Source organism: Tachyglossus aculeatus, chromosome 3, assembly GCF_015852505.1.
Source record: "Tachyglossus aculeatus isolate mTacAcu1 chromosome 3, mTacAcu1.pri, whole genome shotgun sequence".
NCBI lineage: Eukaryota > Metazoa > Chordata > Mammalia > Monotremata > Tachyglossidae > Tachyglossus > Tachyglossus aculeatus.
Window position 1 is genome coordinate 57210884 of NC_052068.1, and position 288358 is coordinate 57499241.

General features: G+C 43.4%; 1 protein-coding gene and 2 non-coding genes across 4 annotated transcripts; all 3 read right to left on the reverse strand.

Moving 5' to 3' along the window:
* Nucleotides 1-16956: 16956 nt before the first annotated feature.
* Nucleotides 16957-186673, reverse strand: LIFR (LIF receptor subunit alpha). 2 transcript variants are annotated; one of them, XM_038744413.1, is made up of 20 exons: nucleotides 186637-186673; nucleotides 74905-75036; nucleotides 71512-71626; nucleotides 68953-69092; nucleotides 58956-59119; nucleotides 56151-56325; nucleotides 55252-55515; nucleotides 49862-49991; nucleotides 48912-49078; nucleotides 48146-48291; nucleotides 44583-44745; nucleotides 44355-44425; nucleotides 42680-42893; nucleotides 34043-34222; nucleotides 29088-29189; nucleotides 27998-28165; nucleotides 26029-26190; nucleotides 23470-23563; nucleotides 21501-21579; nucleotides 16957-20590 (listed from the first exon to the last, which is right to left on the reverse strand). In XM_038744413.1, the coding sequence occupies exons 2-20, from the start codon at nucleotides 74984-74986 to the stop codon at nucleotides 19967-19969; spliced, it is 3240 nt and encodes a 1079-aa protein (XP_038600341.1). In that variant the 5' UTR covers nucleotides 74987-75036; nucleotides 186637-186673; the 3' UTR covers nucleotides 16957-19966. The 2 variants fall into 2 exon arrangements, with proteins under 2 accessions (XP_038600341.1, XP_038600340.1); XM_038744412.1 differs by lacking the exon at nucleotides 186637-186673 and adding an exon at nucleotides 105772-105855.
* LOC119926451 lies at nucleotides 135049-135186 on the reverse strand. Its single transcript, XR_005450325.1, has one exon. It is a non-coding gene; the product is annotated as a small nucleolar RNA SNORA7 (small nucleolar RNA).
* A 51174-nt stretch (nucleotides 186674-237847) lies between the features above and the next one.
* On the reverse strand, nucleotides 237848-237954 carry LOC119926269. Its single transcript, XR_005450157.1, has one exon. It is a non-coding gene; the product is annotated as a U6 spliceosomal RNA (small nuclear RNA).
* Between the last annotated feature and the right edge of the window lie 50404 nt (nucleotides 237955-288358).

Genomic DNA, 288358 nt, shown 5'->3' on the forward strand with positions numbered 1-288358 from the left:
CTAGGCCACACTGCTTCTCCGCTCTGGGCAGCAATGCTGGTGCTCCCCTGCAGTGGGAAACTGTCCACAACAGTTGCCTGCGGGGTTGAAGGAAAGAAACCTTGACGGAGAGAAATGGAGTGGCCTCCTTGCACACCTGCTCAAACCACAAGCTGTTCAAGTTTGCAGCCGCTGTCCGCCAAAGCCGCGTGGAAGGAGAAAGAAGAGAAGGGAGAGGAGGGGATTCTGCGGACTCCAGAAGGAATCCTGGGCATGGACCTCTAATTGGAAAGGTAAACCCGTGGGGATTTAGTAACAGCATTCATGATGCCCTTAACGTGAGCCAACTTTATTTGATCGTGAACGCTGGCCTAATAATAATAATTGCGGTACTTGATAAGCGCTTACTATGTGCCAGGCACTGTACTAAGCACTGGCATGGATACAAACCAATCGGTTTAGACACAGTCCATGTCCCGCGTAGGGCTCTCAGTCTTGCGTGGCTAAGTGGAAAGAGTCCGTGCTTGGGAGTCAGAGGACGTGGGTTCTGATCCCAGCTCTGCCACTTGTCTGCTGTGTGACCTTGGGCCAGCCACTTAACTTCTCTGTGCCTCAGTTATCTCATCTGTAAAATGGGGATTAAAACTTTGAGCCCCATGTGGGACAACCTGATTAACTTGTATCTACCCCAGTGCTTAGAACAGTGCTTGGCACATAGAAGTGCTTTACAAATACCATAATTATTATTGTTATTATTCCCCATTTTACAGATGAGGTAACTGAGGCACAGAGAATCAATCAATCAATTGTATTTATTGAGCGCTTACTGTGTGCAGAGCACTGTACTAAGCGCTTGGGAAGTACAAGTTGGCAACATATAGAGACGGTCCCTACCCAACAGTGGGCTCAGAGAAGTGAAGTGACTTGTCAAAGGACACACAGCAGACAAGTGATGGAGCCAAATTAGAATCCATGACCCTCTGACTCTCAGGCCTGGGCTCTATCCACTGTGCCGCACAGCTTCTCTTGAAGGGCCTTGTAGATGGAGAGAGAGGTTGTCTGGTAGATGCAGGGAGGCAGGGAATTCCAGGAAGAAAGAAGAGTGTAAGCAAGGGGTTGGCAGAAAGAGAGGTGAGAGCAAATCCCAGGGTAGCTTGAGAGGAGCAAAGAGTACGAGCTGGGGTGTAGTGGGAGAGGAGGCAAGAATAAGTAGTGGAGAAAGAGCTGGTTGAGTGCCTTCAAAACCAGTGGCCAGGAATTTCTCCTTGATTGGAAGAGGAACTGTTGGAGGTCTTTGAGGAGTGAGTTGTGCGGAACAGTATTTTGGAAAAATGATCCAGGCAACAGAATGAAGTATGGACTGGAGGCAAGGAAGCCATCAAGCAGGCTGATGTAGATGTCAAGGCAGGATGTGACAAGTGCTTGGGCCAGTATGGTGGCAGTTTGGTTGGGAGGGAGGGGTGAATTCTGGAGGTGTGAAGAAAGAACCACCAGGATTTGGTGACTGACTCAATATGGAAGTTTTTTTCGTTTGGTTTTTATGATATTTGTTAAGCGCTTTCTATGCACCAGGGGCTAGTCTAAGCGCTAGGGTAGAACAAAGTATTCTGCTTGGACACAGTCTGTGTTCCACATGGGGCTCACAGTTTTCATGCCCGTTTTACAAATGAGATAATGGAAATAGAAAAGTTAAGCGACTTGCCCAAGGTCACACAGCAGACAAATGGTGGAGCTGGTTTTGGAACACAAGTCCTTCCGACTTCCAGTCCCATGCTCTATCCACTAGGCCATGCTGCTTCTCGTCAATAATAATAATAATAATAATTGTGGTATTTGTTAAGAAGCAGCGTGGCTCAATGGAAAGAGCACGGGCTTGGGAGTCAGAGGTCATGGGTTCAAATTCTGGCTCCGCCAATTGTCCGCTGTGTGACTTTGGGCAAGTCACTAAACTTCTCTGTGCCTCAATGACCTCATCTGTAAAATGAGGATTAAGGCTATGAGCCCCACGTGGGACAACCTGATCACCTTGCATCCTTCCCAGCGCTTAGAACAGTGCTTTGCACATAGTAAGCACCTAACAAATGCCATTATTACTATTATTATTATTATTTACCATGTGACAGACACTGTACTAAGCGCTGGGGTGGATACAAGTAAATCAGTTTGGATACGGTCCCTGTCCTGCATGGGGCTCACAGTCTTAATCCCCATTTTACAGATGAGGTAACTGAGGCACAGACATGAAGCGGCTTGCCCAAGGCCACCTAACAGACAAGTAGCAGAGTCAGAATTAGAACCCGTGATCTTCTGATTCCCAGGCCCGCGCTCTATCCACTATGCCATCCTGCTTCCCGTGCCATTGTGGGCTGGGAAGGTGTCTACTAGTTCTATTGTATTGTACTCTCCCTGTGCTTAGTAAAGCGCTCTGCACAGAATAAATGCTCAGTCAATACTCTAATTTGATTGGAGGGATGAGATTGGAGGAAGAGATGGAGGGGATAGATTTTGAAAACAGGATGAAGATCTCCTCTTAAAGGATGAGAGAGCCAATGGTGAGGTAAGAACGCATTGTGGACAAGGAATGTATCTATTGTGGTGTTATATCTTACTCTCCCAAGCACTTAGTACCACGCTCTGCACATAGTAAGTGCTCGATAAATATGATTAACCTTCTGATTGAGGAAGCTGGGGATATAAAGGGGAATTCATATGTGTTGGTCTCGATTTTGTCAATAAAGTAGTCACCAAATTCAAGGGGAAGGGGGAAGCGGGAGTCCCTCTGGGTTTGAGGGAGTTAATTCTAGAATAATTGGTGAGAGAAATGGCAAGGAAGTCAATAAGAGAGACGTGGTGTTGCTGGGCAGAGTTAAGCAGGTGATGATGGATTTGAGGAGGGTGAGGTCGGCTGGAGGCTTGCATTTCTGCCAAGAGTTCTCTACAGAGTGAGCATTTGAGTGGAGGAAGAAGAAGAGTACTGAGGAATTGATCGAGGCCTGGGTGGGGGTTAGTACAAAATCAGTGAGGGGACAGAGTGGAGTTCATTCAGTCATATTTGTTGAGCACTTATCATGTGCAGAGGACTGTACTAAGTGCTTGGAAAGTACAGTACTGCAATAAAGAGAGACAATCCCTGCCCACAACGCCCTCAGCATCCCAGCAGTACATCTCTTCCTGGCAGGCATCCGGGGGTCTGCTCTGGGGAAGCTCTCTCACAGAAGGGATATTCTTGGGGCTGAGCATTCCCTGAGGGGGCAGTGGAGCGTGAGGAGATGAAGGGAGCCTCTTTCTCCCGAACTCAGGGAACTCGGACGCCAGGAATTTTCCCAAGCCTTCCAAAGCGGCGGCGTTCCTCTCTCCGGGACCGCAGGGGCGGGGAAGGCGGGCCAGTGAGCCGGGGCAGGCGAGGTGAAGGCAGAGGCCTGGACCCTCAAATGGAAGGATCATTAACCCGTCTAGGGACAAAGATCAGATGCGGCAAAAGGGATTGGGGAATTCATCCTGCAGTACTAGTCTGTCTAGTACAGCTACTAGATAGAGAGAGCCAGGGGTAGTTAGAGGGGTGGTTAGCACTAGGAGAGCTGTGGGCCATGACTTTGGTGGTCAGGGAGAAGGGAGTGGTGCTTGCTAGGAGAACACAGGTCACTCATGTTCCTGGGAAGACCACTCAATGGACCCTCGGGGGCTCTCAATCCTCTCTGAAAGGAACTGGTCAAACCCAACACCTTGGGCCAGTGAGAGGGGTCTCTGGAAAAAAAATAATAATAATAATAAAAAACAATGGCATTTGTTAAGAGCTTACTATGTGTCAAGCACCATTTTAAGTGCTGAGTTAGATACGAGTTAATCAGATTTGACACAGTCTCTGTCCCACACGGGATTCACAATCTTAATCCCCATTTTACAGATGAGGTAACTGAGGCACGGAGAAGTGAAGTGACTTGCCCAAGGTCATACAGCAGGCAAGAGGCAGAGCCAGCACTAGAAACCAGGTCCTTCTGACTCCCAGGCTGACCCTTATCCACTAAGCCACGCTGCTTTTTATAGAAGTAAAAGTCAAATTCTGCCAGCCACTTCGGAATGGCCGTTGGACACTTGATACTCTTCCTAAACCCACAGTACTTATATATGTCTCTTGAAATTATATATTATAAATGATTTATTCATATTAATGCCTGTCTCCCCCTCTAGACTGTAAGCTCCATGTGGACAGAGAAGGGGATAGACATAAACCAGCAGGGTGATCTCACGATGGAGTAGATGCCTGCAGAGAAGAGAGGTGGGGATGGAAAGGAGTAATTATATTTAGACATAGGTTACCCAGCACCAACTGTGTGTCATTTTGTGGGTTTCTGTGTGACTCAAAGGGAAAAGATTCAAGATTGCTGACAACTCATTTTTAAGCAAATGGTACATATGTTTTAACACTATTTTTGTCTAGCATCACAACACCCTTTTTGTATTAGTAATTGTCTGTTTTTTGTTGAGTATAAAGACATTTCAGAATAGTAAACAGATTTGTCTAGGCTTTGGACGTTGAATTGTTAGTTTACAGAGAAATCACGGTCCAAGGTCATGTCTGTAATAGTTGTAGTCTGTGGAGGCTGTTGTGGGCAGGGAATGTGTTTAACTGTTATACTCTCCCAAGCACTTAGACAGTGTTTTTCACACAGTAAGCACTCAATAAATAAGATTGAATGAATGAACTCTATGGGATGGTACTTTCCCAAGCCCTTAGTTCAGTGCTCTGCACACGGTAAGCACTCAATGAATAACACTGATTGATTGATGGGATCAAAGGTAGAAGTAGGGACAGATGGAGAAACCCAAGCATGGAAAATATTTTCTGTTTATTGTTATATTGTACTCTCTCAAGCGCATAGTACAGTGCTTTGCACACAGTAAGTGTTCAATAAACATGATTGATTTAATTAATTAATTAGTTAATTAAACCTAGGCCAGGCAGGGATATGAGTTGACAGCAACAGGAGACAATTCAGAGAGGGTCTGAAATCTCAGGCTGGCCCTATGATGTTGGACTTTCCATTCAATCCATCAATCAATGGTATTTATTGAGCACTTGCTGCTTGGAGGAGGCCGGGAGGGAGTAAAAGAAATTAATATAAATAAATTACAGCTATATACATAGGTGCTGTGGGGCTGGGAGGGGAGTTGAATAAAGGGAGTACATCATGGTGACACAGAAGGGAAGCAGCGTGACTCAGTGGAAAGAGCCTGGGCTTTGGAGTCAGAGGTTATGGGTTCAAATTCTGGCTCCACCGCCTGTCAGCTGTGTGACTTTGGGCAAGTCACTTAACTTCTCTGCGCCTCAGTTCCCACATCTGTAAAATGGGGATTGACTGTGAGCCCCTTGTGGGACAACCTGATCACCTTGTAACCTTCCCAGCGCTTAGAACAGTGCTTTGCACATAGTAAGCACTTAATAAATGCCATTATTATTATTATATTATTAAGGGCGTGGGAGAAGAGGAAAGGAAGACTTAATTAGTGAAGGCTTCTTGGAGGAGATGTGCTTTCAATAAGACTTTGAAGTGGGGAAGAGTCATTGTCGGGTATGAGGAGGGAGGCGGATCCAGGCCAGAGGCAGGACGTGGGCAAGAGGTGAGCGATGAGATAGACAAGATTGAGGTACAGGAAGAAGGTTGTCAATAGAGGAACGGAGTGTGCGGGCTGGGTTTTAGTAAGAGAGAAGCGAGGTGAGGTAGGAGGGGATGAGGTGATTATGAATGTGAGGCAAACATGACTGTCTGCTCTGTATTCCAATCTCACTCCTCCTCCACCCTGTCACTTTCATGATGCTTCTCTGCCTCTGTAGCTCTGCCTCCTGAAAACCAGGCCCTCTGGCCCAGCCCCATTGCGCATACTGGTATTTCATGCCTGGTTCTTGTTCCATAGAGTTCAGGGGCCCAAGCGGATGACTGACTGGCTAGCTGGCTAGCTACCACATTGGCTCAAGAACTGAGCTGGTTTCCATCCCCTGTGAACCCATAATTAGATCAACCAATCAATGGCATTTACTGAGTGCTTAGTACAGGGATTGATGATTGATATAATTATGGATCCACAAGAGGTGGAAATCAGTTAACGGTATTTATTGAGCACTCACAGTGGGCCAAGCACTGTACTAAGCACTTGGGAGGGTACAATATAACAGTTTTATGTATGCTGGCATAGTGGATAGAGCACGGGCCTGGGAGTGGGAAGATCATGGGTTCTAATCCCAGCTCTGCCTCGTCTGGTGTGTAACCTTGGGCAAGTCACTTCACTTCTCTGTGCCTCGGTTACCTCATCTGAAAAATGGGGAATGAGATTGTGAACCCCATGTGGGACAAGGGACTGTGTCCAACCCAATTTGCTTGTATCCATCCCATCGCTTAGTACAGTGCCTGGCGCATAGTAAGCACTTAACGAATACCTTAATTATTATTATTGTTATTACCCACAATGAGCTTACAGTCTAGAGGGAATTAGATCCTTTTCTGAACCACAGAAGCTCCAATGTACTGCGACCAGTGATCAGGCTCCCGATTTGGGTGGGAGAGTCCTGTTATTTAGGGGTCTGGCTCACCCCGTGACCCATTGGTACTGCCCAAGATTGTCCCAAGAACTGGCAGCCCAGCCAGCGTGACTAGGTTCTCGATTCAAGACAGACACCGGGGTGAGGTCCGGAGGGAGAGGTATGTTCATGTATGTCTGGTATGGGGAAGAGGGCAGGAAGGGGAGAAAGGTTTCTCAAGTCTCCTGTGAGACAGATCGTAGGGGGCCGAGGCAGAGGGGACCTCGGTTGACCCTGTGTCCACAGAGCACGGTTAAATGCTGGTTATTGTCCTCGGCCCCTGCTGCCCCTCTTTTTGTGTCTGTTTATTAATAATAATAATAATAATAATAATGGAATTTGTTAAGCACTTACAATGTGCCAGGCACTATACTAAGCGCTGGGATGGATACAAGCAAATCGGGTTGGACACAGTGTCTGTCCCAAGTGGGGCTCACAGTCTCAATTCCCATTTTACACATGTGGTAACTTAGGCAAAGAGAAATGACTTACCCAAGGTCACACAACAGACAAGTGGCAGAACCCATGGCCTTCTGACTCCCAATCAATCATATTTATTGAGCACTTACTGTGTGCAGAGCACTGTACTAAGTGCTTGGGAAGTACAAGTTGGCAACATATAGAGACAGTCCCTACCCAACAGTGGGCTCACAGCCTGAGCTCTATCCACTATACCTTGCTGCTTCTCTGTTATTGTTATATTGTACACTCCCAGGTGCTTAGCGCAGTGCTCTGCATACAGTAAGCACTCAATGAATATTGTGCATTTAGCTTTCATTCTATTTGTTCTGACGACTTGACACCAGTCCACATGTTTTGTTTTGTTGTCTGTCTCCCCCTTCTAGACTGTGAGCCCGTTGTTGGGTACGGACCGTCTCTATGTGTTGCCAACTTGTACTTCCCAAATGCTTAGTACAGTGCTCTGCACACAGTAAGTGCTCAATAAGTATGACTGAATAAATGAATGAATATGATTGATTGACTGACTGACAGGAGTGGTCTTGAAGCCCCGGCCCAGGACAAGCCCCTTGACCTGTGGGCATCCCCCGGCTCCCAACCCAGTGCCCCTCGCACTGTACCTGCCACCCCAGCAGCAACAACCAGGACCCTCAATTGGCCCCTGATGACCCAGCAGATGGTGAGTAACTTTGTCCCGGTCTGCCTTTCTCCGATGTCTCCTGTCTCGCCCCCACCTTCTTACTCTTGTCATCACTCCCTTTCCCATTCCCCTTCCTCTTCTCTCTCTGTCTCTCCCCTCTCATTAAAGGAGAGGCACCGAAGCCTAGTGGCTAGAGCACAGGGCTGGGAGTCAAAAGGACCTGGGTTCTAATCTTGACTCCATCACATGTCTGCTGCATGACCTTGGTCAAGTTACTTCACTTCTCCTTCCCTCAGTTCCCTCATTTGTAAAACACATTTTACATGTGGGACAGGGACTGTGTCCAAACTGATTAACTTGTAACTACCCCAGTGGTAAGTATAGCGCCAGGCACATAGTAAGTGCTTAACAAATTCCATTTAAAACAAAATTACACTAAAACCATCCCCTTTTCTAGCCCTACCCCTAGGCCACTGAAGCAACCTGGTTTCTGTTTCTCCTAACCCCATACCAGGGCAGGAAGAACAAAGATTCTGATCCCTGATGGCTGGAGACAGCTTTTCCATTGTACCGACAGACCCAATGGCAGCAGGTCAGGTGAGCTCTCTTTCTTTTTTTTCTTTTGCTATTTGTTCAGCACTTACTATGTTCCAGGCACTGTTCTAAGCACAGGGGTAGATACAAGACAGTTAAGTTGCACACAGTTTCTGTCCCGTTTGGGGCTCACAGTGCTCTGCACACAGTAAGCGCTCAATAAATATGATCGATTAATCCCATTTTGCAAATGAGATAACTGAGGCCCAGAGAAGTGAAGCGACTTTCCCAATGACACATAGTAGACAAGTGGCTCAGTGGAAAGAGCACGGGCTTTGGAGTCAGAGGTCATGGGTTCAAATTCCGGCTCCTCCATCTGTCAGCTGTGTGACTCTGGGCAAGTCACTTCACTTCTCCGGGCCTCAGTTACCTCATCTGTAAAATGGGGATTGAAACTGTGAGCCCCCTGTGGGACAACCTGACCACCTTGTAACCTCCCCAGAGCTTAGAACAGTGCTTTGCACAGAGTAAGCGCTTAATAAATGCCATCATTATTATTATGGGTTCAAATCCCGGCTCCACCACCTGTCAGCTGTGTGACTTTGGGCAAGTCACTTCACTTCTCTGGGCCTCAGTTCCTTCATCTGTAAAATGGGGATTAAGACTGTGAGCCCCCATGGGACAACCTGATCACTTTGTAACCTCCCCAGCACTTAGAACAGTGTTTGGCATATAGTAAGCGCTTAATAAATGCCATCATTATTATTATTAAGTGGTGGAGCAGGGATTAGAACCCAGGTTCTTCCAACTCCCAGGCCTGTGCTCTGTCCTCTAGGCCATTTCTGGTTTGCTCTCTATCAGGGGACTCTGGATGCCCCTGGCCTATTTTTTCCTAATCCATGTCACTCACCAGTCACACTGGCTAAGACTGGGCTAAGGAGATGAGCCCTTCCACGGTAGGAGTAATTGGGTCACTTCTTAGCAGCACTTCTCTGTGCCTCAATTTCCTCATCTGCAAAATAGGGATTCAATATCTGTTCTCCCTCCTACTTACACTCCGAGCCCCATCTGGGACCTGATGATCTTGTATCTACCCCAGCGCTAAGTTACAGTTCTTGGCACATAGAAAGCGCTTAACCCACACCACAGTTTTTATTTTTGCCTCCTTGGTGGGCAGAACCCCTGGGAGCTGTTTCCAGATGGCTCAGCTCGAAAGGGCAGTCGGTTGAGCAAGCAGAGTGAGTCAAGCTTCAGTCGGGCCAGGCTGAGGGCAGACAGCCCCACACATCTAACGGCTTAGAGACTTCCAAAGCAACAGGACTGAGTAGGCAACTCAGAACCATCCCTTCTTCCCCGGGATCTTCCGTTCAGAAAAGAGCAGAGACACACTCCAGACGTGTTCACGTTTTCCTGGAAAGAACCGTGGGGATCTCGCTCTTGGCCCCTGGGGCTGGGGCCCAGGCAAGGATCTGGAAAATGTGCCGTGTGGCAGAATGTTAGTCTCAAGTGGTTTACATAGTTTGGTGATTTACAGCGATGGGAAATTCTTTGGATGGCTCTGCTCTGTGTCTTCGGGGTCAGTTCCCTGTCACATCTCAGTCCATGTTCCTTGAAGCAAAAGAAAAACACATGGAAGTCGAAAGTCATTTGCTGTCCTTCCTCCACCCTCTCCACCTCCCACACTCTGACAATGCTGGTTCTCCCACCCTTTCCTGGACTTCCCACCCTGCCATACTCTTCCCACACACACTCTGCTCCCACATCCGCTCCCCTCCCAACCTGTCTCTCCATCCCAGGCTCGCACAATCCCCACCTTCCCATCCTTAAGCTTGTTTATTCTTTCCACTAGGCCTCCTGAATTCCCAAAGTCCCTTTCCTCCTGGACAGCCACTGTCCACCATTTTGTTGGTCCTCTTCCTCCCATGGATCACACACATATTGGACCATGACCATGCTTTCTTGTCTATTTTGGAGGGTTTTCTGGGCCCATTTTCACCACCGATCATTGGGTGCATCTGGGAAACAAGTAGCTCAGATTTAATTTCACCACTGATAAGCATTATAGAGCCCTTTAATAATATTAATAACTTGTTGAATTCCTGTGGCAGTTTGTGTTTTCCAAAGCCATCTTCTATTTCTTAGCTCATGTTATTCTCACCATGCCCTTTTGAGACAGGCAGAGATAGACATTCTCCCCCATTTTAGAAAGAAGAAAACTGAAGCACAGAGAGGATATGCCCAGTCTGTCAGTTATTCAATATTTCCCAATTATCTGTAATGCACTTTCAGTTGGAACTCTGTCTTAGGCATAAAGCACTTGACAGGCGGGATGAGGAACCTAGTAACTGATATGTCGGTGTCAGGATGGCCGAGTGGTCTAAGGCGCCAGACTCAAGTTAACACTTCCTCTAGTTGAGGAGGCGTGGGTTTGAATCCCACTTCTGACTCCTGTATATATGTATATATGTTTGTACATATTTATTATTCTATTTTACTTGTACATATCTATTCTACTGGTTTTATTTTAATATGTTTGGTTTTGTTGTCTGTCTCCCCCTTCTAGACTGTGAGCCCACTGTTGGGTAGGGACTGTCTCTATATGTTGCCAACTTGTACTTCCCAAGCGCTTAGTACAGTGCTCTACACACAGTAAGCGCTCAATAAATACGATTGATTGATTGACTGATATTTGACTGTTCACACCATAAATAATTCAAGTACTGTTTTGGAGCACGGCGGCTGCGGACACTGTGCTGAATAACCATTTCTACTCACATACCTGACATTGATAATAATTATAGTATTTGGTAAGTGCTTAGTATGTGCCAGGCATTGTATTAAGCAACTGTTAAGCGCTTACTATGTGCCCGCACCCTCCGCTCCTCTGCCACTAACCTCCTCACCGTGCCTCGTTCTCACCTGTCCCGCCGTCGACCCCCGGCCCACGTCATCCCCCGGGGCCTGGAATGCCCTCCCTCTGCCCATCTGCCAAGCTAGCTCTCTTCCTCCCTTCAAATCCCTACTGAGAGCTCACCTCCTCCAGGAAGCCTTCCCAGACTGAGCCCCCTTTTTCCTCTCCTCCTCCCCATTGCCCCCCCCCCACCCTACCTCCTTCCCCTCCCCACAGCACCTGTATATATGTTTGTACAGATTTATTACTCTATTTTACTTGTACATATTTACTATTCGATTCATTTTGTTAACGATGTGCATAGAGCTATAATTCTATTTGTTCTGACAATTTTGACACCTGTCCGTGTGTTTTGTTTTGTTGTCCGTCTCCCCCTTCTAGACTGTGAGCCCGTTGTTGGGTAGGGACCGTCTCTATCTGTTGCCGACTTGTACTTCCCAAGTGCTTAGTACAGTGCTCTGCACACAGTAAGCGCTCAATAAATACAATTGAATGAATGAATACTTGACTTGCCAGTGGCACTCAGCAGTTTGAGTAGCTACTATATGCAGAGCATTGTACTAAGCACTTGGAGAAATGTACAATAGATGGAGGAGACATAATCCTTGCTTCCCAGTCCCTAGGTCCAAAAGTGTGTGCGAGCTATTGTAAACCTCCATATCTTGTTTTCAGAGTATGACCTGAATATTTTTAGCAGTGACCTTATCTGATCTGATAACTCCAAGCAAAGAGTGAAGAAGGACCAGGTAAATTGAAAAATTACTCTTTTTCCTCCCATCTCAGCAACTTCATTCAAAAGTTTTTCAGAACAGTAGAGATTTTGGCTCCAATAGAGCTTTTTCAGCAGAATAGAAATGAACAACATTGATTCCACAGGGATGATTCCTGGGAGCTACTCTATTTCGAAGGCAGACCTCCTCCAAATATATACTACACAGATGAGCTCTTCTCTCCCTTAATTCCTAACATCTGCTTTTCGGCTCATTTTTAAATGGTTCTAAATTCCTTCATGGGATTCCAAGTACTTTGAGTAAAAGACCACCACAATCTTTCTTCATACCTCATTTTAGCCTCTTCAGAGTTAGGGAAGGACAAACACCATTGCCAATTTACAGATAGAGAAACTGAGGCAAAAAAGTACTTATATATTTGTAATGCAGGTAGTGATAAAGCCAAGCCTAAAACCTAGATCCTGTGACTCCAAGTCCTCTTCTAATTATTACCATTACTACTGTGGCATTTATTAAGCACTTACTGTAGGCCAAGCACTGTACTAAGTGCTGGGGAAGACAAAATAATAATAATGATGGTATTTGTTAAGCGCTTACTATGTGTGAAACACTATTTTAAGTGCTGGGGGGGAATACGAGGTGATCAAGTTGTCCCACATGGGGTTTACAGTCTTAATCCCCATTTTACAGATGAGGCAACTGAGGCACAGAGAAGTTAAGTGACTTGCCCAAAGTCACACAGCTGACAAGCGGCAGAGCTGGGATTAGAACCCATGACCTCTGATTCCCAAGCCTGTGCTCTTTCCACTGAGCCTCGCTGCTTCTCTAATAATCAGGTCGGGTAAAGTCTTTTCCCCACACAGGTTGTTTTTTTTTTTAACAGCATTTGTTAAGTGCTTACTCTGTGCTAGGAAATGTACTAAGCATTAGGAATAGATGCAGTACATGTCCCACAAGGGGCTCACAGTCTTAATCCTCATTTTACAGATGAGGGAATTGAGACACTGGGAAGTTAAGTGACTTGTCCAAGGTCACACAGAAGACAAGTGGCAGAGTGGGGATTAGAATCCAGGCCCTTCTAATTCCCAGGCCTATGCTCTAGCTACTCGATCACACTGCTTCTCTCCGGTCGCAGTCTAAGTAGAAAGACTTGTTGTTCTAACTGCCACGAGTCAGGGGGCCTGGGTTCTAATTCATTCACTCGTTCAATCGTATTTATTGAGCGCTTACTGTGTGCAGAGCACTGTACTGAGCGCTTGGGAAGTACAAGTTGGCAACATATAGAGACGGTCCCTACCCAACAACGTGCTCACAGTCTAGTTCCATCTCATCCAAAGTCACACAGCAGGCAAATGGCAAAGTCACTTACCGACTCTCTGCCTCAGTTTCCGGAAAATGGGGATTCAATGCCTCTTCTGCTTGGACTGTTAATCCCATGTGGGGCAGATATTGTATCTGAACTGATTAACTTGTACCTACCCAGTGCTTAGCACATAAATATTCAAAGTATTAAGCGTTTACTCTGTGTTTAAATTAGAACCCAGGTTCTCTGACCCCAAGGCCTGTGCATTTCCTATTAGGCCATGCTGCTTCCCTAATGCTTAACAAATATGGTAACAGTAATAATGTGCGCTGACTATATCTAGATGATGAGGGCAAAGGTTGTGCTAATAAGAGCGGAAATAGTTTTATGGTAAGAAATACCCACACTTTGCTTGGGTTATTTGCTTCTTCTTTTCAGTCCCTCAGCCAGCTTGAGATACCACCAACCAACCGATCATTGAATATCCATGTTCATCTTCTGTAGATCATTTTTAGCATGTATTATAATAACAGTGATGGTATTTATTAAATGCTAAATGCCAAATGATCAGACTGGCCAGTGTGGCTTGGTGGAAAAAGCACAGGCTTGGGAGTCAGAGGTCATGGGTTCTAATCCCCGCAAGTCACTTAACTTCTCTGAGTCTCAGTTCCCTCTTCTGTAAAATGGGGATGAAGACTGTGAGCCCCACGTGGGACAACCTGATCACCTCGTATCCCCCCTAGCGCATAGAACAGTGCTTTGTACATAGTAAGCACTTAACAAATGCCATCATTATTATTATTATTGGCTACAGCTCTTGTTCCACTCTGGCAAACGGCCACAGCAACATCCCTGGCACAGAGTGGACTGAAGAATTGCTGGCCCCAAGGCTGAGGCCAAGACCCTGGTGCAGATCCTGTAGAAGTCAGCCTGGGAATGTGTAAATTAAACGTACCTAAGTAAATGAATGGCCAAACCCATCAGAATGTAAGAAAATATATTTATTTGTTTATGGCATTACTATTGCAAAGTTGTTAAATACATGCATATTTTAAAAACACACATAAGCAGCACTTTAAGAATCCACAGCCAAGCAATCTAGTTTTGCATTTTACAATGTTTTAGTAATTGGTTATATTCTATGCCCTTGCTGACACTTTTTTTTATAACACGATACAGAAACTCACTTTAAGCATACATTAGTTAAAATGTTTTTCTGAAATCTGAAATTTTAGGCCTTACTGTTTACCTTTAATATAGGCTAATTTAAAAAATTTAAATCAGGAAGGAAACATTTTAAACATGACATACATCACACTTAATCATTCAAACAAATCTGCAGTGGGTAATTAAATGAAATGTGTAAGGAACAGTTTTAGTGATCTGTCATTTTCACTTGTGTCATTACACAAATTGAAATGTTTACATAGGATGCATTGTAGTGTTTTTCACAACTAACTGAAAATGCTGTTAGACAATACAGTTTAAGAGCCCTCATTCTACGAAGTCTTAACGCTTCATAAGAATTAAACTTGTTCACAGTATAATGCATTTTGAAAACAGCAATTCAGCATAATGCAATTTCAGATGGCGGGGTAGGGCAGTTTTTCCAGAGACAAAGTAAGAATATCTGTAGTCACAGAGGAAGGCTTCTACTTAATTTTGTAGAGTCTCCCTACCCACTAAGCTGAATACGACTTCTATTAGGTATGGAAAGCTATGGACTTGGAAATTTTATGCACACCTGAAAATCCATTTCTAAAGAAATGTATAGGTTTACCTTGCCGAACACCACCCTCCCACCTATCCCGGAATATCCATGTTCATCTTCTGTAGATCATTTTTAGCATGTATTATAATAATAGTGATGGTACTTATTAAGCATTCTGTATGTGCTCAAGCATTCTGTATGTGCTCAAATGCTATTAAATGCCAGATAATCAGATTGGCCATGGCCCTTGTTCCACTTTGAGTTCACAGACTAAGAAGGAGGGAGGACAGGCATTGTGTCCCCATTTTACAGATGAGGAAGCTGAGGCACAGAGAAGGTATGCGTTTACAGCTCACTTACCATGTGTATCTGCTGGTAATGGTGAACTTGACCTTTAAGAAAATAACAAGCACCTAATTGAAACAAGCTTAAAATGCTTTTTTTGCTTTTCCTCAAGCCTTAAATTCTTGGTGTGACCATCTCTACTTTCATTCAATCGTATTTGAGCGCTTACTGTGTGCAGAGCACTGTACTAAGCACTTGGGAAGTAGAAGTTGGCAACATATAGAGACGGTTCCTACCCTTTGGTTTCGGCAACTGTGGTTACATTCAGAACACTCCCCACAGCATGTACAGATTTATAACTATTTTACTTGTACATATTTACTATTCTATTTATTTTGTTAATGATATGCATCTAGCTTTATTTCTACTTATTCTGATGACTTGACACCTGTCCACATGTTTTGTTTTATTGTCTGTCTCCCCCTTCTAGACTGTGAGCCCATTGTTGGGTAGGGACCATCTCTATAGTGTTGCCAACTTGTACTTCCCAAGCGCTTAGTACAGTGCTCAGCACACAGCAAGTGCTCAATAAATATGATTGAATGAATATCCCCATCATTGACAAGGAAAATCTCTCACCTTTTGGACAGGATACTGATATTAAGAAATGGATGACAAATCGAGGATATGAGTGAGTTTGAACTGAAGTGTTTTAAGGAAAAATCATAGTACTCTTCCTGGAGTTTATTCTTAGAGGACTGAAGGGCCCAAGACAGCCCCTTATTTGTGCATGCACAAGAGTTTCCATCTGCACTCTTCAAAATTGTAGTACTGGTGCTGTTCTTGGTGATTATCATAGTAAATATTGATATATAGCATAGGTATACACTATATAAAAAACTGTGAAAAGTACAGCACCTATCCAAATTAGAGACACTCTAGAAGTATGCACTTATGAAACTAAGAAAACGGAGAACGGCCTTAGCTATTGTTCCAGATCCTCAACACATTGGTTTTAAAAAATACTCCATTGAGAAAAATTGTAGAGATTACTTTTTCCCCATCATACTTGGAATGGGTGCAACTTCTCTGCCCAAAGCTGAAATGGTATGGTAAATTTTGAAAGTTACCTTCTGGAATATCATTCTTATGGTAACACTTGCTCAGCAACGAAATCATCACTGTTTTAATTTCATGTATTTTATTTCAATTCTATAACAATCTTTAATTTGTTGTTTCTCTGCTTCCTCACTTTTGCATTCAAGCATGTGCAGATTCAGAGGGTGTTCTCCAGTGCCCATACACTATAAATCTGCGTTAAGTTTCAAGCAACATGGAGATGCTTTGCATAGGCAAACAGTGTCAAACAAGCTCATTCTCTAGACTGTGAACTCATTGTGGGCAGGGAATGTGTCTGCTATATTGTACTCTCCCAAGCACTTAGTACAGTGCTCTGCACACAGGAAGCACTCAATACGACAGTGAACTTACGGGTTTTACTGTTAATTAATAGTCCATAGTAGGGAATTGCTCTCCATTCTACATGCTACCATAAACTTGTGCAGAGCTAAAACTGACTACAAATGGAATGATTACATTGGTCTAAAATCATCATCCTTATGAATGGCATTTGAATGCTTACTGTGTATAGAGTACAACACAACAGAGTTGGTAGACAATCTGCCGAACCCTTCCTTTGTTGAAGTATGCAGCACAGGTTTAAGCTGTACAAAATCCAATGTTGTTTTGTTTCAGACATTTAGGTCCATCATACAAGAAAACTGAAGACACGGGGCCATTGAAGAGCAGATCTAGGCTTAGTTCCCACAAATTACGGAGTGCAAACGACAAAGAAAATTATACACGTGTATACAAGGTTTATGGCTCAAAAATAGGAAAGCAGCAGTGTGAGCTACTGGTTTCTAGTGTCCACCACGGAGCTGAACTCAGATGAATGAGGGGGCCTGGTAGCCGAGGACTTGTCTCCTCACTAGTTGGGCTGTCCAGCCCCAATCTGGAGATGGCACATCCAGATGAGTAAGTTTCAAATTGGTCTGGTGCTGATCTGGATATTCTCGCCTGCCTAAAATAGGCCTCGATCCAGAAGACCCCTAAAAGTTGGCTTGGTCTATGGGGCAGGGAGCTAGATTGGGCTACAATAGACTTAGATCCTGTTGGACCACAACTGGGGTACTGAGCTGAAGCCTGACATCTCCGGGGCTTGTTACTGATGCGACAACACCTTGTTCCTGAATAGTGCTCAAGGTTACCGCTCTAAAAATACAGAAGAAGCTACGCAAACTTTCAACATGGCTCAAAATGTAAAGCAGCAGTTCAAGTTATTTGCTTCAGAGTAATCAGGCCAACCAGAAAAATCTCGTTTCCATCAGAGTATTTGTCTGATCAGTTCTTACATTTTCTGAGAATTTCAGTACATCTTAAAATTGATTTCAGGTTCCCTTTGAAATAGTCATTAATCCTACCATCCTCCATTTAAAATGTAGTGTAACTCTAGCTTGTAGTCTAATTTTTCGTAGAAATATCGGCTATTTAGAAGGATGAAAATCAGTAACCCAACAAGAAAACCTAGTTAATGGGAAAATCCAAATTAACTGCATTTCCAGTTGAAGGAAAAATTCTAACCTTTAAGTTTTCAGAACTGATTTTGGAATCACAACAGCACCAACTGCTGAAAGTAACTTTGGTATAAAATACCAGACCCAGGATTCGCTGGTATTTACAAAACGGTTGCTTCTGTTTCCAAAATATCAACCTAGAGGCAGAAAGCTGTTCTGTCACATAATAGCTTTATTCATTAGGAAAGTTATTTTGTATCACCATCTGGCACAAACTGTTTCATTAAAGTTACAGCAATTTTTAGCTTTAGGAGGCATGCACTAATAAAAAAAAATAAGGCAAACTTTTGAAAGGGTGTCTATTCTACCCATGGATGTCATTTTACACTTGCAAAAATTGTATCCCTAAAGGGATCACATAGTGTCCATTATGCTCAAACAAATGGGTGAGGGTCTATTTCATAATGAAACAGACAAGTGTAAGGCATCTTGCTATTTTTTTTTTTGAGCAAGTCCTAAAGCTTTACTAGTGTTCAAAATGACCGGCTAAGCAAACGGCTTCAATTTTCTGGTTACAACACTGTGCAAACTACGGAGTCGGCTTCAAATAAAAACACTCATATTTGTAAAGCTCACAGACGTCTTAAAACCATGGTGTTTAAAAAAAAGGAGGCTTTTTTCCAATTCGTCTAATCGAAGAGTATCATTTTGAAGCAAGATCTCAAAAAAACATAACATCTTGTAAAAGATAAGCCTTATAACAAGAAAAAGTATGTTTTGAGTACAAAATATTATAGCATATTACAAATGAGAAAAATTACCTTTATTTGTTCATATAGAGGACTTCAAGTATTGTCTTTGCTGTCAAAAGGTAAAACACACATACAACCTGAGAGCAAATAAAATACACTCTACTGTCGGTAGCATTATTTGAGGTTCTTCTAGGAGCAATATCACCCATAATGTTACTTCTGATATACAAGGAAAGATGTATGAATTTCTTACGGACATTTTTTAGGTCAATAAAACAAGTGTTCAGATCTACATGTGCGCCTAATGATTCATATTTGACTTAAAATATTTAATTTTAACATACATCCTCAAAGAATTACTTTGACAGTTTCTCTTGACATGGTACTCCGAGTGGCTGTGGTGAGGATCATCCATGGAATAACTGTTAGACCCTAGTGAGGGCACGGGTTGGGTCATGACAATATCGCTTCAAGAGGTTTCTAAGTCTCTCCTCTGGAAACCAATAGCACCAACTCTCCTTTTGGGAAAGGCCTGGCTGGTAGTTAGTGCCACTAAATATTGCTGACAGGATAGTATTAGAGGGCATGTTTGTGCAAATGAAGACTGTGTTGGGTTTAACTGCATGTAGTCTGCTCACCTAATAATGAAAGAGGAACCAAAAAAGTCACAAGATAATAATGGCATTTCTTTTAAGTGCTTAACCTGCTAAGTAGCTCTGGAAATTAAAACTCAACAGGACTACTTTAGGGCAACCCAGGTAAAGCACCGAAGGGGTCAATATTTGCACAAAGATTTGAAAATCTGCAAACATGTGATTATTTTTATTTCAGTCAGTGTTACACTTAATTTTCCAAGTTTGAACCCCTGAGTCAACTATTCAATAACTATAATACAGTAGGCACTGAGCACTGAAACTAGTTTACCTAAGTTATCAAACAAGAAACTAAAATACCTGCTGCTACATTTAAAAAAAGGTATATTCATTTCTGCACTTGTGGGGACAGATAAATGATATTTAAAGTCTCATTGCTCAATCTGCGCTTGATTTTCATTGAGGTTATTATCTATTAATCTGAATGGGAGAATGCTTTCCCCAGGTTTGAACCTCCAAATATTCAAGTTGGGAGAGAAAAACAAAAAATACTTGTTATTCATGACAACAACAACAAAAAGAAATTAGCAACAAAAAAGTGGAAAACTTTTTCAAAGTAATAGGAAATATTAATCTTAAACCACTACTTAGAAAATGGGAATTATTTGGCTAGGGTCACAAATTCGAGTCCATCATCCTCGACTGTATATGAATCTAATTACTGGGGTTACCATACTGTTGGCTTTTATGCTGTAACAGGAAAAATTTAACACTTTCAGTGTAACTTACACATGATAGAGTTCATCTCACCAGAAACACTCTCCTGGATGCTTTGAAGAATAATCTGCTGCTGCTGCTGTAAAACACTAGGAATAAGAGCTTATTGAGATGGCAGACTGAAGTGAAGTCATGATATCATCAATCATTGGGTTTGTTATGAAAAAAGTTGGTAAAGGACCATCCTCCACTGGAAGGCTTGGGAGATTCTTCATCCTTTGGAGGAATCAAAAACTGCCGAGAATTAATGGAGCAGGGACTTCCAAAAGACACCATTTCACTGTTGCTGTCGATGGAGCTTGGAGAGTCTGGAGATCCTAAATTCCACGTATTCACATTTACCTGAGGTCTATAACCCACCATTTTATCTAAGTCTTCTTCGGCAGTTATGTCTGCTAAAGCAGAATTAATAGGCAAGTGCATTTGTGGCTTATAGCCTGCTCCATCAACAGAGTCATTTGCTAGTTCTTCCTCTGGTTTTGCTTGAGGCTGATACATCGACTGGACGTCAATATAGATGACTTGCGAAGATCCCCCGGCCTCATCCCCTGGAAGGTTCGAGATCTCCTCTTCAATGATTGGGGGACAATAGGATACCACCACAAGATTTTCCGGTTCCGCATCAGACCCTTCTTCGGACCGTACAATTCCTGGGGATGTCATTTCTGGGTCCTCTATTTTAGGAACTGTTGACTGAGTTTCCACCACTTCCAAATTATTAGGAGTGCAAGGATTCATTTTCAAAGTTTTCAGAGCAGTGCTTCCCTAAAAAAATAAAATAAAAATAGTAGTCATAATTAGTTTGCTAAAAATTGTTCCCAAAAACAATTTATCTTGAAGGGCTAACAAAAGACTGAAGTGCTATAAAGTGTTTTATTTGTATTGATGTCTGTCTCCCCCTCTAGACTGTAAGCTCATTGTGGGCAGGGACCGAGTCTGTATAGTGTACTTCCCAAACGCTTAGTACAGTGCTCTGGGTACAGTAGGTGCTCAATAAATACCATTAACTGACTGACATAATTCCCTACATCCATTTATGCACTTTATCAAGTTACATATCCTTCAGTTTAAGCACTAACTCATAAAACAGGTCGATTTTAATTTCACCCGCCTACCCTTCTGAATCATAAGCTACTACAGGGCACAGAACAGGTTCACTGATTCAAACTCTCTCAAGCACTTACAAGGTGATCAGGTTGTCCCACGGGGGGCTCACAGTTTTAATCCCCACTTTGCAGATGAGGTAATTGAGGCACAGAGAAGTGAAGTGACTTGCCCAGAGTCACACAGCTGACAGTTGGCGAAGCCGGGATTTGAACCCATGGCCTTGACTCCAAAGCCCATGCTCTTTGCACTGAGTGTCTGCACTTTGTAGACACTCCAAAAACTATAATGGACTTATCTACTGGAAAGCAACTATATATTTTTCACTGTTTTTTGCTCCCTATTACATTTGACAAGAAAAGACAATTATCACTTTATCTGCTTAACTTCTGAAATACACATGCCCAAACCTCATCATCACGTTAGCATTTATTTTCAGCTTCACATTTCTGTTGATCTACAATAACTTTGTGATAGATGTATAGGAAGGGACGGTATTAAGCAAAAGTTAACAGTAGCTCTGCATTTAATGAATGAATGAATTTAAAAACCATTGAGCGATCAAGATTACCTCACAGATGCTCTTTTGAAACTGCAATGCTTTGCTGTTTTCTGGATTTGGAATATCAGGATAGAATGTTTCTTTGATCCTTAAAAAAAAAAAGTAGGAAAGGATTTTTAATTTGCCCAAGAGAGAAATCAAAAGTTACTCAAGACAAAACACCAGACAGGACTGAACCTGGATCCTGCCCCCTCCAAGGAAAGAGCCCTCTTTAAACTTGGCATTATCCCTGAATCATCCTTCTCATTTTATCGGTAAGATTGAATCTGTCACAAAATCCTGTTGCTTCTACTTTTAAAACATCTATAGAATCCACCTCTCCATCCAAACTGCTCTCATGCCAATCGAAGCACTCGATGATGATGATTCATTCATTCAATAGTATTTATTGAGCACTTACTGCGTGCAGAGGACTGTACTAAGTGCTTGAGAAGTACAAGTTGGCAACATATAGAAACGGTCCCTACCCAACAACGGGCTCACAGTCTAGAAGATGATGATGATGGTATTTGTTAAGTGCTTACTATGTGCAAAGCACTGTACTAAGCACTGGGAGGTTACAAGGTGATCAGGTTGTCCCACGGGGGGCTCACAATTTTAATCCCCATTTTACAGATGAGGTAACAGAGGCATAGAGAAGTGAAGTGACTTGCCCAGAGTCACACAGCTGATGGTGGAGTCGGGATTCAAACCCATGCCCTCTGACTCCAAAGCCCACTGAGCCAGGCCCTGCTTCCTCTCCCTTTCCACTCCAGTCCATACTTTGCTTCCTGCATCACTTTTCTCAAAAACTATTCAGTCCATATTCCCCAACTCCTCCAAAACCTCCAATGGTTGTCCACTCACCTCTGTATCAGAAAGAAACTTCTTACCACTAGCTTTAAGACACTCAATCAACTCTCTCCTTCCTACCATTCCTCGATGATCAAACCCAACCCGCATATACCGTTTAACACCAACCCATTCCCTGTTCTTGATCTCCCCTATCTCTCCACTGCCCCTTGCCCATATTCTCCTTCAGCCCTAGAGCTAACTCACCTTTCATATCTGACAGTCCATCACTCTCCCTACCTTCAAAATCCCCCTTAAAAAAAATTAAACCAAGTAAAAATAAAGATCCCTTATCTATCCTATCCACTTCACCCTCTGTATTAACTATGAAGTTCTAGACTGTGAGCCCATTGTTGGGTAGGGACCATCTCTATATGTTGCCAACTTGTGCTTCCCAGGTGCTTAGTACAGTGCTCTGCACACAGTAAGCGCTCAATAAATATGACTGACTGAATGAATGAAAGTTGGCTGCATACCCCTTAAGAACTTTAATACTCATCCCTTCCCCGCAATACTTATGTAAATATTCTTATTACCTATTTCCCCATCCCTAATCTATTTTAATTCATTAATTCATATTTATTGAGTGCTTACTGTGTGCACAGCACTGTACTAAGTGCTTATTTTAATGCCTTCGCTTACTCTGCTGACTGTAAGCTCTCAAATACAGTGCTCTGCAGACAGTAACCACTCAATAAATACCACCGACTGATTGAAAAGGAAGAGGAACGGAACTGAAACCAATCCAGAAAAGGAAACTGGATATATCTAATATCTTCTGTCAACAAGAGCTACAAGAGATAAATTGGTAAAGTGTGCATAATTCATGATTTTCACTTTAAAAAAAAATGGCACAAATAGCTGTGTTAAATTTCACATAGACATTAGACACGCTTCAAGCCACTACAGTACACCACTTTCTAATGTAAAATTACTGGCAGATCACCTGAAGTTTACATTTTTAGCCTTACAAATTTTCAGGCATGCAACCCTATTGCTATATTATGCTATGCTGAGGTCTCCATTTTTCAGATTTATTGTACCAAGTTAATCACTTTCTTCAATAACATGGATTTATACATTTAATACAATTCAAACAACCATTATTACCCTTGCTAATAAAACGCTAATGACCAGCAATGCTTACCATTCTCTTTTTCTATAACAAAGCACACTGGTTACCACTCCAACAATGATAGCTACTCCCACTGGGATGAGAATGGCAATGATTAAACCTATGGCTAAAAGAGAGAAAGATCCGGTTATTGTTTATTCATTCATTCAATCGTATTTATTGAGCACTTGCTGTGTGCAAGGCACAGTATTAAGCGCTTGGGAGAGTACAACAGACACATTCCCTGTCCAAAACGAGCTCACGGTTTTACAATAGAAAGTAGTTAGCCTTCACAGGAGTGTGTCATTTCCTTTAAATGTTCTACTCAAAAAAATATGATTTGATACTTTCAGTATTCAGCCACGTTACCATTAATAAGCTATTCTATCACTATGTAATTCCTTATCAGGCTTTAACATTAAGCTCTACAAATGGGTAATCATTAATTTCAACAGGGATTATATTTTACATCAGTGATTCTGACCACATCACTATTTATCTCCCTGCAAAGAACTCCAGCAATACAGTGAGGCATGAATCTTAGATGGTGAAATCCCAAAGTGATATGCAGTCAAAACTTTCCAAACAGGCCTGGATAAAAGCTGTCCAGGGGATTTGCAGGTAAAGAAAAAACTATATGGCCCAGGATGCCAAGGGGGCTGGTTTGCCTTGCTCTCCCAAAAGTCACTGAGGCATTTGGGAGGGGTGTGCCTTCTCACTGAAAAAAAAAAACAAAACCACACACACAAAGAACTAGTCCCCCATGGATCCCCTCTGATGCTTCTCCCAGAATAATTTCTGAGGAAAAACTCCACTCCACCCACAGTTTGCTGAGTGCTATTTTGAGCCTTGCAAGCTGCTCTGCTTCCCTGCTCCAAAGACCAGTGTGGCCTACGTCTCTGTTAGAAGATGCTTTTCATGTGATGAGATAATTATCACTTGGCTCAAAGGAAGGAAGTTCCAGGGGCGAAGGAAGTTAGGATGAGGCAATTTGGGATTTTCAGCTTAAATGTTTTCCACCCAAAATTATCATGCCCAGGGCATCTTTGCAGTAGACAGTTTTTATTAAGCACTTACCATGAGCAGAACCCTGCACTAAGTGTCTGGGAAAGACTAAGCAGTTGGGAATAAGACACAATCCCTGTCTCTCCAGGGGATCACAATCCTAAATGAGAAGCAACGCGGTGTAGTAGAAAGAGCATGGGCCTGGGAGTAAGAAGGTCATGGGTTCTAATCCTGGCTCTGTCACTGGTCAGTTGTGTGACCTTGGACAGTCACTTTACTTCTCTGGGCCTCAGTTACCTCATCTGTAAAATGGGGATTGAGACAGAGAGCCCCCATGTGGGACAGGGACTTTGTCTAACCCAATTTGCTTGTATCCACCCCAGTGCTTAATACAGTGCCTGCTATATAATAAGCACTTAACCAACACTAAAATTATTATTATTTTTTTTAAAGAGCATGGCTTTAATTATTAGGCAGTTATGCTTTGCATTTGCAGTTTTAAACCTCCATGGATTTCGACAGTCTACAAACATCAGACTGTATTCTTCTGCTGGTGCTCTTTCCAATTTGTAACATTGGCTAAGTGTATTTTTGGACTGTATCCTGTTTGGGAGCAGGATTCAGCTATACTTAGTGGGGCCTCTGCAGAGTAAGCAAACAGATCTTGGCCAAATTCTATACACCCTCTTTTCTTCTGTAATTCTCTGAGTACAGGAGGGTCTCCATTTTATTTTTAATGCTACTTTGGTGGAAATCAGCTAAGTGGCTTCATTAATCTTTCAAAGCAAGTCTAATAATAAATTATTTCCCCCTCATGGAGATAATCTGTCTCTCCTCCATGCCCCCACCCCTAACAGGAGGGAAAAAGCTCATTTAATGCTACTTTCATCCTTGTCAGGTAGAGTATACAGAACATTTCCTTCTAAGAGATATTTTTGTTTGGCATTTCTATTCAATGGGATTCTAATATAATCTGCTTGACTAGTAATATTTTTATACTACCATTCATGTTGTCACTCATCTTCAGTCCCCTGTGTCCAACCCCATCTTTCTTGTAGAATTTATAGCCTTTTAGCCTACGAGTTTTCTTCTCTTCTCCAAGTGTCAGAGGGGCCAAATAATGTCAGTGTCCTCACTAATCAGGCACTCTATTTCATGTTTTAGATTGTGAGCCCCTGTGTCTGAAAGAGCTATGACAGCTCTGATGATCTTGTATTGCCCTAGAGTTTCATAGCAAGTGCCCTCCAGTAAGTGTTTTAACCCCAGAATTTCTAAATTCAGACTCCTGACATATGTGTGTTTTGCCTTTGCTCTTTCTTATTTCCACATGCGGTAGCCTCCCTGCTTAATGGACAGTTAACAGTCCTCATGTGATTCCGCAGGCTGAAATGCACCCCCAGATTGGTGTGCATCACGTGGTTTGCAACCGTCTTGAGACATCAATGCCAGTCATACGGTAAAGTAGCTGGAGGTGGTGGGCCAGATGGCGAGAAATCCTCAGATACTCAGTGCTCTTTACTAGAAAACCACCAGTCTGAAGTGTGATAGACAGACTGGATACATATAAATGGGAATATGTTAACTTACAGTTTTCCTTTGTAACCACATACATGTCCTTTTCTGGACCCACGCCACCATTCGTGTAGGCTCGCAAGACCAGATGGTAACTTGTTCTTCCTTGAAGGTCGGCAATTCGCAGTGTCTTTTGCGTTATGTCAGTAATATTCTTAACTTTTAGCTCAGATGCCCCTATTTTTAAAGAAATAGGTAAGCGATTAGTGTTCCTCTATTATAAATCTGTATATTTTTTAAAAAACCCACACTAAGGACAAATACACATGAACTCAGTCTACCTTTTGTAGTAGGTATTCTTTTCCATACATGGAAACATTTGAGGTTAATTAGCAAATTAACATAATATTAGAAAGATTAGAATGTTAGGCATCTAGAACTACTAGCTATACAATTTGTGAAGTATTAAGACCCTACCTAAATACTAGTGTAGAAGAAAAAAAACATTCTCTGTAGCATGATTTACTTTTTTTACTTGTTTTTACTTGTTCTACTTGTACAAATTTACTATTGTATTAATTTTGTTAATGATGTGCATCTAGCTTTACTTCAATTTATTCTGATGACTTGACACCTGCCCACATGTTTTGTTTTGTTGTCTGTCTCCGCCTTCTAGACTGTGAGCCTGTTGTTGGGTAGGGACCGTCACTATATGCTGCCAACTTGTTCTTCCCAAGCGCTTAGTACAGTGCTCTGCACACAGTAAGCACTCAATAAATCCGATTGAATGAATGAATAAAGAATACAAACCCAAATATGGATCGCTAAATAAGGAAAATCTGAATTAAACTTGTGCATATTTCAGTCCCTTTAAAACCATGCTTTAAAAGTGTTTCCAACTTTTAAGAGCTAAATATTCCTCTGCCACCCTTTTGACACTTCTCCCTCTAGTCTGGAGGCAAAAGCATGCAAGCTGGAGTATCAGAAGTTAGGGAGGGATACATGCAATGGAGGACACTGCCCAGAATCCCATCTATGGACAGCAGTTGTTGCAAAGGAGTTGGCTTGCCAGCGGGGAGAAGCCCGGCTAGCCCGAGAGGCATACGGCTCGGCGCCTGGGCGAGGAGACGACCCTGTCCCGGGGTTTGGCATCCGTGGCCCCCTCTGGGACTGTGGCACAATGGGTCCTCAAGAGAAGCAGCGTGGTTCAGTGGAAAGAGCATGGGCTTGGGAGTCAGAAGTCATGGGTTCTAATCCCAGCTCTGCCACATGTCTGCTGCGTGACCCTGGGCAAGCCACTTAACTTCTCTGAGCCCCAGTTACCTCATCTGGAAAATGGGGATTAAGACTGTGAGCCCCACGTGGGACAACCTGATCACTGTGTATCCCCCCCATCGCTTAGAACAGTGCTTCGCACATAGTAAGCGCTTAACAAATGCCATTATTATTATTATGATTATTATTATTATTATTCTGTGACCCGTGTACTCCTGTATCTCACAAAAAGTTGCCAGATTCTGGCTTCGACTTCATCTATCACCCCCGGCCCATGTCATCCCCCTGGCCTGGAATGCCCTCCCTCTGCCCATCCGCCAAGCTAGCTCTCTTCCTCCCTTCAAGGCCCTACTGAGAGCTCACCTCCTCCAGGAGGCCTTCCCAGACTGAGCCCCTTCCTTCCTCTCCCCTTCGTCCCCCCCTCCATCCCCCCATCTTACCTCCTTCCCTTCCCCACAGCACCTTTATATATGTATATATGTTTGTACATATTTATTACTCTTTATTTATTAATTTATTTTACTTGTACATATCTATTTTATTTATTTTATTTTGTTAGCATGTTTGATTTTGTTCTCTGTCTCCCCCTTTTAGACTGTGAGCCCACTGTTGGGTAGGGACTGTCTCTATATGTTGCCAACTTGTACTTCCCAAGCGCTTAGTACAGTGCTCTGCACACAGTAAGCGCTCAATAAATACGATTGATTGATCTATCGTAAGAGGAGGAGAATGTAGGTAAATTGAGGACTCAATAATATTTTTTATTTACCTGGTTCCAAATCTCTGGTCTTGGAAGTTCCCTTCTCTCCTTTATCAAAATAAAACAAATATCCCCTTAAAAATCCCCGTAGATCGTCGGAAGGGATGTCTTCCCATTTTACTAATACTGAATCTGCAGTTGTGTCTTCAACAGTAAAATTTGGTGCAACACTTGGAGCTGTGAGAGGAAACAGATATTCAGAAATTGAATGGGAACAGAAGAAACTTGTTCAGGTTTAAGCATCCAGCGCTTAGAACAGTGCTTTGCACATAGTAAGTGCTTAATAAATGCCATCATTATTATTATAAAGTTTCATTTTCTAGCCACTTGAGCCTATGGACAAAACTTTAAATATGTTTTTTCTTTCAAGTCACTAAGATGCCACAAATGCATTTGCGCTTACAAACCTGCTTTAATGAGCACTGCAACAAAGAACCTACTTTAAAATATATTTTCAAGTATTTACAATATTAGAGAAGTTCAAGTTTCTCTTTGCAGAGAAAGATCTTTGCTGAACTCTTAGGTGGTCTCTTACAGAAGATCTGTGATTCCCTTTTTCAGGTCCATCTGCATGTATATGTAGTTTAAAACTGCTTAAAGCCTGCATCATTCAGTCAATAGTATTTATTGAGCACTTTCTGTGTACAGAGCACTGTACTAAGCACTTGGGGAAAATCCTATAATAGAGTTGTTAGATACCATCACAAGGAGCTTACAGGCTACAAAGGGAGGTAGACATTAAAATCAGAGATAGAGGGGAGGGTGAGGAGGGGAAACGAGGATTCTGTGAGGGAAGGATGCTCGGAGGAAATGTGGTTTTGAAGGCGGGGAGAGTGGCAGACTGTCAGATATGACCGGGGAGGGACATCCTGACCAGAGGGAGGATGTGGGCAGAGGGTCAGCGGCAGGCTACGTGAGACGGAGGTGGTAGTGCTAGAGGACTGAAGTGTGTGGATTTAGTTTTTAGGAGATCAGCAAGATAAGAGAGGAGGGAAACAGAGGTGACTGAATACCTTAAAGCAGATGGTAGGAAAGTAAAAGTAAAGAAATAGAGGTAAAGGATGCAGTCCCTGCCCCCAGGGAGCTTATAATTACTTACCCAACTCTTTCACATATCCAATTGTAGAACTAAACAATTGATATCTTTGGTCTCTACATCCATATATGGAAAAGTTATATTTTACACCAGGCTGAAAGTGATCTAGAGAAAACAGTATTGTTAGTAAACTTTATTAGGAATATTCAATGGAAAAAAATACCATATTATTGATATGTAAATATGTGATCCAAGTCTTAAGCTAAGAAAACAAATCTTCTTAAAGTGTTATCATTTTTTAAAATTAGCTGAACCAACAGTAGTCTATGTACTTATTTTAGCCGGCCAGTTCAACACTGGCTAAGGTACCCTATTACCTTTCTTTCTTCTTATCTGTAACTGCAGATTGAAAGCTCCTTAAAAGCAGGGATCATGGCTACTACTCTAGTCTCTAAGTGCTTAGTACAGTGCTCTGCACATAGTAGGAGATCAATCAATATTGTACAATGATTAATAATTTAAGGTCAATAGATGTTTGACTGATAAGCTAATAAAGGAAAATTGTTAAAACATGGCTATTTTTCACTGAGAAACTGCATCATCATCAATTTATCTCAAGCGCTTGGGACAGACAACTGCTCTAGACACTTGGAAAATATTCAAAAGAAAAAAAGTGATCTCTACTCTCAAAGAGTTTGCAATTTAGTAGGAGAGGCAATAGACATGACCTATAACTATAAACTTTAAGTAAGATTAATGTACCATTTCACCATTTTTAGACTGTGAGCCCACTGTTGGGTAGGGACTGTCTCTATGTGATGCCGATTTGTACTTCCCAAGCGCTTAGTACAGTGCTCTGCACATAGTAAGCGCTCAATAAATACGATTGATTGATTGATTGATTCACCTATTCCATATACACTTTATCCAAAGACCTTAAAGTAATAGAGAAAGATTCGCTTTCTCAAACACTTGGGAATTTTCTCCCTAAGTCACCAATATTTCACATCTCTGGCATGCTGTTGCTTCTACTGAAACCCAGGCCATCAAAAAGTAAGGTAAGAAGCAAAAACTCACGAGTGCCCACAGAAGAAATCTCAGTTGCTGCCACCAGGTACGTAAGTAACCACATTTTTTTTTCCTTTATTAGCCTCCTAGACCCCCATCAATTCCTGGTTTCGACAAACATCAAGGGATTTCAAGTCCCTGTTCTAGACCTGCAGTTCAGTGTTGGGTGAGTTAGACCCCCAGGCTCCTGGAGGCAAATAAAGCAGGTGAACCCCACTCCTCCCAACCCCAGCACTTGGTCCAGTATGAACAAACTAAGCCCCCTGCCCTGCCACAGAGGTGAGGCAGAAGTGGAAGAACAATTAAGATTCTAGCTCCAATGAGCTCCTAAGGGTCCAGTTCTGGGAGAGACTACAGATTTTAGACTGTAAGATCATTGTGGGCAGGAAATGTGCTTGTTTACTGTTGTATCATACTCTTCCAAGTGCTTAGTACAGTGCTGGGCAAACAGTAAGCGCTCTAATACGACTGAATGAATGACTTCTCCCTGGCCCCACTGAGCCAATGCCACTACTTGGGCATGTGACTGCCTTCAAATGAGCGGTCCCAGAAGAAGAATGACCACGCTGGCATGGATTAAAATAGAAAAGTAATTGGGCAGCAAATACTTCTGTTGAATATCAACAACTTATTCACATACCCATAAGGGTAGGCATAAAATCCCTCACCTTGGTTGGAAAGAAGGAAAGGAATGGGTACTTAACAACCAGAGCAAAGCTATAAGGGACACTGACAATTCAACTAGGCTTCTCCTTTTCATGGAAACTTCTCACACCTACACCCCCACAGTCAATTTTCTCATTTCCCCATCACTGCTTTTTGCTCCTCAAAATTTTTTTAAGGAATCTTTTATCATCCCAGATACTGAAGGAAGCAGCCCACCTTCTGGTCTGGCAGAGAGAGCCTTGACCTGGGAATCAGGAGACCTGGGTTCTAGTCTGAGTTCTGCCTACTGAGAAGCAGCATGGCTCAGTGGAAAGAGTATGGACTTTGGAGTCAGAGGTCATGGGTTCAAATCCCAGCTCCGCCACTTGTCAGCTGTGTGACTTTGGACAAGTCACTTAACTTCTCTGCGCCTCAGTTACCTCATCTGTAAAATGGGGATTAAGACTGGAAGTTGCCCGTGGGACAACCTGATCACCTTGTAACCTTTCCAGCACTTAGAACAGTGCTTTGCACATAGTAAGTGGTTAATAAATGCTATCATTATTATTATTATTATTATTACTGGGGCTTGACCAAAGGTTTCTGAACCACCTTGAAGATTCTGCCAGAAGGAGCCTGAAAAAATAGTTGGCTAGTGTAGGCAGTGAGGACTACTGCAGCTTCCAAGGGTCATGTTTCTGCAACAGACCATCAGCATTTTGCCAAGGTCCCTCAGCTATACAATTGTCCAGTATGTAAAAGTCCCTTTACCTCTTCTTCAGTGCACAGTGCCTTGGCCCACCTACTTGTCCACTGAACTCTGTGCCCTGGCAGCAATGACGGCGTGAAAGTGGATTTGCAAATGCCACTCTTACTATAATCGATTCCTCTGTGCAGGTGTCAGTCCTGAAATGTCCCCCATCTTGATGAAACACATCACTCAAAACACCTAAAAGTGACTTCGGGGATTTGAGGCAGGGCTGGCTTTAGGCAGGCAGCCCGCTTATATTATGTTCCCAAATGCAGACAATAGGTGCTCAATAAAAACAGACGACTACAACTTATTTTTCTGAAGAATGGGCCAAGGGGAAAGAGTTAGAGGATATGGGGTGTGGTGGCTTAAGAAATGAGAAGTCCAGACAGTTTAACCCAAGGTGGCTTTTAACTGGCCTGTTAAGTGGCTGTAAATACACTCACTAACTCCTGATTCATGCCCACCTTCATATCTAACAAACCACCATTCTCCCCACCTTCAAAATCCTCCAAAAAAACCCCCCAAAAACACCCAAAAAATCCCCACATCCTTCCCAGCCCAATTCCTTTATTTCCCCTCTCTCCCCTCCACTCTGCCTCAGCTATGCATGTGGCCGTGTACCTAACAAGCACTTTGATACTCCCCCCAGGCCCACAGTACTTATGTTAATCTTATTCTCTACTATTTCTCCCTATCTCGAATCTCCTTTAATGTCTCCTTATGGGCAGGGATCGCACCTACCCACTCTGCTGTACTGTACTTTTCCAACCAGTGCCTTGTACACAGTGAGCACTCAATAAATGCTATTGATTGAGGATACGTGAGAAGTTGAGGGCATCTGCAGCAGTAGGTAGGAGATGCTGCAGGTACGAGCAGCTCCCTTGGAGTCCACTGGGATGTGGCTTTTGCAGGCCAGATGAAATGCTCTGGCCTTCTCTGACCCAGCCCCTCCTCTTTCTAACTCCCACCTAGGTGATGGTGGGGGACTCAAGACCGCGCAGCAACCTAAGACGTTGGCCTGGGTATCCTCTCCTTCCTATCACTGTTTTTTAGTGACAGCTCGTCCACCTTCCTAACCATCCCATGCACCACGGTTGGAGAGGGTAACAGCGAGAAGTAGGGGAATGCCTGCTGGGCCACTGCAGAATACCCTTAGGTGGGTCTTCTTTCATTGCACCCCTGATGGCAGAGGGGACAGAAGTACAGTAGGAATGCCAAAGAAAGCTCACACAGGTGGCAATGAACATGATGGCTGTTAGATCATGCTACCATACAACACTGACTATTGGTATGACACTCTGGTCAATTCAATCATAAATGGAACTTGTACTTAACACTCATGTGAGCGTCTCACAGTGGGCTGCACTCCTGTCCACTTCTTGTATTGCATGACCCAATGGAATACAGATGCTAGGAGGTGGTCAGACAAGTGGCACTAGCCAAACCACCATCATTAGAGTCAACTCCTTTATACAGGTTCTCAGTTCTGAAGTCTTTGGGACAGGATTGAGTCTCATCCATCGTTTGGTGGGAGACACCATCGGAAGGGAAGAATGCTGCTTATCCAACAAAGGTATTTACTGGGTGCTTAGTGTGCACAGAGCACTGTACTAAGGGCTTGAAAGGACACAATATAACAAAAATGGTAGACACGTTCCCTGCCCACAAAAAGCACCGTGGCTTAGCGGAAAGGGCCCGGCTTTGGGAGTCAGAGGTTGTGGGTTCTAATCCCAGCTCCGCCACTTGTCTGCTTTGTGACCTTGTGTAAGTCACTTAACTTCCCTGTGCCTCAGTTACCTCATCTGTAGAAGGGGGATAGAGACTGTGAGCCCCACGTGGGACAACCTGATTACCTTGTATCTACCCCAGTGCTTAGAAGAGTGTTTGGCACATAGTAAGCACTTAATACTATTATTATTATTATTATTACTATTACTATTGAGCTTACAGTCTAGATGGGAGACAGACATTAATATAAATGAATTACAGGTAGGTAAATGAGTGCTGTGGGGCAAATATCAAATGCTTAAAGGGTACAGATTTAAGTATACAGGCGATGGAGAAGGAAGAGGGAGTAGAGGAAAAAGAGGGCTTAATTGGGGAAGACCTCTTGGAGAAGACATGATTTTCATAAGGTTTTGCAGGTGAGGAGAGTGGCAGTCTGTTGGATATGGAGGGTGACGGCATTCCAGGTGGGAAAGGGGTCGGTTGTGAGATAGATGAGATCAAGACCCAGTGAGCAACATGGTGCTAGAAGAGTACAGTGTATAGGCTGGAGGGTATTTTCACACTTTCCACCTGGAGAGTGTCTCTCTGGCCCTGCTTCACGGGCATAAGCAGACATCCCATTGGTAGAGATCCTCGGTGAAGTTCTGCGTTATGGTACGAAGTGCAAAAAGGCAGCAGTTTTACTTCAGGTCCAGAAAGTTTCCAAATGTTAAAATGAGTAATAATTTGGTCTGCCCTCTCACATTTTACATAAACTTTATATTGGGAACTGATGAACTACAAATGTTGCATGAATTGAAACACAGTAATCTATTTCTCTTACCAGATTCCAGAAGAGCCCCACTACTATTTGAAGGAAATTTCTTCCACTCCACTAAGCAAGGATCAGACTGGGTTGAATTGCACCATTTTACAACGTAGTCACAAGTCACATTGGGATTGTAATTCCAGCTCAGGAGAATGCCTTTTCCAGTCCCAACCACCTTCTCCATTTTGAGATCATCTGCAATAAAGCCAGAGAGAAAGAATAGTTAAGTCCTTCCATTAGCATGATAGCTCTGATCTAAAGAGGTTAGATGGATGGAACTAATAGGCACCTAGTTATGAGTAGACCAAACCACATATATTTTACCCTATAATAGTTCTTAGTGATTCTGAATATAGGAGAACCATGTTCACTTGGAATACTGAGATTTCGCATTAACAATTTTTGAACTTGATTAAAAGAACAGCCAATTGGAGAATAATTGTTTAGAATTTCAAGTTATTAAAAAACACAGGCATTGGTTATATAGGGTTTAATTGTACCTACCTATCTGAAAGTTTTCCTTGGGCTAAACCACCCAACTAGTTTATTCTGTCACCCCTTTTAGTCAACATATACATGTGATTCACTTCACCTCACTTGTCATGTGATGTAAGCCAAAAATACTGATATTGTCAACACCTAACTGCTCTGGAGTTCACCTAACTGCTCTATGTATGAAGTATGACATTACAGAAGCACTGCCCCTTTAATAGTGGCAGTTTGCCGGGTCAAGAGGGAAGAGGATTCAAAATGGCCTTCTTAATTATGCATCTAACAATCATAGGAAAGCGAAACCTAAAATACATTTGGTATTTCCAGAGTGAATGTTTTCACAACATATTTTAGATATAATACTGTCAGGGAAATAGGTAACATTCTTACAACAATATGGATCTATCTAAACATTACACAATAGCAATAAATAAAACAGTGTGTGCATGCATGCACGAATACCTGGCCGAGGCACATGTGCTACAATGTGAGTTTTCCTTAAAATGGGGTAGTCAACCTGGAGCCACCTTGATGTAATTGAAGCCATCAGACGTGATCTCCCTAAAGTCTTGCCCCTGTTCCTCGCCAGTCCTTCCCTCCTTCTGCCTCTGACTCTCCCATCTTTCCCAGCAGTATCTCAAGAGCTCTCCGGTTTACTGTCAAAAATCTACGCCTCCACCTGCACCACCAACCTCATCCCTGTGCACCTTTTCAAAAAATACTTGCCCCTCCCTGACCACCATCTTCAACTGTTTACTTTCCAGGGCTTCTTCCCTACTGCTCTCAAATATGCTCATGCATTCATTCAACCGTATTTACTGAGCGCTTACTGTGTGCAGAGCACTGTACTAAGCACTTGGGAAGTACAAGTTGGCAACATCTACAGACGGTCCCTACCCAACAACGGGTTCACAGTCTAGAAGGGGGAGGCAGACAAAACAAAACACGTAGACAGGTGTCAAGTCGTCAGAACAAATAGAATTAAAGCTAAATGCACACCATTAAAATAAATAGAATAGTAAATATGTACAAGTAAAATAGAGTGATAAATCTGTACAAACATATATACAGATGTATCCTCTATCCTAAAAAAAAGTCCTCTCGACTACAAAGCTCCCTCCTGTTATAATTCCATCTCCCTCCTACCAGACCTCTCCAAACTCCCAGATTGAGCAGCCTACATCCACTGCCTCCACTTCCTCTCCTCCTTGCTCCACTCTAATCTGGCTTCCACCTTCTTCACTTCATGAAAATAGCCTTCTCAGTGGTCACTAATGCCCTCCTTCATGCCAAATCCAGTGGGCTCTACTCCATCCAAATCCCCCTAGACATCTTCCCTTCAAAGCCCTACTGAGAGCTCACCTCCTCCAGGAGGTCTTCCTAGACTGAGCCCCCTCCTTCCTCTCCCCCTCCTCCCCCTCCCCATCCCCCCTGCCTTACCTCCTTCCCTTCCCCACAGCACCTGTATATATGTATATACGTACATATTTATTACTCTATTTTATTTGTACATGTTTATTCTAATTATTTTATTTTGTTAATATGTTTTATTTTGTTCTCTGTCTTCCCCTTCTAGACTGTGAGCCCACTGTTGGGTGGGGACCGTCTCTATATGTTGCCAACTTGTACTCCCCAAGCGCTTAGTACAGTGCTCTGCACACAGTAAGCGCTCAATAAATACGATTGAATGAATGAATGAATGAATCTACACTGCTATCGACACGGTGGACCATCCCCTTCTCCTGGGAGCATTCTCTAACCTTGACTTCACTGACACCGTCCTCTCCTGGTTCTAGCTCTCTGACCACTCATTCGCGGTCTCTTTCATAGGTTCCTCCTCTGCCTCCAACTGCAGGAGTCCTTCAAAACTCAATTCTTCATCCCCTACTATTCTCCGTCTACACCCACTCCCTTGGAGAGCTCATTCACTCCCATGGCTTCAACTACTATCTCTATACAGATGATTCCCAAATCTACATCTCCAGCCCTGACCTTTCTATTTCTCTGCAGTTTGCATCTCCTACTGCCTTCAGGACATCTCTCCTTGGATGTCCCACTGACAGCTCAAATTTAAAACATCCTCAACAGAACTCATTCTCCTACCCAATCCCTGTCCTCAGCACTATCATACCTCCCTGTGTCACAGCCATAACCTCAACATTTTCCTCAACTCATCAGCATGGCTCAGTGGCTCAGTGCAAAGAGCCCGGGCTTTGGAGTCAGAGGTCATGGATTCAAATCCCCGCTCCGCCAACTGTCAGCTGTGTTACTTTGGGCAATAACTTCTCTGTGCCTCAGTTACCTCATCTGTAAAATGGGGATTAAGACTGTGAGCCCCTCTTGGGACAACCTGATCACCTTGTAACTTCCCCAGCACTTAGAACAGTGCTTTGCACATAGTAAGTGCTTAATAAATGCCATCATTATTATCTCTCATTCGACCCACATACTCAATCTCACCAAATCTTTTTGGGGCTACCTTCACAGCATCATTCTTTTCTCACCACCTGAACTGCAACTACACTGGTGCTGGGCTCATATCCATTATCATATCTGGCCTTTACTACTGCATCAGCCTCCTTGCTGACTTCTCTGCCTTTCCCCACTCCAGTTCAGACTTCACTTTGCTACCTGGATTATTTTTCTAAAAAAAGTTCAATCCATGTTTCCTCACTCCTCAAGAACCTCCAGTGGTTGCCCTTCTACCTCGGCATCAAACAGAAACACCTTACCAATGGCTTTAAGGCACTCAATCACCTTGCCCCTCCTATCTTACCTCACTGATTTCCTATCACAACTCAGTTCACTCCATTTCACTGCACAAACACCAACCTCCTTACTGTACCTAGATCTCACCTACCTCATCATCAACCCCCTTTCTCACTTTCCTTCCTTGGCCTAGAGCTCCCTTCCGTTTCATATATGGCAGACCACTATTATCCCCACCTTCAAAGCCTTTTAAAAAAAAATATCACAGGGCTTCCCCTAGTTTTCATTTTCCCTACTTGCTTCTGGGTCACCCTGACACTTAAATTTGTACTGTTTAAGCACCTGACAGTCACCTCACAGCATTTTTGTTCACATTCAACTTTTTTTGTCTGCCCCTTTAGACTGTAAACTCCTTGTGGGCACTGAATATGTATACCAACTCTATGGTATGTACTCTCCCAAGCATAGTACAGTAAGTGCTCAATAAATACTAATGATTGATTGATGTAACAATCAATTGATGTAACAGGAGATCTGTGTATGCTATTACCTTTTGCCACAAAGATTTGCCATTTGTAATGATCCTACAAAGCTCAGTTTCTTTTTTCCCTGTTTTATTTTTTAAATAACGGAGGCCTTCCTATTGCTTTCCAGTCAACAAGTAGGGTATGTCATGCTTTATTATATGGTCTGAAATTATGTTGAAACAGAAATAAAAGAATGTGGTTGAGATTAAGAAATCACATTGCAAGAGGACACGTGTAAGTTCTCATACCAACTTTGCCACTAATGCACATTTTTAGGGTTCCTGGAGAAAGTGTAAAATGCCTAGAAAGAGGCCCTTCTTTCAAAAAGCCAGGAGTTCACTCTAATTTCAATGCCTTACAGTTAAAATAAGCCACCTGGAGTATGCAAGGTAAGCTACTTAGCTTAGTGAAAAGCAAATGTTCAGCTAATTTACTTTCTTCCTCTATCTGATATATAGCTGGACTTCTCAGTCTTCAGAAGTCACAGCAGTATTAGAATCCCCAGCTGGTGGATTCCAGGAAAGTACACAATTAAGACATATTATGTTCCCTGCCTACAAGAAACTCAGACACTCTAATGGGGGAGAGGAATATTTATAGGGGCAATTAAAAAACTGTACAATATATAACAGAGTGCTGAGGGTGGGTGTAAATGGGTTCACAAGTGCTAGAGAGTTGGGAGATACTAATAATAATAATAATGATAGCATTTAAGTGCTTACTGTGTGCAAAGCACTGTTCTAAGCACTGGGGAGGTAACAAGGTGATCAGGTTGTCCCACGGGGGCTCACAGTCTTCAACCCCATTTTAGAGATGAGGGAACTGAGGCCCAGAGAAGTGAGTGACTTGCCCAAAGTCACACAGCTGGCAATTGGCAGAGCCACGATTTGAACTCCTGACCTCGGACTCCAAAGCCCGTGCTCTTTCCACTGAGCAGTGCTGCTGGTTTTATATGGCACAGGGGGCTGGGGAATTAAATCAGGGAAGGCTTGTTGGAGAAGATGGAATTTTTAGTAGGGCTCTGAATATGGGGAGAGCAGTGGTCTGTCAGATTTGTAAAAGGATGGTGCTTCAAGCCAGAAAAACAGAGTGAATGATGGGAAAGAGAGAATTAAGGGGACTGAAAAAAATGACAAAGACAGTAAAAGAGAAATAAGGGTATTTAACAGTTAATAATAATTATGGTATTTGTTAAACTCTTGAAGTGTACCTGGCACTGTAGTAAGTGCTGGGGTGGATACAAACAAATCCGGTAGGACACAGTCCCTGTCCCACATGGGACTCACAGTCTCAATTCCCATTTTACAGGTGAGGGAATATAGGCCCAGAGAAGTGAAGTGACTTGCCCTAGGTCGTGTAACAGGCAAGTGGCAGAGCCGAGATTAGAATTCATGACCTTCTGACCCTCAGGCCCGTGCTCTCTCCACTAAGCCACCCTGCTTCAAAACACCATATTTGAAATACCATAGCTCTCTTCTTGTTTCCTTGCTGTGTGAGGTTGTAGACAACCTCCCAGCCGGTCACAAGTTTAAAGTACCCAAAAGGAAAACTGAAGAGGATCCAGAAGAGTGATAAAAATCTGTTCTGGGAGGAAAGATTAAATACGTTTGGGGGGGTTTAGTCAAGAGAACAGAAAGCAAAAGGGTGATTCCATATGGTCTTCAAGTATTGGAAGGTTTTAATGGGGAAAGTGCTGACGATTATTCTGTAAGTCCATAGAACATGAAATGAGGAAATGGGTTTAATTCACTTGGACAAAGTGAAGAATTCCCTTGACCAACAGAGCAATAAAATATTGGTATGGACAACTAATGGAGGTTGTAGGGTCTTTCTTGGAGATTTTGAAGAGAAGAACATCCTGTTCTACCTGGTTTAGTCTTTCATCTGCTTGGAGTTAGGGAAAGTTTGCTAGGTTACTTCCATATCCTTTGTTCTATATGTTAAATGGATTAAAGTTTATCTCAACAAAAAAAACCCAAAATATTGAACACATTCTACTTCAAAACAGCTTCTCCTTTTGGGACAAACATAAGTATTGACAAAGCTTACTAAAGTGAATGGTCAACTGCTGCAGCTACTGAACTGCCTGTAACTTTATTTAGGAAGCTGGCCAATTGTGTCACCTTCAAAAACAGTTGAGGCTTTTGTTTTAGTTTTATGACTCAGAGGCCTTGTCAGCCAGTTCTATTAATATTTTTCTTCACTTGACTATTTTGGGAGTACACTTTCCATACCTTGAAAAAATCCATTTGGTTAGAACAGAGAAATTTAAAATTGGAAAAAAGATATAAAACAGAAATGAATCACACTTTTGACCCCAGATGCTATCTGAGAATTCTTAAGTAAACCAGGAAAAAAAAAATCCTCTCAGGAACAGACCAAAGCCATTTCTTCAAGTTCACCTTTTTTTTTTTTTGACGTCTTTCAACTGTCCTCTCAGAAAACTATGGATAAGAGGAAGTGATTTATTTTGGGACCTCGGATTTACTAAATCATTTGTGAACTGTTAAAGTGGAATCAGCATGGCTTAGCAGAAAGAACACGGGCATAGGACTCAGAGGATCCGGGTTCTAATCTGGGTTCTAATCCAAAATCTACCTCATCTCAGTTTTGTAATCTTAGGCAAATCACTTAACAGCTATGAACCCCAGGCACTTCATCTGTAAAACAGGGATTAAGACTGAGCCCCACATATATCTACTTCAGTGCTTAGTACAGTGCCTGGCATATAGTAAGCACAAATACCATTTTTTAAAGTGTATATTGTCAAGGTTCAGTAGTCCAAACTCAGTTCACGTGTATTCAATTGACTAATTAAATCTGTTTTGCAATCACTTGAAACCATAACATCTCTATATCGAAATAATTATTTTACCACTAAAATCAAGCCCCATTAGCTCATCCTTAATTAACAAGGACCAAACACACCAATTCTGGGAAGAAAAAGCAAGCTATCACTCTCTTTTATCTGGTGATTGAAGTAGTCATATTTCAGCCTGAGCAGGATCTGTTTGCACTGGTTCCCTGCTGCTATTCCACAAAATGCTTTTTTTCCATGCCCAAGTGGGGAGGGGTGGGTTTAAAGAGAAAAAGATGAGGGGGGTTGGTTTTTTACATGTTGAATTCGAAGTGCTGGCAAGAGATCCAACAGGAGAGATCCTGGAAGCACAAGGAGATGCAGATTGCTGGTCGCATGAGAGGTTGTAGCTAGGGAATTTGGGAATCATCTGCATAGCATTAATAATCTCCTTGGGCAGTTCTGAGGGGCAAAAGGGGGAGGGCTAAATAATTATTATTATTATTATTACGGCATTTGTTAAGCACTTACTATGTGGCAGGCACTCTACTAAGAAGCAGCATGGCTCTCAGTGGAAAGAGCATGGGCTTGGGAGTCAGAGGTCATGGGTTCTAATCCCAGTTCTGCCACATGTCTGCTGTGTAACCTTGGGCAACTCACTTAACTTCTCTGCGCCTCAGTTACCTCATCTGTAAAATGGGGATTAAGCCTGTGAGCCCCAAGTGGGACAACCTGATCACCTTGTATCCCACCCAGCGCTTAGACCAGTGCTTTGCACATAGTAAGCGCTTAACAAATGCCATCATTATTATTATCACTAAGCACTTGGGAAAGTACAGTACAGTGACAATCCCTACCCACAACGAGCTCACAGTCTAGAAGGGGGTGGGGGAGAGACAGAAATCAATACAAATAAACATATATCAATATGAATAAATAAAATTAAAGATATATAAGTGTTAGGGGGCTTGAAGCGGGGAAAGAGCAAAGAGAGCAAGTCAGGGCAACACAGAAGGGAGTAGGAGAAGAGGAAGAGTGGAGATTAATCTGGGAAGGCCTCTTGGAGGAGATGTGCCTTCAGTACAGCATTGAAGGGGGGGAGAGTAATCATTTGGCAGATTTGAGGAGGAAGGGTGCTCCAGGTCAGAGGAGGCACACGGGCCAGAGCCTCATTGTTGACTTCCAAACTTCCTGCCTCTCCCCACTCCACTCCATACTTCACTCCGCTGTCCGGATATTCTTTCTACAGAAATGTACAGGACATGTCACCCTCTCCTCAAAAATCTCCAATGGTTGCCTATCCACCTCTGTATCAAATAAAAACTCTTCACCACTGGCTTTAAAGCACTCCATCACCTCGCCCTCTCCTGTCTCATCTCACTTCTCTTCTTCTACAACCCAGCCCGCACTCTTTACTCCACTGGTGCTAACCTTCTCACTGTAGATCAATATAAGCAATCTTTTTGAGGACTTAAAGACGGTCTGTTCTTTTCTGACACCAGGAGTGGGATTGAACTCAGAGATGAGTTGCTAAAAAGCAGATTTTTTTCCTCACTTCTGAAAGGCTACCTAAACCTACAATATACAAAACTGGCATGCTTCATTGTTGGAGATCTGAGAACAAACATTAAGACTGTAAGCTCACTTTGGGCATTCATTCATTCATTCAATCGTATTTATTGAGCACTTACTGTGTGCAGAGCACTGTGCTATGCACTTGGGAAGTACAAGTCGACAACATATAGAGACGGTCCCTACCCAACAACGGGCTCACAGTCTAGAAGGGGGAGACAGACAACAAAACATGTAGACAGGTGTCAAAATCATCAGAACAAATAGAATTAAAGCTATATGACATCATTAACAAAATTAATAGAATAGTAAATATGTACAAGTAGAAGAGAACGTGTCCGTTATATTGTTTCAGTGTACTCTCACCAAGCCTCTAGTACGGTGCTCTGCACACAGTAAGTGCTCAATACATACGACTAACATTAGCAATTTTACAAAGCAGCAGATGCAAAGAGAAATGCACCCAATTACATAAAAATCAAATAAATTTCAATAAAGAACCATTACTGCAAGTCAGCCTTTTTTTTTTTTTTTTTTGGTGTCTGAAGTACTCACCATTTGGAAGTTCAACGCTAGATATATTGGAAGGTGGAGATAGTCCAGCAGAATTCCTCGCCACAACACTAATGGTGTAATCATTTCTGTCAAGTCTTATTTCTGCTTTGTGCTGCGAATCGGGGATCTCGGGAATATAATGTGTCTCTTTGCTTGATGAGTATGATAGGCCATAAGAAAGTATTTTCCCCTTAGCTTCATTAATAGGCAGAGGCTACAAACAACACAAGAGATTATTGGCTTGAAAACGTTCTACAGACTCTGATGGTATCAAGGTAAGCATCTCACCAACTTCGACCATAAAAAAATGGTCTCGTGCTAGTGACCAAACTAAGATCAAATGGTCAAGCTAGACACATTTACAGTTTTAATGCCAAAAATAATGATGTACTACATATTAGATAATTATGCTATGTAAGCATCACTTCCCATCATTTTAAGCATTTGGTATCTACCATGTGAAATGGGAAGTACTTATTTGTCTATTCTTGCAAGCTAGTTTACTTTCCAATTAAAATATGCCACAAAAGACAGTAATGATTAGAAAGTCAATTTCCAGTAGTTTAGATGTAGTCTTGTCTGACAGAAGAGAATGGAACAGTTCCCTTTCAACCCTATGATTTTATACCTAAAATGCAGAAAGCAAAATATGGACATCTTAAAGTGTTAGCAAATTAAGAGGTCAGTTTTACCACTTACCTGCTGTGTGGCCTTGGACAAGTAACAACTTCTCCATACCTTAGTTTTCTCATCTGTAACCTGGGGATTAAATATTTGTTCTCTCTCCCCACTGTAAACCCAATATGGGCCACGGACTGTGTCTGGTCTGATTAGCTTATACCTACCCCAGAACTTGTAGAGTGCCTGGCCCATAGTAAGCACTTAAATATGATATTTATTATTCTTAGGTCATTCATTCATTCATTCAATCACATTTATTGAGCGCTTACTGTGTGCAGAGCACTGTACTAAGCACTTGGAAAGTACAAATCAGCAACATATAGAGACCCAACAACAGGGTCACAGTCGAGAAGGGGGAGACAGACAACAAAACAAAACAAGTAGACAGGTGTCAATACCATCAGAATAAATAGAATTGTAGCTATATACACATCATTAAATACAGTAATAAATATGTACAAATATACACAAGTGCTGTGAGGAGGGAAAGGGGGCAGGGCAGAGGGAGGGAGTGGGGGCGATGGGGTGGGGGGCAGGAGCAGAGGATAAATCGGGGCTCTGTCTGGGAAGGCCTCTTGGAGGAGGTGAGCTCTCAGTAGGGCTTTGAAGGGAGGAAGAGAGCTAGTTTGGTGGATGTGTGGAGGGAGGGCATTCCAGGCCAAGGGGAAGGACGTGGGCCAGTGGTTGATGGTGGGACAGGCAAGAACGAGGCACAGTGAGGAGGATAGCGGGAGAGGAGCAGAGTGTGCAGGCTGGGCTGCAGAAGGGGAGAAGGACGGTGAGCTAGGAGGGGGCGAGGTGATGGAGAGCTTTGAAGCCGATACCGGGGAGTTTTTGCTTCACACGATAGTTGAAGGTTGATAGGTCAGGAGACACAGTAGACTTTTGTAGGTCTAAGGACAATAAACAAAATCTGGAGCCCATTCACTGTATCAAATCATATAATATGGTATTCAAGTTATATGGTCTTGGTGGATTTAAAAGCAATAATTACCTTCCAGTAGATTATCAGCTTCTTTCCATCACTGCTCCATTCTCTCCAGATATCTGGTCCTTTTGAAGGAACTAAGAAATTGGTTTTTGAAGAGGTGCATAAAAAAAAAAAATTAATGTTTGGAAATTTGGGGTAAGATTAAATTAAACAATTAGCAGGAATTTTATTCAATCGTATTTTTTGAGCGCTTACTGTGTACCAAGCGCTATACCTAGTCAATAAACTTACGAGCTTCTTTAGTTGAATACTGTTTTTTGTTACTCCATTCACTCCATCTCCAAAAGTTCTCAGAAGAGCAGCGAACTCGGAAAGTGTATCTGGTGTATGGGTTTAACATGTTCAAATAAACCTGATAGCCAGAGGTATCTAATCCTTCCATTGAGATGTTCAACTGTTAAAAATTAAAACATTCATGAACTAAGATTTCTAAATTTCATGCTATATCAGAAATTGCACACCTTTTATGCTTTCATTATGTGTTACTATAAAAATACATTTCCACCTAGATTTAATAGGCCTACTTTCTAAATTTTCTCCTCCCCTCCCCTGTGTCCCCCATCCAATCCCTCCATGCCACATGGACTGCTAAGGACAGGTCACCACAACAGAATTAGAAGCAGACCATTATGCAAAATTGTAAATTTTTATCCAAAACCTGGGGCTAATATACAAAGGAAAATTAATGGGAATTTTATTCTAAAGACACGGTTTCAGATCTTAGGGACAAACCCATGTGTAGACCCACTGCTATGGTAAGATCCTTTACAACAACTGCCTTAGGTCGATCAGTTAATCAACAAATGACATTTACTGAGAGGTTGCTGGGCACAGAGCAATATACTAAGCACTTAGGAGAGTATAATGCAAGGTGGTAGACACATTCCTTGCCCACAAGGAGCTTACAGTCTTGAGGGGGAAGACAGGCATTAAAATAAATTATAGATATATACGTAAGTGCTACAGGGCTGAGGGTGAGGTGAAAATCAAGTGTTTAAAGGGAACACATCCAAGTGCATAGATAACACAGAAGGGAGAGGGAGTAGGGGAAATGGGGGCTTAGTCAGAGGCCTCTTGGAGGACATAGGATTTTAGTAGGGACTTGATGGCAGGGAGAGTGGTGGTCTGTCATATATGAAGCTATCTCTCTTCCTCCCTTCAAAGCCCTACTGAGAGCTCACCTCCTCCAGGAGGCCTTCCCAGGCTGAGCCCCCTTTTTCCTCTCCTCCTCCCCATCCCCCCGCCCTACCTCCTTCCCTTCCCCACAGCACCTGTGTATATATTTGTACAGATTTATTACTCTGTTTATTACTTGTACATATTAACTATTTATTTTGTTAATCATTTGCATATAGCTTTAATTCTATTTGTTCTGACAATTTTGACACCTGTCTACATGTTTTGTTTTGTTGTCTGTCTTCCCCTTCTAGACTGTGAGCCCGTTGTTGGGTAGGGACCATCTCTACTTCATTCAATCGTATTTATTGAGCGCTTACTGTGTGCAGAGCATTGTACTAAGTGCTTGGGAAGTACAAGTTGGCAACACATAGAGACGGTCTGTACCCAACATTGGGTTCATGTTACCGATTGTACTTCCCAAGCGCTTAGTACAGTGCTTTGCACACAGTAAGTGCTCAATAAATACGATTGAATGAATGAATGACGTGGGAGGGAGTTCCCAGTCAGAAGGAGGACTTGGGTAAGAGGTCAGTGGCAAGACAGACATACACTGAATAGGTTGGTATTCGAACGAAGTTTGCTGGCTAAGTTGTAGTGGAAAATCAGCAAGGTAAGTTAGGAGTGGGAAAGCTAATTGAATGCTCTAAAGCCCATGTTAGGGAGTTTGCTCCAGAAGTGGATGGGCAACCACTAGAGGTTTTTGAGGAGTGGGGAGATGTGGACTGAACATTTTTGGAGAAAAATGGTCTGGGCAGCAGAGTGAAGTAAGGACTACAGTGGGGAGAGGCAGGGAGGTCAGCAAGGAGGCTGACAGGGTAGTTAAGGCAGGAAATGAGGTGTGCTTGGGAATCCCATACCTCCCACTGAGCAGGACTTTCCAGAGCTGCCACTTAGCAGGGTAAGGGGAGGTTGGGAGCTGGATGCAGATCCTTGTCACCAGCAACAGTACCACAGCATCCCCATGGCTCAGTGCTTAGAACAGTACTTGACACATAGTAAGCCCTTAACAAATACCATCATCATTATTCCACATGCCAATCCTGCTGCTTGTTCAATGGCGGTCCTGTGAGGCCCCCAGGATGCAGAGTCTAACTCATTTTAATATCACATATGTTCAATATCTGTTTTCCCTCTACTTAAATTCATTCATTCATTCAATCGTATTTACTGAACGCTTACTGTGTGCACAGCACTGTACTAAGTGCTTGGGAGGTACAAGTTGTCAACATATAGAGACGGTTCCTACCCAACAACGGGCTCACAGTCTTAAATCGTTGAGTCCCATGTAGGATAGAAACTATGTCCGACCTAATTAACTTGCTTCTATCCCAGCACTTAGAACAATGCTTGAAACATAGCAGGCATGACTGTTCATCATTGCATTGTACTTTCCAAGCGCTTAGTAGAGTGCTCTGCACACAGTACGTGTTCAATTAATATGACTGACTGAATGAATTAATATACACAGCAATGTGCATGGTAAGCATCCAAATACCACTGATAAAATTGATTAACTGACTTGGGGCTGGTAAACATTTGCCCATATGGTGGAGACTGAATGCTAGTGCAGAGGGGAAGTGGAGAGAGGGAGATAGAGGGAGGGAGGGAGGGAGAGGGAGAGGGAGGGAGAGAGAGAGAGAGAGAGAGAGAGAGAGAGAGAGAGAGAGAGAGAGAGAGAGAGAGAGAGAGAGAGAGAGAGAGCACGTTGGGAGGAAGGAGAGAGGGAATGGGGGAGAGAAAAAGAAAGGGTAAGAAAATAAGAGGCAAGAGGAGAAAAGAAGCATGAATTTTCTTTAAAAATTGCTGCCCCTCTCTCCCCTCTGCACCACTGACAGTTCTGATAAGTCTAAGATTTGAGGTTCCCTAAATAATAATAATGATGATGGTATTTGCTAAGCGCTTACTATGGGCCAAGCACCGTTTTAAGCATTGGGGTAGACACAGGGTAATCAGGTTGTCCCACGTGGGGCTCACGGCCTTAAATCCCCATTTTACAGATGAGGTAACTGAGGCACAGATAAGTGGCTTGCCCAAGGTCACACAGCAAAGTGGTGGAACTGGGATTAGAACCCACGTCCTCTGACTCACAAATCCATGCTCTTTCCACTGAGCCATGCTTCTTCTCTAGCCAGGTAATCTGGGAGAGGCAGTTGTTTGCTGGGTCCAGGGGTGGGGGTAGATTAAGACCAGAACATCTCTCCATCACAAGACTTCCCAAGATCAACACACCCAACAATTGCCACAGAGCCCTCACCATGCTGGAGTAAACCCAATCCAGGTTTTAACTTCTCCAGGTAAATTATAGAGACACATTTTACAAAAATTCCCCAGAAAGTGTCAGTGGACTCCCAAACGCACATTTTTTTGCTTGCAATCAGGTGCTTTTTGAAACACTGTTTTTTCCTATTATTTAGAGATACAGCATTCAGATTGCATGTGACACCAATGCCTGTGCTAAGGACAGTTGGTGCTCAAAACAAACCAGTAGGTAAATCTTCAAGGATAAACTCTCAGGTCCTGGCAATATTGGTTAATGCTTCAATTTTATCTTAGCAATTAGGTAAAAAGTATTATTGAAATTTGAAATAAGGATATTTTACATTAAAAACGCTTACCACTTTTGGTTCTGAATCAGTTGTATTCACTTCAATTTGACAGAAAAGTTTCATCTTTGCAAAGTTTCCAGGCATATTCCAATGCAGTATGACGTTTGTAGAATCATCATCTTGCACATAGAGTTTAGTGGGAGCACGTGGGACAACTGTAAATAAAATTTTCATATAACTAGCTATTGTATAAGAGGAAAACTTTTCAACACTGTATTTTCAAAAATGGCCGTATTGTTCAAGAAAACCCTATGCAGTGTAGCTTTGCTATTAGTCTTGATCTGTGTAGAGGTCTGGACTAGCATATTACTCAAAACACAGAAAATATGTTCTTTCTTTTGACATAAGGCAAGCAGTTGCAGAGACATTGAAAATAAACTAAATACTTATTGGACCATGGAGGGGAGGACCACAGATTTATATTTTCTGCCTGTGTTAAGGAGACAGTGATTTTTCAAATGTCTTTATTTTTTCTTTCCTTTTAAATCGAAATGCTTAATTCTACTTTGCAGGCAGCGACAATGGTAAAAAAGGAAGGTGTCAAAATTTAGTCCTACTTTGGGCTACAACTGCGGTTAAAGGTTATGTGGTTAAAATTCACAAATTCAAATGGGAAGAAATTTAGATGAAATCAAGTTTAGGGTAGGTTATAACTATGATCATCCTGATCAATTTTAAAAGCCAAATAAAAGCAATTCATATAATTAGTTTTTATTAATCTAAAGATATCGCACCCTTCTATAAAAATAATAAGAGTACTATGAAGCCTTATTACCTCTTTGGGTTATGTCCACCAAAACAGATGTCTCTGATCTACCCAAAGGATTATTAGCTTGCAAAGTAAAGTTATACAGCTTCTGATTCGTTAACATCTGAAACGGCAACAGGTAGTTTTCATCCAAGGAATCGGGACTCTTATGTGTAATACTTCTCCCAGAAATTCTGAAAATTGAAAATAAATGTTTTTACAATTTTTCAATAAAAATACTACAAAATTTTCCATTGGGTTTCAGACAGGAAACACTTGTGGGGAGGGAGGGAGGATAGGAAAAATAATGGTACTTTTTTCTATCAAAAATAGAGTGCATCTTTAGTTTGGGGATTTTCATTTTCTTCTGATCTTTTCTATCTCCAAATGTGATCACTTTTTCATTTGAAAGTTATACTGTAATTTATAATTTGAGGAATTAAATTTTATAACTGTTAAGTGTCACATTATCCTAAAGAACATGCTTAAGTGATTGAATTATTTTTTCCAAATTATAAAGGAATTCTATTCCTGTCTTTTAAAAACTTTCAGCAATCAATTTTTGCACATTTGATGAGCAAATTTGGGGTAAAGATGAATAAAGATATGAGTTAGTATTAGTTCCATTAGCAATTCCTGTGGAGCCTCATTAGATGCATCCCTTCAGGCAGACAACTGTATGCAAGGGGCTTATTTCTCATGTCCCTCCCCACACCCTTATATTTTTGGTTTGTGTGCACAGAAACTTTAAATTTCCCTTTTCACAAAGCTTTAAAAAGAAAATCAGGTTTCACATAAGGACCTTAAACAGAGAAAATTACTGAAAAGTGTTTTAAAGTACCTCAAGCATATAAATTTAGGTGAAATCTATCAGTTTGGATACTCTATTTTAAATTTAAAATTGGAAAAGTTTAATCCAGTGTGACTAAACACCTTAGACTATTTTCCTGATAAAGACTTCATTCTTTCCACCTTACCTTTCATATAATGTGTAATTTGTTCCATATGGGCCAAACAATTTAGTTGATCTTCCTGCTTTCCAACTACATAAAATTTCCTTTAAATTATGAGTTTCACAGTTCAACTCTTGAGGAGTATCAGGTGGATCTAACAAGAATAGAGTCCAAATTAGACACCTTTACTTTCATAGCAATAATAAGAATAGTTCTTGTTAAGCACTTACTATGTACCAAGCACTGCACTAAACGCTAAGGTACATATTTGATCATCAGGTTGGACAAAGGTCCTGTCCCACATGTGGTTCACAATCTATATAGGAGGGAATAAGATTTAATCCTCATTTTACAAATGATGAAATTGAGGCACAGAGAAGTTAAGTGCCTTGCCCAAGGTCACACAACAAGCAAGTGGCAGTCTGGATTAGAACTCAGGTCCTCAAACTTGCCAGACCCACGCTCTTTCCACTACGTCATAATGCTTCCCTAAGTAGATCCCTTCCCAAGCGCTTAGTACAGTGCTCTGCACACAGTAAGTGCTCAATAAATACGACTGAATGAATGTGAAAATAATTTAATAATTAACTTGGGCACTTGCCCATAAATGATATTTAATAACATAATTTCACCTCAAACAATTCAAGAATATTTGGGCCTGTGGCATTCTGATGCAATGTTCTAGTTCCTTTGTTACAAAATAGCTATTAAAAATACATAAAAGACTTGTGTTGCAGATAGAATGCTGTTGCAGGATCAAGAGATTCTTTATATATAAATCAAACGCACTTATATCTAGGTAAAACAACACTGTGCCAAAAGACAGCTGTGCACATACATCTCAAATCTGCCAAAATGGCATATCATATTGTAGGTTTTGTTCAAGAACAGCCTCCATGAGCTACAACTATTACAGACAAGACCTTGAACCATGATTTCTCTGTGAGATAACAATTCAACTCCCAAAGCCCAGACAAATCTGTTAACTATTCTGAAAGTTCTTTATACTCAACAAAAAAGAGAGGATTACTAATGCAAAAGGGATGCTTTGTTGTTAAGACAAAAATGGGGTTAAAACATGTACTATTTGCTTCAAAAATGAGTTGTCAGCATTCTTGTCTTTTTTTTACCCCTCACACACACCCCTTTGTGAGAGACACACACACACACACACACACACACACTCTTTCTTAGTGCTGAGTAACCTACTTTGACACACAATTACTCCTTTCCATCCCCTCCTCCCTTCTCTGCAGACTTCTACTCCATTGTGGGACCACCCGGCTGGTTGACATCTATCCCCTGTGGAGAGTCCAGCCCTCCCACGCTGATGGCCTGCTCTGGCTAGTGAAATCATGACTTCTCTGGGGGTTGTTGTGAGGGAGAGGTTTCCAGAGCAGACCCAGCTCTGGCTCTATCATGGTGGCTTCAACCAGAACCCTCCCCCTCGTCAAAAAAAGAAAAAAATAACTATACAGATGATCAAAACTAGAAAACTGTACAGTCAATTCCCTCAATATTTCTCCCAAGAACATAAAAAGTTCACAGTAAGCAGAGTACAGAGTGGAATACAGCTTTTGTAGTAGCACTATTAGTAGTATTTGACCACCCACTAGGCACAGTGCACTGTCCTAAGAGCTTGGTAAGGATAAAACAAAATGACATTCCTTGCCACAAGGAGCCTATATTCTACCTGGAAAAATACACCCTAAAAATAAGTCAAAAGAAATAATTCAATTTCATTTGAACATACAAAAGTATATTTGCATATGTAAATCCATAAGTGCTAGAATATGTATTTGGCTTTGTTTACTATGTCATTCTGAACTGAAATAGCATTGAACAGCTATTGAAATCCGTGTTTTTGAAGTGACTAGTGTGCTATGGTGGTACAAAGTGGAAAAAAGCACAGGGCTGAGAGGCAGATTCTGAGTCTGCCACTTGCCTGCTGTGTGGGCCTGGGCAAGTCACTTTGCTTCTCTGTGCCTAAGTTTCCTCAACTATAAAATATCAATTCAATACCTCTTCTCCCTCCTACTTAGTACCTCTTCTACACTGGGCTCACAGTCTGTGTTCTACCCGATTAACTTAAATCTACCCCAGCACTTGGAACACATAGTAAGCACCTAAATACACTAAGTCAAACAATCAAACTGGTCAGTCGTATTTATCGAGCACTTATATGCAGAGTATTCATTCCATTGCATTTATTAAGCACTTACTGTGTGCGGAGCACTATACTAAGCATTTGGGAAAGTACAATATAACAATGTAACAGAGTTGGTAGACATGTTCTCTGCCCATAAAGAGCTTACAGTCTTCAGGGAGGGATGGATATGTACAGAAGTGCTGTGGGGCTCCGTATCCCAACTGTATCAGAATCAACTAAAGCCTTCTTAAACTCAAATTCTGAACAGATCAAAAATATATTAGGGCGTAGTCTTGACATTATTTACAAACACAGTTGGTGCAAAGTGGTAATAGATGCAGGCAGGGAACCATGCTACATATCTTTGGATTCAAGTATTATAAATGGCAAGACAGTTCATTTTATGAGGCAAATAAAACTAGTATTTAGAAACCTTGTAAGGATCTTTCTTGACATTCACCATGATCACTGCTCTTTACTTCAGATACTTCTCTCCATCTAGTAACTTCAGGGACTGGTTGACAGAGCAATAACTAATAGATTCAGACTAACTACAACATGACAATTTGAATAACCCCATTTTGAATATCACCTTTGGGAAGATGCACAGCTTTGACCTTTCATTTTTGTATACCCTAATTACAAAATGTTTATGCAAAATTTACAGAAACCAAGCAAGGCGGGTTGTTAGCATTTTGGCAGATATCGATAAAATTAAAAGTGACTTGGATAAATTATAAAAACCATCTTAGAAAAACAGGACCAATCCCTAGTGGATTACTGCGAAGTAGTACTTTAGAAACACACACACACACACACCCCACCCCCCCGCCCCCCCCAAAAGTCTAAATAAAGAATGAGGAAAGACCTAAGTACAATTCAGTAGGAAAAAAATCTTAGTTCAGTGAATTGTACCTGGTGGGTTTCAAAATACTTCTGCTATTACCACTACTACTACACCACAGGTTAATATAAATACAAGATTTTTTTTTCTAAAAGTTCATTTGGTACTGTATAAACATGAGCACAACATAGAAGACCTGGGAATTAAGCCTTCAACTACACTCTGAATGGCTAGACTAAAACCCACCATTAAAAGACCTGGGAATTAAGCCTTCAGCTATACTGTGAATGGCTAGACTAAAACCGTCCATTACCTGATTGCAAATAGCATGCTATCTAGGGTGTAAAAAGATACTTACCTTCCTCATTCCCCATTCATGCAGAAGGGGATTGAAAGTGAGATGGCTCAAGGGGAAAGAGTTTCTATCATTCAATCAAAGGTATTTACTGAGCACTTACTTTGTGCAGAGCACTGTACTAAGCATTTGGGAAAATACAATACCAAAGAATTGGTAAATGTGTTCCTTGCCCAGAATAAGTGTAGAGGGGGAGACAGGCATTAATATGAATAATTTATATATATATATATTATATATATATATACAATTATATAGTATATATTGTGCTCCATTGTATAGTAAATAATTTAAAATTATGTACACAGTTTCTAGTTTCATCTCATCCAGTGTTTAGAAAAGTGCTTGACACATAGTAAGTGCTTAACAAATACCATCATCATCATTATTACCCCTTCTACTACTGCTGTAAACTAAAGAGTCAGCCTCCAGAACAGGAATCTTCCCTGCGCTTGGATCAACTAAGTGCAACTAAGAGTCCACTGGATGGTCCTACAGCATGTTGCCAATTGAAGAGTTGTTCAGGCATGTACGTTTCAGTTTCAGCAACTTTTGGATTAAACATGTCCTCCCCTTGCTCATCTCCCTGCCTTCAGTTTCTCCTCTCCAGTCCATACTGCTGCTACCCAGATCATTTTTCCAAAATATCTTTCAGCACATATCTCCCTGCTCCTCAAAAGGTTATCCATTCCTCTCCACAGCAAGCAGAAATTCCTGACCATTGGCATTAAAGCAAGTGCTCAATCCACTTTTCCCACCACACAACGGTTCATAATAATAATAATGATGGCATTTGTTAATGTGCAAAGCACTGTTCTAAGCGCTGGATGCTTTGACCATTGGCTTTAATCCACTTTTCCCACCACACAACAGTTCATGCTTTGTTCCTTAATTCACTATGCCTCATTCACCTCTCTCCAGCTCATGGCTACCCTAGCCTGGAATTCATCCCCTTTCATAGCCAACAGACCACAGCTCTCCCATCTTCCAAATCCTGCTGAAGTCACATCTCCTCCAACAGTCTTGCCCAGATTAACTTCTAATCTTCTCAATTTAACAACCTCTCCACTGTCACTTCAGTACTTCCATGCAACCTAAACATTCTCAACACCCCAGACATCCAGGCTCCCACACTAAGCCCCCCTTTTCCTCAGCTCCCCCTCCCCTCCACATCACCCCAACTCTCTCTCTCTTTGCTCCACCCCCCTCTCCCCGCCCCACAGCACTTGTATCTAAAATTCTATTTATATTAATGCCTGTTCACACGTTTTGATGTGCATATATCTACAATTCTATTTACATTGATGCCTATTTACTTGATTTGATGTCTGCCTCCCCCCCTTTTAGATGTAAGCCCGGTGTGGACAGGAATTGTCTCTCTTTATTGCTGAACTGTACTTTCCAAGCACTTAGTACAGTGCTCTGCACACAGTAATAATAATAATAATAATGATGGTATTTGTTAAGCGCTTACTTTGTGCAAAGCACTATTCTAAGCTCTGGAGCACTCAATAAGTACAACTGAATGAACGAAACCCACAGCACTGGTGTACCAATCTTAAGCAGGCACTCATATACACATGCCCCTTTCCCTTCTTTTTCCAATCTGTAATTTTAGTACCCGTCTCACCCCCTACATTGTAAATTTCTCGAGGGCAGGATCATGCCCAATAATGCCATTATTCTCTCCCTAACACATAATATAGTGCCCTGCCAAACAGCAGGCACTTAATAACTAGTTATTTATTGTTTTCATGTGGGCAATCAAAAAACACTGTAATTGATCTAGTCAGACTATATTAACTTGACAGCTGATTAAAACTGGCAGTTTGATTTCTTTCATTTGAGAACACCCAAGACAAAGTTTGGAGTTGTGTAGGAAATCAAGCGTCAGATTCTTAAAAAAACATGAATTGTATACCGTTGACTAAAAAGGAAACAACAAGGCACCTAATAAGTGACAACAGGAATCAGCCAGGTCAAGACTGGTATAGTTTATATGAGGGTGAAATAACTTTTATTACAAAGAAAAGCAAGTTAAAAACCATCTCTGTTTATATACTTACATCCTACAAAAATCACTGTTCCAACAATGTCCTTCTCAGTAAAAAAAACTGCATTTGTTCCACTGGACTGTGAGGCATTTATTTTGTCTATCTGGATTGCAACATTTTGATGATCAAGATGAATAGGGTTATAATGTTGATTTCCTAAAAGGAACTCGTTAAAAGTGTCTCCATCTTGAATTACACAACAAATGGTTATATTTGAACCAACAAGTATCACTTTGTCTTGAGGAAAAACCTTATTCTTTAATTTGGCCTGGTATCCTGTAAGACATAAATATAGGCACATTCTTACAAAGTCTTTGGGAATCCTAGAACATATACAATAGAATAGGAACAGATCACCTCCTACAATGCCGAACCAATTATAGCATTATTCAGAACCTGGTTCTGAAGGGTTAAGATGCAATTACGGGCATTATTCAATTATTCAGTGAGAGCCTCTGGGATGTCCCTAAAATATATGTATACTATAAAAATAAAAATATTATAAAATACATATAAACATATATATATATATAAACATATATATATATATATATATATATATATATTAGCAAGTTCTCATCTTAAGACCTTTCCAGATTGATGTGTGAGATGCAGGCAAGCTCACAGTTCATATTCTATCGAAAGTTCAACTTCAAAAGAAACATATTGTCAACCAACTCAGTACCAGGTCCCATTCCTTTAATTTGGTGAGTTTTTTCTAAAAAGGATTTGTTAAGCGCTTACTATGTGCCAGGCACTGTACTAAGCGATGGGGTAGATACAAGGTAATTTGGATGCTTTGTCCAGTTCTGCAAATGAACCTAAACATTTTCCAGTTTTTAAATCAAACTATTCCTCCCAAGGAAAGTACATCTAAGTGTTATATAGTATACCCAAAAAAATCAGCTTACCAAAAACAGTTTTTGGAGGACTCCACTCACTCCACTCTTTGTGACCAGAAAAATGAACCACATCAATGTAATATCTGATGCTCACAGAGTGTGAGGTACATTCCAGAGGCATGTCAGAAGTCCAATGCCAAGCAAGAATTGAATCCTTACCAATCAGATTTGTCCTGAAGGTTGCCTAAAGCATTGAAGAAGTATTTAAGAATAGGACCACTATGAGGACAAGTCATTCATTTCTTCAAAAGCATTGCTAAACAATATAGCTGACAGACTATATCTTTGAGCAAAGAGCAATTTAGACTAGGTGAGTCTGATTCTTTACATACCTAGTTTATAAGAAAGTAAAAGTCATTAAAAGTTCAAAACCCCATGACTGGGAACAAGGACAGATTTCTGGGGAACACAGATGAACAAAAAAACTCACCACACACCAAGGTAAACTATAATTTACCCTTACAACAGGCTTGTAATTCTTGTATTAGTTTTCAAGATTGCCACCTATACACAGCAATGATATGGCGATACTGCTATAACCTCATTACCTATAGCTTCTCCTACAACATCAGTATGGCCACTGATGGTATCAGAATATTATGCTGGGAGGCGGGGTGAAGGAGAGAATCATTAGTGTGAACCACTATGACATTTAAGTCCCCTTTGGCTACCCACCAGCAAGGTCACACACTGCACATTCTCACTGAGAACTTATCTTCAGCTTTTCAGCTTTCCCTAGACTCAATCCAATGGACAAAATGGGCAAGTCTTAATTCACGCAAGAGAGCCTGGATTTTAATTCCTCTCTAAATGGTATATGGACCTGGAAAAGCCTCACAATGTTCACTAAGATTTTACTTTTCCCCCTTTCTGATTTTTAGCAGTGACATTCACCCAAACTCCATCACTTCTACTCCCCTACTGCCCAGGCCGTTAAATTAACCCAAAGAAGTAGATTCTCTGCAATATGGAAAATTCTTTAGGGAAGAGAAAGTGAGGCTCCTGAGCCTGAATAAGTTTTTAATGTGAGTTGCCATGACAGTGGCAATAGCAGCACTTAATACAATTCAAATGTTTGGGCTAGAAGCAGCATGGTATAGTGGATAGAGAATGGGTCTGGGTGTCAGAAAGTCATGGGTTCTAATTCTGGATCTGCCATATGTCTGCTGTGTGGCCTTGGGCAAGTCACTTCACTTGTTTGTGCCTCAGTTACCTCATCTATAAAATGGGGATCAAAACTATGAGCCCTATGTGAGACAGGGACTGTGTCCGACTCAGCTTGCTTGTATACACCTCAGCGCTTATTACAGTCCTTGGCAAATAGTAAGTGCATAACAATACCATAATTATTATTATTATTAAGTAATAGAAAGAGTGGCATGGTGATGAGATAGGAAGGAATATGTGATCACTGTCATGAGACAGGGACTATAAGTTACCATTTTTGATTCTAAAATGGGTTACCTGAAATCAAAAAATTACATATTGGGGGTTCTGTTTGAGAATTCTGTCTCAAACCCTCAGACTTCTACTCCGATGCCCCAATCCCATCTCCCAGCTGACAGACCCTCACACAAGGAAGAGAGCAGACTGCTATCAATGACTGCTAGCAGTAATAATGATAATAATAAAGATGGTATTTGTTAAGTGCTTACTATGTGCCAAGCACTGTTCTAAGCAAGCAGGTTGTCCCACGTGGGGCTCACAGTCTTCAACCCGATTTTATAGATGAGGTAACTGAGGCACAGAGAAGCTAAGTGACTTAAAGTCACAAAGCTGACAAGTGGCGGTACTGGAACTGTGTTCATTTTCAACTCATTTAATTTGATGCTAAAGGATTTTGACAGTCCATTTTGACAGTGAACTCTTTGAGGGCAGGGAGAGTGTCCTCCTTCTCTTGTACTATCCCAAACATTTAGTACTCAGTAGGTACCACTGACTTGACTTACACATTAGCTCGTGTTCTTTCCCTTTTCAGTTCAGGGCTGAGTAACTTTTCCTTAGACTTTCACCATGCTACCGGTTCTTACCTATTAGCTGAGTGAATTGTGACACTTCCCTCTGTCAATCAATAGTATTTATTGAGTGCTTGAATGAATGAATGCAGAGAACTGTTCTGAACACTTGGGAGAAACCAAGGTAACAACACAACAGAGTTGTTAGGCAGGTTCCCTGCCCACAACGAGTTTACAGGATAGAGGAAGTCTGTTAGAAGTCAGAGACAAAAGGTCTTTCATTATCTAAATATTTAAAAAAACCAACAAAACCAAAAAACTGACCTGATGACAACAGGCTGCAATACGAACTAGTAAGCTAGTACTAGTACTAGTAAGAAAAGATGCAGTTTCAATATGCAAGCTATATTCTCATATGGCTATGCTGAGAATCCCACCTTCTCTCACTTAAAAAAATCACCATTCCTCTTCTCCCCCATCTCAATAGCCTTTTTCTTAACCTAAACCATTTTCGTTCCTTTGAATCCTTACTTAGCATCTGAGCATATCCAAATCACACCAATGCTTAAACAAATGCTGGACTCAATCCTGTATAACAATAAATATTTGCTTTATGACAGCCATTTCATGATGCTATGTTCTTTAAAATGTCAACAAGGTGAACTATAATAAAGTATCAAGATGTGAACTATGGGAATAAATATCAAGATATATTTATTTTTAGGTTGATTATAGCATTACAAGGTTTAAAATAAACCAGACATTCAATAGACTGCAAGGTTATAAACTATAAAATTCCTACATTTTCAATAGGATTCTGAAGCGGGGGGGAGATCATGTTTTCATGAAAGAAACTTACTAATTTTATGACTTCCATATTTTCTTTATGCATAACCTTAATCTCCCAGCTGGCTCTGGAGCTGTGTGGGAAGGCTGAACCATTATCATTCCACTTCAAATATAATGTAGAGGTTGAAAACTCAGGAATCAAACTCAAAATCCGTGGTGTAACTGGAATTAAGGCTTGAAAAGGAAAAGTGCAAAAACAAAACAGAAGATTTACTAAGAAAAACAACCTGTAGTTTCTAAGTTCAGTCATTCAATTGTATTTATTGAGTGCTTACTGTGTGCAGGGCACTGTAAATTCACTTCATATTTTCACCTAAAAAAATCATCTGCTACGATCTCTCCACTGGAAAAAATATAAACATGCAAGTGGTCAGGTTATTTAACAAAGAGGGTCCAAGTGGGTCTTTTCACCGGGAGTGTCCTGGAAACAAGATGAAAGCTGAGACTGAGAAGTGGGAGGAAAGGTCAGGACCAGAGGTAGATTTGGGCATCACCCTCAGAGAGAGGATTACTGAGGCTGTACAAAGATATTGAATGTATCTACCAACTCTGTTATACTGTACTGTTATACTGTCCAAGTGTTTAGGACAGTACTCTGCACAGAGTAAGCACTCAATACATACAATTGATTGAGACACTTTGACTATTGTGACCACAGCAGGCTTAGGTCACATTAGACCACAACAACTGATTTTCAAAATATTTAACATTTGTCATGACGTTAAGTTCACCTCTGGGCTTCCTCTCCGATCTCCCATCCTCCTGTCTCTCCCCACTTCAATCCATTCTTCACGCCGCTGCCCGGATTGTCTTTGTCCAGAAACTCTCTGGGCATGTTACTCCCCTCCTCAAAAATCTCCAGTGGCTACCAATCAACCTACTCATCAGGCAAAAACCCCTCACCCTAGGCTACAAGGCTGTCCATCACCTCGCCCCCTCCTACTTCACCTCCCTTTTCTCCTTCTACAGCCCAGCCCGCACCCTCCGCTTCTCTGCCACTAATCTCCTCACCGTGCCTTGTTCTCGCCTGTCCCGCCATCGACCCCTGGCCCACGTCATCCCCCTGGCCTGGAATGCCCTCCCTCCGCCCATCTGCCAAGCTAGCTCTCTTCCTCCCTTCAAAGCCCTACTGAGAGCTCACCTCCTCCAGGAAGCCTTCCCAGACTGAGCCCCCTCCTTCCTCTTCCCCTCCTCCCCCTCCCCATTCCCCTGCCTTACCTCCTTCCCTCCCCACAGCACCTGTATATATGTATATGTTTGTATGTATTTATTACTCTATTTTATTTGTACATGTGTATTCTAATTATTTTATTTTGTTAGTATGTTTTGTTTCGTTCTCTGTCTCCCCCTTCTAGACTGTGAGCCCACTGTTGGGTAGGGACCGTCGCTATATGTTGCCAACTTGTACTTCCCAAGCGCTTAGTACAGTGCTCTGCACACAGTAAGCGCTCAATAAATACGATTGAATGAATGAATGGGCTATCTAGTTAATCTTTTTCCTGGCCCACCTCCATATTCTCTAAGCTTGTGCCAGCTTCCCCTCCCTACTAGCAAAAAGTTCTTCCTTTCAAAACATAATCCAACTTTCTCCACATAGCCCAAATCAGTAAGCATACTTCCAGCCATTCTTATCCAGTACAAGTACTTATTGTTTGACTCTTATCTACTGTGACTACTTTAGCTAAAATACTGTTATCAGCTTTCCTGCTGTCTCCTACCCCTCAATTTTTTTATGGTATTTGTTAAGCACTTACTATGTGCCAGGTATACTACTAAGTGCTGGGGTAGAAACAACCTAATCAGATCGGACACAGTCCATGTCCCACATGGGGCTCCCTGTCTTAATCCCCATTTTACATATGAGGTAACTGAGGTCCAGAGATGTGAAGTGACTTGTCCAATGTCACAGCAGAACCCAGCTCCTTCTGACTCACAGGCCTGTGATCTATCCATTAGGCCATGCTGCTTCTCAAATTCTCCCTTCAGTTCACACTCCACACTGCTGCCAGAATTGTCTTCCAAAGGAAGTGCCCACGACACATCGCCCCACTTGTCAAAAACCTCCAATGATTGGCCACCTTCCTCAAGCAGAAAATTTACCATTGGTTTCAAGACCCTCTACCAGATTTATCCACTTTACTTATCAGCTTTCTTCGCCAGTTCTCACCGCTTTCTTCTCTCAAGTTCACCTAACAGTACCCTCCTTTTTTTTTTTTCCAGTGGTCTTTGTTAAGTGTTTATTATGTGCCAGGCACTATGCTAAGCGCTGGGGTAGATACGAGCTGATCAAGTTGGACACAGACCCTGTCCTATAGGGAGCACACATTCTTAATCCCCATTTTCCAGATGAGGTAATTGAGGCATAGTTAAATTAAGTGACTTGCCCAGGGTCACACAGCAGACAACTGGAGGAGATGGGATTAGAACTCAGGTGCTTCTGACTTCCAGTCCCAGGCTCTATCCACTAGGCCATGCTTTTTCTCTGCTGCTCCTGACTATATCACCGAAGATCTCTTGTTTCAGGCTGTTCCCCTGCCCTGGAATTCGAGCTTAGTAGTATACGATTGCTTTGAAAAAGATTGGCAGGAGAAGCAGCATTGCCTAACGGAAAGACCATGGGCTTGTGAGTCAGAGGACCTGAGTTCTAATCCTGTCTCCTCTGCTTGTCTGCTGTGTGACCCTGGGCAAGTCACAACTTCTCTGTACCTCAGTTACCTCACCTGTAAAATGAGGATTAAGACTTTGAGCCCTATATAGGACAGGGACAGAGTCCAACCCGATTATGTTGCATCTACCCCAGTTCTTAGCAGAGTGCCAGGCAAACAGTAATCACTTAAATACCCTGAGACAAGTTACATCACTTCATGTGTGAAAGTGTTGGACATGGATGACCATAGCACCTGAGAATGAAGTATCCTGACAAAGTTCCCAGGGCACCCAAATTTGTTTAGTTGTTCAAGATAAGATCTACTGGTGTTGTCATATGTTTTGGAAGAGTGAATAATCACCACGGATTATACTTGATGTTCTCTGCACTGCTCCTGTAACTGGATGTGCATGCAGCAAGGCTCTAATAATAATAATAATAATGTTGGTATTTGTTAAGCGCTTACTATGTGCCAATCACTGTTCTAAGCGCTGGGGTTGATACAAGGTAATCAGGTTGTCCCATGTGGGGCTCACAGTCTTCATCTCCATTTTCCTGATGAGGTAACTGAGGCACAGAGAAGTTGAGTGCCTTGCCCAAGGTCATACATCTGACAAGTGGCAGAGGTAGCATTAGAACCCATGACCTCTGACTCCCAAGCCCGTGCTCTTTCCACTAAGCCACGCCGCTTCTACCTTTGTGGTCTAAAGCCACGGGGCAGTTCTGGGAGTGGCTGCTGACAAAGGTTTTCAGTAGCAAGTCCACAATCACTCTGGTTAGAATTTGATCAGCAGTGGACAACACTGAGATTCTACAAGTTTCCACGTTCAGTTTTAAGGTTTTTGAAGAATGGTGATGTTGAGACCTTTGACACCCTGTGGCTTTTTCTTGGTGTCCCATGCTTTTTTTTTTAAAAAAAATGGTATTTGTTAAGGGTTTACTATGTGCCAGGAACTGTATTAAGTGCTGGGGTGAATACAAACTAATCAGGTTGGATGCAGTCCATGTTCCACATGGGCTCATAGTCTTAATCCCCATTAAACAGATGAGGTAACTGAGGCCCAGACAAGCTATGAAAGTTACCCATATGAAAGTCACATGGCAGATAAGTGGCTGAGGAAGCACCCAGGCAGACGTCTGAGCTTCATGGCAAATCATAGGGAGGACTTCACTAATTGTTGCAGTGAAGGTTATGTCTTTCCCACCATTGATGAGTCAGAAATTATTTGTAGGTTCTCAGCCTCAAAAGGTAGACAGTCTGTTAACGAGATTCCCCAAGCAGCGTCACTATCTCTGAAATTCCCTCTTATCTGTGACAACAGTGGTGGGATATATGAATGCAAATAATCTGTTCGAGAATGAACAGCAATTTTACTTCATATCAGTCTGTATAGCCTCATCACTTAGACTTTAAAGTAAACACGGACCTTTTATCCTAACCGATTTTCTTTCTGCGGAGGCCAGGGCATTGTAAATCTGAAGCTGCTTGTATTAGCCCCAGCATGGCATGTAACACGCGCCTGAATCCACTGAGTGAGTAAGTTGTGGTAGTTATGTCAGAAGAGTGAAGGGAGAATTTATCCAGATCCTCAGACTTCTTAGCTGTTCTTGACTCTGTAGGTCACTCCCTTCTCCTTAAAGCAAAATCCAAACGTGGCTTCACTGATACTGTCCACTCCTGGTTCTCCTCCTAGCTCTCTAATCACTCATTCCTTTTTGCAGGGCTCCTCCTCTGTCTCACACCTTCTGAAAGTAACAGCTCTTCAAGACTCAGGTCTGGATCCCCTTCTATTTTTTCATCTAAACACGGACCTTTTATCCTAACCAATTTTCTTTCTGTGGAGGCCAGGGCACTGTAAATCTGAAGCTGCCTGTATTAGCCCCAGCATGGCATGTAACACATGCCTAAATCCACAGAGTGAGTAAGTTGTGGTAGTTATGTCAGAAGAGTGAAGGGAGAATTTATCCAGATCCTCAGACTTCTTAGCTGTTCTTGACTCTGTAGGTCACTCCCTTCTCCTTGAAGCAATATCCAAGCTTGGCTTCACTGATACTGTCCACTCCTGGTTCTCCTCCTAGCTCTCTAATCACTCATTCCTTTTTGCAGGGCTCCTCCTCTGTCTCACAGCTTCTGAAAGTAACAGCTCTTCAAGACTCAGGTCTGGATCCCCTTCTATTTTTTCATCTAGACCCACTCCCTTGGAGAACTCATTATTCCCAGGGCTTCAACTACCATCTTTATCCAGGTGATTCCCAAAATTTACCTCTCCAGCCCTGACCTCTCTCCTCTGCAGTCTCACATTTCCTTCTGCCTTCAGGACATCTCTACCTGAATGTCCCACCGATACCTCAAACTAAACATGTTCAAAATAGAACTCATCTTCCCACCCAAACTCTGTCCCCCACCCTGCCTTTTTCATCACTGTAGACAATACCACTACCCTCCCTATTTTACAAGCCCATAATCTTGGCATTATCCATGACTCATTTCATACAACCCACATATTTAATCTATCATCAATGGTATTAGGACATTTACTGAGTGCAGAGCACTGTATTAAGCAACCACTTGGGAGAGTACAATAGAACAGAATTGATAGATGCTATCACCAAATCCTATTGATTCTACCTTCAAAACAGTGCTAAAAGTCCACCCTTTCCTCTCTATCCAAACTGCTACTATGCTGATCCAAGCACTTTATGAGAAGCAGCATTCTTGTACATATTAACTATTCTATTTATTTTATTTTGTTAATATATTTTGTTTGGTTGTCTGTCTCCCCCTTCTAGACTGTGAGCCCATTGTTGGGTAGGGACCGTCTCGATATGTTGCCAACTTGTACTTCCCAAGCGCTTAGTACAGTGCTCTGCACACAGTAAGCACTCAATAAATATGATTGAATGAATGAATGAAGCAGCATGTTACAGTAGATAGAGCACAGGCCCGGGAGTTGGAAGGTTCTAATCTCGGCTTTGCCACTTGTCTGCTGTGTAACCTTGAGTAGTCACTTCACTTCTCTCTGCCTCAGTTACCTCAACTGTAAAATGGGGATTGAGACTGTGAGCTCCATGCGGGACAAAGACTGTGTCCAACCCAATTTCCGTGTATCCACCCTGGCACTTAGTACAATGCCTGGCACATAGTAAGTGCTTACCAAATACCACAATTATTATTATTATTATCCTAACCCACCCTGATTATTAATCCCACCTTGATTATTACCTCCTAGCTGACCTCCCTGCTTCCAGTCTCTCCCCACCTTCAGTACATACATCACACTGCCTGCCTGGACCATTTTTCTAAACTAAAAAAACCCCAAACAACGCTCAGTTCATGTCTTTAGACTCAAGAACCTCCACTGGTTGCCCATCCACCTCCATACAAACAGGAACTACGTACCATTGACTTCAGGGCACTCAGCTTGATTCATTCAATCGTATTTATTGAGCGCTTACTATGTGCAGAGCACTGTACTAAGAGCTTAGAGCACTGCACTAAGCGCTTATCCTTCCTACCTCACCTCACTGATCAAGCAGCACGGCTCAATGAAAAGAGCCCGAGCTTGGGAGCCACAGGTCATGGGTTCAAATCCAGGCTCCACCAATTGTCAGCTGTGTGACCTTGGGCAAGTCACTTAACTTCTCTGTGCCTCAGTTACCTCATCTGTAAAATGGGGATTAAGACTGTGAGCCCCCCGTGGGACAACCTGATCACCTTGTACCCTCCCCAGCGCTTAGAACAGTGATTTGCACATAGTAAGCGCTTAACAAATGCCATCATCATCATCATCATCTACTACAGCTCGGCCTGCACACTTCAATTCTCTAGCACCAGTTTGTTCACTGTGCCCCAATCTCATCTATTTCATCATAGACCCCTAGCCCCACATCGTCCCACTGACCTGGAATTCCCTTCCCCTTTATATATGTCAGACCACTTCAAACCTTAAGCTCCTATCTCCTCCAAGATTCCCAGAGTAAGCCCTCTTTTTCCTAACCCCCTCTCCCTTCCCTTGCCATCTACGTTCTTGGATCTGTACCCTTTGGGTACTTGGCATTCTCTCCAGTCGCAGCCCCAAACAATTAAGTACAGATCCATAATTTATTTATTTATATCAATGTCCGTCTCTCCCTCTAGACTGTAAGATCATTAGGGGCAGGGAACATGTACCAACTTCGTTGCACAGTATCCTCCCATGTGCTTAGTAGAATGCTCTGCCCACAGTATGTGCTCAATAAATACCATTGATTGTCCGTTTTCCCCTCTAGACTGTAAGCTCACTGCGGGCAGGGAATGTGTCCTTTTATTGTACTCTCCCAAGCACTTAGTACAGTGATCTGCACACAATAAGTGCTCAATAAATATGATCAAATGAATGAATTGACTGATTATCTTTCCCCATGTACAGAAAGCTCTACCAACATCAATGTCATTGGCTTTAAAGCAGTCCATCACCTTGCCCCCTTTAACCTCACCTTGCTTCTCTCCCCCTACAACCCAACCCATTCATTTCACTCCTCTAGTGCTAATCTTCTCACTGTGCCTGTCTTGCTGCCAACACCTAGCCCACATCCTACCTCTGGCCTGGAATGCCCTCCCTCCTCAAATCCGCCAGATAATTACTCTCCCCCCCTTCAGAGCCTTATTGAAGGCACAACTCCTCCAAAAGGCCTTCCCAAACTAGGCCCCACTTTTCCTCATCTCCCACTCCCTTCTGCATCTCCCTGACTTGCTCTCTTTGCTCTCCCCCACCCCAGGCACAAAGCACTTACGTACATATCTGTCATTTTATTTATTTGTATTGATGTCTGTCTCCCCCATTCTAGACTCTAAGTTCATTATGGGCAGGGAATGTCATTGTTTACTGTTGTATTGTACTTTCCCAAGCACTTAGTACAGTGCTATGTGCTTTGTAAATGCTCAATAAATACAACTGAATGAATTTGGGGGTGGGCCTCTCGTAACCCTACAGCACTTCTTGGTTCTTACTGTCCCAAGGCACTTAAAGTACCCTGGATATACCAGGTCTGCCAGGGGCTCAGGGTAGCATTAGGGACTTGCTTCACACAACTACCAACTTCTGGTAAACTATTTCTCCTCCTTTCCCAAGGAAGGAGACCTCTCAATGCCACCCACAATCCCTCATGGTCTTTGAGTGCTTTAGTGACAGAGGGCTTGAGTGCTCAACTCACTACATTCTCTTCCAATTTGGCCCTGGGGCAGCCAGGTGCTAGGGAACATAAAATACTTTTGGCAATTCTGTGATTGAAGTAAACCTATGCCTGCTTTAATGAGAGAACTGGAGATGGTGTACAGAGTAGGGTGCATTTGTGTACATACAAAGAGAGATTTTAGATCAATATAAAACTTTTGTGCAAGTACTCATTTCAAAAGTGACTGCCAAAGATGTTCTTGATTAATTAAAAGCACAAGCAATGGTCTTATCTCTCCGGTCGTTCTTTCTCAGTCTCTTTTGCAGGCTCCTCCTCCCCCACCCATCCTCTTACTGTGGGGGTTCCCCAAGGTTCAGTGCTTGGTCCCCTTCTGTTCTCAATCTACACTCACTCCCTTGGTGACCTCATTCGCTCCCACGGCTTCAACTATCATCTCTACGCTGATGACACCCAGATCTCCATCTCTGCCCCTGCTCTCTCCCCCTCCCTCCAGGCTCGCATCTCCTCCTGCCTTCAGGACATCTCCATCTGGATGTCTGCCCGCCACCTAAAGCTCAACATGTCGAAGACTGAGCTCCTTTTCTTCCCGCCCAAACCTTGTCCTCTCGCTGACTTTCCCATCTCTGTTGACGGCACTACCATCCTTCCCGTCTCACAAGCCCGCAACCTTGGTGTCATCCTCGACTCCGCTCTCTCATTCACCTCTCACATCCAAGCCGTCACCAAAACCTGCCGGTCTCAGCTCCGCGACATTGCCAAGATCCGCCCTTTCCTCTCCATCCAAACTGCTACCCTGCTCATTCAAGCTCTCATCCTATCGCGTCTGGACTACTGCATCAGCCTTCTCTCTGATCTCCCATCCTCGTGTCTCTCTCCACTTCAATCCATACTTCATGCTGCTGCCCGGATTATCTTTGTCCAGAAACGCTCTGGGCATATTACTCCCCTCCTCAAAAATCTCCAATGGCTACCAATCAATCTGCGCATCAGGCAGAAACTCCTCACCCTGGGCTTCAAGGCTGTCCATCACCTCGCCCCCTCCTACCTCACCTCCCTTCTCTCCTTCTCCAGCCCAGCCTGCACCCTCCACTCCTCTGCCACTAATCTCCTCACTGTACCTCGTTCTCGCCTGTCCTGCCGTCGACCCCCGGCCCACGTCATCCCCCGGGCCTGGAATGCCCTCCCTCTGCCCATCCGCCAAGCTAGCTCTCTTCCTCCCTTCAAGGCCCCGCTGAGAGCTCACCTCCTCCAGGAGGCCTTCCCAGACTGAGCCCCTTCCTTCCTCTCCCCCTCGTCCCCCTCTCCATCCCCCCATCTTACCTCCTTCCCTTCCCCACAGCACCTGTATATATGTATATATGGTTGTACATATTTATTACTCTATTTATTTATTTATTTATTTATTTTACTTGTACATTTCTATCCTATTTATTTTATTTTTTGGTATGTTTGGTTCTGTTCTCTGTCTCCCCCTTTTAGACTGTGAGCCCACTGTTGGGTAGGAACTGTCTCTATGTGTTGCCAATTTGTACTTCCCAAGCGCTTGGTACAGTGCTCTGCACATAGTAAGCACTCAATAAATACGATTGATTGATTAAGAGAACCGAGAGTTTTTAAAAAAAGAACAGAATGTATATATGTATATAGGTATTTGTAGTGGGAGAGACAGAAATAAATAAAATGGGTATAAACATAGGAAAGTTTGCTTGGAATGATTCAGATAGCACTCTGACCACTTATTTGAACTACCTAGACAGTGCTTCTCTGTTAATAGTCCTACAGTGGACAGACAGCACCATCATAAGTTATAGCAAAAGTTAACTATGAAATTTTCAGCTATGACACTTTTTACAAGGAACTTCACAAAAGTAATGGAAAACTGAAAACAAATGTTCTTCAATCCCAAAAACAAAGGGTCATGCTTGCATTATCTCCGGGTAAATGAATACCTCTAAGCATATGTTTCTCACTGTATCCATCAGTCACAGGTGTCAGATGGAGGAAGAGAGGAAGATGGGGAGGAAACAGAAGCAGTGCCACAGAGAAAGTTCATTCCTCAACAAGTATTTAAGTCCAAGGATTTAATATATTCTTACCAGCTAAAAAGTACCAAATCCTACAGGAAAAAAAGCCTAATTTATTTTGCGTTAGTATAAAACCAATTTTCTCTGAAATGGATACTTACAAACATTTCTTTCATTCATTACAAATTTAGTTATGGCATTTCCAGAAAGACGCAGCGCACTTATCGTTATTTCATATTCAGCGGATGAAGGAGCTGGAAGTTTGATTCTTGTTTTTTCTGTCCGATTACATGGGTAGAAGCTGAAACAAAGTAAATATTTAAATTTGCACTGAAGCTTTAAAAGGTATTACTTCTCTAAGAAGGCTTTATTAGATTCCCCAAGAAGAGATATTTAATACACATTTTACACCCAGGTTTCCTATAACACAGGGGTTATGATCTTACAGAACACTGCATTACAGAAAACTAGCGTTGAAATACTCCATGACAGACACCACATGAACATATACAGGCATTTTTTCCAAAGCCACTCTGCTCTATCTTGACGTGTTGCCATCTTTCTGGAGTTCTAGCAAGTTCTGTCCAAAGCACACACTAAAAATAAACACTTTGGTAGAACCTGAAGTAACAGTAAAACAGTATGTGTTTGTTGTATCTGGTTACATGGCAAAGTTTACACCAAAATTATGAAAATTGTATTTCTCAATTTTAAAAAAGCCCAAAGTTGAAGTTTTGGTAGAGGCCACAGCCAATTCATGTTTTATTTAGGGTACTATAGTATTGGCTGATGTTACAATAACAACAACAACAAAAATCTAAATTCAGCCACACTATAAAACACCAAGACAGTTCTCTCACTTTCAGATTTAGAACTAAATTTCACACAACATGAAATTTTTAAAAAGTGAGAATTAATGTCTTGGTGGTTACAACTGAACATTCCCAGAGAATTTTTGACATTTTGATCAAAGGATAATTTGTAAGTTAAAGCCATTAAATTTGGAAACCAATATCAATGAACATTAACAATGCACCTATGCTTCAGAGATCTACCTCAGAGCCTCACCCTGGAGACATGGCTATTTCAAGATGTCACCTGGAGCCAAAGGAACACTAAACACTGGGTCTTGGGAGATTATCCTGGAGAGTTCCCTCTCCCAAGATGAAGATTGATAATGGGGGAATTCGAACACTGTATGGACAAGGAAAGCATGAAAAAATACCCAGAACAAGGGGATGCAGACAGCTCCAGCTAGCCATGAAACTATTTAAAATCCTGTGGCTGGAGAATCCAGGTCACAGATGTCCAAATCCTGGTTTAGGGGAACAAGTTGCAGGAGAGGTGGGAGGTGAAAGTAGGGGCATATGGAGCAAGGGGAAAGGGAGGGGACAGAGGGAAATCTTATCCTCCCCATCCAACTCCAATTTGCGGACATGCCTCAAGCAGCTCAGCAAGACTGCAGAAAAGCACTAATTATAATAATAATAATAATAATAATGATGGCATTTTTAAGTGCTATGTGCAAAGCACTGTTCTAAGTGCTGGGGGGGGGGGGGGTACAAGGTGATGAGGTTGTCCCATGCGGGGCTCACAGTTTTTATTCCCATTTTACAGATGAGGTAACTCAGGCACAGAGAAGTTAAGTGACTTGCCCAAAGTCACACACCTGACAAATGGCGGAGCCGGGACTTGAACCCATAACCTCTGACTCCCAAGCCCAGGCTCTTTCCACTGAGCCACATTGCTTCTCCTGATATGGCTATCATATCATAAAGTCTCAATGGGGAATAGGTTCTTCCCCTATACCTTACACCACGATGACTTCCTTCCTAGAATGAGGATAAGACTCCCTTGTCAGTAGAAAGAAACTAAGACATCTCACTTTCTATCCTGCAGTGGGGGTACAAAGAACAGAAAAAGCAGCATGGCCAAGTGGATAAAGCACGGGTCTGGGAGTGAAAAGGACCTCGGTTCTCATCTGCCACTTGTCTGCTGTGTGACCCTGAGCAAGTCACTTCACTTCCCTGTGCTTCAGTTCCCTCATCTGTAAAATGGGAATTACAACTGTGAGCCTCATGTGAAACATGGACTATATCCAACCTGATTAGTTTATATCTACCCTAGCACTTAGAACAGTGCCTGGCACACAATAAGCGCTTAACCATTAAGAAAAAAATAGGGTTCTCACTCCAACTTTAAGCCTCTGGTGACCATTCTTGTGCTTTGTGTTCTATATTTCTGAACAGCAAGCAACACTATGCCCCCCGCTTCCCATTTGCTACTGATCATGTTTAGAATACTTGTACATATTTACTATTCTATTTATTTTATTTTGTTAATATGTTTTGTTGTCTGTCTCCCCCTTCTAGACTGTGAGCCCGTTGTTGGGTAGGGACCGTCTCTATATGTTACCAACTTGTACTTCCCAAAGTGCTTAGTACAGTGCTCTGCACACAGTAAGTGCTCAATAAATACGACTGAATGAATGAATAAATTTAACTTTTGTTACCACCGTGCTCTCTCATTCTAAATTTTGGTGTCTTTCTGCACAAAATTCCAACCATCAGCATATTTGCTTCTCCTGCCTCCCTTTATCTCCCTCACCTTCCTCTTTCCAACAATCTGAGAAGGCAAAAAAAATCATAGCCCCGTTGTATCATGAATTATAGACTTGGCTTTTTGCCTATGGGGGTAGGGAGGAGATGGATCCATATTACCTGTTTTCAGTGCAAACTTCATATGTAGTGCCAAACTCTGTACTAGAGGCAGCTTTCCAGGAACAGTCCCATGTCTTCAAGTTATGTGTTATGCACTTCAAATCATGAGGAGCTCCTGAAGACAAAAGTCATAGTGTACGTTTTATTATTTCAGTAGGGTATAAAAAGACACTTCTGACTCTATTCATGTATATAAGGAGACTGTCTAGCCTGTCCCTGCAAAAACCTTCTTTATATTTTGTGGTTTCCTAGGTATGGAATGGAAATAGGATGACAATCTTTTTTCTCTCTCTCCCCGCTCCCTGTCTCAGTCTGGCTTTCAGGAAGTTACCAAGCTGGAGGGGGAGATGGAAAATAAAAGAGCAAGGGAATTTTAATTGATCATCCTTTCAGGCCTATCGTGCTCTACCTCTCTCCATAACATTTTGGAGCAGAACAGAGAGAGGGCACTGTATTGCAATGTATTTAACTATTATAAAGCATGTTCTTTATATGTTCAGTCTTTCTTCACTGGTCTAAGTTTTGTTTGGTTTATAAATTTCATACACACACACACACACACACACACACACACACATGTGATATCTATCTATATATATATCTATATCTATATATCTCCCCTGGCTATATATATATATATACAGTATATATATAGCCAGGGGAGAAGAATCACATCTCTCAATACCACCTCAGAAAATTCTAAAAATGCTCAGTCACTCAAACCCCTTATGTAGGAACCCACACACTATACTCTTCAAGCATTTATTTCTTACCCATCTATCCATTCTCCTTCTTCCTAACAATTCATGCCTGTCTCCCTTGTTAGATTACAAACCTTTTGAGGGCAGGGATTATATATTTTACCACTATTATTCTTTCCATAAATGCTTAGTACATTGTTCCACAGACTAGTATTTGAGTAGCTACTGTGTGAGTCAGTCTGAGGCCACAGTACATGATAACGTACATGGTGTGGTACACTACACTTGGGAAGTAAAGAACAAAGAAGTTAGACACTCCCTGTTCACGAGGATTTTACATGGTAAAGAGGGAGCCTAAAAAATAACTGCAAGTAAAACAGTTAAAATAAATGAGTACATGTGGATACATGAGTGTTGGGATGGTGGAGAGGTACCAGTGTTAAGTAAGTTTATAAGCACTAGAGATGGTTGAAGGCAAGATGTGTCTCAGGGTGATGAGAGAGCAAACTGAGGAAGGTTTGAGGAAGTAGGATTTGAATGCGAGGAGAGCCATGGTTTGTCTGATGTGGGGAGGAAAGGAGTTCCAAGCCAGGGGAACAGCATAAGGGAGCAAGGTAACAGATGGAAGAATCGAGAATGAGGTACAGCTTAGGAGAAAGGAAGATACTGAGGTGGGGAATAATGAGTGAAGAGGTAAAACAGGTCAGAATAATGTGCAAATAAGTTATAGGCATGGATACACTCTTGTTTAAGTAATGACAGGCAAATTTGTGAAGGATTTTTTTTTAAATGGCATTTAAGTGCTTACTATGTGTCAGGCACTGTACTAAGTGCTGGGGTAGATACAAGGTTCTCATTCTGCCCCACGTGGGACTCACAGTCTTCTTCCCCGGTTGACAGATGAGGGAACTGAGGCCCAGAGAAGTGACGTGACTTGCCCAAGGTCACACAGTCGACAAGTGATTAGAACCCCTGACTCCAAAGCCCGGGCTTTTTCCACTAAGCCACGTTGCTTCCTGTTTAGTAGCAGTTAGGATGGAGAGGGTGGACTTTAGCAATGCTGTGAAGTTGAACTGGATGGATTGGTGACAGTTGAAAATGTGGGTTGAAAGAGGTGAGTCAAGAATGATGCCAAGGTCATGGGATTGTGAGATGAGGACATTAGTGATACTATCTATAGTGATGGGAAAGACAGAATTTGGGTGGGAAGGTGGAGGTTCTGTTTCAGACATGCTAAGTTTCAGGTGTGAGTGGGGAAATCCAGCTAGAGATGCCCTGAAGGCAGGATGAAATGCCTGAAGGCAGGCTGCAGGGGAGAGGTCAATTTGAGAATCATCTGCATAAAGATGGTAGTTGAAGCCATGGGAGTGAATGAGTTCTCCAAGGGATTGGCTCTAGATGAAAAATAGATGGGCACCTAGAACTGAGCCTTGAGGGATGCCCAGTCAGAGGCTGGGAGGCAGAGGAGGAGCCTGCAAAAAGACTGGGAAGGAGGGATCAGAGTCGAGAGGGTACAGCCAGGTCCCTTCTGAATATTTAGAATACTGGGATGACCATGACTGACTATTAGACTTTGAACAATCCTGCATGACCACTGAGAGCATAAGACAGCTCCTTTAACCACAGCATTTTGCAGCTCATTATACTTGTCTTGTTCTTTATATTCACTCATTCAATGGTATTTAATGAGCACCTACTGTGTGTAGAGCACTAAGACATTGGGAGAGTACAATACAACAAACTAATTCCTTGCCCACAATGAGTTTACAGTCTAGATGGGGGGGGAAGACAGGCATCAATACAAATCTATTACAGACAAGTACATAAATGCTGTGGGTGGTGAAAGAACCAGGGGAACAGTGATGGTAATGCAGAAGGGAGTGGGAGAAGAGGAAATATGTTGCTGCATTGAACTTTAAGAAGCGTGGCTCAGTGGAAAGAGCATGGGCTTGGGAGTCAGAGGTCATGGGTTCTAATCCCGGCTCCGCCACATGTCTGCTGTGTGACCTTGGGCAAGTCACTTAACTTCTCTGAGCCTCAGTTACCTCATCTGTACAATGGGGATTAAGACTGTGAGCCCCACGTGGGACAACCTGATCACCTTGTATCCCCCCCAGCGCTTAGAACAGTGCTTGGCACATAGTAAGTGCCTAACAATGCCATCATCATTATTATTATTATTACTTTCCAAGCACTCAGTACAGTGCTTTGCACACAATAAACACTCAATAAATACAAATGAGTGAATGAATGAAAAGGAAAGGAGGGGCTAAGTCTGGAAGGCTTCTTGTATTTCCATGTTCATCATCTTTCCTTACAGGTCTACTACCAACCCTTTTCACCTTATTCTTAGATTGTAAGCACCTTCGTGGCTAGGAATTGGATCAAACTGAATGTTTTCCAGCACTTAGAATAGTACTTTGAACAACAGTAGACTGTAAGTGTCTTGTGGGCAGGCATTCTGTTCACCATTTCAGTCATATTATACTTTCCCAAGTGCTAAGAATAGTGCTCTGCACAGAGTAAGCACTCAAATGCCATTGATTGATATTAGACACTCAAAATACTGAGTGAAAAGTAGACTTCAAATTAAAGAAACTGGAATTTTAATCACTTAAATGAACACCAAAACAGAATTTTTCTGTATACATAAGCGATCGAAAAAAGGAAATAGTTCCTTTGACACACTTACCTTGATTCTGGCTACGTACTTGATTCATTAAACATAAAAGAATAATTGATAAGAGCCATTGGTAACTTGAATTATTCCACATTTTTTATCAATCCGTCACAAAGAGAAATGTCCTTCACAAACAGGTCAGTCCTAAAATGCAGAGACACATGAAAATTTATTTTTGAAACCAGCTCCAATAATTTAGAAAAAGAAGCTGTGAGGAAAATCAGGTATACATGTTTATATAGAGAAGAGCACATATTTACCAGTGCTCTGCACACAGTAAGCGCTCAATAAATACGATTGATTGATTTACCACCAATTAACACGATACAACAATGATATAGTTTAACATAATGCTGTGTGTGTTCTGTACATGGGAAGCTAGAAATCAAGTCAATCCTATTTCAACATTTAGCCATGCCATTAAAAATAATTTTAGCTCCTGATTTAATTAACATATCTTTTAAGTCATCCAACCCTGATTGTTCTGACGATAAAAATTGGAAAAAAAATCAATGTTAAGGCCTATTAATTTTTCTTCTCACTCTCCATCCTTGGCAATTGACCCTGATAAATATTTTTTCTTTGTATTTCATTCCCTTTAGGCAACAAAACTAGTCCAACTACTTTCACTAAGTTAATTTAGGCTATATTTTCTGTTTTTAGTGCTTTATGTTGGGTCTTTATGCACTTGGCTATCAAGCAGATGCATTTATTGAGCACTTACTGTGTGCATTATGTACCCCTTAGGCACTTTGATACTCACTCCATTCATTCATTCAATCATATTTATTGAGCACTTACTGTGTGCAGAGCACTGTACTGAGCACTTGGGAAGTATCCCAGCCCCACAGCATTTATGTACATATTCTTATATACTATTTCCCCTATCTGAGTTTAACATGTGCCCCCCTGTAGAATGTAAGTTCCTTGTGGGCAGGGTTTACATCCACCAACTCTGTTGTATTGTACCTCCCAAGTATTTAGTACAGTGCTCTACACACACAGTAAGTGCTCAATAAATACTACTGAAGCACAGTTTCTAAGAGGGTAGGAAATTAAGTCACATTTGTCATTTTCCTAAAGAGAGTTCTGGACAGCAAAGCATATAAGTACATCCTTTAAATTGTTATAATGTATAGTTTTATATATATTTATCCATGAGGAAAACATGGTATAGATTATAGATTCGTTCCTGAAATACAAAACGTTATGCTAAACATACATCAGAGTCAAATTCTCCGTAAACTTATTATTTTAAAGTGCTGTATCTGAAACTGCATCACAGGTCCAGGCCTGTTCAATCTATTCTACACAGGCTTGTGGTGACGAGGAGCCTAGAAGCTCATATCAGAATGCACTGAAACTGGGAACATTTCAACATATAGAGGCAGTGTTGCCTAGTGGAAAGCGCACGGGACTCAGTCAGGAGACCCAGGTTCTAGTCCCAGATCTGCCACTGGCCCGCTGCAGGACCAACCTCTGGCCTCAGTTCCCTATCTGTGAAATGGGGATTAAAAAATAGATTCGGAGATCTATGTGGGACAGTGACTGTGCCTGATCAGATAACTTTATAGGCACTCCAGCACTTCGCAAGCCTTTGATGAACACCATAAGGGAAAAGCTAAGAATTTCATCTAAGTCTGTCATCCAAAAGTCTATAGAAGCTGAGAACTGTGCTCTTGAAGCACATTTTAGACTGTGAGCCCACTGTTGGGTAGGGACTGTCTCTATATGTTGCCAATTTGTACTCCCCAAGCGCTTCGTACAGTGTTCTGCACATAGTAAGCGCTCAATAAATATGATTGATGATGATAAACTAGATGGCATATAGGTGGTTATCAAGTGTTTCATGCACAGCAATGAAGACTGACAGCAAAAATAAAGAGGGTGACAACAATAGGGCATAAAGCTGCCTGCCACATCTATATGGTTGTGAGATTTGCATCCACTAATAACAATAATAATGGCATTTATTACGCACTTACTATGCGCAAAGCACTGTTCTAAGCGCTGGGGAGGTTACAAGGTGACCAGGTTGTCCCACAGGGGGCCTCACAGTCTTAATCCCCATTTTACAGATGAGGGAACTGAGGCACAGAGGAGTTAAGTGACTTGCCCAAAGTCACACAGCTGACAACTGGCGGAGCTGGGATTTGAACCCCTGACATCCAACTCCAAAGTCCGGGCTCTTTCCACTGAGCCACACTGCAACTAGCATGTGAAACAAAATCAGAGTCACCAATGAGGGATAATCAAAATCAAGGGGCAGAACAGTTCCATGACTTCACTGCAGGTGGTCCTAAGACAGATGACCAGGTTAGAGGTAAATAAATATTAAATGCCCAAAGGATACGTGTCTTACCTAATTGTATCTACCCCAGTCCATGGTTAAATGCCACAATTATTATTATTACTCTTAGGAGACAACTGTAACCACGCAACAATCAGAAGTGTTGACTGCTCTCCTTAAACAGCATTTAACTAAGAGGTAGATTTAAAAATAGACACAGAAAAGCCACTAGCATGTGCATGTGGCGTGGAATGAATGGACTGTTGGTTGTACATCTTTTTAGCTACACCTGTCCACATAGATAGAACCTCACTCCAGGAGTTTGACCTTCAGAATATCTACTGCCACTCTAAATATCCTGCACACAAAGGCAATCTTGGTGGATCCCTTCAGGAGAAGCAATTTAGGGTGGTTGAGTCCTCTCCCACGGGTTTGCAGCTTCCTTGGCTCCCTTCCATAAAATCTGCAAGTCTCATTAGCAAACAGCCTCTTACTGTTCTGTTAATAGGATCAGCAAAAAGAGCGCTCCCTCTAGTTGCCTCTGGAACAGTTATCCGAAACTGATCAGCACACAACCTTGACCTAATAACTGAACCTACGCACTGCCAACTATCATTCTCTAAACCTTCCGAACCTCTTTACTTGCTGTGCAACTGTAGGTGATTAGCTAGTTAACATCTTTTACTGTTATTTTGTGCTGTGGCTGCAAGTGTATAATGAATTGGCAGCAACCCCCCTGGCACACCCCATATGGGCCAAGTCCATCAGGGGTATATACTGAGCATTGTATGAAGTATTTGGAAGAAAACCATACAGTTGGTAGACACAATCTCTGACCATAAGGAGTTTCTGATCTAGTGGGAGGTGGTGGGGAGAGAAACAAACAAAATAAATTACTGATGGTGGAAGTAGAATAATACAAGGATATGAACCTAAGTGATCTAGTGGTAGGATGAGCATTAAAGTGCTTGGAGGGGTGAACGCAAATGCATAGGTGATGTAGAGAGCTCGCTGTGGACAGGGAATGTCACTGTTTATTCATTCATTCAATCGTATTTATTGAGCGCTTACTGTGTGCAAAGCACTGTACTAAGCGCTTGGGAAGTACAAGTAGGCAACATATAGAGACGGTCCCTACCCAACAACAGGCTCACAGTCTAGAAGGGGGAGACAGACAACAAAACAAAACAAGTAGACAGGTGTCAAAACCGCCAGAATGTAATTATAGCTATATGCACATCATTAATAAAATAGAGTAGTAAATATGTACAAGTAAAATAAAGTAATAAATGTGTACAAATATACACAAGTGCTGTGGAGAGGGGAAGTGTATTGTACTTTCCCAAGGGCTTAATACAGTGCTTTGCACACAGTAAGCGCTCAATAAATATGGCTGAATGAATGAATAGAAGGGAGAGAGAACACAGCGGTGATCAGCGCTTAACAAATACCATAAAAAGTCTTTGTATCATTTTATGGGAAGCAGCATGGCGTAGTGGACAGAGCTTGGGCCTGGGGGTCAGAAGGTCATGGGTCCCGTCTCTATATTTTGCCAACTTGGACTTCCCAAGCTCTTAGTACAGTGCTCTGCACACAGTAAGCGCTCAATAAATACGATTAAATGAATGAATGAATGAATGAATCCCGGCTCTGCCACTGGTCTGCTCCGTGGCCATGGGCAAGTAACTTCACTTCTCTGTGCCTCAGTTACCTCATCTGGAAAATGGGGATTAAGACCGTGAGCCTCACGTGGGACTGGGACTTTGTCCAACCCACTTTGCTTGTGCCCACCCCAGTGCTTAGTACAGTGCTCTGCACACAGTAAGCGCTCAATAAATGATTGAATGAATGAATTAAAAAATATGATTGAATGAATTGAATGAATGAACGCTTAATACAGTTCCTGGCACACAGTAAGCACTTAACAAATACCATAATAATTCAGAGCAGGCTTCTGGAGGAGGTAATAGTGGTTTTAGTAGGGCTTTGAAAATGTGGAGAGTGGTCGTCTGTTGGATACGAAAGCGGGAGGGAGGGAGAAAGGGGTTGACTGTGAGAAAGAAAAGTGAGGCACAGGAAGTAGATTAGTGCTATGAGAGCAAAGTGAGTGGGCTGGGTTGTAGTGGGAGGAAAATGAGCTGATTGGGTTCTTTAAAGCTGACAGAAGCAGCGTGGCTCAGTGGAAAGAGTGCAGGCTTTGGAGTCAGAGGCCATGGGTTCAAATCCCAGCTCCACCAATGGTCAGCTGTGTGATTATGGGCAACTCAACTTCCCTGGGCCTCAGTTCCCTCATCTGTAAAATGGGGATTAAGACTGTGAGCCCACCGTGGGACAACCAGATCCTTTGTAACCCCCCCACCCAGTGCTTAGAAAAGTGATTTGCACACAGTAAGCACTTAATAAATGCCATCATTATTTTTATTATTATAGAAAGGAGTTTGTGCTTGTTGTGGAGATGGCTGGGTAATCATTGGAGGTTTGAATATGCACAGAACAATTTTCTAGAAAAATGGGGAGTGGATTAAAGAGGAGAGAAAAGCGAAAGGGTGTGTGTAGCACCTGGTCCCTGCCTCGCTTGCTTGCCACTGCCCCTCTGGAATGTCTGCTCATGTTAAAGGAATTATTTTTGATCAGTGACTCTTGGTCATAATAGGTTTTTGGTTTTGTGGCTCTTCATGAGGCTTGGTCACCCCTAAATTATGCGAATCACTCCTTTCCTTATGCCAGATTGAAAACAAACAAAAAGCCTTGAATTTAAACACGAAACAATGCTGGGCAATGAAAGTATTAAGAAAAATCAAGATAGAGACATCATTCAAGCATATCCAAACTTCCAGTCACGGGTACTCAAAAGGTAGAGTTAGATCAGAGATGGCTTTTAGAGGAGGGGTTGGGAAAATTATGCAACATTCCAATTGCCCAGGACCTTCATGAGCAAATTTTCCTTGGACCAAAAAACGGCACAACAGTGTTCAACAGGAACAAAGTCAGAAGCTGTAGTTATAGGCTTATTCTAAAAAAATCAATGGCCAAGAGGCAAAAGTTAAAAAAATCCTACACCATACTGTTTAGGTAAATACCTGCATGAGGCTAGAATTCTGTTTCTCGAATTATCACCATATCCCCAATAGGAAAAAGGGAGGAAGAAACCAGATTTGAAGAGCTGCTTTGTGGTAACAAATGCAAACTGTGGGTTATATAGTGTCTGAGAAGTCCAATTTCATCTTCAACTACCTTTCTGGGAAAAAGCATGGGACTTGGGAATCAAGAGACCTGGGTTCTAGTTTCAGTTCATTCAATCGTATTTATTGAGTGCTTACTGTGTGCAAGGCACTTGCCACTTGCCCGCTGTGGGCTACAGTTTCCTCATTTATAAAGTGATAAATTGGTTCGCCCTTCCTCAGGCTGAAGTCAAGCTGTCATTTGGTTACCTTTTACCTAACTCAGTGCTTATTACTGATTAATGAAATCATTATTTACGGTGCTTGTAGAGTCAAGCAATCAAGAGAGGGGTTGCTCTCTGACCTAAGGCTTTGGTGAAGATCAGGTACCATGAAGTGTGTGTTCTGGTCAATTTTGAGAAGATGGTCTTGGCAGTTTTACGGTTTCCACTTCCTTATAAAGCAAATGTTGGAGAATCTGAGTAAGTATGTCAAAGGTCCCCCCCACCACCACCACCAACCCAAACTGTGTATAAGGCAATCAGGGAAGAGAGGAAAATGGAGATTGAATGCTCATTTAAATGCTCCCTTTTATTTCAACAGCCACCCTTAGAGCTCTGCCATACTAGGAAATCTTCAAAAAAAAAAAGAGAATTATGGTTTGGGGTAGAGTGTTCCCCAAACTTTAATCAACCCTGCTGGGCTATGGTCAGAGAAGAGTCCCAAAGTCTAGGCTATGCACCTTGCTCCTCAGAAAGCAATGTAGTCTGAGAAATATGGGGAATAAAAAACAAACAGAAGATCCCACAAGCAGAGCCTGGGATTGCCACCCTTCTCGTAAGCAGTGGTGAAGTTAGGAAGAGCAAGAAAAACGCTTGGCAAACGCTGAACATATTGAAGAGACTACAGTAAAGCCATTTATACAAGGAGTGAATTTCCCCCTTTGACCACATGCTGAGGAGAAGGGAGGAAAATTAGGCCAGCCCACAGCACAGCAAGGTAGTCCCTGAACTGAAATGAACCAAAAGAACGGGAACAAAAGAGGGATAGGAAATGCTGGTACTGGATGAGGAAACCCCATGAATTTTTTCTTTTTTTTAATTTTTTAAAGTGAGACAAAGGAAAAGTGGAAAGGAAACAGTAAGTTAGCTGTGTCACTAGAAAGGAAAAAAGTGATCAAACAGGGATTCCCCTGAATGAAACAGATATATTAAAAAAAAAAAAGGGAACAGAACTAAGAAGGTTTTCTTACTGACGCTCCAGGGGAAGTACAAAAACTGCTTCCTATTGATCAAGCTTAATAATAGTAACTGTGACATTTGTCTAGCACTTACTATGTGCCAAGAACTGTAGAAAGAGCTAGGGAAACCACAAGATAATCAAGTTGGGCCCAGTCCCTGTCCCATATGCAGATTGCAGTCTAAACGGCTGAGAGAATGTACTGAATCCCCACTTTCCAGATGAGAGGCCCAGAGAAGTTGTCAGTTAATCATATTTACCAAGCACTTACTGTGTGCAGAGCTCTGTCCTAGGTGCTTGGGAAAGTCCAATATAACAATAAACAGACACATTCCCTGCCTAAGAGTTTACAGTCTGACTTGCCCAAGGGCACACTACAGGTAAGTGGCAGAGCAGGATTAGGAAGGAAAAAAAAAATTTGGTATTTGTTAAGCACTTACTATGTGCCATGCACTGTACTAAGCACTGGTGTGGATATAGGAAAATCGGGTTTGATAGTCCCTGTCCCTCATAGAGCTCACAGTTTTAATCCCCATTTTACAGATGAGGTAACAGAAACAGAGAAGTGAAGTGATATGCCCGCAGCAGGCAAGTGGCGGAACCAGGATTAGAACCCAGGTCCTCCGACTCCCAAGCCTGTGTTCTTTCCACTAGGTGACGCAGTGTAAGCTTTTAAAATTTTATAGGTTTTTCCTCTTCCCCTGTTTAATAATGATGGTATTTATCGGGCACTTAAGCAGCATGGCTCAGCGGAAAGAGCCTGGGCTTTTAAGTCAGAGGTCATCGGTTCAAATCCCGGCTCTGCCACTTGTCAGCTGTGTGACTTTGGGTAAGTCACTTCACTTCTCTGGGCCTCAGTTACCTCCTCTGTAAAATGGAGACTAAGACGGTGAGCCCCACGTGGGACAACCTGGTCACCTTGTAAATTCCCCAGCACTTAGAATAGTGCTTTGCACATAGTAAGCGCTTAATAAATGCCATCATTATTATTATTATTATTATGTGTAAGCATTGTGCTAAGTACAGGGTCATTCATTCATTCAGTCGTATTTACTGAGCGCTTACTGTGTGCAGGGCACTGTCAGCAACATATAGAGACGGTCCCTACCCAACAAAAGGCTCACAGTCTAGAAGGGGGAGACAGACAGCAAAACATGTAGTCAGATATAAGATACACTGGGTATTATTCCCTGTCCCATTCAGGGAGGTACAAGTACATGTCTGGGCATTTGCTGGCAGACACAGAATGATCATATGGTGCCTTTAAAAAATATGAATCCCTCCCGTAAAAGAAATTTGGTTCTTTGGAAGAGTTGACAGCGAAATTTTGATTAAAAAGAAAACAAGTCATTAAACTGAAAATACTACATGGATTGAAAAAACTGTTTAGGAGAATTACAGAACTACACTACAGAAAAGGCCATTATGTTTTCAATTTCACTATGGTTGAACATTTAATTTCTACAGTGTTTGCAACATCACTCTAACTAGGAAAGGTTATAATTAATTTTGGGGAAGCAAGGCAAATTATAAAGTATGGTGAGACAGACCAAATGCAAGGAGGAGGGGCTCCAGCAGCAGGCAGATTTGCTCTGTAAGCATCACCCCTTTTCCCCTACTTCCAGTCCCAAACCAATGGTCCCCGAAGTTTTTTTTTATTGGTCACTTACTATGTGCCAAGCACTGTATCAAATACAAAATAATCAGGTCAGATTATTAAATCTGTCCAATGTGTCCCTGTCCAATGTTGGGGCTCACAGTCAAAATATGAGGGAAGACAGGTACTGAATTCCTATTTTACAGAGGAGGAAACTGAGGCACAGAGACACATGGCTCAGTGGAAAGAGCCCAGGCTTGAGAGTCAGAGGTTGTGGGTTCTAATCCCAGCTTCGCCACTTGTCAGCTTTGTGACTTTGGGCACGTCACTTCACTTCTCTGTGCCTCAGTTACCTCATCAGTAAAATGGGGATTAAGACTGCGAGGCACACGTGGGGCAATCCGATCACCTTCTATCCCTCCAGCACTTAGAACAGTGCTCCGCACATAGTAAGTGCTTAACAAATACCATAATTATTATTATTGTTAGGTGAATTGCCCAAGGTCACCCACAGGCAAGTGGCAGGGCCAGTATTAGAACCCAGGTCCTCTGATTCCCAGGGCCTGGGCTTTTTTCCTCTGAAGTTGGTGGCTTGTGGAGGAAGAGGATATCTTTTATGGCACTAAAGCATTTCTCTACGTTGACTAAGAGTTCCCGTTGACCCCCACCACAGAAGCTAAATGGTTCCACCACAGGAAAGAGAAATTTTATGAAGAGACCAAAATGAGACTTCCAGGGGTTTCCCCTGTTGCTGCCAGTGAAAGCAAGCTCTAAGAGCTACAGTGAAACTTCCAATCCTTAACTTTATATATCCTATTCCAAGGGATTTAAGACATGGCAAGCATTCAGCCTCTTTACAAGTTGGTGCATTACTCAATCGCTTCTCATTATACTTGAAAAAGATACCTAATAAGGTTAAAAATTGAACTACGTGTAACTTACAGAGTAGGGAGGACTATAACAATGTAAAATACTTTAGAAATTCCCATACACAGAGCATCAAGGCAGTACAAGTTTAGATAGCTCTTGCTGTATATTCGGAACACAGTTAGCCAACAAAATCAGATCACCTCACAGGCACCTCAGCACCATTCCGGAGATGAACATTCATGTTGAAAAGAAGCTAAGAAAGTGAGAGAAAAAATATAAAGTCTAAGTGGGAGACTGTAGTTTTTTTGTGGGCAACAATCACACAGACCAACTCTGCTGAGAAACAGTTAGTCTAATGGATAGAGCATAGGCCTCAGAGGCGGAAAGACCTGGGTTCTAATCTCCATTCCGCCACTTGTCGTCTGTGTGACTTTAGACAAGTCACTTAACTTGTACCTACCTCAGCACTTAGTACAGTGCCTGGCACATAGTAAGTGCTTAAATTACCATTAGAGAAAACAAAAAAAACCTCAACACATTATACTGTCCCAAGGGCTTAGTACAATGTTCTGCAAACAGTAAGCACTCAATAAATACTACTAATTAGTTGATTTAGTAGGCCATTGCCCAAATTATTATTATTATTAATCGTATTTATTGAGTGCTTACTGTGTGCAGAGCACTGTACTAAGCGCTTGGAAAGTACAAGTTGGCAACATATAGAGACGGTCCCTACCCAACAATGGGCTCACAGCCTAGAATTCTACCTACCAAGCTTAGATTGTGAGTCTGATTAAAGAAGGGGAAGGATGGAGAAGGTTATGAGCAATTCATTCATTTCATTCATCCAGTCGTATTTATTGAGCACTTACCGTGTGCAGAGCACTGTACAAAGATCAATGCAAAGCATAGGTGTAGAAGCCACTCAGGCTGGACTGCAGAGAGTGCTCTGTCTCTAGAGAGCATGTGCGCATTAAGAGAAATGGAGCTGATTGCTCAGAGAGTAATTTAGGTGACATTGTCGGTAGAGTCACTAACATAGGTATTAAGCCCTGTGGTCTACAAAGACATGGAAGCATCTCAAACTAGGCCAGAAAATCAGCAAGGACCAACTGCATAGTTTAGGATGAGAAAGGTGCCCACTGGGGAATAATAAAACTGGGAGTGTGGGTTGAGAAGTCAGGAGAAGTTTTATCAACCATATTTATTGAGCACTTTCTATGTGCAGAGCACTGTACTAAGCACTCGGGAGAGTACAATATAACAGATTTGGCATACACACTCTGTGCCCACAGTGAGCTTTCAGTCTAGAGGGGAGAAGTTGATAATCAGGCCTATGGGTTTAGGGAATAGAGGAGCCTAATTTTCAAAATAATGCCACCCTAAAGTAAAGGGTGATCCCAACAAGAGCCACAGCAGTTTTCCATGAGAATCACTGTTCAATTCAATAGCTCCAGAAGCAGCATTAAGAAACACTGGCTTGGCGACCAATCATTTAACTCAATCTGTTGTCCCAAGCACTTAGTACAGTGCTCTGCACACAATAAGCACCCAATAAAGATGACTGACTGACTGACATAGTCAAAGCACACAAAAGAGCCATCATTAAGGACTGGATGAGAGAATGCATCGGCAGTACTGTCCTCCTGTCTGGCAAGCAGCAGGACATGCTGCTTGCACATTTTGTCCTCCCTGGAGACCTCATAAATCAACTTTGCTTGAGCACCCACTTGGTACAGTGCATTCCTCTAGACTTTGGGGAAGTTCAGAATCAAGTAGCGACACTCCCTACAAACCAGCAGCCTACACTAATCATGGAAAAAAGTATTTATCATTAAATAATTGAATGTACATTTGGCTAAACTTTTTTTTTTAACCAGGATGCTGAAGAAGCGACGCTTAGTGGGAAGAGCACAGGCTTGGGAGACAAAGGTCGTGGGTTCTAATCCCAGCTCCGCCACTTGTCAGCTGTGAGTTTGGGCAAGTCACAACCTCTCTGTGCCCCAGTTACCTCATCTGTAAAATGGGGATTAATAATAATAGTGGCATTTACTAAGCACTTACTATGTGCAAAGCACTGTTCTAAGCGCTGGCACTGTTCAGACTGTCAGCCCCACATGGGACAACCTGATTACCTCGTATCTACCTCAGCGCTTGGAATAGGGCTTGGCACATAGTAAGCACTTAACAAATACCATTATTATTATTGTTATTATAAGTCTGTAGGTGCTAGCGATGACTGATGGATTTAAACAGCTTAGGGGGATGGGAAACTCATCTGGAAAGGCTGGTTAGAGGAAATGCGCTTAGTACAGTGCTCTGCACACAGTAAGCACTCAATAAATACGATTGATGAAATGAGGTCTTTTAGGAGGGGCCCAAGTATCCCAAGTATGGAGAGAGTTGTGATCTACTGGATTTAAGAAAGGGAGGACCAGGTTGGAGGTAACCTCCAAAGGAATGCCAGGAGATACGCAGGAGAGGATAACACCCCTTACGTGTCCCTTCCTGGTAGCTTATGGGATCTGTACACTTCTTTTGTGTTGCTGCCACTTTGTTCCATTCCCATTATCAGAATAACCAGGAGTGAAATCACACAACCTAGAACACAACTACACTAAAGCCAAAGGAAATAAATGAATATAAACAAAATAGAATAGGGAAAGAGTACCTTCAACTCAAAATATTCACATCTTTATATGATCCTTTCAAATATGCTGAACTAATTTTTGCACATCTGTAAATTTTTAAAAATTAGACTATACTCTACCCTGAAATGCTTTTTTCTTTAGTATTTTTAAACTGATACACTAAGACAATGATAATTTCCTGCACCTTTAAGAAAAAAAAGAAAACTAGAATGAAGATTATTTAAGAATTAGGATAGAGGAAATTTTTAATATCTTGAGGAAAAAATCGAGGCAGTTTTTATGGATTTCTTGAAACTGAATTTCTTTGTGGTAATTTCATAAACGACTCCTATAAAATTATATTGGAAAGCTGAAATTTAAAAGTACATGGGAAATTAAGTGGATCTCTCTTTGCAGATTTGAAAAAAATTCATTGGCAATATTTATCCAAAGTCCAGAGCTAAAAGAAACTTCGCTTAAATAAAATCTGTCCAATTGCACTGCCAGCAGAAAGAGATCAAGGGCCCCCCTCAAAAAAGTTTGAGAATCTCTGCACTAGCTTCTGTTGCCTAGTGAGAGTCCGTTCCACCTATTAAACAATGCAGAGTGTGTGCACACAAACACTCTGCAAGGTCTATAAATACACACAAAAAATATGTCCTTTGTTTTCAAAGATAATGTTACTGATTGCAAGGCCCCATCCATGCATGTGAGTGTGGATGAAGACTTGAGATCAAAATTCTCTTCCACGTTATGAGTGTGCAAACACCTGTTGCACCATACAAGGGCTGTCTTTTTCACCATGGATATCCCAATCTTCACTAACCCTCCACTAAAAGAAAGCAATCTAACTCCCCATTAGTCCACTTTCTCCCTCCTCCCCCCAATCCCACAATGGTATTTGTAAAGCCTTTAGTATGTGCCAGGCACTATTCTAAAGCGGTTGGGGTAGATACAAGCTAATCAGGTTGACACAGTTCATATCCCACATGGGGCACACAGTCTTAATCCCCATTTTACAGATGAGGTGACTGAGGCACAGAAAAGATAAATGACTTGCCCAAGGTCACATGGCAGACATGTGGCTGAGCTGGGGCTAGAACCCAGGTCCTTCTGACCCCCAGGCCTGAGAAGCAGCATGGCTCAGTGGAAAGAGCCCGGGCTTTGGAGTCGGAGGTCATGGGTTCAAATCCTGGCTCCACCAATTGTCAGCTGTGTGACTTTGGGCAAGTCACTTAACTTCTCTGTGCCTCAGTTCCCTCATCTGTAAAATGGGGGTTAAGACTGTGAGCCCCCCGTGGGACTACCTGATCACCTTGTAAGCTCCCCAGCACTTAGAACAGTGCTTTGCACATAGTAAGCGCTTAATAAATGCCATCATTATTATTATTACTCTATCCACCAGGGCACACTGCTTCTCCACTACAGTGCCACACTGTTCTTCAATCAGTCAATCAATATTTATTGAGCACTTACTGTGCGCTGGTAGACACACTCCCTACCCATAATGAGTTTACAGTCTAGAGAGGGACAGACATTAATGTGTCACCTGTAATACATAATTTCACTGTTTCTCTAGGTCTTTAAGACCTCTAAACTAGGTTTTGCAATTAACTTGGATGCTTAAGACATTTTCCTCAGATTTCTATCTTCGCTGACACCTAGACCTGAGAAAAATGGTAATATACCTAATTCTTTAATGAAAAAATAAGAGAACACTTCATTGCTGTAATTTTACAAGCAGCCTTTTCTCTGGTGTGTGATTACCAGTGACAGATGCTCATTAGATTCACTTTTTACCTACAACAGAAAGCAATCCAAACACTTTGGACTGAAACTGATAGACTAAATCGATGTGAGTTTCACCCACTGCCCTTCATCCAGACTTTTCTACCAGAAGGTGGTAGTAAAGTAAATGCTATACATGTGCTCGATAAAAGGTACTGCACTCTAAGACATACTATTTAAGATAAAGAGAACTGAAATACCATGGAATTTATTTTTATTGAATGGTGTGTTTAATCTGAAATGGTGTTTGGCATCCTAATTTATATACATTGTCACAAATCATAGAGACAGCTTCCAGAATTCCACTTAATTATTATTCTGAGCCAGAAACACATTTCTGGGAAACGAAGACAAAATTGTCAGCTTTAAGGATGAGTCAAGTCAAACACAAAAAATAAACTCAAATGCAAAAAACACACCCGGAATTTTTTTCTTCACTGTTGACCCTTATGTCTTTGGACTTTAATGCATGAACTGAATTTATACAAAGCTATTCTCAGGGCCAGGGTAGTGGATTCTCTATGGAGCTTGGACATTAGATTATAAATTCCAAGTCAAAGACTGAAATTTTGAATTCTACTATATATTTCAAGTTGCCTAGATATCACGCTCTGTACTCAATACTGCTGCAGATGAAGAAGAGAATCATGTGGTCAGCTGCTGGTTGAATGACTAAATCATCTAAGATGCCACTGAACAGAGCTTACTGCTTCTCCAATGATGATCCAACATCCTAGGCTCCCTAAGTTAAGGTAACCCCCCATTCCTCCAGTTACACTCTAAACTTTGAGTTCAGGCATTCTTTATTTGCACATCAGGAGCAGGGGCCTGGGTTGTAACTGCCACTCATCACTTGCCCGCTGTTTGACCTTGTGAGTTCAGTGCCAGTTTCCTCAGCTGTGAAGTAACAAGAAGGTACCTGTGGTCCTTCCTACTTTTGTACCTAACCCAGTGCTTAGCATTTTAGAAATACAACTCTTATTATTCCCATTGCACTTTCCCAAGCACTTGATAGAGTGCACTGTCTAAACTAAGTGCTCAAGAAATTATATTTATTGATTGGAAATGCTTAGCCAATAGAGATGAGTTAGTTATCATCCACAGCATCTTACCCAATCTCCTTATAGTCAGTAGTGTACACCTTGTGAAAACTTTGGTTGAAACAGGGGTGTAGAATGTAATAACTGAACAGAATCTGTGCTTTTGGCCTATCAATTGTTAGTATCTTTGCTGGCAATCTTGTGGCTAAGAAACAGCAAGCTCCTTGAAGGGAGAGATCATGTCTACCAACTCTATTGTAGTCTCCCAAGAGTTTAGTACAGTGCTCTGTGCTTAAGTGCTCAACAACTGCCATTGATTGATTTAAAAAAAAGAGATAGGAGAAAAAAATAATCAACAAAGTCACTTTTTTCACTAGACTGTAAGCTCACTGTGGGCAGGTGTCATGTTTATTGTTATATTAGACTCTCCCAAGCACTTAGTACAGTGAGCTACATGCAGCAAGGACTCAAAAAATATGATTGAATGACAGAAAGTCACTTTTTCACCTCAGTATCTGGGAGTCTAGCAGCAATCTCTCACTTCAAGCCCCACCATTTTTCTCTCCCCCTCTCAGATACAGCAAAAACAGCCAGCCATCCAGACCTAGAGATGTCTTGGGACTCCTCAACTAAACCATGTTCCTCAATGAGTCCAACTCCACCAATCTTGAGAAACTATCCCACAGTTCCAGCCCTCCGTCCAGATACCACTCATCTTTCCTTCTCTCCCCACCACTGCCAGGGTGTTTTATCACCCTGATAATCAATTCTGTTTTATGCCCAACCGAAATTTCTCCCAGTTAAATTTAAGCCCAGTTCCCCTCGTTGGTCCTCAGAAGACCTGGAACACACAGGATTTAGTCTCAAATCCTTTCATCACTGTGATTCTTTTTTAAAAGTCTGAGACCAAAACTTTAACAACAGTGTAACCTATGCAGAGTATAGCCGAAGGATTGTTACTCCCCAGACAAGGGTGAGTGTACTTCTCATATCCATTTCACCTCAGGGCTTTAAATTCATGCTCAAGACATACAACCTGCCCACCCTAGAAGAAGTGGAAGAATACAGAAAATAAGAGTAGAAGAGGGAGAGAGCCATTACTGATAGACATCCCACCATCTCCTCAAATGCTCCTTTATTTTTCTTCAGGAGTAGGCAGAAAACGTGATCAGAGAAGTGAAGCCTGTTAGAGTGACAATTTGATTCCATCTGGCTTCTCAAGGATTTTCATTGTTTTTGCTTTGTATGCCTCCAGGGGTATGTGTACATAAGCCAATTTGGGGACAAAAATCCCAAGCCTCCTGCTTTAGACATTCTACAGGGGATGCACAACTGCTTGATCTGGGACAACTATGGCTATCACTAGGTAATGGAGGCCAAACAAGTGCCCATGCCCTGCTTTGGGACTGCCCTATGTTCCTGTGTTTGTAAAAATCTAAAAATTGGAAGATGACACTGCTAAAAACAAGATAGTCCCTTCAGAGTAAGCCAGCAGCAAATAATTGGAAGTGGTAAGGCTATCACTAGTGCAAAGGGCACCTTTAGGGATTAGTACTTGATTAAACTAAGACCATTCTGGGAAAATGTAAAGAAAAACTTTTACATAACATGATAAATTTAGAGCACTGTGGTCTTGTGAAAGAACACAGGACTAAGAGTAAGGATAGCTGATTTCTAATTTCAGTTCCACCATTTGCCTGTTGTATGACCTAGAGCAAGTTACATAACTTCTCTGTGCCTCAGTTTCCAAAGCTGTGAAACAAATACCTGTTCTTCCTCCCACAGACTGTAGGAAGGAGAACATGGACAGAACAGAAACAGTATCTGACAACACTATCTTGTAGCTACCCCCGGTTCTTGGCATACAGTAAACACTTAACCACTATTATTATACTATCCCAAGATCTCTCAAATTATACAATCAGTACTACAAGACTGTACTAAGCTCTTGGGAGAGTTCAGAGTTACTTGAAACATTTAACACTAAAAATTGGAATTCTTCTTACTGCATAATTTAGGTCAAGACCTTTACTTTCAGTCCCAATGTACTTGAGCCCTATTAACATGCACTAATTAAAATTATCCACGACTGGAAGAAAAGAAAAAAAAAAGGTACCCGAGCTCAACATTATTCATGCTAATACAACACTATTTGTCAAGAAGTATAGATCTAGTTTCAGGAATCTCTTATTTGATAGATTTTAAAAAATCAATTAAATTCCTGTAACTCAACCACAGGGACAGACTCTCTTTAAAATATCTTTAAAATACTTTCAGTAGAAGCTACTGACAAATTGTTTATACTGTTCCATAAATATTTTATGGCTATTTAACCCACTTATGGTAGTTATTGCTACAAGGTACTTAAATGTTCTGAGTTCAATAAAGTAAAATGCTCTAAGTGTGGCTGAAGTCTGCATTTATAAAAGGGCACAGCTGAACTCTTTTAAGATTACTAACTACTGTAAGCACTCTGCCAAGAACATGCCATCTGTGAGCTAGAACACCCCCTCAAACCACCAAATTGCAAGGGGTGGGCGAGAAATTTATACACACCACGTCAGGTCTCCTTTTAAAAAGCTGCAATTCCAAAATAAGAACTGATTTTTGTTCAGTTCTCAGGAAAAATTTCATGCTGATAACATTTGTTCATCTCAAAATTGTCTGTATTCATCCCGATTCTCCTTGACCTCCCAGCCACCTTGCCCAAGACACCACACTCTTCCTGGAAACATGATCTAATCTTAGTTACACAACAGTTCTCTCCAGGCTTCTCCTACCTCTCAGGTAGCTCAATCGGTCTCTTTCTGCCTCACCCCCTAACTGTGGGTGTTCCTCAAGGCTCTCTTCTGAGCCCCCTTATCTTTTCATTTTCCACTCAGTCCCTCAGGGAGTGATAGCTCCCATGGATTCAACCTCTATGTCGACTGCTCCCAAATCATCTCACCTTCTCGGCACTCTCACATTTCTGCTTGCCTCCAAGACAGCTCTAAAATAGAAGAATGGCCCACCGGCACCTTATGGCTAAAACTGAATTCATCTTCCTCCACAAATCACCTCCACCTAATTTTGCCCATCTCAGTGAACACCACCATTCTTTCTAGTCAAAGCTTGTAACCTCGGCATAATCCTCGACTCACTCTCAACTCTCACATTCAGTCCGTTGTTAATTCTTTTCAGTTTTTCTTCCACGATATTTCCCGGATCTACCTCCCACTAGCCAATCCCTCATAATATCCCATCTAAACTACTGAATCAGCCTCTTCTCTGGTCTCCCTTACTTCAGGCTACACTAACACTTCATTCTGCACACATTTCTCCATTCCTCAAAATTATTCAATGGTTACCCATTCTTTAGGGATTGAAAAGCAGCGTGGCTCAGTGGAAAGAGCATGGGCTTGGGAGTCAGAGGTCATGGGTTCTAATCCCAGCTCCACCATTTGTCAGCTGTGTGACTTTGGTCAAGTCACTTAACTTCTCTGTGCCTCAGTTATCTCATCTGTAAAATGAGGATTAGGACGGTGAGCCCCACGTGGGGCAACCTGATTACCTTGTACCCCCCGCAGTGCTTAGAACAGTGCTTGGCACAAAGTAAGCACTTAACAAATACCATCATCATTATTATTATATAGGCACCAAACTCCTGACCACATTGGCTTTAAGACACTCCCATCTGTTATCTACATTTCACTCTACTATATTCAGCCCACACTCTCCATTCCTTCCAAGAAAACCTTCCCACTGTGCCTTTTTTACAAAGGTATCTGTTAAAATGCTTACTCTGTGCCAATCACTGTTGTAAGTGGTGGGATAGATACAAGTTAATTACGCCAAATTCAGTCCCTCTCCCACATGGAGGCTCAAAAATCAAATACGAAGGAGAACAGGTATTGAATCCCTTCTTTGCAGTTGAGGAAATTGAGGTGTAGATAAGTTAAGTGATTTACCCAAGGTCACACATCAGGCAAGTAGAAGAGTCAGGATTAGAACTCAGGTCCTATGGCTCAGAGACCTGTGCTTTCTCCACCACACCACACTGCTTCCCATGTGTCTTGTTCCCAACTCTCATCTCCTCTTCCTGAACTCCTTATCCCTTCAAATCCACCAGATCTCCGCTCTTCCCATCTTCAAAGCCATTCTGAAACCCCATCTCCTCCAGAAATCTTTCTCTAGAGGCTCCATTCTCTCAACTACTTTCCCCTCTCAGCCACCAATGGAAATACTGTTTAATAAGCTCTTCCTCATCTGCAAATTATGTCTGTTTCTCTCAGACTAACCTCTTTATGGGCATGGATTGTGTCTCCCACATCTACTGTATATTCCCAAGTGCTTAGCACAGTAGGCACTCAAATACTTTAATTGATGACAACTTTAGATCAATTCACAACTTAATTTCTAAATTGAACCCAATTACTTTCAAATCTCACAAAACACTAGGCTCCCAATTTTATGCCTGTACATGACACCTTTCACCTAGGTATTTAAGCACCTTCAGAGGCAGTGAGACACCAAATAGCCAATACCCTCATTACAGCTTATAATACAATTTTGGAATAGGAAGCTCAAAAACTTGTCCGGGTCTCAAGTTAGACCTAATATAATGCAAGTTAGGGATAAATTAATCAAACATCTACTTTTTAATAAAAAAGACAGTCACTGTGGTTGTAACTCCACTCTGAAGACCACTGTTCTGTGAATCGAGAGACCTGGATTCTAGTCCTGATTCATTTTGAAGCAGGAATGTGATTGGCATGGAGGAAACGCAAGCCACTGGCAAGCGAAGCAGCATGGCCTAGTGGCAAGAGCCCGGATTTGGGAGTCAGAGGTCATAGGTTCTAATCCCAGCTCTGCCACTTATCAGCTGTGTGACTTTAGGCAAGTCACTTAACTTCTCTGTGCCTCGTTATCTCATCTGTAAAATGGGGATGAAAACTGTGAGCCCCACATGGGACAACTTGATAACCTTGTATCTACCCCAGTGCTTAGAACAGTGCTTGGCACACTAAGTGCTTAACAAATACCATCATCATCATCACTGCCATATAATCCAGTGTCTGTGCAGGTTTTCGGTCCTGAGTCTCATTTCATTTCCGACAAGAGACTTACGACTATTTCTCAAGTCTCTTAAATAGCATTGTTTTTTGTAGGCAAGTTACTGTAGCACATCCAATTAAGCAAACAGTAAACTGCTCATCTTTTGGAGGAGACAAGCGCTTTGGATTCGGTCAAGACTGTTAGTCAAAATACAGAATTATCTGCACTGACTTTGACTCTTAAAGGCTGTGAGGCTAACTTCCCTCTGATGCGTTCCCATATTGCAGCCTCCTTAGGACAGGACGAAAGCTCTCAAGGTTTCCTAAACTCAGGGCTGCTTCCATGTGTTAGTTACTACACTAGGTCATGGGGCCACATCCTTCCACGCGTTTGCATTTTGCTATGATTCATGCCACTTCTGTCCAATAATACAGATCATAAACTGCTGAGTGAAATCATTTAACGGTCTTCAATGACTAATTCTCCCAACTACATCAACAGTAAGATGCTCTGAAATTTGAATCCCTATTCTACTTCAGTTACAACAAATGCTTCACTCAAACAGCAGCGTGAGAAGCAGTGTGGTCTAGTGGGGATAGAGCTTGGGCCTGAGAGTCAGAGCCTGGGTTCTGGATTCTAATTCTGACTGCCACTTTGTCTACTGTGTGACCTTGGGCAAGCCACTTAACTTCTCTGTGCCTCTGTAAAATGGGGATTAAATCGTACTCTCTCCTATTTAAAAACTGTGAGCCCTAAGTGGGACAGGGACTGTGTCCAACCTACTTACCCGAGTATTTAGTACAGTGCTTGGCACATAGCTAACTCTCATTAAATAAATAAAAAAGGAGGATAATTTTAATAATAATAATGGCATTTGTTACGCACTTACTATGTGCCAAGCACTGTCCTAAGTGCTGGGGGGGAATACAAGGTAATCATATTGTCCCACATGGGGCTCACAGTCTTGTGTGGCTTTGGGCAAGTCACTTAACTTCTCTGTGCCTCAGTTACCTCATCTGTAAAATGGGGATTAAGACTGTGAGCCCCCTGTGGGACAACCTCATCACCTTGTAACCTCCCCAGTGCTTAGAACAGTGCTTTGCATATGGTAAGCACTTAATAAATGCCATTATTATTAATCCCCATTTTACAGATGAGAGAACTGAAGCCCAGAGAACTTAAGTGACTTGCCCAAAGTCACACAGCTGACACTTGGCACATTAGAACCCATGACCTGACTCCCAAGCCCGTGCTCTTTCCAGTTAGCCACACTACCCCGCCGTTTTCCCTATCTGTAATTTATTTCCACGTTTGTCTGCCCCTCTGCACTATACTCCTTGTGGGTGGTGATCATGCTACCAATTCTTCTACATTGTACTCTGCCAGGCACTTAGTACACAGGAGAAATAATTCAGTAGCCTAGGTGGGATATTATAAGTGACTGGCTCGTGGGGAGGTTGATCCAGGAAATATTGAGGAAGAAAAACTGAAAGGAGTTAGCAAAAGAATGAATGTGAGAGCTCAAAGAGGGCCGAGTTGAGGATAATGTAAAGTGAGTGCTCATGGATTGACTGGCAGACTGATTAAGAGAAAGGAGCTGAGGATAAGTAGTTTATGGATTTGTACGGCAGGGAGGATGGTGGTGTTGTCCACAGTGATGGACAGTCTAGGGAAGGACAGCGTTTGGGTGGGAAGATGAGGAGTCCTTCAAGCAGTAAGTGCTCAACAAATACCACTGATTGATTGATTCCCAGGCTAACAATGAGTCACTGATGTATTCCCTTGGGGGGTAATCCTTAAACCAAATCTAGGCACTCAATGTTTTATGGTCCTTAATACTAATAATGGCATTTATTAAGTGCTTACTATGTGCAAAGCACTGTTCTAAGTGCTGGGGAGGTTACAAGGTGATCAGGTTGTCCCACGTGGGGCTCACAGTCAATCCCCATTTTACAGATGAGGTAACTGAGGCACAAAAGTTAAGTGACTTGCCCAAAGTCACACAGCTGACAATTGGCCATGCCATAGGTCCAGCGCTTAGAACAGTGCTTGGCACATAGTAAGCGTTTAACAAATGCTTTTATTATTATAGGTCCATTTTCCTAGTTCACCGGTGCAGGATGCAGGATTGTCACTCACAGCAAGTGTGGGGAATCCCTAATTTGGGGAACAATGGGAGGGTGGAGGGAGGAGGAAGCAGGTCTATTTGACTGCAGCCAGGGAAGAGATTCTGAATACTCAAATCTAATTTCTACCTTCACCTTTGGCATAAAGTCAAAATATTCCCTTTTCTCCAACCTTCAGTTTACAATAAATGAATTAGATCCATGTACATTATTTAAAAATAAAAAATTAAGTGACCAGCAGATTAAATGTCGGAGAAGAAACGCCACAAGTTTCCACGTTACCTACCAATAAATATGCACATTCCTGTTTTAATAACTATGTTAGAGCTTCATTCCGTCTAATTATCAGATCACATTATCTAATTATGTTAAACAGAAAACAGCCAGCAGGACATGAGAGTCTCCGTAGACCTTACATTTAAATAAGCTAGATCTTCCTTAAAAACAAAAAATATATCAACTATTGGAGTTACCCTATCTAAAAAGCACATCTTGTTTTAGTAAATCAGTTCAGTAAACTGTCTGACTTGATAGTCATGTAAGCATATGCAATCAGACAAAAGTATAATATGCCTAGGAAGGCAAAAAAATAAAACTGTTTAGTATCCTTCAAACAAATGTGTCCTAAATCAAAAAGCATAAAGAATTCTTCCATTGTAATTAATGGCAAGATCTCTATAGTCAATGCAAAGTGAAGGGCTGAGGAAATTTGGATAATTCTGATGACTGAAACGGTTGTCTCAACTCTCCTTTGTACTGATAACTGCCCAGTGATTTTTTTTTCTCCCGTTGTAGACTTAAATGCTTATACCTGGGGCAAATGTTATCTTCAACGTGAAGAATGAGACCCTAACATAGATGCCACACAAGGGATCTGTAAATCTACTGTATTACAGCAATTTTAACATTCCCAGAAGCACAAGAGATAAACCCAAAGATTAAGCTTTACACGTTTTGATAGCAAAGTGGCCTGAAAAAGGTGTGTGGATGGCGGGGGGAGGGGGGAAAGGGGAGCAGTCATTGCAATCAAGGGTATTCCACTGCTTAGTAGAGTGCCTGGCACATAGTAAGCGCCTAACACATGCCACAATTGTTATTATTGAGCGCTTACTTTGCACAGAACATTGTCCTAAGGGCTTGGGAGTGTTCGACCCACAGTTGGTAGCCACATCCCCTGCCCACAACGAGCTCACAGTATCCAAAACAACACTCAGAAATATGCAGCTGCTAGTTATCTTTTGCGAGGACAATGAAGCAGTGCCATAGGTTTCAACTTTTCCCAGTTACAGTTTTCATCTTAGTTCTAGTTTCAACATCGCCACACTGAACGTAGCCCTGCTTTGCAAAATATCTAGAAAATGTGTACCACATAGTTACAATTATGTAATTTGGGATTCCAGACACCGTGTAAATCGGACGATCGGAAAACGAAATAAAAAATTATGCGCAGACGACCAAGGGCTGATTTCCATGTTTTAAACCAATACTGAAGTTTTTTTTCCTTTGCTAATATCTGCAAGACACATCTCAAACGCTTTTGTTTGGGGGCTGGAATGCAAGAGACTTTTAAATATTGTAAAACATAGGTTTAAGAGTTAACTGTACTAACTACCACTGGAATATTAACTCTTCTTTAATGAAAGGTCCTTGGGCTGAGATATCTGGTAGGCCACTACCCGCTGAAAATGCATTCCGTAGGACACCAGAGCTAGGAATTTTTCAGCTCCTTTCACACTCCTGGTGCTTAAAACAGTGCCAGCGCTTAGAACAGTGCTTTGCACACAGTAAGCGCTTAATAAATGCATTAAAAAAAAACCTCTAAACTGATTAGGCGACTTAGAAAAATAATTTCGGAAATCAAAGAACGCTTTCCTCTCCCAAACAATTAACAAGTCTGTGAGACTCATTCCTATTTGTCTGTAATTTTATTTATTTGTGAGCTCGTTTGGGGGCAGGAAATGCCACTGTTGATTGTTGTCTTTTCCCAAGCGCTTAGTACAGTGCTCTGCACATAGTAAGCCCTTTAATAAATGTGATTGAATGAATGTCAGTCCACATTACATCACCCCATGTTAAATGCTAGAAACTCGGTACACTTTCTGCTCCCAATAAGGGACCAACGCTCGCTCACTTCTTACCTTTTGGAAAATCCTCTAACATTCAGTTTCCTACCTCAATCCCTGTCCCACAGAGGCCTCCCAAATCTTGCCTGATAACAAATCTTGCATTTTACTCGTGTTAACTTAGGGCTTGGCACAGGATTTAAACGGCCAAACTAAAACTCTCCTCTTGAAGAACTAAGTTCACCGAAAGTAAAAGCCAATTTCAATCACCAAGCAGGCTGGAGAAAACAACCGGGTTTTAAATAAGCGGATTTCTGTCCCCCCACCTTGGTGACACGCTTTATAACCGAAGCTGGCCAGGATGCGGCTAGAGAGGGGAGGGCGGACTAATTCTTCCTCCAGCGCTAAGAACAGTGCTTCGCACATAGTAAGCGCTTAACAAACACCATCATTAGCCCACTGTTGGGTAGGGCCCGTCTCTATATGTTGCCAACTTGTACTTCCCAAGCGCTTAGTACAGTGCTCTGCACGCAGTAAGCGCTCAATAAATACGACTGAATGAATGAATTCATTTATTCAGTCTTATTAAGCGCTTACTGCGTGCGGAGCACTGTACTAAGCGCTTGGGAAAGTACAATACAATAAACACTAACAATCCCTGTCCCTAACGAGGTCACCGTCTAGAGGAGGGGTCCCCATCCCAACGACACAAAGTCACTCCAAACACAGTGATCCGCACATAGTAAGCGCTCGAGAATAATAATAATGATGGCATTTATTAAGCACTAACTACGTGCAAAGCACTGTTCTAAACGCTGGGGAGGTGCAAAGTGATCAGGTTGTCCCATAGGGGGCCTCAATCTTAATTCCCATTTTCCAGATGAGGTAACTGAGGCCCGGAGAAGTTAAGTGACTTGCCCAAAGTCACACAGCTGACAACTGGCCGAATCGGGATTTGAACCCATGACCTCTGAGTCCAAAGCCCGGGTTCTTTCCCACTGAGCCACGCTGCTTCTCATAAATATGATAATTCCCCCTTTTAGACTGTGAGCCCACTGTTGGGTAGGGACTGTCTCTATATATTGCCAACTTGTACTTCCCAAGCGCTTAGTACAGTGCTCTGCACACAGTAAGCGCTCAATAAATACGATTGATTGATGATAAATACGGTTGATTATCCGGTTTCCCCTAAGCAGTGAAGAGTTGAGGATGGTTCAATTAAAGATACATTCCCTTATTTTCCCTAGGCCGTAGCCTGAGTCCCGTAGGCAATGCACTCTCCCCAGCACTTAGTCCAGTGTTGCACACGCAGTAAAGTGGCTTAATAAATAGGATGGATGATAGGGCGGGGGGCATGGAGGAAGCATTCAGTTCAGGGTAAGAACTTTGCGCTCAAGAGAGAAGCAGTGTGGCTTAGTGGAAAGAGCCCGGGTTTGAGAGTCAGAGGTCGTGGGTTCTAATCCCGACTCCGCCAACTGTCAGCTGTGTGACCTTGGGCAAGTCACCTAACTTCTCTGTGCCTCAGTTACCTCATCTGTCAAATGGGGATGAAGACTGTGAGCCCCATGTGGGACCACCTGATCACCTTGTATTCCCTCCAGCGCTTAGGACAGCGCTTGACACATAGTAAGCACTTAACAAATACCAACATTATTATTATTATTATTACCCCAGCGCTGGGCACATAGCCAGCACTTAATACCACCATCATTATTAATTCTCTGTGCCTCAGTTCCCTCGTCTGTCAAATGCAGATTAAGACTGTGAGCCCCACGTGGGACAACTTGATTACCTTGTATCTATCCCAGCGTTTAGTGCATAGTCAGTGCTTAACAAATTCATTCATTCAATCGTATTTATTGAATGCTTACTCTGTGCAGAGCACAGTACTAAGCGTTTGGGAAGTACAAGTTGGCAACATATAAAGACAACAAATACCATCATTATTATTATTATTATTCCCTGGGCCTCAGTTCCCAAGTCTGTCAAATGGGGATGAAGACTGTGAGCCCCACGTGGGACAACCTTCATCATCATCATCAATCGTATTTATTGAGCGCTTACTGTGTGCAGAGCACTGTACTAAGCGCTTGAGAAGTACAAGTTGGCAACATATAGAGACAGTCCCTACCCAACAATGGGCTCACAGTCTAAAAGGTGGGCTCACAGTCTAAAATGATGATCTTGTATCTATCCCAGTGTTTAGCACATAGTCAGCGCTTAACAAATACCATCCTCATTATTATTATTCCCTAGGCCTCAGTTCCCCCGTCTGCCAAATGGAAATGAAGACTGTGAGTCCCACAAGGAACAGTCTGATTACTTTGTATCTATCCCAGCGCTTAGCGCATAGTAAGCGCTTAACAAATACCATCATCATCATTATTATTATTACCCGGGCCTCAGTTCCCTAGTCTGCCAAATGGGGATGAGGGCTGGGAGCCCCACGTGGGGCAATCTGATCACCTTGTATCCTCCCCAGTGCTTAGCGCATAGTCAGAGCTTCACAAATACCATCACCATTAATATCATTCTCTGGGCTCCAGTTCCCTCGTGTATCAAATGGGGATAAAGACTGGGAGGCCCACGAGGGACAACTTGATGACCTGTATCTCCCCCACACACAGCGTTTAGCGTATAGTGAGCATTTAGCTCAGAGTAAGCACTTAACAAATACCATCAATCATCATTATCAGCGTGGCTCAGTGGAAAGAGCACGGGCTTTGGAGTCTGAGGTCATGGGTTCGAGTTCCGGCTCTGTCATATGTCTGCTGTGTGACCTTGGGCAAGTCACTTAACTTCTCGGAGCCTCAGTTACCTCATCTGTAAAATGGGGATGATGACTGTAAGCCCCACGTGGGACAACCTGATCACCTTGTATCCCCCCCAGCGCTTAGAACAGTGCTTTGCACCTAGTAAGCGCTTAACAAATGCCATCATCATCAATCATCATCATCATCATCACTATTATTATTATTCCCTGGGCCTCAGTTCCCATCTGCCAAATGGGGATGAGGGCTGGGAACTCCACGAGGGACACCCTGGTGATCCGTATCCCCCTGCCCCAACGCTTAGCGCATAGTCAGCGCTTAGAGCATAGTAAGCGCTTAACAAATACCACCATCATCATCATTATTATTATTATTCCCTGGGCATCAGTTCCCTCGTCTGCCAAATGGGGATGAAGACTGGGAGCCACACATGAAACAATCCGATTACTTTGCATCTACCCCAGCGCTTAGCGCATAGTCAGCGCTTAAATACCATCATCATTATAATTATTCCCTGGGCCTCAGTTCTCTCGTCTGCCAAATGGGGATGAAGGCTGGAAGCCACACGTGAAACAATCCGATTACTCTGCATCTACCCCAGCGCTTAGCACATAGTCAGCGCTTAACAAATGCCATCATCATTATAATTATTCCCTGGGCCTCAGTTCTCCCGTCTGCCAAATGGGGATGAAGGCTGGGAACCCCACGTGAAACAACCTCATTACCTTGTATCTACCCCAGCGTTTAGCACATAGTCAGCGCTTAACAAATACCATCATCATTATAATTATTCCCTGGGCCTCAGTTCTCTCGTCTGCCAAATGGGGATGAAGGCTGGGAACCCCACGTGAAACAATGTGACTACTTTGTATCTACCCCAGCGCTTAGCGCATAGTCAGAGCCTAACAAATACCACTATCGTCATCATCATCATTATTATTATTAAAGAAGCAGCGTGGCTCAATGGAAAGAGCCTGGGCTTGGGAGCCAGAGGTCGTGGGTTCTAATCCCGACTCCGCCACTTGTCCGCTGCGTGACTTTAGGCAAGTCACTCAGCTTCTCTGTGCCTCAGTTCCCTCATCTGTAAAATGGGGATTAAGACTGTGAGCCTCTCGTGGGACCACCCAATCACCTTGTATCCACCTTGAGTAGCACTGTGGCTCGGTGGAAAGAGCCCGGGCTTTGGAGTCAGAGGTCATGGGTTCGAATCCCGACTCTGCCCCATGTCTGCTGTGTGACCTTGGGCAAGTCACTTAAATTCTCTGAGCCTCAGTTACCTCATCTTCATTCATTCGTATTTATTGAGCGCTTACTGTGTGCAGAGCACTGTACTAAGCGCTCGGGAAGTGCGAGTTGGCAACATATAGAGACGGTCCCTGTAAAATGGGGATTAAGACTGTGAGCCCCACGTGGGACAACCTGATCACCATGTATCCCCCCCAGAGCTTAGTACAGTGCTTTGCTCAGAGTAAGCACTTAACAAGTGCCAACATTATTATTATTTTTATCCCCCCCAGCGCTTAGAACAGTGCTTTGCACACAGTGGGGGCTTAAACACCGCTATTATTATTACTAAAACAGTGGTCTGCACGTAGTAAGCGCTTAACAAATGCCATCATCATTACTGTTATTATTATCATTATTCCCCCCAGCGCTTAGAACAGTGCTTTGCACACAGTGGGGGTTTAAACACCACTATTATTATTATTAAAACAGTGGTCTGCACGTAGTAAGCGCTTAACAAATGCCATTATTATTATTATTATTATTATTCCCCCCCAGCACTTAGAACAGTGCTTTGCGCACAGTAGGGGCTTAACAAACACCACTATTATTATTATTAGAACAGTGCTCTGCACGTAGTAAGCGCTTAACAAATGCCATTATTATTATTAACATTATTCCCCCCCCAGCGCTTAGAACAGTGCTTTGCGCACAGTAGGGGCTTAACATACACCACTATTATTATTATTATTAGAACAGTGCTCTGCACGTAGTAAGCGCTTAACAAATGCCATCATCATTATCATTATTCCCCCCAGCGCTTAGAACAGTGCTTTGCACACAGTGGGGGCTTAACAAACACCACTATTATTATTATTAGAACAGTGCTCTGCACGTAGTAAGCGCCTAACAAATGCCATTATTATTATTAACATTATTCCCCCCCAGTGCTTAGAACAGTGCTTTGCGCACAGTAGGGGCTTAACATACACCACTATTATTATTATTATTAGAAGAGTGCTCTGCACGTAGTAAGCGCTTAACAAATGCCATCATCATTATCATTATTCCCCCCAGCGCTTAAAACAGTGCTTTGCACACAGTGGGGGCTTAACAAAGAGCACTATTATTAGTATTAGAACAGTGCTCTGCACGTAGTAAGCGCTTAACAAATGCCATAATTATTATTATTATTATTCCCCCCCCAGCGCTTAGAACAGTGCTTTGCACACAGTGGGGGCTTAACAAACACCACTATTATTAGAACAGTGCTCTGCACGTAGTAAGCGCTTAACAAATGCCATCATCATTATTCCCCCCTCCCAGCGCTTAGAACAGTGCTTTGCGCACAGTAGGGGCTTAACATACACCACTATTATTATTATTATTAGAAGAGTGCTCTGCACGTAGTAAGCGCTTAACAAATGCCATCATCATTATCATTATTCCCCCCAGCGCTTAGAACAGTGCTTTGCGCACAGTGGGGGCTTAACAAACACCACTATTATTATTATTAGAACAGTGGTCTGCACGTAGTAAGCGCTTAACAAATGCCATAATTATTATTATTATTCCCCCCAGCGCTTAGAACAGTGTTTTGCACACAGCGGGGGCTTAACAAACACCACTATTATTAGTATTTGAACAGTGCCCTGCACGTAATAAGCGCTGAACAAATGCCATCATTATTATTATTATCATTATTCCCCCCCAGCGCTTAGAACAGTGCTTTGCACACAGTGGGGGCTTAACAAACACCACTATTATTATTCTTAGAACAGTGCTCTGCACGTAGTAAGCGCTTAACAAATGCCATCATCATTATCATTATTCCCCCCCAGCGCTTAGAACAGTGTTTTGCACACAGTAGGGGCTTAACAAACACCACTACTATTATTATTAGAACAGTACTCTGCACGTAGTAAGCGCTTAACAAATGCCATCATCATTATCATTATTCCCCCCAGCGCTTAGAACAGTGCTTTGCGCACAGTAGGGGCTTAACAAACACCACCACTATTATTCTTAGAACAGTGCTCTGCACGTAGTAAGCGCTTAACAAATGCCATCACCATTATCATTATTCCCCCCCAGCGCTTAGAACAGTGCTTTGCACACAGTAGGGGCTTAACAAACACCACTACTATTATTATTATAAGAGTGCTCTGCACGTAGTAAGCGCTTAACAAATGCCACCATCATTACCATTATTATCATTATTCCCTCCCAGCGCTTAGCACAGTGCTTTGCGCACAGTGGGGGCTTAACAAACACCACTATCATTAGTATTAGAACAGTGCTCTGCACGTAGTAAGCGCTTAACAAATGCCATCATCATTATCATTATTACCTCCAGCGCTTAGAACAGTGCTTTGCACACAGTGGGGGCTTAACAAACACCACTATTATTATTATTGGAACAGTGCTCTGCACGTTGTAAGCTCTTAACAAATGCCACCATCATTATCATTATTATCATCATTCCGCCCCCCCAGCGCTTAGCACAGTGCTTTGCGCACAGTTGGGGCTTAACAAACAGCACTATTATTAGTATTATAACAGTGCTCTGCACGTAGTAAGCGCTTAACAAATGCCATCATCATTATTATTATCATTATTCCCCCCCCCAGCGCTTAGCACAGTGCTTTGCGCACAGTGGGGGCTTAACGAACACCACTATCATTATTACTAGAAGAGCGCTCTGCACGTAGTAAGCGCCTAACAAACGGCACCATCATTATCATTATCATTATTATCATTATTCCCCGGTCCGCCAAACGGGAGTGAAGACCGGGAGACGGCCGGACGACGCCGCGTCCCGCCGAGCGCTCAGCGCAGCGCTTGGCACGTAGTGAGCGGTTCATCGATGCCACCACCATCATCCTCATCATCGTCATTATTACCGTAATTGTCAGGCAGCGGGCGGTGCGGCAATGGGCCGCAGACTAGGCAGGGTCTGTCCGGGGGGTCCGGGAGGGGAAGGGAAGGGAGGGGAGGGAGGGCAGGGGGCTGGGGGCTCCGGGCCCCGGGCCGCCCCGCTACTCACCCGGGCAGCGTCGGGGCGGCTACTGGGCCATGTCCCCCTGGGGCCCCGGCGTCCGTCGGCCGGACTCCGCGGGGCGCGCACGGCTGGGGACTGCGCCGCCGCCCGCCCTCCCTGCCTCCCACCCGGCCGGGCCCGGGGGAGCGGAGGGGTGGGGTGGGGGGGGGGGGGGGGGGGGGGGGGGGGGGGGGGGGGGGGGGGAGGCGCGGCCCCGCCCCCTACGCGCGCGCGCGCGTCGCGCTCCCTCCCCTCCGCCCGCGCGCGCCCCCCGACCGGAAGCCGCCCGCGTGCCCGACTGGGCCCGCGGCCGGGAGCGCGCGGCGCCGGGAGGAGGCCGGGAGGGACGTGCGCGCGCCCGCCCGCCCGCCGGGGCCGGGGGGGGGGGGGGCTGACCCTCCTCCTCCCCTCCCTCCTCCTCCTCCTCCCCTCCCTCCTCCTCCTCCTCCCCTCCCTCCTCCTCCTCCTCCCCTCCCTCCTCCTCCTCCCCCCTCCCTCCTCCTCCTCCTCCCCTCCCTCCTCCTCCCCCCTCCCCTCCCTCCTCCTCCCCCCTCCCCTCCCTCCTCCCCCTCCCCTCCCTCCTCCTCCTTTTCCTCCCCACCCTCCTCCTCCTCCTTTCCCCCCTCTCCCCTCCTCATCCTCTTCCTTCCCCTCTCCCTCCCCCTCCTTCTCCTGCTCCTCCTCCTCTCCCTCCTCCTCCTCCTCCTCCCCCCCTCCTCCTCTCCCTCCTCCTCCTCCTCTCCCTCCTCCTCCTCCCCACCCGCCTCCTCCCCCTTCTTTCCCTCCTCTCCCCTCCTCATCCTCCTCCTTCCCCTCTCCCTCCTCCTCCTCCCCCTCTCCCTCCTCCTCCTCCCCCTCTCCCTCCTCCTCCTCCCCCTCTCCTCCTCCTCCTTTCCCTCCTCCCCCTTCCTCATCTTCCTCCTCCTCCTCTCCCCCTCCTCCTCCTCATTCATTCATTCAATCGTATTTATTGAGCGCTTACTGTGTGCAGAGCACTGTACTAAGCGCTTGGGAAGTACAAGTTGGCAACATACAGAGACGGTCCCTTTCCAACAGTGGGCTCCTCTCCCTCTCCCTCCTCCTTCTCCTCCTCCTCCTCTCCCTCTTCCTCCTTTCCCTCCTCCCCCTCCTTCTCCTCTCCCTCCTCCTCTCCCCCCTCTCCTCCTTTCCCCCCTCTCCTCCTATCCCTCCTGCTCTCCCACTCTCCCTCTTCCTCCTTCTTTCCCTCCTCCTTCTTCTCCTCCTCGTACCCCCTCCCTCCTCCTCCTTTCCCTCCTCCTCTTCTCCCTCCTCCTCTCCCTCCTCTGGAGAGGAGAGGAGGATCAACAGACGCAGCAAGGAGGAGGGAGGGGCTGGGTACCCGGATCAAGGCGCCGGCAGTGGCGATGGGGGGCCAGAGGGATGCCAGGCTCACCGGCAGGAGGGGCAGAGGGATGCTAGGTTCACCGGCAGTCTCCTCAGAGGGGCCAGAGGGATGCCAGGCTGGCCAACAGTCACGATAAGAGGCCAGAGGGATGCCAGGCACGCCAACAGTCACGACAAGAGGCCAGAGGGATGCCAGGCACGCCAACAGTCACGACAAGAGGCCAGAGGGATGCCAGGCTCGCCAGCAGTCGCGACAAGAGGCCAGAGGGATGCCAGGCTCGCCAGCAGTCGCGATAAGAGGCCAGAGGGATGCCAGGCTCGCCAGCAGTCGCGATAAGAGGCCAGAGGGATGCCAGGCTCGCCAGCAGTCGCGATAAGAGGCCAGAGGGATGCCAGGCTCGCCAGCAGTCGCGATAAGAGGCCAGAGGGATGCCAGGCTCGCCAGCAGTCGCGATAAGAGGCCAGAGGGATGCCAGGCTCGCCAGCAGTCGCGATAAGAGGCCAGAGGGATGCCAGGCTCGCCAGCAGTCACGATAAGAGGCCAGAAGGATGCCAGGCTGGCCAGAAGTCACCGTGAGGCCAGAGGGATGCCAGGCTCGCCAGCAGTCGCGATAAGAGGCCAGAGGGATGCCAGGCTCGCCAGCAGTCGCGATAAGAGGCCAGAGGGATGCCAGGCTCGCCTGCGATCATGATAAGAGGGCCAGAGGGATGCCAGGCTCGCCAGCGATCACAATAAGAGGGCCAGAGGGATGCCAGGCTGCCCAGAAGTCACCGTGAGGCCAGAGGGATGCCAGGCTCGCCAGCAGTCGCGATAAGAGGCCAGAGGGATGCCAGGCTCGCCAGCAGTCACGATAAGAGGCCAGAAGGATGCCAGGCTGGCCAGAAGTCACCGTGAGGCCAGAGGGATGCCAGGCTCGCCAGCAGTCGCGATAAGAGGCCAGAGGGATGCCAGGCTCGCCAGCAGTCACGATAAGAGGCCAGAGGGATGCCAGGCTCGCCAGCAGTCATGATAAGAGGCCAGAGGGATGCCAGGCTCACCAGCAGTCACAATAAGGGGCCAGAGGGATGCCAGGCTCGCCTGCGATCACAATAAGAGGGCCAGAGGGATGCCAGGCTGGCCAGAAGTCACCATGAGGCCAGAGGGATGCCAGGCTCTCCAGCCATCACAATAAGAGGGCCAGAGAGATGCCAGGCTCGCCAACAGTTGTGACAGCACTAGAGGGAAGCCAGCCTCACCAGCAGTCGCAACAGGGGCCGGAGAGATGCCAGGGTCCCGGCCCCAGTGGGGCCGGGGCAGGCTGACCACCAGTTTGCTAGACTAGCCGGCACAGCTAGCAATCGTATTTATTGAGCACTTACTGCGTGCAAAGCACTGTACTAAGCACTCAGGAGAGTACTATATATCAGTAGACACATTCCTTGCCCACAACTAGCAATCAGTAGGGTGCATTGGCGAAGGAAAAGCAGTGTTGCCTAGTGGATAGAGCCTGGGCCTGGGAATCAGAAGAACTTGGGTACTAATTGTAGACCCGCCCCTTGTCATTCATTCATTCAATCGTATTTATTGAGCGCTTACTGTGTGCAGAGCACTGTACTAAGCGCTTGGGAAGTACAAGTTGGCAACATATGGATGTGCGGAGGCCAAGGGAAGGATGTGGGCCAGGGGTCGACGGCGGGACGGACGAGAATGAGGTACAGTGAGGAGGTGAGCGGCAGCAGAGGAGCGGAGGGTGCGGGCTGGACTGGAGAAGGACAGAAGGGAGGTGAGGTAGGAGGGGGCAAGAGGATGGACAGCTTTATAAAGCCAATAATAATGATAATGATAGTATTTGTTAAGCACTTACTATGTGCAAAGCACTGCTCTAAGCGCTGGGGGGGATACAAGGTGATCAGGTTGTCCCACGTGGGGCTCACAGTCTTGATCCCCATTTTACAGATGAGGGAACTGAGGCACAGAAAAGTTAGGTGACTTGCCCAAAGTCACCCAGCTGACAATTGGCAGAGCGGGGATTTGAACCCATGACCTCTGACTCCAAAGCCCAGGTTCTTTCCGCTGAGCCACGCTGCTTCTCTAGTTCTCTGCTTCTCTAGCTTCTCCTTAATAGTGAGGAGAATTTGCTTCATGCGAAGAGTGACGGGCAACCACTGGAGATTTTTGAGGAGGGGAGTGACATGCTCAGTCAGCTGTGTGGCCTTGGGCAAGGTGCTGCACTTCTCTGAGCCCCAGTTATCGCATCTGCAAAATGGGGATTAAGACTACAAACCCCATGAGTGTGACTTCATTGTGGGCAGGGAATGTGTTTGTTATATTGTACTCTCCCAAGCGCTTAGTACAGTACTTAGCACACAGTAAGCGCTCAAGAAGTGCCATTGAATGAATGAAGACTTCGCTCAACCTGATCAGTTTGTATCTACCCCAGCGTTTAGTATAGTGTGTGGCACATAGTAAGCGCTTAAATACCATTTTAAAGTTGGTAAAATAGGTGGTTGACCCTAGAGCATAGTGCTGCCGGGAAGGGAAGAAGAGGTGCGATTGCTGCTAATGATGATGATGATAAAAAGGTGATTTTATCGTGGCCTAGTGGATAAAATACGGCCCTAGGAGTCAGGAGGACCTGAGTTCTAGTCCTGGCTCCGTCACTTGTCTGCTTGTGACTTTGGGCAAGTCACTTCGTGTCTCTGTGCCTCACTTGCCTCATCTGTCAAAATGGGGATTAAGACTGGACAGGGACTATATCCAACCCGATTACCTAGAAGCAGCGTGGCTCAGTGGAAAGAGCCTGGGCTCTGGAGTCAGAGGTCAGGGGTTCAAATCCCGGCTCCACCAATTGTCAGTTGTGTGACTTTGGGCAAGTCACTTCACTTCTCTGTGCCTCAGTTACCTCATCTGTAAAATGGGGATGAAGACTGTGAGCCCCCCATGGGACAACCTGATCACCTTGTAACCTCCCCAGCACTTAGAACAGTGCTGGGCACATAGTAAGCACTTAATAAATGCCATTATTATTATTACCCTAGCATTTAGTACAGCAGCTGGCACATAGTGAGCACTTAAACTACATAATAATAATACTAATAATAACAATAATGGTATTTGTTAAGCACTTACTATGTGCCAAGCACTGCTCTAAGCACTGGGGTAGATACAAGGTAATCAGGTTGTCCCACGTGGGGCTCACAGTCTTAATCCCCATTTTACAGATGAGGTAACAGAGGCACAGAGAAGTGAAGTGACTCGCTCAAAGTCACACAGCTGACAAGGGGCAGAGCTGGGATTAGAACCCACAACCTCTGACTCCCAAGCCCGGGCTCTTTCCACTAAGAGAAGCAGCGTGGCTCAGTGGAAAGAGCACGGGCTTGGGAGTCAGAGGTCATGGGTTCTAATCCTGGCTCCGCCGCATGTCTGCTGTGTGACCCTGGGCAAGTCACTTAACTTCTCTGAGCCTCAGTTACCTCATCTGTAAAATGGGGATGAAGACTGTGAGGCCCACGTGGGACAACCTGATCACCTCGTATCCCCGCAGCGCTTAGAACAGTGCTTTGCACGTAGTAAGCGCTTAACAAATGCCATCATTATTATCATTATTACTAAGCCACGTGCTTGACGCATAGTTCCGGAAGCAGCATGGGGTAGTAGATAGAACAGAGGCCTGGGAGAAAGAAGGTCAAGGGCTCTAATCCCGGTGCGTCCAACCTGATTTTCTTGAATCCACCCCAAGGCTTAGTACAGTGCCTGGCACATAGCGCTTAACAAATGCCACAATTATCATTATTATTATTATTATAGTTAGGGCTTAACAAATGCCATCATTGTCATTACTAAGCAGAGACCTTGCTCCTGGTGCTGCTAGCATCTGACGGGAAAATCTCTCCCTGCACGATCCTGGTTTAGGAACTAGCCAAACGTCCCTTTTCCTCCCCTTGTATGGCCCCATCCTCCTCTGAGGGAACCCAGCTCCCATCCAACCCATCCTTCCTGGCATGCCAAGCCAGGTCCCTGAGCTCCCGAGAAAAATTCAGGTTGGACGGCGGACTGGATGGCGAGTGGACACAAACCCGCTCAGCCCCTCGGGACCTCCTCTGGGCCATCCGGGTGACAGTCCAAGATTTCCCGAGTCGACGACGGGAGGGGAAGCACATTGGCACCGCTAGAGTCAGTTAAACGGAACACACACTGAGAATTTCCTGGAGCCACCTAGTCCTTCCCTGGAAGGCGGAGCCGGCTTATTTTGTGCAGAGGAGGAAAACAAACCAAGAAAAAAAAAAATTAAACAACGGATCTCTTAATAGTGTGATATTTCCCCTTCTCCCACCCTCCCCCCACCCTTGCATTGTTCCCACTTCCACACTTCTCTCCCCGAGTAGGGTGAGATGCGTTGGAAAGCTTTAGCTAGAGTTTGGGATTTGCACTCTCTGCGGGACACGGCGTTGGAAAGCTTTCGCTAGAGTTTGGGATTTGCACTCTCTGCGGGACACGGCGTTGGAAAGCTTTCGCTAGAGTTTGGGATTTGCACTCTCTGCGGGATGCGGCCCTGGCTTCTCCGCTTAGTATGAGGCATTTGTGCCATGGGATCGTTCATGGGTTCTAATCCCGGCTCCGCAACCTGTCTGTTGTGTGACCTTGGACAAGTCGCTTCGGTCACCTCCTCTGTAAAACGGGGATGAGACTGTGAGCCCCATGTGGGACAGGGGACTGTGTCCAACCAGATTTGCTTGTATCCACCCCCATGCCTAGTACAGTGCCTGACATATAGTTAACAAAATGCCTTAAGTATTATAATTATTATTAAATCCAGGTGGGTGTCAGCTGGAGAGGTCACAGGGCCTCCTGGACTTGCTGGATTTTTAAAAATTTATTGGAGGGCAACAAGTTTGCTGCCACATCCACTTGCTTTCTGAAACACTACACATCTCCCTGAAACCGAGGTATAAGCAGTCCTCAAAATCAATCAATCAATTGTATTTATTGAGCGCTTACTGTGTGCAGAGCACTGTACTAAGTGCTTGGGAAGTACAAGTTGGCAACATATAGAGACAGTCCCTACCCAACAGTGGGCTCACAGTCTAGAAGGGGGAGACAGAGAACAAAACCAATCATATTAACAAAATAAAATAGATATGTACGAGTAAAATAAATAGAGTAATAAATATGTACAAACACATATACATATATACAGATGCTGTGGGGAAGGGAAGGATGTAAGACGGGGGGATGGAGAGGGGGACGAGGGGGAGAGGAAGGAGGGGGCTCAGTCTGGGAAGGCCCAGACATTTTGGTTTGTTTAAAATTGTTCGTTTTTAAATCTATACCCCATTTCAGCTTTACAACACACTGGTTTTAACTGTACAAATCTAGCCCTCTTTTATGGCACTGGGCCCAGAGGGCCAGGGAGGGGAGTAGGAAGTATCACCAGAACTAGGGGGAAATGGGAAAAGAAAAGTGAAGGGATGAAAGAGGACACGGGGGGAGGTGGGGGTTAAATCACAAAAAAAAACCCAAAACAAAAAACCTTTGACTAATGGAGGAAAATGGAGAGGAACAAGTCAAAGACACCTTGAAAATCCTGTCCAGTAAGACCAGGCGTTGAGTGCCCTGCATGTGGGGAGGGAGGGAGGGTGCCAAGCAAGTGTGGCAGCAAGTCAGGTTCTGGCTCATCTGTTGGCAAAGCGAGACCCACAGGTCTCAGGTTAGAGCTAGAGGTGGGGTCCTGTCTGGGTCCACCCCCAGAAAAGAAAAGAAGAAGAAAAAAAGAAGCATCCAGGTACTTTTCTAATACTGGTAGCCCCTTGGAGCCTCCCTGAAGGCTGGTCTGGCACTGCCTCAGAGTCAAGTCTCCTCCCACTCACAAAAAATTAAAGTAAAATGATGGTATTTGTTAAGCACTTACTATGCTCCAGGCACTGTACTAAGCACTCGGGTGGATCCAAGCAAATCGAGGTGGATGCAGTCCCTGTCCCATGTGGGGCTCACAGTCTCATCTGCATTTTATAGATGAGGTAACTGAGCCACAGAGAAGTGAAGTGCCTTGCCCAAGGTCACACAGCAGACAAGTGACAGGGTCAGGATTAGGACCCTTGACTTTCTGACTCCCAGCCCATGTTCCAGACTTTTAGACTGTGAGCCCACTGTTGTGTAGGGACTGTCTCTATATGTTTCCAACTTGTACTTCCCAAGCGCTTAGCACAGTGCTCTGCACACAGTAAGCGCTCAATAAATACGATTGATTGATTGATTCCATCTGCTATGCCCTGCTGCTTCACACACATTCATTCATTCAGTCATCACATTCATTCATTCAGCTGTATTTGAGCGCTTACTGTGTGCGGAGCACTGTACTAAGCGCTTGGAAAGGACAATTTGGCAATGTATGGAGACAGTCCCTACCCAACGACGGTCTCACAGTCTATACACACATACGCACATGGCACAGCCTCCACATTGCTGTGTGGTCCTGTCCAGGTGAGAATCAATAAGCAGACGTGTTCTTTTTGAAACAATTCCAACCAGAATAGGTAATCTGGCCCATAATCTTGGAGTGCTCAGTTTCCAACCTTATAATAATAACAATAATAATTATGGTATTTGTAAAGTACTTAGTACGTGCCCAGCACTATTCTGCATTATTTCCCCAGGGCAGTCCATTTTCCTTCGACTGTGGACCAACTCAGTGTTAATAGACACCTCTACTACTGCACCAGCCTCCTTGCTGACCTCCCTGCCTCCAGTCTCACCCTACTCCAAATAATTTTTTCTTTAAAAAGAAAAAATACTCACATTCTGCCCTCACTTCCCCACTCCTCAGTGATCTCCACTGGTTCCCCATCCATATCCGCATCCCACAGAACTTCTTTACCATCAGCTTTCAAAGCACTCAATCACATCTCCCCTTCCCACCTCGTTGATTCCTACTTGATTGAGAAGGAGCATGGCTCAGTGGAAAGAGCATAGGCTTTGGAGTCAGCGGTCATGGATTCAAATCCCGTCTCCACCAATTGTCAGCTGTGTGACTTTGGGCAAGTCACTTAACTTCTCTGGGCCTCAGTAACCTCATCTGTAAAATGGGGATGAAGACTGTGAGCCCCCGTGGGACAACCTGATCACCTTGTAACCTCCCCAGTGCTTAGAACAGTGTTTTGCACATAGTAAGCGCTTAATAAATGTCCTTAATAAATAAATAAATAAATTTATTAATAAATAAATGTCCATTATTATTATTATTATACCCAGACTATATGCTTTGCTCCTTTAATGCCACCCTACCCTCCTTAACTCTATTGTTTCTGGTTTCACTGCTAACCTCTTGTCCACTTCTGTCAACCAACCTATGGCATTTACTGAATGCACTGTACTAAGCCTTAGGGAAAGTGTAAAACCACAGAGCTGGTAGATGCAATCCCTGCCCACAACAAGCTTACAGTCTGCCCCCTCCTCACTTCATATCCAGCAGTCCACCACTTCCCACCTTCAAAGCCCTCCTAAAAATCACTTTATTCAGGCCTTCCCTGAATAATCCCTCATTTCCTCATTCTACTTTCCCTCCATCCTGAATCACCTCCCCCCACCCCTAGCATTTATGCACATAACCTTAAGCAGTTTTCCCTATCTGTAATTTACTTACATGTCTGTCCCCACCTCTGGACTGTAAACTCTTTGAGGGCAGTTATCTAATCTGCCAACTCTATTGTACTGCACTCTCCCAAGCACTTAGCACCTAGTAAGCATTCAATAAATACCACTGATTGATCCAATGTATCTATATTATACATCTAATTGAGTACATGAATAGGCAAATTTGAACAAAATCATCTCTAGAACCTAAGCTGAATATCCAATCCCCCATTATAACATTGTTCCTATGAGAAGATTGGTTCCAATTTATATTTCATTTTATGACACAACTGGTTGCTGAATACTGAATACTCAAGTCCAAGAGCAGCTGGTACCATTTAATCATTGTGGCATTTGTTAAGAAGTTAAATGATTCACCCAAGGTCACATGGCAGGCATGTGGCAGAGTCGTGATTAGAACCCAGGTCTTTCCCACTCCCAGACCCGGCTATATCCACGGCTACTTCTTGGCATTTGTGAGAAAGCTCACACCTGGGAAGTAGCCTTTGAGGTGGCAGGGACTCTAGCTTGTTTCTTCACTGGCTAGATAAAGGGTACTTTTTCAAAAAGTCTCTTTCAGAAAACAACGAGAATACAGCATCAGCTCAGCTTTATTGGTTCAGTTAAAAACACAGACCAGTAAACCTGGGTAGTTCGTTACAGAGACAAGAGAAGAAAGCATTTTCATTTAAGGATTTTCCCACTAAGTGTATTTAAATACAAACTTCTGTGGTACTCGAAATCATGAGTGGAGAACTAGGTAGGTACTCAAAAGCACTTCTAAACTGCCCTATTTGCTTACTTAAAAAAAAAGTTAAATTTTCACTAAAGGACTTTGCCAACCTTCCCGTAAGTAGAGGACTGGCTGAATTTTCATGAAGTTGGTTTTTCAGAAGACAGATCTATTTTAGGTTTGAATTCATATGGGGTTAGGGTGAGGGTGCTTAGTGCCAATTGAATGATCTCTCTATTCTCCCAATCTTCAGAGCCCTTTTGAAAACTCCACCATCTCTGGAAACAATGCCCTGATTAATAGTCAGAAGTAGCTGGGTTCTAATCCATTCATCCATTCTAATTCATTCTGATGACTTGTACTTCCCAAGTGCTTAGTACAGTGCTCTGCACACAGTAAGAGCTCAATAAATACGACTGAATGAATGAATGATTGAATGAAGTCACACAGCAGACAAGTCATTTAATTTCCTCTGTTACCTCATCTTTAAAATTTGAATTAAGACTGTGAGGCCTGTGGGACAGGGACTGTGTCCAACCCAATTAATTTGCATCTACCCCAGCACTTAGTACAGTGCCTGTCCTATAGTAAGCACCTAATACCACTTTTTTTTTTACCCCGTCACCTCAATTCAACAGTCACCCCTAGCCTTCACGCATCTCTCAATCTTATTGTTTCCTCTTCTCCCACCCCCTTCTCTGTCACCCAGGCACTTGGGTTTTCAAGCTTTGTTTACCCCAACCTCAAGCCCCCATACTTATGTACCTGTACGTAATTTATTTATTTTGTACATTCATTCATTCAATCGTATTTACAGAGTGCTTACTGTGAGCAGAGTACTGTACTAAGTGCTTGGAAAATACAATTTGGCAACAGAGAGAGACAATCCCTACCCAACAATGGGCTCACAGTCTAGAAGACTGTGTATATTGCTGTTGGTCTCCCCCTGTATCTAGACCTTAAGTTCCTTGTGGGCAGGGAACCTAGCAATTCATATTGTACTTTCCCAAGCACTTAATACAGTGCTCTGCACCCAGTAAGTGCTCGGTAAATACAATTGGTTGATATCCCTGCTACCAACAGTGGCGTAGTGGATAGAGCAAGTAGTGGCCCAGCATGATGTAGTGGATAGTGAATGAGCCTGGGGGTCATGAGTCCTGCCTCTGCCCCTTGTCTGCTTTGTGGCCTTGGACAAGTCACTTAAATTCTCTGAGCCTTAGTTACCTCATCGGTAAAATAGGGATTGAGACTGTGAGCCCTATTTGAGACAGGGATTGTGTCTAACTCAATTTGCTTGTATCCACCCCAGTGCTTATTACAATTCCTGGCACCTAGTCAGTGCTTAACAAATACTACAATGCTATTATTATTATTATTATTGTGTTCTTCCTTCTTGCTTTCATGACTTGCAGATTTCAGCCTGCCTGTCTTCCTTTTTAGATTATAAATTCTAAGAGGGCAGGGACTGTATTTTGTAGTTTGTTCCCAAATGCCTTCCTTGTACAGTGCTCTGCAATCAATCAATCAATCAGTCGTATTTATTGAGTGCTTACTGTGTGCAGAGCACTGTACTAAGTGCCAAGCAACAGCTGTCAATCACCATCAATGATATTTATTGACTGTGAAGCCTTTAGGTGATTGGGAGAGTACAACAGAAGTAACGATTGATAGGTTGGTCACTGCTCTCCTGGAGAGGCACAGTAGAAGGTGGTCCAGCCCACACACTTCATTCTTCTAGCATTAACTAGCTCCCTGCCCAACCATATCTATCTCACCTGACCCAACCGCTTTCCCACATCCTCCTTCTGGCCTTCTCCTTCTCCATATACACCAGATCACCACTCTCCCCACCTTCAAGACCTTATTAAGGTCACACCTCCTCCAGGAGGCCTTCCCTGATTAAGCCCTCTTTTGCCCAACTCCCTCTCCCTTCTGGGTCATCTATTCACTTGGATCTGGGACTTGGTATTCATTCCACTCTCGGTCCCATGTCACTTATGTACATTTTTTTAGTTTTATATTCTAACTTCTTTATTTATATTAATGCCCATCTCTCCCTCTAGACTGTTAGTTTATTGTGAGCAGGGAACATTTCTACCAACTCTGTTGTACTGTACTCTCCCAGGCGCTAAGGACAGTGCTGTTTTGTTTTGTTGTCTGTCTCCCCCTTCTAGACTGTGAGCCCATCGTTGGGTAGGGACCATCTCTATATGTTGTCGACTTGTACTTCCCAAGCGCTTAGTACAGTGCTCTGCACCCAGTAAGTGCTCAATAAATACGACTGAATGAATGAATGAATGTTGTGTGCACAGTAAGCACTCAGTAAATACCAGTGATTCATTGAAGGCACAAAGATACAATAAGTCAGGGAAAATGGACCAGGAAAAGATGATATTTCAATAATAGCTCTGTACACAGTAAGCGCTCAGTAAATACGATTGAATGAATGAATGAATGAAATAGCAGAATATACAAATGTACCTGGATACATAGGCTCTAAAGATACTAATGAAATGTTTAAATGTTAAAGATGGGGTTGGGTTAACATGACAGGAGTCTTCTGAATTTATCAGGGAAGTTTTCCTTGAGTTGACAGGATTGTAGGAGAATTGTGGCCCAGTGGTTTTTGAAGGGGATGGAATTCCAAGCTGGAGGAAGTGTGAGTGAAGGGCCTGATAGATCGAAGAGCTTGAACCAAAGCGGTAGTTGTTTGGATGGAGAGAAAGGAGTAGAACAAAAAAGCTTCATGGAAGAAGAACAAGTTTATCTGCTTTAAACTCTGCAAACACAAGGGTTGGAAGGCAATGAGTCTTCTAGGAGGATTCCAAGACTTTTAGGACACGGAGGATGATGATGATATTGCTGGGAGTAGGAAAGTAAGAAGGAAGAATAGGTTTAGGAGGTTTAAATGAGAAATTCAGTTTTAGACAGGAGTTTGAGAGACAACAGCACATCCAAAAGGAGAGGTCCTGGTGGCAAGGGAAAGTGTGAGTTTGGAGTTCAGATAGGTAATTTTGGGGGGTCATTCCCAAGGAAGAGGTAATAATAATAATGATGGCATTTATTAAGCACTTACTATATGCAAAGCACTGTTCTAAGTGCTGGGGAGGTTACAAGGTGATCAGGTTGTCCCATGGGGGGCTCACAGTCTTAATCCCCATTTTACAGATGAGGTAACTGAGGCACGGAGAAGTTAAGTGCCCAAAGTCACACAGCTGACAACTGGCAGAGCTGGGATTTGAACCTCTGACTCCAAAGCCCATGCTCTTTCCACTGAGCCATGCTGCTTCTCAATGTATGCAGATTAGTGAACTAATTAGTGGAAGAAATAATAATAATAATAATGTTGGCACTGAGATAGATACAAGCTAATCAAGTTGAGTCCCAGGCCCGTGCTCTTTCCACTGAGCCATGCTGCTTTTCAATGTACGTGGATCAGTGAACTAATTAGTGGAAGAAATAATAATAATAATAATGTTGGCACTGAGATAGATACAAACTAATCAAGTTGAGTCCCAAGCCCATGCTCTACCCACTGGGCTACCCTGCTCTTCATGGCTTAGAATAGGACACCCACAGTTTGGGGATGAGAAGCGGAAATGGAGCCAGCAAAACAGATCAAGGAAGTCCAGTTTGAGAGGAGAGAAAGGACTTCATGCTCACAAAACCAAGTGACAAACTCATGAGTGTCAGGAATCATATCTACTGAGTACTCACTATGTGCAGAGCACTGTACTAGACACTTGGGAGAGTACAGTATTACAGAGTTGGTAGACGGGTTCCCTTCCCACAACAAGCTTACAGTCTAGAGGTATCTCACAGCAGACAGATAGCTCGCTGGGATGTCCATCTCCTGTCCATGACCTAGTGGATAGAGCATGGGTCTAGCAGTCAGAAGGACTTGGGTTCTAATCCCGACTCCGCCACTTGTCTGCTGTATGACTTTGGGCAAGTGGCTTCATTTCTCTGTGCCTCAGTTACCTCATCTGTAAAATGGGGATTAAGACTGTGTGCCCTGGGTAGGACAGGGATGATGTCCAACCTGATTAGCTGAATCTACCCTAGTGCTTAGTACAGTGCCTGGCACATAGTAAGTGAAGCAGAAGCAGTGTGGCTCAGTGGAAAGAGCCCGGACTTTGGAGTCAGAGGTCACGGGTTCAAATCCCAGCTCTGTCACTTGTCTGCTGTGTGACTTTGGGCAAGTCACTTCACTTCTCTGTGCCTCAGTTCCCTCATCTGTAAAATGGGGATGAAGACTGTGAGCACCCAGTGGGACAATCCGATCACCTTGTAACCTCCCCAGCGCTTAGAACAGTGCTTTGCATGTAGTAAGCACTTAATAAATGCCATAAAAGAGTGCTTAAATAGCTTAAAAAAAAAAGAAATTCCTTACCACTGGCTTTAAGGCAGTTAGCTTTGTCCTTTATACTTCTTCACACTATAACTCAGCCCACACACTTTGCTCCTCTAATATCAGCCCATCATGGTGCCTCAGTTTCCCCCTTATAATAATAATAATGATGGCATTTATTAAGCACTTACTCTGTGCAAAGCACTGTTCTAAGTGCTAGGGAACTTACAAGGTGATCAGGGTACTTGTACATATCTATTCTATTTTATTTTATTAGTATGTTTGGTTTTGTTCTCTGTCTCCCCGTTTTAGACTGTGAGCCCACTGTTGGGTAGGGACTGTCTCTATGTGTTGCCAATTTGTACTTCCCAAGCGCTTAGTACAGTGCTCTGCACATAGTATGCGCTCAATAAATACGATTGATTGATTGATTGATTGATTGATCAGGTTGCCCCACGGGGGGCTCACAGTCTTAATCCCCATTTTACAGATGAGGTAACTGAGAATTTAAGTGGCTTACCCAAAGTCACAAAGCTGGCAATTGGCAGAGCCAGGTTTTGAACCCGTGACCTCTGACTCCAAAGCCCGTGCCCTTTCCTCTGAGCCATGCTGCTTCTCTAAGTCTTCTAGACTGTGAGCCCGTTGTTGGGTAGGGACTGTCTCTATTTGTTGCCAAATTGTACTTTCCAAGCACTTAATACAGTGCTCTGCACACAGTAAGTGCTCAATAAATACGATTGAATGAATCAATCAATCAGTGGCATTTGAATGCTCACTCTAGATGCTCCCATTGTCATCCTCTTCAGAGCCAACAGGCCACTGCTCTCCACACTGCTGAAGCCCTCCAACAAAACAAGAACACCCAGGGAAACAGCATGGCCTAAATGATAGAACAGGTCCAGGAGTCAGAAGGACCTGGATTCTATTCACGGCTCCACCACTTGTCTGCTGAGTGACCTTGGGTAAGTCATTTAACTTCTGTGCCTCAGTTACTTCATCTGTAAAATGGGGACGAACACTGTGAGCTCTATGTAGGATAGGTACTGTTTCCAACCTAATTGTCTTGTACCTACCTCAGTACTTAGTACAGTCATTCATTTATTCATTCATACTTACTGAGTACTTGAGCCCACTCTTTAAGACTGTGAGCCCACTGTTGGGTAGGGACTGTCTCTATATGTTGCCAACTTGTACTTCCCAAGCGCTTAGTACAGTGCTCTGCACACAGTAAGCGCTCAATAAATACGATTGATGATGATGAGTACTTACTGTGTGCTTGGGACTAAGCTCTTAAATGCCATTAAAAAAAAAAACATCTCCAGGAAGCCTTCCCAGACTACTCATCTCATCTCCCCAGCCCATATCAGAGGAGCAGCGTGGCTCAATGGAAAGAGCCTGGGCTTGGGAGTCAGAAGTCACGGGTTCAAATCCTCGCTCTGCCAATTGTCAGCTGTGTGACTTTGGGTAAGTCACTTAACTTCTCTGTGCCTTAGTTCCCTCCCCTGTAAAATGGGGATGAAGACTGTGAGCCCCACGTGGGACAATCTGATCACCTTGTATCTTCCCCAGAGCTTAGAACAGTGCTTTGCACATAGCAAGCACTTAACAAATGCCATTATTATTATTATTATTATTATTATTATTATTGTTATTATTATTATTTCATCACCCTAGCAGCGTGGCTCAGTGGAAAGAGCACAGGCTTAGGAGTCAGAGGTCATGGGTTCAAATCCTGGCTCAGCCACTTGTCAGCTGTGTGACCTTGGGCAAGCCAGTTAACCTCTCTGTGCCTCAGTTACCTCATCTGTAAAATGGTGATTAAGACTGTGAGCTCTCCGTAGGACAACCTGATCACCTTGTAACCTCCCCAGCACTTAGAACAGTGCTTTACTCCATCCTCCCCATCTTACCTCCTTCCCTTCCCCACAGCACCTGTACATATGTATATATTTTTGTACATATTTATTACTCTATTTATTTATTTAGTTATTTATCTTACTTGTACATATCTATTCTATTTATTTTATTTTGTTAGTATGTTTGGTTTTGTTCTCTGTCTCCCCCTTCTAGACTGTGAGCCCGCTGTTGGGTAGGGACTGTCTCCATGTGTTGCCGACTTGTACTTCCCAAGCGCTTAGTACAGTGCTCTGCACACAGTAAGCCCTCTATAAATATGATTGATTGATTGATTAATTGGTAAGCGCTTAACAAATACCAGTATTATTGGAGAAGCAGCATGGCTCAGTGGAAAGACCATGGGCTTTGGATTCAGAGGTCAGGGGTTCAAATCCTAGCTCCACCAGTTGTCAGCTGTGTGACTTTGGGCAAGTCACTTAACTTCTCTGTGCCTCAGTTCCCTCATCTGTAAAATGGAGATTAGGACTGTGAGCCCTCCGTGGGACAACCTGATCACCTTGTAACCTCCCCAGCACTTAGAACAGTGCTTTACACATAGTAAGCACTTAATAAATGCCATTATTATTATTATTATATCATCACCCTATTTCATCACCCAGAGTTCATATTAGGACTTAGGTACTCACCCTACATGCTACATCTTGATACTCTGTTGCTTCTCCTACCTGTAATATATTTTCAATATCTGTCTCTCCTGCTGGATTGTAAACCCCTTGAGGGCAGGGATTGTGTCTACCAAATTTACTTTAGTCTCCGAAGTGCTCAGTACAATGCTCTGCACAAGGTGAGCTCAATACCCCTGATTGATTTTATCCCATCTGTGCTAAATTGTGACAAGTTCACTGGCAGCAGATGCCCTGTTGTTTGCTAACTAAGAAGTGTGCTCTCTTGAAATAGCAGCCACATAGGTAGACTGATGCCCTCCATTAGGTTTGTCTTACATGGACAAGGTTTTAATGCCAGCATGTTTGAGAAGAGGCTAAGATCAGTTAGCGGATTAGTTAAGTCAATAATTCACTTCTAGGTTCCAAAAGTGACTTATTTGGCCCAGCTTTCAGTACAAAGTGAAATTTTCATTACGAATTATGAAAGACCAAAACAGATGCAAACGTTGGAAAGATTGGAGACATTCTGTGCAATTTCAAATTGCTTGGATTCATACTGCAACGTTACATTAAGACCAGTCTCCTCAAAATACTAATTTTATATTGATTTTCTCCTTTATTAGACGTGACAGTCATTAAGTCATTCTTGGGATTGTTTCTGCTTTAGTATTGGATAGATTTGAGATTCTAGAACATTTGTTTCAGAATTTAAATACAGAAGCAATGCACAGAGAATTTTGAACTATATTGTTGGTTAAAGCAGTCATGACTTGCTAGTAAACTGTTACTTTTCCCGACATCTTTTCTCTTATATTTCTACCTTGCCTTTTATTTGATTTAATTTTGTAAATAAGGTAACCTTGGAATTTTTTATTAAAGCTACCTCCCAAAAGAAATCTTGTGAAAAATGTAGTTCAAATGGTTCTATTTATCCTTTGCTATGGTCAATCACTAATGGAAGAAATGAACTTGAGCTAAAGTTGTTTTCTTTTGTTAGGGAATTACACTTATCTTGGTCCATTAAATGTGTTTCTCTGGAATCCCAGATAATTTGTAATTGTAACTTGAGGTCCTGTAAATCATTGAGTCAAGATATAGCATAGTTCCTTATTTATATTAATGTCTGTCTTTCCCTCTAGAACAATGGAGAAGAAGTGTGGAAAGAGCACAGGCTTGGGAGTCAGAGGACATGGGTTCTAATCCCAGCTCCACCACTTGTCTGCTGTTTGACCTTGGGCAAGCCACTTAACTTCTCTATGCCTCAGTTACCTCATCTGTAAAATGGGGATTAAGACTGTGATCCCCATGTGGGACAACCTGATTACCTTGTAACTCACCCAGCGCTTAGAACAGTGATTGACACATAGTAAGCACCTAACAAATACCATAATAATAATAATTATTATTATTATTATGCTCCTTGTGGGCAGGGAATAAATGCTCACTGTTGTATTGTAGTCCCCCAAACGCTTACTACAGTGATCTGCACATCTCAAATATGATTGGTTGATTCCTGGAAGAAATTTTGGAAGGGAAAAAAACCCTGCAAATTAAGTATATAGCTACCAGCGCACGGCAAAGCTGTTCTTTAACCTGTGATCAGATGGAGTGAAAGTAATCCTGGGGTCTAAGCCTGACTGATGACTTTAGAATGAAATTGGTTTAATGGAAAGCACCATTTTGGACAGGATTCAAAACTTTAATTAAATCACTGTAGCAAGATGACAAGAGAGTAATCAGCTAATTTACTTGGATTTGGAGTTCTTTACCCAGAGTGGTTTGGGATTAGATCCAAAGGCATGGAAAATGTCATAGACACTACAAATCTCTAGTAATCTTTCTGTTCAGCGGCTTTCTTGATTAATAAAACACATGGTATAGGGATTGTGTCTACCCCAGTGCTTAATACATCGCCTGGCACATTGTCTTGTCTTATGCTGGTGAGAGTAAGCACTTAAATACATAAAAAAGTATGCTGGTTTTGACTTACTGTCAATTATATAATTCAGGACAACCAACTCAATCAGCTGTTGGTTATGGGAAGGGTAATTAAATTGTCCACTTGGCCAAAACAATTTGTGGAGGTCATAAGGGGCATTAACACCAAGGTTTCTCAGCCTCAAAATGTGTCCAAGAGGATCAAGGTCTTAATCCCTCCCTTCCCACCCATACTTTTCCTGGCCACCACCATCTTTCTCTTCATAATAATAATAATGATAATAATGGTATATGTCAAGCAGTGTTCTAAGCGCTGGAGTAGATATGGTGAAGTGGATAGAGCATAGGCCTGTGAGTCAGAAGGTCACGGGTTCTAATTCTGGCTCCGCTGCTTGTCTTCTGTGTAAAATTCTGGCTCCGCTGCTTGTCTTCTGTGTAACCTTGGGCAAGTCACTTCACTTCCCTGTGCCTCAGTTACCTCAAGGGTAAAATGGGGATTGAGACTGTGAGCCCCATGTGGGACAAGGACTGTGTCCAACCTGATATGTTTGTATCCACCCCAGCGCTTAGTACAGCGCCTGGCACATAGTAAGTGCTTAACAAGTACAATTATTATTACTATTATAACAAGGTAATCAGGTTATCCATCTGGGGCTTACAGTCTTAATCCCCATTTTAGAGATGAGGTAACAGAAGCACAGAGAAGTTAAATGGCTTGCCCAAGGTCACACAGCAGACAAGTGGCAGAGCCAGATTAGAACCCATGACCTCTACTCCCAAGCCTGTGCTCTGAGAAGAAGCGTGGTTCAGTGGAAAGAGCACGGGCTTGGGAGTCAGAGGTCATGGGTTCAAATCCCGGCTCTGCCAATTGTCAGCTGTGTGACTTTGGGCAAGTCACTTCACTCCTCTGTGCCTCAGTTACCTCAAGGGAAAAATGGGGATTAAGACTGTGAGCCCCCTGTGGGACAACATGATCACCCTTGTAACCTCCCTAGCGCTTAGAACAGTGTTTTGCACATAGTATGTGCTTAATAAATGCCATTATTATTATTATTATGCCACTTCTTCTACAATTCCAAGTTGAAATAATTGTGATAACTATTACCGTACATTATGGTGATATCATTTTTTGTGGACAGGGGATACTGAGCCACCTTTGCTTTCACTAGGGAGAAACCAGTGCAGGCCAAAGCTGGCTTCAGCGTGGCCTTGTGGATAGAGGACAGGCCTGGGAGTCTGAAGGACCTGGATTCGAATCCCCTCCTTAACTTCCATTTTCAACGGCTCACTCTCCAATGGCTTCTTCACCACTGCCTTCAAATATGCCCATGTTTCCCCTATCCTAAAAAAAAAAAACTCTTGACCCCACAGCCCCCTCCAGTTATCACTCCCTCTCCCTCCTACCTTTCCTCTCCAAACTCCTCGAGTGAATCACCTTCACTCGCTGCCTCAAATTTCTTTCCTCCAACTCTCTCCTGAACCCCCTCCAATCTGGCGTCTGTCCCCTCCACTCCACTGAAACCACCCTCTCAAAGATCACCGATGATCTCCTTCTTGCCAAATCCAATGGCTTCTACTCCGTTCTAATCCTCCTCGACCTCTCAGCTGCCTTTGACACTGTGGACCATTCCCTTCTCTTGGATATGTTATCCAACCTTGGCTTCACTGACTCCGTACTCTCCTGGTTCTCCTCTTATCTCCCTGGCCCTTCATTCTCAGTCTCCTTCGTGGGATCCCCCCCACTCCCATTCCCTAACAGCGGGGGTCCCTCAAGGTTCAGGTCTTGGTCCCCTGCCATTCTCCATCTACACTCACTCCCTTGGAGAACTCATTTGCTCCCAAGGCTTCAACTACCATCTCTAGGCGGATGATACCCAAATCTACATCTCCTCCACTGCTCTCTCTCCTCTTCAGACTCGCATCTCCTCCTGCCTTCAGGACATCTCTACTTGGATGTCCTCCCTTCACCTCAAAATCAAAATGTCCAAAACAGTACTCTTTATCTTCCCTCCCAAACCTTGTCCTCTCTTTGACTTTCCCATCACTGTGGATGACACATCCTTCTCATCTAACAAGCCCGTAACCTTGGTGTCATCCTTTACTCCACTCTCTTATTCAACCCAAATATCCAATCTGTCAGCAAATCCTATTGGTCTCAACTTCACAACACCACCAAGATCCGTCCTTTCCTCTCCATCCAAACTGCTAACACCTTAGTACAATCACCCATCCTATTACTGCATCAGCCTCCTTTCTGACCTCCCAACCTCCTGTCTCTCCCCACTTCAGTCCATACTTCACTCTGCTGCCCAGATTATCTTTCTACAGAAACATTCTGGATATGTCACCCCCCTCCTCAAAAATCTCCAGTGGTTGCCTATCAACCTCCGTATCAAATAAAAACTCCTCACTATTGGCTTCAAAGCTCTCCATCATCTTGCCCCTTCTTACCTCACCTCCCTTCTCTCCTTCTTCATCCCAGCCTGCACACTCTGCTTCCCTGGTCGTAACCTTCTCACTGTGCCTCCATCTCTCCTGTCCTGTCATAGACCCTTGGCCTACATCCCGCCTCTGGCCTGGAATGCCCTCGCTCCTCAAATCTGCCAGACAATCACTCTCCACCCCCTTCAAAGCTATACTGAAGGCACACCTCCTCCAAAAGGTCTTCCCAGACTAAGCCCCACTTTTCCTCATATTCCAATCCTTTCCACGTTACCCTGACTTGCTCCCTTTGCTCTTCCCCCCTCCTCCCAACAGCACTTTTGTATATATGTATATATATTTTTTATACTGATGCCTGTTTACTTGTATTGATGTCTGTCTCCCCTGTTCTAGACTGTGAGCTCATTGTGGAATTGTACTTTCCAAGCGCTTAGTACAGTGCTCTGCACACAGTATGTGCTCAATAAATATGGTTGAATGAATGAATGAATCCCTGCTCTGCCACTTGTCTCCTGGTTAGTATAGTGCTTTGCACATAGTAAGTGCTCAATGAATTTGATTTAATGAATGAATACTAGTGTGACCTTGGCCAAGTCACTTCACTTCTCTGGGGCTCAATCTGTAAAATGGGGATTAAGACAGCCCCATGTGGGACAGGGACTGTGTCCAACCTGATTTGCTTTTATCCACCCCAGTGCTTGGTATATAGTAAACGCTTAACAAATGCCACAACTATTATTATCAACTTAGCTCCAGGGTCAGTAGGGCAGTGCCTAGGAGCCCAACTATTTTCCCACTTCTCCCCATTCCCTCGACCTAATCACCCCTGGAGAAGGAAGCCCTTTCCCTTTGGAGCAAGGTGGGCAGAATCCACTGTAACAACTGTTAGGACATTGGGTAAGTTCTGCCTGTTCTTGTCAAGCTGGCTCAGCTGGGATCAGGAAGGATCCAAGGATTTTTTTCCAATAGGGATGAATGAGGCTTTTGTTGATGTTGCAGTGGAATTGTTTTTACTACAGTTTGCCTAGTTATTTCTTTCCCAGCGTGTCTGCTTTCCTCCACTGCTATTTAAATGGAAACCCCTTGTGCTAGAGATGGTGTCTGATCGATCCCATATTCCTGCATTCATTCAATCATATTTATTGAGCACTTACTGTGTGCAGAGCACTGTACTAAGCATTTGAGAAAGTACAATATAACAATAAACAGTGACATTCCCTGCCCATAAAGACCTCACAGTCCAGAGTGGGGGAGACAGCCATCAGTACACCTTTCCCCAGGGCTCAGCAGAGAGTGGGCACTAACAAATGCAATGATTTGATCAATAGTATTAATAACCACCACCACACTAAGCTTGGGTATCATCTTCACTCTTTCCAGCTGAGAGATTAGGTTGGAGGGAGGAAAGAGAGAGAGGTAAGTGTGAGGTTAAAACCTTCCCCAGCAATCTAGGGCTCTCCAATCAATCAATCAATCAATCGTATTTATTGAGCACTTACTGTGTGCAGCGCACTGTACTAAGCGCTTGGGAAGTACAAGCTGGTAACATATAGAGACAGTCCCTACCCAACAGTGGGCTCACAGTCTAGAAGGGGGAGACAGAGAACAAAACCAAACATACTAATAAAATAAAATAAATAGAATAGATAGGTACAAGTAAAATAAATAAATAAATAGAGTACTAAATATGTACAACCATATATACATATATACAGGTGCTGTGGGGAAGGGAAGGAGGTAAGATGCGGGGGATGGAGAGGGGGATGAGGGGGAGAGGAAGGAAGGGGCTCAAATGCAAATGCTAGAATATTTAAGACCTAAACTAAGCATGCTTCATCTTACACATGGAAGCCCATGCATTTGAAAATGAGCCACAACAGCTAGGAATTGGGCAAGACAGGCAGATTGGTTGAATCAAGATAATTCTGGGACATTTGGTTATTCTTCCAAAATGGCCAGGGATAATAAACCTGTAGGCAGGGAACTCATCTACCAACTGTTAATTTGTACTCTCCTGAGCATTTAGTTCAGTGCTTTGCACACAGTAAGCACTCAAATGCAATTGATATAGTCAGCCACTGTTTATTTCATCCATCCAAGGTATTTATTGAGTGTGTGCAGAGCACTGTAGTAAGCCCTTGGGAGAGTACAATACAACAGAGTTGAGAGACGCATTCCCTGTCTACAACAAGGAGCCAATAGTGGTGATAAACCTGGAAGAATATCAACACTCAGTTCTAAGACAGGAGAGTACTTTTTAGTTCTTTAGATGAAGCAGCCTAATAGATTGACTGGATCCTAGTGCTGCGGCAAATCATCTATCACTATCATTTAATCAATGGTATTTACTGAATGCTATGTGCAGTTCATTGTACTAAGCCCTTGGAAGAGAACAATGCAACAATTAGCAGACACATACCCTGCCAATAACAAGTTTACAGAGCTTTTTTTCCCCCCACCTCAGAAAATGTAAGGGAATTGTACTTTTCAGACTGTGAGCCCACTGTTGGGTAGGGACTGTCTCTATATGTTGCCAACTTGTACTTCCCAAGTGCTTAGTACAGTGCTCTGCACACAGTAAGTGCTCAATAAATATGATTGATTGATTGATTGATTGATTTAATAATGGGTGCTCAATAAAATGTCAATAGTCTATAGTAGAAGAGCAAACAGAATGGAAAAAAGTGGAAGGATGCTTTTTTAAAGAGTTATTTGGCCCCTACCTTCTCCTATAGCTGTTCAAAATCCTGCCAACTCTAATCTTTGGAACTACCTTTGAGAATCGTGCCTATAATCCCACAGGCAGGTTTGATTCTAAACCAAATAGAATTCACAGTCTAACTAGTAGCGGTGGGGAAAGGGACCGACACATACGATAAAATTAATTAAAATGAATCAAATGGGGAAAAATGAAATTCAAGAAATAGGATGAAGAACAATAACAACAAAAAAACCTACAGTGATTTCAGAAACCCATTCAGCCTAGTGGTAATCCTGGCAGTGTGCCTGGAATATTGCAACAGTATCATACCGAAGACTGGAGGAGATAGGAGGGATAGAAGAGTTGGCTAAGGAAAGGCACTGGAGCTGGAATTTTCAAAATTTTTTTTATCCTAAAAGCAAGGGAACAGGAGACTCTTGTGGCCTCTGTATTGGTTTTGCACCTGGGACATGTAATCAATCAAGGTTATTTATTGAGTGCTTACTATGTGCAGAGCACAGTACTAAGCTCTTGGGAGGTTAAGCTACCCCAGAGTTGGTAGACACATTTCCTGCCCACAGCAAGCTTATGAACAACTCTCTACTTAAAGATACTCATTTATGGTGTCCCGGACAAAAGACCCCCCCAAAAAAAACCAAAATAATTCAAAATAATTTCAGGGAAGCAACATGGCTTAGTGGAAAGAGCACAGGCTTGGGAGTCAGAGGACATGGATTCTAATCCCGGGTCTGACGCTTGTCTGCTGTGTGATCTTGGGCAAGTCACTTAACTTCTCTGTGCCTCAGTTACCTCATCTGTAAAATAGGGATTAGGACTGTGAGCCCCACGGAGGACAACCTGATTACCTTGACTCTACCCCAGCACTTAGAACAGTGCTAAGCAGAACGGAGTATTAGCTAGAACAGAATATTGGCATATAGTAAATATTAAACAGTCACTAAACTGTGAGCCCGGTTGATGGGTAGGGACTGTATCTGTTGCCGAATTGTACTTTCCAAGCACTTAGCACACCGTAAGTGCTCAATAAATACAATTGAATGAGTGAATGAAATACCATTTTTTTCTATTCCCAGTGCCGTCTCCTCCCCATGCACATCTACAACTCTACTGTATTGCATGCTCTCAACTGCCCAGTACAGTGCTCAACACTTAGTAAGTGCCCCCAAAATACCATTGATTAAAATCAGTTATAAGTAAGAGGAAGCAATAAGACATAAAGTACATACAAGTAAAATGGAAGGCAGAAGAGTTGAAGCGGCAGTTGGGAGGCAGTGGAGTGCTGAGAAAGTTATTTCATTAATTCCCATAAAGTACCAGCAATTAACACTTGCACGTGAAGTACTTCATGAAGAATTTTGCCAAACCCCAGGCTCCTTGAATCCAGTCTAATACTCCAGCTAGCTCTAGTCCACCAAACGTGTGTTCAAGGGGATCGGGCCATGAGGTCCCAGGCACAGCCGAAGGTCAGCCTCCTACGCGAGAATTGTTTGGCAAGTTTGGAAGTCCCCAGAATTGCTCAGATCAGCCAAGGAGGCAGCCGTCTCTTCTGTCAATAATAAGAAGGCTCCACCCCATCCAGGGAGATTTCTGGTGGCTGTGAGGGTTATTTGGCTGCTTCTCTGATTCCCTGACGGAAGACATCTTCATGAGAGAAGCTGATATCTCTGTACCTAAGCTATACCTGGGGTTAAAAAAGTAGTTAGAGTGGGTTATTTTAGCCTATTCACTGATTCCCTTCTAATAATAATAATAATGGCATTTGTTAAATGCTGTGAGCCCACTGATGGGTAGGGACTGTCTCTATATGTTTCCAACTTGTACTTCCCAAGCGCTTAGTACAGTGATCTGCACACAGTAAGCGCTCAATAAATATGATTGATTGATTGATTACTATGTGCAAAGCACTGTTCTAAGCACTGAGGAGGATACAAGGTAATCAGGTTGTCCCATGTGGGGCTCACAGTCTTCATCCCCATTTTACAGATGAGGTAACTGAGACACAAAGAAGTTAAGTGACATGCCCAAAGTCACACAGCTGACAAGTGGTGAAGCCGGGATTTGAACCCATGACCTCCAACTCCCAGGCCCATGCTCTTTCCATTGAGCCACGCTGCTTCTTCTAGACTGTGAACCCATCCTTCTAGACTGTGAGCCCGTTGTTGGGTCGAAACCATCTCTATATGTTGCCGAATTGTACTTTTCAACCACTTAGTACGGTGTTCTGCACACAGTAAGCGCTCAATAAATACGACTGAATGAATGAATTAATTAATTCTCAGCCCTCGCCTGCCCTGTAAGCAAAGATTTCAAACAGATCCCATGGCTTATTCATAGCCCCAGCTTGACCCTCACAGTTTTATCTTCATAAACTTTAAGTGTTACCTTGCAAATCTTGATTTTAGTCCTTTTTAGTGTGTGTGCATACATATATACATAAGGAGTAGTTAGTATGTGTTATGCGCCATGTTCCTTCAATCATATTTGAGAGCATAATGTGTCACAGCACTACACTATGTGCTTGGGAGAGTACAGTACAGCAATAAACAGACACATTCCCTGCCCACCAGGCACTCTAGTAAGCACTGGGGTAGATACAAGCTAATCAGGTTGGACACAGTCCACCTCCCACTTGGGACTCACAATCTTAATCCCCATTTTCCAGATGTGGTAAATGAGGCACACAGAAGTGAAGGGACTCACCCAAGGTCACACATCAGACAAGTGGCAGAGTGGGGATTAGAACTCAGGTCCATGCTCTTACCACTGGGTCATGCTGCTTCAGTGTTGTGATCTTTTCCCCATTTGGGGTACTAAGTCCCAACTTTGATCTTTCTAGCTCGGTTTGTTCATTCATTCATTCATTCATTCAATCGTATTTATTGAGTGCTTACCGTGTGCAGAGCACTGTACTAAGTGCTTGGAAGGCATAGTCATGGGCTCTAGGACTTATAACAACAGCTCTCAATTGGATCCTGGATGTATCTCCTAATTCTAATTTTACCTTTAGTAGTCCTAAAGTCAGGGGGATGGCCACTTAAAGCCTAATTCTAGCTTTGCCACTTGTCCGCTATGTGACCTTAGGAAATCACTTCACTTCTCTGGGCCTCAGTTCCCTCCTCTGTAAAATGGGGAGACTGTGAACCCCAGGTGGGACTGTGTCCAACCAAATTTGCTTGTATTTCTCTTTTCCCCCTTCCCCTCTCTCAGTACAGTGCCTGGCCCTAGTAAGTGCTTAATACCTTAATTCTTATTATTTTCAATATTATAATTATATTGCAAGGTAGCCCCAATTTGCTCTTGAGGAAAAAGCCTCACTGAATCAGTGAAGGGAAAATGTCCCAAAGTACAAAGAATTGACAGTCTCTCTCCTCCCCCACCAACAATTCACCCTGATTACTTGTTTCGGTTCAGATCTGATTTTCAGCTGCAGGGGGCTGTTGGAGCTCAATAAGCATTCACTATTTTGTGATTTTCATCATCATCACTGCGAAAACTATGTTCCCCAGGCTTAATTTTTCATCTATTCAATCTGGCAGCATTGCCTGGGTCTTGCACAGGAAGAGAAGAGATTTAAGTACCGGAAACCATGACCATGGCAGCTTGGGTCACCAGGAATGCTTCTGTTGATGAGTCCTAATCATTATGGTATTCGTTAAGCATTTATCATGTGCCAACCACTGTTCTAAGAGCTGGGGAAGATACAAGTTAATCAAGCTGGACAAAGTCCATGCCCCACACGAAGCTCACTGTTTAAGTAGAGAGGAGAACAGGCATTGAATCCACACTTTACAGTTGAAGAAACTGAGGCATACAGAAATTAAGTGACTTGCCCAAGGTTACACAGTAGGCAAGTGGCAGAGCTGGGATTAGAACTAGTGCTCTTTCCACTAGGCTACACTGCCTCCCATGCTGTCTAGGATAGAGGCTCAGTAGTCTAAGTGGAAGGACTGCTGTTTTGAAATTGATTTCTTTAGCAGGGCAAAGAGAAGTTGGATGTCACTCTATTGCATCTTGCAGACTGGTTGGAGCAATTTTTTGCTGCTACTGCTGAATCAAAGAATTCTAGGTTACCATCAGGAGTTCTGGTGCTAGCTAGGGCCGACAGAAAGTGGAATTAATCACTGGTTTGGGTATCGACATCATCATCAAAGGTATGAGAAGCAGCGTGGCTCAGTGGAAAGAGCCTGGGCTTTGGAGTCAGAGGTCATGGGTTCAAATCCCAGCTCCGCCAATTGTCAGCTGTGTGACTTTGGGCAAGTCACTTAACTTCTCTGGGCCTCAGTTCCCTCATCTGTAAAATGGGGATTAAGACTGTGAGTCACCCGTGGGACAACCTAATCACCTTGTAACCTCCCCAGCGCTTAGAACAGTGCTTTGCACATTGTAAGCACTTAATAAATGCTATTATTATTATTATTATTATTATTATTAGAAGCAGCGTGGTTCAGTGGAAAGAGAATGGGCTTTGGAGTCAGAGGTGAGGGGTTCAAATCCTGGCTTTGCCAATTGTCAGCTGTGTGACTTTGGGCAAGTTACTTCACTTCTCTGTGCTTCAGTTACCTCATCTGTAAAATGGGGATTAAGACTGTGAGCCCCCTGTGGGACAAACTGATCACCTTGTAACCTCCCCAGTGCTTAGAACAGTGCTTTGCACATAGTAAGCGCTTCATAAATGCCATTATTATTATTATTATTATTATTTATTGACTGCTTAATGGGTACAGAGCACTGTAGTAAGCACTTCGGAGAGCACAGTACAACAGAGTTAGTAGACAGGTTCCCTGCCCCCAGTGAGCATAGAGAGAAAAACACAGGTTAAAGCAATCGACATGTATGACCCGGGGAATTCCTCATTCCATGATATTTGAGCACTTACTCTATGCACGGCCCTGTATTAAGCGCTCATATCCTGTCCTATTGGCGGACTTACCCCAGAACATTTGAACAATAGCCCTTTGGGTTTGAAGTTTCTTTGTACATTCTGTTCTTTTTTGTTCCTAGCTAGCAATTTTTAAGTACAAAGTTGAAAAGTTTAACATTTGTTAAACTAAAGACCTGGATCTTGCTCATAAAGTATGACTTAATATAGACTTTAAGTTCTCAGTAGTTGGGAAATTTACAATCACTTTAATATTAAGCATTTGGTGAGCAAACTTTGTTGCAGAAGAATTCAGATAACAGCACAGGACCCAGACCTTTAGAAATTGGAAACAAGAGTCTCTGAGTATTTAATTTGATTTGTCCCCATTGGATTAGAGTTGAAATGCCCTTTCTTTGAGGTATCTTCTAAATTCTTGGCAGGAAAAAAAACCTAAATTAAACATTTCCGTGGTTGTGGGAACACATCAGGAAGTTTGATGCTACCTGTGTTGTATGTCAGGCCTGTTGTTGTTGTTGTCTTATGCTGTCGAGTCATCTCTGACAGGTAGTGACACCATAGACACATCTCTCCCAGATCTGTAATCGTTCTAGTAGTGTATCCAAAGATTTTTCTTCGTAAAAATACAGAAGTGGTTTACCACTGCCTCCTTCTGTGCAGTAAACGAGTCTCTGCCCTTGATTCACTCCCATGCCGCTGCTGCCCAGCACAGGTGAGTTTTGACTTGTAGCCGATTGCCTTCCACTCACTAGACACTGCCCAAGCTAGGAATGGAATGGGTAGACCTCTGCTTGATTATCCCTCCTATAGTCATGAGTAGTAGAGTATTGGAAACTCTCCAGGTGCGACCCTGAGAGGGGGTGTCAGGTCTACATTACTCAAATCTAGTAGGAACCACTATGGTTGATTCATTCATGCTCTTACTACAGTGTTTTGCACACAGTACTAGCTCAATAAGTACGACTGAATGAATTCTGCCACATCTGTTGAAAACTAATGGGGAGGTATTACGTTCCGAAAAGTCTCCTCATATTCTAATTGTCACCACCCTTCCTCAGATCTCCCTTGAATGAGGACAACTATTGATAAAGTAGTACGGAAAATAGTTCTGGATTTCCTGGATTCTATTTCCATGTGGAGATAGACCTGCTGCTGCTCTGGGAGTTACTAGGTGGATTGTCTTGTCTTATGCTGCCAAGCACTTACTACAGTGCTCTGCACACAGTAAGCACTCAATAAATACGATTGAATGAATGCTGTGGAGTCATTTCTGACCCATTTCTCCCAGAACATCCCACTCTCCATCTGCAATCGTTCTGGTAGTGTATCCATAGTTTTCTTGGTAAAAATACGGAAGTGGTTTACCACTGCCACCTTCCTTGTGGTAAACTTAAGTCTCCGCCCTCGATTCTCCCCCATGCAGCTGCTTCACACAGGTGAGTTTTGACTTGTAGCAGACTGCCTTTCACTAGCTAGCCACTGCACATGATAGAAATGGAAGAGTTAGGCCTCTGCTTGACTCTCCCTCCCATAGCCGAGACTGGTAGAGTACTGGAAACTCACCAGGTGGATTCTGACACTTAAAACTAAATGTAATGGTCTCTGCTCTATCCTAATCCCCCTTGTCCTCTCACCCACTCTGGACCACTCCCTCTCCTCCTGGAAATGCTAATACTGGCTTTACCAACAGTATCCTTCTACCTCGTTGTCTGTCACCTCTCATCATCAACTGTGGGTGTCCCATGAGGCAATGTTCTCAGTCCCATACTCTTTTCAGTTTATTCTCACTCCCCTGGGGAGCTCATCTGCTGCCTTGGCTTCAGGTACCAACTTCTTGCAGATGACCTCTCTTCCCATCTGCATTCTCATGTTTCCAGTTGTCTGCAGGACAGTTTCACATTGATCTCTCACTGGAACCTAAAGCTTAAATGTCAACAATGAACTCCTTACCTTCTCTCCCAAATCCTCTCCCCCACCTAATTCTCCTGCCACAGCTAGGACCAGCATCCTCCTGGTCTCCAAATTCTAGGCATTAGCCTTGACTCCTCACTCAATTTCAACTCTCACATTATGAGAAGCAGCGTGGCTCAGTGGAAAGAGCAAGGGCTTTGGAGGCAGAGGTCAGGGGTTCAAATCCTGGCTCCACCAATTAGCTGTGTGACTTTGGGCAAGTTTCTTAACTTCTCTGTGCCTCAGTTACCTCATCTGTAAAATGGGGATTAAAACTGTGAGCCCCCCGTGGGACAACCAGATCACCTTGTAACCCTCCCAGTGCTTAGAACAGTGCTTTACACATAGTAAGTGCTTAATAAATGCCATAATAATAATAATAATAATAATAATTATTATTATTATTATTCAGTCCGCCAACTCCAACTGTTCCCCTCCATCAGAAAAGCCACCATCTCAGTCCAGGCACTTGTCAGTTCCTGGTTGGGCTACCGTATCAACCTCTCATCGTTCTCCCTGCCTCCAACATCTCCCCTCTGTATTTCACTCTGTTGCCAGGTTTTTCTGTCCGAAGTTGCTCTGCAAACATCCCTCCACTCTTCAGAAACCTTCAATGGCTACCCATCCTTTTCTGCATCAAGTAGAAACTCTTAACCATTGACTTTAAGCACCATATCAGTTTTCTCACTCCTTTATATCCACTCTTCTTTCTGCACCTCATTCACCCTCCGCTTCTCCCAAGATCACCTTCTCCGGGTATCTTGTTCCCAACTCTCCTGCCTGAAACTCTCTCCCAGTTCCTGGCCAGACTTTGGCTTTCACATGCTCATAGCCCTTCTGAAATCCCCCTTCCTCCAAGAATCCCTTTCCCTTTCCCCTAGCTCCAGACTGTGAGCTTGTTGTAGGCAGGGAATGTGTCTGTTTGTTGTTGCATCGTAATCTTCCAAGCACTTAGTATATTGCTTTGCACACAGTAAGCACTCAAATACAACTGAATTAATGAATTTTTCTTCTCCCCCAGATTTCATCCTCCCAGCCTTCTGCTGCACTTTCTTACATCTGTTTACATACTCAGCCACTTGAGCACTTTTTTTCCCTCCTACATATACATTTTTATGAATTTCCCCTGTTAGATTGTACAGTCCTTCTGGGCAGGGAGTATGTCTCTTCCTTTTATACTATACTCTCCCAAGCACTTAAGATAATGTTCTGCACACAATAGGCATGCAACAAGTACCATTTATTTATGGTAGAGTCTTGCATCAGGCATAATGGGGAGCCTCATTCTTGAATTTTCAGAACCAAGAACGCCTGCAAAGGAATTGATAATAATGCATTTGACTCAGCATCTCTCCCATTCATTCCTGCCAGCCATGTTTCTACTGGGGCACAGATAGCAGTGGGAAACTAGGCAGGCAGGAATGCAGCACAATGCAAAGTACATGTACAGGTTGATTTTTGCAGCACTTGGTACAGTGTCTGAAATATAGTAAGCACTTAACAAATACCATTATTATTTTTATGCTAGACCTGTAGCTTAATAATAATAATGGCATTTATTAAGCTCTTACTATGTGCAAAGCACTGTTCTAAGCTCTGGGGAGGTTACAAGGTGATCAGGTTGTCCCATGGGGGGCTCACAGTCTTCATCCCCATTTTACAGATGAGGTAATGAGTCACAGAGAAGTAAAGTGACTTGCCCAAAGTCACACAGCTGACAATTGGTGGAGATGGGATTTGAACCCATGGCCTCTGACTCCAAAGCCCGGGCTCTTTCCACTTAGCCACACTGCTTCTCTCATGAATGACCTTGAAGTACCTTAGTAGCTTGGTTGGTACTGCCCACAATCCATGTTAGCCAGCAGTTTTTTCAAGCTTGTTACTAGGCTTGTCCATCTAACTGAATTATATATTAATAATAATAATGATAATAATAATAATGGTATTTGTTAATCACTTACCATATGCCAGGCACTATACAAGATTGGGTTGGACACAGGTCCCTGTCCCACATAGGGCTCCCAGTCTTAATCCCCATTTTACAGAATGAGGTAACAGGCCCAGAGAAGTGAAGTGACTTGCCCAAGGTCACACCACAGACAAGTGGAGGATGGGGATTAGAACTGAGATCTTTCTGACCCCCACCCCATGCTCTACTTACTTAGCTACACTGCTTCTCCATGCTAAACGTGGTTCTTCAGTCAGAAATCCTTTCCAATAATGGAATGGCCCCAGCAGAGAGAACCAGACCCCAGATCTCCTGATTTGCAGAGCAGGGCTCTGTCTACTGGGCCAACAGTGCTCTGCCTGGGCTCAATAGATCACACTTTTGAATTATTATGTGAATACCAGATGACTTGTTCTTCATAAAAATTAAAGGAGTTAGATACAATTCTGGCCATAAATTGGAAAACTGGCAGATTTTAAAGGGAACATACATGCTCATCATGATCCTTAAATGATTTTCCCTGTGAAACTCTCCAAAAGAAACTAGAGAGTAACAAAATAATTATATGTGCACACTGGCCACATACTGTAGTATGTCCTTGGGATCTTAAGTTTAGAAGATGCTTTCAGTGAACCAAGCGATAGCATATTTTGGATCAGGTTGTCCATTCCAAGCCATACATATTTGCTCCTATGCTTCCAAAAGTATGATGGACTTTTTTTTTGGCCTAACTATTGTGTTTAACATAAACATAGCATTGACCATACTCTTGCTGTCCTTGCCCAAGCTGAGCCATCATGGAAATGGAGAGGTTAATTAAGTAGTTGGCCTTTGCCTCTAGATTTTATTTCCCCTTCTGGTAATAATAATAATAGTGGTATTGTTAAGCACTTACTATGTGCCAAGCACCTTACTAAGTGCTGGGGCGAATACAGGCAAATCAGGTTGGACACAGTCCCTGTCCCATGTGGGGCTCACAGTGTTCCTCCCCATTTTACAGATCGGGGAACTGAGGCAGAGAGAAGTACAGTGTCTTGCCCAAGGCCACACAGCAAACAAGTGGCAGAGGTGGGGTTAGTACTCATGACCTTCTGACTCAGAAGCCCATGCTCTACCCACTACACTATGTTGCTTCTTCAGTGCAAATTCATGGGTCTCCACTCACTCAATTGTATTTATTGAGCACTTACTGTGTGCGGAACACTGTACTAAGTGCTTGGAAAGTACAATTTGAGAGTCAGAAGAGATCATTCTGTTACGGTGGGGTTTGTGGCTAGCATTCCTTCATTCAATCATATTTATTGAGCACTTATTGTATACAAAGCATGGTACTAAGCACTTGGGAAAGTGCAACAGACACATTCCCTGCCCACAAGGAGCTTACAGTCTAGAGCCATTTACCCCAACTGTTTGAATGAGAACGTGTCCACCAACTCTGTTATACTGTAGTCTCCCAACTGATTAGTAGTACCATGCTCTGAACACAGTAAACACTGAAGAGTTACAATTGATTTGAATGGACAGGACACCTTTGGTCACTATTTCACCTACACACCCACACATACACACATACACACACATAGTCAAAGACTTTGGGAATCACAAGAGAACTTGACGGAAACTGTCCAGTACCTCCTTTAGAAAGAACAATCTTCAATCTGGCACAGACATAAGAGAATTAGTCCAATTTTTAAAGACCTCCAGAGAAAGGTATTTCATAATTTCCTTTCATTGTCAGGAAATTTTCCCTTATGCTTAACTCATTCCACATTTCAGCCTCATTTTCCCTTATGCTCTCATTTTGAACCAAGGCGTTTGAGTGCAAAGCAGTATATTAAGTGGTTGGGAAAGTACACCAAAAATCACAAAGTTCTTGCCTTCAAGGGTCTTACAGTCTATAAGGAGAAGAGTGAGGTAAGTGATTTATAATAGTGGAAGCAGAAGGGAGAACATGATTAACAGGCAGCAGCACAGGTGTCAGGACAAACTAGCTGACTAAACATCCCTACATATATGTGGGTGCTGAAAATGGATGTTGTGATGACACCATTAGGGGTGTTGAGGATTAATCAGGGAAGGCTTCCTGTAAGTGGTGAATTTTTGAAGATGGGGAGAGCTGTGAAGATTGCAAACAGTCTGAACAGACACTTGAAAAACCACTTTGGCCAAGCATTTTTGACAAATACATTTTACTGGAAAATATTGGGTACCCGGGCTAAAGTAGAGCTTTCAGTTTTAATTGCTTGGAAATTTGCTTATGTAGCCAGAGTTAGAGAATCATTATCAGCTTACCCCTTTGCCACCTCTTTTGGTTCAAAGATTTCAGTTCCTTTGATTCTAATGTCTTATTTTCTCAGTCCTTTAATGGAGTTTATTAGGCAATCTTCTGAGTCCTCCCCCATTTCTTCTTGCCCCTTTTAGTTATGGAAGAATTAATTTGGCAGAGATTTTTAGGAAGCGTCACACATGATCTCCTCCCAGTGCCTACATGCTATATTTGAGGTGTTTATGTGCCACCTACATGCAAAAGAAAAACCTGTATTAGGTGAAGGAAACTTTTTTTTAAATGACTAGATACCCACATTCAAGTAGGTTACAATCTAATCAATCAGCTGTATTTGAGTGTTTACTGTGCACAGAGCACTGAGTACAGAGTTGGTAAACATGTTCCCTACCCATAGTGAAATTACAGTCTAGAGGGGGATTCAGACATTGATATAAATAAATAATAGATATGTACATAAGTGCTGTGAGGCTGAAGGAGAGATGAATAAAAAGAGCAAATCCAAGTGCAAGGGTGATGTAGAAAGGAGTGGGAGAAGAGGAAATTAGAGCTTAGTCAGGGAAGACCTCTTGGAGGAGATATGCTTATAATAAAGCATTCAGGGTGTGGAGGGTGATTGTCTGCCTGGCAGACATGAAGAGGGAGGGCTTTCCAGGCCAGAGGCAGGATGTGGGAGATCGGTCGTGAGATAGATGAGATTGCAGAGTGAAGTGTCCCACAAAAGGCTCACAATCTCTATCCCCATTTTATTGATGAGGGAACTGAGCCACAGAGATGTGAAGTGACTTGCCCAAGGTCACAGAGCAGACAAGTGCTGGAGCTGGGATTAGAAAGCAGGTCCTTCTGACTCTCAGTCCCGTGCTCATCCCACTAGGCCAAGGTTGAACTGACAGGATTTGGTGACAGACTGAATATGTGGGTGGAATGAGAGAGATGAGTCAAAGATAACACCAAAGTTATGGGCTTGTAAGATAGTGATGGGAAAGTTGGGGGAGGACAGGGTTTGGGTTGGAAGATAAGGAGTTCAATTTTGGACATTTTAAAATTTGAAGTGTCAGCAGGACATCCAAGACAGATGGCAGGAGGAATTGCCATAATTTCTGTAATTGATTTGTAGCCAGCTTGTTATCCATTATGAAGCCTAGCTATTCTTACTCTTTTTGCACAGACAGACCCAGCATTGTCTACCTGTCACCCCCACAAGCCTCCAAATTGATATAGTCCCTCCTAATTTTCTTCATTTATTTAATAATAATTATGGTACTTTTTAAGAGTTTACTATGTGCCAAACACTGTTCTAAGCACCGGGGCAGAGACAAGTTGTCCAGGTTGGACAAAGTCCCTAGCCCACATAGGGCTCTGTGTGGTTTCTTAGAAGGGATTATATTAGATTAGATTAGAAATCAGGGATTAGAAACCTGGGATTAGAAAGCAGGTCCTTCTGACTCTTAGTCCCGTGCTCATCCCACTAGGCCAAGGTTGAACTGACAGGATTTGGTGACAGACTGAATATGTGGGTGGAATGAGAGAGATGAGTCAAAGATAACACCAAAGTTATGGGCTTGTAAGATAGTGATGGGAAAGTTAGGGCAGGACAGGGTTTGGGTTGGAAGATAAGGAGTTCAATTTTGGACATTTTAAAATTTGAAGTGTCAGCAGGACATCCAAGACAGATGGCAGGAGGAATTGCCATAATTTCTGTAACTGATTTGTAGCCAGCTTGTTATCCATTATGAAGCCTAGCTATTCTTACTCTTTTTGCACAGACAGACCCAGCATTGTCTGTCACCCCCACAAGCCTCCAAATTGATATAGTCCCTCCTAATTTTCTTCATTTATTTAATAATAATTATGGTACTTTTTAAGAGTTTACTATGTGCCAAGCACTGTTCTAAGCACTGGGGCAGAGACAAGTTGTCCAGGTTGGACAAAGTCCCTAGCCCACATAGGGCTCTGTGTGGTTTCTTGGAATTCTGAACCATGGCTGCAGTCTTCTAAGTCCCCAGTATTGGGGTCACCTATTCAACCATCCAAAGATTGCTGGAAATGTTGAATCCAGGGCCTAATCCCTGCCCTACCATTTAATTCTCCCCCAAATGACTATGATCCAATCACAACCACCTTCTGGGACTGACATCTTAATCCAGTTGTGGATGGACCTAGACTGCATTTTCCCAGTTTATTGTTAAACCATTCAGGAGGGATTTCAATCAATCAATCAATCATATTTATTGAGGGCTTACTGTGTGCAGAGCACTGTACTAAGCACTTGGGAACTACAAGTTGGCAACATATAGAGATGGTCCCCACCCAACAGTGGGCTCACAGTCTAGAAGGGTGGATTTATAACCTCTATAAAGGATAAAGGATTATAAAGGATTTATAACCTTTCTAAATCTGAGTCCATCTCAGTTTCCCTTATATGCACAATTCCATTCTTATGTAAGACCACACATATCTTCTGTGTAATATATTGTTTAGGTTATCTTGTGGTGACTGCAATGCGTCAACATTTAGGGAGAACCTTTGAAACATGATTCCAGTAGACATATTTGGTCATAAGGACTAAGAATCAATATATTCCTAGATCCTTTAGTGAAAGCATAGGAAGCAGTCTGGCCTAGTGGAAAGCACAGGCATGGCAGTCAGAGGATCTGGAATCTAATTCCATCTCCTCCCCTTTCCTGCTGTGTGACCTTGGGCAAGTCACGGCTTCTCTGTGCCTCACTTACCTCATCTGCAAATCCTCTGGGGATTCAGATTGGGAGCCCCATGTGGGACATGAGCTGTGTTCAAACCAATTAGCTTTTACCTACCCCAGCGCTTAGTACAGTGTCCGGCACATAGTAAGCGCAACAGCACTTGTATACGTATTTATACAGATTTATTACTCTATTTATTTTACTTGTACATATTTACTATTCTATTTTGTTAATGCTGTGCATAGAGCTTTAATTCTATTTGTTCTGACGATTTTGACACCTGTCTACATGTCTTGTTTTGTTGTCTGTCTCCCCCTTTTAGACTGTGAGCTCATTGTTGCATAGGGACCATTTCTATGTGTTGCTGACTTGTACTTCCCAAGCACTTAGTACAGTGCTCCGCACACGGTAAGCGCTCAATACGACAATGAATGAATGAACAAATACCATTATTATTATATCATTATTATTTCAAAGAGGAAAAACTTCACTCTCCCAAGCACTTAGTACAGAACTCAGCACACAGTTAATACTCAGATAAAATGGATTGGATTCAAGCTGCTGGTGTGAGCCATGATTTTTTTTTAAACCAGATTGGTGTTGACAATGTAGCTAAGAAGATTTGATTAGTAGATGAAGATGCCCTCTAATACTAGAGGACAAATCACTTGCCAAATGAGCTACTGTAAATTTGGTGATAGAGAAACCTGCCATATTATCTTCCAGCACTGGGAATGTCCAAAGTGACTGCCCAAAGGCTACCAAGCAAGTCACCCAAGGGAGAGAAAGCCAAAGAATTCCTGTGAAATGGTAAATCCCCTTATGCTACGATGTCAACTCTTAGATAATGAGAGTTGTAATGAGAGGGGAAAGATGATATTCCAGCTACGTGAACAAACAAGTTATGTATGGTGTCTACTTATCTGAATGGTTACCATGCACCAAAATCTTAAACCTTGGGCATCCAGCTAATGTCTGCTGGATCAATTCTAGCTATCTTCCTGAATGAATGAATTGTGTTTTGCTCACTTGATGGGCAGTGAGCAAGTGTAACCAAACATTGAAGGGTTGCTCAATGGACTTGAATTTCAGGAATTTTCCAAATCCCCCATGAAACACAGTCAGCTTATTGCTGGCAGAACTCCAGGTTTTTGAGGAATGACCCCTACAATTGCTCAATGAAGAGATATTCACAGAACAGAAAACAAGTAAATTCAGAGAAGAAAAGAAAAAGGAGGAGGAAGAGGAGTGTGTGAAGATTTCCAAGTAACTGAAATACGATGGTGGAGAAACATCACCTACCAGCTCCTTCAGAATTAAGCTATTAAAACAGACACACACATACGAACACTAACATAAGCAAGCACAAAGACTACTCATTAAAACACTGAACAGACTAAAGTAGACCAAATTCCAACCACCCCTTTGCTGACAACCAACCCCTTCTCACTTGAACAGAGCACATTGGCTATAATCTTCCAAATGAGCCAAAAAAAAAAGCAATACACCCTGCTGTTATTCTCTGTAATATTTAGAGTTCCCTGTGTGTAGCAACTGGCTCTGTTTCCCAGCCCTTTTGCAAATGGCTTGAAGGGGCTATGAGGCTGCCAGCATTTTTCTCAGCAACCTTTACTAATCCACAGAACACCTGGCCTTCCCATAAACAGGGCGATTGTGAACTGAGAGCGGAGTTAATCCACAGGAGGGTTTCAGACAATGCGTGGAGAAATTCTACTTCATTCATTCAGTCATATTTATTGAGTGCTTACTGTGTGTAGCGCACTGTACTAAGCGCTTGGGAAAGTATAATACAACCATAAGCAGTGACATTGCCCGCCCGCAACGAGCTCACAGTCTAGAGTGGTGGGGACAGACATCAATACAAGTAAATTAAATTACAGATATGTACATAAGTGTTTTGGGGCTGGGAACAAGGTAGAACAAAGGGATAAATAAAATTACAGATGTGTACATAAGTGCTTTGGGGATGGGAGAGCAGGGGAGAGCAGTGGGCTGTGCGTGATCAGTTGGCTGTGACCAGGGTTATTCATTCATTCATTCATTCAATCGTATTTATTGAGCGCTTACTGTGTGCAGAGCACTGTACTAAGCATTTGGGAAGTACAGGTTGGCAACATATAGAGTTGTTGCTCACAGTGGGCTCACAGTCTAGAAGGGTTATTACCACACAGGTTCTTTCACTGCATGCTCTCACATTATGTAATCTAAATGAGGCTTCAAGTGAACCCCCTCTATGTCCCTAAAGTGGGGAAAAAAGGATTTGCTAAATTTTACTGAAGCTATTTTTACACCTCTCCTACAATAGTCTCCCCTGGCAATGCAGAGTGCCTAGAAATGTTTCTGAAAGCTGCATATGCAGTCCCATTGTGTACATATGATTAGAGTCACTAAATATTATGAAAATATTTGTTAAGCATCTACTATGTGCAAAGCACTGAACTAGGTGTGGGGTCACTGAGGGCAGAGCAGCATAGCTTAATGGAAAGTGCACGGGCTTGGGAGTCAGAGAATGTGAGTTCTAATCTCAGCTCTGCCACTTAGCTGTGTGGCCTTGGGCAAGCCACTTCACTTCTCTGTGACTCAGTTACCTCATCTGTAAAATTGGGATTAAGACTGTGAGCCACAGATGGGACAACCTGATTACCTTGCATCTAGTCCAGCACTTAGAACAGTGCTTGGCACATAGTAAACACTTAAATATCACACATTATTATTATTACTTACATAGTACTCTCCCAAGTGCTTAGTACAGTGCTTTGCACACAGTAAGCACTCAATAAATATGATGGGATGAATGAAACACTGTTGTAGTTGCAAGACAATCCAATTGGACACAGTCCCTGTCCCACATGTGACTCATAGTCTAAGGAGGGAGTAGGATTTATTCACGCAAGTTAATGTGAAAGTTCACTTGCATCTCCAAACATAGTCATCTCAGAAGTTGACTTCCTACAAAGGGCATCCCTAAAAGAAACATTTCTCAGTAGAAAGTTTGAAGAAAGAGTTGCTGAGTTCTAAACTTCTACATTATTGTAAGTAGAAAATACCAGTGTGTGATTTAGTTCCATATTCAACAGAAACACAGTAAAATGGGAATTGCACGAGATGGGCCATAATGACACCAATTTATCTGATCAAATAATGAAATTCCCAGTTTTAAGCCTAATAAAGATGTATTATGTAAGAGTTCATGAGGGGAGGGGGAAAAAAAAGCACTCTGAGTGAGGGTTACAATTTAAAAAAAGTGAGCCTTCCCAGAACTCTGGATTGCACCAGGAATATAGCCAGAATAATCAAGGTTGCTGACTTCTGCCAGGGTCATGTTTTTAAGGTCACTTTTATCATAGCCTCTGGTGAAGGAACAGGAGATTTGAGCCGAGGAGGGCACCCAGGGTTCAGAGATGCCATATGCTTCCCATTAAGATCACAAGAAGAAATGCTGTGGTAATTTCTGCAAATGAGGGGGGACGGGGAATTTTCACATCAGTTTCCATTTTGGGAAAAGCCATGATTGTCAGCTAGTCTATTTCCAAAATAATAATAATAGCATTTGTTAGGCACTCACTATGTGCCAGGGACTGTACTAAACTCTGGGGTGGGTGCAAGCAGCGTGGCTCAGTGGAAAGAGCCCGGGCTTTGCAGTCATAGGTCATGGGTTCAAACCTCGGCTCCACCAGTTGTCACCTGTGTGACTTTGGGCAAGTCACTTCACTTCTCTGTGCCTCAGTTACCTCATCTGTAAAATGGGGATTAAGACTGTGAGCCCCCCGAGGGACAACCTCATCACCTTGTAACCTCCCCAGTGCTTAGAACAGTGCTTTGCACATAGTAAGTGCTTAATAAATAAATAAATCTATACTTCACGCTGCTGCCTGGATTGTCTTTGTCCAGAAATGCTCTGGGCATGTTACTCCCCTCCTCAAAAATCTCCAGTGGCTACCAATCAACCTACGCATCAGGCAAAAACTCCTCACTCTCGGCTTCAAGGCTGTCCATCACCTCACCCCCTCCTACCTCACCTCCCTTCTTTCCTTCTCCAGCCCAGCCCGCACCCTCTGCTGCTAACCTCCTCATTGTGCCTCATTCTCGCCTGTCCCACCATCGACCCCCCCAGCCCACATCCTCCCCCTGGCCTGGAATGCCCTTTGTCTGCACATCCGCCAAGCTAGCTCTCTTCTTTCCTTCAAAGCCCTACTGAGAGCTCACCTTCTCCAGGAAGCCTTCCCAGGCTGAGCCCCCTCCTTCCTCTCCCCCTCCTCATCCCCCTGCCATAACTCCTTCCCCTCCCCACAGCACCTGTATATATGTATATATGTTTGTACAAATTTATTACTCTATTTATTTATTTTACTTGTACATATTTATTCTATTTATTTTATTTTGTTAATATGTTTTGTTTTGTTGTCTGTCTCCCCCTTCTAGACTGTGAGCCCGCTGTTGGGTAGGGACCGTCTCTATATGTTGCCAACTTGTACTTCCCAAGTGCTTAGTACAGTGCTCTGCAGACTGTAAGCACTCAATAAATACTACTAAATACTAAATACTAAAAAATAAATAAATACAATGAATGAATGAATGAAAAAATGTCATTATTATTATCACTATTATTATGCAAGGAAATCAGGTTCAACACAGTCCTTGTCCCACATGGGGGTCATAGTCTTATACCTATTTTACAGATGAGGTAACAGACCCAGAGGATATGTGAATTGCCCAAGGTCACAAAGCAGACAAGTGGCTGAGCCGGGATTAGAACCCAGGTTCTTCTGGCTCCTAGGCCCATGCTCTATCCACTAGGTCATGCTGCTTCTTACAAGATAAGAAAGCTTGACCTAATGGAGTGATCAGAAGGGGCTCAGGAAGTTATACCATTTTTACCTAGCATCCGGATAAATCGGTACCTTCATAAAGGTAACCTGCCTGTCTGTCCAGCTGTTAGGACCCTCAAGGTCAGCAGTCTTATAGAGACTTTAGAAACTGATGGCAAAAGTTGGCAGCACCTTTAGTGCTCAAATGAAACTTCTAGACTGTGAGCCCATTGTTCGGTAGGGACTGTCTCTATATGTTGCCGATTTGTACTTCCCAAGCGCTTAGTACAGTGCTTTGAACACAGTAAGCGCTCAATAAATACGATCGAATGAGTGAAAGAATGGAAACACCATCGATTTCTCAGTCAAGAAATCCTGGCTTCATGGAAACCGCCAAGCAATCAGTGGTACTAATTAAGCACTTACTGTGTGCAGAGGCCTGTATTAAGTGCTTGGGTGCAGTGTATAGCACAGTGTCTGGCACATAAGTGCTAACAAATGCCATAATTTTTTAAAATTTATTTTACAGAGTTGGTAGACCTGTTCCTTGCCTGCAGGGACCATTCGCAGAATTACCAGACTAGGCAAACCCTTGAGTTGGTTTGAGTCTGGTAATTATGTACCAGCTTCTTCTGCACAGTTTCTTATCATTGCTGAGAAAGAAATGACCACCAAATTATCACCAAAGAATGTGAGCTGTATTAATATTCACCTCCATCTTCCCAAATGTTTTTTCAGACATTCATTTGAATGTGTCAAGCACCTGCTGGGTTCAGAGTACTGAATTGAGTGCCTGGCAGCATTCAAGAAGGGTTACAGATACTGCTGTCCCTCTACTTGATCTTACACTAATGCAAAATGGGGATTCAATACCTGTTTTCCCTCTTCTTTAGACTTTGAGCCCCATGTGGGACCTAATTACTTTCTATCTACCCCAGCACTTAGTAAGCACTTAAATAGTATCATTACGAGGCTCTGACCATTTAAGCGTCTACGTTTTTTCCAACAAAGTAGCATAGAATGTCAATGTACAGTGTCTCAAATGCACCAAAACCTCTTTAAAATGTGGCTAGACCTAAAAAAGGAAAAACAGTAATTCAGTTGCTAATACACAGAGGTAGAATCATCCTACAAGACAACACAGGCTCTTGGGAACGTAGTTCCATTTCTATAAGCTTCAGTACTACTCTGGTTCCGACTAGAGAAGGATTGTGTTAAAAGTTCCACTGTAATTCCTTTTTTAGCAAGCTCAAAACACTTGAGTCATTGCAAGAAACTCAATTTTCAATCCATGTTATTTTAATTAGGAGTTATATTTGGCAGGTTAGGATTTTTTTTTTTAAACATGTACAGTGTAGTTATTTCTCAAGTGCTAACATGTCAGATGCTTATTGGCATGAATGAGGTTTCAGCTAAATAAATACCTATCACATTTAGTAATGATATGCCATGCTCTGAGCTCACCGAAACTTGCAATTACACTACATAGTTCAGATCTAAGGATTTTGATATTCTGATTTCTGGTTGAAGTTTTGCTTTGAACATCCTTCATTAGTTCATTCTGTTGGACGGGATTTAAAGCATTTGGATTAAAGACAATTTATTCCTCACCTCTACCTCCGCTCTTCTCCCCATCCTGCCAAAACAAAGGAAAAAAAAAAAACACCCACCCACAAAGTCTTGGAAATAAAAGCCAGCTAGACACCTAAACAACCCTCTTTATTTTATATATTGCTAGAAGCAGCATTGCTCAGTGGAAAGAGCCCGGGCTTGGGAGTCGGAGGTCATGGGTTCTAATCCCAGCTCTGTCACTTGTCAGTTGTGTGACTCTGGGCAAGTCACTTAACTTCTCTGTGCCCCAGTTCCCTCAACTGTAAAATGGGGATTAAGACTTTGAGCCCCACGTGGGACAACCCAATTACCTTGTGTGTCCCCCAGCACTTAGAACAATGCTTGGCACATACTAAGCACTTAAAAAATATCATTACACTAGTCATCTGTTTTTTGTATGCCCTACCTTCCTAGTTAGCATTTCAGATTGCTTATTTCAATGGGGGTCACACTGAATCTTGTACTCATTTCAGATAGGACCTACGTGAACATCCCTGAAAGGGTCTAAAATACTAAATAACCCTAATAATAATGGTATTTGTTAATCACTTACTATGTGCCAAGCACTGTTCTAAGTGCTGGGGTAGATTACAGGGTAATCAGGTTGGATACACTTTTGCTCCCAGATGGGGCTCTCAGTCTTAATCCCCATTTTCCAGATGAGGTAACTGCGGCACAGAGAAGTGAAGTGACTTTCCCAGGGTCACACAGAAGACATGTGGCAGAGTTGGGATTAGAACCCATGACCCTCTGACTCCCAGCCTCGTGCTCTAACAAATACACCATGCTGCTTCTTTCCTGTGGCCTTAGCGAGGGATGTTTGCTACTAACCTCCTGCAAGGCATCTGGGCGAGAAGCAGGAAGGTAAGCAAGTTGGAGGTCTTGTCTTGTCTGGAGGTAGTCAACAGTTAACAATATCACATTTCTAGTGTTCTTGAGATTTACTTGACGATGATGATGGTATTTGTTAAGCACCTACTATATGCCAAGCACTGTTCTAAGCACTGGATCTACTTCCCCTCATCTCCAATTCCGTCACACAGGTTGAGCAGCTAGGATTTCTTTAAAGAAGATTTTTATAGCTCGTGCCCCTTTTATCTGCCACTTGTCTGCTATGTGACCTTGGGCAAAGCACTTCACTTTTCTGTGCCTCAGTTACCTCATCTGTAAAATGGGGATGGAGTCTGTGAGCCCCACACAGGTCAGGGACCGTGTCCAACCTGATCTGCTTGTATTCCATTCATTCATTCAATCGTATTTATTGAGCACTTACTGTGTGCAGAGCACTGTACTAAGCGCTTGGGAAGTACAAGTTGGCAACATATAGAGATGGTCCCTACCCGACAACGGGTTTACAGTCTAGAAGGGGGGAGACAGACAACAAAACGAAACAAGTAGACAGGTGTCAATACCATCAGACTGTATCCACCCTGGCATGTAGTAAGCGCTTAACAATATGAAGGAGATGGGTCTGCACTGGTCCCTTTGGCCATAAATATGGTCTGTATGTAAAGAGCCCCCTGTGAATACTTCTCAATAAGTTGCCCTTCTGCCCACCTGTTTGCTTGCTGGGCTGCAGCAGGATCAGAGTTGGTTGAGTTGAAAGAGCGTGAATGGCAACATGCAAGCCACTAGGACTATAAACTGATTCCATCTTTCGAGTGCTAACCTCTGAAGTTTCAAGACCGTGGCTCATCCACCTTTCAATAGGAAACCCTTGTCATCTTCTCAATGCCACAGAGTTTCACGCACTCTGGTTTTCACATAAATATATCTCCACCTGATTAACCTAGACATCCGATTGACTGCCACTTGTCTATCATCTCTATGCGTTTGGTTGGAATGCATCTGTCCATGCTTGAACATGATGTTACGAGTGCTAAGACCTTGATCCTTTATTCATCCTTTATTTAAGAGTGAGTTTAGCTGTAAAATCTGATGCATGGCTGACACTCCCTTCTATACTGTGAGCACACAGGTACAGCACACGTTCCTTACTGTATGTTTGCCACTTAAAGGGCCAGCCTGTGTTTTCCCATCTGCTGCTTGGTACCACAATCTTCCTGAACGCTTGGCTCAAAGAGTAAGGGATTCCTCTTCTGACTGGTTCTCACCAAGCTGGCTTTTTATAGTATTTGTTAAACTCTTACTATGTGTCAGGCACTGTACTAAACACGGTGGTAGATACAAGCCAATTTAGCTTGGAAACTGTCCTTGCTCACTCATTCAGTCAGTCCTATATATTGAGTGCTTACTTGGTGCAGTGCACTGTGCTAAGCACTTGGGAGAGTGTACTACAATAATAAACAGACACATTCCCTGCCCACAACAAGCTGTGAAGACAACATATAAATAGGTATTTGAGAGCAGAGTACTGTTCTGTGTACACTGTGTACAGCATTATACGAATACTTGAGAGAGTGAAACAGTATTACTTGAGCACTTACCATGTGCAGAGCACTGTAAAAAGCACTTAGGAGAGTATGAGGCGGTAGACATTGATCTCTAATAAGTGTTCTCCGATTAACCGTCAACTCCTTAAATATCATAATCCCAAGCTTCTCTAGCACTTGTGAGCTATACAGTTATTCAATTTTACCTTTAGTTACTTACCGTGACTACTCTATTTGTAAATATTTGTATGACCATCTCCCCCATTAGGCTGCAAGCTCCGTGTGGACAAGGAATGTGTCACTTATTTGCCTGTATACTTCCCAAGCATCTAGTACACGACATTGCATCAAACTCCACTGAGAAGCATCATGGCCTAGTGGAAAGAGCACAAGCCTAGTAATCTTAGTGCTTAGAACAGTGCTTGGCACATAGTAAGCACTTAATAAATGCCATTATTATTATTATAAATCAGGAGACTTGGGTTCTAATCCCAACTCTGCTAATTGTTGCTGTGCTACTTGGGCAAGTCACTTATCTTTGCTTCAGTTTCTTCAACTGTAAAATGGGGATTCAATACCTGTTCTCTCTCTTTCTTACACTGTGATTCTCCCTCTTTCTTAGACTGGTATTCTCATGTGGGACAGGAACTGTGTCCAACCTGACTAACTTGTATCTGCACTGGTGCTTAGAACAGTGTTTGACACTAAGTGCTTAATATAATAATAAATAAGTAGCTTCTCAAATAGTCACACTACTACAACAGAAGCAAGACTGCTCTCTTCCCTTAGGGAGTTAACAAATCTTTAATTCTTTGAATCAGTAGTTTTTGAGTGCTTACTAATAGGGTCTGCAACAGAGTCAGGAGACCTGGATCCTATTCCCAATCTGTCACTGGTATGTTGGGTGACTTTGGGCAAGCCAGTTAACCTCTTTACTCCCTTCATCTATCAAATGGGGATAAGTTACGTGCTCTCCCTACGTCATCATCAATGGTATTTGAGTGCTCACTGTATGTCTGGGAGAGTAAAATGTAACAAAGTTGGAAGAAATATTCCCTGCCCACAATGAGTTTACAGTCTAGAGGGGTAGACAGTCATTAATTTATAATGCCTACCTCTTTGGTTGGATGACTCACGTGGAATAGGGATGATGATCCAATTTCCTTGAACTTAAACATGTGCTTAATAACCATTAAATAGTAGCCCTGAAGTTGTGATTTTTGCCATAATTCCATATATTTCCCCTTTGAGGTTAGTCTGCAATAATGAGGAGGGTATGGCTCCCCAAAGGTCAACACTGAAAATCTCCACAAACTCATTATTGGAGGAGTCTACTCCCCCTAAACACTTAAAAGCCCCCCAAAACTTAGACCAACTACCCTTCATCTGCCCATCCTAGGACTGGAAATCCCCACATGAGGGCAAGTGAGAATCTCCTCTTGCTCTCCAAGTGTTTTTGTGGCCAGAAGTAGATTTGTGTAACCAAAGAGATGTCTTTTTTCATGTTTCATCTTGTTGAAAAGCTTGACTCGATTTGTTATCAGTGCCTTTGATTTTACGTGAGGATGAAATTAGGTCTTAACTTGAAAAAAAAAATAATTATGGGGGGTCAAAGCTCAGTACTTCAATGGTAATTAAGGCCACATCTCTTCCTATAGGTCTTCCCTATTTAAGCCCTCTTTTTCCTGACTAAACCCTCCTCTCCTCTTCTCCCACTACCTTCTGCATCACCCTGACTTGCTCTCTTCATTTATCCTCTCTTCCACTCCTACTAATCATATTTATATATCTTAATATATCTGTAATTTATTTCTTATGTATTCATTCATTCAATCATATTTATTGAGCATTTACTGTGTGCAGAGCACTGTACTAAGTGCGTGGGAAGTACAAGTTGGCAACATATAGAGATGGTCCCTACCCAACAGCGAGCTCACAGTCTAGAAGGGGGAGACAGACAACAAAACAAAACATGTGGACAGGTGTCATCAGAATAAATAGAAGTACAGCTAGATGGACATCATTAACAAAATAAATAGAATAGTAAGTATGAACAAGTAAAGTAAATAGAGTAATAAATCTGTACAGATATATATACAGGTGCGTGGGGAGGGGAAGGAGGTAGGGCAGGGAGGATGGGGAGGAGGAGAGGAAAAAGGGGGCTCAGTGTGGGAAGGCCTCCTGGAGGAGGTGAGCTCTCAGTAGGGCTTTGAAGGGAGGAAAAGAGCTAGCTTGGCGGATGTGCGGAGGGGCTCAGGGGGTCGCGTAACCAGTTAGCATGCCAGAGTCTCGTTCATTATCGGAATTAACCAGACAAATCACTCCACCAACTAAGAACGGTAATGTCTCCCCCTCTAGACTGTGAGTTCATTGTGGGCAGGGGATGTGTCTGCTTGTTGTTATGATTTACTCTCCCAAGCCTTCAGTACAGTGCTTTGGGCACAATAAGCACTCAATAAACACGATTGAATGAATGAACGAACTTAGCCTAATGGAAAGAGCACAGGGCAAGTCAGAAAACATGGCTTTGGCACTTGCTTCTGTGTGCCTGAGGGACTCACTTCTCTGTGCCTCAGATTTCCTCTTCTGTAAAATGAAGATTAATGTCTGTTCTCTCTGACCGTTTGACTGACCCCCCATAAGGACAGGGACTGTATCTTGTTGCATTGTTCTGTATCTCAGCATTTAATACAGAATTGGTCCTTAAATTCCATTACCAACACGTTGGTCTGGAAATAATAATCGTACTAAATAATAATTCTAGTATTTGTTAAGCGCTTACTATGTGCCAAGCACTGTACTAAGCACTGGGGTAACCACACAGTCCCTGTCCCACATGGGGCTCATAGTCTCATCCCCATTTTACAGATGAAGTAACTGAAGCAAGGAGAATTTAGTGACTTGCCCAAGGTCACACAGTAGACAAGCAGCGGAGCCAGGATGAGACCCCCTGACCTTCGGACTCCTAGTCCATTCTCTATCCACTGCATCACGCTGCTTTCTTTAAGATTTGAAGTGGTTTTGGTTGAGTGGCAGGAGGAGGGAATTTTGTCAGGTGAGGCAGCCTTCATCATTATAAGAAAGGAGAGTTAGGGGTGAGGAATAATAAGTGCAATTTACTTAGCTGAAGTGGAGAACAAACAGGGATGTGACAGATGATTTACAGAAGAGAGAGCTGAATGTCCATCATTACATGATGTCAACTGCTCCTAAAACATTAGGCTGAGAAACAGAACATCAAGCCTACCAAAACTCAAGCATTGCTGAATTATGTGTCATTCATTCAATCGTATTTATTAATGTCTACTGTGTGCAGAGCACTTTACTAAGTGCTTGATTATAATAATGGTATTTGTTAAGTGTTTACTACTAATAATAATAATGATCACATTTATTAAGCACTTACAATGCGCAAAGCACTGTTCTAAGCACTGGGGAGGTTGCAAGGTGATCAGGTTGTCCCACGGGGGCTCATAGTCTTCATCCCCATTTTACAGATGAGGGAACTGAGGCCCAGAGAAGTGAAGTGACTTGCCCAAGGTCACACAGCTGACAAGTGGCGGAGCCGGGATTAGAACCCATGACCTCTGATTCCCAAGCCCGGGCTCTTGCCACTAAGCCACGCTGCTTCTCTGTTTACTATGTGCCAAGCACATTGGGTAGATACAAGGTAATCAGGTTGTCCTACTTGGGGCTCACAGTCTTAATCCCCATTTTATAGATGAGGTAACTGAGGCACAAAGAAGTTAAGTGGCTTGCCCAAGGTCACACAGCAGACGTGGCGGAGGTGGGATTAAAACCACGCTGCTTTTCTGTTTACTATGTGCCAAGCACATTGGGTAGATACAAGGTAATCAGGTTGTTCTACTTGGGGCTCACAGTCTTAATCCCCATTTTATAGATGAGGTAACTGAGGCACAAATAAGTTAAGTGGCTTGCCCAAGGTCACACAGCAGACGAGTGGCAGAGGCGGGATTAGAACCCACATCCTCTGACTCCCAAGTCTGCGCTCTTTTCATTAAGTCATGCTGCTTCTCTGCAACAATCATATTAGAGAAACATCACGGTTTAGTGGAAAGAGCATGGGCTTTGGAGTCAGAGGTCATGGGTTCTAATTCCACCTCTGCCACTTATCAGCTGTGTGACTTTGGACAGGTCACTTTACTTCTCTGTGTCTCAGTTACCCCCATCTGTAAAACGGAATTAAGAGTGTGAGCCCTACATGGGACAAGTTGATTATCTTGTATCTACCCCAGTGCTTGGCACATAGTAGGCACTTAACAAATACCAAATGTTTGAAATTTTCTTCAACCTTCGTATCAAGCAAAAATTCCTCATTATCGGCTTCAAAGCTCTCCATCCCCTTGCCCCCTCCTGCCTCCCCTCCCTTCTCTCCTTCTCCAGCCTAGCCCACACCCTTCTGCCTCCGATAGGATTGAATGAATTGAATGAATGAATGCCCTCCCTCCATACATCCTCCAAACTAGCCCACTTTCCCCCCTTCAAAGCCCTACTGAAAGCTCACCTCCTCCAGGAGGCCTTTCCAGCCTGAACCCCTCTTTACCTCTGCTCCTCCTCCCCATCACCCCTACTCCTTCCCTCTTCTCTACCCCCCTCCCCACGCCACAGCACTTGTATATATATGTACAAATTTATTATTCTATTTATTTTATTAATGATGTGAATATATCTATTGGTTCAAACCCTGGCTCTGCCAATTGTCAGCTGTGTGACCTTGGACAAGTCACTTAACTTCTCTGTGCCTCAGTTACCTCATCTGTAAAATGGGGATTAAGACTGTGAGCCCCACATGGGACAACCTGATCACCTTGTTTCCTCCCCAGTGCTTAGAACAGTGCTTTGCACATAGTAAGCGCTTAACAAATGCCACCATTATTATTATCTATAATTCTATTTATTTATATTGATGCTATTGATGCCTGTCTACTTGTTTTGTTGTCCGTCTCCCCCTTCTAGACTGTGAGCCTGTTGTTGGGTAGGGATTGTCTCTTTGTTGCCAAATTGTACTTCCCAAGCACTTAGTACAGTGTTCTCCATAAGCGCTCAACACATATGAGTGAATGAATGAATGAATCATATTTAATAATTTATATATTCAATCATATTTAAATGTTTACTGTGTGCAGAGCACTGTACTAAGCACTTCAGAGAGTACAATATAACAGACATTCCCTGCTCACAGCCAACTTACAATTTTGAGGGGGAGACAGACCTTAATATAAATAAAATCACAGATATGAAGATTCATTCATTCAATCATATTTATTGAGAGCTTACTGTGTGCAGAGCACTGTACTAAGTGCTTGGGAAGTACAAATCGGCAACATATAGAGACAGTCCCTACTCAACAGGGGGCTCACAGTCTAGAAGGGGGAGACAGACAACAAAACAAAACAAATAGGCAGGTGCCAATACCATCAGAATAAATAGAATTATAGCTATATACACATAATTAGTAAACTAGAGTAATAAATAAAATTACATACAAATTAAAATTACAATTAAATTAAAATTACATACAAATAAAATACAGTAATAAATATGTACAAATATATGCAAGTGCTCTGGGGAGGGGAACGGGTAGGGCAGAAAGAGGGGCGAATGAGGAGGGGAGGAGAGGAAAAAGGGGGGCTCAGTCTGGGAGGGCATCCTGGAGGAGGTGAGCTCTCAGTAGGGCTTTGAAGGGAGGAAGAGAGCTAGTTTGGTGGTTGTGCGGAGGGAGGGCATCCCAAGCTAGACATGGGTTCTGTGGAGCTGGGAGAGGGGGATTCATTCAATCGTATTTATTGAGCGCTTACTGTGTGCAGAGCACTGTACTAAGCACTTGGGAAGTATGAGTTGGCAACATATAGAGGGGGATGAATAAAAGGGATGAATACAAGGGAGCAAGTCAGGGTGACGCAGAAGGGAGTGGTTAAGAGGGAAGGAGGGCTTAGTCAGGGAAGGCCTCTTGGAGGAGATGTCCCTTCAACAAGGCTTTGAAGCCGGGGAGTGTAACTGTCTGTGGGTTAAAGAGAGGGAGGGTGTTCCATGCCAGAGGCAGGTTATGAGCAAGAGGTCAGCTGCGAGATAGACAAAAAACGAGGTACAGCGAGTAGGTTAGCACTATAGGGTGAAATGCATGGGCTGGGTTATAGGAGGAGAGTAGGGAGGTGAGGTAAGAGGGGGCAAGGTGATTGAGTATTTTAAAGTCATCCACCCAGTTAAGTGGGCATTTAATTTCTCCTTATCACAGCATTGGGTTTGGACTCCTAGGGAGCAACTGGAAGAATATTTATTGTTAATTAAAGTGTAGTCTTTCCCATTAGTGCCTTATCTTATCTACCCAGTAGATAGATTTATCTACCCAGTAAGATAGTTTTATCTACCCAGTAGTAAATAGCTGCCTTATTCTGGTTACCATAATTGGTGGAGGGCAGTCTTTTAACAATTACTCTCAAGTGCACTCTGAAGGAGGTATGCACTTATGGAGTTCATGCTGGGTCCTGAGCTTTAGAAAAACTAGAATTTGCTTTAAGAGCCTGTGTGTCTTTCTTCTCAAACCAACAGAAATGAAAGACTTGGGTTGCTATTTGAAGGATTCCCTTACAGACTGTGTACAGACCTTTGTGGTCACCTTTGCCAACACCATCAGGATGGGTGGGCTTCCTCAAATCTGGTTTTGTTTTCATCTGACTTCCAGGGTAGTTTGTTCATTCATTCATTCAATCGTATTTATTGAGATCTTACTGGGTGCAGAGCACTGTGCTAAGTACTTGGAAAGTACAATTCGGCAACAGAGACAATCCCTACCCAACAACTGGCTCACAGTCTAGAAGCGGGGAGACAGACAACAAAACAAAACAAGTAGACAGGCATCAATAGCATCAATTTAAATAAATAGAATTATAGATATATACAAATCATTAATAAAATAAATGGAATAATAAATATGTACATATATACATAAGTGCTGTGGGGCAGAAAGTAGAGGGAGGGAGTAGGGACGATGGGGAGGGGAGGAGGAGCAGAGGAAAAGGGGGTTCAGTCTGGGAAGACCTCCTGGAGGAGGTGAGCTTTTAGTAGGGCTTTGAAGGGGAAAGTGTGCTAATTTGGCCAATGTGAGGAGGGATGGCATTCCAGGCCAGAGATAGGATGTGTGTGCCCATTACCAAAAAAAGCTGCATGGCCTAGTGGAAAGAACCTGGGCTTGGGGTCAGAGGACTTGGGTTCTAATCCCAGCTCTGCCAATTGGTTGCTGAGTGACCTTGGCCAAGTCACTTCACTTCTCAGTGCCTCAGTTCCTTCATCTGTAAAATGGGGATTAAGACTGTGGACCCCATGTGGGACAGGGACTGTGTCCAACCTAATTAACTTGCATCTACCCTAGCACTTAGAGCAGTGTTGGACACAGAGAAAGTGCTTATCCAATACCATTTTAATAAAAGCTGCTCTTGCAGGAAATGTGTCAAATGTTTTATGCCACCAGATCATTTCACTCACCTTCTTAGAAGTTTTATGCTACCATAAGGTGAATGGAATGTGTCGACTCCAGGTGAAGAGGAGGTTCCTCATTTTGAACTTTCAGTGCAGTGAATTTCAGAGCCAAGATCCTCATCCTGGGTTTCAGAGTGTTGCCCGAGGCTGTATCACTCCCTTGACACCCTCCCCAACCCCCCTACTGGGGCACAACACTTCTATTATATTATATATAATATGTGTATATATATATTATACAGCTCTCAAGCACATTTACATGATTCCCATTTTAATAATTTTCATATGGTATTTGTTAGGTGCTATGTGTCAGGCACTGCACTAGAAACAAGCTAATCGTGTTGGACACAGACCATGTCCCTCATTCATTCATTCACTCATTAAATCGTATTTACTGAGCGCTTACTGGGTGCAGAGCACTGTACTAAGCACCTGGGAAGTACAAGTTGGCAACATATAGAGACGGTCCCTACCCAACAGCGGGTTCACAGTCTAGAAGGGGGAGACAGACAACAAAACAAAACATATTAACAAAATAAAATAAATAGAACAGTAAATATGTACAAGTAAAATAGAGCAATAAATCTGTACAAATATATAGGCGCTGTGGGGAGGGGAAGGAGGTAGGGTGGGGGGGATGGGGAAGGGGAGAGGAAGGAGGGGGCTCAGTCTGGGAAGGCCTCCTGGAGGAGGTGAGCTCTCAGTAGGGCTTTGAGCTGGGTGGGTCGTGTAACTATGGGGCTCAGAGTCTTAATCTCAGTTTTACCGATGAGGTAATTGAGGCATATAGAAGTTAAGTGACTTGCCCAAAGCCACACATCAGATAAGAGGTGGAGCTGGGATTAGAATCCAAGTCCTTCTGATTCTCATGCGCTATCCACAATCCCAGAAGTCCCCCTTCTATTTGAAGTTCCTCTAAATGGAAGAGAAACTGTATTCCTTCCCCTTTATATACACCTTCACTCACCACCCTACTAAACACACTTCCCCTTGAACTGCACTAAAGATGAAGTTATTTAATTCAAAGGGTATTGAACATTTCTACCTCTGGCACCTCGGCAGTCTAACTCAAATCCAGGAAGCAGGAGAGCAGCAAGATAAGCCATCTCAAATTTTTTGAGCACCTATTGCATGCAGAACACGACAGAGTAAGAGATATGGTCTTTACTTTCTGTATTCCTTTAACTTCCATATCTTTCCACTGGTCTGACAAGCTTTGATTTTGGAGAAACATGGTTCCACTTCCCCTAACTTCCTGGTTTTTGTCTTGTTTTCTGCTTTTCCATGTTTCACTATTTACAGCTGTTACTTCCACAAATGAACCCTGTTTCCAGCCACTTTTTTTTTGTGTTTTTTTTTTTAATGGAATTTCTTAAGTGATTACTGTGTGCCAGGCACTCAACTAAGCACTGGGGGTAAATACAAGTTTTTTAGGTTGGACACAGTCCCTGTCCCACATGGGGTTCCCAGTCTTCATCCCCATTCTACAGATGAGGTAACTGAGGGCTAGAGAAGTGAAATAACTTGCCCAAGGCCACACAACACACAAGTGGTAGAGTGGGGGTCAGAACCCAAGTCCTTCTGATTCCCAGCCCCATGGTCTATCCACTAGGCCACATTGCTTTTCTGCTTCACTGTTGTGAAGAATCCAGTGGTTTGCAGAGCAGATGCAAGTGTCTCATTCAAAATATAAACTCCATTTATACAAACTGGATGAGGGCACACCGGTATCTGGACAATTACTCCTCCCACTTCAAAGCCTTGTTGAAGGGACATCTCCTTCAGGAGTTCTTCCCTGACTAAGCCCCCTTTTCTCTTCTCCCACTCTCATCTGCATCACCCTGACTTGCTCCCTTTATTCATCCCTTCTCCCAGCCCCACAGCACTTATGTACAAATCTTGGATAAGCAGCATGGCTTAGTGGCTAGAGCCTGAGCTTGGGAGTCAGAGAACGTGGGTTCTAATCCTGGCTCCGCCACTTGTCTGCTGTATGACCTTGGGCAAACCATTTAACTTCTCTGTGCCTCAGTTACCTCATCTGTAAAATGGGGATTAAGACCATGAGCCCCACATGGAACAACTTGATTACCTTGTAACTACCCCAGCACTTAGAACAGTTCTTGGCAAGTAGTAAGCGCTTAACAAATATAATTATTATTTGGGAAGCAGCGTGGCTTAGTGAAAAGAGCCCGGGCTTGGGGGTCAGAAGTCATGGGTTCTAATCCCGGCTCTGCTACTCGTCAACTGTGTGACTTTGGGCAAGTCACTTCACTTCTCTATGCCTCAGTTACCTCATCTGTAAAATGGGGATTAAGACTGGGAGCCCCACATGGGACAGACTGATTACCTTGTATCTACGCCAGTGCTTAGAACAGTGCTTGGCACATAGTAAGTGCTTAACAAATACCATCATTATCAGCACTAAGAACAGTGCTTGGCACATAGTAAGTGCTTAAATAGCAGCGTGGCTCAGTGGAAAGAGTACAGGCTTTGGAGTCAGAGGTCAGGGGTTCAAATCCCGGCTCCACCAATTGTCAGCTGTGTGACTCTGGGCAAGTCACTTCAATCAATCAATCAATCAATCATATTTATTGAGCGCTTACTGTGTGCAGAGCACTGTACTAAGCGCTTGGGAAGTACAAGTTGGCAACATATAGAGACAATCCCTACCCAACAGTGGGCTCACTTCCCTTCTCTGTGCCTCAGTTACCTCATCTGTAAAATGGGCTCAGTGGAAAGAGTACAGGCTTTGGAGTCAGAGGTCAGGGGTTCAAATCCCAGCTCCACCAATTGTCAGCTGTGTGACTCTGGGCAAGTCACTTCAATCAATCAATCAATCAATCATATTTATTGAGTGCTTACTGTGTGCAAAGCACTATACTAAGCGCTTGGGAAGTTCAAGTTGGCAACGTATAGAAACAGTCTCTACCCAACAGTGGGCTCACTTCACTTCTCTGTGCCTCAGTTACCTCATCTGTAAAATGGGGATTAAGACTGTAAGCCCCCCATGGGACAACCTGATCACCTTGCAACCTCCTCAGTGCTTAGAACAGTGCTTTGCACATAGTAAGCACTTAATAAATGCCATTGTTATTATTATTACTAAATACCATAATCATTATCATCATCTGTCATTTATTTATGTATGCTTATGTCTGTCACCCCATCTAGACTATAAGCTCAGGCAGGGAATGTGTCTGTCTATTGTTATATTGTACTTTCCCAAGCACTTAGTACAATGCTCTGTACACAGTAAGCACTCAAATATGATTGAATGAATGAACGGAGGGGCAGCCAGAGAAATTCTGTTTTAAAAGCCACAGGTTACACTTATTTCCAGTGACAATCCCAATAATATTTACACCAGAAGTGTGACAGAAATTCTTACACCACTTCTACACAAAGAAACAGTTTCCCTTCCAGCTAAATCATCTTTGGATCCAGTGGGCATCAAAACATTTAGAGGGAAGGAACTATGTGATTAACTCTTTATACGGTTTAGCAAGCATACGCAAAACGACGCTCAAAAAATCCTGTTACTGATAACGATGGAAAATTCAAACAGATACAGCATGGCTTAGTGTCCAAAGCATGGTCCTGGGTTCTAATCCTTGCTCTATGACCTTGGGCAAGTCACGGGAAGCAGCGTGGCTCAGCATAAAGAGCCCGGGCTTGGGAGTCAGAGGTCATGGGTTCTAATCCCAGCTCCGCCACTTGTCGGCTGTGTGACTTTCGGCAAGTCACTTAACTTCTCTGTGCCTCAGTTACCTCATCTGTAAAATGGGGATTAAGATTGTGAGCCCCACGTGAGACAACCTGATCACCTTGTATCCCCCCAGTGCTTAGAACAGTGCTTTGCACATAGGAAGCACTTAACAAATACCATCATTGTTATTATTATTATTATTATGTAACTTTTCCATCCCTTGTCCTGCTGTCGAGTTATCTCTGACTCATAGTGACGCCATGGAAACATCTCTCCCAGAATGCGCCACTTCCATCTACAATCGTTCTGGTATTCATTCATTCATTCATTCCATCGTATTTATTAAGCACTTACTGTGTGCAGAGCACTGTACTAAGCGCCTGGGAAGTACAAGTTTGCAACATATAGAGATGGTCCCTACCCAACAGCGGGCTCACAGTCCAGAAGTAGTGGGTCCAGAGAGTTTTCTTGGTAAAAATACAGAAGCGGTTTACCATTGCCTCCTTCTGTACAGTAAATTTGAGTCAGTCTCCATCCTCAACTCTCTCCCATGCTGCTGCTGCCCAGCACAGGTGAGTTTCGACTTGCAGCAGATTGCCTTCCACAAGCTAGTCACTGCTCAAGCTAAAAATGGAATTGCCTCTGCTTGACTCTCCCTCCCACAGTCGAGACTGGTAGAGTATTGGAAACTCTACAGGTGCAACTCTGGGGGTTGGAGGGGGGGGATGTCCCTTAGTTACCTCATCTGTAAAGTGGAGATTAAGATTGCGATCCCTATGTGGAACATGAACAGCGTCCAACCTGATTAGCTAGTATTTTATTTTGTTAGTATGGTTTTGTTCTCTGTCTCCCCCTTTTAGACTGTGAGCCCACTGTTGGGTAGGGACTGTCTCTATATGTTGCCAACTTGTACTCCCCAAGCGCTTAGTACAGTGCTCTGCACACAGTAAGCACTCAATAAATACAACTGATTGATTGATTGATTGATCGATCTACCCCAGCACCTATTACAGTGCCTGGTACTTAGTAAAACGCTTAACTATCAAAAACAAAAGAATAAAAAAAAACACATGACCTCCAGGAGCACAGCAGATTCTATTTTGTTGTAGAATTCCAAGATCTTATCCAATTGCTTAGAAAACAAGTCAAATAAAGGAATCTAGACAGAACTTGGGGTTGTCAATTTGCATCTTTGTAATGTGTTGCTTAAATTTCTATCAACTTCTAACATATTTCTAGGGCACTTTAAGTTTTACTTCGAAGAGAGCTTTCTTATTGGTATTTGTTAAGCACTTACTATATTGTCAGGCACTGTACTAAGTGCTGGGGTAGATACAATCTAATCAGGTTGGACATAGTTCCTGTCCCACATGGGGCTCATAGTCTTAATCCTCCTTCTAGACTGTGAGCCCACTGTTGGGTAGGGTCCGTCTATATATGTTGCCAACTTGTACTTCCCAAGCGCTTAGCACAGTGCTCTGCACACAGTAAGCGCTCAATAAATACAATTGATTGATTTTACAGATGGGATAACTGAGGACTAGAGAAGTAAAGTGACTTGCCCAAGGTCACACAGAAGGCAACTGGCAGAGCCGGCATTAGAGCACAGGCTGTTCTGATTTCCAGGCCTGTGCTCTAACCACAAGTCAATACTGCTTCTCAAAATATAGCTTTTAGAAAAAATAGCTTTTGCCTCTGCATTTCTAACTTTCATTATGTTCCACCAGTGGGGTGAGACTTAGTAATTCAAAAAAGAGTGAGTTAACTGGGTTGGCATTGACAGAAAACACAAATGATGTTATTTCTTCAGCAGAAACAGTATCAGCCTTTTAAGGGAGCAGGCGTAAAGTGAAAGCTCTACATATGAAAATTGGACTTCCCTTCATTTAACTCCTTCCAAGTCTGTATTTTTCCTAAATTGTCTTATACACACACTTATACAAACCCAAAGAGACTTTGGCTTTTCCCAGTACTCAATTCTCTTCTCTGGCAGGTATTATTCCGACCCCCTTTCTTTCCCATAATACTTGATTACTTCTTTGAATATATAAAATCCTCCCTCTTCTCCCGACCCCAAGCCTCCGGAAGAAGAATTGGCTCTTAATTCCAACCCATGTTGTGGAAGTCAGCATTCCAACAATGAATGGAATGCACACCAGCTGTGTAAAACTTAAAACTCCTGGGAAAACAAATGTGTCATGGATTGCCTGGCTCAGGGAACTGGTAATGGGATATAGAATTTCTCACTTCTAGACCACTGGTTCCAACCCCAGGGTAAGAATTGAGGCTGCATTTCCAGAGTTAATGTGAAAGTTGATGGGGGTGAGCCCCCCAGTTTTTGTATAATTTGTGATCACATCACTGAAGCAGCAGCCATGACTTTAAGTAATCTTCTGGTATCTTTAGGAGTTAGGAGAAGGAAGAAATGGCCAGGGATTTGCATTCTTCTTTCTGGGGGTGGTGTTTTGAGGGGAGAACTGAAGCTAGGTGGGTGGGCAACCAAGGTTGGGCCCCCAGCTGTTGAGACAGCTGGATTCCACATCAACCAGGCAGAAACTGCTTCTCTTCTAATTCAGTGAAGATTACATCCCTGCAGAACAAAATTCAGTGGGGAAGTAGCCCTGTCCCATCCTTTCTAGCTCAGTTGTCCAATTCTGGACATCTCTGTGTCAACAGGCTAGGGAGGAATAATATCAGTAATAATAATATTGATATTTGTTAAGCGCTTACTGTGTACCAGGCACTATACTATGTGCTGGGGTGGATACAAGCAAACCGGGTTGACACAGTCCCTGTTCCACCTGGGGCTCACAGTCTCAATCCCCATTTTTCAGATGAGGTAACTGAGGCACAGAGAAGTGAAGTGACTTGACCAAGGACTCACAGCAGACTTCACTTCCCTTTCCCTAGGCCTCAGTTACCTCATCTGTAAAATAGAGATTAGGAGTGTGAGCCCCATGTGGGACATGGTCTGTCAGTCAAAAGTGTTTATTGAATGGCTACTGTGTGCAGAGCACTGCTTGGGAGAGAACGGCAACACACACACTCCCTGCTCACAGCAAGCTTATAGTCTAGAGGGGGAGTTAGACATTATTATTAATAAATTACAGATTTGTACATAAGTGCTGTGGGGCTGGGAGGATGGATAAAAGGAGCAAGTCACGGACTTTGCCCAACCTGATAAAGTTGTATCTATCCTAGTGCTTAAAGTAGTGCATGGCAAGTAATAAGCATTTAACCAATACCATAAATAAAAGTTCTGCAAGCCACCTGGGGGTTAAGGGAGGAGGGAAAAGAGGGTCTACACCTCTTTTCCTGCCATCCGCCTGCCCCCGTTTTCCACATTATTCCTCCTGGGCCATGTCAGCCCCCCCAATTTTTGCAGCCACAGCTGGGGAGGTGGTCTGCAGTGGGGTCCGTTGCTGCAGGGATAAATGGAATTAGTGAGGTGGGGAGGAGCAACTCGTGGGGAAGGGAAAACGTCAAGTTCTGGGAGCAAAAAGTCGAAGACTGCCTGGGGAAAAAGCACATCAGGATTTGGGGTAAGGTTAGCTTTGAAGAGTTCAACTAGAAAGGGGTTGAAGACAAATACGATTGATTGAGGATGGATTTATGCTGCTTTAGGATCTGCATGCAAAGCGCTATTTATTAAGTGCTTATTATGTGCTAAGTACTAGACTAAGTGCTGGAGTAGATACAAGATAATCAGATTGGGCAGAGTCCCTGTTCCATAGAGGGCTCACAGTTTAGGAGATAATCCATTTTACAGAGGATGAAACAGGGTCCGAGAGGCTATGGGGTTTGCCCAAGGTCACACACCTCAGGCAAGTAGTAGAGCTGGGATTCAAACCCAGGTGCATGATATCTCCACCAGGACAAACTGCCTTCAAGCACTTGGGAAAGTACAGTTGTTAGACAACAGTGGGAAGGATTGGGAGGCAGGACCTCGGGGTCCCCCGCCTGAGGCCGCCGGATGAAATTAGAGAAACAGCGTGGCTTAGTGGAAAGAGCATTGGTTTGGGAGTTAAAGGACGTAGGTTCTAATCCCGGCTCTGCCACTTGTCTGCTGTGTGACCTTGGGCAAGGCACTTCACTTCTCTGGGCCTCAGTTCCCTGTCTGTAAAAATGGGGATGAAGACTGTGAGCCCCACGTGGGACAACCTGATCACCTTGTAATCCCCAGCACTTAGAACAACGCTTGGCACGCAGTAAGTGCTTAACAAATACCACTGTTATTATTATTATTATCATTATTATTAAGATTCCTGTCAAGATCATGTGACAGTGGTCCATGAGCAGCTCCTTTGCTCCTAAACCCTTGCTACTCCCTCAAACCGATCCTTTACCCTCTTTGAAAGTTGGAGAAGCAGAATGACAGAGTGGATAGAGAAAGGGCCTGGGAATCAATCAATCAATCGCATTTATTGAGCGCTTACTGTGTGCAGAGCACTGTACTAAGTGCTTGGGAAGTACAAGTTGGCAACATATAGAGACAGTCCCTACCCAACAGTGGGCTCACAGTCTAGAAGGGGGAGACAGAGAACAAAACCAAACATACTAACAAAATAAAATAAATGGAATAGATAGGTACAAGTAAAATAAACAGAGTAATAAATATGTACAAACATATATACATATATACAAGTGCTGTGGGGAAGGGAAGGAGGTAAGATGCAAGTTGGCAACATATAGAGACAGTCCCTACCCAACAGTGGGCTCACAGTCTAAAAGGGGGAGACAGAGAACAAAACCAAACATACTAACAAAATAAAATAAATAGAATAGATATGTACAAGTAAAATGAATAAATAAATAAATAAATAAATAGAGTAATAAATAAATAAATAAACAGAGTAATAAATAAATAAATAGAGTAATAAGTCGGAAGGTCATGGGTTCTAAACCCAGTTCCAGCACTTTTCTGCTGGGTGACCTTGGGCAAGTCACTTCACTTCTCTGGGCCTCAGTTCTCTCATCTGTAAAATGGGGATTAAGACTGGCCTTTGTGGGACAGGGACTGTGTCCAATCCAATTATCTTGTTTCAACCCCAACGCTTGGAACAGTGCCTGGCATATAGTAAATGCTTAACAAATACCATTATTGTTATTATTACTAACCCCATTTTCCAGCTTGGGGTGGGGTGGGAAGACCCCACCCATCCCTATCCCTTTCCACCCCCTTTCTCTACACCAGTGCTAACTCCAAACCTGGCTGGTTTTTGCAACCCTGTTCCTGTCTAAACCCTTGCCACCTTAGTGGCCCCCGAGATTCACGGGACAGACAGGCTGAACTGGCACAGCAAGGGTGGGTGTCAGTCATCCCCAGTTCTCCCCCTCACCCACTCCAAGGGGACGGTTAGTAGTCTTGGTTGCCCATCTATTCCACAGGAAAAGAAAAAAAAAATCCTGGGTCTTAGGTTACTCTGACATTTTATGAACATAAAGAAATGAAATGAACAAAAAGTCATGTAAACACTGCCCCTGGGCTCCCTCCAATTCTAAAACAGAGAATCAACGTGGAAAGAGCACTTTTGGGCTTGGGAGACAGAGGAACTGGGTCCTAATCCTGGCCTGCTGTGTGACCTTAGGCAAGTCACTTCACTTCTCAGAGCCCCAGTTACCTCATCAGTAAAATGGGGATTAAGACTGTGAGCCCCATGTGGGACACGGATTGTGTCCAACCTGATTTTTTTTAAGTCTAACCCAGCACTCAGTACTGTGTCTGGCACATAATAAGCAAATACCATTTTAAAAAAAAAAACAAGTTGGTCACCAAAATAGCTAGTGACTAGAACTTCTATTTCACATCCATATTATAGAGAGGTTACTCATTGATCCAGACCTGATTTTAAACTCTTTTACATGCTCCAAGTGCAGCCCAGGAATTCCTTTGGGTTTTGTCCTGATATGCAGGAAAAGTACTCTTGTGTATGGGGAGTAGTAATGTCGTTTCTAGAGTGATAACCTGTCATGGCTCAGTGGAAAGAGCCCGGGCTTGGGAGTCAGAGGTCATGAGTTCTAATCCTGGTTCCGCTACCCGTCAGCTGTGTGACTCTGGGCAAGTCACTTAACTTCTCTATGCCTCAGTTACATCTTCTGTAAAATGGGGATTAAGACTGTGAGCCCCATGTGGGACAACCTGATCACCTTGTATCTCCCCTAGTGCTTAGAACAGTGCTTGGCACATAGTAAGCACTTAAATACCATTATTATTATTATTATTATTATTAAAACACTTTTTTTGTAAATGATGTTACCTTAAAAATAAATCTTCTAGACTATGAGCCCGTTGTTGGGTACGGACCGTCTCTATATGTTGCCAACTTGTACTTCCCAAGCTCTTAGTACAGTGCTCTGCACACAGTAAGCAATAATAAGCAAATACTGTGTGCAGAACACACAGTAAGTGCTCAGTAAATACGACTGAATGAATGAATGAATAAAAACCTGAAGATTCAGAAGCTTGGAAAGTGTTATTTTGGGGAGTTTGAACAGGGGCAGGATACGGCCTTCAGCCTGAGGAAACAGAGCTGAGAGGAGCCCGCTGATAAATATTTTTCCTGCTGTGCGGATCAAAAGAAGCCATTTATTGAAGGAAGGGATGGAAGTGTTTGATGAGGCCCTTCTGCAGAATCCCCAGTAAACAGGATAAGCCCTATCAATGAAAGCTTATTTGCTGCCAGGGGACAGACTGGGGAACAATGGAGGAACTAGAATAAGAGGGTGGCAAGGAAAGAGAATAGGTCTTGACAAGATTGTTCTGCCAAGAAAATGGCCAGTAAACAGGATTAGCTTGTAATGAGATTATCAACTCAGGAACTGGAGACTCAGACTGGAGATTGCAGGGTTGCATAAGGGAAAGCAACACCCGTAATTTGCCACACAGTTAGAGAGGAAAGGCGAGTTGGGCAAAAATTTCTGACGGGGAAATAGAGGTGCATGATTTTGCCGCAGTCAGAGTTTGAGGGGTAAAGCAAATTGGGACCAACATTTTGTTGGGTTAAGAGGCCTTCCCTGACTAGCCCCCACCCCCCAATTTCCTCTTCTCTCACTCCCTTGCATCACCTTTGCACTTCATTCATTCAATTATATATAATAAAATAATAATAATAGTATTTGTTAAGTGCTATGTGCCAGGCATTGTACTAAGCACTGGGGTGGATACATTCAAATAGGGTTGAACATAGTTCCTGTCCCACGTGGGGCTCACAGTCTCGATCCCCATTTTATTGGTGAAGTTATTGAGGCAGAGAGAAGTTAAGTGACTTACCCAAGGTCACACAGCAGACAAGTGACAGAGCTGAGATTAGAACCCACGACCCTCTGACGCCCAGGCCCATGTGTGTGTAGAGCACTGTTCTGAAGCACTTGGGAGAGTTCAATAAATAGACATTTCTTGCCCACAACGAGGTAATTTGAATAGCTTTATTCATCCCTCCATCAGCGTGGCTCAGTGGAAAAAGCACGGGTTTGGGAGCCAGAGGTCATGGGTTCTAATCCCGGCTCCACCACTTGTCAGCTGTGTGACTTTGGGCAAGTCACTTAGCTTCTCTGGGCCTCAGTTACCTCATCTGTAAAATGGGGATTAAGACTGTGAGCCCCACATGGGACAACCTGATCCCCTTGTATCCCTCCCAGCGCTTAGAACAGTGTTTTGCACATAGTAAGAGCTTAACAAATGCCATTATTATTATTTATTATCAGCCCCACAGCACTTACGTTCACATCCGTAATTCTTTTATATTAATGTGTATTCCCACTTTAAACTGTAAGCTCATTGTGGGCAGGGAATGTGTCTACCAACTCTGTTATGCTGCACTCTCCCAAGTACTTACTACAGTGCTCTGCCCACATCATCAATCGCATTTATTGAGCGCTTACTATGTGCAGAGCACTGTACTAAGCCCACAGTAAATGCTACATAAATACAATTGAAATAGGAGGAAATGTTGAGAAGCAGTGTGGACTAGTGGATAGAGCAGGAGCCTGGGAGGCCCTGGGTTCTAGTGTGCTACTGTGTGTCAAGCACTGCGCTAAGCATTGGGGTAGGTAACATTAATTAGGTTAAACACAGTTCCTGTCCTGCATGGGGCTCTCAGTCTAAGCAGGAGGGAGAACAGGTATTTAATCCCCATTTTACAGTTGAGGAAACAAGTCACTACTTCACTGTGCCTCAGTTACCTCACCTGTAAAATGGGGATTGAGACCGTGAGCCCCACTTAGGACAGGGACTGTGTCCAACCCGTTTTACTTGTAACCACCCCTGTGCTTAGTACAGTGCCAGGCACATAGTAAGCGCTTAAAAACCACAATTATTATTATTAAGCACAGAGAAGTGATTTGCCCAAGGTCACACAGCAAGCAATTGGCAGAGAAAGGATTAGAACCCAGGTCCTTTTGGCTTGCAGGCCTCTGCTCTTTTCGCTAGGCAACACTGCTTCTCACCTCACATGGCAAGGGACTAGATAAGGAGCATTCCCTGTCTTCCTTTGCATAGTGTGCAAAAGTTAGCCTCAGTGGCACTCATGATGATGGTATTTGTTAAGCGCTTACTATGTGCCACACACTGTTCTAAGCGCTGGGGGAGATGAGGCAATCAGGTTGTTCTACGTGGCGCTCACAGTCTTAATCCCCATTTTACAGATGAGGTAACTGAGGCACATGAAGTTAAGAGAAGAAGTTAGGAGAAGCAGCATGGCTCAATGGAAAGAGCCCAGGTTTGGGAGTCAGAGGTCATGGATTCAAATCCCACTCCACCAATTGTCAGCTGTGTGACTTTGGGAAAGTCACTTAACTTCTCTGTGCCTCAGTTACCTCATCTGTAAAATGGGGATTAAGACTGTGAGCCCCACGTAGAACAACCTGATCACCCTGTAACCTCCTCAGTGCTTAGAACAGTGCTTTGCACATAGTAAGTGCTTAATAAATGCCATCATTATTATTATTATTATTAAGAGAAGAAGTTAGGAGAGGCAGCGTGGCTCAGTGGAAAGAGCCCAGGCTTGGGAGTCAGAGGTCATGGGTTCAAATCCCAGCTCCGCCAATTGTCAGCTGTGTGACTTTGGGAAAGTCACTTAACTTCTCTGTGCCTCAGTTACCTCATCTGTAAAGTGGGGATTAAGACTGTGAGCCCCACGTAGAACAACCTGATCACCCTGTAACCTCCCCAGTGCTTAGAACAGTGCTTTGCACATAGTAGGCACTTAATAAATGCCATTATTATTATTCATTCAATCGTATTTATTGAGCGCTTATTATTATTATCATTAGTGGTGGAGGCGGGATTAGAACCCATGACCTCTGACTCCCAAGCCCGTGCTCTTTCCTTTGAGCCCGCTGCTTCTCCTCAGATTGAGTAAATGTATTTGAGCGCTTACTGTGTGCAGAGCCCTGTGCTAAGCACTTGGGTGTTGGTAGGCATATTCCCTGCCCAAAAGGAACTTACAGTCTAGAGGGGCAGTCTAGAGATGTTTCATGGTCAGGGGTGTCACATTCAAACTGGACACTGTTGAAAAGTTGATGAGGCAGGGCATGTCACTGTTTATTGTTGTACTGTACTGTCCCAAGTGCTTAATACAGTGCTCTGCACACAGTAAGTGCTTAATAAATGCGATTGAAGAATTTATTCATTCATTCAATCACATTTACTGAGCGCCTACTGTATGCAGAGCACTGTACTAAGTGCTTGGGAAGTACAAGCTGGCAACATATAGAGACGGTCCCTATCCAACAATGGGCTCACAGTCTAGAAGAATTCATTCATTCATTCAATCGTATTTATTGAGCGCTTACTGTGTGCAGAACACTGTACTAAGCGCTTGGGAAGTACAAGTTGGCAACATATAGAGACGGTCCCTACCCAACAGCGGGCTCACAGTCTAGAAGGCGGGCTCACAGTCTAGAAGACTTCACGTCATCTGTGAAATAGGGTCAGCTGTGTGACTTTGGGCAAGTCACCTCACTTCTCTGGGCCTCATGTACCTCATCTGTGAAATGGGATCAGCTGTGTGACTTTGGGCAAGTCACCTCACTTCTCTGGGCCTCATCATCATCAGTCGTATTTATTGAGCGCTTACTATGTGCAGAGCACTGGACTAAGCGCTTGGGAAGTACAAATTGGCAACATATAGAGACAGTCCCTACCCAACAGTGGGCTCACAGTCTAAAAGAACTGTACCTCATGTACCTCATCTGTGAAATGGGGATGAAGACTGTGAGCCCCCCGTGGGACAACATGATGATGATGATGATGATGATGATGGCATTTGTTAAGCGCTTACTATGTGCAAAGCACTATTCTAAGCGCTGGGGGGATACAGGTGATCAGATTGTCCCATGTGGGGCCCACAATCTCAATCCCCATTTTACAGATGAGGGAACTGAGGCTCAGGGAAGTTAAGGGACCTGCTCAAGGTCACACAGCAGACATGTGGTGGGGTCGGGATTTGAACCCATGACCTCCGACTCCAAAGCCCGGGCTCTTTCCACTGAGCCACGCTGATCACCTTGTAACCTCCCCAGCACTTAGAACAGTGCTTGGCACGTAGTAAGTGCTTGAGGCCCTTCTGCAGAATCCCCAGTAAACAGAGTAAGCCTTATTAATGAAAGCTTATTTGCTGCCAGGAGACAGTCTGGGGAACAATGAAGGAACTAAAATAGAGGGTGGCTAAGAAAGAGAATAGGTCTTGGTAAGATTGTTCTGCAGTCTAGAGATGTCTCATGGTCAGGGGGGGTCACCTTTAAATTGGACAGCCCTCCCAAGCAGATAGTCTAGATGACCCCATCTATGATGTTAGCAATTGACAACACTTTCCCTCTCTCAGCCTGATTTTTCTGCTATTATCTCATTGTAGTCCTCCTGCTCTGCCAGATCATGTTGTTTATTATTCTCTCCTCCCCCTTTTCAGCCCTGTCCCTTCCGTAGTTGCTGAGATGAGAAAAACACATGAACAGTTGTGACCAGTCTCACAAGTGTATGGTCACGGGTACAGTTTTGATCCTGGTGGATTGACTGCATAGGATCACATTCTTTTACTGGGATGTCACCCCTATCTGCAATGTTTGTGTCTCTATTGCTAGACTGTAAGGTCTTTGAGGGGAGGGATCTTGTTTACCTGCTCTCTGCAGAACATTATACTAAGCACTGGGGAGAGTACAATAGAGCAAGTGCTTGATAAATACCATTGATTGATTCCAGGACTTCCTCGCTTGTGAGCCTACATTGTCACTCACTGCGGAGTGGGCTGGAGGTGAGACATCATTCATTCATTCATTCAATCATAATTATTGAGCGCTTACTGTGTGCAGAGCACTGTACTAAGCACTTGGGAAGTTCAAGTTGGCAACATATAGAGATGGTACCTACCCAACAACGGGCTCACAGTCTAGAAGGGGGAGACAGACAACAAAACATGCGGATAAGTGTCAAGTTGTCAGAACAAATAGAATTAAAGCTAAATGCACATCATTAACAAAATAAATAGAATAGTAATTATGTACAAATAAAATAGAGTAATAAATGTGTCAAGCTGTCAGAACAAATAGAATTAAAGCTAAATGCACACCATTAACAAAATAAATAGAATAGTAATTATGTACAAATAAAATAGAGTAATAAATATGTATAAACATATATATAGGTGCTATGGGGAGGGGATAATGGCCAACGTGTTCAAGACTGTAATAAAACTGCTCAGTGAGGTGGTAGGTTATTCATTCAGTCATATTTATTGAGCGCTTACTGTGTGCAGAGCACTCCACTAAGTGCTTGGAAAGTATGATACAGCAATGAAGAGAGACAATCCCTGCCCACAATGGGCTTACAGTCTAGAGCAGAGATCTATGGTAAGTCCTATTACTTTGAACTGGTAGAGTACTTTATTTTCAGAGTCTTTCATATCAATTCTCATTTTTGTCCCTACAACAGGTTGCGTTAACCTCTTTGGGCCTCAGTTTGCTCATCGGTAAAAATGGGGATGTCATTTGGGCAAAGTCACTCATAAGGCCAGTGGCACAGCTTTTAAGTCATTCATTCACTCAGTCGTATTTATTGAGCACTTAGTGTGTGCAGCGCACTGTACTAAGCGCTTGGGAAGTACAAGTCGGCAACATATAGAGATGGTCCCTACCCAACGAACGGGCTCACAGTCTATGAGCCCCTTGAGGGATAGGAACCATGTTTAACTCCCACTAGCATATTTTGGAGGAGCAGTGTGGCTCACTGGAAAGACCCCAGGCTTTGGAGTCAGAGGTCATGGGTTCAAATCCCGGCTCCACCACTTGTCAGCTGTGTGACTTTGGGCAAGTCACTTAACTTCTCTGTGCCTCAGTTCCCTCATCTGTAAAATGGGAATTAAGACTGTGAGCCCCACATGGGACAACCTGATCACCTTGTAACCTCCCCAGTGCTTAGAACAATGCTTTGCACATAGTAAGCACTTAATAAATGCCACTATTATTATTATTAATAATAATATATTTTCTCCTAGTCAATCAGTGGTATTTATTGAGAGCTTACTATATGCAGAGCACTGTACTAAGTGCTTAAGGTAGTACAATACAAACAGAATTAGCAGATCCTTTCCCTGCCCCTAACAAGCTTACAGTCTAGTGCTTGATGATAGCAATAATAGTAATAATAATAATGATGGTATTTGTTAAGCACTTACTATGTACCAAGCACTGTTCTAAGCGCTGGGATATTCATTCATTCATTCAATTGTATTTATTGAGCAGTTACTGTTGTGCCGAGCACTGTACTAAGTGCTTGGAAAGTACAATTTGGCAAGAAATAAAGACAATCCCTACTCAACAGTGGGCTCACAGTCTAGAAGGGGGAGACAGACAACAAAACAAAACAAGTAGACAGGCATCAATAGCATCGATATAAATAAAAAGAATTATAGATATTTCTTCCCAAATCAACCAATGGTATTTATGAAGCGCTCATGAAACAAGGCCAGGCCAAAGCATATGAAGAGGAAAAAACAAATTGGTCAATTATTTTCTGGGCCAGTGCTGCAGACAGGTTTAAATACAAGGTTATCAGGTTGTCCCACGCGGGGCTCACAGTCTTCCCATTTTACAGATGAGATAACTGTGGCACAGAGAAGTTAAGTGACTTGCCCAAAGTCACATAGCTGACAAGTGGTGGAACCGGGATTAAAACCCAAGTCCTCTGACTCCCGGGCTCTTCCCACTAAGCCAAGCATTGTCCTAAGTGCTGGGGTAGATACAAACTAATAAGGTAGGACACAGTCCCTGTCCCACATGGGGCTCACACTCTTAATCCCCATTTTACAGATGAGGTCACTGATGCTCAGAGAAGTAACTTACCCAGGTCACACAGAAGACATGTGACAGACCTGGGAATAGTCCTTCTTACTTCCAGGCCCGTGCTGTATCAACTAAGCCATGCTGCTTCCCTGTACCATCCTCTACACACAGTAAGGGCTTAATACTAATACTATTACAGCTGGGACTAGAACCCAGGTCTCAATTTACAGCCCTCAGCCCTTTTCACAAATCCACACTGTCTCTTCTTTATTATATGGATTCTGCCTTAGACAGGGCACTTTAAGTAGGTGCTGTCATACTTGGATTTACCTAGTAGTTACAAATAGCAGCCAGAAGAAACAGCACAGCCTGATTGATTGATTGATTGTTTCATTCAGTCATATTTATTGAACCCTTACCGTGTGCAGAGCACTGTACTAAGCACTTGGGAAGTACAAATAGGCAACATATAGAGACGGTCTCTACCCAACAACGAGCTCACAGTCTAGAAGACAACTGATTAGCACCAGAGTGAGAACATTTGAGCTTTGTACAGATGAGTTACTCATCTGTAAAATGGGGATTGAGATTGTTAGCCCCATATGGAACAGAGACTGTGTCCAACCCTATTTGCTTCTATCTACCCAAGTGCTTAGTACAGTGCCTGGCACGTTGTAAGCACTTAAATACCACAATTAGTATTATTACACAGGTTTACAATGGGGCTGGGAAGTAGCTTAACTTTGTTCTACCTCAGTTTCTTTATCTGTGTAATGGAGATAACAGAATCTGCTTGGTAACTGAAGATAGATGCCACATGGTGTGCCTCAAAAGCAAAACACTTGGGAGAGTACAATATAACAGTAAACAGCTACATTCCCTGCCCACAATGAGTTTAAAGTCTAGAGGGGGAGCTCTGACAGCATGCCGGAGTCTTATAAACAATGGGAACAAATCCAAGGGTAAGGGTGACAGAGAAGAGAGGGGGAGTAGGGGAAATGAGAGCTTAGTTGGGAAAGGTTTCTTGGAGGAGATTTCAAAAAGGTTTTGAAGGTGGAAAGGGTGATTGTCTTTCGGATAAGAAGGGGAGGGCATTCCAGGCCAGAGACAGGATGTGGGTGAGGGGTCAGTGATGGGACAGATGAGATCGAAGTACAGGGAGTAGGTTGGTGTTAGAGGAGTAAAGTGAGCGTGCCGGGTTGTAGAAGGAAATCAGCAAGGTAAAGATAGAAGGAGCAAGGTGATTGAGTGCTTTAAGGTCTATGGTAAGAAGCAGCGTGGCTCAGTGGAAAGAGCATAGTCTTGGGAGTCAGAGGTCATGGGTTCTAATCCCACCTCTGCCACTTGTCAGCTGTGTGACTTTGGGCAAGTCACTTAGCTTCTCTTTGCCTCAGTTACCTAATCTGTAAAATGGGGATTAAGACTGTTAGCTCCACATGGGACAACCTGATTATCTTGCGTCTACCTCAACGCTTAGAACAGTGCTTAGCACATAGTAAGCACTTAAATACCATCATTATTATTCTCTATATGTTGCCAACTTGTACTTCCCAAGCGCTTAGTACAGTGCTCTGCACATAGTAAGTGCTCAATAAATATGATTGATTGATTATCAAGTGGAGACCCTGTTTAAACAGTTACATGAGCTCTTGGACATAATGGAACACTGAGGAATCACTGCAGGAGCTGAAAACTCAATCGTATTTATTCAGTGCTTACTGTGTGCGGAGCACCGTACTAGGTGCTTGGGAGACTACAAAATAATAGAGTTCATTCATTCATTCAATTGTATTTATTGAGTGATTACTACTACTACTAATAATGTTGGTATTTGTTAAGCGCTTACTATGTGCGCTTCTAAATGCTAGGGGATAAACTAGGTAATCAGGTTGTCCCACATGGGGCTCACACCCATTTTAAAGGTGAAGTAACCGCGGCACAGAGACTTTAAGTGGCTTTCCCAAGGTCACATGGCTGACAAGTGGTGGAGCCGGAATTAGAACCCACATCCTCTGACTCCCAAGCCCACGCTCTTTCCGCTAAACCATGCTGCTGTGTGCAGAACACTGTACTAAGCACGTGGGAGAGTACAATAGAATAATAAACAGACACGTTAGAGAAGCAGCATGACAGAGTGAATAGAGCAAGGGCCTGGGAATCAGGAGGTCATGGGTTCTAAACCCAGCTCCGCCACTTGTCTACTGGGTGACCTTGGGCAAGTCACTTCACTTCTCTGGGCCTCAGTTCCCTTATCTGTAAAATGGGGATTGAGACCATGAGCCCCACAGGGGACAGGGGATGTGTCCAACCTGATTTGCTTGTATCCACCCCAGTGTTTAGTATAGTGCCTGTGCCATAGTAAATGCTTAAAACCATAATTATTATTACATTCACTTCCCACAATGACCTTACAGTCTAGAGTTGGTAGACATATTCCCCGCCCTCAACAAGCTTACTGCCCGCCCCTCCATCTCCATGGTTCAAGAAGGGTGAAATATCTGACTGCAGTAGCTACTGAGGTATTTTGTAGCTGGAAGTCTTAGATTATAAGGGGGCTCGGCACATTTGCAACTCAGATTCAGGAACAGTGCAAGCAGCAGCACCAAGTCTGCTATACAGTGAAACAAGATGACCTAATAATAATAATAATGATGATGATGGTACTTGTTAAGTGCTTATTATATGCCAAACACTGTTCTAAGCACTTGGGTAGAACCAAGCTAAGACATGTGGGGCTCACAGCCTTAATCCCCATTTTACAGATGGAGTAACTGTGGCACAGAGAAGTGAAGTGGCTTGCCCAAGGTCACACAGCAGACAAGTGGCAAAGCCAGGATTAGAATCCACGTCCTCTGACTCCCAAGCCCGTGCTCTTTCCACTAAATTTCGCTTAGTACTCTTTCTACTACGTTTTGCAAGGACCAATTTGTTGCCAATTTGTACTTCCCAAGCGCTTAGTACAGTGCTCTGCACATAGTAAGCGCTCAATAAATACGATTGATGATGATGATGATGACCTGGGTTCTAATTCTGGCTCCACCACTTGCCTCCTGTGCGACCTTAGGCAAATCACTTTACCTCATCTGTAAAATGGGGATGAAGACTGTGAGCCCCATTTGCTCTGCACACAGTAAGCGCTCAATAAATACGATTGATGATTTGGAACAGGGACTGTGTACAACCTGATTAACCTGTACCTACGCCAGTCCTTAAAACGGTGTTTAACACACAGTAAGCACTTAACAAATATCATAATCTATTATTATATGGTTATCAGAGGCCTTTCAGACAATTTGTCACTATCAGTGGATCAGACTTCTGCAATTCCTTGGTCAATCTGACTTCCCTGAAGAGTTCGTTAAGATTGAGATACTGATGACGGTAAAGATGATTCAGAGTAGGGGATGCCCTGACTGATCCATTGCCAATGGGGCAAGACAAGGATACACAGTAAACACAGACATGAAGGAATACCTGGATGCGGGTATAAGCATATGTTTCTCCATTCATTCATTCAATTGTATTTATTGAGCGCTTACTGTGTGCAGAGCCCTGTACTAAACCCTTGGGAGAGTACAATATAACAACAGACACATGCTGCACCCACAACGAGCTTCTCCTCTGAAATAATGTTCTGCACAAGGTGCTCAATAAATACCATTTTTAAGAATGGTATTTAAGTGTTTTTGCTACGTGCCAAGCACTGTAATAAATACTGGGGTAGATTTACTATAATTGGGTTGAATTCAGTTCCTGTTGCACATAGGATTCACAGTTTAATCCCCATTTTACAGAGGACGGAACTGAAGCACAGAGAAGCAAGGTCACACAGCAGACAGGTCATGGACCTGGGACTAGAATGCAGGTTCTCTGATTCTTAGGCCTGTGCTCTTTCCACTAGGCCATGCTGCTTCTCACTGATCGCTATTTTTCCAGATCAGGCTTCAGGTGCCATCCAAACTCCTAGGCTGAGTCATTTAGGACTTAGAAGTTCTAGAGGCGAGCGCACATGCACACATTCATTCATTCAATCATATTTATTGAGTGCTTACTGTGTGCACAGCACTTGGGAAAGTACACTACAACAGTGATATTCCTTACCCACAATGGACTCACATACACAAGAGACAAGTGATTATAAACTGCATCTCTAGATCAGCTAGGTTTTAAAGACAAAATCTGAAAGCAATGATTAACCTAACAGCTTGCAGTGGGAAAACTGAACACACAACTAAAAGTTTGACACCCTATTCTGTTACCTAAGCAGCTCGATGTCCAATGATAGCATGACTCAAAACTCAGAAGCGGGAAAGCCCTGAGATTTCTCTGCTCCAGAGTCAGCATTCTGCAAACTACATCCTGGTATTCGGCATTTCCAGTATTATCAGTGTCTCCTTGCTGAAATCCTGTTCCCCCGTTTCATGCTTATCTTGAAACTGCAATGTTTTATTGCTGTTGCTTTTTTAACCTTCAGCTTCCATGACCTTTAAAACAAAAAAATAAATGAAAGCCGAGCTAGTCTAAAACCAGCTTGTTTGCAACTCGATATAGGCACTGAAAGGGAACCAGCTAGACACTGGTGTGTGGTTGTATCAGATACAGCCCTTGACAAGTTGTTGATTCTAGTTCATGACCTGAAACAGCCTGATTACCAGCACATTCTCTTAAACTAACCCCAAACAACTGAGGAAATGGCAGGGGGGTAAATCCAGGCAAACCCTTTCTAGTCTTTCAATAGTGACTAAGGAAAGCAACATGGCCTAATGATGATGATGGTATTTGTTAAGCGCTTACTATGTGCAAAATCACTGTTCTAAGTGGCAAGGGCACAGGCTAGGGAGGAAGGATATGGGGCTGCGAGATTTATTAAAGTCACCATCTCCACTGAGAAGCCTTCCCTGATTAAGCCCTCTTTTTCATTCAATCAATCGTATTTATTGAGCACTTGCTGTGTGCAGAGCACTGTACTAAGCACTTGGGAAGTACAAGTCGGCAACACGCAAAGACAGTCCCTACCCAACAGCGGGCTCACAGTCTAGAAGGGGGAGACAGAGAACAAAACCAAACATACTAACAAAATAAAATAAATAGAATAGGTATGTACAAGATAAATAAATAGAGTAATAAATATGTACAAACATATATACATATATACAGGTGCATATGTGAATATGCATAGGTGCATAGGTGAATATGAATATATTCATTCATTCAATCGTATTTATTGAGTGCTTACTGTGTGCAGAGCGCTGTACTAAGTGCTTGGGAAGTACAAGTCGGCAACGTATAGAGACGGTCCCTACCCAACAACGGGCTCACAGTCTAGAAGGGGGAGACAGACAACAAAACATGTAGACAGGTGTCAAAATCGTCAGAACAAATAGAATTATAGCTATACACACATCATTAACAAAATAAAATAGTAAATATGTACAATAAAATACAGTAGTAAATCTGTATAAATACATACAAGTACTGTGGGGAGGGGAAGGAGGTAGGGTGGGGGGATGGCGAGGAGGAGAGGAAAAAGGGGGCTCAGTTTGGGAAGACCTCCTGGAGGCGGTGAGCTCTCAGTAGGGCTTTGAAGGGAGGAAGAGAGCTAGCTTGGCGATGTGTAGAGGGAGGGCATTCCAGGCCAGGGGAAGAATGTGGGCCGGGGGTCGATGGCGGGACAGGCGAGAACAAGGCCCACTGAGGAGGTGAGCAGCAGAGGAGAGGAGGGTGTGGGCTGGGCTGGAGAAGGAGAGAAGGGAGGTGGGGTAGGAGGGGGCGGGGTGATGGACAGCCTTGAAGCTGAGAGTGAGGAGTATTTGCTCTTTTTCCCCATCTTGCTCACCCTTCTGTGTCGTCTATTCTCTTGGATCTATGACCTTTGGACATTTGGTATTTACCCCATTCCCAAACCCACAGCACTTGTGTACTTGTCTTTGAATTATATATTATTCACATTAATGTTTGTCTCCCCTCCAGACTGTAAGCTTGTTAAGGGCAGGGAATGTGTCCGCTAATTCTGTTGTATTGTACTCTCCCAAGAACTTAGTATAGTATTCTGCACATAGTTAGTGCTCAATAAATATCGTTGATTGATTTAAAGCTATGTTTGGAATGGAGAAGGGGGTGAGCCTTCTCCACTTTAGTATAAATGCACAAACGAAAACACCCTGTGATTCACTGCACATTGAGAAAGTTGAGAGCTTAACTGTGAAGAGCCAGAAGCAGGGTCCTCCTACAGTTCTGGGACAGAATTTGCTAAGGTGCAAGAGATTCTTTCTCAATGACATACATAAATACAAGCTCACCCTCAGCTTTACTGTAACTGGATATCTTGACTATAAGTGCTACTAATTTCCCAAGTGTAATTTTCCATTCTTCTACTGAAAATCTACTTTAAAGGTGAAAAATGAAAATTGGACTGCTTCTCCAAAATGAATCATTCCGTGGGCATTGTACCTGGCAAGAGATGGAAGCAATTGATTGAGCTCACTGTGGGCAGGGAATGCATCTGTTTATTGTTCATTCATTCAATATTGTTATATTGTACTCTCCCGAGTGCTTAGTATAGTGCTCTGCACACGGAAAGCACTCAATAAATATGACTGAATGAACTACAATATTCAATTATATTGTCCTGCCCTGAATAATAATACTAATAATAATAATAATATTTGTTAAGCTCTTACTATGTGCCAAGCACTGTTCTAAGCACTGGGGAGGATACAAGGTGACCAGATTGTCCCATGTGGGGCTCACAGTCTTTATTCCCATTTTACAGATGAGGGTACAGAGGCCCAGAGAAGTGAAGTGACTTGCCCAAAGTCACACAGCTGACAAGTGGCGGAGCAGGATTAGAACCCATGACCTTCTGACTCCTGAGCCCGGGCTCTCGCCGCTAAACCACACTGTTCGTAAGCTGGGTGGCCATTGGGAAGGGGAACATTTCAAAAGCCAGCTTTCCCTTCTATCCCACTCACCTTCAAGATGCCGGCCAGAATCACAAAGGAGCTCTGGAAGGATCAGTGTAGCACTTAGTACAGTGCTCTGCACACTGTAAGTGCTCAGGAAATTCGGTTGAATGAACGGTGCAACATGGGTGACTAAAATTGTTCCAACAGCTCCTATTTTGGTTGAAATGACCAGATGGAAGATACAGCAGGGACAACCTCGCCCTGATTCACATATGCTACTTATTGAGGGATTACTGGGTGCAGAGCACTGCATCAAGTGCCTGAACCCTTCTCCCTCTTCGCTTTGACATCCATAGGTCAATTATTTCATTCATTCATTCATATTTATTGAGCCCTTTGTGCAGAGCACTGTACTAAGCACTTGGGAAAGTACAATATAGCAATAGAGACATAATCCTGCCCACAACTAGCTTACAGTCTAGAGACTTATGTTAACTTCAGAAATAGGTACCATGATTTTACTGATGACACCAATACAATTTTTAGAGGCTCAACTATTTGGTTAAATCATCTAACTGCCTGCTCATATCTAATTTATTTTTTTATAAACTATGACAGCTTCTGTAGTACCTTAAGAGTTAAGAAGGCTGATAGCCAGGATTTCTTTCCAAATAGAAAGGAGAATCAAGGCTTTCAAAACTCTTCATAACTGTGTGCTTTCTTCACCCCTGCTCAGTCTTCATGAACAATATTAATACTAATCATAATAACAAAACTAATAATATAAAAGTATTTGATACAACGTAAGCACTTAACTAAGCCTCCTTTTTCACAGACTGAGCCCCCGTTTTCCTCTCTTCCTCCCCATCCCCCCGCCCTACCTCCTTCCCCTCCCCAAAGCACTTGTATATATATTTGTACAGATTTATTACTCTATTTTACTTGTACATATTTACTATTCTATTTATTTTGTTAATGCTGTGCGTATAGCTTTAATTCTATTTGTTCTGATGATTTTGACACCTGTCTACATGTTTTGTTTTGTTGTCTGTCTCCCCCTTCTAGACTGTGAGCCCATTATAGGGTAGGGACCGTCTCTATATGTTGCCGACTTGTACTTCCCAAGCACTTAGTACAGTGCTTTGCACACAGTAAGCGCTCAATAAATATGATTGAATGAATGAATGAAAGTGCTGGGTGGATATAAGGTAATCAGTTTGGACATGGTCCCTCTCCCACACGGGGCTAACAGCATCCCAAATTAAGCTTATTATTGCCCTTCACTGTGGCACTTCCATCTCTGGCTCATTGCTCGTGCCTTACCCAGGACCTAAAATGCCCTCACCCTTTAAATCTTCTCCAGCACACTTCCATCTTCAAAGCCCTCCTAGAGTTGCACCTCCTTCAGGAAGCATTCCTAGATTATATCTCCACCACCCTCCATTAGTGGAAGTCGAAAAGTCGGTCACTTAGTTCGTATACACCATTCCATAAAGATTATGGATATCAATTCATAGGCATCACTCTTCTTCCATTTATAACAATATTTTCTTCCTATCTGTACATTCCTTTCAGGGTCACATCTGGAGAGTTTCCACACTTACTGTGTGCAGAGCACTGTACTAAGCAGTTGGAAGAGTACAACAATTTAACAGACCCATTCCTTGCCCACAATAAGCTTACATCTAGAGGGGGAGACAGACATTAATATAAGTAAATTATAGATACTTACAGAAGTGCTATGAGACTGGAAAGGGGGTGAATAAAGGGAGCAAGTCAGGTTGATGCAGAAGGGAGTTGAAGAAAAGAAAAAGAGAGTTTAGTCACGGAGGCCTCTTGGAAGAGATGCGTCTTCAATAAGGCTTTGAAGGGGGGAGTAATTGTCTCTCCTGGATTCAATTCTGCACTTGGGAGAGAATAGGAGACAGTATCTGACCTCAGAGGTTACAGTCTAATGGGGGCAAGACTGGTCGACAAATACAAAATAGGATGAGCAGGAGAAAGAACAATGCTACAGATGCGAGATAAATGGACCATGAATAAGTATACAGTAATGCAAATTCATATATACCTAAGTGCTAAAGAGAGATATATAAACATAAGTGTTAAGGTTAAGAGTAGTTGCTAGTTTGACATGAATAAAAAGTGAAGCCTACAATTAGGGAATGCCTCCTGAAGGAGGCAGTTTTCAAGAAAGCATAGAAGCTAAGGAGAATGTGCCTCCGTTTCTCATCTGTAAAATGGAGATTAAACCCCTTTTCTCCTTCTCTCAAAATGAGCCCCCATGTGGGACAAAGGCTGTGTCCAATCTGCCCCAATGCTTAGTAGAATACTTTGCACATAGTAAACACTTAAATATCATTATTGGAGCTGTGGTGTGGGAGATTGGAAGTGAGAGGGTGTTCCAAGTAGAGAGAAGAGCATAGCCAAAGAGGTAAGAGAAAAATTGCTGGCAAGGTATAGTGAAAAGGTGATTTTGGGAAGAATGGAGAAGAGTGGGCTGGGGAATAGCAGAAGTCGGAAAAAGTGGATGACAGTAATGGTATTTATGATGCGATTACTCTGTGAAAAGCCCTATGCTAAGCACTGGGAGAGAGTACATGGGTGGGAGCTAGAGGGAGAAAGCTGATGGAAGACTTTGAAGTAAGATTAGGAATATGTGTTTGATGCCATAGGGGGTTTAATGAGAGAGAAGAAAGGGGCCTAATGGACAGAGCACAGATCTGGGAGTCAGGAGGACCTGGGTTCTAACCTTGGCTCCTCTACTTGTCTGCTGGGTGACCTTGGGCAAGTCACTTCCCTTCTCTGTTCATTTGCCTCACCTGTAAAATGGGGACTCAGACTGTGAGTCCCATATGGAACATGGACTGTATCCAACCTGATTAGCTTGGGTCAACTCTACTGTTTAAGTACTTGCTATGTGCCAGCACTGTACTAAATACCATTTAAAGAGAGAGAGAGAGAGAGAGAGAGAGAGAGAGAGAGAGAGAGAGAGAGAGAGAGAGAGAGAGAGAGAGCGCACACTGGGCAGAATGTGCTTTAGACAGTGATGGTGGGTAGGATAAACTGGAGAGGGGGAGAGATTGAAGCCAGGTGAGACAAAACTTTGAGAATTCTCAGTATTTAAGAGTCCTTTTGAACCTTGTTCACAAGGCTAAGTGCTTGGAGTGCCTGGAAGCAAAACAACTCAAAAGGAAAAAAAAAACCCACTCATAGGAGCGTCCTGTTCTGGCCATGCTTCAGTGAGGTTCTTCCCAGCCTGCACACCCACGATACTCCGACGAAGGGTCAGGTGGGCACTTTGGGGCCAGCTGCACTGGAAGCTTCTAGCATCACCAGGGAAACAGACTTGAATCAAAACAAAGGCGCCACAGTGTAGGCTGCGGTCTCCGGTTCCAGAATCCTAGGTCTTTAAACTGGTGCAACGGGTTTCCTGCTCACTTTGATCAGGAGGTGAAGAAAAAGAACTCTTGGGAGTGCAAACTCAGTACTGTTTTGCAGACCGATAAGGGAGGATGAGGCAGGAAGATCTTACCCCTCCTTGGATCCTACCATTCAGGGTCTGGATCAACCGGAAAAGGAGGGTTGGGGGTGGGTGGGGGTAAAGAGAATCAATCGTATTTATTGAGTGCTCACTGAAGAGGAGAGAGGAGGTGTGGGGGTAATGAGAAATTAATCATATCTGAGTGTTTATTGTGTGCAGGGCACTGAAAGAAGGGGTGGAGAGGAAGGTAAAAAAAATCACCATCATTGCCACTTTATTTTTACCCTAACCAAACCTGGGCCCCATGGGGTCAAGTCATCCAATAATCATAATGATAAAAGAGGTAGTCATTAATCACTTATGTGCCAAGCATAGGATGAAACTCAGTGCAGTGATCTACGCACTGAGGTAGATACAAGGTTATCAGGTCGGACACAGTCCCTGTCCCCCATGACGCTTACAGTCTCAATGCTTATTTTACAGATGATGGAAATCTAGCTCATCCTTATAGAGCTGTGGAGAACAAGACAGGGACTGTGGCAATAACTGATGCACTGGCGTGCTGCTTATTAACCTGAGCCTCCAGGTGAGGTTCACACATCAAAATGCAGATCCACCCCCATTTCCAAGACAGCAGTGTAGTCCAGTGATGAGGACTAAGGTATAAGGCCAAGAGGAAATTTAAATAAAAAACTGTGTTTGGATGATTCATTCATTCAATCGTATTTATTGAGTGCTTACTGTGTGCAGAGCACTGTACTAAGTGTTTGGGAAGTACAAGTCAGCAACATATGGAGACGGTCCCTACCCAACAACGGGCTTACAGTCTAGAAGGGAGAGACAGACAACAAAACAAAACATGTAGACATACCACTTGTCCTTGGGTAAACTACCCCCTCATCTCTCTCTCCAGCCCTGGGAACTCTAGGGTGTATGGAAGGGTGGTGGAGAGAAAGAGAAGAGAGGGAAGGGGAAATAAGGGTTATTTGTACCTCCAACGGTTAGCCAGGACTTTGAGACCTTGACCTTGGATGGATTTGCATACACAGTTGCCATTCCTTTCTCCCCACCCCACAACCAGAATGGGAAACATCTGAAAGTCTACACAGAAAATCCAGCCACAAACCTTATAAAATAATGTATTTATTCATTCCAAGTGTAGCTCTAGAACAGGGCACCTTTGGTCAGTACTGGAACATACATTCATTCATTCAATCGTATTTATTGAGTGCTTAGTGTGCAGAGCACTGTACTAAGTGCTTGGAAAGTACAATTCAGCAACAGAGACAGTCCCTACCCAACAATGGGCTCACAGTCTAGAAGGGGGAGACAGATAACAAAACAAAACAGGTGTCAATATCAACAAAATAGATAAATAGAATTATAGCTATATACACATCATTAATAAAAGAGTAATAAATATGTACAAATATACACAAGTGCTGTGGGGAGGGGAAGGGGGTAGAACAGAGGGAGAGAGTGGGGTCAATGGGGAGGGGAGGAGGAGCAGAGGAAAAAGGGGGGTGCTCAGTCTGGGAAGGCCTCCTGGAGGAGGTGAGCTGTCGGGTTCTGAAGGGAGGAAGAGAGCTAATTTGGATGATGCGTGGAGGGAATTTGAACATTGTAACATGTTCAAGTCATATGTTTCGTATAAATGTCTGAGTCTACAGACAAGATGGATCATTTAGGGTAAGAGTATTCCTTTTTTCTTTGATACTATAGAAAGATATTTGAACATCTACCAGATCCATTCCTTCCTCTAAAAATCTACCACTTTGATATGCATTTTGGTCATATAGCTATAAGATTACTGTATCAGACTCATGTCTCCAGGACTCTGGTTTCTCACCTCTCCAATCTATATTACACACTGCTGTATGTATCAGTTTTATTATTATTGTTATTATTATTAATAATAATAATAGTGGAATTTGTTAAGCGTTTACTGTGTGCCAAGCACTGTACTAAGCACTGGGGTAGATACAAGGTAATCAGGTTGCCCCACGTGGGGTTCTCAGTCTTCATCCCCATTTTACAGATGAGGTAACTGAGGCATAGAGAAGTTAAGTGACTTGCCCAAAGTCACACAGTTGACGAGTAGCAGAGCTGGGATTAGAATAGGGTTGGACACAGTCTGTCCGAAATATGGCTCCCAGTCTCAACCCACTTTTTATAGATGAGGTAACTGACGCACAGAGAAGTGAAATGACTTGCCCAAGGTTCACACAGCAGACATGTGGCCGAGCCATTCATTCATTTAATCGTACTTATTGAGCACTTACTGTGTGCAGAGCACTGAACTAAGCACTTGGAAAGTACAATTCGGCAACAGAGACAATCCCTACCCAACAATGGGCTCACAGTCTAGAAGCGGGGAGACAGACAACAGAACAAGTAGACAGGCATGAATAGGAGCCAGGATTAGAACCCATGACCTTCTGATTCCCTGGCTCATGTTCTATCCATTATGCCATGCTGCTTCACAAATATTCTGAAATGTTGCTTGGCACTCATCTCTCTGCTCCTCAAAACCCTCCACTGGCTCCTTCTTCACTAAGCAAAAACTCCTCACAATTGGTTTCAAGGATCTCCACCCACTCCACTAATTGATTGAATTTTCCAAATGCTTAGTGCAGTACATTTTATCTATTGGCTGATCAAAAAGTACTATTACTACATGAAAACACACAGAATGCCTAAGGAGCACTTTATCCTTTTAGGGGAAGACTGTCCAGATAGACTTGAAAAACAGGGAACTCCTGGTTGCCAGGGGAGAAGGAAGGAGATGGAATCAAGAATATTAGCTTGGGAGGGCTAAAGAGTGCCTAGCTTTTATTTTAGTCTCCCAAGCAGCTAGCACAGTGTTGTGCGCATACCAGGTGCTCATGGATGCTTGGATGAGTGACATGTTACTGAAGCACAGTTTTCTTGGAAAGTTTGTTCCTTATTAATCAGGGCAGAAAGAGGGAATGTTAGTGTTGGCACTTAATCCCAAGGTCCTGAAAAAGTACAGAACAGGGAGTTTTCGTTGCAGTTGTGTAACCCTGGGAATTCATTAAAAGCATCAGGCATAGCAGGGGTCAGGATCTGTTGAATGTAGCTTTGACATTTGGGGAGTGAAAGACACTGAGGCAGATGGTTCCATAAACAACTTATGAGAATTGTAGTGGAAGTTGTCATGATCCCTGACATTTGTGTATGGTGCATATAAAGCAGCATCAACTTGTTTACTCTACCATCCTATTTCAATTGCCATGATAGCCAAGCTTAAAATTTCAGTTGTCATTGACTGGATGACCTGAGTTACAATTTAGTAAGGAAATTGTTTCTTTTTCATACTTAGTACCATTTTAAAATAATTTGCCAGATTTGCTAGTTCAACTTTAACAACTTTATTTTTCACCTCTGTCGCTAACCTCCTCACTGTGCCTCGTTCTCGCCTGTCCCGCCATCAACTCCCAGCCCATGTCCTTCCCCTGGCCTGGATTGCCCTCCATCCACACATCCGCCAAGCTAGCTCTCTTCCTCCCTTCAAAGCCCTACTGAAGCTCACCTCCTCCAGGAGGCCTTCCCAGACTGAGCCCCCTTTTTTCTCTCCTCCTCCGCATCCCCCCCGGCCTACCTCCTTCCCCTCCCCACAGCACTTGTATATATTTGTACAGATTTATTACTCTATTTTACTTGTACGTATTTACTATTCTATTTATTTTGTTAATTATGTGCATATAGCTATAATTCTATTTGTTCTGACGATTTTGACACCTGTCTACATGTTTTGTTGTCTGTCTCTCACTTCTAGACTGTGATCCCATTGTTGGGTAGGGACCGCCTCTTCATGTTGCCGACTTGTACTTCCCAAGCGCTTAGTACAGTGCTCTGCACACAGTAAGTGCTCAATAAATATGATTGAATGAACGAATTTAACCAAAACACAATGGACATCTCATGCAGTGGCACAGCTTGATTGCACAATCTGGCTGTATTAGGGTGAGAAGTCGCGTTGCCTAGTGGCTAGAGCATGGGCTTGAGAATTGGAAGGACCTAGGTTCTAATCCCAGCTATGCCACTTCTCTGCTGTGTCACCTTAGGCAAATCACTTCACTTCTCTGTGCCTCAGATCCCTCATCTGTAAAATGGGGATTAAGATTGTGAGCTTCATGTGGGACAGGGACTGTGTGCAACCCGATTATCTTGTAATTTCCCCAGCACTTAGTGCAGTGCTTGGCACATAGTAAGCGCTTAACAAATACTGTTATTATAACTAATTTGCAAGCATTTTCCAGCTGTAACCTTGATTATATCATCCCCACCCATTGCCATTTGGTACATAGCAATTCACATACACAATTCATTTATTCATACTCTTAGTGATCGCTCTACTTTTCCTCTTGCTTCCATTATGCATTAATACACATTCATTCATTCAATCAATCAATCGTATTTGAGCACTTACTGTCTGCAGAGCACTGTACTAAGCACTTGGGAAGTCTGCCCATCTTATCCAGCATATTACAACATCCTTGAAGAGACCATATCTTTAATTTATCATACTCTCCCAAGCACCTAGAAAATGCTCTGCACCCCAAAAAATAACCAGGCAGTTGATTATGATTTTAGAGTTACTTGTTACTGAACTGTTCAGATTCAGTTCAAGTCAGTACTAAGCTCCAAGACAAATGAAAACTGTATAGCATGCTGCTGCTGCTAGTCAAGGTCCTATTGAATGGTAAATCAGGAAGTGATCAATCTTCTCCTCTGAAGAGAGGAAAAAATAGTGTGTCCAGAGCTCTCTGGGGTGTCAAGGACTTCCAAATTAAAAAAAATCAAATAATAAAAATCTCTCTGCCTAGGCATAGTCAAGTCCAAAATATAGGACAGAATACAAAAATTGAGAGTGTTTCCTTCCATTTATCACATGCCAGGCACTCTGCTACCTTCTGGGGTTAGGTACCACATAATCCATCAACTCAAGGTTCCTGTCCTGCAAAGGGCTCAGTTTAAATTATTGCACCCAAGGTTGCCTTTCAGCAGGGAACAGAATGGGTACAGATGGATAATGAAAATCCTCAAATACCACAGTTCTGAAGTCTAAGTGGAATTTAGATTTCCCTCTCTATTAAGAAAAAAATAACCAAAAAAAACACCTTTCACCTGGAGCTCTAAATGAGTAGAACTAATAACTGGACTTTTTTCCTCTTCACCCCCAAGAGGAGGGCAACTAAGCCAGTCATGTCTTCATATCTGCTGGGCTTTCCATACCGAATACACATCTTGCAGCTCTCTAACCTGGCTTTTATGACAGTTAACAAAATACTTATGCATCACGAACTCAACCCAGAATACTGGGTAATTTCCCCAAGTACCATCTTTCTTCTCAGAACAATTCAACTATTTTTCTCTGACATTTTGCTAGGCTCCAGTGGACAGTGCCATTACCTGTCTCTCTCAAAATCTCTCCCACACACCCCTTCATCCAAGCAGGGGCCTATTATGGAGCTCTTAAAGGAAGAAGTAAGAGTAAATGACCAACAGAGAGAAATAGAGTCCCACCAAGTTGTTTCCAAATAAGTTGGAGTCGTCTTTTGTTTCTTCTACAACCAACATCTGAAAGGACAAGTTGCTTCTCAGAGGTGCCATCCAGAAGGGGACTCAGATCTTAAGGTATGCGGGAATGTGCTTGTCTCTTTAAGGGCGGGCTCGCCAATTCTGGTTGAACACACACCTCCTCCTCCAGCTGAGCTGTGGCATGCACTAATTCCTAAATATGTTTATCAGTGCACAAGGGCATGTTGATGGGGAAGAACCTAGTTCACTGTATGTGTCAGCGCTTTCTTCTTCCTCCCCTTCTTCTCTAACCTGCCAGCCTTACTGGTGTTACAGGAGAAGAGCACTTTTCTGGGATTCAAGAAACTTGGGTTCTAGTCACCATCATCATCATCATCAATCGTATTTATTGAGCGCTTACTGTGTGCAGAGCACTGTACTAAGCGCTTGGGAAGTACAAGTTGGCAACATATAGAGACAGTCCCTACCCAACAGTGGGCTCACAGTCTAAAAGGGGGAGACAGAGAACAAAACGAAACATACTAACAAAATAAAATAAATAGAATAGATATGTACAAGTAAAATAAATAGAGTAACAAATATGTACAAACATATATACATATATACAGGTGCTGTGGGGAAGGGAAGGAGGTAAGATGGGTGGGATGGAGAGGGGGATGAGGGGGAGAGGAAGGAAGGAGCTCAATCTGGGAAGGCCTCCTGGAGTAGGTGAGCTCTCAGTAGGGCCTTGAAGGGAGGAAGAGAGCTAGCTTGGCAGATGGGCAGAGGGAGGGCATTCCAGGCCCGGGGGATGACGTGGGCCGGGGGTCGATGGTGGGACAGGCAAGAACGAGATACTGTGAGGAGATTAGCGGCAGAGGAGCGGAGGGTGCGGGCTGGGCTGGAGAAGGAGAGAAGGGAGGTGAGGTAGGAGGGGGCGAGGTGATGGAGAGTCCCAGATTTGGGGTGAGGATCAAACATGCCCTTTGCAGAGGCAGGATCGTGCAACACTCTGTACCACATTCATTCATTCATTTACTTATTCAATCATATTTATTCATTCATTCAATTTTATTTATTGAGCGCTTACTCTGTGCAGAGCACTGTACTAAGTGCTTGGGAAGTACAAGTTGGCAACATACAGAGACGGTCACTACCCAACAACAGGCTCACAGTCTAGAAGGGGGAGACAAGACAACAAAAAAAAAACATGGGACAGGTGTCAAGTCGTCAGAACAAATAGAATTAAAGCTAAATGCACATCATTAACAAAATAAATAGAATGGTAAATATGTACAAGTAAAATAGAGTAACAAATCTGTACAGACATAAATACAGGTGCTGTGGGGAGGGGAAGGAGGTAGGGTTGGGGGATGGGGAGGAGGAGAGAAGTTTGTTTATTTATTTATTTATTGAGCACTTACTGTGTGCAGAGCACTTTCTAAGCGGTTGGAAGAGTACAATACACAGACAAATTCCCTGACTATAATGAGCTTACAGTCGAGGACTCAAGAGATGAGAATAAGGGAGTGCTGCTACACTAGCCACTAGCACTATAAGCAATGCCATTTATTGAGTGCTTAATAATAATAATGGTATTTGTTAAGTGCTTACTACGGGTCAAGCACTATTTTAAGCACTGAGGTAGATACAATATAATCTGGCTGGACACAGTCCCTGTCCCACATGGGACTCACAGTCTTAATTGAGACTGCTGAGAGCTCACCTCCTCCAAGAGGCCTTCCCAGACTGAGCCCCCTTTTTCCTCTCCTCCTCCCCATTCCCCCTCACCCTACCTCCCCCCTCCCCACAGCACCTGTATATATGTTTGTACAGATTTATTACTCTATTTTACTTGTACATTTTTACTATTCTATTTATTTTGTTAATGATGTGCATTTAGCTTTAATTCTATTTGTTCTGACGACTTGACACCTGTCCACATGTTTTGTTTTGTTGTTTGTCTCCCCCTTCTAGACTGTGAGCCCATTGTTGGGTAGGGACCATCTCTAGATGTCGTCAATTTGTACTTCCCAAGCTCTTAGTACAGCGCTCTGTACACAGTAAGCGCTCAATAACTATGATTGAATGAATCAATGAATTACCATTTTACAGATGAGGTAACAGGCACAGAGAAGTAAAATGACTTGCCCAAGGTAGCACAGCTGACATGTAGCAGAGCAGAGATTAAACCCCAGGTCCTTCTGAGTCCCAGGCCCGTACTCTATCCACTAAACTGCAAAATGTGCAGATCACTGCACTAAGCTCTTAGGAAAGTACAAAATTGATAAATGCAATCCCTCCCTACAAGGAACTTACAGTCTACGGAGGGAGACAAACATTAAAATAGATTAGGGATAAGGAAAAATAAGTACACTTACATAAGTATCGTGGGGCTGGGGTGAGTATCAAAGTGCTCAAGGGATATATAATCGATTCTTGTGTACAGGTTCTGTCCTGAGGTCTCATTTGTCCTCCTCATTCCATTCACCTGCCGTATTCTCTCTCTCCCCTACTAAGGACATAAAGGAAATCCAAAGTCCTGGGGCAAAATGATGAAATGCAACAAGTGCCCAGAAACACTGTTCGGTTGCAATCCAGAGCTGCATAGATATCTAGGAGAAGCAGTGTGGCCTAGTGGATAGAGCATGGGCCTGGAAATCAGGAGCTGGGTTCTAATCCCACCTCTGCCACTTATCTGCTGTGTGACCTTGGGCAAGTCACTTCACTTCTCTGGGCCTCATCTACCTCAGTGCTAAGCGCTTAATAAATAACACACTTATTATAAGTGTATCCCCAGTGTGGTAACTAGCTTCAGAAATAACTGGTGATCTAATAAACAACCGTAGCATCTCACTTTCCCTATGGATATGAGACGTCACCTTAGCACTGTTCCAAGATTTGGCATGTGTGATTAATATTTATACACCATGCTTACTATCCAACAGTAAGGCAGAATCACCAATATCAAAGTCCTAGAACCGTCCATCCATTGGCATTGAAATAGTACTTTCCATCGCATTCTTGCACAAGAGAATAAAAGATTTAAGTGGTAATAATAATAATAATGATGGTATTTGTTAAGTGTTTCCTAAGTGTTGGGGTAGTTGCAAGGTAATCAGGTTGTCCCATGTGGGGCTCACATTGTAATCCCCATTTTACAGATGAGGTTATAGAAACAGAGAAGTGAAGTGACTTTCCCAAAGTCACACAGCTGACAAGTGGCACAGCCGGGATTAGGACCCACCACCTCTGACTCTCAAGCAGAGGATCATAAAGTGGGAAAGGTAGCCAGAAAGACAGAGCTCTGAAAAGCACCCACAGTCAAAGAACGAATTAGAGACAGACGACGAGACAGTGAAAGAGAGGAAGAAAGCCAGGAGAGAATTGTGTCAGACGAGCTGAGATTGGATAGCAGTTCAATGACAAGGGAAAGGTCAAAAGCAGCTGAGAGTTTCAGCATTAGAGTAGACATTACTAGTTTTAGCAAGGAGTTATTGGTAAATCTAGAAAGCACCATCTCAACAGTGAAAGGGATGAATTGTAGTGGATCACGAAGGGAGTTGGAGGAGAGGAGGTGAATTTGAATCTACCATGTCAGCCGATTTCCCCCTATAATCCCCTCCCCATACCTTCATTCCTGAAGACCAGAAGTCATTTCCCTCTCAGGGTTGCACCTGGAGAATTTCCAGTCCTCTACCAGTCTTGACTATGGGAGGGTGAGTCAAGCAGAGGCCTACCCATTCCTAACTTGGGCAGTGGCTAGAGAGCGAAAGGCAACCTGCTACAAGTCAAAACTCACCTGTGCTGGGCAGCAGCAGCACGGGAGAGAGTCGAGGGCAGAGACTCAAGTTTACTGTGCAGAAGGAGGCAATGGTAGACCACTTTCGTATTTTTACCAAGAAAACTCTGTGGATCCACTACCAGAATGATTGCAGATGGAGCTGGGACGTTTTGGGAGAGATGTGTCCATGGTGTCACTGTGGGTCGGAGACGACTCGACAGCATAAGACAAGACAAATCACTAGTTTACACTAGCTAAGAAGATTTTACTTTCGGATCACAGAGCCTTCCACAAATCAGTAAAATTAAGAAAGGAGACTATAGTCTCCCAACCTTCCAGCACAATGTTCTGCACTAAGTATCCAATAAGTACTGACTAATGAAAGGGAAGAGACTCTCCTATTTGCTGCTTAGAAATCAGTGAGTAACTGAATACTGGGTGAATTTACTCTGGAACTTGGGTTATTGTGTTATGTGATCAGTTTCATCATCTCTAGTTGCTGTAAATCTCTAGCCTTCATTACTCTGAAATTGTTTTTCAATAACAACCTCCTCACCTGCCTTTTCTCCCCCAGACTCCCTCCACACAAAAAGCAGTGTGGCTTGAGAGTCAGAAGGCCCTGGGTTCTAATTCTGCTCTGCCACTTGTCTGCTGTGTGACCTTGGGCACTTCTCTGTGCCTCAGTGACCTCATCTGTAAAAATGGGGATTAAGACTGTGAGCCCCACAAGGGACATGGACTGTATGCAACCAGATTAACTTGTTGGACCAGACAAGATCCCAGCACTTAGTACAATGCCTGGCCCATTGTAAGCGCGTAAATGCTACATTAAAAAAAAGTCCTGTTTATTTTATTCAGTTGCATTTACTGAGCACATACTATGTGCAAAGCACTTTATTATGTGCTTAGGAGAGTACAATTTAACAGACAATCCTGCCCACAACAAACTCACAGTCTAGAGAGGGAGACAGACGTTAATATAAAGATAGACAACTCAAATAAATTACAGATATATACCTATGTGCTTTGGGGATGAGAGGGAGGACGAATGAAGGAAGGAACAAAGTAAGAGCGGCGCAGAAGGGAGTGGGAGAAAAGGAGAGAGGAGGGCGGCTTAGGAAAGACTTCTTGGAGGAGATGTGCCTTCAATAAGGTTTTGAAGTGGGGGAGAGCAATTATCTTCTGTCTGGTATGAGGGGGAAGGGTATTCCAGGCCAGAGGTAGGATGTGGGCGAGAGGTAGGCTGTGAGTTAGATGAGATCCAGGTACAGTGAGAAGGTTAGCATTAGAGGAACAAAGAGCGCAGGATGAGTTGTAGTAGGAGTTTCTCATTCAACTCCCTCCAGTTTTCTAAAGTCATCATGCCCCATCTGGTCTTGATGTTCAAATCAACACCCTGGCCCCTCTATACCTCTGTTGATCTCAAACCCACAACCCTGGATCACAGCCACAGTATGCGTCCCCTGCTCTGGTGCGCAAACAGCAGAGAACTGCTGACAGAAATCCAGACACCAGCCTGACCTCATCCCTCTCAAACTCATTCTCACCTGCTTTAATTCTGTTCTCTTCTCCGCCTAGCAACAGTACTTTTCCATCCTTATCAACTATCATGCCTACTGCCTCCTCCAGCTGTTTCAGACTTTTAGCTGCCTCCTCAAATCTTATGCCCCACATCCAAAAAAAGCCTCAAAACAGAGACCTTGCCACATACTTCCATCTCTATAAAATTGAAATAGTCAGTCTTGTAAAATTTCCCTTTCTCCTCCAGTCCCAGCATCCTCCTGCCCCTTCATTTATTGAACACTGACTGTGTGCAGAGCACTATACTAAATGCTTGGGAGAGTACAATATAGCTTTAAACTCTGCCATCCTTCCCAGTACTATCCCAAGAGGATATCTCCTGCCTCCTAAAAAATGAAGTAAAAAAAATCCAACCCCCAACCTGTACCTCCAAACCCATCCCTTCCCAAGAAGAAGCATGCTGTAGTGGATACAGCATGGCCCTGAGAGCCAGAAGGTCATGGGTTCTAATCCCAGCTCCACCACAGGTCCACTGTGTGACCCTGGGCAAATCACTTCACTTCTCTGGGGCTCAGTTACCTCATCTGTAAAATGGAGATTGAGACTGTGAACCCCATGTGGGACAAGGACTGTCCCAATATGCTTGTATCCCCCTGCCCCAGTGCTTACTACACTGCCTGGCACATAGTAAGCACCTAAACAACATTATTATTGTTATTATCATCATCAAAACACTTATCCCCTCTCTAACCAAAGTCTTCAATTGCTCACTTTCCAGTGGTTTCTTCCCAGTGTGATTATGTATGAGAAGCAGCGTGGCTCAGTGGAAGGAGCCTGGGCTTGGGAGTCAGAGGTCATGGGTTCAAATCCCGGCTCCGCCACTTGTCAGCTGTGTGACTTTGGGCAAGTCACTTAACTTCTCTGGGCCTCAGTTCCCTCATCTGTAAAATGGTGATGAAGACTGTGAGCCCCACGTGGGACAACCTGATGACCTTGTACCTCCCCCTGCGCTTAGAACAGTGCTTGGCACATAGTAAACGCTTAACAAATACCATCATTATTATTATGTAGCCCCTGTCCTAAAAAAAGAAAAAGTACTGCTTTGGACCACAGCACCTCAAACCTAACACGTCCAAAACAGAACGCCTCATCTTCCTGCGCTAACTCTGTATTCCTTGTCACTGTCCTAATCCTCCCATCATCCTTCCTGACTCATAAGCCCAGTCATTTACCCCACACACGTAAACAACCAAATCCTTGTCAGTTCTCCCCCAAAGAGGCCTTCCCAGACTAAATCCCCTCTTTCCTCTATCCACCTTGCTCTCTGCGGCAACTATGCATGCGTACGTGTGCCCCTTAAGCAATGAGATACTCACCCGAGCCTCACAATATTTATGTAAATATTCTTATATTCTATTTCCCCTATCCCTAGTCTTTTTTAACATCTGTCTGCCCCTTTGGACTGTAAATTCCTCCTAGGAAAGGATCACATCTACCAACTCTGTTGTATTGTACTTTCCAAAGTGCTTAGTACAGTGCTTTGCCTGCAGTAAACTCTCAAATAACATGTATTGATTAAGGTGGGTGAAGTTGGCATCTGAGCAACACTCTCCAAGAAAGCTGGCACCTGCTACTCAAGGCATCTAAAAGTAGCCAGAACAGTTTTGCTCAGGCTGAAAGAAAACACAATTTGCCCCTTTTCTTGCAGCCACGCTGGCTTCACCCATAGCATTGGAGAGGGGTTGGTTTTCTTATTGGGTTAAATAAATTCCCTGGAATCAGTGTTCAGTTTGTTTATCACTAAGATTCTAAGCTCTAATCCTTTCCCCCCCCACACCCTCCTCAGGCTGAGGGCAGGCTCATCTGTGTCTTTGTACAAGACCATCCACAAAGTCTTGTTTATAAATATGCAACTCACAGTGAGAAGATTATGGCAGAGAGGCTACCATGCAGACTGGTTTGAACTGTCTTCTGCCAATTTCCTCCTTTGCTCTGGGGTTGGAAGTAGGACACAGTAATAGTGGCTTCTTGTTGGTCCCGTTTCCCAGTCTCCCACCCAAAGAATTCAGTTGGTGGCCTGGGGGGGGGTTCAGTGGGACCAACTGGCTGTTGGGTATGAAAGCTGGGCAGCCTCTGGGGAGGGGTCTGAAGTCAGGAAGGTGAAGAGACAGCATATGGTATGGAGAGCGGCTCCCTTTGCTGCATTCTCCACCATGTCATGCCCTCTCCAGAGTTTACATAAAACATTTATCAAGCAAAACATTTCCTGTGTTTACTGTGCTCACTGCCCAATCAGGCTTTGCCTCCCAGCCAACACTGACACGCTATTTCCTGCAGTTATATCTTAAATGCTAGTTAGTTCTGTCCATTTTAACTCTTCCTTCCCTGAGTTCACTTAAGTACAACATTTTACAATCAATGTATTGTGTATCTATTGTATGCACAGTACCACACAATTGAGGGATTATAAATTCCCCTAAGAGACTTATAATTGATCAGGGTAGACGGAAAATAAAATGTTGGACAGGAGAGCATTTCAATTAAGTTCAAAAATGCCATGGGGGATGGGGAGGGGGAGAGGTGAGTATCCAAGAGAGCTTGGATGGGACAGAAGGGATGAAGTGGGGGAAAGCAGCATGGCCTAGTGGAGAGAGCATGAGCCTGAGAGTCAGAGGTCCTGGGTTCTAATCCTGACTCCACTACATGCCTGCTGTGTGATCTTGGGTAAGTCACTTCACTTCAGTGCCTCAGGTACCTCATCTGTAAAATGGGGATTAAGACTGAGTCCCTTGTGGGACAGGGACGGTGTCCAATCCAATTATCTTGTATCTACCCCAGTGCTTAGAACAGTGCCTGTCACAAAATAAGCACTTAAAAAGTACCACCATTATTAAGGACCTGGATTCTAATCTCAGCTCTGTCAGTTGTTTGCTGTGTGACCTGGGGCAAGTCACTTCACTTCTCTGTGCCTCGATTTCTTCAACTGTAAAATGGGGATCCTTGTTCTCTTTATTTAAACTGTGAGCTTCATGAGTTCAAGGACCGTGTCTGACCTAATTAACTTGTACCTATCTTAGCACTTAAGACAGTGTTTGACATTCAATCATGTTTATTGAGCCCTACTGTGTGCAAAGCACTGTACAAGGCATGACACATAGTAAGTGCTTAACAAATGCCATTTAAAAAGGAAAAAGTCGGGGGGAAAATAAAGGAGAGTACATGAGAAATTAGTAATTAGAGAAGACCTGGAGATGTGACTTCAAAGATGGGGAAGTAAATCCAGGAAGAGATAGTGAGAATGAGCAAGAAGTTGGCCATGAGAGAGTCAAGAACAAGGTACAGTGAGCAGTTGGCTTGAAAGAAATGTAGTGTGAGAGCTAGGGTATAATGGGGGAAGAGTAGGTATGTAGGAAGGAGAGTGCAGATTAAATGTCTTAAATCCAGTGATAGGGAATTTCTGCTTAATTCAGAGAGGAATGGTCAGTCATTGGATGTTTGAGAAGTAGAGAGATGTGCAGAAAGACATTTTATTCATTCATTCAATCGTATTTATTGAGCGCTTACTTGTGCAGAGCACTGTATTAAGTGCTTGGGAAGTACAAGTCGGCAACATATAGAGACGGTCCCATTTTAGAAAAATGATCCAGGAAAGGGAAACTGCAGAGGCAAGTGTGCTAGTGAAGAGGAAAATAAGCAACCAGCAGCACCCTGCCCACTTAGCTGAGGGAGTCATATCAAAGAAATTCATAAATATTGAACTGGGGAAGAAGTGGTTTCTCTTATTTTCCCAGTGGCATCCATGCTTTTACTCTAAATCTATTGTCAGAAAGCTATCTGTATCTACTCATCTCCCTGACTGGTTTCTAAGCTCTTTGAAGGCAGAGACTGTTTTATCTGCCACTCTAGACTGTACGCTTGTTGTGGGCAGGGAATGTGTCTAACAACTGTTATATTGTACTCTCCCAAGCACTTACTGCAGCGCACTACACACACTAAACACTAAATAAGATAGATTGCATGCTCCTCAAGCAGTCAGAATAATAGTGTTTTACGTTCAGTAGGTGTCCAGTAGAGGCAATCTGATTTAGGGCATCGAGTTATGATGAATGTCATAAAGTTTCTCAGTCTGCGTAACTGACTTCTATACTGGAGACTTTTTTATTGAACATTCCCAATGTCACTTTAATAAATAGTTACCTTTGCATATTCAGGGTCAGAGTGGATCAAAGTGGGATTAGAGCTTTGGGTATGAATGGCCCTTAACAGATGGAAGAAAATAGTTTCAGCAGACAGCTATAAATATCACAAGTTGATCTGGAAGGTAGCCAACATACAGCAGGCTCCCATACCATCGCTTCTTCCCCTGTGTGGCCCCTCAGCAATCTCTTTTTAAACCTATATTTAACTGCATTATTCAAGTCCAGACTTCCCCTTTTTCCTGCCCAGTTGAGTCAGCTGTCATTTTAAGATTCACGTTTTCAATACTGCCAATATAGTGAGAAACACAAATGAGGTTTCCCTGTTTGCGATGGGCACTTGGATTCCATTCTGACTGGGGTCTTGTCCAACTGCTCAGGAGGAATTGAGAAGCACATCTGCTCTTTTTAGAAAACTAGTCATGTTCAAGAATTGACTTTTGATCTTTAGTGTTACTTAAATCAGTGCCTGTTTGTAATAGAATTAGACAATTAGAAGAAAATTCTGCAAGAGTGTTGGTGTCACAAAAATCTTTCCCACTTTGTTCATGAAAAGCACATTAGTGAAAATTTTGCAAACGTCAAATGGTGGAGAGGGAGAAGGCTTGTCCTGTGATCAGTCAGGCAATCCTATTTGAGGGCTTACTATGCTCAGAGTACTGTACTAAGTGCCTGGCACATAATGCTTAAATACCATTATTATTATTATTATTATTATTATTATTATTATTGTTAAGCACAACAAAACAATATTACAGACACATTTCTTGCCCACAATGAGCTTATAGCTCACAAAATGTGCATTTGAGTTTCTCTCCCTCACCTTTCCCCAGGAGTGTGATGGTTTGCATTGAATCATCCCCACTCTCACCTGTTCTTCCAGTTCGCAGGGGAATACATTGCAAGATGGTTAGTAATAATAATAATAATGATGGCATTTATTAAGCGCTTACTACGTGCCAAGCATTGTTCTAAGCACTGGGGAGGTTACAGGGTGATCGGGGTGTCCCACGTGGGGCTCACAGTCTTCATCCCCATTTTACAGATGAGGTAACAGGCACAGAGAATTGAAGTGACTTGCCCAAAGTCACACAGCTGACAAGTGGTGGAGCTGGGATTTTGAACCCATGACCTCTGACTCCAAAGCCCGTGCTCTTTCCACTGAGACAGGGTGCAGTCTGTGGACTTAGATCAGAGGAGGAGTCCTCAGTAGTAGTAGATACCCCCATGGCCTCATCCACTTCATAAATACTTGCTGAGTATACTGCTCAGAATGGCTGAAGGAAGGGTGGAGGAGAAACAGTTAAGCAGTTGGTCAGCAACATGGACTAATCACCTCCTGGGGGCACAGGACTAAATTCAACCTGTGGGATAGACCAAAGGGTCCAAGGGGAGCAGTGTGGCTTAGTGGATAGAGCACAAGCCTGGGAGTCAGAAGGACCTGGGTTCTAATTCTGGTTCTGCCATGTGTCTGCTGTTTGACCTTGGGCAACTCATTTAACTTCTCTGGGCCTCAGTCACCTCATCTGAAAAATGGGGATCGAGAGCACGAGCCCCATGTGGGACAGGGACTTTGTCCAACCTGGTTAACTCGTATCTACCCCAGTGCTTGGCACATAGTAAATGCTGAACAAGTAACCTTTATTAAATTATTAACTAAGGGCCCTGATCTGGAATCCAGTGGGGCTAGTTTGGGATTCCTTTGGAGCTGGATTTTGGACAAAGAAGGAAAGGGACAAGCATGGTCAGAAGGGAGCGGGAAAGACAATCCAATCAATAGTTATTGAGAGCTTACTGTGTGCTGTGCACGGTACTAAGCATTTGGGAGAGTACAACACAACAATAACACAATATAACAGTGAGTTATTTGTATTTGAGTGCTTACTATGTGCAGAGCACTGTACTAAGCACTTGGGAGAGTACAATATAATGATAAACAGACATTCCCAGACCCCAAGGAGCTTACAATCTAGGGGGACATTCCCTATCTATAATGAGTTTACAATCCAGGCTGGGTCACAGTGCAATCCCAGCAAGATATCTTCGTGTTGGCTTGGAGGAGTAAGTGACACTAAAAATAAAAGCCAGAGACTCTGACTCCCAAGTGCCTGCTCTGACCACATCTCCTTGATTGAGGGTGGCTCTGTTACCCAAGGCTGTAATTCATTTCCAGGGCTGGCAGAGAGGCTGAAACAAATATGTACATTCCAATGGGAGGGTGGCAGGGGGAGGAAGACCAAAAAAAAAAAAAAAGTTGCATCAGCTGACAGAAGATTGGGAATGGTTTGAAGAATTTAGTTCAATTTTTACTGAGACAGAACCCATGAAATTCTGCTGTAGTAGAGTAGTTTATTTCAGAGAATGTAGAAGTCGCGAAGTGCTTGAAAGATGAGCTCTGACTTTTCTAGCTAAGGATCTCCTGCCTTCTCAGAGTTCAAGGTGAAAGATCTAATTTGCTCCTTCACTGAGGCTTGAACTAAATTCAGGAAGTTTTCAACAGCCCATATTTGAAACTGGAACTACTGTCAGACTCTATTCCTAAATGTGGCTGAAAAGATAAATGTCAGACTGACACTCCCTTCTGCATTTGGTGCATATGGCCATAGATCTTAACCTGCCCTGGCCAACTTCTTGTTGATCCTACCAGCTTGTTGTGGGCAGGGAATATGTCTGCCAATCCTCTCATATTGTATTCCCCAAAATGCTTTGTATAGTGCACTGCACACAGTAAGTGCTCAATAAATACAAGTGATTGGTATTCCATCCTTCGTTCCTTGAGGACAGCAACCCCTTTCCCCTCAGTTGTTACCCACCAGGCTGACCTGTTTGCTGTGGTTATCATCTGCCCAAGACTGTGCCTCACTGTTTAAGTTATTCTGGAAAAAACGGTTGAGGGAAGATTTGCACATGATTCTCACAGACCTTACTAAAATCATGATGCCATCAGTATACCTGGAATTTTGAAATTATTTGGCATATGTGGCAGCCCTGAAGAGCTGGCCATGAGGTGGGAATGGAATAATAATAATGATAAATAATGTTCTAAGCACTAGGATAGATTCAATATAATCTGGTTGGACACAGCCTCTGTCCCTCATAAGACTCACAGTTTTAATTCCTTTTTCACAGATGAGGGAACTGAGGCACAGAGAAGTTAAGTGACTTGCCCAAAATCGCACAGCAGACATGTGGCAGAGCCGGGATTAGAACCGAGGACCTTCTGATTTCCAGGCCCAAGCTCTATCCTCTGAGCCACGCTGCTTCTCTCTTTTAAAGAAGAAATTAGCTTTTCTGAATAGTCGTATAGAGCACTTCCCCTGGGAAGCCTAACTTAATTGACCTGCTAACAAAGATATTTGAGTAAAGAGTAAAATACAGTAGATAGACATGATACTCTCCTCACAAGGAGCTCAGATGTTAAATTATAGATGGATATGTACAGCAGTGCTGTGAGAAGGCAGGGGTTCTGTACCTCTTAAACACTTTGCTACTCATCCCACCCCCAAAGTCTATAGGTGCTGCAAGAGGGAGGGCAAATGGGGAAAGTGAGGGGCTTAGTCAGGGAAGGCTTCCTGAAGGAAGTACAATTTTAGTAGGGTTTTGAAAATGGAGAAAGTAGCTGTCAGCTATGAGAAAGGCAAGCTTAAGGTACAGAGCGAAGGTTGGTGTTTAAAGAGCATGTGTGCAGGTTGGGTTGTAGATTGAGATCAGCATGGTATGGTAGAAGGGGGAAGAGCTAATTGCCTTAAAGCCAATGGCAAGGAGTTTGACAGGGGTGGATGGGCAAACTCTGGAGATGTGAACAGTTTTTTTAGGAAAAAAAAATAATCCAGGCAGCAGAATGAAGCATGGATTGGAGAGGGGAGAGGCAGGAGACAGGGAGGAGGCTGGTGTAGTAGTCAAGGTGTAATATGGTAAGTGCCTGAATCAGTGTGGTAGCAACTTGGATGGAGAAGAAGAGGTGAATACTAGAGATGTTGTAAAGGTAGAATGGACAGGAAGCAGACTGAAGGAGAGAGATGAGTCAAAGGTAATGAACTTGTGAAACAGGAAGGATAGTGGTATTGTCTACAGTTATGCGATTGGAAGGTGAGGAGTTCTGTTTTGAAGATTTTGTAGTTGAATCCATGGGAGCAAATGAGTTCTCCAAGGGAGTAGATGGAGGTGGAGACTAGAAGGGGATCCAGAACTGCACTTCAAGGAACTACCACAGTTAGAACTTGGGAAGCAGAGGAACAGCAGCCGGATAAAGAGGGGGAACAGGGTCAATGAAGACAAGGTTGGATGTTTCCAGAAGCTGGTGAGAGGTCAAGAAGGGTTATCAGGTTGGAGATTATTACGTTGGAATAGAGGCCATTGGGTCTGGCAAGAAAGAGGTAATTGGTGACCTTAGAGAGGGTAGTTTCTGAAGCAAACAAGGGTGAAAACGAGACTGTAAGGGATCTTGGGAAAAATATGGAGGCAGTGGATGTAAACAATGTGCTTGAGGAATTTGGACAGGAACGGTAGGAGAGGATAACTGAAATGTATTATGTGATCAAGGGAAGGTTTTTGTAGGACAGGGGGTACATAGACATGTTTGAAAACAGTAGGGAAGCAGCCTTTGAAGGGTACGTGGTTGAAGATGGCAAGTTTTTTTTTTAATTTGCTCATATCTGGTTTTACACAGAATGATTCATTTTATGCTTGCCTGAAATTCAACTTCAGGTTCATATAGATGTGAAAATAATTATTAGACAGTGGAAATTACATCATAAAAGCTACATAAATACTTTAAAAAAGGATGTGAGGAAGACAGTGAGAGTAGTCTACACTTTTGCAAAGCCATAAATGTTTTAAAATACATAATTAACTGAACCACTTTACTTCTGCAGAAGATTCTCAAAAGATCCAAACACTGTTACAGGAATTTTTTTTGAAAAGCCATAAGATGTATTGTAACATAATATCCTTGAACATTTCACTTGCCAATCGATAAGGCTAGCACTCACAGAATGGAGTTTAATATTTGCCTGACCAATATTGAACATTCCTCTGCCTCTTCTCCACTCAAATGTAAACCTTGACTAGTTTTTTCCATTTCTGCCTCACTCTTTCATTCTTTTGCTTTAACAAAAGCCACTTGGAGAAGTTTAGAACTGTTTTAGTGGCTGAAGGTTCCAACTCTACAAGCAGAAGGGTGCAGGCCATCTGCAAAGAACAAATTATTACTAATTCCATCACAAAGCCACACCACTCATGTTTCTGGCCAGAAACGAGAAAGCTTGAATAGTGGTTCTCACCAAGTCCAAATTGGTTTTCTAGAGAAGATTACCTTTCAGCAAATAGACACCACTAACCTTACCATCAGAAGAAACACGGATCAGTAGTACAGTAGAGCTGAAGATCAGGGCTACTGCCGAGAAGAAACATTAAGATCCTCAGGTCCCGAAGGGATTTAAGTCCCCTCAAACTTCCGCTGCTAGGTAGTTCCTTGTGAAATGAACAAGGCCTGCCTCAGGTGGCTAGGATTTTAAGGCAGGCCGCTCACAGATGCTCTAGATCCTTCAACATGAAAATCTGATAAGCTTCAGGCCATGGCAATGTCCTCTGAAGCAGGAGTTAGAGGAAATTTTTCTCCCTATCCATAATCTGTTTGGTCTCTAAGCAAAGAGGAAGAGGGAACCTTGAGTCAGAAGGCCTAAGATGAGGAAAGTAGCTCCTTATTCAAGGACCTCAAGAATCCTGGGATTATCTTGCATACTTCTAGATCCTAACATGGGGACATTGACAATACAGTTCTCATTCAGTATTCCAAAAGCAGCAGGAGAGCCAGTGGCTATATCCCTTCCTTCCCCACTATTTCCCTATGAAGCAAGGCCATTTCTCCTTCATCACTCCTTATGGAAGTCAGCTGGATACTCCAGGCACTTGACTCTCTTTACAATCAGCAGCATGGTATAGTGGATAGAGCAAGGGCCTGGGAGTAAGAAGGTCATGGGTTCTAATTACCGCTCCACCACTTAACTGCTCTGTGACCTTGGACAAGTCATTTCATTTCTCTGGACCTTGATTACCTCATCTGTAAAATGGGGATTGAGACTGCAAGTCTTACATGGGACATGGACTATGTCCAACTCGATTTGCTTGACTCCATCCCAGGGCTTAGTACAGTGCCTGGTACATAGTAAGTGCTTAATAAATACCACCATTATTATTATTAATAAATGCTCAGAAACAGAAATACCCACACCTTCCTCATTATTATTATTAATGAGGAAGACACTGGCATTTCTGTTTCTGGATAAAGTAGGATCTGTGCTTTATATCATTTCAGCATCCGTGATCATCTCACCTTTCCCCACCATTCCCCACCTTTCCCCACCTCTTTCCCCATCATCTTTCCTCACTAAGGTGGGGAAAGAGGGGAGAGAAAAACTGTCTCAGTTACCTAGCTATAAGTTAAGACTCCTAGCTTTGATCTATTTCAGGGTCTTTTCTCCCCTGCTAGCCTGGGATTTTGAAGGCTGGGATTTTGTCTCTTAACCCCATTGTACTCTCCTGCACATAGGAGGCACCCAATAAATACTACTGGATGATTGATTCTGATGAAATCATTTGTTGTTTGTAGAGAAGCAGCATGGCTCCGTGGAAAGAGCACAGGTTTTGGAGTCGGAGGTCATGGGTTCAAATCCCGGCTCCGCCACTTGTCAGCTGTGTGACTTTGGGCCAGTCAGTTAACTTCTCTGGGCCTCAATTACCTCATCTGTACAATGGGGATTAAGACTGTGAGCCCCCCATGGGACAACTTGATCACCTGTAACCTCCCCAGTGCTTAGAACAGTTCTTTGCACATAATAAGTGCTTAATAAATGTCATTATTATTATTATTCTTATTGTGATGATGATGATATCTATTCTATTTATTTTATTTTGTTAGTATGTTTGGTTTTGTTCTCTGTCTCCCCCTTCTAGACTGTGAGCCCACTGTTGGGTAGGGACTGTCTCTATATGTTGCCAACTTGTACTTCCCAAGCGCTTAGTACAGTGCTCTGCACACAGTAAGCGCTCAATAAATACAATTGATGATGATGATGATTATTGGGGAAGAGGTTGGGATTGTTGCCTAAAATTAGATTACGGAATTTCCCTTAATTGGTTTGTTAATCATATCCTCCATTTCTTCAATTAATTCGGAGTCCAAGTCAGTATATTTTTTTCCTATAACTTTGTTGAAGAAATGGAGATCTTGCTCATTAAATTAGCACACACATTCTCTCCCTTCACTCTCTCTCTCTCTCCCCTCTCATGTCTTTTAAATGTTGGTGATCTTCTTTATGGTATTTGTTAAGCACTTACTATGTGCCAGGCTAAGCACTGTGATAGGTGTTCTTATTCTCTAATAAATCAACTTTTCTCTAGCCAATTATTTCATGCTCATTCTTTCACTCATTCCTCCAGCAGAATTGTGTGCAGAATTCTGTACTGGATGCATAGTGTGTGTAGATTGGTTGCCAAGAAATACACTCTGAGAGCCAAACAGTGTTCTCAGCTCTTACTAGGTATTGGGTGCTTACCAGATGCCTACTATGTGCAGGACACAATACTAAACATTTTGGAATTTATTAAAAGAGTAACAGGCATGGTTCCTGCCCTAAAAGAATTTACAATGTAATGCAGTGTCAAGCCAGTGGAAATTGGGAAAATAATAAACTGCAGGACAGATTAAATTAGTGAAGCACTGAGAGGCACAAAAGTACTGTACAATCTGAGGCACAGTCCCAGAGACAAAATCTAGATTCTACAAGTAGGAGCTAATGCAGAAACCACAGCTGGTAGGTGGGCTCAGCATGAAAAAGACTGTTGGTCATGAATTGATCCTGCCCAATAATAATAATAATAATAATGGCATTTATTAAGCGCTTACTATGTGCAAAGCATTGTTCTAAGCACTGGGGAGGTTACAAGGTGATCAGGGTGTCCCACGTGGGGCTCACAGTCTTCATCCCCATTTTACAGATGAGGTAACTGAGGCACAGAGAAGTGAAGTGACTTGCCCAAAGTCACACAGCTGACAATTGGTGGAGCTGAGATTCAAACCCATAGCCTCTGATTCCAAAGCCCGTGTTCTCTCCACTGAGCCACGCTGCTTCTCTAATCACATGGACAGTGCCCAATCACTGCCCAGTCACATGGACAGTAGCATTACCATCATTATTATTAATAATAATAATAATTTGTGGCATTTGTTAAGCACTTACTATGAGCCAGGCACTCTACTAAGTGCTGGGGTGGATACAAGCAAATTGGATTGATCCCCGTCACACATGGGCTCCCAATCTCAGTCCCCATTTTACAGATGAAGTAATTGAGGCACAGAGAAGTAAAGTGACTTGCCCAAGGTCACACAGCAGAGAAGTGGCTTAGCCCAAATTAGAACCCAGGTCCTTCTGACTCCCAGGACCGTGCTCTGTCCATTTGGCTACACCGCTTCTCTATTATTATTATTATGACTATATTAATTAAAGACTTACTATGTGTCAGGCACTGTCCTGAACACTGGGAAAGATACACATCAATCAGATCAGACACAGTCCCTGTCCCACAAAGGGCTCACAGTCTAAGTAGGAAGGATAAAGGGTATTGAATCCCCAATTTGTAAATGAGGAAACTGAGCAACAGAAAAGTTAAGTAACTTGTCCGAGGTCACACAACAGGTGAGTGGCGACTGTGAGCCCGTTATTGGGTAGGGACCGTCTCTATATGTTGCCAACTTGTACTTCCCAAGTGCTTAGTACAGTGCTCTGCACACAGTAAGCACTCAATAAATACGATTGAATGAATGAATGAATGGTGAAGCCACTAGGCTATACTGCTTCTCATTGTCAGAAGGAAGATTATATAGGTATGTAAAACATTTTTGTTTTAACCACAGTGTTTTCACAGCAATTATTTTATCCTCACAATATCCCTAAGAGATAGGGAGAGGAAGATATTACTATCCTTATCTTACAAATAAGGAACCTGAGAGGCAGAGATAAAGGAACTTGATCTCTCTCCTTCTCTGCAGTCTCACATTCCCTCTTGCCTTCAAGACATCTCTACTTGGATGTCCTCCGTTCACCTCAAGCTTACCATGTCCAAAACAGAACTCCTTATCTTCCCCGCAAAACCCTGTCCTCCCACTGACTTTCCCATCACTGTAGAAGGGCTCTTTCCCGTCTCACAAGCCCATATCCTTGGTGTTATCCTTGACTCCTCTTTCTCATTCAACCCACGTAGTCAATCTATCACTAAATCCTGTCAGTTCCACCTTCACAACTTCACTAAAATCCGCCCTTTCTCTCCATCCAAACTGATACCACGTTAATTCAATCACGCATCCTGTCCCACCTGGATTACTGCATCAGCCTCCTTACTGACCTCCCAGCCTTCTGTCTCTCCCCACTCCAGTCCATTCTTCACTATGCTGTCTGGGTCATCTTTTCTACAGAAACATTCAGGACGTGTCTCCCCACTCCTCAAAAAACTCCAGTGGTTGCCCATCCATCTCCGCATGAAATAAAATCTCCTCACCACTGGCTTTATCATCAGGCAGGCTTTACCATCAGGCAGAAACTCCATCAGGCAGAAACTCCTCACCCTGGGCTTCAAGGCTGTCCATCACCTCGCCCCCTCCTACCTCACCTCCCTTCTCTCCTTCTACAGGCCAGTCTGCACCCTCTGCTCCTCCACCGCTGATCTCCTCACCGTACCTCGCTCTCGCCTGTCCCGCCATCAACCCCCGGCCCATGTCATCCCCCGGGCCTGGAATGTCCTCCCTCTGCCCATCCGCCAAGCTAGCTCTCTTCCTCCCTTCAAGGCTCTGCTGAGAGCTCACCTCCTCCAGGAGGCCTTCCCAGACTGAGCCCCTTCCTTCCTCTCCCCCTCGTCCCCCACTCCATCCCCCCATCTTACCTCCTTCCCTTCCCCACAGCACCTGTATATATGTATATATGTTTGTACATATTTATTACTCTATTTATTTATTTATTTTATTTGTACATATCTATTCTATTTATTTTATTTTGTTAGTATGTTTGGTTTTGTTCTCTGTCTCCCCCTTTCAGACTGTGAGCCCACTGTTGGGTAGGGACTGTCTCTATATGTTGCCAATTTGTACTTCCCAAGGGCTTAGTACAGTGCTCTGCACATAGTAAGCGCTCAATAAATACGATTGATTGATTGATTGATTTATAGCACTCAATCACTTTGCACCCTCCTACTTCACCTTGCTACTCTGCTACTAAGACGCAGCCTGCACACTTTGCTCCTCTAATGCTAGCCTTCTCACTGTGCCTCAATCTCATCTATCTCACCACTGATCCCCTGCCCACATCCTGCTTCTGGCCTGGAACCACCTCCTTCCTCAAATTCGGCAGACAACTACTCTCCTCTCCTTCAAAGCCTTATTGAAGGCACATCTCCTCCAGGAAGCTTCCCCCTGACTAAACCCCCCTTTCCTTTTCTCCCACTCCCTGACTTGCTCCCTTTGCTCTTCCTCCCTCCCAGCCCCATGGCACTTATGTACTTACCTGTTCTTTATTTATTTATATTAATGTCTGTCTTCCCTCCTCTAGACTATAAGGTCATTGTGGGCAGGAAATATGTCTATTGTTGTTTGTACCCACCCAAGTGCTTAGTACAGTGTTCTGCACATGGTAAGTGCTCAATAAATAGGACTGAATGAATAAATGATTGAAAGAATGAATGAACAAATCAGTCCATTGGTAGACTCCGGACTAGAATCCAGGACTCCTGACCCCCAAGCTCATACTCTTTTGACTTGATTCCCCCAAAGTTAAAGAAAAGCCATAGAATGTCTTTCTATTAATCAACATGAATGGCATGATGGGACCTAAAGTTAAACCAAAAACCTGGAGTCATTAATTAGCATCTCTCTGAGCACTGATGTCTTTGACAGTTTCTGGGGTCAGATTACATTTCTGGACAATGGTACAGGAACATCCAGTGCCCAGTAAACCAGAACTTGGTTTCCCCAGCTACCCACCTCCACAAAACCAATCCCTTTCCCAGCCAACATTTCAAGTTTCAGGGCAGTGGAGGTAAGAACAAAGCTTGGGACATAGTAAGTTCTTAACAAATACCGTCATTATTAAAAAGGGAAATCAGTCATTCAATTAATGGCATTTATGGTGAATCTTCTGTATTCAAAGCACTGCTCTTAAGTGATTGGGAGAGTAAGCCAAAAGCAAAAAGATAGTGTCCCTGTTCCCAGGGTGCTAATAGTCCAATGAGGGAGACAGGGCAAACATAAATTAGGTAGCATAGTCTAATGGAAAGAGCATGGACCTTGAGAACCCAGAGGACCTGGGTTCTAATCCTGCTCCTCTACTTGTCTGCTGTATGACCTTGGGCAAGTCACAAATTCTCCTTGCCTCAGTTACCTCATCTGTAAAGAATGGGGATTCAGGTTGTGAGCCCCATGTGGGACATGAACTGTATCCAACCTGATTATTTTGTAACTACTCCAGTGCTTAATACAGTGGCTGAGACATAGTAAGCATTTAAATACTAAATTTTGAAAAAGAGTGCCGGAGGAAGAACAAGAGTACCGAAGACAGTACCAAATATCTGCCACTTCCCCATCTGTAATTTATTTTAATGTCTGTCTCCTCCACTAGAATGTAAGTTCCTTCCTTCCTTCATTCATTAGATTGTTTTTACAGAGCGCTTATTGTATGTACTAAGAACTTGGGAGAGTACAATGCAACTATAAACAGACACATTCCCTGCCCAAAACAAGCTCACAGTTTAGAGGCTTCTTGAGGAAAGGGATCCAGTCTACCAACTCTGTTGTATCGTATTCTCCCAAGCACTTAATACAGTGCTCTGTATACAATAAACACTTAGAACCACCAAGTGATTGATTGCTGAAATAGCTGAAGACATAATCAATTGTAAAATGGCATGTACCTATGCACAAAAGTGTTGAGGATTAGTGTATCTGCATCACTGCTATGTGGGGGCTGTTGGGCTGATATGACCGGTTGATTAGATGGGAATTAATTAGGAAAGGCTTCCTGGAGGAGGTGAGGTTTCAGGAGGCTTCGGAGATGGGAAGACCCGTGTGGGACTGGCAGATTTGAAAGGGAAGTGAAGTCTGAAAGTCAGGCGGGGAAGTTTCCCAAGGGAGAAGCAGCATGGCATAGTGGTTAGAACACAGGCTCGAGAGTCAGACGGATCTAGGTTCTAATCCCAGGTCCACCACCTGTCTGCTGTTGGCCTCGGGCAAGTCATTTCACTTCTCTGTGCCTCAGTTCCCTCACCTGTAAAATGGGGATTGAGACTTTGAGCCCTATGTGCGACAGGGACTGTGTCTAACCGGATTAGCTTGTACCTACCCCATCGCTTAGGACAGTGCCTGGCGCATAGTAAGTGCTTAACAAATGCCATTAAAAAAAAAAAAGGCCCATTTGGCCCAACTGCTTAAGCAGCCCAACCCAATAGCAAAATAGTCAGTCAATTGTATTTATTGAGCACTTACTATGTGCAGAGTACTGTACTAAGTGCTTTTAGAGAAGCAGCGTGGCTCAATGGAAAGAGCACGGGTTTGGGAGTCAGAGGTCATGGGTTCGAAACCCATCTCGTTCACTTAGCTGTGTGACTATGGGCAAGTCACTTAACTTCTCTGTGCCTCTGTTACCTCATCTGTAAAATGCGGATGAAAACTTTGAGCCCCACGTGGGACAATCTAATCACCTTGTATTCTCTCCAGCTCTTAGAACAGTGCTTTGCACATAGTGAGCACATAACAAATGCCATTATTTATTGTTTTTTATTTACAATATAGATGGTACAATATAGAACAGACTTCACACCAAGTAGCTTTTCCAGTCAGCAAGCCAGAGAGTGAACACGAAAGGGCAGGAATGTGCCCAGGGCCATAATACAACCCTGACTCTGCTGCTAAGACTGGCACCAACTGGCTCGTGACCTTGGGGGAAGGTCATTCACTCCTTCTGGTCGCTCCACTTCAGGAAAACTGGTAGCCCAGAGTTCTGTCTTGTGGGGTCAATGTGGATGGAAGGCATTAGAACAATGCCCCCGTTACACCAATGGCCAGGGCACAACTTTGCTATCTTTGAGAGTTATCACAGCTCAACACCCTGCCTAAACGGATGATGAGCAAACATTTACAATACCTGAGAACAGATGACCGGGTAGGTCCATTTCTGGCTCTGGGTCCCCAGTATAGATTTGCTTTGTATGTAGCATTTGGTTTCAGACATACTGCTGTTTTCTCTAGTATTTTTATAGCTGGAAATTGATCTCCTTGTGTCAGGGCTGCTCAGAGCTTGTGACCTCCCCTCCCCCACTGGCATTGCAGTCAGGAGCCAGGCAGCAAAGAAGGAGAAATAGGACAGCCCGTGGTCTCCGCACATCCATTTAAAGGGCAAAAACATTGACTTTTCTCTGGCGCCATAAATTATAGCCAGGCAAAGGTAAAAAAAAAACCTAGAAAAACAAAAACAACTCATACGAAAAGTCATCTGGAGGAAGAGAAGAAAAGACTATCCTTTCCCTCATGCTCAAAAAAAAAATAGTTGTTGATTTTTAGGTTAAAAAAAATGCTTGAAGCTAAACACAGAAATTCCAGGCTTCTCCCCTAAAACAAGAGAACCACCAATGTTTGTTTTTAGTCAACACAGAGAATTTTCCCAGGGGCCAAAAACTGGGCACAGAATTAAAATTTGTTTAATAGAATACCCAACAAATAAGAGTTCTGACATGGAGTTATTTCCATATATTGTTTCTCCAGGTTAATACTCCTCATTCACTAAAAGTCACAAGTTCCTAAAACTGGATCTATGTTCAGCTGGCTCTTCCCTGACCTATGTCAAGGGTAAACTTCCTCTGAAAGATGCATACAAAGAGAACTTAAAAATGCTCAAACCAGAAAATAAGTCACCCTGTGAAGTTTTCTGAAGTGACGGGAGCAGCCAAGAATTTCTGTTTTCGACTATCTTGATTTAGCAGCTTTATCAGCAATAAGCAGACTTTGTCCTTATTAAAAGTGCCTCTGATTGTTTCACAAAATAGCATATCCAAACTAGAATTTCAGAGAGCAAAGAAAACAAACCACTTCTGTGGCCTTGATTCACTCCATGAAGAACCTTCCCATACCTGCTAAAATTGGAGAGCTATAAATACTAAAGTGTTCTGAAAGGGGAAAGCAGGGGAGCAGGAGGAAAGTTTTGCAAAGAAGTGGAGAGACTCCCTCCAAAAGTGACATTTCTGTGGCTACAAGGGTACAAGGAAAAATATTTCAGTGGTAGGAGAATGCACTTTCTCTGCTTTGGAAAATAATTTTATGTTGTCTTTTTGCTCAGGGGTAGCATTCTGCTTTAGCATTCAGTAGACACAGGATTCAAGCTTCTTGTAGCCAGGTAAAGGGTCTACCAAATCTTTTGTATTTTACTTGAGAAGCGGCATGGTGTAGTGGATAGAGCAAAGCCTAGGAGTCAGAAGGTCATGGATTCTAATCCTGATTCTGCCAATTGTCTGCTGTATGATGTTGGGCAAGTCACTTCACTTCTCTGTGCCTCAGTTACCTCATCTGTAAAATGGGGATTGAGACTGTGAGCCCTACGTGGGACAGAGACTGTGTCCAACTCTATTTGCTTGTATCCCCCCCAGCCCTTAATTCAGTGCCTGGCACATAGTAAGCATTTAACAAATACAATTTTTAAAAAAGTTGGGGGCGAGAGAGATGTTAGAATGCCTTAAAAACCAATCAGACAAATGTCTGCTTGATGCGGAGAGGAATGGGTAAGAATTGGAGATTCCTAAGGAGTGGGGAGACGTGCAGAATGTCATTTTAGAGAAATAATATGGACAGCAGAGTGAAATATGAACTGGAGAAGGGAGAGGCTGGATCCAGGGTGAACAGCAATGAGTCTACTGCACTAGTCAAGCAAGGATATGCCAGATTTTTGTGTCAGAATGATGGCCTTTTGGATAGAGAAGAAGGGGTGGGTCATAAAAATGTTCTGGAGGAAGAATGGATGGGATTTGGCAACAGGCTGGATAAGGGGGTCGAATGAGAGAGAGGAGTCAGGAATAATGCTAAGTTTATGGGCTTGAGAGGTGGGGATAATGATAGTGCTGTCAACAGTGATAGGAGAGTTAGATGGAGGAGAGAATTTGGGAGGGAAAATAAGGAGTTCAGTTTTGGATATACTGAGTTTCAAGTGCCAGCAGGATATCCATGTAGTGATGTCCTGGAGGCAGGAGGAAATGCAAGATTAGTGGGATTCATTCAATCGTATTTATTGAACGCTTACGGTGTGCAGAGCACAGTACCAAGTGCTTAGTGAGAGGGAGAGGTCAGGGCTTATAAAATAGATTTAGATGTCATTCACATAGAGGTGAGAGTAGAAACCATGGGAGCTGATGAGTTCCCCAAGATGAAGCAGGGAAGGGGACCCAGCCGTGAGGGTCCCCCAAAGTTAGGGGGTGGGAGGTAGAGGAATAGCTGGAGAATAGTCACTATGGTCTCTAGACTGTAAACTCTTTGTGGGCAGGAAATGTGCCTGGTCTATTGTTCTATTGCACTCTCCCAAGCGCTTAATACAGTGCTCTGCACATAGTAAGTGCTCAATAAATATGACTGACTGACTGACTAAAGCAGGCTGAGAAGTTTCCTGGAACAATCCTAAGCCCAGCAGTTAGTTCACCTCATCTCTTTCTCCAACTGACCCTGCACAACCTTGGCGATGAGTGGAGAGAAGTGAAGTGTTCTGGAAAGGGATGCAGGACAGACCTCACGGGGGAAATTGTCAGTTTTCTTCTCCTTGGGTAACCCTGAGGAGGAATCCCAATCTATCAATCAATCAGTGGTATTTATTGAACATTTACTGTATGCAGAGCACCGTACTAAATGCTTGGGAAAGTAACAATAATGATGATGTTATTTGTTAAGTGCTTACTATATGCCGGACACTGTACTAAAGGCGAAGCCCTCTTCCATTATACCCAGCTCACTCTCTTCCACAGGTTAACCTACTCATTGTATGCCTCAAGAAGCAGCACGGCATAGTGGATAGAGCCTGAGACTGGGAGTCAGAAGGTCATGGGTTCTAATCCCGACTCCACTACTAGTCTGCTGTGTGACCTTGGGCAAGTTACTTCACTTCTGTATGACTCAGTGACCTCATCTGTAAAATGAGAATTGAGACTGAGGGCCCCACGTGGGACAGGGACTGTGTCCAACCCAGTTATCTTGTATCAATCCCAGAGTTTTGAACGGTGCCTGGCATGTAGTGAGCACTTAACAAATACTATAATTGTAGTTATTATTACTAAGCACTTGGGAGAGTACAATACAACAATGAATCGATGCATTCCCTGCCCACAAGGAATTACAGTCTGGGGGATAGAAGCAGATATCAATACAATGCCTGACACAGAGTAAGTGCTTAACACATACCAGAATTATTATTACAAATATTTAAATTACAGATATGTACATTGGGGCTGGGAGAGGGGAGGAACAAAGGGGGCTTAGTCAGGGAAGACGTCTTGGAGGAGATGTGCCTTCAGTAAGGCTTTGAAGAGGGGGAAGAGTGATTGTCGGATTTTTTTTTTTTTAATGGCATTTATTAAGCACTTACTATGTTCCAGGCCAGAGGCAGGACGTGGGCTAGGGATCTGTTGCAAAATAGGTGAGATTGAGGCACAGTGAGAAGGTTAGCACTAGAGGAGTGAATTGTGCAGTCTTACTAAAGCAATTTTAATAATAACAATAATGGTATTTGTTAACCGCTTGTTTTGTCACCTACCAGTAGTGGGGATAACTGAATCTTTCTGAACATTCTCAGAACATACGTGAACTTCCCTCGGAACCACAGGGTCACTAGCTGACAATGGAGACAGTTACCGGAGCCATTATTCTGGAAATTCGGGAATTCACTAAAAGCCACCACTCCCTATTTGAATTCAGGAAGAAAAAAAAAACAGAAACATATTTGCATACCCTTTGCAAAATATCAGGCAAACATTGAGGATGCAAATTGAGTTTGTGCTGGATCAGAAACAGTAATCAATTATCTCTGGGAACAATCAAGATTTTTTCTTTTCAAAGAGGCAAATCCAATTAGATTGTGCTTTAAAGGGGTGATGAGCTTCGGTTTCCTTTCTTAGGTTCACGCATCGGATTCCTAGTATCATAACGGATAGGGATGGAGTGAGAGGCAGTCAAATGCACCCTGGGTTGAGTGCTTCTTTGGCCCGAGGCCAAAGATGGAAACATTTTGAAATTTCTCCTTGCCTTTCGCTTCCCTCAGTTTCCTACGATGTATTTCACTGCTTTAGCTTTACAGGGAAAACTAGCGGAGGCTGCAAGGCAATTACCTTAACATGATTGCCTACAATTAACCCTTGTTTATGGCTTGGCTTGGAACAATGGTTAATGAAATGTTTTGAGTTAATTCGCTGGCCTTCAGGGGAGGGAATTTCCTCTTGTGTCTGCAGCGGGTGGCAAAGGATTTTCCTACAGGAATGCCAGGGCTGGCTTTCTCCTAAAGGCAAATTGGTGAATTGAATTTTCTGACTGTGAAGGCTAGCTCTGTAGAGTTCAAGAAGTGTTTCAACAAGTGAAAATCCTCTCTCACGGCCTATGGGTAACTGGCTTAACACTTGGATTTTCACCCTTTTTTCCACCTTGCCTGTTTACTTGCTTTATTTTGTTTTGTTGTCTGTCCCCCCCCCCCCCCATTCTAGACTGTGAGCCCTTTGTTGGGGACGGATTGTTTCTATTTGTTGCTGAATGGTATTTTCCAAGTGCTTAGTACAGTGCTCTGCACACAGTGAGCACTCAATAAATACAGTTGAATGAATGAATGAATAAATGAATCTTTTCCTCGGCCCTGAAGAACATCCTTAATTTTTTTTATGGTACCTCTTAAATGCTCGCCGTGTACTTTGCACTGAACTAAGCGCTGGTGTAGGTACAGGATAATCAGTTTGATCACAGTCCATGTCCCACATGGGGCTCACAGTCTTCATCTCCATTTTGCAGATATGGTAACTGGGGCCCAGAGAAATTAAATGACTTGCCCAAGGTCACCCAGCAGACAATTGGAGGAGTTGGGATTAGAACCCAGGTCCTTCTGACTCCCAAGCCCAGGCTTTATCCATTAGGCCATACTGCTTCTCATTCATTTATTTATATTAACGTCTGTCTCCCCCTCTAGTCTGTAAGCTCACTGTGGGTAGAGATCTTGTTTACCAACTCCGTTATATTGTACTCTCCCTAAGCTTAGTACAGCACTCAGCACGCAGTAAGTGCTCAATATGTAGAAATGATTTATTGATGGATACCTGGCTTTGATCAGTACTGTCATCTTCAAAAGTGATGGGATCTTATTCATGCACATGGGGAAGGTTGCAAAGATCAGCATATAATAATAATGATAATAACAATGGCATTTATTAAGCACTTACTATGTGCAAATTACTGTTCTAAGTGCTGGGGACGTTACAAGGTGATCAGGTTGTCCCACTGGGGGGGGGGGGGGGGGGGGCGGGTGCTCACAGTCTTAATCCCCATTTTACAGATGAGGTAACTGAGGCCCAGAGAAGTTAAGTGACTTGCCCAAAGTCACACAGCTGACAATTGGAAGAGACAGGATTTGAACCCCTGATCTCTAACTCCAAAGCCTGTGTTCTTTCCACCGAGCCGTGCTGTTTCTGGCTCGCCCTAATAACAATAGTAATAGTAATAACGACAATAATAACAACTTTCATATTTGTTAAGCAGTATGTGCCAAGTACTGTGCTAAATGCTGGGGTAAATACAATGCACAGTTGATAAACCCTTCATGCGCTCATGGGTTTGTACCCTACAGGACCTGCCTCTTGTATAATAGTCTTCCACCAATCTCTGCTTAAGGACAGGGCTTGTCTGCTTTCAATTAACTTCTCTGGGCCTCCCTCATCTGTAAAATGGGGATGAAGACCAGGAGCCCCATGTGGGATATGGACTGTGTCCAACCTGATTAACTTCTATCCACCCCAGTGCTTAGTACAGTGCTTGGCACTTAGTGCTTAAAGCAAAAACACCTCACCCTCAGCATCAAGGCTCTCCATCACCTCACCCCCTCTTACCTCACCACCCTTCTCTCCTTCTTATAGCCTAGCCCACACCCTCCACTCCTCTGCCACAAACCTCCTCACTGTGCCTCATTTTTGCCCGTCCCAACGTCAACCCCCGGCCCACGTCCTCCCCCGGGCCTGGAATGCCCTCCCTCCACACATCTGCCAAGCTATCTCTCTTTCTCCCTTCAAAGCCCTACTGAGAGCTCAAGTCCTCCAGGAGGCTTCCCAGATTGAGCCCTCTTTTTCCTTTCCCCCTCCCCATCCCCCCCACCTTACCTCCTTCCCCTCCCCACAGCACTTGTATATATTTGTACAGATTTATTACTCTATTTTACTTGTGTATATTTACTATTCTATTTAGTTTGTTAATGGTGTGCATATAGCTATAATTCTATTTGTTCTGACAATTTTGACACCTGTCTACATGTTTTGTTTTATTGTCTGTCTCCCCCTTCTAGACTGTGAGCCCCTTGTTGGATAGGGACCGTCTCTATATGTTGCCGACTTGTACTTCCCAAGCGCTTAGTACAGTGCTCTGCACACAGCAATCGCTCAATAAATATGACTGAATGAATGAATGCTTAACAAATACCATAAAAAAATCCCTCTCCCCATGCTGTCTGTCAAAGTCCCCTGTATGTGATGGTACCTCTGGCTGTAGACTGCTTTAGCACAGAGTTTGAGGTTGCGTATTTATACGTGTACCTGTAATTTATAGCATCTGCTGTATACAGCGCACTGTACTAGTAGGCTGGGAGGAAACCAGTCACAGTCCCAGCCTTGGAAAGCAAATGGTGCAATGCAGCAGTTTACAATCCACTGGCTCACGTTCTAATTTTCACCTCCACCATGAAGCCCTGTTCATTTCCTTATAATGAAAGATGAGATTCATAGCCTCCCTTAGAGTGTGGCTATATATAAAGATTCTCTCCGCTCCCCTTTTAGTACGGTCTGCAGATTGACAGCTGGGATTTGGAGGCTTAGGGAGATTTTCTGTAATGGCATAATGTAGTGTGCAGGGATTTTTGCAGTACCCAAATTTAGCGAAGAAGTAAGAAGCGGCTTGGCCTAATGAATTGAGCACCGGCCTGGGAGTCAGAAGGACCTGGGTTCTAATCCCAGCTCTGCCACTTGTCTCCTGGGTGACCTTGGGCCAGTCACTTCACTTCTCTGTGCCTCACTTATCTCATCTGTAAAATGGAGATTAAGAGTGTGAGCCACATGTGGGACATGGACTGGGTCCAACCTGATTAACTTGTATCTGCCCAGTGCCTAGAACAGTGTTTGGCACATAGTGAGAAGTTAACAAGTACCATTATTATTATTACTATTATTAGCTATCCACAGGGTACCATTAGTCCCGCAGGAGGAAGCCAGAGGCAGGGCTGGAGGTGGGGGTTCTCCAACCAACATCCCCTGCAGACCTACACTGTCTAGGCTGTGTAGGTCTCCTGGCTCTTCCACTTGTCTGCTGTGTGACCTTGGGCAAGTCCCTCACTTCTCTGTGCCTCAGTTACCTCATCTGTAAAATAGGGATTTAGACTATGAGCCCCACATTACCTTGCATCTACCCCAGTGCTTAAAACGGGCTTTGATACATAGTAAGCACTTAAAAAATACCATCATCATCATCATTACCTGTTCAGAAAGCGGAGCCCTCACTCCAAAGAGCAAAGTTCCCATCTCTGCCACTTATTGCTCACTGTCCAAAAATGTCTAAAATGCATTAGTCAGTTTATTGATATTTATTGGGCACTTAGTGCAGGATGCTGTATTGGGCATCTACTAGGTGCATGGTATTGTTCCGGGCGCCTACTTTTTACAGAGCAAAGTAATAGGTGCTTAATGAATGCAGGATGCTGTACTGAGCGCTGTGAGCCAAGCACTGAACTTGGCACTCGTCATTTGCTGAACCAAGTGATATTTGTTAAGCGCTCGCTATGTACTTAGTGCTAAGCGCTGGGGTGGATACAAGTAAATCAGGTTGGACACATTCCCTATCCCACATAGGACTCACAGCCTTAATCCCCATTTTACAGATGAGGTAACTGAGGCACAGAGAAGTGAAGTGACTTGCACAAGGTCACACAACAGACAAGTGGCAGAGCCAGGATTAGAACCCAGGTCCTTCTGATTCCCAGGTCCACAGGCCATGCCATACTTAGTACAGTGCTCTGCACACAGTAAGCACTCAATAAATACAATTGATGATGATTAGGCCACACTGCTTCTCTTCCTCTTCCTACAAACACACGACAAAGGGAGGGGACAACACCCAGAGCCAGTTGGCCCCATATCATCCCCCTTCCCCAGGTGGAAAAATGGGACTCTTGGCCTGAGGAATCCTGATGCTGAAAAGATAAATTTTACTGTTTGGAGCCAAGGGGCGTGGACAGGAGAAGGTGGCTTCTAGTAATAATAATGATAATAATTGTGGTATTTGTTAAGCACTTAACAAATGTGTCAAGCACTGTTCTAAGAAGGGTAGACACAAGATAATCAGGTCAGGCATTGTCCCTGTTCCACATAGAGCTCACAATCGAAGTCGGAGGGAGGACTGGTATTGAATCTTCATTCTACAGATGAGGGAACTGAGAAAAATTTCAGGCTCCTTTTGGCTCAGAGTTCAAAGCGCATCCATGGCCACAGGGACCGCTCCAAAAGTCACCTGTCTTTCCGGGGTTTTGTGGAGGCCCTGGGCTGCAAGCGCTGATCTCTTTCCCTCCGGGGTGGTGGAAGACAGTATGTGATAGTCTCCTCAACTCCTTGACAAGTCCTCAGTGGCGAGGAGGAGGAAAGTTAGTGTCCATGTTGGGGAGACTGTGACAACAATCAGCGGCAACTTTTATCCCTGGCCCATTGTGCACAGAGCACAATGGGGAGCAGGGCTCTTGGGGCTGGAGATGGAAGGCAGCAGTCTCCCCAGTTTTTTGTTTTTTTCTTAATGGTAATAATAATAATAATTGCGGTATTTGTTAAGTGCTTACTATGTGCCAGGCACTGTACTAAGCACTGAGGTAGATACAAGGTAATTGGGTTGGGCAAAATCTCTGTCCCACATAAGGCTCGAAGTCTTAATCCCCATTTTACAGATGAGGTAACTAAGGCACGGAGAAGCGAAGTGACTTGCCCAAGGTCACACAGCAGAGAATTGGCAGAGCCAGGATTATTATGATGATTATTATCATTAATAATAATAATAATAATAATGGTACTTGTTAAGATCTTACTATGTGCCCAGCACTGTTCTAAGCACCAGGATAGATTCAAGTTAATAAGCAGTGTGGCTCAGTGGAAAGAGCACGGGCTTGGGAGCCAGAGGTCATGTGTTCTAATTCCGGCTCCGCCACTTATCAGCTGTGTGACTTTGGGCAAGTCACTTAACTTCTCTGTGCCTCAGTTACCTCATCTGGAAAATGGGGATTAAGACTGTGAGCCCCATGTGGGACAACCTGGTTACCTTGCATATCCCCCAGTGCTTAGAACAGTGCTTGGCACGCAGTAAGAACTTAACAAATACCAAAATTATTATTATTATTATTATAAGGTTGTACACAGTTCCCATCCCACGTGGGGCTTACCCTCTTAATCCCCAATTTACAGATCAATCAATCAATCAATCAATCGTATTTATTGAGAGCTTACTGTGTGCAGAGCACTGTACTAAGTGCTTGGGAAGTACAAGTTGGCAACATATAGAGACAGTCCCTACCCAGTGAGGTCACTGAGATACAAAGAAGTTAAATGACTTACCCAAGATCATACAGCAGACATGTGGCAGAGCCTAGATTAGAAGCCAGGTCCATCCGACTCCCAAGCCACTGCTCTATCCAGTAAGCCATGATGCTTCTCACTCACCTGCGCTGCTTCTCTGAGGCACAGAGAAGTGAAGTGACTTGCCCAAGGTCAACAGCAGACAAGAATTAGAACCCAGGTCCTTCTGACTCTCAGGCCCATCCTCTATCCACTCAGCCATGCTGCTTATGCATATTATGTGGCAGGCACTGTACTAAGCACTGAGGTAAATATGAGATAATCAGGTTGGTTACAGTCCATGTCCCACATGGGGGCTCACAGTCTTAATCTTCATTTTACAGATGAGATAACTGGGGCACAGAGAAGTGAAGTGACTTGTCCAAGATCACACAGCAGACAAATGAGGGAGCTGGAATTAAAACCTAGGTCTCCTGACACCCAGACCCAAGATCTATCCACTAGGCCCTGCTTCTTCCCTAATTGCTTCATTTATCTGCGATGGAGAGTGCCCAGGATGCGTAGGGAGGCTAGGTGAGTTACCAGTTGCTTTGCTCGGTCTCAGTGGAGGGGGTCCAAAATGCAGAGGGAGGGGAACTGGTTGGGCTCAGTGGTCATGGGTTCAAATCCTGGATCTGCCAATTTTCAGCTGTGTGACTTTGGGCAAGTCACTTAACTTCTCTGTGCCTCAGTTACCTCATTTGTACAATGGGGATTGACTGTGAGCCCCCCATGGGACAACCTGATCACCTTGTATCCTCCCAGCGCATAGAACAGTGCTTTGCACATAGTAAGCACTTAATAAATGCCATTATTATTATTATTATTATTATTATTATTATTATTTCATTTGGCCATGGTGGAGAGAACACATAGGGAGGTGAGGTGATAAATACTGGATGCCTCATTCAGCCAGTGGAGAGATAATGCAGGGAGGCCTAGTGGCAGTTTCTACTTGTGTAACTCAGTTGAGGTAGAGGTGAAGTGTAGTTACTGGTTATTTTGCGTTGCCACAGTGCAGAGAGCCCAGAACATGCAGAGAGGTGAGCGGGTAGTTATCGTTTGTTTCCCTCAGCTGAGGTAGAGAGAACTCACAGGGAAGCAATCGATCCATCAATCAACCAATTGCATTTATTGAGTGCTTATTGTGTTCAGAGCACTGTACTAAGCACTTGGGAGAGTACAGTGCACAGAGTTGGTAGACGTGTACCTTGCCCTCAGTGAGCTGGAGTTACTGCTTGGCTTGCTTGGTCACGGAGGAGAGGACTCAGATTGTGCAGGCAAGTGAGAAGCAGTGTGGCTCAGCGGAAAGAGCCCGGGCTTGGGAGTCAGAGGTCATGGGTTCTAATCCCAACTCCGCTGCTTTTCAGCTATGTGACTTTGGGCCAGTCACTTCACTTCTCTGTGCCTCAGTTACCTCTTCTGTAAAATGGGGATTAAGATTGTGAGCCCCACATGGGACAACCTGATCACCTTGTATTCCCCCCAGCGCCTAGAACAGCGCTTTGCACGTAGCAAGCGCTTAACAAATACCATTCTTCTAGACTGTGAGCCCGTTGTTGGGTAGGGACCGTCTCTATATGTTGCCGACTTGTACTTCCCAAGTGCTTAGTACAGGGCTCTGCACACAGTAAGCACTCAGTAAATGCGATTAAATGAATGAAGTGAGGCAGGAGTTACTTAGTTGCTTCACTCGGTTGAGGTCTAGAGAACACACAGAAAACCGAGGCAGTAGTTACCAGTTGTTTCACTCAGATGCAGGGAGTGTAAGGCGGTGGTTTCTAGTTGCTTTGCTTGGAGAGAACATGCAGGGAGGTGAGGAGGTAGTTACCAGTTGATTTACTCAAATGAGGTAGAGAGAACTCACGAGGAAGCAAGACTGCAGTTACTGCTTGGTGTGCTTGGCCACAGTGGAGAGGGCCCAAAATGTGCAGTGAGTTACCAGTTGCTTCACTCAACTGAGGTGGAGACAATCCACAGGAAAGCAAGGTGGTAGTTACTGGCTGTTTCGCACAGCTGAGGTGGAGAGGATGTACAAGGAAGTGAAGCCATAGTTACCAGTTGTCTTGCTTGGCCTCGGTGGAGAGGATTGTGGAGGGAGGTTAGGTAGCGGTTACCGGTTGTTCACTTCTGTCAGGGAGGAAAGAATATGCAGAGAGATGAGGCCATAGTTCCCAGTTGCTTTGCTTGGCCGTGGTGGAGAGAATGTGCAGGAAGGTAAGGGGGTCATTATTGGTTGTGATGAGTAACCATTACTGGTTACTTGTACATATTTATTCTATTTATTTTATTTTGTTAGTATGTTTGGTTTTGTTCTCTGTCTCCCCCTTCTAGGCTGTGAGCCCACTGTTGGGTAGGGACCGTCTCTATATGTTGCCAACTTGTACTTCTTAAGCACTTAGTACAGTGCTCTGCACACAGTAAGTGCTCAATAAATACGATTGATTGATTGATTGATTGGTTGAGGTAATTAGACGAGGTAGAGAGAACGCACAGGGAAGCGAGGCAGTAGTTATCACTTGCTTCGCTTTTCCATAGAGGAGCGGGCCCAGATTGTGCCACCGCAACCATGGGCACTTGTGGTCCCTGCCCTCAACCAACTGCCATTCCAGGAGGAGGCAGAAAGACAGCAAGAGAGACCTTCTCTCACACAAGCAGGTGATCGAACACCATTATAAACCAGCAAAAATTTCTTGCCTTTTTGTGCAGTCTGCCCTTGTGTGAAACAAGATGGAAGCCACCACACCTCCATACCATCGGCATCTGCCCCACAACTTCAGCCAGGGCTAGAGTTAGGCTGGGGTCCAGCCTAGCAATAATGGGCAAAATGAGTAAACGGATGATGCTCAGAATGCCTTTTTCTCTCCTGCAATGTTAAAGCCCCATAGGTTCCTCTCTGTCAACCTTCCAATCTCCATTCATTCAATAGCATAAACATAATAATAATAATAGTGATATTTGCTAGGCTCTTACTGTGTACCTGGCACTGTACTAAGCGCTGGGGTAAATGCAAGCAAATCTGGTTGGACACAGTCCCTGTCCCACATTCATTCATTTATTCAATAGTATTTATTGAGTGCTTACTGTGTGCAGAACACTGTACTAAGCACTTGGAAAGTACAATTCAGCAACAGATAGAGACAATCCCTACCCAACAATGGGCTCACAGTCTAGAAGGGGGAGACAGGCAGCAAAACAAAAAACAAGTAGACAGGTGTCAATACCATCGAAATAGATAAATGGAATTATAGCTATATACACATCATTAATAAAATAAATTGAATAATAAATATATCCTTCTCCTCCCCACAGCACTTGTGTATATTTGTACATACTTAATACTCTATTTATATAATTAATAATGTGTATATAGCTATAATTCTATTTATTCTGATGGTATTGACACCTGTCTAGTGGAATGAGCACAGGCTTAGGGGTCAGAGGATGTGGATTCTAATCCCAACTAATGCACTAATGCTGTCCAGAAGCCATGTACTGAGCACCTACTGAGGGCAGAGGAATGTATTGGGCACCTACCAGGTGAGGAGAAAAGTACTAAGCACTTAAAGGTCCAATAGAAGTAAAAGTAAGGCAAACAGAGGGACCCAGAAAAGGCAGATTCAGAATTCTCAGAAACCAGAGTTGGTGGACTGTCAAAAAATGAGCAATTTACTCATCCCTCTGGACTGTAAGCTCATTTTAGGCAGGGAACATGTCTATCGATTCTGTCCCTCAACCCCACAGCACTTATGTACGTCTCTTTAAATTATATTATAAGTTACTCGTTTATATTCATGTCTGTCTCCCTGTCTGCAGAGGCATACCCGTTCCATTCCTAGCTCGGGCAGTGGCTAATGAGTGGAAGGCAATCTGCTACAAGTCAAAACTCACCTGTGCTAGGCAGCAGCCCCATGGGAAAGAGTCGAGGGTGGAGATTCAAGTTTACTGTGTGGAAGGAGGCAATGGTAAATCACTTCCTTATTTTCACCAAGAAAACTCTCTGGATACACCACCAGAACATTTGCAGATGGAGGTGGGGTGTTCTGAGAAAGATGTGGAATCGTTATGGGTCAGAAATGACTGGACAGCATAAGACGAGACAGGTCTCCCCCTCTAGACTTTAAGCTCGGGGTGGGCAGGGAACATGTCTGCTAACTCTGTGGTGCTAAATCTGCGAACTCCCAAGTGCCTAGTACAGTGTCCTGCACATAGTAAGCACTCAGTAGATACCATTGATTGATTGATGATATTGTGCTCTCCCAAGCGCTTAGTACAGCAATCTGCACATGGTAAGTGCTTAATAAACATGATTGATTGATTGATACTCCTTTCTGAATGTTAGGATTTGCTGACCTATAGCTAAATTTTAAAAAAGAGATGATATTCATTCAATCATTCATTCATTCATTCAGTTGTATTTATTGAGCACTTACTGTGTGCAGAGCACTGTACTAAGCTCTTGGAAAGTACAATTCGGCAACATAAAGAGACAGTCCCTACCCAACAACGGGCTCACAGTCTAGAAGGGGGAAACAGGCAGCAAAACAGAACAAGTAGACAGGTGTCAATACCATCAAAATAAATAGAATTATAGATATATACACATCATTAATACAATAAATAGTATAATTAATATGTACAAATATACACAAGTGCTGTGGGGCGGGGAAGGGGGTAGGGCAGATGGAGGGAGTGGAGGCGATGGAGAAGGGAGGCGGAGCAGAGGATGGTGGGGGGCTCAGTCTGGGAAGGCCTCCTGGAGGAGATGAGCTCTCAGTAGGGCTTTGAAGGGAGGAAGAGAGATAGTTTGGCGGATGTGAGGAGGGAGGGTATTCCAGGCCTGGGGTAGGATGTGGGCCAGGGGTCAATGGCAGGGTAGGAGAGAACAAGGCCCAGTGAGGAGGTTAGCAGCGGCAGAGGAGCGGAGTGTGTGGGCTGGGCTGTAAAAGGAAAGAAGGGAGGTGAGGTAGGAGGGGGCAAGGTGATGGAGAGCTTTGAAGCCAATAGTGAGGTTATATGGATTGGAAAAAGCTGGTGGAAAATACAGAGATTCTGCTTTATGGATCGTCCTGGGTCTCCAGGAGCTAATATTTCCACCTCACTTTCCCCCCCATTCTAGCTCTTCCCCCCTGCCAGTTCAATTTCACTGGTGACTCGTTGAGACTTCTTCAGGGTTGGGGAAGGACAGTCTGAATGACCTCTTAGGGTCATCTGGGTTTTGGAGAATCTGCCTGTGGTGGATGGGAAAAACAAGTCAGCGGAGCCACATTTGGGAGACCAGGGTGCTTAGTCAGCAACATTCAATTTCCACATATTTTCTTAGGAGGTTGCAAAGGCCAAAATTACCCCAGACTCCCCACAGGACCAAACAGGTCACAGCTAGTCCTAATTCTCATTCCCATCTTTTTCGGTCCAACTCCGTCCTCACAAGAAGAAGTATCCTATTTAAAGGGAAATGTGGAAAGAATCGCCGTACCTTCCACCTCCTCCTCCTCTTCCTCTTGCCAGAGAGTGGGAAGTCAAACAATGTAACCTTGGGTGCTAACTGACATTTTAGCTCTTGGGTCATTCGAGGAGTGAGAGGAAAAAGAGGAAGGATCTACAGAAAAGCAGAGAAAGAGAGGAAAGACGCAGGCAGAGAGAAAGAGAGAAAAACAAAGACAGAGAGATATCTGAGCATGGACCTGGGAGTTGGAAAGTCACGAGTTCTAATCCCGGCTGCACCACTTGTCTGCTGTATGGCCTTGGGCAAGCCAGAAGCAGCATGACTTAGTAGAAAGAGCATGGGTTTGGGAGTCAGAGGTCCTGGGTTCTAATCCTGGCTCTGCCACTTGTCAGCTATGTGACTTTGTGCAAGTCAGTTAACTTCTCTGGGCCTCAGTTACCTCATCTGTAAAATGGGGATTAAGACTGTGAGCCCCACGTGGGACAACCTGATTACCTTGTATCTACACCAGTGCTTAGAACAGTTGAGAGCTCACCTCCTCCAGGAGGACTTCCTAGACTGAGCCCCCTTTTTCCTCTCCTCCTCCCCATTGTCCCCCACCGCTATGTCCTACCTCCTTCCCCTCCCCACAGCACTGGTATATATTTGTACATATTTATTACTCTATTTATTTTACTTGTACATATTTACTACTCTATTTTATTAATGATATGCCTATAGCTATAATTCTATTTATTCTGACGGTTTTGACACCTGTCTACATGTTTTGTTTTGTTGTCTGTCTCCCCTTTCTAGACTGTGAGCCCACTGTTGGGTAGGGACCGTCTCTATATATTGCCGACTGTACTTCCCAAGTGCTTAGTACAGTGCTCTGCATACAATAAGCACTCAATAAATACGGTTGAATGAATGAACAGTGCTTGGCACATAGTAAGCACTTAACAAATACCATCATTATTATTACTATTATCTGTGCCTCAGTTATCTCATCTGGAAAATGGGGATGAATACTATGAGTCCTATGTGGGACAGAGACTGTGTCCAACCCAATTTGCTTGTATCCACCACAGTGCTTAGTACAGTGCCCCGCACGTAGTAAGTGCTTAACAAATATCATAATCAATTATTATTATTAGATGAAGCAGTGGGAGTGGGAGACAGACATCCAAGAAAAGGAGACAGAGAGATAGAGAGACAGAGGATCCAGAGACAGAAAGAGAGACAGAGAAAGGCAGAAAGAAAAACAGAGAAGGACAGTGGTGGCAGAAAAAGATCAAAAACAGATGGAGACACAGAAGAGAAAAACAGAGAAGGGGAACTCCAAGAGGAAACATGTCTACAGTTGCTAGCCTTCTCACAGCTGAACCTATTAGAAAACTTTCCTAAGCTGCTAATTGCTGTGGAGAAAAACATTCCATGAAATTCAGTTTTCTAACCCAAACTTTTGGGGAGGAAAAAGAAGGGCGGGGGTGTGTGTGGAGAGGGTAGGGACAAGTAGGAAAGAGGTAGGGGGCATAGGAGAGGGATAGCAGGAGGGGAATTGGCGACAGGCATATGAGTTTTAATCATAAAGGACTCTAGCTGGTGACAGAAGAGACTTTTAAATGGCCCACGGGAAAAGCAAGATTCATTCAATTCAATTGCATTCGATAATAATAATAATAATAATGGCATTTGTTAAGCTCTTTCTATGTACAAAGCACTGTTCTAAGCGCTGGAGCACTGTTCTAAGCGCTGCATTTATTGAGTGCTTAATGTGTGCAGAACACTGTACTAAGCGCTTGGGAGAGTACAATAAAACAACAGACACATTCCCTACACACAGTGAGCTTACAGTCTAGAGGGAGAGATAGACCTAAATATAAATAAATATTCATTTATTCCTCTGGGATCTTGGACACCGACAATCCATTGTCCTTCACCGCCTTCGATGGGAATGGAAACTAAAGGTTTGGGCCCGATAATCTGGGCGTCTGATCCGTTTGACATCTACATTACACCTGGATCTGCAAACTGGATCATCAGGAGCTACGATGACAACATCAGAAATGCTCTCTGGGAGTGGGAGTGATTGCACTCAAGACCTCCCCCTCTCCCTCACCCCCCAACCCATATGCACCTGTACCACCCAGAAATCAGGGTCTTGTCCCAGCACCCCAAGGAAACACAGGAATGCCCAACTGCCCCCGGCTCTGAACGACGTCCTGGACTTACCTCAAATTGTCATGCCCCGAAGCAGGGATATACTGAGAGAGAGGTTAGCTTCTCCTCTTTTTGTCCTCTCCTCCCTAGCTCAGCCATGAGATGAATTAGGAACCCTTTTCGATCAATCAGTGGTATTTACTGAGAGCTTAATATGTGCAGAGCACTGTACTAAGTGCCTGGGAGAGTACAATGAAAAAGAATTGGTAGACAATTCCCAGCCCACAAGGAATAATAAGAATAATGATAACAGCAACATTAATTGGGGTATTGATTAAGCCCTTACTATGTGCCAAGCACTGGATTAATCAGTGGGGTAGATACCAGGTGAACAGCTCCCATGTGGGGCTCACAGTCTAAGCAGGAAGGAGAACAGGTATTGAATCCCCATTTTGCAGGTGAGGGGACTGAGGCACAGAGAAGTTAAGTGTATTGCCCAAGTTCACACATAGCAGACAGGTGGTGGAGCCAAGATTAGAACCCTGGTCCTCTGACTCCCAAGCCCGTACTCTTCCCACTGGGCCACACTGCTTCTCAGTGCTGCAGAGGTGGGGAGGTGGGACTAGCATAAAGTAATAATAATGATGATATTTGTTCTCTACTCCTCCTCGCCCTAACTGAAACATGGCTGTCGCCGGACGACACGGTCTCTTCTGCTGCTCTCTGCAGTGCAGGCCTCTTCTTCTCCCACTCCCCCAGACTCACCGGAAAAGGAGGAGGTGTCGGTTTCCTTCTCGCCCCCCAATGTCGCTTTCGCACTATCCCTCCTCCCCCTTCCCTTTCCTTCCCTTCCTTTGAAGCCCACATTATTCGCCTCTACCACCCCCTCCAGATTCTTGTAGCCGTCATCTACCGCCCTCCGGGCCCCACTTCCAACTTCTTTAACGACTTTGACCCCTTCCTCACATTCCTTCTCTCCTTCTCCATGCCCACTCTGATCCTCGGAGACTTCAATATCCACATGGATATCCCTAACGACTCCTCTGCCGCCCGCCTTCTATCTCTCCTTGACGCTGCCAACCTCTTCCTCCACCCCACCTCACCCACTCACCAACTTGGTCATACCCTCGACCTCATCATCTCCTACCGCTGCACTGTGTCCACCCTCACCAACTCTGTGATCCCTCTCTCTGATCATAATCTTCTCACCTGCCTCCTCACTCACACACCTTTCCCCCGTAAATCCGTATTACTCCCTCACAGAGATCTCCGCTCTCTGGACCCCACCCATCTTTCGGAGCGCCTCACACCCCACCTCGCCGCCCTCTCCTCTCTACCCAGTCTTGATGATCAGATTACTGCTCTCAACTCTACCCTTTCTACTCAGCTAGACTCGCTCGCTCCCCTTTCCCTTCGCCGCTCTCGCACCACTAACCCACAGCCCTGGATCACTGCCACTGTCCGCCTCCTTCGCTCTTATGCTCGAGCTGCCGAACGCTGCTGGCGAAAGTCTAAACACCATGCCAACCTCGTTCACTTCAAGTTTATCCTTTCCTGCCTTAACTCAGCCCTCTCTTCTGCCAGACAAAACTATTTCTCCTCCCTTATTGACACCCATGCCCATCACCCCCGCCAGCTCTTCCGTACATTCAACTCCCTTCTCAGGCCCCCGGTTCCTCCCCCTCCTCCTTCCCTCACCCCCAACGATCTGGCCTCCTACTTCATTAACAAAATTAAATCCATCAGGTCCGACCTCCCCAAAGTCTCTTCCCCCCTTTCTCCAACCCCCCGGCTCTCAACACTCTCTGCTACTCTCCCATCCTTCCCAGCGGTATCCTCAGAGGAACTCTCCTCCCTCCTCTCAAGTGCTACTCCGGCCACCTGTGCTTCTGACCCCATTCCCTCTCATCTTATGAAATCTCTCGCTCCATCCCTTCTTCCCTCCTTAACTTCCATCTTCAACCGCTCACTCTCCACTGGTTCCTTCCCCTCTGCCTTCAAACATGCCCATGTCTCTCCCATCCTAAAAAAACCCTCTCTTGACCCCACCTCACCTTCTAGTTATCATCCCATATCCCTCCTACCATTCCTTTCCAAACTCCTTGAACGAGTTGTCTACACGCGCTGCCTAGAATTCCTCAACAACAACTCTCTCCTCGACCCCCTCCAGTCTGGCTTCCGTCCCCTTCATTCCACGGAAACTGCGCTCTCAAAGATCACCAATGACCTCCTGCTTGCCAAATCCAACGGCTCATACTCTGTCCTAATCCTCCTCGACCTCTCAGCTGCCTTTGACACTGTGGACCACCCCCTTCTCCTCCACACGTTATCTGACCTTGGCTTCACAGACTCCATCCTCTCCTGGTTCTCCTCTTATCTCTCCGGTCGTTCTTTCTCAGTCTCTTTTGCAGGCTCCTCCTCCCCCTCCCATCCTCTTATGGTGGGGGTTCCCCAAGGTTCAGTGCTTGGTCCCCTTCTGTTCTCAATATACACTCACTCCCTTGGTGACCTCATTCGCTCCCACGGCTTCAACTATCATCTCTACGCTGATGACACCCAGATCTACATCTCTGCCCCTGCTCTCTCCCCCTCCCTCCAGGCTCGCATCTCCTCCTGCCTTCAGGACATCTCCATCTGGATGTCCGCCCGCCACCTAAAGCTCAACATGTCGAAGACTGAGCTCCTTGTCTTCCCTCCCAAACCTTGTCCTCTCCCTGACTTTCCCATCTCTGTTGACGGCTCTACCATCCTTCCCGTCTCACAAGCCCGCAACCTTGGTGTCATCCTCGACTCCGCTCTCTCATTCACCCCTCACATCCAAGCCGTCACCAAAACCTGCCGGTCTCAGCTCCGCAACATTGCCAAGATCCGCCCTTTCCTCTCCATCCAAACTGCTACCCTGCTCATTCAAGCTCTCATCCTATCCCGTCTGGACTACTGCACTAGCCTTCTCTCTGATCTCCCATCCTCGTGTCTCTCTCCACTTCAATCCATACTTCATGCTGCTGCCCGGATTATCTTTGTCCAGAAACGCTCTGGACATATTACTCCCCTCCTCAAAAACCTCCAATGGCTACCGATCAATCTGCGCATCAGGCAGAAACTCCTCACCCTGGGCTTCAAGGCTCTCCATCACCTCGCCCCCTCCTACCTCACCTCCCTTCTCTCCTTCTACTGCCCAGCCCGCACCCTCCGCTCCTCCACCACTAATCTCCTCACTGTACCTCGCTCTCGCCTGTCCCGCCATCGACCCCCGGCCCACGTCATCCCCCGGGCCTGGAATGCCCTCCCTCTGCCCATCCGCCAAGCTAGCTCTCTTCCTCCCTTCAAGGCCCTGCTGAGAGCTCACCTCCTCCAGGAGGCCTTCCCAGACTGAGCCCCTTCTTTCCTCTCCCCCTCGTCCCCCTCTCCATCCCCCCGTCTTACCTCCTTCCCTTCCCCACAGCACCTGTATATATGTATATATGGTTGTACATATTTATTACTCTATTTATTTATTTATTTATTTATTTTACTTGTACATTTCTATCCTACTTATTTTATTTTGTTGGTATGTTTGGTTCTGTTCTCTGTCTCCCCCTTTTAGACTGTGAGCCCACTGTTGGGTAGGGACTGTCTCTATGTGATGCCAATTTGTACTTCCCAAGCGCTTAGTACAGTGCTCTGCACATAGTAAGCGCTCAATAAATACGATTGATTGATTGATTGATTGATTGATTAAGCGCTTACTATGTACCAAGCACTGTTCTAAGCATTGGGGTAGATACAAGGTAATCAGGTTGTCCCACATGGGGCACACAGTCTTAATCCCCATTTTATAGATGAGGTAACTGAGGCACAGAGAAGTTAAGTGACTGGCCCAAAGTCACACAGCTGATGTGGCAGAGCCAGGATTAGAACCCACAACCTCTATAATAATAATAATAATAATAATAATAATGGCATTTATTAAGCACTTACTATGTGCAAAGCACTGTTCTAAGCACTGGGGTGGTTACAAGGTGATCAGGTTGTCCCACGGGGGGCTCACAGTCTTACTCCCCATTTTACAGATGAGGTAACTGAGGCCCAGAGAAGTTAAGTGACTTGCCCAGAGTCACAGCTGACAATTGGCGGAGCCGAGATTTGAACCCATGACCTCTGACTCCAAAGCCTGGGCTCTTTCCACTGAGCCATGCTGCTTCTCTAATTCCCAAGCCCGGGCTCTTGCCACTAAGCCACCCTAACTACTCACAAACAACCAGCAGCATCAGCTCTAATGCCTCTGGGAAGTTCCAAAATGTGCAACTTTGTCTCAGTTTTTGTCAAGGTGGTGCATTCAGTGCAATAACAATTTTCAATCAATCGGTCATATTTACTGAGCACTTACTGTGTGCAGAGGACTGTACTAAGCACTTGGTAGAGAACAACATAATAATATAACGAGAGTTGTGAGTAGGAAGGAGAACAGGTATTAAATCCCCATTTTACAGATGAGGGAACTGAGGTGCAGAGAAATAAGTGATTTGCCCAGGAACACATAGCAGGCAAGAGGTGGAGCCAGGATTAGAATTTAGATCTTCTTACTCCTAGGATCATGCTCTATCTACTATTTGAGCAGTGTGGCTTGGTGACAAGAGCAAGGGCTTGGAAATCAGAGGAGTTAATCCCAGTTCTGCCACTTGGCTGTTATGTGACCTTGGGCAAGCCGTTTCACTTCTCTGGGCTTCAGTGACCTCATCTGTAAAATAGGGATTAAGACTGTGAGCCCCAAGTGGGGCAACCTGATTACCTTATATCTACCCCAGCATTTAGACCAGTACTGGGCACATTTAGTAAGCACTTAACAAATACCATTACTATTCTAGAGCTTAGAACAGTGCTTGGAACATAGTAAGTGCTGAACAATTTACCATCATCATCATCATCATCATCATCATCACTATCCTAGACTGAGAGCAATCTACAATTGATATCTAGCATTGATACTCTGACTGAAAACAGCTAATATTAAGCTATGATTTCCAATCAATCAATCAATCAATCGTATTTATTGAGCGCTTACTGTGTGCAGAGCACTGTACTAAGCGCTTGGGAAGTACAAGTTGGCAACATACAGAGACAGTCCCTACCCAACAGTGGGCTCACAGTCTAAAAGGGGGAGACAGAGAACAAAATCAAACATACTAACAAAATAAAATAAATAGAATAGATATGTACAAGTAAAATAAATAAATAAATAAATAAATAGAGTAATAAATATGTACAAACATATATACATCTATACAGGTGCTGTGGGGAAGGGAAGGAGGTAAGATGGGGGGGATGGAGAGGGGGACGAGGGGGAGAAGAAGGAAGGGGCTCAGTCCGGGAAGGCCTCCTGGAGGAGGTGAACTCTCAGTAGGGCCTTGAAGGGAGGAAGAGAGCTAGCTAAAAATATGGAACGCTTCACGAATTTGCATGTCATCCTTGCGCAGGGGCCATGCTAATCTTCTCTGTATCATTCCAATTTTAGTATTTGTGCTGCCGAAGCAAGCACAGATCCTTTTTAGCCTCCTAAAATTAGTACTTGCTTGATTCATCATCATCATCATCATCATCATCATTGCTATGTATATATTACTGAGGGCAGAGCACAGGACCAAGTGTACTGTTTGGAACACTGTACTGGGTACTTTACATAGAGTGATGTGCTGGACACCAACCATTTGTGGATCACTGTCTGATTTTCTACTGTGTGCAGAACCCTGCCTGGGAGCTTGCAATGTGCAAATTGCTGTGCTGAATGTAGTGGATAGAGCATGGTCCTGGGAGTACGAAGGTCATGAGTTCTAATTCTGCCTCTGCCATTTGTCTGCTGTGTGGCCTTGGGAAAGTCACTTTTCTTCTCTGTGCCTCAGTTCCCTCATCTTTAAAATGGGGATGAAGACTAGGAGCCCCATGTGAGTCAGGGACTGTGTCCAACTTGATTTGCTTGTATTCACCCCAGAGCTAGTACAGTGCTTGGCACATAGTAAGTGCTTAACAAATGCCACTATTATTATTATTATTACTCTTTGTAGAGCACTGTATTAGGTGTTTGAGAGCAGTCAACAGAAATAGCAGACACAGTTTCTTTCCTAGAGGAGTTTCCAATCTAACTGGGGAGATGGACACCAATGGTATACATACCTTGGAAGCAGGAGAAAACCTATAGCTACAGTGGTACTAGTAAGAATCTGGAAAAACACTTGATAAATAACTGGAGTATGTACCTGGATGTATGCCCGGGTGCTAAGGATGGTTATTGGGATGTTATTACTAGAAGCAGAAGAAATTTCTCATGGTCCCTTGCAACCACTCAGCATACAACATGATGGTATGTTGTCTTCACATCATCACTCTCACCTTTTCAGACTCACCAAATTGCCCCTTAATTGCCTTGATCCAAATCCCAGTCTTGGCAGATGAACTAAAGGATGTCTCCTAGTGAACGACCAATGAGAACTACTATTCCAAAGGGGATAAATGCTTTAGCAATAGGAATTGAGTGAGAAAACCCTTTCATGGGGTGCGGGGGGATTCCCCCAGATTCTTTCCAGTAGGTCAAACCCTCCCAAGTAAAAACTTCTCCATCTAACCCCTTTCCCAATCCACTATCAGAGCCAAGGAAAGAGACCTTGATGGCTCTCTCTTTCCCCATGATAACTCCCCATTCCCTCATCCGACTGACTATCATCAATGCTCATTTTAAATTTTCTCTCTATAGGTGGTAATAATCATAGTAATGATAATAATGGCATTTGTTAAGGGCTTACTGTGTGACAAGTACTGTGTGAAGCACTGGTGTAGACACAAGATAATCAGGTCCCACATGGGCTCACAACAATAATAATAATAATGATGACATTTATTAAGCACTTACTATGTGCAAAACACTGTTCCAAGTGCTGGGGAGGTTACAAGGTGATCAGGTTGTCCCACGGGGGGCTCACAGTCTTAATCCCCATTTTACAGATGAGGGAACAGAGGCCCAGAGAAGTGAAGTGACTTGCCCAAAGTCACACAGCTGACAATGACAAGAGCTGGGATTTGAACCCATGACCTCTGACTCCGCAGCCCATGCTCTTTCCACTGAGCCATGCTGCTTCTTTGCTTCTCCTTCTAAGTAGGCGGGAGGACAGGTATTGAATCCCCATTTTGCTAATGAGGAAACTGAGGCCCAAAGAAGTTAAGCGACTAGCCTAAGGTAACACAGCACTAAGTGGCAGAGCTGGACAATTAGAACTCAGGTCCTCTGATTCCCAAGCCTGTGCTCTTTCCACTAGGCCATGTTACTTCCCTGATCGAGAGGAACTGTATTGGCAGCAAAGTACTGACATCGTACCACTTTGACACAGGAGAAATTGGCTGTTCCTTATTATCTCTCTCTTCCGTTCCCTCGCAACCCTAACATCTGCACAGAAAATAGGAACTGTTTGAGTAGCAGGGATGGGATAGTGAAACCTCAGAGTTCAAGGGTTAAGGTGGATTGTTTTCCTGAACTTTCTCCAACCTTCCACCCAGAAGCCTCTGTCTCGAAGCAAGAACAGGTCATTTCAGGCTGGAAGGAGGCAGCGGAATTTTGTTCTGCTGAAAATTACCCTCCGCTGAGACTTGGGCCATTTACTTAGGGAAGTGACTGATGCATTTTGCAATAAATTGCCTCTGCTTCTCGGTAACTTTTTCTTCTGATCTGGTGGGTGAGAATGAGGGCCTGAATCTTGAAGTCATTGGTACGTTCAAGGAGGGGTTTTTTAATGGTATTTAAGCACTTTTTATGGTATCCGTTAAGCTTTTACTATGTTCCAGGCACTGTTCTAAACTCTGAGGTAGATATAAGATAATAAGGTTGGACGCAGTCCATGTCCCACATGGGCTTCACAGTCTTTGTCCCCATTTTACAGAAGAGTTCAGAAGACTTTACTGATTTCTTACTAATTGCCTAAGGTCACATAGTTGACAAGTGGTAGAGCTGGGATTAGAACCTAAATCTTTCTGACTCCCAAGCCTGTGCTCTGTGCTGGGGTAGATACAAGATAATGGGTTCAAATCCCTGTTCCGCCACTTGTCAGCTGTGTGACCTTGGGCAAGCCCTTTAACTTCTCTGTGCCTCAGTTCCCTCATCTGTAAAATGGGGATTAAGACTGTGAGCCCCACGTGGGACAACCTGATCACTTTGTATCCCTCCAGTTCTTAGAATGGTGCTTTGCACAGAGTAAGCACTTAACAAATGCCATCATTATCAGACTGGACAGTCCATATCCCTCATGGTGCTCAAAGTCTTAATCCCCATTTTACAGATGAGGGAACTGAGGCACAGAAAATTGAAGTGACTTGCCCAAACAGGAAAGAGGCAGAGCCGGAATTAGAAGCCATGACCTTCTGACTTCCAAGCCCGTGCTCTGTCCATTAGACTGCATTGCTTAGAATTGCTTTTGGAAGCAGCATGGCCTAGTGGATAAATCTTGGGCCTGGGACTCAGAGTCAGGAGGGCCTGGGTTCTAATCCCGGCTCTGCCACTTGTCTGCTGTGTGACCTTGGGCACATACTTCTCTGTTTCACAGTTACCTAATCCTTAATAAAAAGGATTGAGATTGTGAGCCCCAGGTGGGGCAGGGCCTTTGTCCAACTTGATTTGCTTATATCCACACCAGCGCTCAGTACAGTGCCTGGCATATAGTAAGCACTTAACAAATACCATTATTATTATTATTATTATCATTAATAAAGAACTTTACTGAGTCTTATCGCATTAATCTTCCTAAGGTGGTAGAGGTCACCCTTTACAAGAAGGGAAATCAATACGGGGCCAAATGCATTTCCCTGAGTAAATCATTCACTAGCAATGAATATTCTGAGCATCTGTGTGCAGTTTCCTGTACTGTGGATACTAATAATAATAATAATAATGTTGGTATTTGTTAAGTGCTTACTATGTGCCAAGCACTGTTCTAAGCGCTGGGGTAGATACAAGGTAATCAGGTTGTCCAAAATGGGGCTCACAGTCTTCATCCCCATTTTACAGATGAGGGAACTGAGGCCCAGAGAAGTTAAGTGACTTGCCCAAGGTCACACAGCTGACAAGTGGTGGAGCTGGGATTAGAACCCATGACATCTGACTCCCCAGCCCGTGCTCTTTCCACTGAGCCACGGGTATTGTGGGTATACCGAGGGCAGACCACAATAATAATAACAATAATAATAATAATAATAATGGTATTTATTAACTGCTTACTATGTGCAAAGCACTGTTCTAAGCCCTGGGGAGGTTACAAGGTGATCAGGTTGTCCCACGGAGGGCTCACAGCCTTAATCCCCATTTTACAGATGAGGGAACTGAGGCACAGAGAAGTGAAGTAACTTGCCCAAAGTCACACAGCTGACAATTGGCGGAGTGGGATTAAAACCCATGACCTCCGACTCCAGAGCCTGTGCTCTTTCCGCTGAGCCACACTGCTTCTCACTATACTGAGGGTCTATAATTCTTGCTCTGGCTTGAGATTAAACTGTCAACAACGACTGGATCTTGGAAAGCGCTACCCAGTTTCTGTCCTATTTTAAAGGAGTAGAATGAGCATTTATTCATTCAATCATATTTATTGAGCGCTTAGTGTGTGCAGAGTACAGTACTAAGTTCTTGAGAGAAAACAATATAACAATAAACAGACAAATTCCCTGCCCACAACGAGTTTACAGTCTAGATCCCTGACCAGATAACTAATGAAATTGTTGAGCTGGAGGCAGGTTAATTTAAAAGCGGGTAATGTAGATAGCAATGAGTTCTTTGTATAATAATAATAATCGGGGTGTTTGTTAAGTGCTTATAAGGTGCCAAGCACTGTATTAAGTACTGGGGTAGATACAAGATAATCAGTTTGGACACAATCCCTGTCCCACAAGGAATTCGCATTCCAAGTAGTTGGGAGAACAGTATCGAATCCCCATTTTACAGATGAGGAAACTGAAGCCCAGAGAAAATAAGGGAGTTGCCCAAGGTCACAAAGCAGTATCACATTCAGAAGAATCATTGTCCCCACCAGGCACTCACCATACCTGTACTTTATATTAATTTCTCTTTCCCCCTCTAGATTGTAAATTCCTTGAGGGTGAGGATCATGTTTCATTACTCTATTGTACACTTTCAAGGGCTTAGTACAGGGATCTGCAAACAGATCAGTAAATACCAGAGACTGATGGAAAGAGGATTTCATTGAATTTCAGCAAGTTGATACGTTGTGGCAAGTTGTCACAACGTGGACATTGGAGAAGCAGCGTGGCTCAGTGGAAAGAGCCCAGGATTTGGAGTCAAAGGTCATGGGTTCAAATCCTGGCTCCTCCATCAGCTGCGTGACTTTGGGCAAGTCACTTCACTTCTCTGGGCCTCAGTTCCCTCATCTGTAAAATGGGGGTTAAAACTGTGAGCCCCCCGTGGGACAACCTGATCACCTTGTAAACTTCCCAGCGCTTAGAACAGTGCTTTGCACATAGTAAGCGCTTAACAAATACCATTATATATATATATATATAGTGAGTCTGCTGTTGAGTAGGGACCGTCTCTATATGTTGCCAACTTGTAGTTCCCAAGCGCTTAGTACAGTGCTCTGCACACAGTAGTTGCTCAATAAATACGATTGAATGAATGAATGAATATATACATCAAGACAAGTGACAAAGTCATTACGGTTTCTTTGCCCTTCTCACCCTTGGCTTCTTTTCAATTTGTGGATTAAGAAGTCTTACATCAATTTTCAAGAAAGCTGGTGAATTTATAAATATGGTTGAAGAATATTCTATAAGGGAAGGGTTCACAAAGGCACAAACGTGTTCAGGAGGCCTCAGTCTACTACAAGGTGCTTTAAGAAGCAAAGGAAGCTGCTGAGTTGTCCAACTAAATTGAACAAATTCTTCACTGAGGTTGAAAAGTCACAACCAGATCAACAGAACAAGCATTACTTCTGCAGTCTATTACAGCAATGCATAATCAAACTATAACTCCTCATTTAATATTGTGATGTACTTTGAACTAGAGAAACAGTGTGGGCTATTGGAAAGAGCACAGCGCTGGAAGTCAGAGGACCAGGGTTCTAATCCCGGCTCTGTCATTTATCAGCTGTGTGACTTGGGGCAAGTCACTTAATAATAATAATAATGACATTTGTTAAGCACGTACTATGTGCAGAACACTGTTCTAAGTTTTGGGATAGATACTGGATAGTCAGGGTGTCCCACATAGGGCTCACAGACTTCATCCCCATTTTACAGATGAGGGAACTGAGGCCCAGAGAAGTTAAGTGACTTGCCCAAAGTCACAAAGCTGACAAGTGGCAGAAGTGGGATTAGAACTCCCGACCTCTGACTCCCAAGCCTGGGCTCTTTCCACTAAGCCAGCCACTTAACTTCTCTGTACCTCAGTTACCCCAACTGTAAAATGGGGATTAAGACCGTGAGCCCCACGTGGGATAACCTGATTACCTTGTATCTACCCCAGGACTTAGAACAGTGCTTGGCACATAGTAAGCGCCTAACAAATACCATTATGATTGTTATTATTATTATCATTAACATTAGTCACAGCTCTGCCACTTGTCTGCTGTTTGACTTTGGGCAAAGCACTTAACTTCTCTGTGCTCCAGTTTCTTCATCTGCAAAACTGGGGATTCACCACCTGTTCTCCCTCCTATTTAGACTGTGAGCCCCATGTGGGACCTGATTATCTTGTATGTACCCCAGCACTTAGTATAATGTTTAACATATAGTAAGCCCTCTACAAAAAACAGGCCACAGTTATTTTAATAAAGACTAAAAGGAATTTAGTGACATTGATCTTGGCAAAAACAGTTTGTAAAGCAATCTGATATTACTTTTCCAGGGGCTTTGGAATGAATCTTAATTTATGCCATGTAAATCTATGGCCCGCCCTCTCAGGGTTGCACCTGGACAGTTTCCAGTATTCTACCAGTCTCGACTATGGGAGGGAGAGTCATCATCAATCGTATTTATTGAGCGCTTACTGTGTGCAGAGCACTGTACTAAGCACTTGACTGTACTAAGTGCTTGACTGTACTAAGCGCTTGAATCAAGCTTGAGTCAAGCTTGAGTCTGCTTGAGTCAAGCAGAGGTATACACATTCAATCCTAAATTGGGCAGTGGTTAGCAAGTGGAAGGCAATCTGCTACGAGTCAAAACTCACCTATGCTGGGCAGCAGAGGCATGGAAGAAAGTTGAGGGCAGAGACTCATATTTATATTTACTGTGTGGAAGGAGGCAGTGGTAAACCACTTCTATATTTTCACCAAGAAAACACTATGGCTACATTACCAGAATGATTGCAGATGGAGGTGGGGAGTTCTGGGAGAGATGTGTCCATGGCGTAGCTATGGGTTCGAGATGACTCAACAGCATAAGACGAGACAAATCTATGGCAAAATGTATCCCGTGTTACTACTTGTGGTATCAGGGAACATAACCCACTTGTGCCTAGGTGTATGCCAATTCTGTGCTCCCATTTTTTGCAGAGCACTGTACTGGTGTTGGGATAGTTTATAGAACTATAGGCTATGGTCCCTCCCCTCAAACAGAACATAATCAAATGGAGACAGAATAGAAATTTAATTCAGGTCTCCTGATTATTGCTTTTTTAATGGAATTTGTTAAATGCTTACTACATACCGGGCACTGTATTATGTGCTGAGGTAGATACAAGATAATCAGGTTGGACATAGTCTCAATCCCCATTTTAAAGATGAGGGAACTGAGGCACAGAGTAGTTATGTGACTCGTCCAAGGTAACAGAGTAGATAGTGGTGGAGGGGAGATTAGAACCCACGTCCTCTGACTCCCAGGCTCGAGCTCTTTCCATTAGACCATGCTGCTTCCTGAATACTCTTTATGAGTTATCGAATACTGTTTTTATTTATTTTACTTGCACATATCTATTCTATTTATTTTATTTTGTTAGTATGTTTGGTTTTGTTCTCTGTCTCCCCCTTTTAGACTGGGAGCCCACTGTTGGGTAGGGACTGTCTCTATATGTTGCCAACTTGTACTTCCCAAGCGCTTAGTACAGTGCTCTGCACACAGTAAGCGCTCAATAAATGCGATTGATTGATTGATTGATCCTGCCTATTCCGGTGCAGAACACAGATGGGATTGTATTACAAGATAATTATGAATCCTTTTGATTCATTCCCTGTCTCAGTGTTCTTTGAAACGGTGTATCTTGCTCCTTGCTCGGTACTTACACTTGCCGTAAATTTACTTTTAAAAGAAAATCTCTTTCAATCATATTGAATGCCCCCTGCATTAAAAATGAGAAAAATATTGAAACCAGCATTGCAATATTCCCAAATAAATGGCTTTTTTATTACACAAAAGCTCTCATGTGTCTCAAAGGTACTGAGAATAGAATAATTTATGGTAAATGAGATTATTATTGCTGGGAAAAGGTCTATTTTAACGCCAGCTTTCTTGGGGACGAAACCAAACCAGAGGAGCCCATTGGGGGTGTTCAGAAGTGTGTAAGTCAAATGCTTAAAAGCTTTAAGGAAAGGGTAAGTGGAAAATATATGCTGAGGCAGCAGGGTTCAGAAAGATTAAGGACTCGTTCTGTTTATTCTTATCTCAGGGGGCTAGCCACAGTGTCCATAAAAAATGAGAATAATGTCTTCTCTGCAACCAAGATGAAGATGGCCTGCGTTCTGGGCGATTGGATTTCAAGGCTGTAAACTCAACCTTTCAGCACTCCGTGTGGGAAGCAGTTACGTCAGTGGGTTGCACTGAGACCACACTCTGCAAAATAAACAGAGTCTTGGTCAGTGTTCCAGCCTGTCCATTTCACATTTAAAAGAAGCTTTTCCACACCAGTGATTTGAAGCCACGCTGTTGGCCTGCTAGTCCAGAGCAGCGAATGATTTTTACCAAGTGAGGAGAAAGGAATTCTGGTTTCATCATTTCTTCACTCAGGGTCCCCTGAGAAGCAAAGCCTGGTGGGGACTTTGCACATTTTTCACTTATTTACAAAGCAATTTGAATATATCATTTCTTTTCCCACCCACAAGTTTACCACCAGTGAATGAGTCCCCTGAATCAGCCTCATTGTTACATATCTTTTTTACCTACCCTTTGAGATATAATTTCTGCCTGGGATAAATAAAACCTTCAATTCACATAACATTTCTTTAAAATGTGCCCCAAACATTCTCATACTATTTTGTCTTATTTTTCCCTCACCACATCCCTGTGGGATAGGGTAGAGCGGATAGCATTATCAACTCCATTTACAGATGAAGACACTGAAAGCCCAGAGAGGATAGGTGACTTGCTTAAGGTCACCCAGCATGGATAGAGTCAGAGCTGGGACTAGAACCTCAGTCCCATGGCTTTCAAGTCCATATCCTTTATTAGACTAAGAAGATGTCAAACTTCAGTCCCTCCGAGCCTCAGAGATGGCTATCAGAGCTGTTTCAATACCAGTGACATAACTAGTTATTCATTCAGTTGTATTTACTGAGCGCTTACGGTTTGCAGAGTACTGTACTGAGTGCTTGGAAAGTACAGTTCAGCAACAAATAGAGATTATCCTTGCCCACAAGGGCTCACAGTATAAAAGGGCATAGACAGGCATCAAAACAAGTAAACAGGAATCAATAGCATCAATATAAATAAGAGAAGCAGCGTGGCTTAGTGGCAAGAGCACAGGCTTGGGAATCAGAGGACATGGGTTCTAATCCCGGCTCTGCTACTTGTCTGCTGTGTGACCTTGGGCAATTCACTTAACTTCTCTGGGCCTCAGTTACCTCGGCTGTAAAATGGGGATTAAAAGTGTGAGCCCAATATGGGACAACTGGATTACCTTGCATCTACCCAAGTGCTTAGAACAGTGCTTGGCACATAGTAAGCACTTAAAAAATACAATTATTATTATTATTATAAATAAATAGAATCCTAGATATATACACATCATTAATATAAATAGGATTATAAATATGTACATAAATACACAAGTGCTGTGGTGGGGGGATGGGGTTAACAACAACACTCAGAGCAGTTGCCAATTAACATAGGATAGCAACAACAATATGGAAGACAAGAGCTAAAAGCAGCAGAAGCACTGTGGCCTAGTGAATAGAGCACGGGCCTAGAAATCTGAAGGACCTGAGTTCTAATCCTGGCTCTGCCATTTTTCTGATATATGACCTTAGGCAAGGTCACCTCTCGGGGCCTCAGTTACCTCATCTGTAAAAGAAGTACTAAGACTCTGAGCCCCATGTGGGACATGGACTGTGTCCAACCTGATTAGTTTGCCTCTACTCCAGCGCTTAGTACAGTGCCTGGAACATAGTAAGCACTTAACAAATACCACTAAAAAAACAAAGAAACAAATCTAAAAAGAGCATTTGAGCTGGGAGGGAGGGAGGGAGGAAGTGATCCTAGAGGTAAGAAGACATTATAGAACTTGACCTCTCTGCTGATAGTTCCCTGGTTTGGATGCTTTGCTGTTCAAGTTTTAAAGTTTATTCACTGCTTTAAAAGAAGTTACATTTATCTGCTCTTCTTACCTCCCTCCTTTAGATAGCAAACTCCCTGAGGATAAGGACAGTATCATCCTCATTCTTTGTAACTGCCCTGGCTGCTCCTATTTGCTATATGTCCACCTGTTTTCCCTTTAGATGCAGAGGTCTTTGGAGAGCGAGGATTATGACTTTTACTTCATTATTCATTCAGTCAGTCAGTCGTCATATTTATTGAGTGCTTACTGTGTGCAGAGCACTGTATGTACAATACAACAATAAACTTTCCCAAGCACTTAGTACAGTGCTCTGCACACAGGAAGCACTTAATAAATATGATTGAATGAATGAATGGCATTTACTGAACACTTACTGGGTTCAGATTACTAAATCCTTGAAGCTACCCCAATTCTTAGTAAAGTGCTTGGCACAAAATGAGTGCTTAAAGATCAATCGATCAATCAATTGAATTTATTAAGTGCTTACTCTTCATTCATTTAATTGTATTTACTGAGCACTTACTGTGTGCAAAGCACTGTACTACGAGCTTGAAAGAGTAGAATATAACAATAAACAGACACATTCCCTGCCTACAAGGAGCGTACAATCTGGAGGGGAAGAAACAAGAATTTGATGCATTCCCTGTCCAGAGAGCTTATAAGCAAACTGGGGAGACCGACATAATAGAGTGATCAAAATAACTGAATGCGTAGTTGAATAAGCGTTAAGCATGCCATCGTTATTATATCAGCACAGAATGGCCGAAGTAGTTGCTTTTTGGATTAAGTACGAAGGATGGGTAGAAATACATATGTACTCAGGGTGACTGTAGGGTTGATATGACTTGTGGTATTGGCAGTTAATCAGGGAAGGCTTTCTAGAGGAAGTGGGCTTTTTGGAAGGCTTTGGAGTTGGGGAGGGTTGTGGATCGGTGGGATTGAAAGGAGAGGGAATTCCAGGAAGGGCCTCGGCAAGGATTGAGGAGGGTCGGTTGAGAGCGAGGGAGAGTCGAAAGATGAACTTGGGAGGAGTGGAGAATGGGAGCTGGAGAGTGGGAGGTGAAGAGAGAGAACATGTAAATTGATGCCAGTAATGAGGAATTTAGAGCTGATGAGGTCTGATATTTAAGAAGTGTCACCCAGTGGAAAGATTCCAGGCCTAGGAGTCAGAGGGCCTAAATTCTAATCCTAACTCTGCCATTTGTCTGTTGTGTGACCTTGGGCAAGTCACCTAACTTTGCTGTGCCTCAGTTCCCTCATCTATAAAATGGGGATAAAATACCTGTTCTTCCTTACCCTTAGACTATGGGACAGAGACTGTATTGTCCTGCTTATCTTGTATCTACCCCAGCACTTAGTCCAGTGCCTGGACCACAGTAAGTGCTTAATGCATGCCACTATTGTTACCATTTCTGTAAATTTCAACCAGCATTGCTGCTCTAGAATCAGGAAGAGCATGAAGCATTTTTAGAAACGGAAGTGCTTTGATTCAAAAACAAATTTGTCACGGGTTAATAGTTACTTGATACTTTGTATGGAAAATCAGTGTAAAGGTACCATCCCTTAGTTATACATTTTTGCTGTTAGGCCCTTTATTGGGATAAGTCTGTCAATTGGCCTTGGGGATTGGCATCTGTGGAGGAAGATTTGAGTGCCCTATTTCATTTGTGTAACTTGTAGGGTCTTCACCACCCTCAGAGTATGATCCTGATGATTGAATGGTTGAACCTTAGGCTGTTAGCCCACTGTTGGGTAGGGACTGTCTCTATATGTTGCCAACTTGTACTTCCCAAGTGCTTAATACAGTGCTCTGCACACAGTAAGCGCTCAATAAATCCGATTGATTGATTGATTGATCGATTTCGCATAGATTTCCAGTAATTCCATCTATAAATAGGTAAAATAAAATGAAATCCATTGGCCTCGTAGTACAACCTGGGTAGAAGCCAAGAGTCAAAGGATATGCCTGATAGATTTTTAAACCTATCAATTTAATCCCACCTCAATCAGCACAGGAGAACTGGGCGTCCCTCTGAAGATTGCAGCTCCTCTGCAGGGAGAGAGAGAAAGCCCTGACTGCAGGAGTTTTGTGCCCTCCCTGGGCTCCCGCCCCACCAACTCTAACCAACTCCCCGGAGAGGCTGCTGTGTGGAGTCCTAACGAATGATTGTGGAACGATCCGGAGAGAGAAAGTGCTAAGTGCTCCTTGTTATTGAAGGGCTTAAATCTTCAGACCATTTAATAATTCATGCTCCCCCTCCCTTCACCTTAACTCATCAATCCCTGGTTGTGGGCAGGGAATGTGTCTGTTATATTGTTATATCGTACTCTCCCAAGCTCTTAGTACTGTGCTCTGCATACAGAAAGCACTCCATAAATATGATGGATTGATTGATTAGTGCTGCTCCATGGCACTTCTAGAAGTATCTGTAATTTATTTATATTATCATTATTAATGATAATAATAATAATGATGATGGTATGTGTTAAACACTTACTATGTGCCGGGCACTGTACTAAGTGCTGGGGTGGAAACAAACAAATTGTGTTGGACAATCTCTGTCCCACTTGGGGCTCATATCTTAATCCCCATTTTACAGATGAAGGAAGAGAGACCCAAAGAAGTGAAGTGATTTGCCCGAGGTCAAACAGCAGACGAGCAGCAGAGCTGGGATTTGAACCCGTGACCTTGTGAATCTCAGGCCCATGCTCTATCCACTAAGCCATGCCGTTTCTTCAATTAATGTCTCTCTCCCCTTCTAGACTTTAAGCTCATTGTGGACAGAGAATGTTTCTGTTGTACTGCTATATTGTACTCTTCCAAGCACTTAGTACAGTATTCTGCACACAGTAAGCTCTCAGTAAATACAGTTGACTGACTGACTGACTGCTTAACTGATTGGAATCTAAGCAGTTTCCAGGTATCGATTAAGTAGGGGTTTCAGGGGGACCCCCTGCTCAAAATCCATGACGATATATGGTTAACAGAATCAATCAGCTAATCAGTAGTATTTATTGGACACTAACTGTGTGCACAGCACTGTACTAAGCACTTGGGAAAAATACAATAGAGTTGGTAAGACAATCCCTGCCCACAAAAAGCTTTTAGTCCACAGGGGGAGACAGACATTAAAATAAATTGCATATAGGGGAAATAATAATAATAATAATAATAATAATGATATGTGTTAGTGGTGTTGGGCTGGGGTGAATATCAATAATAATAATAATAATGGAATTTATTAAGCACTTACTATGTGCAAAGCACCAATATGCTTAAGACATGCACAGTCAGTCAGAATGGGGAACAGGTAGGGGAAATGGGGCTTAGAACACTGATTGTGTTGAATTTGGTGTCCGTGTGGTAAAAAGTAAGGTCATCTAGTAAAGACCCTATTTAAGGACATGGCAGCATCTCATCTATCTTGCCGCTGACCTCTGGACCACATCCTACCTCTGGCCTGGAACACCCTCCCTCCTTACCTAATAATAATAATAATAATAATGGGATTTATTAAGTGCTGACTATGTGCAAAGCACTGTTCTAAGCCCTGGGGAGGTTACAAGGTGATCAGGTTGTCCCACGGGTGACTCACAGTCTTAATCCCCATTTTACAGATGAGGTCACTGAGGCCCAGAGAAGTTAAGTGACTTGCCCAAAGTCACACAGCTGACAAGTGGCAGAGCTAGGATTAGAACCCATGACCTCTGACTCCCAAGCCTGTGCTCTTTCCACTGAGCCACGCTGCTTCTCTTTAATGATGTGTATATATCTATAATTCTATTTATTCATTCATTCAATTGTATTTATTGAGCACTTACTGTGTGCAGAGCACTGTACTAAGTGCTTGGGATGTACAAGTTGGCAACATACAGAGACGGTCTTCTATTTTGATGCTATTGACTTCTGTCTACTTGTTTTATTGTCTGTCTCCCCCTTGTAGACTGTGAGCCTGTTGTTGGGTAGGGCTTGTCTCTGTCTGTTACCTAATTGTACTTTCCAAGGGCTTAGTACAGTGCTCTGCACACAGTAAGCACTCAAAAAATACGATTGAATGACTGAAATGAATGAATGATTGTGTGTGCAGTGTAGCTGGGTCCAATGCAACCACTCACATACCCATAGGGGAGCTTTGAGGTCTTTTTCCACTATTTAAATCAATCAATCAATCAATGGTATTTATTGAATGCTTACTATATGCATAGCACTGTACTAAGCTCTTGGGAGAGTACAATAAACAGCAGATACATTTTGAGGATATTTCTTTCTCGATCTTTTTTATAGTATTTGTTAGGTGCTTACTATGTATTTATAGTATTTGTTAGGTGCTATATGCCAGGCACTGTACTAAGCATTGCAGCATGGCTCAGTGGAAAGAGCAAGGGTTTGGGAGTCAGAGGTCATGGGTTCAAATCCCGGCTCCTCCAATTGTCAGCTGTGTGACTTTGGGCAAGTCACTTCATCATCAATTGTATTTATTGAGTGCTTACTATGTGCAGACTATGTGAAGTCACTTAACTTCTCTGTGTCTCAGTTACCTCATCTGTAAAATGGGGAATAAGACTGTGGGACAACTTGATCACCTTGTATCCTCCCCAGTGCTTAGAACATAGTAAGGGCTTAACAAATATTATTATTATTATTATTATTGTTATTATTATTACAGGCTAATCAAGCTGGACACAGTCCATGTCCCACATGGGGCTCCCAGTCTTAATCCCCATTTTACAGATGAAATAACTGGGGTCTTGAGAAGTTAAGTGACTTGCTCAAAGTCACCCAGTTGATAAGTGGTGGAGCCGGGATTAGAACCCAGGTCCTTCTGTCTCCCAAGCCTGTGCCCTATCCACTAGGCCATGCTGCGTCTCTGATGAGGTTGCTCCATTTGATTATTGGAAATGTAGTCAAAAATGGGAATGCTTTCCACTTTATGCTAGGTTGTATTCCAAGGTTCTTAGGGATGAAAAATGCTAATGTGTCCCTTTAGGTTTCCCTGTTAGATTGAAAACTCTTGAGGATGGGAATTATATTCTTTACCTCTCCCACACTCTCCTAGGCACTTAGGAAAGTGCTCTACAGAAAGCAAATAAATACTATGGATAAATACACTGAAGTGTATGAGCTGATGACTACTGAAAACTTGCTTTTGAAATGAAGATCATGTTGCACTTCGGTTTTCCATTATAAAATCATTCTACTAAAGGGCATGGCTATTGCTGTTGCATCTCAGTAAATTAGAGTGAAATCCCCATTTCTGAAGAGAGGCATAACCCTATTTTTCCTTCTACTTCACCCAGAAATTCTCACCTTGTAGAAGTTCCCAAGCATTTCACTGCTTTACGTTGTGCTTTTACAATCATCAGACCCACTCCCTGGTGCCGCTCGTGCATCTGCCAAATTAGCCCTCTTCCTCCCTTCAAAGTCCTACCGAGAGCTCACCTCCTCCAGGAGGCCTTCCCAGACTGAGCCCCCCTTTTTCCTCTCCTCCTCCTCCTCCCCTCCCCATCGCCCACCTCCCTCCCTCTGTCCTTCCCCCTTCCCCTCCCCACAATACTTGGGTATATTTGTACATATTTATTACTTTATTTTATTAATGATGTGTATATAGCTATAATTCTACTGATTCTGATGGTACTGACAACTGTCTACTTGTTTTGTTTTGTTTTTTGTCTGTCTCCCCCTTCTAGACTGCCATCACTTTGTTGGGTAAGGACCGTCTCTATATTTTGCTGATTTGTATTTCCCAAGTGCTTAGTACAGTGCTCTGCACTCTTAAGTGCTCAATAAATACGATTGAATGAATGAATGAATGAATTTCAACTGCCCTGCAGAGCAGAAACAACTTGACACCTTCCCAGTGCTACGGGGAAGAACAAAGGACGATCTAGACAAGCGAGGAACCAAGGTTGAATAAATTCTATTTATGGGAGACAACGGATCACGGTGTGGGAAAGTGTAGGAATGGACGAAAACAAATTCCATGACTCAAAGTAACCACCCAGGAAAAATCAAACATACACTGCCCTCATTCAGTGGCTCAACCACTTGGCCAGCTCAGATTTTCTCTGCTGTCTTCACTCATTCATTCAATCATATTTATTGAGTGCTTACTGTGTGCAGAGCACTGTACTAAGCACTTGGAAAGTACAATTCGGCAACAGATAGAGGCAATCCCTACCCGACAATGGGCTCACAGTCTAGAAGGGGGTAGACAGACAACAAAACAAAACAAGTAAACAGGCATCAGTAGCATAAAAATAAATAGAATTATAGATATATTCACATCATTAATCAAATAAATTGAATAATAAATATGTACATGTATACACAAGGGCTGTGGGGTGAGGAGGGGAGTAGAACAGAGGGAGGAGAGGTAGGCCATTTAACTGGCAACTGCAATTACATTTCTATTTTAGTGACAAATTGTACATAACCCCCAATCATGTGGTATCAGCCTTTGAAACATAACGCTCTCTATAAAATGTGTCCTCTCCTACCCTGGTAGTGTGCTCTTTCCTTAAAAGAGCCACATCATCTTGGGAGAGATAATCTTTCTTCCATTTTCCCTCTGCTACTCTTGCCACCCTCTCCCTCCTCCCATGTGCAACTTATACTTCCCAAGCGCTTAACACAGTGCTCTGCACACAGTCAGCGCTCAATAAATACGATTGAATGAATGAATGTGAAGATAGAGATGTGCAAGAATGTGGGCATTCACTCAGTCAGACCATAATTTCCAGATTGGAACATGAAGGCAAGCAAACAAACCAAATTACAAAAACCAACAAAAACAGAGTTTCTGTCTTCGCTCTATAGGTTTTCCCTCCTCAGGACTTCTGGAAAACCTCAGACACACTGAAAAAAAAAAAACAATCCCGTAATAAAAGCCTGCAAATGAATCCAGAGAGGGAAATGGCTCCCTCTTCCCACACTCCCACACCACCTTAAGTCTACAAATTCCTCTTCTGTAATATCCATGTAAATCAAGTACCTCCATCCCATCTATCTCACCACTGACCTCTCATCCATATCCTCCCTCTGGCCTGGAACTCTCTCCCCTTCATATCTGATAGACCACCATTCTCCCCACCTTCAAAGCCTAAATTAAAATCAAATCACCTAGAGGCCTTCCCCAACTAAGGCCTCATTGTCCCCCCTTCCTTCTTCCTTCTGCAATTCCTACGCCCATGGATCTGTACCCGTTAGCACTTGATATATACATCAGCCCCATAGCACTGATCTACAGACCCATGATTTATTTTAATCGTCTGCCTCACCATCTAGAAGGTAAGGTCCTTGTGAGAAGGGAATGTGTCTACAAACTCTGTTATATTGTACCCTCCCTAATACTTAGTATGGTGCTCTGCACACGGTAAGCACTCAATAAATACCATTGATTTATATACCATTGGAAAAGTAGAGGGGCCAAATGATTAAGAGCATGGGTTTAGGAGTCAGAGGACCTGGGTTCTATTCCTGGTTCACTCACTCATCTGTTGTGTGACCTTGGGAAAGTCACTTCACTACCCTGCGCCTCAGTTACCTCATCTGAAAAATGGGGATTAACACTGTGAGCACCATGTAGGACAGGGACTGTGTCATTATTAGCTTGAATCTAGCTTGTATCTACTCCAGCATTTAGTGTCTGGCACATAGTTAGCACTTAACAAATACCATAAAAAAATTGATTGATTGAAATGCAAGAGGGAAATACAAAGAGTAAACCAACGTGATTGAGAGTCTGGAGGAGAAAAGAAACCACCTTCCTGTCAACAGACAAATATGACCCTTCAAATTCTTCACCTCAGTAGTTTCAGGGGAGTCCTCAGACAGGCTCTATTGCACCAGACTTCAAATAAACTGAAGGCACATCTTCTCTAAAAGTCCTTCCCAGATTAAACCCCACTTCTCCTCATCTCCCACTCTCTTCTGCATCGCCCTGACTTGCTCCCTTTCCCACCTCCCAGCCCACAGCACTTATGCACACATCTGTAATTTTATTGACTTGTATTGATGTCTGTCTCCCTGACTCTAGACTGTAAACTTGTTGTGGACAGGAAATGTCACTGTTTATTGTAGTATTGTAATCTCCCAAGCTCTTAGTACAGTGCTCTGCCACAGTAAACACAAAGTAAATGCAACTGAATGAATGAATGAATGAATGAACAAGAAGAGTTTCTTTTCGGACCTGTTCAGACGGAGGCCAGTACAATCAATCAATCAATTGATCCATACAGTTCCACCAGGGAAGCAGCATGGCCTAATGGAAAGAGCACAGACTTAGGTGTCAGAGGACCTGGGTTCTAATTCTGAGTTGGCCACTTACTTGCTGGGTGACCCTGGGCAAGTCACTTAAATTCTCTGTGCCTCAGTTCCCTCATCTGCAAAATTCAAAACCTGTTCTCCCTTCTTCTTAGACTATGAGCTCCATGTGGGACCTGATTATCTTTTATCTACCCCAGTGCTTAGTACAGTGCTTGGCACATAGTAGGTGCTTAACAAATACCACAATTAATAATAATAATGGTATTTATAAGTGCTTACTAAGTGCCAGGCACTTACTGGATGGGGCTAGAGGGAAACCATTGGGATGGGGAGGAGTAAGATGCCCTGGGGAAGGTGCAGACAGGGATGGGATGGGATTGTTCTCCAGTGTTTTTAGTGCAGTCAAATAGTGTAGAAATCTAAGTCCCCCAAGGACCTGCTTGATTGCCCCCCAGACTGGTGGCAGCAATAGGAATGGGGGTGGAAAGAAATCCTACAAAACCGAGGAGAGAAGCTGTAATACTTGGGGCAATGTTGACAGGAGCAGTGAAGTGCCTGAAGATTGTATCCTCCAAATCCTGTTCTTATTTACATGGTTTGATATTGATATTTTTGATTGGTCTTCAACTGTTCATTGAAGATTGTAGGGGAAGAAGGGGAAAAGATTGTAAGCTCCTCCTGGGCCCGGGCTATCATAAGTTGCAATCTTCTTTGTATAACCCCATTGCCTAGTACTGTGCTATACACAGTATATGTGATGTCTATGCAGATTAATGATGTGTTTATAGCTATAATTCTATTTATTCTAACGGTATCGACACCTGTCTACTCGTTTTGTTTTGTTGTCTGTCTCCCCGTTCTAGACTGTGAGCCCATTGATGGGTAGGGACCGTCTCTATATGTTGCTGATTTGTACTTCCCAAGCACTTAGTACAGTGCTCTACACACAGTAAGCGTTCAATAAATACAATTGAATGAATGAATGAATATTCTACTCCTACTGTTCTACTTGCCCGTTCCTCCCCACTTAGATTATATAGGGCAGCAACCTTGTCTGAATTGTTTATCTTGTTACTAAGTGCCAAGCATCTAGCAGAGTGCCCCACAGAAAGACTTAATAAACATTATCGTCATTATTATCATTAATATTGATGATAATAATATTTTGTTTGAAGACCACATCGGGAAGGGGAATCAGTGTCACAAATCAGAGATTTGGAGCTCTTTCTGAAGGCCCAGTGGGAAACATTCTAGCAGCTTCTTGTTTCTTTCTGTTTGTTTCCCTTGGATGGCTACAGAGATGAAGCTTGGAGGAGCTGATCCGGATAAGAACCAAAGAGAAAGGGAGGATAAATAAATTTACAGCCAAGAACACAGCATTTAGAGAAGCAGCTATTGAACATCAGGGCTGAATGAGTCGGAATTGACTTTCTTGAGCAAAACTAAATAATAATAATTATGGTATGTGTTAAGCGCTATGTGCCAAGCACTGTTCTAAGCGCTGGGGTAGATACAAAGTAATCAGGTTGTCCCACGAGGGGCTCACAGTCTTAATCCCCATTTTACAGATGAGGTAACTGAGGCACAGAAGAGTTAAGTGGCTTGCCCAAGGTCACACAACAGACAAGTGGCGGAGGCGGGATTAGCCAGTCAATTGTAATTATTGAGTGGTGCGTGCAAAGTACTGTACTAAGTGCTTAGGAAAGTACACCATAACAATATAACAGGCACATTCCCTGAAGCTTACAGTCTAGATGGGGAGACAGACATTAATATAAATAAATTAAAGTACATAAGGGCTTTACATAAGGGCTGTGAGGCTGAGAAGGGGGGAATAAATAAAGGGAGCAAGTCAGGGTGATGCTGTGGGAGTGGTAGTGGGAGACGAGGAAAGAAGGGCTGAGGAAGGAAAGGAGAGGAAATGAAAGAAAAGAAAGGAAAGGAAAGAAAGAGGAAAGAAGGGCTGAGTCAGAGAAGGCCTCTTGGAACAGTGATTTATAACCTCAGTATTTTGAACCCAACTTTAGTAGTACTATAATAAAAGTGATAATAATAACAATAAATACCTTTGTTTTCTATAGTGCTTTTATTTTCAATATGCTCCATGTTAATTAATTTTGTGAAATTAGCAGAAAAGACAATGTTATTGTACCTGAGAAGCAGCATGGCATAGTAGACAGAGTTATATTGTACTCTCCCAAGAGCTTAGTACAGTGCTTGGCACACAGTAAGTGCTCAATAAATATGACTAACTGACTGACTGACTTTCCTTTTCTTGAAATGCCCCCCCTTTCCCCAAAGGAACAAATTTTGCTTGTTGAAAGGTAGAGGCAGGGGGGATTAGAATTGAGAGATTCTTTCATTCATTCATTCATTCATTCATTCATTCATTAGCATTTACTAAGCATCTACTTGGAGCAGAGCACTTTCCTGGGTATTTATTGTGTGCGAAGGAATGTGCTAAGTACTTGGTAGAGTATGATAAAAATATAAGGCGTGGTTCTTGCCCTTCAGGTTCTTACATTCTCACTCCTCCTCTCCCTCTGCATCCCTAGGTACATCTGTGAGTGCTAAAAGTGTATATTACCTTGGAGACAGGAGAGAAAAGAAGAGAAGCAGAACAGAGATGGGAGAAGATCATAAGCTAGATCATTAGCTCCTCTAGGGCAGGGATCAATTCTGCCACTTCTACTGAATTTTCTCAAGTGCTTAATATGATGATGATGATAATGATGATGATGATGGCATTTATTAAGCACTTACTATGTGCAAAGCATTGTTCTAAGCACTGGGGAGTTTACAAGGTGATCAGGTTGTCCCACGAGGGGCTCACAGTCTTCATCCCCATTTTACAGATGAGGTAACTGAGGCACAGAGAAGTGAAGTGACTTGCCCAAAGTCACACAGCTAATTGGCGGAGCTGGGATTTGAACCCATAATAATAATAATAATGACATTTGTTAAGCGCTTACTATGTGCAAAGCACTGTTCTAAGCACTGGGGAGGTTACAAGGTGAACAGGTTGTCCCATGGGGGGCTCACAGTTATAATCCCCATTTTACAGATGAGGTAACTGAGGCCCAGAGAAGTTAAGTGACTTGCCCAAAGTCACACAGCTGACAGTTGGCGGAGCCGGGATTTGAACCCATGACCTCTGACTCCCAAGCCTGGGCTCTTTCCACTGAGCCGTGCTGCTTCTCGGGGCTCTGTACATTGTAAGTGCTCAATAAATACCATTGATTGATTGATTGGTAGGAGGATTGCATCATGGAGGAAATAAGAATACTGTCATACCTTTGGGCACCGAAAGAGTTAGGTTTGATCCCCTCTAATAATAATAATAATTGTGGTATTTGTTAAGCACTTACTATTTGCCAGACACTGTACTGAGCACTGGGATAGATACAAGGCAACTGGGTTAGACACAGTCCCTGTCCCACGTAGGGCTCACAGTCTTATTCCCCATTTTACAGATGATGTCACTGAGATACAGAGAATTGAAGTGACTTGTCCAAGGTCACGCAGCAGACAAGAGGCAGAGCCAGTATTAGAACCCAGGTCCTTCTAACTCCCAGAAACACGCTATGTCCCCTAGAACACACTGTCTTTTCTAGGCACTTTTGAAGGTTTTAATAGGAAAGGGTAGGGAGAGGGGATGTCTGAAATCTAACTGGAAGTGAGTGTTATAAGTCCCTAGAATGATTGACGAACCAGACTCAATCACAGCATAGGCAAGCCTCCTTCTCTCTCTGACTCTATCTTTTCATGGCTTCATCTCCATTCCCCCTTGGTCTCTGCCTAGGCCTATGAGGCTCTTACTATGTGCCAAGCACTATACGAGTCACTGGGGTAGCTACAATCTGATCAGACACAGTCCCTGCCCCAATGGGGTTCACTCTGTAAGGGGAAAGGAGAGGGGAATTTAATCCCCATTTTCAAAGGAGGAAACTGAAGGTCAGAGCAGTTACATAACTTGTTCACGGTCAGAATGTCTTCTGAACCCCTAGTCTTTGGGGAAACTGGGCTTTATGCCCTCTTTGTTTTCAATAGTTCAGATGAATTATAATAACAATAATGATAACAATTGTGGTATTTTTAGACTGTGAGCCCACTGTTGGGTAGGGACTGTCTCTATGTGTTGCCAATTTGTACTTCCCAAGCGCTTAGTACAGTGCTCTGCACATAGTAAGCGCTCAATAAATACGATTGATTGATTGATTTGTTTAGTGCTTACTATGTACCAGGCACTGTCCAAGCGCTGGGGCTGATACAAGGAAATTGGGTTGGACACAGTCCCTGCCCCATATGGGGCTCCCCCTCTGAATCCACATTTTCTGGATGAGGTAACTGAGGCCTAGAGAAGTGAAGCGACTTACCCAAGGCCAATCAGCAGACAAGCGGCGGAGCCGGGATTAGAAACCATGACCTGATGACTTCCAGGCCCTTGGTCTATCCACTGTGCCATACTGCTTCTCTACTATAGGAGTCTCCCCAAATCTGCTCTGTGTCACTGCTGGCTTGGCCAGTACAGATCATGGCCCTGTTGTCCCCGCCATCAGAGGGAGGTGGCCCATTGAACCTCCCCCTCTTCCTTGGGCTCACGTCCTCTCTGGGTTCTCAGAAACTGGCTCCCTCACTCGGTACCCACTCCCACCCACCTCCTGTGCCCCCTCCCCCTGCCATCCTGTGAGCCACGTCTGGCACAGAAGCCTCAGCCCATCACAGGCCTCTCCTCTCCCCTCCCTTCCTTCCTCTCCCCCTTCCTCCCTCCCTCCCTCCTTTCCACTCTGTAATGGCTCTGGCTCTGCTCCTCACTCTCAGTGTCAGCGTCAAGCCATTTAAACCTCTCCATTCCCCCATTTCCTCATCCGCGATCTAGTAATGGTGACTGCCCCGCCCCACCGGATGCCGTGGGGTCATTAGGCGCTGCAAAGTGCATAGAGAATATACTGTGCTGAAGGTTCTTGTCAAATAGGATCATTAACAGCCTGGTGCGGGCATCCCCGGGGAGCTAAATATCTTCAAATGCAAAATCCTCATTCCTGCATTCTCAGCTTGCTCAGCCTGTAGGAAGCAAAAGGATACTAAACCTGAACAAAAGTGTACGTCGCCTGTTCTGGCTCCAATACAAAGCCAAATCTTCTAATGAGAGCATTTGGAAGATGGAGGAGAGAGAGGTTTTAAGAGATGCTCCAGTGTTGACTGTTTTTTCTCATCTTTTAGACTGTGAGCCCGCTGTTGGGTAGGGACCTTCTCTATATGTTGCCAACTTGTACTTCCCAAGTGCTTAGTACAGTGCTCTGCACACAGTAAGCACTCAATAAATACAATTTAATGAATGAATGAATGAAGGAATCTTCATTCCCTTTCAGATTCTGGGCACTGAGGTGCTGAGTCAAAAGTCCATCCTGGGTAGAACTGTTGAGGCTAGTCAGTTTTTTTTATTTTTTTTACAGTATTGTTAAGTGCTTACTGTGTGTCAAACACTGTTTTAAGCACTGGGGTAGATGAAAGATAATTAGGTTGGACATAATCCCCGTCCCCCATGGGGCTCACAGTCTAAGAAGAAGAACTGAGGTACGGAGAAGTCAAGTGACTTGTTCAAGGTCCACACAGACAAGTGAAGGAGCTGGAATTAGAACCCAGGTCCTCTGATTCCCAGGCACATGCTCTATCCACAGTCTGGATAGACTATGGCAAAACCAGAGATTATACCAGGGTGGAAAGCCTTTGGCATTAGGGAAGCAGCTTGACCTAGTGGAAAAAGCATAGGCCCGGAAGTCATCCGAGGACCTGGGTTCTAATCCTGGCTTCACCACAGACCTGCTGGGTGGGCACTGGTGTAGATACAAGCTAATCAGGTTGGACACAGTCCCTATCCCACACAGGGCTCACAGTCTTAAACCCCGTTTCATCTTACAGATGAAAGAACTGAGGCACAGAGCAGTGAAATGACATACCCAAGGTCACACAAAGCAGACAAGGGAAGGAGAAAGGATGAGAAGCAAGGCCCTTCTGACCCGTGGCCCGTGCTGTATCCACTAGGCCACACTTCTTCTCATTCTAGATTCTCATTCATTCATTCAGTCGTATTTATTGAGCGCTTACTGTGTGCAGAGCACTGTACTAAGCGCTTGGGAAGTACAAGTCGGCAACATCTAGAGACGGTCCCTACCCAACAATGGGCTCACAGGCTAGAAGGGGGAGACAGACAACAAAACAAAACATGGGGACAGGTGTCACGTCATCAGAATAAACAGAAGTAAAGCTAGATAATAAAAATAATAATAATAATGGCATTTATTAAGTGCTTACTATGTGCAAAGCACTGTTCTAAGTGCTGGGGAGGTTACAAAATGATCAGGTTGTCCCACATGGGCTCACAGTCTTCATCCCCATTTTACAGATGAGGTATCTGAGGCACAGAGAAGTTAAGTGACTTGCCCAAAGTCACACAGCTGGCAATTGGTGGAGCTAGGATTTGAACCCATGACCTCTGACTCCAAAGCCCACACTCTTTTCCACTGAGCCACACTACATCATTAACAAAATAAATAGAATAGTAAAAATGTACAAGTAAAATAAATAGAGTAATAAATTCTCCTACCTCTGGCCCATTGTTCATGCCCTACCCTTGTTTGGAATTCTCTCATCAATCAAATCTGCCAACATTATGTCCCTCCCCTCCATTCAAGTTTCCTGAAAACCCAATTTATCCAGGAAGTATTCCAACCCATTTTATCCAGGAAGTATTCCCCTCTGAAAGTTCAAAACTCGAGGCCGTGTCATTCCAACAGCCACTCTTGGCACTTATCTCCATAGCGATTTACATTCTCTATCAATTTATTCCTTTCTTTCATACGCTATTGCTGGTTGCATCTATAGTTCTCATCCTGTTCCTGCTGTGTGTGTACTCAATTCAATTGTATTTATTGAGCGCTTACTGTGTGCAAAGCACCATACTAAGCGCTTGAGAGAGTACAATATAACAACAAACAGACACATTCCTGCCTACAATGAGCTCACAGTCTAGAGACAGTATTCTGTAAACTCCTTGGGTATAGGGGCCATGTCTTATACTTTTATCATACTCTCCATGGTGCCTAGCACAGTGCCCAGAGGATGGTAGACACCCAGTACAGTACTCTGCACACAATGCTTGTAGATCAGTACTCTGCACACAGCAGATTGCCCAGTAAAGTGTCCTGCATCCAGAAGGCACTCAATAAATACTCCTGAGTGAATGAACCTCTGTCTCCCCCTTCTAGACTGTGAGCCCGTTGTTGGGTAGGGACTGTCTCTATATGTTGCCGACTTGTACTTCCCAAGTGCTTAGTACAGTGCTTAGTACACAGTAAGCTCTCAATAAATACGACAGTGAATGAATGAATGAACCTGTCCTCTTCAGACCCCAATTTTCTCATCTGTAGAATGAGGGTGATCAATCAATCAATCAGTCACATTTATTGAGCGCATACTGTGTGCAGAGCACTGTACTAAGTGCTTGGGAAGTACAAGTTGGCAACATATAGAGACAGTGCCTACCCAACAGTGGGCTGATAATACCTGTTTCTACCTATCCACAAGGTAGTTGTTCAATTATATTTATTGAGCACTTACTGTGTGCAGAACACTGTACTAAGTGCTTGGGAGAGTATACTATAACAATAAACAGACACATTGCCTGCCGATAAAGAGCTTATAGTCTTGATACAATGAGCTGTAGACAATAATCTCTAGACAATGAGCTTGCAGTCTTGAGATGATCTTACAGTCTCCGAGGATAAGGAGGTTTTTTGGTGGGGAGAAGATTACCCAAGCCACCTAGGTATAAGATGAGATGATTGATGTCAAAACACATCTAAGAAATAAAAGCTCTACAAATGCAAGTTATTATTCCAGTTAAGAGCCGCATGCAGGACTTCTGCCCTTGGTTATACGATGTCAAGGTGCCTTAATCTCTTCTCTTGGAGGCAAGGAGAGTAGCCTGGTTCCTAAAGTCATGGAGTTGAGGGAGCCTCACCACTGCCTGAGCAGACAGTTTATTATAATTATTGTTTAGTTTGTTATTATTACTATTAATGATAACAATAATAAATATAATAATAAAGATAACAAATGAAATTGCTATGCACTTACTGTATTCCAAGCTAATCCCTGGTGGGGCTCACAGTCTTAGTGGGAGGGAGTGCTCTACCACTTGTCTTTTGTGTCAACTTGGGAAAGTCACTTCACTTCTCTGTGCCTCAGTTACCTCATCTGTAAAATGTGGATTAAGACTGTGAGCCCCATGTAGGACAGGGATGATGTTCAATCTGACAACCTTGTATCTACCCCAGTGCTTAGTACATGCCTGGCACCTAGTAAGCACTTAACAAATACCATTAAAAAAAAGAACAGAAATTGAATCTCTGTTTTAGAGATGAGGAAATTGAGGCCCAGAGAAGTGTCACGTAGCAGACAGTGGTGGAGCCAAGATTAAAACCTGGGTCTCCAGACTCCTGGCCCTGTGTCTTTTCCACTAGGCCACACTGCACCTCCAGTTTTGTTCTCAGAAGGAAGAAGGGAAGATGTTTGAGCTACAGAACAGAGAAACATGCACGTGGGAAGATTTCCCAATGTCTATGTACAAGAAGCCATGGGCCAAGAAGCCGGATGCTGTTTTCTCTCCATTCAATGCGGATGCAGCATCTTGGCCCCTCAAGTGCTGTCATTTTTTGTTTTCCCAGCCCTTGGAGTGCCCTGCCTGTGAGGGAATGTGGCCAGAGGCTAGTAGGTGTTGCCTTTGCAATGGCTCTGGGCTCCGGCCCCTCCAGCAAGGCCCCGATTTGGCCGTCTGATGTCCTCAGGGGAGTGTTTTCTCTGGAACTGCTGGCAAAGATTTCATGAGAATAGAAGAACTCTCTTCTGACCCCTTTTTGAGTCGGGGCTTACTAATATAGAATATTCTACATCCCCTTTTTAAATTTTCCATAACGAGTAGCTCCCCTAGCCTTTTGACAGCCAGAAGGGTGGCAAAGACGATTCTAGAAAGCCCAGTGGGTTTTCTCAAAATGACCACTCATTCTAAAAACTTGAGATGGAAACCATCTTTAGGGCCAGGATTATATTTAACTGACCTCAGGCCTTTTGCATTTGGGTGCTTGAGCAGACTTGTCATTAGTTTAAGAGGACCAGATGTGATGACTACTTGCTACAAACTGGATTTCAGGTCCAGTTCGGTGGCTGTCTCCTCTGCTAATCTGGCGATCTCACTGGCAGCTCCAGAAGCATCTGACTGCTTCATGCGGGTCCGGGAGCAGAATCGGGCAAAAACTTGGATCCCACGGGATTAGGCAGGGCAGCTGGGACCCCCGGGGGCTGGCTGAATGTTGCCTCATGTTCAGATTGTATGGGGACCACTTTCAAAACAGACACAGACCTGCCTCATCACCCCAAATCACTTCCATTCATTCATTCAGTTATTCAGTTGTATTTATTGAGCACTTACTGTGTGCAGAGTACTCTACTAAGCACTTGGGAGAGTACAATATAACAATAAACAGATAAATTCCCTGCCCACAGTGAGCTTACAGTCTAGGGGCAATGAGTTTACAGTCTCAGGATACAGAGGTTTTGGGTTTTTTTTGCTGTTTTTTGGCAAATACTCAAGCCAGCCGGCTTCCTTCACCCGACCTCCCCTTTCCCACCCCCTCTCTCTTTTTTGGCAACACCCACTCCTGTTGTTTCCCCTTCATACACTGCAAATTCCAGAGAGATTCATTTGGCTCCATTCACCCTTTTTTTCCCTCCCCCACGTTGCTCTGAGCTTTCCACAGCTTCTTCTCGCAGGCTGGTTACCATGGCGGGCTCCTTATTGGCTGGAGACGGGCACGGCCCCATTTTCTCACGCACCGAGCATGTGAAACACATACCAGGGGATAGTCCGGGAGAGGAGGAGAGAATTCTTCCCCTGAGCCTCCAGCTGTCATGGCAACCCACCAGAATCCCCCTCCTCAAGCTGGAGTTTGAACACTGAAATTTTGTCTGCTCCTCAATTTTTTATCAGCTTCAAAGCATCCATACTGGGCAGGAGAGTGAAGAGTGGAGTTCAATTACTCGACCATATTTACTGAGCGTTTTTTGTGTGCAGAGGGGACTGTACTAAGTGCTTGGGAAACTATGTCAGAGTTGGTAGATGCATTGGTTGCACCCCTGACCTGGAACAGGCTCTTGGGTAATTAAACCTTTAATTTTGGTTTCCCCCTTGCCAAACCATGAAGAATTGGGTCAACTGCTTAACAAAGCACAGCAAAAGATGGTTTGGCCAATGACACATACACACAACCCACATTTAGGTTAGCGAATGAGGGGGGCTGACAAAGCAGTTAAGAAAATGGTGCTTCAACTTTCTTCTCCTCTGAAGTCAGACATCGGTGATTATCATTATCATCATCATCGGTGATTATGGCTTAGTGAAGCAGCGTGGCTCAGTGGAAAGAGCACAGGCTTTGGAATAAGAGGTCATGGGTTCGAATCCCGGCTCTGCCAATTGTCAGCTGTGTGACTTTGGGCAAGTCACTTAACTTCTTTACCCCTCACATTCAAGCCGTCACCAAAACCTGCCGGTCTCACCTCCGCAACATTGTCAAGATCCGCCCTTTCCTCTCTATCCAAACCACTACCCTGCTCGTTCAAGCTCTCATCCTATCCCATCTGAACTACTGTATCAGCCTCCTCTCCGATCTCCCATCCTCCTGTCTCTCCCCACTTCAATCCATACTTCATGCCACTGCCCGATTGTCTTTGTCCAGAATCGCTCTGGGCATGTTACTCCCCTCCTCAAAAATCTTCAGTAGCTACCAATCACCCTGCACATCAGGCAGAAACTCCTCACCCTCCTCACCCTTGGCTTCAAGGCTGTCCATCACTTCGCCCCCTCCTACCTCACCTCCCTTCTCTCCTTCTCCAGAGCCCAGCCCACACCCTCCGCTCCGCTAATCTCCTCACCGGGCCTTTTTCTCACCTGTCCCACCGTCGACCCCCGGCCCATGTCTTCCCCCTGGCCTGGAATGCCCTCCCTCCGCACATCCGCCAAACTAGCTCTCTTTCTCCCTTCAAGGCCCTACTGAGAGCTCACCTCCTCCAGGAGGCCTTCCCAGGCTGAGCCCCCTCCTTCCTCTCCCCTTCCTCCCCCCTCCATCCCCCCGCCTTACCTCCTTCCCTTCTCCACAGCACCTGTATATATGTATATGTGTTTTTACGTATTTATTACTCTATTTATTTATTTTACTTGTACATATTCTATTTATTTTATTTTGTTAATATGTTCTGTTTTGTTCTCTGTCTCCCCCTTCTAGACTGTGAGCCCACTGTTGGGTAGGGACTGTCTCTATATGTTGCCAACTTGTACTTCCCAAGCGCTTAGTACAGTGCTCTGCACACAGCAAGCGCTCAATAAATACGATTGAATGAATGAATGAATGAACTCTCAGCAAAGCAGTCTCCACAGATCAGTTAGCTCATATGGATGGAAGACACTGTAGGGCTCTTACAGGTTCCCTTTCCCAGACTGAGCCCCTTCCCTCCTCTCCCCCTCGTCCCCCTCTCCATCCCCCCATCTTACCTCCTTCCCTTCCCCACAGCACCTGTATATATGTATATATGTTTGTACATATTTATTACTCTATTAATTAATTTATTTATTTTACCTGTACATATCTATTCTATTTATTTTATTTTGTTAGTATGTGTGGTTTTGTTCTCTGTCTCCCCCTTTTAGACTGTGAGCCCACTGTTGGGCAGGGACTGTCTCTATATGTTGCGAATTTGTACTTCCCAAGCACTTAGTACAGTGCTCTGCACACGGTAAGCGCTCAATAAATACGATTGATGATGATGATGGTAGAATAATAATAATAAATATGGTCTTTATAAGTGGCTACTATGTTGCCAGACACTGGACTAAGCACTGGGGTGGATACAAGCAAATTGGGTTGGACAGAGTCCCTGTCCCACATGCAGCTCACGTTCTCAATCCCCATTTTGCAGAAGAGGGAACTGAGGCACAGAGAAGCAAAGTGACTTGCCCAAGGTCACACAGCAGACAAATGATGGAGATGGGATGAGAATCCAAGACTTTCTGAATCTGAACACAGTAGGCTTTTGGGTGAGTGTGCTGCACATAGCACCCAATCAGTCAGTCAGCTCATAAAGAACACTTACTGCGTGCAGAGCACTGTACTAAGTGCTTGGGAGAGTACAGTATAAAAATATAATAGACACATTCCCTGGCCACAGCAATCTTACAGTCTAGAAGGGGAAACAGACATTATTATAAATAAATAAATATTCTGCATACAGCAGGCACTAATAATAATAATAACTGTGGTATTTGTTAAGGGCCTATTATGTGCCCAGGACTACATTTGATAGATACTAGATAGTCAGGTCAGTCACAGTCCCTGTCCCACATGAAGATCACAGTCTAAATTGGAGGGAAACCAGGAATTGAGATGAGGGACCTGAGGCCCAGAAAATTTAAGCGACTTTCCGAAAGTCACACAGCAGGCAAGTGGCAGAGCTGGGCTTACACGCACTCTTCTGATTCCCTGGCCCGTGCTCTTTCCACTAGGCCATGCTGCTTCCCACCAATAAATTTGTGCTGTGGCTCACTTCAGAGTAGTCCTAGCACATCTCTTTGGAAGGGGGATGAGATTAAACCACAAAGATTTCCTGTCATTATTTACAATAATGTAGGTGGGGATGAAGGCTGGAAACAATTTTGAGTGAAAAATAGTATTTCCCGCTATTTGCTGCCAGAACTGTTTGAGTCAACAAGGCTCAACCTGTCTCTTAGATCTAATAAACTACTGTTTAATAATATTGAAGATAACTGAATGAAGATTGGAAAAGCTAGTTTTTCACCTGTTGATTTTTGGCTACCTAATTAAGAAAACCTTTTGAGATGGAAATTTTTAAAACAATACTTCAGATAATGGAGCAGTTTAATTTTGAATCAAGAATTGTTTTGCAATCCTATTATTATTGTATCAAGTCCTCACTCTGCATCCAGCAATGTGCTAAGTGCCAGGGTAAATTGGAGATAAGCTGTTAAAGCACCCTGTAAGTAACTTAATTCCCCCTCACACACACAAATATACTGAAGATTAAACAAATATGTCCTTACTGATTTTATTCAGGAACAGTACTGTTTTCATAAAGCTGTACTGGATTCTTTCATGTACTCAGTTTATTGACCATGATATCTAGAAATACATCCATCATTTTTTTTTTTAAATATAGTTAACCTTCCCTTCATCAATCAACCTATGGTACTTACTGAGTGCTTGTTATGTGCAGAACACTCCATGAAGCACTTAGGAAAGTACAATAAGAATGTTCATAAATGCAACCCTTGCCCACAAGAAGCTACAGTCTAGAGGGGGAGACAGTCATTAAAATAAATTACAGAGAGGAGAATAGTGAAGTATAAGGATTCATTCATTCATTCAATCATATTTATTGAGCGCTTACCTTGTGCAGAGTACTGTACTAAGAGCTTGGAAAGTAAATTTCAGCAATGAAGAGAGGCAATCCCTGCCCACAAAAGGTTTACAGTCTAGAAGGGGGAAGATAGACTTCAAAACAAGTAAACAGGCATCAGTAGTATCAATATAAATAAATAGAATTATAGATATATACACATCAAAACAAGTAAACAGGCATTAATATAAATAGAATTATAGATATGTACATATATACACAAGTGCTGTGGGGTAGGGAGGGGGTAGAGTAAAGGGAGAGAGTCAGGGTGATGGGGAGGAGAAGGGGAGCAGAGGAAAAGGGGGAGCTTAGTCTGGGAAGGATATGTACAGAAGTGCTGTGGGATTTGGGTGAGAATCATAGAACCTTCATCGTTTGAAGATGATCCTATTAAAAGTGGGAACTTACCCATACACGTGAGTGCAATTGAAAGGACCAATGAGAAATCAATCAATCGATGGTATTTTTTGAGCACTTACTGTGTGCAGAGCACTGTACTAAGTGCTTGGGAGAGTACTATATAACAAAGTTGGTAGAAATATTCCCTGCCCACAACAATCATTTCCTTCTGCACTATTTACACATAAGGTTAGATTGTTGCTATATTAATGGGCCTGTTTTATGCTGGGCATGTCTCTGCTTGTAAGCCTGCCTCTCAGAATCCCAACCTTCACAAAGGTTTTGCTTCAGGTGAGCAAACCCCCCTTTCTCACGGTGAGCAAAATACCCCTCCATCGGAGTCTCCCCATTGCTGTCTGTCAGGCTGGTCGATTTGGTGCACTGATCTCCTAGCAGTCCACTGCTATGTTGTAGTGTTTGAGAATTATGTGCTTTAAGGTGTCTTTAAATTGTTGATTTACCCTCCAGATTAGTAAGCATCCCCTTTGAGGTCCTCATAAAGCAACTGTTTGGGAGTCTGCTTTTATTTACCACAGAAACTGGTCCCATAGCTTGGGGAGCTCAGGATGCAGACGGTAATGAAGAATGATAGGCTCTTCCATTAAATCTTTCTGCTCTCTCGCTGTGCCCGGAATTCTAGACTCTAACAAGAAACAGACTGCTGACAAATGAGAAGAAGATGTGTTTGCTGGCAGACAGGCTATGAGCTCAAACACAAGCCAATGTTGTGCTCCCACAGGAAGTTTTGAACCCACTTTCTAATTCTTAGTTTAGCTATCATCAGCTCTATCCAGATCCAATTTCATGTTTTTACTTTACTAAGTTTAAATCTGGCTCCTTCTTTATCTCTTTCAATCTGTTCTGAGGCTCGTGCTGTTTTGTTTGGAATTTTATATCTCTCCTGGGAATCCCAGAGTTCCTTAATTGCTTGCTGTTTGGGATTGACAAGTGCTGACTAGTGGCATGTATTTGATTATTCTTATCAGTTTTTCTTTAAATATTTATTCTTCTTTACTGGGTAGATAGACTTAAAGAGCCCCATAGCTTAGAAAGCACACTTTAAATGAAACTAGAACCAGAATAATTAAGAAAATTGCAAGGGTAGATCAGCCCAGAATCTAGAGAGTGAGAGAGTAAAAGAGAGAGAGTGAATGTGTGGGGGTGCGTGGGGGTGTGTGTATGTTGTAATAATAATTGTGGTATTTGTTAAGGGCTTAGAGAGGGCCAGGCACTGTTCTAAGCACTGGAGTAGAAACAAGCTTGATGGAGTTGGACACAGTCCCTGTATGACATAGGATTTGCAGTCTTAATCCCCATTTTACAGAAGAGGGAACTGAGGCTCAGAGAAGTGAATTAACTCATTCCAGGTCACACAGCAGATGAGTGGCGGAGCGGGGATTAGAACCCAGGTCCTCTGCTTCTCAGACTCATGTGCTTTCCACTGAGCCATGCTTTGTGTTTGCCTGCCCTCCGTGGCTCAAAGATGAGACTTCAGAGGGTGAGATTTTATCAGTGGATTCTAGTAGGCCTGATAAGACTGATGAGTTATCCACAATCTCTTCAAAGTTATATAAATACCTGTGCTGTAATACTTACTACCAGGAGCACCAGGAAGAGTTTTCCATTTTGCCTCTTGGTACCATGACCTTCTCAAAGTCTCTGCTCTAAGAAATTCACTTATTTCTGATTGCTTTCCACCAGGCCTTCCTGTCTTCTATAGCAAAGCCAAATCACCTGAGGTGCTGTTATACTTCCTCTTTAAGTGTTTCTTTAAAGGTTTCCCCACTTGAGCTCATCTATAGTGCTTTCGAGTGTCCTGTTCTTCATAAACTCTAGACTGTAAACTCACTGTGAGCAGGAAATGTGACTACCAACTCTATTATACTGTACTTTCCCAAGCGCTTCGGACAGTACTCTGCCCACCGTAAATGTACAATAAGTACAATTGATTGATTGATTGAGCCTCCTTTTTTCTACTCAGCTTTAGTGTGATGTGACACATGCTGCCTGATGTTAGCTGCATTTTAGGCCCAGTTCTCTGTGACCCTGACTCCCTGTGGGATGTTAAGTAGGGCAAGTCAAAAATATTGATAGACTGATAGTGGTATTTGTTGTGCTTTCTATGGGACAAACATAGCGCTAAACACTGGGAGATATACAAGATAATCAGGTTGGACACATTCCTTGTCCCACAATTGGATACATTACCTTTCCCACATGGGGCTCACAGTCTAAGTAGGTGGGAGAACAGATATTGAATCCCCACTTTATGGTTGAGGAAATTGAGGCACAGAGAAGTTAGGTGACCAGTTCGAGGTCACTCAGCAGGCAAGCATCGGAGCGGTGATTAGAATCCTGATCCCCTGATTCCCAGGCCAGTGCTTTATCCACCAGGCTATCCTGCTTCCCAAAACAATTCTAGAAAAGCCCTAGAAGTTGAACGCAGTGTCTCATTAACTTTGAGTCCCCCAGTTGTAAAGAAATATAAGCCAGTGCTTATTTTCTAATGAAAAGATTGTGAAGCACAAACAATGAGGTCATTTTACATTTTTAAGTGTGTACTAACTTTGAAAGTGTTACTGGTGTCATTGACATGAAGGACAAGAATACAACCAGGGCTTTAAACTGCCAAGCCCAGAGGTGCAGGGAATGATTCTGTCAACTAGACTGTGAGCTCGTTGTTGGGTAGGGACCATCTCTATATGTTGCCAACTTGTACTCCCCAAGCGCTTAGTACAGTGCTCTGCACACAGTAAGTGCTCAATAAATACAATTGAATGAATGAATGAATGAACCCTTTAGTACTGTACTTGCCTATTTGCTTAGTACAGTGCTGTGCACATAGTAAATGCTCAGGAAATATCACTGAAATCATGATCAACTTTATTGATTTAGATTTTTATTTCTTTTCCTATCTTTTCATCATCAGACAATGCACTGTCCAAGTAGCAGAATGTGGTGACAGGATTCAACTCTGTTGCCTCAAGCTTCTGGCAGGGACAAGAGGGAACGAGAGAAATCCTGAATGTACAATTAGAGAAGGAGAGAAATGCTTTCCTGATCCTCGTCCTCAGTGTGTTTGAATATATCCAGACTTCCGTTTTGGAGCCTCTTACTACAACCCAGTCCGTACACTTCGCTCCTCTAATGCTAACCCATTCCCTGTGTCTTGAACTCTTCTATCTGGCTGCCAACCTCTCGCCCACATCTTGTCTCTGTCCTGGAACACTCTTCCTCTTCATATCTAGCAGACAATTACTCTTCCCACCTTCAAAGCCTTACTGAAGGCACATTTCCTCCAAGAGGCCTTCCTCCACTAAGCCTACATTTCCTCTTCTCCAATCCCTTCTACATGTGCCTGATTTGCTTCCTTTATTCATCCCCTCTTTAGCCCCATAGCACTTATGTACATATCCTTAAAGTATTTATATTAATATATGTCTCCCCCTAGGGCTGTAAACTCATTATGGGCAGGGAATGTGTCTACCAACTCTGTATTATTGCATTCTCCCAAGTGTTTAGTACAGTGCTCGGCACACAGTAAGCATTCAATAAATACGATTGATTGATTGATTGAGTCAATCACTGTTCACACACAGGGTCTGGCAACCTCTACTCACCATGGTCAAACCAAGTCCTGGGCTGGAAAGACAGAGTGGAGATGCCAAGATCAAAGCTTTTAGGAGTTAATAATGACCTGAGTAATATCTAGGTTGGCGGAGGGGGTGGAAGAAGCAGATACTTTACTGCTCTAGTCCTTTCCTCAAGGAAAAAGAGCTGTTGCTATCCCGCAGGCCTCTAGGCAAATGTCCTTAGAGGAAATCTGATCCTGCCAGGGTTGACTTCAGTCCACTGGTGACCCTGAGGCATGAATTCAAAGTGCCAACCCTCCATGACAAATGATGAAGGGCCCAGAGCACAGTATGATGACATCCTGTGCAATATTTTCCGGAGAAGAGTTCTTGTGGCTGAATTGTCTCCCTGTTCTGGAGTGAACAGAATCAGAATCCAATTCCAGAATCAGCCCAGGCCTCTGGAGGGATCTGGACCCAAGCAGGACATCTCCAGCCCCGACCCCATCTGGATCCAATTTGGTGGGCAGAGGCAGCTGTTCTGGAGCTGTAGGGAGCAGGATGGACCTCTGGGAATGCTGGTAACTCCAAAGATGGTTCAGCTCTACCCCCTTTGCCCATGGCCCCTGGGCTGAAGCTCTGCTAGCCTGTGTTAATCCATTCCTGCTCTCTCCCTATCTGCTTCGGTCTTTTCCTGCCTCAGTCTCTCCTCCCCCTACATATCTCTGTATTTCACTTACTGTTGTTCATGACCGGAGCTGCCTCTCCCTGTCCTAAACTGAAAATGGAAAAGAGACAGAGAGATAGAGAGAGGGAGAGAGATCAGTGAGGCATACCCAGAAAAGAAGATGAGAAGAGAGACACTCCCAGACCAACCATTATTCATTCATTTCAATCGTATTTATTGGGGACTTACTCTGTGCAGAGCATTGTACTAAGAGCTTGGGAAGTACAATACAACAATAAACAGTGACATTCCCTGCCCATGATGAGCTTATAGTCTAGACCCTGGAAGACAGACATCAATACAAATAAATACAATTACAGATAAGCAGGGTGACCTAATGGATAGAGTACAGGCCTGGGAGTAAGAAGGACATGGGTTCTAATTCCAGCTCTGCCACTTGTCTGTTGGATGACCACTTCTCTGTGCCTCAGTTTCCTCATCTGTAAAATGGGGAATAGGACTGTGAGCCCCATTTGGGACATGGACAGTATCCAACTTCATTTGCTTGTATCTACCCCAGTACTTAGTACAGTGACTGACATATATTAAGCACCTGACAAATACCATTAAAAAAACAACAAAATAAGAAAAAAAAAACAGTGCAGGGCAGGGACCAGGTGGATGGGGAAGCAAGGCCCCCGAGGCTCCTTCTTCCCGTCCTGCAGCTAGTTGGATGGGGCATCTCCCCCTGAATTCTGACTAAGGATGTGGCAGAAACAGCTGTGGACCAAATGGCCCAGAGAATTTAAGTGACTTGGCCAAGGTCACACAGCAGGCTTGTGGCAGAGCTGGGGTTCATTTTCCTTATCTAAAAAGTAGGGATAGGAATACCTGCCTATCTCTATCTCACTGGGAAACTGTGAAGATAAAATGAGATCATGGATATAAAACCACTTTTGAAATTTGTTTACATTGTCATACCAATTCATAAAATTATTAAGAATATTGAGATCGCTGATATAAAAGCACTTTTGAAAATGTTTTACACTGCCATAGCAATTCATAGAATTATTAAGAATATTGGCACAGTCATTACTTGCGGACTGTAACTGCTCAGCTGTTTTCTGGGCCTTGAGGAGATAAAGAATAAGAGTCTCCCAGCCAGGTTAAAAAGGGGGTTTCCCAACTTTGAAAAATGTGTGAATTTGAACTCACTTTATTCAAAGTATTTTTCCTCTAAGCTGCAGAATGTCAAATGCTGTAATGCAATAGATTATCTCTTATCTGCTTTAAATATTTTCAGTTTACAATCTCTTTGTATACAGGCTGTACCAGAAGATTTAAATAGTTTATGAAACTGTAAACTTTACTGGGCCAAGTTTAAATATTAAACTCATGTAAGGTCTCTATCTTCCCCTATCTTCACATAATCACCAAGAGATAAAATGTCTGCATTAACTACTGATTTGGGTCCTAATTGTTCAAACAAAATCAAGCTAAGAAATTGTTTCTTTTCCAGTTAACCTATAGAAAAGTATGAAAACTTTACCGTTAACTTGTTTTACCAAAATTCCAAGTCCACCCTCAATTCTGTTTTTCCAATTAAACATTTCCTCTAGACTGTAAGCTCCTTGTGGATAAGGAATGTACCTGTTTATTGTTATATTGTACTCTCCCAAGCGTTTAGTACAGTGTTCTGCATACAGTAAGCTTTCAATAAATATAATGGAATGAATAGGGATGTGCTTTTTGTTTTTTTGTTTTTTGTGATGCTTGTTAAGAGTTTTCTGTGTGCCAGACACTGTACTAAGCACTGGGGTAGATTCAAGTTAATCAAGTTGAACACAGTTCATGTCCCACGTGGGGCTCATAGTCTTAATCCCCATTCTACAGATGAGGTAACTGAGGCACAGAGAAGTGAAGTGATTTGCCTGAGGTCACACTGCAGACTACTAACAGAGTCGGGTTTGGAACCCAGGTCCTAATGGCTCCCAGGCCTGTGCTCTGTCCACTAGACCACACTGCTTCTCACTGCTTGTGAGAAAAGAACCTTGTAAAGCAAGGTTCGAAAGAACAGTTTATGGGGCAGCAGTCACAGTGGTTTCAGAGAAAAGAAATCTGATGAAAATCATTTCTTTTCTCAATCACACCCAACTTTTAGTTCTTGGATGCTGAAATCCATGATCCAAGGCCATTCCTTGATTCTAAGATGATGATGATGGTATTTGTTAAGTGCTTACTGTGTGCCAGGCATTGTTCTAAGTGCTGGGGTAGTAATCAGGTTAGACACAGTCCCTGTCCCATGTGGGGCTCACAGTCTTAATCCCCATTTTACGGATGAGGAAACTGAGCTGTGGCCAAGAAATCTAGCATTGAGACCATACCAGATTATTCCTTATTAGCCTTTGGATGAGGCTGCTGTGACATGTGCTAAGATCCTGACCAAAAATCATGTCCATCCTTAAGCAAAATGCTGGCGCCATTTAGGAAGAGATGACTACCCTGACTAATTACTGCTTCAATAGCCCCAGGGTTGGTTGAAATCTCAAAGAAGTGGTGTAGGATTTGGGATAAACTGTCTTCCAGAGGATCCAACTACTGGGCCAATGGTCACTTGGCCAGTGCTACCTACAGTGCTCAGCATATAGAAAGCACTTAACAAATATCATTTTAAAAAAAACAAACAGCAGGACAGGGGCCAGGATGGGGAGGCATGGGGGCTGTTTTTCATGCCATAATTAATTAATAATATAATCAATCCATCGATCATATTTATTGAGCACTTTCTATGTGCAGAGCACTGTACTAAGTGCTTGGGAGAGCATAATAGCCATGGGAGCAGCATGGTACAGTGGATAGAGCAAGGGACTGGGAGTTAGAAGGTCATGGGTTCCAATCCTGTCATTGTCACATGTCTGCTATGTGACCTTGGGCAAGGGACTTAACTCCTCAATTACCTCATCTGTAAAAAATGAGGATTAAAAGTGTGAGCCCAATGTGGGACAGGGACTCTGTCCAACCTGATTAACTTGTATTACCCTGGCACTTAGAACAGCACTTGGCACATAGTAAGCGTTAAACAATTACCATTACAATAACAATAATAATAACAGAATTAGCAGACATGTTCCCCGCCTATAACGAGTTTACAGTCATAAGTCCCCAGAGAAGCAGTATGGCCTAGTGGATAGAGCATGGGCCAGGGAATCAGAAGGACCTGGGTTCTAATCCAGACTCCGCCACTTGTCGGCTGTGTGGCCTCGGACAGGCCACTTCATTTCTCTGCATCTCAGTTACCTCATCTGTAAAATGGGGATTAGACTATGTGCCCTATGTGTTCAACCTGATTTTCTTGTATCTACCCCAGTGCTTAGTACAGTGCTTGGTATTTAGAAAGCTCTTAATAAATACCATTATAAAACAATCCCTAACTAAGCAGAGCATTCTACAAGGTCGACAGACTCAGCAGAGATCCTGGAAAAAAAAATTGACTAATGTGAGCAATGAAGAACCACATTTGTTCCTCAGGCAATGACAGTTCAGGTTTTGGCACTTCAGTACAGTGCCTGGCACATAGCAAGCACTTAGCAAATATCATAACCCCACCACTCCCCCCAAAAAACCTTGCTTTACTTAGGATGGGAGATTTTGAATGTTTTATCCTTTTCAGATAGAGCTACATGGAATGTAAACTATGTTGTAGAGGGTGGAAAAAAAAGACTTTAAGCCCAGGAGACTAATTAAGTGTCCTATAGCCAAGAGTAATGTTTAGAAATGGTGTTGACCGAAGTTTAATGTTACTAAATTGTTGTATCTGCATTATACTTGTTTATTTTTTTTTACAATGTAGACACCCATGTTGCAGTATCTTTACTATGCTGTTCATTTTAATTATGTTCTTAAGCAAGAGGGAGTACAGCTTTCAGGAGCATGGGTATCTGACATTGTTTAGACAAGTCCAATTAAGTTTCATTTGTCTGCAGAAACTTCTACAAGATAAGAAAATTGCTGCTTGTCAGGGAACATTCTCCCTTGAGAAGGCAGCTGGGATGTATTTCCAGAAGACCTCCATGAGCTGGTCACCTCGGCCAGCAGGAATATTATTCAAGAAGAGCTCTGAACCAAAAAGGATTTTCTAGTGCTTACAGAATCTCAATATTAGTCACACTTCTTTTCAAACCTACCTGGAAGTCGGTCAGAAATTGACTTTCTTTTCAGTTTAATAAGCTCATGGTGGGCAGGGACTGTATCTGTTTATTATAGGATTGTACTCTCCCAAGCACTTGGTACAGTGCTCTGCACACAGCAAGTACTCAATAAAGACTACTGAATGAATGACGAGCCTGAATCTAAATTGAGAAAAGGGGGCTGATTAAATAGAGCAGTGGACACTAAGTTAAATATTCTGAATTTAGTTCCAAACACCTTATCAATCAGTTAATTAATCACTAGTAATTACTGAGCACTTACCTTGTGCAGAGCACTGTACTACACCCCTCCCCTCAGACTATTCATTTGATCCCATGGCTTCAGCTAATATCTCTTCACAGATGATTCCCAAATCCATCTCTCCAGCCAGACCTGATCTCTCTTCTTCTCTGAAGTCTCACATTTCCTCCTGTCTTCAGTATATCTCTATTTGGATGTCAAGCTTAACTTGTCCAAAACAGAACTCCTTATCTTCTCTTCCAAACCCAGTCCTCCCCGTGTCTTTCCCACTACTGTAGACAACACCATTATCTTCACTGTCTCATAAGCCCGTAACCTTGGCATTGTCCACGACTCACCTCTCTCATTCAAACCACATATTCAGTCAATCATCAAATCCTGCCGGTTCTACCTTCATAACATCACTAAAGCCTGCCCTTCCCTCACCACCCAAACTGCTACTACGCAGATCCAAGCACTTAATCTAAACTCCCCCGACTACTGCATCAACCTCCTAGCTGATCTCCCTATCTCCTGTCTCTCCCCACTCTAAAATATGCATCACTCTGCCACCTGGAATTTTTCTAAAAAAAAAAAAAGAAACATTCAGTGCACGTCTCCCCACTCCTCTGCCATTAGTCTCTCTGCTGTGTGACCTTGGGCACCTTCACAACATAGCTAAAATTCTCCCTTTCCTCAGACTGAGCCCCCTTTTTCCTCTCCCCCTCCCCATCCCCCCGCCCTACCTCCTTCCCCTCCCCACAGCACCTGTATATGTATATGTTTGTACAGATTTTTTACTCTATTTATTCTACTTGTACATATTTACTATTCTATTTATTTTGTCAATGATGTGCATCTAGCTTTACTTTTATTTATTCTGATGACTTGACACCTGACCACATGTCTTGTTTTGGTGTCTGTCTCCCCCTTCTAGACTGTGAGCCGGTTGTTGGGTAGGGACCATCTCTATATGTTGCCAACTTGTACTTCCCAAGCACTTAGTACAGTGGTCTACACACAGTAAGTGCTCAATAAATACAATTGAATGAATGAATGAATGAATCCAAACCGATACCATTTAATATGATCTACTCATCCTAGCCCACCTGGATTACTGCATCAGCCTCCTTGCTGACCACCCAGCTTCATGTCTCTCCCCACTCAAGTCCATACATCACTCTGCTGTAGATCATTTTGCTACAAAAACGGTCACGGAATGTCACCCCACTCCTGCCAAAACTCCAGTCATTGCCCATCCACCTCTACATCAAAAATTCCTCACCAGTGGCTTTGAAGCAGTCCATCACCTTGTCCCCTCCTACCTCACCTTGCTACTCTCCTTCTACAATCCAGCCCACTTTGCTCCTCTAATGCCAACCCTCTCACTGTGTCTCAATCTCTCCTATTTTGCCACCGACCCCTAGCCCAGGTTCTGCCTCTGGCCCGTAATGCCCTTCCTCCTCAAATCCAACAGACAATTATTCTTCCCCCTTCAAAGCCTTATTGAAGGCACATCTCCTCCAAGAGGCTTTCCCAGACTAAGCCCCCCTTTACCCTTCTCCCACTCCCTTCTGCCTCACCTGGATTTTCTCCCTTTGTTCTTCCCCCATCCCTGCCCCACAGCACTTATGTATATATATGTAATTTATGTATTTGTTTTGATGTGTCTTCCCCCCTCTGTAAGTTCTTAGTGGGAAGGAAATGTTTCTGTTTATTATTGTATTGTACTCTCCCAAGCGCTTAGGACAGTGCTCAGCACACAGTAAGTGCTCAATAAATATGATCGAATGAATGAATGAATTTCTTTGTGCCTCAATTTCCTCATCGGTAAAATGGGGGTTATGACTATGACATCCATGTGGGACATGGACAATGTCCAACTGATTAGCTTGTAACTATCCAGTGTTTAATACGGTGCCTGGCACACAGTAAGCACTTAAAAAATACTACACCATTATTTGCCCAAGGTCACAGAGCAAACAAGTGGTGAAGCTAGGATTAGAACCCAGGTCTTTCTGACTCCCAGGACCATGGTCTATCCACTATGCTGCTCCTCATTCATTGCTTAAGCTTAATTTTTATACTGCTTTCTACTCAGTAAAGTGCTTGGCACATAGTAAGAAATAATATAATTGTTAGTATTCATTAATTATGGCCTTACTCTACGTTGAGTACGGAGATAGATAGAAGAGGATCAGATCAAACCCAGACCCTCAGGGCAGCTCCCAATCTAAGATGCAGGAAAAGCAACTTTTTCCTCCTGACTCTGGCTTTTTCCAAAAAAAAAAAAAAATTCTGTCTCACAGCGATCCTCAGGAGAGTTCTTTTCGGGACCGCAGTGTTCAAAACAAGGAATTCTGACACATTAGTTGCAGTGTTGCAATAGGATCATGTTGTGTGTAGGGGGAAATTGTAATGTGAAACAATAGAATAATAATACTGATGATGATATTTGTTAAGCACTTACTATGTGCCAAGCACTGTTCTAAGCACTGGGGTAGGTACAAGGTAATCCGGTTGTCCCACATGGGGCTCACAGTCTTAATCCCTATTTTACAGATGAGGTAACTGAGGCACAGAGAAGTTAAATGACTTGTCCAAAGTCACAGAGCTGACAAGTGACGGAGCCGGAATTAGAACCCACAACCTCTGACTCCCAAGCCCTTGCTCTTTCCATTAGGCCACGCTGATTTGTATGTTTCTGAAACATTTTCCCCAAATTTGCCACCCTAGGCCTTGGCCCATTAACAGAGCATTGAGTTTGAGGAGAACACTGCTGATGGTGAGATTGTATCCATGGTTGTGACGGGTCACTGAGAGAAATGGATCCCTGAGCTAGCTAATTGAAGGGAAGAGATGCTTGATTGAGGTTCTCTTGAAACCTTTTAGACTTGTGCAATATGTTCATGAAAATACAGTCATGAACCTTTTACTGACCCCTTTGCCACTCAGGATGAACACTGCTCAGACACTTGAGAGGGGTTAAGAGTGGAAAATACCAGCTGGTCATGTGCCTGAGTTGATTTTGCAGTAGTTGTGATGGTTTGCATTGAGCCAATCCCACTCTCTTGCCTGGCCCTCCTGGGTCCCTTATTTCCCTCAGTGAGAAATTACTGCTGGAATTGAAGATCCCCATTCCTGACATGAAGCCCCCTACCAAAATAATAATGGTTATTCTCTATAATAATAGTTGTTATGCTCCTTCTATAATAATAATTGTTAAGCTCCTTCTACGTACGGAACACTGTACTAAGTGATGGAGTAAATATAAAAATTATCACGTCTGTGGCAGTCCCTGTCTCACATAATAATGTTGGTATTTGTTAAGCACTTACTATGTGCCAAGCACTGTTCTAAGCATTGGGATAGATACAGGCTATTCAGGTTGTCCCACGTAGGGCTTATAGTCTTCATCCCCATTTTACCGATGAGGTAACTGAGGCACAGAGAAGTTAAGTGACTCACCCAAGGTCACACAACAGACAAGCAGCGGATCCGGGATTAGAACCCATGACCTCTGACTCCCAAGCCTGTGCTCTTTCCACTAAGCCACTAAGTTCACTGTGTAAGGGGGAGGGAGAATGGGTATTTTCTCCTCATTTTATAGATGAGGAAACTAATGCCCACATGACTTAAGTCACTCATCCAAGGTCACACAACAGGTAAGTGACAAAGCCAGGCTTAGAGCCCAGGTTCCCCGACTGGTCTCTGGATTTCTCCACGTGGTCCGTTCTCACAACAAAGATGGATTTTTCTGCTCCTAGAGTAAGCTTTCTGAGGTTATGAAGCCCTTCAAAGCCCTACTGAGAGCTCACCTCCTCCAGGAGGCCTTCCCAGACTGAGCCCCCTCTTTCCTCTCCCCCCTCCTCCTCCCCATTCCCCCCGTCTTAACTCCTTCCCCTCCCCACAGCACCTGTATATCTGTATATATGTTTGTACGTATTTATTACTCTATTTATTTTACTTGTATATATTTATTCTATTTATTTTATTTTGTTAATATGTTTTGTTCTCTGTCTCCCCCTTCTAGACTGTGAGCCCTCTGTTGGGTAGGGACTGTCTTTATATGTTGCCAACTTGTACTTCCCAAGCGCTTAGTACAGTGTTCTGCACACAGTAAGAGCTCAATAAATATGACTGAATGAATGAATGAATGAAGAAATGTATCCCCTTGCTGGTTAATTAAAGGGAAGAGATGCTTGATTTAATACTGCCTTGAGCTCAAGAATGGCACAGCGGAATTTCCACAGCAACTTTACTTCTCTCGACCTGTTAAAGAGAGCAAGGGCTTGGGAGTCACTGGCCTGGGCTCTAATTCTGGTTCCTCCACTTCTCTGCTCTGGACCCTTGGGCAAGTCAATTAACTTCCATTACCTCATCTGTAAAATGGGGATTTAAGACTGTGAGCCCCATGTGGGACATGGGCTGGGCCCAACGTGATTATCTTGTATCTACCCCAGTGCTTAGTACAGTGCCGGGCACATAGTAAGCGCTTAAAAAATTCCTTTTAAAAATAAAAAAAATCTCTGCCTTGACCATCATCATCATCATCAATCGTATTTATTGAGCGCTTACTGTGTGCAGAGCACTGTACTAAGCGCTTGGGAAGTACAAGTTGGCAACATATAGAGACAGTCCCTACCCAACAGTGGCCTCACAGTCTAAAAGCATGTGGCCACTGTCTTTTGCCTTCTTTGCTTTCCAGAGAGAACTGTGGAGAAGTTTTCAAGACTGATTAGAGAATCTTGTTTAGGCAAATGTCTCAGAAAGGATTCTGAGAATGGAAAGAATACAGGTTACAAATGAAGAGGAAAAATATAATCTCTTCTCTAAATATAAAAACCTATGGTATCACAGCTTTGAATCATTTCCTTAAAAAATACCACATTTTGAACCACATAAGGATCCTGATGTCTTGGCACAATTCTGTTCAGTTCTACTCTGGGAAATAGGATGAATCTAATAAAATTTGATTCAATATTGAAATTACAAATTCAAACTAATGCCCATCTTCCTTAGCTGGCAGTGAAAAAAGGCTTTTACTAGGTTTCTCTTTTTTCGACCAGTGACAGGCCATACAATTTTCCTTTTCTTAATACCCCCACCTTTTGGTCTTTTGGGGAATATACAATTTTCCTGATTTTCTAGGCATGCCAACTTTGAGGCCAATATGACAATAATAGTAATTGTAGAATTAAGAAGGAAAGAGACTCCTCATTCTCCATCTTCCCTTATGTCTCTGGAAGAATAAAAGGATGTAGTGTGACCAAAAGGAAAGAACCCGGTCCTGGGAGTCAGATGACCTGGGTTCTAATCCTGACTTTCCCACTTGCCTGCTGTGTGACCTTGGGAAAGTCATTTCACTTCTAAGTTTCCTCATCTGTAAAATGGGCTTCAATCCCTGCTCTCTATTTCATTTAGACTGTGAACTTCATGTGGGACAGGGACTGATTCCAGCCTGATTATCTTGTAAAATAGTACCAGTGGTATGTGTTAAGCACTTACTATTGATTAGCATTTATCTTCCCACCCAAACCCTATCCTCCCTGAGATTTTCCCATCACTGTAGATGGCACTACCAATCTTCCTGTCTCACAAGCCCATAAGCTTAGTGTTATCCTTGAATCCTCTCTGTCATTCAACCCACATATTCAATCCATCACTAAATCCTGTCAGTCCCACCTTGACAAAAATCACTAAAATCCACCCTTTTCTCTTGCATTAAATGCTATCACTTAATGCTATCACGTTAATATAATCACACGTCCTTTCCCACCTGGATTATTGCAACATCCTCCTTGCTGACCTCCCAGGCTCCTGCCTCTCCCCACTTCAGTCCATACTTCACTCTGCTGCCCGGATTATTTCTCTACAGAAAAATTTTCTACAGCGAAGCAGCGAGGCTCAGTGGAAAGAGCCCGGGCTTTGGAGTCAGAGGTCATGGGTTCAAATCCCGGCTCTGCCAATTGTCAGCTGTGTGACTTTGGGTAAATCACTTCACTGCTCTGGGCCTCAGTTCCCTCATCTGTAAAATGGGGATTAAGACTGTGAGCCCCCCGTGGGACAACCTGATCACCCCTCATCAAAAAACTCCAGTGGTTGCCCATCCAACTCTGCATAAACAAAAACTCCTCATCATTGGCTTTAAAGCACTCCTTCACCTTACCCCCTTCTACCTCAGCTTACTACTCTCCTACTACAATTCTATTTATTTTATTTTATTTTTTATTTTTTATTTTATTTTGTTAGTATGTTTGGTTTTGTCTCCCCCTTTTAGACTGTGAGCCCACCGCTGGGTAGGGACTGTCTCTATATGTTGCCAATTTGTACTTCCCAAGTGCTTAGTACAGTGCTCTGCACACAGTAAGCGCTCAATAAATACGATTGATGATGATGATGATACTACAACTCAGCCTGCACACTTTGTTCCTCTATTGCTAACTTTCTCACTGTGCCTCAATCTTGTCTATCTTGCCACAGACCCCTTGTCCAAGTCCTGCCTCTGGTCTGGAATGCCCTCACTCCTCAAATCCGACAGACAATTTCTCTCCTCACCCTCTAAAGCTTTACTGAAGGCACATCTCTTTCAAAACCTATCCTGTCTAAGCCCCCCTTTCCTCTTCTCCCACTCCCTCCTGTGTCGCCCTGATTTTCTCCCTTTTTTCCTCCCCCCTCCCAGCCCCACAGCACTTATTTACATATCTGTAATTTATTTATATTAATGTCTATCTCCCCACCTTCAAGACTGTAAGCTCATTGTGGGCAGAGAATGCATCTGTTTATTGTTGTATTGTATTCTCCCAAGCGCTTAGTATAGTGCTCGACACACAGTAAGCACTCAATAAATATGATTGAATGAATAATTGTTCAGCACTACACTAAATGCTGGGGTAGATACAAGATAATCAGGTCCTACATGGGATTCACAATAGAAGCAGGAGGGAGATCAGATAATGAATCCCCATTCTGCAGGAACTGAGGCACAGAGAAGTGAAGTGACTTGCTCAAGGTCACACAGAGCAGACAGGAAACAGAGATGGGATTAGAACCCAGGTCCTCTGACTGCCAGGCTCTTGCTTTTGGCACTAAGCCATTCTGCTCATATTTACCTGAGCACTTAGTAGACAGTGAGTGCTTTCTAAATAACACAATTATTATGCCTAAAGTAATATGGTACTGGATTAGCATTTACTATATCCCAAGCCCAATTCTATGCACTGGGTAGATACAAGTTAACCAGGTTAGACGCAGTCCCTGTCCCACATGGAGTTCAAACTCTTAATCCCCATTTTACAAATGAGGTAACTGAGGAACAGAGAAGTGAAGTTATTGGGAACCAGAAGGACCTGAGTTCTAATCTGCCACTTGTCTGCTGTGAGACCTTGGGCATGTCACTTCACTTCTCTGGTCCTCAGTTACCTCATCCATAAAATAATAATAATAATGGTGGTATCTGTTAAGCACTTACTATGTGCAAAGCACTGTTCTAAGCACTGGGGGGGGCTACAAGGTGATCAGGTTGTCCTACTTGGGGCTCACAGTCTTAATCCCCATTTTACAGATGAGGTAACTGAGGCAGCAAGAAGTTAAGTGGCTTGCCCAAGGTCACACAGCTGACATTTGAGACTGGGATCCCAACGTGGTAACAAGGTAACCTGATTACCTTGTATCTACCGCAGCGCTCAGTACAGTGTCTGGCATATAGTGAGCTCTTAACAAATACTTTTATTATTATCATTACTGCTGTGCCATTGAAAGTGCAATTCAACAATAGAGACAATCCCTGCCCACACCAGGCTTACAGTCTAGAACTGGGGAGATAGACATCAAAACAAGTAAACAGGAATCAATATGAATAAACAAAATAATAGATAAATGCACATCAAAACAAGTAAACAGGGACCAATATAAATAAATAGAATTATAGACGATTTTGACAATGGAATTATAGATGATTTTGACACCTGTCTACGTGTTTTGTTCTGTTGTTTGTCTCCCCCTCTAGACTATGAGCCCGTTGTTGGGTAGGGACCATCCATATATGCTGCTGACTTGTACTTCCCAAGAGAAGAAGAACAAGGTACAGTGAGGAGGTTAGCGGCAAAGGAGAGGAGGGTGCCGGCTGGGCTGTAGAAGGAGGTGAGGTAGGAGGGGGCAAGGTGATGGAGAGCTTTGAAGCCAATAGTGAGGAGTTTTGTTTGATAAGGAGGTTTATAAGTAACCACTGGAGATTTTTGAAGAGGGGGTTGACATGCCCTAAACGTTTCTGTAGAAAGATAATCCGGGACAGACCCTCACCTTCTGACTACCCTGTTTCAGTGGCCCCTCATAGTTCTGGCTTCTTCACATAGGCTTGGGGTTCAGAGTCACATTCTATTAATTCAAAATGATTGCTCATTGGCCTCTTCATTTTTTTTAAATGGCATTTGTTAAGTGCTTGCTAAGTTCCAGGCACCGGACATAGCACTGGGATAGATAAAAGCGAATCGGGTTGAACACAGTCCATGTCCCACGTGGGGCTCACAGTCTTAATCCCCATTTTACAGATGAGTAGCTGAGGCACAGAAAATTCATTCATTCATTCATTCAATCGTATTTATTGAGCACTTACTGTGTGCAGAGCACTGTACTAAGCACTTGGGAAGTATTCAATTCAATCACATTTATTGAGCCCTTAGTGTGTGCAGAGCACTGTACTAAGCTCTTGGGCAAGAATAATAAAACAATATACAGACATATTGCCTGTCCACAACAAGCTTACAGTCCAGAGAAGTGAAGTGACTTGCCCAAGGTCTCACAATAGATAAGTGGCAGAGCCAGCATTAGAACCCATGTCTTTTGGACTACCAGGCACGTGCTGTATCTCCTAGGCCATGCTGCTTCTTCATTCTAATATACTATAATAATAATAAAAGCATTGGCTTTATCCTTGGAAAAAAGTCCCAAACAATTTTATACTTCAAACTCTGATGACACCAGTTCATATTGAAGATCAGATGAGTTGGTTTGATAAATCCTAATGCCCAGTGTTGATGCGAAAGGTTAAAACAGAAAAGTAGCAAGGCCTAGAGCATAGAGCACCAGCCTGGGAGTCAAATGGACTTGGATTCTAATCCCGACTCCACCAGCTGCTGTGTGACCTTGGTCAATTCACTTAACTTCTCTGAGTCTCAGTTAGCTCAGCTGTAAAATGGGGATTAAGACCATGAGCCCCCTGTGGAACATGGACTGTGTCCAACCTGACTAGCTTATAGCTACCTCAGCGCTTAGTACAGTGCCAGGCACAAAGTAAGCACTTAACAAATACAAAAAAAAACAACTCCAAAACAAAAAACAAAACCAAAAGAACATTCCTTTCCCCTCCAAGGCTCACAAGGGAATTGGAAGTTCAGGAAACTAATTACTGTGTGGACAAAATGGGTACTCTCAATGTGTTGTTAAAAGCATTGCACTTACTATTTCACCAAGAACAAGTTGGCAAGTTAGCTCTTTTGCAGCTCTGAGAAGGAAACTTTTTGTTTATCTTTCCAGGGACAATCAAGTGGCAAGAATGTG

Coding starts and splice junctions, on each gene's coding strand:
- LIFR (XM_038744413.1), bottom strand. CDS start 74,986: ATGTGGAATAATTCAAGTTACCAATGGCTCTTATCAATTATTCTTTTA. Junction 49,079..49,861: donor AATTACACATTATATGAAAG/GTAAGGTGGAAA, acceptor TTCAATTTTCAG/AATTTCTGGGAGAAGTATTA. Junction 34,223..42,679: donor TAGCGTTGAACTTCCAAATG/GTGAGTACTTCA, acceptor GCTTTATTGCAG/ATGATCTCAAAATGGAGAAG.